The following is a 243,793-nucleotide window of genomic DNA, read 5'->3' on the forward strand; positions in this document are numbered from 1 at the left end:
TTGGAGGTGGGGTGCCCCCGGCCTCTCGGCCTAGGGCTCGGTCACTCAGGCGCAGCTGGGGGCCGGCGGAGCTCACGGGCGCGTCACTGCAACCCCCCCTGGCTTCTGCTCCGCGGCTGCTGAGTGAGCCCTCATCTGGGACTCTCCTCAGCTCTTACTGGAACAGTGGCGCGGCTGCCCCTCTGTTGGTCTTCCATGGTCTCTTGTGTTCTGGGGGCCTCTGGATGTCTGGAGTTTTGATCTCCTCCATACCCGCTTCACACCCTGGAGGATGGGGCTGTGGCCCCCCCACACTCCCTAGCAGATCATTACATGGAGAAACCTTTGGAATGCAAGCATGCTGATCCACACAGGTATGCACACATGGGTATTCACAGACGCGGACTAAAGCTTTCTTGGCTGCTGCCTCAAAGCACACTGTGCGCTGTCTATCTTGCGTGCTGCACAATATCGTTTATTACTTAGTAAATACTGATATCTATGACTAGCTAGTTTATTGTGATGGTGCTTTGTTTTCTCTATTATTATGTTGCTCTTTGTTGTTTGCTGTCTCCTCTGTTTGTTTGTTTGTTTGTTTGTTTGTTTTTTCTCCATACAGGTGACCCAGGAGTTTTTTTTTTTTTTGTCTCTCTTCCCCCCCCTTCTCACCGTCTCTTCTCCCCTTGGGTTTTCTTTCTTTCTCTCCCCCTCTCTCTCTCATTCATTCCCCCTGTCCTATTTATTAAAAAAAAAAAAAAAAAAAAAAAAAAAAAAAAAAAAAAAAATGACAAAGGATGAACTGAAGCTCTGCCATCACGTAATGTCGCATACTGCTGTTTCTGATGTCATTTAAAAAAAAAAAAAAAAAAAAAAAAAAAAAAAACAGTGTTTCTGTCACTGAGCTGTACTAGTGTTTTCCACAGTGACAGATGGTGCGGTCAGCTTGAAAACAATGGCGAAGGACACAAAGCCAGGATGTCACAGACTGTCCCCTCCTCCATCGATATTGACTTAGTGTGAGTGCAGGTGAGACAACCTCATATCGGATAATACACTACATTAACTTTGCACTGTGTATGTCTCTCTTCCCCAGATCAAACACTGAGCAGCACCCTCTCATTAAATCACTCAAATATCTGTGCAGTTCCCCTCCTGTCAGATTTACAACATATGAGTGGCCTTGAGGTACATTCTTAAATTTTCTCCTGGGTGGTGTAGCGCCATTATCCCCACTGGCCTTGAGGATGTTCTGTGCCTCACTTACTCAATTAAAGTCAGAAAAAATTACTATATGCTGTCCTCTGTTGATGTATAGTCCATCCCACAATAGTTATCTTTAACTTTGATCAGGCTAACATGCAATGTGGTATTTTAAAATTCACTTCCCTTTATTGTCAGTGCTCATGGTGTATTGATTTCATCTGACAAAAGAGTAAAAGGTTAAAGGTTCGAGGTGTTCTTTAACATCTACTGGGGTAAAATATGTTAGTCAAAAACAAGACATTCAGTCTAGTAAATCACACACAATGAAATATGATAGCATTAATTTAGCCATACTGAACAGCATCTGACCCCGCTCACTGCCTACACCCATCTGTCAGGGTTTTCCAAAACAGCACAGCAAATTCATGTCGCAGCTGACCACTATGGAACGCATCCACATGACAAAAACTGCTAAAGAATGGCCCGGGATATGACAATAGGACACACAGGCTGTCACTGACCTGACCCCCAAACTGCCTCCTCAAATTATACACCAACTGCATCGTTCCATTTTGACTGCCTTTTAAAGTGCAAATTTCCTGTTGCTTCTTCTGACATCTCAGTGCCACTGCTACTTCATATCTCTGCCTGCTGTTTCAACTTCTTTACCACCCAAGCAGATGCCAAACTTTAACCATGGTCTTCAGCTTTGAAACATTTCAAATGTATACGTTGACTGAAACAGGAGAATCAATTGACTTTTTCATATTATTATCAGAAATGTGTAATAAATAAATATATTAATAAATTCTTAATGTACGTATTGCATTTTTACTAGTCACAATAAAATTTGTATATTCCAAATTAGAGATGGCACGATACCACTTTTTTATGTCCAATACCGATACCGATATCATAAATTTGGATATCTGCCGATACCGATATGAATCCGATATAGTGTGTTTTTTAATCAACAAAACTGTTTTTTAAATATCTTGCTGCATTTTGTATAAGTTCATACTCAAGTTTAAAACAACAACTACACTAAAGCTATTCTGTTATACCTGTATGCAAAAAAAAATATTTCATAGTTCAGCAATACTGATCAATCTAATAAACTTAAACCTACACCATCCTCCCTATTCTGGTATTTTAAAGAGTACTTAGCATAAATATTAAGCAACCTAACTAATAGGGTTCCAACTCCCAGCAACAACAAAAATAAATAAATAAAAAATAGGGAACCACCCCTCACGCTCCACCTCATGATGCTTAATCGACGTAATCAACCTTAATTTGATGCAGTGTGGAAAAAAATGCACAGAAATCAATTATTTTTCAAGAAATATTAAATAGATTCAACATCTTTCTTCAACAAAATTGCAGACTGCACAGATGGTACCTTCCCAAAGGAAAAACTACTATAGCTTACTAGGGTATATATATTAGACTTAATAGTTACTATATACAGTAATTGACTTCTATTTATTTTGCATCAAATTAAAACTTTGGGTGTCAGATAATTATTTATTAAAAGCTAGACATTTTAAATGAGAATAAGAAAGAAAAGTATGTCTTTGTGCCCCCTTTTCCCTGTTAATGCCCTATCGGCCCCCCTGGCTAAACTTTGCTAGATCCGCCCCTGCACAGTTACCAGCGGTCAGCTACGTAGAAAAAGATCCTTGAGTAGAAAGTAAGATTAAATACATTCTAACAATAGCTGATCAAGCTTAAACGTGCTGCTGTTGTTCAGCCGCTGGTTTCCTCTTTCTGGTGCAAAGTGGGCCAAAAGCAAACTAGAGACACGGACTCGCGACAGAAAAGCCGATCAGCTGATCATTAAGCAGTTTCATGATTGAAGTAGCAGCAAGAGGAGGCAGTCGCTCCATATATCGCTTGTTAAGCTTAACGCAGGAATGCTTTACATTCAGAGATGGACTTACACACTTGCTTTACTTCTCTCGGGATAACTTTGTCGGAGATGAAATGCCGGGTTGCTAGCGAAGCTCCACATGCTATCCAGACCACCAACAGGTCCCGAGGTGAGTTACGGCGTGTTGCAAGTTTTGTGAGGTGCTTTCGTGATATTTAATGGATCGGATTACATTTTTTATTTTTCTCCGATATCCGATCCAGTAATTTAGGTCAGTATCGGACCGATACCGATACGTAATATCGGATCGGTCCATCTCTATTCCAAATTACATTAAGGCTGTCTCGCAATCTGAAATTGAAATTCTAACTATTCACTGTGGACTTTGGAGTTTCTGTGTACATCTATGTACATCTGTAATACATATGCAGTTTAGATGTAAAATGTCAAAGTGGCTTGACATAAAATCCATATGGCAATGGAATGGTCTGACATTTATAACCACTGTGCCACCATGCCGCGCACATTTAAGACCTATGCAATTGCCTGAGCTTTTCTCTCAGACTTAAGACATTGTTTTGCTTTGTTATTCAAATAGCTTATATCCTTTCTGATGAAACACCATTATTAAAATGATGGAATCATTTGTCTGTCACTGCTGACACACTTTTAATGCCCTTTCAATATTATAATTATATATTACTCTGTGAAAGTGAAACATCAGGATTTAAATTAAAATAACGACTCCATTGAGCATGGTTACAAATAATATGTATTATTTTAGGGGACTGTGGGATTTTCATGTTCTATGATACTGGTGAGTGCCGTCAGTATAAAAATACACAAAAGCAGCTAGATCTCTAAATTTGAAGATACCAATTATCCGTCCATCTATATATTTGTGCATATGACGGTTTGGGTTTTGGGGTTTTCTAAACAGAGATGTAAAAACCTTCCTCTCTATGGCCAGCTTCTAAAGTATTTCCAAGCCAGCAGAGTTATGTAATCTCCCCAGTGGGTCTTGGGTCTGCCCCCAGGCTTTCTCCCAGTTGAACATGCCTGAAACACTTCACCTAGGAGATGTCCAGGAAGCATCTTATTCAGATACCAGTAGTGCCTCAATGGGCTTCTTTTGGTGTTGAGGACTCATTGGTGTACTCTGAGGCCCTCCCAAATAACTAAGCTCCTCACCCAGTGCTCAGACACCATTCAGAAGAAGCTCACTTATGCGGCTTGAATTCAGTTTTTTCATTGTCTACTGACAACTGTTGTCCATAGGTACAGGTAGGAATGTATGTCAACTAGTAAATAGACCAGTTCACTTTAACATTCAGCTCTCACTTTGAGCTATATAATCAACTGTATATTCAACGTGTACAAAGAGAAGAGGTCTTCCACTTCCATATTTTGAATCACTTAAAAAAAAGCAAGTCTCTTGTTATGCATGTATTATAAAACTTTTCAAAAATTGAACTTTTTTTCTGGAGAATATGAATATTCCCTTGACATACTGCAGTGCTACTATAACCTTAAAGGTTGTCATAGGAGAAACTGACTGAAGACAATAGGAAAGATGTCAGGTATGCTGTACACGAACACGTGCAACTGCAGCAAAATTTCTGAAGAAACATGTGGAAAATGGCACCTCACTAGAAGTATCTGCAGCACCACACTTTCCACTTAAGTGCATCTTTCATTTCCTCAACACTTCATTAACTGAAGAGCATTGCAGCCTATCTACTTTAGCTACTATTTATATAATAGAGGAATAGAGAAGATCATTTGAAAATTCGTTTTTGAGTAAAGTCAGGAATAAGGTGCTGCTTTTTACACAAAAATAAGTTGGAAGTGGGAAAAAAACTGTATAGTCAAGTTTGTTCATGTAGAAATGTAAATCATGTTTACCCAGTTAGTCATAAGAGACGTTAAAGCACGCTCCCTTCTTTAAATTTATCTGACCTCCACTGTTATTTGTGTTATTCCAATTACCTGAAGAAATATCTTGCTCAAATAAATATGGCCAGGTCTACCAATGTGCACTTGCCTTGACCCCAGCCACTTTTAAAAACAGCAAATTCATTTTTTCCCTCATGTGTAATCTATTGATTTTAACTCCATAGCCACCCCCCTGAGCCCTGCACTTCTCTGAGAATCCCTGCATTGATAAAAGAGAAAGCCACAGCTGGTGAAAGGAGTGCAGATATTAGTCTTCATCATACCCATGAGACAAAGACACTTATGAAGACCTATGTCATTTAATATACATCACCAGCATAAAATGGGAGCAGAAAGCACAATGCCTCTGGCAGCTCAAGGCTGGGCTAACCAGAAGGCAAAAGAAGAAATCAACCTTGGCGTTCAATGCCACCCCTGAAACTGCTAGGTAAATGTTCTTTATTCTCCTTCAAAAAGCAGCAGTTTCTGAAAGAAACACATAGAGTGCTTCATGCTTTGATTTGAAAAAAAAAAAATGCTTTGAAAAAACTAATTTAAGCAGATGCCCCTTTTATCTTGCACTATCATATGTAAAGGTGACTGCTTGTTAGACTCACAGGTTTAACAGAAAATCTGAATTTATGAGTGACGCAGATCAGTGTGTGTGTGTTTTTTTTTTTTGTTATTTTTCCACAGCCCAATTACTGTAAATAATGTCTTCACTTTGTAATCAGTATAGAAAGAAATCATCTCTAAGGCCTCTCATTAATCAATTAAAGAGAGACAAGCAATTATTTCTCCTGGTTAAAGTGCATGCTATCAATCTGGACTGTCCAATTAGCCTATGCTCACTTTTTAAATTCACATTTGCTTGACCTCTCCTGAAAGACTGTTCTTATTTAAACTTTTCAACAAGAAACTTTAAATTTCAGCTAATAGAGCAGCCAGAGATTTCAGAGTTCACCTCATATATGTCATTAGAAAAAAGCCCTGCAAACTGTTTTGAAGTGGACTGAGAAGAGGATAGTACATCCCAATTTGGCAATTACTTTATCTCAGATGAGCAAATATCCTTCTAGCTTAGTGGCAAACTCTACTGATAGGTTGTGGTTTGCAGCTCCAGTATAGGTTTTGAGTTATAGCTGAGCATCTAATTTCACCCACTAATAAAAATAACAAATAATTCCATAAATGTATCATACATAATCAGATGGCATTGCAATTTATTCATTTATCCCTTAGTCACTGTGTCTAAAAATTTCAATACTTTTTGACATATGAATATGCAGAGAGAACTGGGTTGTATATTTGTGATGAGCAGACTTGTGGTAGAGATGACAGTGTTACATGAGGGAAAAATGACCGTATTTAACAAAACTAACAATAATAGAGACAATAAACTCTACCCACAGTAACAGTGACATTACAGAGCAGTCAAAATTAATGCTAATGGGCTTCACTCCCTATGGATTTGGATTTTTTTTTAAAAGTATATACCTTAAAGACTACCAGATGGGCTTGGCTGTGTGCGGCGAACAGAGCTGATGAAACTAGTTGCACAACCTTAGGCCTTGTTCACACCAGCATTAATATGTGTCCTGTGTGATCTGATCACAAGTGGACAGCTTTTAGAACAGGTGGAAATAAAAATAAGGACAAACTAACATCAAATCATTCAGATGACATTCTGAGATGGTTTGGGCTCCCCATTGCCAGAATCTATAGCATTGTGTATGTGACTATGTCCTGGCCCATATTAAATGGCCATGTACTACATACTGCCATAATAACTCAGCCATATGTACAGTAGCCAAGACCACCTCCAGAGTGGTCAAAACAATCAAGTCTCAATTGAGTGTGTAAAGTCAACTGTTTGCACTTATTTGTGTGCAATTTTCTTTTTCCAGAACATTTTCAAAATTCTTTACAGTTCCCTTAAACATCTTCAATGATTGGTTTTCCAGGAACATGCCAAACTATAGAACTAGTGTCTCTGTTTTGATTTTTCCCTCTTTGAATTTCCAGGAAAGCATCCACAAGAACTGCATTGCATCCTCTGAAAAGTTGGAAGCACATTTGGTCTTTAGACTTAAGGGAAATGATGGATATAGGTCTTTGTTTATAGAGCGTTGCTCCAAAAACAAATCCCAGGGTTTTTTTTTTTTTTTGAGAGACATATTAACTGGGATGCATTTTAATGCCAGGCGGCACAGAGCTGACATATAGTAATGTGGACAGGGCCACCACCACCACAGGAGCTGCTGTGCAGTGGGTTTCTCATGGCATCCCATCCCATGAAGACCCCAGCACACAGTTTTTGTGCTGATTTTAATACCAGAGGAGATGTGGATTTCTGCAGTTATTGAGTAAGCAAAATGTTGGACAGTTTTTATGGCCACTTAATGGCGCTGCTCTGTAACACTGCGTAGTTTGCACTTCATGGATGAGTTGTGTACTGTTGTGGTTTCTAATTCTAATTCTACATTCACTCTCCACATGTACACTGATGTTGCAGTGTGACATGACATGACATTTTTTGATGTAACATTGTAGTCACAGGTAGACTGCATTAAAAGTGCTTCTTTAAATTTGGATCGAGTATTATTTGTCCTTGGTCATTTAGTTGGCAAAATATAAGGAGATATTGCCTTCTCACTTGACTGTTGTAAAGAAGCTCTTTGGTGTATCACCTAATATTTCCTTGATAAATAGAAGCCAATAAATCCACATAAACCTGCTATACTACTTTGCGCAGAGTGCAAATAAGACATTTAATAGTCGACACATCTATTTGTAATGCTCCAGACTTGCCTTTCGATCTATTTCCTGTATTTGCTGCACCAGTCTCAAACACTTTAAACATAGTGCTGCAGAGGACACTAACCTCCAGTTTCTAAAATGCTCAGATCAGGAGTTTTTGAAAAATGTGATGAGCTTGAAGAAGGAGCTTCACCCCCTGTAGCAGAACTGTCCAGCCTCACAAGGTTTTTACACTTTAGTGGGCTTGACTGAAAATCCTGTTACTGCAGGACCTCCAGCTCCTTATCTGTCTTAATCACAGGCTGTGAAAAGATAGCAACAAGCAATGTGTAAGATCCACTTTCTCTGATCATTACATCAGCTACTTATCCCTGGTACCTGAATATTTATCACATCTCTGGTGTACTATATATGAATAAAGTCACGGCACTCTGCAGCTGAACTCTGAATTCCAGCTAAATGTTCAGTAAGTGGTGTTTAATTGCTCGGTTTGACAGTAGCCCATTATTCTACAACAAGAAAGAGACAGCAGAGATATTAATTTCTTGGATTATTAATAGATAACAGGAAATGTACATATATATATACCATATATATATATATATATATATATATATATATATATATATATATATATATACCATATATATGTTTTTGTAGTAAATGTATCTCTGTCTATAGTCAGTCCTACATTAAACAAATAGATAAAATGTTGAACTCGAAAACTTAGAAACTAATCCTAATACTGTTGTTACTTTTCTTCTTGGCTTCACTCTGCTAGATGTCTTTATGATATAAAACCACTGAACATTCTCCATCAATGTGATATGAGTCATTTTGCAAAGATATATATATACATATGTGGATATTTGTGTGTGTGTTACCATAGTATCAACTTCTCTGCATTGTGCTGCATTCTTTCTTTTCTTGCCAGGTGGCCTTTGATTCCTTCAAAATGTCAGGGAAATCAGTTGTTATCTTGTTAGTGAGATGTTCTATCTAACGATCTATCTTTAGTCACTCTCTTATGATTCCAGCTCGGTGATTCTTCAACAGTGACACCGCCTCTGATGACTCACTGAGCAACAGACACCAGAGATTATTAATGTTTTTACAAAAATAGATACACAGAAATAACAGCAGCGGCAGTAACCCATGGTAACAGAGATTACGTCACTTGGTGTCACTGATCTTTTTCTACACTTCGTTCCCAAGTTCTAATTAGATTGTAGCAACAACCCATTGTGTCAAGATGTATGCACTAAAATCATTTTCATTTATAACATAACTACAGAAAACTTTTAATTTGTTTCCAAACCTCGAATTATATGTCAGTATATATAAATGTGTATTCCAGCGGGAGATATGCCTGGCTGGTGTCCTGGCTTATTTGAGAAATGTTACATCATGATAGCGGCTCAGCCCTTGAACTCTCTGATATTCTTTAGTAATAAGTGAAGGGAGAAAGGAAATAGAAAGTTTGCAGAGGGGAGAAGCATGGTCATAATGAACCGGCTTCCTGCAGGGTAATAAAGGTCTACATCTAATGCCAAGGGCAGCCAGGCAAGCACGAAGACCATTACAGCAGAGTGTGCTGGTTTACAGATTTGTCTGTTTGGCCAACAAAAGCCCCCCCCCCAATACCCATTCTGACTGCACACGCAATTATCTTGCCGAGTTACAGTCAGTATTTCCTTATAGTGCCATAGGTGAAGGCATGTTAGAAATGTCTTCTTTAAATGCTTTTTTTCCCCTTCAAAAGAACAGACAGGATGTGGGTTCCCTAGAGCATCTCTTCAGGACAGAAGAGAGCCAGAGTAGGGCAGACAGGGTGCCAAAAGGCAGTGTACTTGTGCTAGAACCAGCAAATCTTGTACCTTCTTAGGTTAGTGTTTCCTTTGTTAAATAAAACCACTGAAAAATGCTACAATAGTTTCACATAAAAGAAAAAAAAATAATTACTACCTGGAGATTCCAGAGAGATTTTGCCCTCCCTGCTTACTAACAAATATTAAATGTGTTACATTATATAATTTAACGTCAACTGATACCATTTAGTCATTTAGGCACCAACGAATTACACAACATGAAAAGCACCCCAGCTTCTAATCACTGAAACTTATTTGTTTTAGCATTTCAAGGAAAAGGAAAAGAGATGCAGAAAAAAAAAGAAAAGAGATACTGAGATATTTCAGCACAGAGCAAAATAATTTGCTCAAAATGAGATGCAGGAAGTCATTTGAAATGGCAGTGAGGCTTGAAGATGAAAATTGCAAACTTTGATTTGTTAAGAAGTTCCATTAACTGCATTTAATTTGCTTGGACTGACAGCATGCATGTTTACTGTACTATATGTCATACTATTTGTAAGTGACTCAAAAGTGGTTGACTCACAAAAAAAATAATAGCATGAAAAAAAATCTAAAAACTCGTTACCCAACATCACAACCTGCTTCTATTTGGCTCAAGGTTATGCTCTCAAGTATATATTTCATAATGCTGAAAAATCCTTTATGTAAAGAAAGGTCACATAGATATGTGCTGATGGAAATTATACAATGTCTGACCTTTTTGTGTTCAAAACATTACATCAGCACTATTCTTCCCAAATCATTTATTAAATCTCTTTCTCTCTCTCAATCTCTCACTCTCTTACACACACTGAAAAAAAGGGATTGGCCAGCTCTTGGATTTACGTAAGCATCTTGCGTATATTTAACACAAGTGCCTCATGCTTTAAAGTTAAGTGTAACTATATAGTGTAGAAACTACATGTGAAACTACGAGTGAAGTAAGTCAATAACTTTCTGCGACACTGCACGGGATTAAAGTCTCACGTGCTTTGGATCGTGATTTCAGGAAGGCATCCATCTCAGTCAAATCGAGCAGCCGCCTCTACTTTTCTTGGTATACTGAAAAAAGTAAATTGGGTGGTTGTTACATTAAAAAAGTCTAACTTGTAATTTAAACACAATAATTTCATGTTTCTATGAACGTAATTAAATCATGAAGGATCTGTACGAAATTCAACAACTTAATTTGCTCTTGTTGAGATGACATGATACAATCTAGGAAGAGTGGTTAGTTGCTGAACTCATGAAATTCACAAGATCTCATGAGATGTTAAACTGCAGGAAAATCACTGGAGTTATAAGAGGCAGACAACTACACACACACACCACGTCTATGGTAATGCTATTTATTGTGATTTATCCTGTCAAGAACAAAAACGTACAAAAAAATTCTGTATCAAGCCTAGAAATCATAGCTTTTGATTAAGTCTGGATTGGTGGCATAGTGGTTAGTGCTGTTGCTTCACAGTAAGAAGATCCTGGGTTCAAATCCACAATCTGGCTAGTTTGCAGTGGGTTCTCTCTGGATATTGTGGTTTCTTCCCACAGTTAAAAGTCATGCAGTTGTTAGAGTTAGGTTAATTGGTGATTCTAAATTACCTGTCAATATAAGTGCAAATGGTTGTTTGTTTTTGTGATAGACTGGTGAGCTGTCCAGGGTGTACCCTGCCTTATAACCTATCACTTCAGGGTTATTTCCCAGCCCCCTGCAACCAGGATAAAGATAGAAGGATGGTAGTTGTTGTAGATCCATTGAATTTTTATGGTAACCAGACTCTAGACTTTGTAGAACATTGTGTAATATGAAGACTACATGTCGTATTTAAGTTGCCAAGTAGTATTGGGTAAAAGTTATTGAATAGTGTTGAAATAAAATGACAAAATTGTGAAGGATTAAAATATTCCAAGAGCTCAACTTACTTCATCTAAACATGTTTCAATTGCATTTTATGAACACAAAATGCACAGGCTTACTGAATATGAAAAAGTTGTGTTGATTGAACTCAATTGTTTAAGTTTCTGCCAAAGCAAAATATTTGTGTGCAACCAATGACCACTATTGAATCAAGTAAATCCAACATGGCCTTTTTTCAGTGCACACACACACACACACACACACACACACAGAGGGGTGGCCATCTACCCACGACAGGTTGAGGGTGAGGGGAAGAAGAAGAAGACCGAACAAAGACATACTGTGGTAGAGACCAGAGATTAATAATAACAAATAATCAAATGCAGAGTGGTGTATAAACACATAGTGAGTGAAAAAAAAACATTAAAAAAGGTGAGTGAAGAAGGAACACAGCAAGTTGCCAGCAGCCTAGACCTTTTGTAGTGTAACTAGGGGAGGATTCACGGTCACCTAATCCATTACTTTCTATCTGCTTTATCAAAAAAGTTTTAAACCTAATCTTAAAAATAGAGAGGATGTCTGTTTTTCGAATCCAAAATGGGAGCTGGCTCTATAAAAGAGGGCCCTGGAAGCTGAAGTGCTCTATTGAGGATTGCTCTATTGGTGATTCATTTTATTTTTTGATGTCTCTTTTTGTTAGACGAACAAATTTGGTATTAAACCGGTATTCATTTAACTTACATTGTTTTAAAAGATCACTTCAATTTTCTTTTACTTACTAAGGCTTGAAGTATTTGACCCATTATACAGTACACTGGACTACATGTGAAGTCACAATCTTAACAAAAAAAATCCAAAAGTATTTTTTCTTCATGTTAGTGGCATTCTCGCTGGGTGTGCTCTTTGTTTCTGTGTAACAGAATTAGTGGCTCGAGAATGTGAATTCTTTCCAGTGGAGTTCTGACATCAAAGCTGTCATAAAATTAGGCTTTCCTTCAAATATCATCTATTTATCTGTTGCTGTGCCAACACAATTAGCTGATGTGTCATGGTTTAGATTAATTTTTGGATTATAATGCAAAAAGATCTTAAGTGTTTGACAGACGGGGTTACAGTTAGTCATCGGTCAAAATAGGTGAGATACACAGAGGGTTAGATCGCTATTTGCAGAAAAAGGATGTCCATGAAATTAATACACAAACTTTGAATGCACATTTCTTTGTTAGATTCTACTATATTATTAATTCTAGCCCTTTAAAATATAAATATATACATGAATTAATCTTAAGTGCACAAGCCTTTCCAGGACATATCTTTTACTATATGGTCCAATAGACTGTTTTAGATTATGTAACACATGGGAAAGGGGAAAAGCAACTGATTAAAATAGGTCCCTTACTCTTTACTATTTTCAGTAAAATCAGTCTTTACATAGTTTCTATGGCAAACCACACTGAAAAATAGTCAGGTAATGGTTCTACATAGGGGTTTGAATGTAAGGCTGTCTTTATGAGAACAAGCCAGTGCAAGCTGTACTTTGGCATAGCTCTGCTTTGAGCCATGTGCCAAGGTTGACTTGATAATATGCTCACAATGACAAACATGCTACTGTTTAGATTAATGCTTACCATGCACAACATCTTGATTTAGCATAGTAACATGAAGATGAAACCCAAAATGCAGGTGAGGTCGCAGGTAAAAAACAAACAAACCTAAGTTCACTTGAATTCTATGCTAATAAGCTCCCTTCAGTGGGAGACTGCGGCACCCACGGTGTGGGACGGAGAGATTTCGCAGGTCTTTCCTCCCCACTGCTGTAAGACTCCATAATAAAGACTTTAACTGATCAAGCACACACATCCATACACATGCAATAATACTAAGTGCAATAATCCTTTCTGTCATCGTTGTATTTTTACTCAGTTGTATATAGTATTTGTATTTGTATTCTATTTTTATCTTATTGTATATTTATTTTATTTTATTCTACTGTATATAGTATTTTATTTTATTCTATTCTGTACAGTTGTGTACTGTATTTATTCTTATTGTATTCTAATTTTTGCCTCATAACTTTTGCACTGTCCACTTCCTGCTGTGACAAAACAAATTTCCCACGTGTGGGACTAATAAAGCTTATCTTATCTTATCTTATCTTATCTTCACCTATGATGAAAGTAAACACTTTGCTGTTATTCTAAAAAGGAGTACACTTAGCACGTATGGTTTGCCATATGTGTCATACAATATGAGCCCTTGGTTACTCGGTCAGATTCACCCCTTACTCGTCACATCTGGGTAGTACAGAGAGCCAGCACCACAAACCATCCTTTCCCAGTGAAACAATGGATGACTGTTTTCTTTGATAAACTGTTGTAAAAAACACAACAGATCTCTCTTTACAACTGTAGAGATTAACTGAAATTAACTGTGAAGTGATTTTAGAAATATATATGTTATACGGCAAATCATATAAAACTAAAGTTACTGAATATTCTTGCATTTTTTCCGACTTTATCTACAATCCTGGTGCACTTGTCTCACAACCAAATACAAATATAGTTTTAGTACAATATTATATTGGTCAGTGATTTTTTAGTACCTGCACTCTCTCTGTGTTGTCTTACACTCTGCATGGTTATGCAATTGATCTGTGACCAAATCTGCAGGAAATTATAGCAGTGATATTTCTATTAATACAATATCATTTTATCCTATTATCCTGTTATCTTCCTTCTCTGGCTAAACTTTGACATTTTCATGCAACAGACTTTAGCATTCAGACAAGATTTCCCCATGTTTCTCAAAATACACAGCCCGTGTTGAAATACACTGTGAGCAGGGCCACTTTAAGTTAGATGTCTCATTAATTACCCGCTTTATTCTCAGGTTACCCCCTCCCCCCCACACACACATAAAAAAAACAAACAAAAAAAACACCCAGCACGCCCCTGCGGGCGGTTTATCCTTCAAGCTCGGGTCCTCTACCAGAGGCCTGGGAGCTTGAGGGTCCTGCGCAGTATCTTAGCTGTTCCCAGGACTGTGCTCTTCTGGACAGAGATCTCCGATGTTATTCCCGGGATCTGCTGGAGCCACTCGCCTAGCTTGGGAGTCACTGCACCTAGTGCTCCGATTACCAGGGGGACCACCGTTACCTTCACCCTCCACATCCTCTCGAGCTCTTCTCTGAGCCCTTGGTATTTCTCCAGCTTCTCGTGTTCCTTCTTCCTGATATTGCTGTCATTCGGAACCGCTACATCGATCACTACAGCCGTCTTCTTCTGTTTGTCTACCACCACTATGTCCGGTTGGTTAGCCACCACCATTTTGTCCGTCTGTATCTGGAAGTCCCACAGGATCTTAGCTCGGTCATTCTCCACCACCCTTGGGGGCATCTCCCATTTTGACCTCGGGACTTCCAGGTTATACTCGGCACAGATGTTCCTGTACACTATGCCGGCCACTTGGTTATGGCGTTCCATGTATGCCTTGCCTGCTAGCATCTTGCACCCTGCTGTTATGTGCTGGATTGTCTCTGGGGCATCTTTACACAGCCTGCACCTGGGGTCTTGCCTGGTGTGATAGACCCCAGCCTCTATGGATCTTGTACTCAGAGCTTGTTCTTGTGCTGCCATGATTAGTGCCTCTGTGCTGTCTTTCAGTCCAGCTTTGTCCAGCCACTGGTAGGATTTCTGGATATCAGCCACCTCCTCTATCTGCCGGTGGTACATATATATATATATATATATATATATATATATATATACAGTGTTGGGGAGTAACGGAATACATGTACCGCCGTTACGTATTTAAAATACAAAATCCGAGTAACTGTATTCCGTTACAGTTACCGTTTAAAAAGGTGGTATTCAGAATACAGTTACTTTGTTGAAATAAATGGATTACACTGCGGTACTTTCCTGTTTCATCTTGTCGCGGGTCAGGACTGTTTGGGTTTTGTTTGACAGCTACGTTCTGTTGTTCCAGGCGGCAGCGTTATCGTTGCCATGGTTACAGGGCGACGCGCTCTCTCTCTCTGCGACTGTGTGTTTCCTGGGTGAGAGAGCGCCTTTTCGTTGTATTTGTGCTAAGCTAACAGGCAGAATGCTACAAGCATAGCTCTAAAGAATGTAGCATCATGGGCAGTGTAGTCCGTGTTGCAGGGAGAATGGACTGCCATACACGTTATGGGTCTGTGAGCGCGAGGAGGGAGAAAAAGGGGAGTGGAAAGGTACGAGTTGTCATCGAGGAAAAACGGGAGCTGGAAGCATGTAAATATAATAATAATCACTTCAGCCAAGAAGAGTGCCTGACGAGCCCAGTTGTAAGTACGCTATTAAGACTCGACTGTACACCGTGTTCGTGTTTTCCTCCGAAACAATAAGTTCCGTTGGAGCAGCCTTTCAACGCCTCTCTCTGGCTCTCGCAAGAAAAGTTGACCCACACAACAAAGTAAAGCTAGTTTTCGGCTACGAGCCGACAGGGACCCCGCCGTATTAGTCAGAGGTCCCTTTACTACAGTTCGGAGTCGCGGACTTTCAGTAATAGTAATAAATCACACAGCAATAGTACATTCACGTTGTTGTAAAAAGCATGATAATATATTAAGTAATCCAAAGTATTCAGAATACGTTACTGTCATTGAGTAACGTAACGGAATACGTTACAGAAAAAATTTTGGGGCATGTAATCTGTATTCTGTAATGGAATACATTTTAAAAGTAACCTTCCCAACACTGTATATATATATATATATATATATATATATATATATATATATATATATATATATCCATAGGTCCCTCATCCTATTCCCTGAGGCTGTACGCTAAGCGGAAGGAAGGGGGCCGGGGACTGGTGAGTGTCAGCACCACAGTCCAGGATGAGACAAGGAACATCCAAGAATACATTGGGAAGATGGCCCCAACTGACCGAGTGCTCAGTGAATACCTCAGGCAGCAGAAACCCAAGAAAGAGGAGGGAGACGAGGAACCATCATGGAAGGACAGGCCCCTGCACGGTATGTACCACCGGCAGATAGAGGAGGTGGCTGATATCCAGAAATCCTACCAGTGGCTGGACAAAGCTGGACTGAAAGACAGCACAGAGGCACTAATCATGGCAGCACAAGAACAAGCTCTGAGTACAAGATCCATAGAGGCTGGGGTCTATCACACCAGGCAAGACCCCAGGTGCAGGCTGTGTAAAGATGCCCCAGAGACTATCCAGCACATAACAGCAGGGTGCAAGATGCTAGCAGGCAAGGCATACATGGAACGCCATAACCAAGTGGCCGGCATAGTGTACAGGAACATCTGTGCCGAGTATAACCTAGAAGTCCCGAGGTCAAAATGGGAGATGCCCCCAAGGGTGGTGGAGAATGACCGAGCTAAGATCCTGTGGGACTTCCAGATACAGACGGACAAAATGGTGGTGGCTAACCAACCGGACATAGTGGTGGTAGACAAACAGAAGAAGACGGCCGTAGTGATCGATGTAGCGGTTCCGAATGACAGCAATATCAGGAAGAAGGAACACGAGAAGCTGGAGAAATACCAAGGGCTCAGAGAAGAGCTCGAGAGGATGTGGAGGGTGAAGGTAACGGTGGTCCCCGTGGTAATCGGAGCACTAGGTGCGGTGACTCCCAAGCTAGGCGAGTGGCTCCAGCAGATCCCGGGAAAAACATCGGAGATCTCTGTCCAGAAGAGCGCAGTCCTGGGAACAGCTAAGATACTGCGCAGGACCCTCAAGCTCCCAGGCCTCTGGTAGAGGACCCGAGCTTGAAGGATAAACTGCCCGCAGGGGCGTGCTGGGTGTTTTTTTTTTTTTTTTATATATATATATAGTAAATGCTGCACTCATGGCACCCCCGAGACATTTTGTTATAAAGCTAGCTCATCTATTAGCAAACAATTTTTTGAACAAACATTAGGTTTCTCAGAGTAGCTACTTTAATAATGTTGAACAACATTATTAAATGAGTGTTCTAATATTTGACTACAATAGTAATGCAAGCTCAAAGTATAAAGGCAGCAGTGCAACTTCAGCACCATGGACAGTGCCAAAATTGCACTGGTAATAATTGCTGTATGCAGCTCAAAGCAGAGGGACATCTGATACAATACATATGAATTATTTTTGATATATTTTCTATAAGTATTGACTGACAGCTCATAAGAAGACCTGCACCGTCCTGTGTAGATGTGTATTGTGAGTGCTTGACAGTTTATGTAGAGTTTTTATCATAGTTGGACTTCAGCTTTGTCAATTTTTTAACCCAGTACACCTGAACCCATAAACCATTCTGACCCACCCACAGGACCTGCAATTTATGGCATTACTAAAAAATATCTCCTCAAATTGAGTAGCTTGTTGTAAACCTTTCTGCTTTTAGAAATGTTGTTTGGACTTTCACTCATCACTAAGGATTCATTAATCTGTGGACACTGAATAATAGGTGCACTTTTGACACTTTTGACAATTGTGCACACTAACAAAAAAAACCCATAATAATTATATATTATGCTATCCTGTACCTACAAGAGGGCCCAAGAGGTCCTGACATTGTCATGTAACCTAAATCAAAATCTGTTAGTTATTGTTAAATTGCATATATTACATATACATATAGATATATGCAGCACTGAATTGAAAATCACTGGTTTTTCTGCTATGACAACTTTGTGTTTGTTATAAATTGACCTCCACAATTGCAGCTTTTTGTTTCAATCCCAAAATAAATGCTGCCTGCCATCATCAGCAACTGAGGTATGTTTCTGATCACCATTTCCATCAGTATTTTCAATAATAAATGCAATAATAGCCTAACTGTAATCTGATGTCAGTGTCACAAATTATGGGTTGCTTCTCTGATAACTGAGATGACATAGCTATTGGCTCAGACAATGCCATAGTAAATACAGTGGGGCAAAAAAGTATTTAGTCAGCCACCGATTGTGCAAGTTCCCCCACCTAAAATGATGACAGAGGTCAGTAATTTGCACCAGAGGTACACTTCAACTGTGAGAGACAGAATGTGAAAAATAAATCCATGAATCCACATGGTAGGATTTGTAAAGAATTTATTCGTAAATTAGGGTGGAAAATAAGTATTTGGTCAATAACAAAAATACAACTCAATACTTTGTAACATAACCTTTGTTGGCAATAACAGAGGTCAAACGTTTACTATAGGTCTTTACCACACTGTAAACCCGAACAAGTTGACTGAACTTAAAACTTTTGTGGAAACTGATTACCTCAAAAGATTTAAGTACAAAAACTCATATCTTCTAAGTATGGGGTACTCAAAATTTGTATTTATTGTTAACCTAAAAATTTTAAATTATATTTTATATTTTATTAATTGAGCTTTACTCAAAGACTGTATACTTTAATTTCAATATTTTTGTGTTTCTTGTAGTTTATTATTTTGATGCAACACAATGCAATTATATTACAACCTAAACTCAAATTATCTGATTATTAATTAAAAGATATTTATGTTGTGAGTGTAGACTACTAAAAAAAAAAAAAGTACGGAAATTCAGTTACTTTACATTTTGTTTATTTAACATTTTTTCATGAAAATTTAAAAACATCACAAATGTTTTTATAAAACAACTAACATGGACATCGGCACCATAAAGTGAGCATTATAAATTCTGTGTAGAACATTTATCTTTTTATAAACTCACAAAGGACGACATCAGTCCTAATTGCATCTTTCTCAAAATACACAAAAATGCAAAACAAAAAGTCAAATACTAATCACTTTTTTTTAAATAGAAATGAAAAACATTTTTTTAAAATGGGTACAAAGACGATCAGCTTCCAAATAACCAGATAAGGCAGTCAAGTATAGGAAAATTAGGTAAACTGATGGAGTTAAATCCACCCAAAGCCTGTAGTAAACTTAAAGTGCTTCAAACAAAGTGCTCAGTAACAGAGTGCGTGTCCTAACAAACATTGCCTTATATTCCTTAAGAGCATGTAGGCAGGGGTTTCAGGGGTTTGCCGTCATCAAGCCCCATGAAGATATTTTGGACTAAGGCAAATGTGTGAACCAGCTTCCTGGGGTAGTCTAAATGCAGAGCATAGATCAAGCCAAACAATAAAGCAAATGCATTTGCAAATCTGGGAATATCACGCATCACCTAGTCGCCTTTCACCAAAACAGCCATGCTTGAGGAAGTAAAATGGACTGGACTGGGAAGCGCCGTCGGTAACCACTGTGAGAAGGGCAACTGGAGTGTCAATGAGGGTCGACTCATCCAATGCGTCCGCCTGGAATAGACACAGTATCAATGGTAAATGGCCTGTATTTGTATAGCGCTTTACACATTCAGTCATCCAGACATTCACACCCATTCACACACTGGTGATGGCAGCTACATTGTAGCCACAGCCACCCTGGGGCGCACTGACCACCACCAGTAGGCAACGGGTGAAGTGTCTTGCCCAAGGACACAACGACCGAGACTGTCGGAGCCAGGGCTCGAACCGGCAACCTTCTGATTACAAGGCGAACTCCCAACTCTTGAGCCACGATCGCCCCAATTAAATAAGTAAGGTTGGTTTGAGAGAATGTGACAAGCATGACCTGTAATCTAGCAAAACATTCAGCAGTGTAGTGGGTTACTTTGTAACGAGTTAGGGTACTCTACTTTTTTTGAAAAATGTACATTAATGTGTTAGCTTCTTGCATTACATAATTTGTATTTTTATTATTTTTCCAAAAAAAAATGTAATTTTTTATTTCATGACTTTATCTCAAAAAGAAACTAAATCTTGACTTCAGCCTGGTTTTTGGGCCACCTGCAGCATAGCCATAGTGCTGTGATACGCCTGTGCCCTGCTCCTGACCTGTGTGTGTGTGGGTTTTCTACAGAGAGGGTATTTTGTTTGTACAATTTGGTAGCTGCTAGGGTATTAAATTGTATTTAAAAAAATCCATAGCATTTTATCTTACTGGCAGAATTTAAGTAATGCAAAAATACACTTACATTACATGTCTAAAAGAATTCTGGGTCCTCCTCCCGCAGGTATACAGGAAGGGCACGAAGTACTGCAGTGCGTTTCACGTTGATATCAGGCGCCTCCTAAAAAGGGAAAAGAAAAGTTCATTTAACGCAAAGTTTTCAGGTGTCATTCTTTGGGGAGAATACATGTTTATGAAACTGCATGACATCAGACTACTAAATTTTGGAGACTTTTCTTTTAAGATACAACCTTTCTGTCTCTTGTGACAGAGAGTATGTTTCTTAATCATTTGACAAAAACCGTACACAGTATTTTAAAATAGTGTTCTCCAGATCAGAGCTGTGATTTATATAGAACATGGGGTTCAAAGCAAGGAAAAATTGTGTGTTTATCAGTGAAACTTTTAATTTGTGTTAATTTTATCATTATCAATATATGAAATCTTCACCTTAAGGGACTTAATGAATGGTTTCTTCAATAGATCTTTCAACTCACCTGTGTTTACTGTCTCCACCTGAAATTAATTGCAGTCTGAATTTTTTCTTCTTCTGTCTTTTTGTCTTTGGCCTTCAGCCTTGGAAGAAAAAGTAAAAATATTGAAAACCTTATCAGCACACTAAATATACAACACCTTGCTATATTTCAATTGTTTTAGATAGAAGTTGCCACTGCTAGCTAAGTCACTTTTGAATGATGCTAATGAGAAGAAAAAAAAACAAAACCTGCCGAACAATGAGGCTGCTGTTGTAAAAACGCCAACTTTCTTGCGTTGGCAAGGGGTCGTTAAAATATCACTAAGACCCTTTCTTTATGTGTGATTCTTCGTAAAACTGTGTTTTAATCGGTTAAAACTGTAAAACTGACGACATAATCTATGTTTGAAAAAGAGCGCGAACAACCGCGAACAACTATTCACCACCTGGGTCTGTGCTTTTTAACACAACAGCGCATTCGAAAACAAGTTATTGGCTGCAACATATTAATATACTTGCTTTTTTACGGAAAAAATAAACATAACGAAGGTTCCGTTTTACTTACAAGTTTCTCCAAATGTGTTCTCCAGTCGCTCGAGAAGGGCAGCCATATTGAACAGAATTTTCTGTCAACGTCGTTCAGGTTAGAGAGAAGAGAGAAGACGTCATGACGTCATGACGTCCACATGCGGAGCTCGGAAAAAAACATTTACTCAAAAATCATAATTAAGAAAGCAGTATTTACTCTTAACTTCTAAGCCATGTACAATTATAACTGTTTGAATCGTTAACCGAACAGAAAAGTTTTAAGTTGTTTCAACTTTGTGAGGAATTTTAATTGTTATATCCACAAACTTTATAAGTCAGGTAGACTGTTGGGGTTTACAGTGCAGGTTTGCACACACAGTAGCTGGTATTTTGGCCCATTCCTCCATGCAGATCTTCTCGAGAGCAGTGATGTTTTGGGGCTGTTGCCGAGCAACACGGACTTTCAACTCCCGCCACAGATTTTCTATGGGGTTGAGGTCTGGAGACTGGCTAGGCCACTCCAGGACTTTCAAATGCTTCTTACGGAGCCACTCCTTTGTTGCCTGGGTGGTGTGTTTTGGATCATTGTCATGTTGGAAGACCCAGCCTCGTTTCATCTTCAAAGTTCTCACTGATGGAAGGAGGTTTTGGCTCAAAATCTCACGATACATGGCCCCATTCATTCTGTCCTTAACACGGATCAGTCGTCCTGTCCCCTTGGCAGAAAAACAGCCCCATAGCATGATGTTTCCACCCCCATGCTTCACAGTAGGTATGGTGTTCTTGGGATGCAACTCAGTATTCTTCTTCCTCCAAACACGACGAGTTGAGTTCATACCAAAAAGTTCTACTTTGGTTTCATCTGACCACATGGCATTCTCCCAATCCTCTGCTGTATCATCCATGTGCTCTCTGGCAAACTTCAGACGGGCCTGGACATGCACTGGCTTCAGCAGCGGAACACGTCTGGCACTGCGGGATTTGATTCCCTGCCGTTGTAGTGTGTTACTGATGGTGACCTTTGTTACTTTGGTCCCAGCTCTCTGCAGGTCATTCACCAGGTCCCCCCGTGTGGTTCTGGGATCTTTGCTCACCGTTCTCATGATCATTTTGACCCCACGGGATGAGATCTTGCGTGGAGCCCCAGATCGAGGGAGATTATCAGTGGTCTTGTATGTCTTCCATTTTCTGATGATTGCTCCCACAGTTGATTTTTTCACACCAAGCTGCTTGCCTATTGTAGATTCACTCTTCCCAGTCTGGTGCAGGTCTACAATACTTTTCCTGGTGTCCTTCGAAAGCTCTTTGGTCTTGGCCATGGCGGAGTTTGGAGTCTGACTGTTTGAGGCTGTGGACAGGTGTCTTTTATACAGATGATGAGTTCAAACAGGTGCCATTCATACAGGTAACGAGTGGGGGACAGAAAAGCTTCTTACAGAAGATGTTACAGGTCTGTGAGAGCCAGAGATTTTCCTTGTTTGAGGTGACCAAATACTTATTTTCCACCCTAATTTACGAATAAATTCTTTACAAATCCTACCATGTGGATTCATGGATTTTTTTTTCACATTCTGTCTCTCACAGTTGAAGTGTACCTCTGGTGCAAATTACTGACCTCTGTCATCATTTTAAGTGGGGGAACTTGTACAATCGGTGGCTGACTAAATACTTTTTTGCCCCACTGTACTTTGTGACATACTGATGAAGAAAGAGTACAGTACAGTACAATTAGTATGGTAAGTTTGATCTCTACAGTAGATTGTATCTGACCCTGGTTATGAGATCACACACATCTGGAATCCCTCCTGATTTTGTCTCTTTTCTTCTATTATATCTTCCCCCCCCCCCCCCCCCCCCCCCTTTATTTCGCCTTAGTTTACCATAAATTAGATTTATTTACTGTTATGTAAAAATGAAAACAAAAATACAAACAAAAAAGAAAAATGCAAGAAGATGAAGGGCACATTACAGTGGTATGTAATTCCATGAAATAAAAGGTCACCTCACCTCCCATTCATGTGAAAGCAGTGTCCTCCTGGTCACAAAAAAGAAAAAGAGGGAGAAAAACGGGATTAGATTAAAAAAAAAAAATTAAACGCAATCAGGTAACCTTGTATTGTTTCTTCTCAAAATTTGATAACAACAAATAAGATCAACTTTATTCTGTTGGCCTTCACAACCTATTTGGGCATCTTCTAGTTTCTAAGCACCTTGTTTACTCACAGGCTTGTTATGTGACTTTGTTCCTGACAAAAGGGAGTGTGAAGCATAACTTTTGATTAGGTTTGTTGCCAAATGCCATGGGCAACACTGGCATTGGTATCTGGCAACAAATGTGTCGTTCATGAAACTGTGTGTTTTATGAACTACACATTGGAAAAGACAATCACACTGTGATTAAAAATCCATTCATATACAGCTGCACAAAATTAACCTTATGCTGGGCAGACACTGTGCGATTTTTTCAGTCGCGCGATTCAGCTCCTGCTCAAACTGTACGATTGACTCGCAGGGGTTAGAATTTCATAGGTCACGATGCAGGGTCTCACACTATACGGCCCGATGCTCTGATTCGACCTGAGTGCTCACACTGTGCCTCCATAAAATGAAGGTTATAACAGAAATTCTGTCGCTCTCTCTCTCTGTCTTTCACTCACACAGACACACCACCACCATCAACTTTGCTAAATTGCTAATGAAAAACATTGATCAGGCAGCTGTGATTGAGCAGCAGTGTAGATCCAACTATTTTCATGGTTGTTGTGTCGTGATAATTTTGTGAGGCCACATCGAAAAGGCTCGGATGAGCTTTCCAAAGTTCTACAAGTTGTGCCTCCATCGCTTGTGTCCAGATCACACGCTGCACTGCCGTGCTGCGCCGTCTTTTTCGCTGACATTTGTGTTTGCGCGTGCGCAGTGTGACAAACTGCGGTGACACCCTCACAAATCCTCGCGACCAAGCAATTGATGATCGGGAGCTGGTCGTGAGGTGTTAATCGCGTCTCGTTACCCCACGTATACTACACGATGCACGACGCACGATGAAGGCCAAAATCGGGCCGATCGCCAAAACGGTCGCACGCCTCAAAAATCGGCTCAAAATGGGCCAAAAATCGCACAGTGTAAGCCCAGCATTACACTATCAAGCAACCTCAGTGAGAACCAGACCATAAAATATATTCCTGATAGGTGGACATGAATTTAAAACAAGGAAAATACTAAAAAAAATCTAAATTTTAGTTGTGTTAGAAAGACTTAACCTCGTGAAACTTCAACTCGTGTTTGGAATATAATTTTAAGTTCTTTTGTTATTTTTGAGTAGCTGGACATGTATAAGTACAAAAAGTTAAACATTATCTTTAAACAGAAAGTGTTTATTTTGTTTGCTTGTTTTTTTAATTCTAGTACACTAGAGTCGTGTAATTGTCATCCACATGAAAGTGACAGTAACAGAATTAGGATATGTGGGTCAAAAGTAGTGGTTTTATAAGTATTGCCAAAAGTATTCACTTGTCTGCCTTCAACTCTTCTGAGTGTGTTTATGGGAACTTTTGACCATTCTTCCAAAAGTGCATTAGTAAGGTCAGATACTGATGTTGACTGAGAAGGCTGGCTCACAGTCTTTGCTCTGGTGGGTTGAAGTCAGAACTCTGTGCAGTCGAGTCAAGTTCTACAAAAAACTGTTTCATCCATGTCTTTATTGACCTTGCTTTGTGGAGTGGTGCGAGTCATGATGAAATGATTAGAAACCCATACTTGTCCATCGCAATGCCACACGAACATGTGTGATTTGTCACTCCAGAGAACACGTCCCCACTGCTCTAGAGTCCAGTAGCGGGGTGCACACCAGTGCATCCGGTGCTTTGCATTGTGCTTGGTGATGCAGCCATGGAAGTGATTAAAATTCAATGATTTGGATGTGTTAGGGAATACTTTTTGGAAATATAGTGTAGGTGTATTGGCATCTGAGTATACTGGTGCTCTTGCTCTTTGCGGTGTGTTTTTGGGGTGACTGATATTATTTGCTTCTCTTAATGCTCGTATTCTTAATAGTCCAAAAAGAAGTAGGTGGTATTTGTCCTCTGAACGTTTTCTAGCATCTGTTTGCACAACTTTTTCTACTTAATGCTTTATTCACTTTTCTTCTGGAAACAGCTTTTAACCTATTTTCCATTTTACTGTGCAAATCCTTCTATCAATCTATCAGCCTTACTAACCTAACAAACCATTTATTCATCCATAGTGTATGCTCTAATACATTATATCTTACTTCTGGGAAAAAAACTAATCTGATGGAAAGACTAAGCTATGATTTCTGTGTCTCACATGAGCAGTGATGCGGTTTTATAGTTCCCCTGGCACTGAGCGGAACATTTAAAAGGCATGGCTCAAATGTGCTTAGCACACTTTATTACCCATCTGCAAACAGCTTAAGTGTGCTAAGCAGCACATCCTTGAGTTAGTAATGTTCACAGGCATACTGAAAGATGAGGGCAATTAGCCCTGAGGAGCATACATCGGTAGCACAGAAGCAAACAATGCAAAGCTTTTATTTAAACTAAGGGCTGGAACAAAACTTTGCAGTCCTACATTAAGAGCTGCACATAACACTGAGGCTTAATAGCGAGAGCACCTGAACTGTGATAATGGAGCTGTAATTATAACTGCACAGTGGATGGAATTTCTATACTAGTGCAAATGGTTTCTAATTACCTACTGCCACATGGTAATTGCAGCATGATTACTGGCCTAATATTTTATCCCCAATACATGTAATTAAAGTGTTATTTGATTATAATAGTTGTAATGAAAAATAACATGATTTTAATGTATATGGCTTTGCTGAAGCAAAAGGGGAATAATTCTAATGGTATATTTTACTATCACTGTATGACTTAGAGCCACAATGACTCACTGTCATAATCATTACAGCATGGCTATCACTTGGAAGAGAACTCTATCACTGCAAAATAAATTCTTGTCAGACTGTTCAGGTCAACATAGTGTAAGGTCAGTTCAAACGGATTTTGTTGAGGACAGGTAAGTGGTACAGATATGAAAGCAAGTTTGACGGATGCTGTGGGAAATAAACACAGACAGTTATGACAGGTTGGTTACAGTACATGTGCCATAGGTGTCCTGCTGTCAATCAGCCACTCCAGTGCTGTTGCTAAGTGATTAGGGGATGTACAACCTGCCTGCAGGCAATAAAAATACCAAAGCAGTTGCAGCTGTGGGAGTGTTTGTGCAGTTAGTTATTGTTTCTAACAAGCAGCAGATGTCTGTTTTTCCTTTGCTTAATCTGAGTTTTCAGTCCAGTTTTCTCAGAATAGCTACTTTAAAGTGTCCTCGTGCAGAAGATGAGTAATGCTTTACACAATCTGACTTCAGTTCAAAGTTTGAAGGTCATAAAAATGTTGTTGAGTTTCAAGTAATAATTTGCAGGATTTATGATGGTGAACTTTTAGGAAAGTTTTCCTGCATCCAAAAGGACAGTGCATCTCTCACTCCAAAGTTAAAGCAACCTGCTTTTAACATGAGTCTATCAGTATAATTTCATGTTCTCAGCACATACTTTGATGCAGTAATTTCAGTGTTTTTCAGCTGGTATTTTTAGACCTATAGTTAGATAAACTGTCTGAACTCACAAGGTTCAGTCCCAATGTCCTTCCTAATCCCCAACTACTGAACCCTCACACACTTTAATTAACATCACATGCTTGTTCAACAAAAGTACAGGGGGTGCAATGAGGGTGTGAGGGCTAGAAATGCTTTATAAGAATTGATACAATTCTTTGTAACATCACATTACCTGGGCAGAGGGGACTTTATGTGGAAAGTAAACATAAGCTTATATTTGCATCAATGTATTACATTCAGAAATATGGACAGCTTATATAGTTTGTGAGAAGGCCCTCAAGCTTTTACTGATTTCACAGTGAAACATACTACTTCAGACAGAAAGTGTATAAGTACCAAAGCATCTGGGCATCTGAGGTTCAACGTAATATTTTAGAATATATTTTATTATAAATGCGATAGATGTAGTATAATCTCAACCACTTTCTAAATCATTTCTTGACCAACTGTGTAATTTGTAGTCCATTTTTACGTAGAATATTAATTATATGACAAACTATGAACACTTAGGACATTGAGGTGGAACAATAGGCCACCAAGACCTTAATTTGTGTTGTAAATATTTTTTGGTTATCATTGTTACCACATTAGTTGGTCTATGGACTTTAATTAAGTATATCAGGAGGGTTTTTTTTTCCTTCCCGCTGTTTTATCATAGGAGGTCATCTGATTGTTGGGAATTTCTCTCTATTTGATGCTATAAATAACATTGAAGTCTATTGAATTCAACTGAATAGAACTAAATTGAACTGAATTGAATTGAATATTTCACATATTTATATAGTCAGCATGATTCACTTTTGCACAATCTCAGTCTTGCCGTTGATTGGAAGACAAAACTCAATAAACCTACTCACATGTTGCAAAACGTGCATCTCTACAACCTTTTTTCTTAAGTTTTCTTGTGCATTCATATAACACAATGATATTTTCTGTACATCCAAGGGCATATCATTGCAGGAAAATGCTGATAGCTAATTTGTCATGTTCTTAGTGATGAAAACACAAGTATAGGCTGCTTTACCTCAGGCTGAAAGCCACACCTAATTAACAGACTCCAGGGAAATGGGAAATATACCTTGATACATACATATTCCAGAGCTATCAAATACGTGACTGTAATGCGAGTGAAAACCACCCGTTTGAAAAAAAAGGACTTGCAATTACAATTCTTTAAAGAGAAATTTTAAAAAATAAACCCTTTTAAAGCTGTTTTGCAGCTTGATTTAAATTCTTAGGTGTCAAAACCACACCAACAAACCCCAAAATCTGTCTGTACTTTCTTTAGTTTGAGTTATCATGCAACAACAATAATGTAATTGTTTCATTTTATTTTAAGAAACAAACTAAAGGCAGTAGATTCAAAGAAAGTTGGAAAAAAAAACTAACAACACACACATTTAATAAACTAATGCATCAAATGATTTGTATTTCTTGTATGACAGCATGGAGTTTACCCTAATGTTGGAGGTATTGTACTAGACTCCACATTTATCAACATACTTAAAACGCACCAGGGGGCTAAGTGCATGAGAAAATCCCCACAATTAAGCTGATGTAGAAGGGCAGTGATGGTCATTTAATTCTGCTTAAATGACCCAGAGGAATCCAAGTGCAGGCCATCATCTTGTTATGACTGCTCTCATCCTCAGTCTAAACCTGTGCCACTATATGTGTGACTGACATCTCTCTTGTATTTGCCAGTTTACACAAGGGAATTTGTTTGCATGACAGATTTGTTTTGATTTAGTAAGCTGCATCATGTGGTTAAAACAGTTCATACCATTTTTATTTATTTCTACAACTTCAGACCCGGTGAATGCTTTTTAAACGCAACACTTCCTCATACTCTCTTTTATTTGCTACAAATACTGTATGAAAATCTGGTGAGACCTAAAATCTGCTGTTTTTAACGCATGAAAAATATCTGAAAAGCTGATTACCAGTTAAGTGGAAAATGATGATCATTACAAGCAATCAAGATGGGCTTGTTTGCAATTGCAGATAAGTTAAGAAGCTGTAATTACAGCACTGGGCACAGGGGCTTTTCTGAAGAGATTACATGCAATAGAAGAGGACGATTCAAATAAGGTTTAACGCTGGAACTGTCAAGAGCCAAGTTTTCTTTTTAATTTTCTCTTATGTAATACACAGAAATCTAAAAACACCAGTCCAGTTCATAATTTGAATGTCACTAAGGCAACACATTGCTGTTGCATTTCATATTGCATATGGGCTTAGTTAAAAGGACTCATACTGGCAAAATCATATGCTTTGAACAGACACCCCCCAACCTCAATACAGTATATGGGGGGGAGGGGGGGGGGGTGTCCAACTGACAGAGGTTTTGAAGGTTCTAAAACAATATATATGGCCGGTTGCTCAGGAAATAATCTTTTTTTTTTTTTGCGACAATCTAATCCTACAGGTCACAGGTCAATGTGCATGCTGCCTATTTTCAGCCTAGAATACATATCTATGTTTAATGTTTATTTTCATTATGACTTTCCTGCAAGTTAGGTTCACTCAGAGTATTTTTAAACAAATTTTGCAAGATATTCAATGCAAAGAATAAAATACTGTCTCCCTGCAGTGTGCAATATCCTTTCTACATTATCTAACGTTATTCCAACATTAACAGCTTTTCACCAAAGACACATACAACACTGGAGGAAGAAATGCTGTAAGGAGTGCAAACAAAACATTGCACTGGGACAAGATGTGGTCCTTATAGCAGACACATTCTGCAGTACATACTATACTCCATAAAATGCTATGCACAAAAAGCAGCTCTTATCCTAGCATAATTTGAATCATCTGGGGTTGTTATTAAACTAGAAATTCTTCAGATTCTGTTGTTGTTTAATAAACACCAGCACTGTTTTCATATTCACAGCAGGGCCCTTTCTCCTCCTATTTCACTGCTTACATAGCAGGATCAAAAGCTGTGGAGGGGAGATATCAAACCATGCCTGGATCTGTGTGGTGAGAGCAGTGTTCACCCTGGGGGCAGAGCAGACAACACCTTTACTTTCATCACCAGAACAGAGCTCCCTTGGAGCATAGAATGAACAATGCCTGTAAAAAAGCAAGTGGTCCTTCTTCGTAAGTGGTGCCACAAGAGTATTTGTGCCATGTTGCAACTGAATATTTTAATAGCTATGTTCTTTTCTTAACAAACGAAAAACAAACCAAAGTCCTTTACGAACATATAGCCCTGTAAGTTACAGCGGGCTGCTTTAAAGTGTTTCCAGTCCCCTCCTGGAGTGAGTCACAATACACTGTTGCACTCCTAGTGAATTATTGATGAGCCAATGCAGATTATTCAAACAGGATTTGGTGAAGTTGAAAGAAAAAGCTATATGACACATAATGTAAATTAATAGAAGTTTAAGATAAACTTTAGCTCGACTTTTGATGGGCCTGAATGACCCCACCAAAGAGTTCAGTCAAGCCTCATATATACATATATATATATATATATATATATATATATATATATATATATATATATATATATATATATATATATATATATATATATATGTGTGTGTGTGTGTGTGTATGTATGCATGTATGGGTGTATGTGTGTGTGTGTGTTTTCTGCTACATCCTGGACAGATTACAAGTCTATCACAGTGTTTATCCCTAGTGTAGTGATACGAGCATTGCTACATAAGGGTGTAAAATATCATAGTTAAAAGTATTTCTAGATTATAACAAAAAGTGAAATTGAAAAAATACTTTGTCAGATTAAATCAAACTGTTTCTATTTAACATTTAAGCCCTTGTGTGATTCTTTAATATGAAATGAACCCATTCCTGTAGACACTAACTTACTATTTACAATTCCACATGTGTGCCATCTGGAATTGTCACATATATACCCCCCTGGTGCAGAGATGCTTCATATTATATGCAAATGTTAAAAAAAGCTCTTGAGATAATGTAAACAATGTCAAGATGTCACACAAAAATAAATACACATGGACTTTGTTGCTAGGTGACAAGTTAGGCAAAGCAGCTGAACATCCAACAGTTTGGACAAAACAAAAAGCAGCAACATGTAGGGCATTTTTGACAAAGAAAATTCTAATAGCTCCACTTTTTTATTTGAAGTTCTACATGTTTGCCACATTTCTATTAAAAATGTATGGTGTAGTGGCTGACAATTTATTCATAGTTAAATTTCGGTTGGGAACTAGCGTGACAAATAATATGTTTTATTTAACTACTTTCATCTGAGTTCCGCAAATCGCCAACTATGGATCCAAGTCCTTAACGTTGTTTACCGAATCCACATTTATCCCATTTTGCTTTGTGTGGTGCATAAAATCATGTATCATATCCCTCTACTGCACACTCAACCAGACAGATGATCTAATTTCAAGTTAGCGGTCTTTAACTACCTAACTATTTGAAAGAACCCCAAGAGTAGCAGCAATCTGTACCTACATATTAAAGTTTTCAAAACAACAAAATAAAAGCTTGACATTTGAATATGGTAAAATGTTCAATTTGGCATCAAGGAAATCAAAATTAAATGATGTTGGAAAGAAAAAATAATAACTTAAATTGCTTTGATATCTCTGTCAGTCATTACTGTCATTTTTTTTCCAGTTCCTGTCATTTACAAATTTTCCACAAACAAGCAGGTGTTACATCTTTAGAGACACCAGATAACATTAACAAACGCATATTTAATCCTAACGTGCCATATGCTAGAAAAATGCAGCTAACTTCAAACCGCTTAACATGGAGGTCTGCAGGGATTCATGGATGCATCATCCTGACGGTGTTGTTCTCTCATAGTAAAAGTAGCATAAATAAATACATATACAACTAGTTGCTTGACATAATGTTATTAAAACATAATTAAACAAAGCATTTTTATAAAATCCAAGAATAATTGAGAATGTAGACACTTGTTTGTGTGCTAATAATTAGGTCAGGTTCTTTGATCAGTGCAGCACAGAAAACAAGACAATACTGTAGCTTTGACAACTCACAATCGAAAAATAAAAGCCCCCGCTCACTTGCAATACACCTGACGGTGTTTTTTCTTTGTTAAGTTATGCCGTACTCACATGCTGCAAAACCTGTCAACACGAGCAAGAACAATCTCTTCTAATGAGTAAGCCTTAGGGAAGCAGTGGTATAGGCTTCTTACAGACTGGATTAGTGAATGTGGTGGTAAGGCTGTCTCCCGAGGGTGCTTACATCTACACTATCAGAGTCACAGTGACTTCGTTGTCAAGGTCAAGCAAATGAGTCAGGTGGGATGGCTCACTGCAGGCAGAGGGAGCACAACTGTCCTCCATCCGTCACGGCATGATACAGCTTGACTGTGGTGACTTAATGCCACTGAGCCATTGTGGCTCAGCGGTTAGTGCTGCCATGTCACAACGAGAAGGGCACAGGTTTCATTTAGGTTCTTTGAGGAGTGTGTTTAATCTCACCATTCTGGCACTGGTTTCAGTCAGGTGCCTTAAATATTTTTTTTTCCTTTCTTAATGAACCGTAAACAGAAATGAAAATATCATATGAGGAAATTACTACAATCAAGCCATAGTTTCCATTTATCTTTGCGCCAGAATGTCACTGGGCAAGATGCCTTGCAAGCTGTTTGCAGGGAATTGTGAATATAACAGTTAATACTTTACTGTTGCTTCCATTACAGCTATATCAGCAGTGATATCTTGGGAAAATAAGATGCTTAGTGTGTGAGAAATAGTGTGTCCCAGTAGGCAAGCTTCCATAACCACCACAATAGTCAGAGGGATAAGCCAGCACAGCTCTAATTAGTTCAACAGAGGAACTTTTAAGGGCTGCATCAGAGCCAGGGGCTGAATAAATACATATAAATCTCCAACAGAAAAAAAATCAGAGTAATATTCCTTTCATTGCGATCAGCATTAACCTGAAGCACTCGTCTGCTTTGCTCTACAGTGTGTGAGAGCCTTTTTCTGATAAGCTAGATACACCTATTGAATTTGCTGATTAAAGTCATATCAGGCAGTGCTCCTGACAGCTGTGCAAAGATACAAGTCTGAAGTCTGTGGAATCATTTTCAGAACACCACAAGTTTCCCACACCAGAAAGGATGAATGCTACACAGCTGCATCAGAAAAATTATTTCATATCCATGCTAAAATGGTTTTCATTTAAAAATGAGGCTTCTTTCTGGTGAGATGAAGCTAAGGCCCCTTGAGTGATTTACTCACTTTCTCTGGAAGCTCTCAGGCTGCCTGGAGAACTAGAGGCTCCTCCATCACTGCCTCCTTCACTCTAAAAGCCCAGCAGAAGACCCTCATAAAAGCATGAGCCATCACTCGTACTCCTGTTTCACACTCTGCAGAGTAGATGTTTTTTCATCTTCGACCTTAACTGGTCATCTTACACTCTTAAAAATGCTGGGTTATTTTGACAATTCAACTGCTGGGTAAAAGCCGTAGGTTTGTAAGTTGGGTTATTGTGACCAAATATTGGTTCAAAAGTCATGACTCAGGAGTTGGGTTGGTAATGTGCCAGGTTCTTCAATTCACTCCACAGCTTGACTAATAGGTTGGGCAGCTTTGATAAAATATTGGGTCAAATTTTTACCCAATTGTTAGGGTTGAAGATAAGCCTGAGAAGAAGCCACATCACTCTTCACAAACTGCCTTTTTCAATTCTTCTCCACTACTATGAAATAAAACATGGTAAGTAAAAAGTGAATTCTAACAGTTTGAAAATCATAGGGTTGATAATACAATTTGTTGGTTTAATCTAGACCTTTACCTACTCGTTAAAGGTCTTTTAACAGATAACACCTGCCAGCTTGTGATGAAGAAAGCTATTTCTACTTAAAAATACTTGATATCATCGTTTAAATTTATTACTTGAAATTAGGCTAATGTTGCTCTGTTTGACAAACTATTTAGAGATCACTGTATGTAGAACAAAGAAAGTATGAGATTGGGTGTTGCATTTGTGTGAAAAAGGTAAAAAAAAAAAAAGAAAAAGGAACACAGTCTATCTAAACTATTTACCTCGGTAGCTTTAAGGTCCACCACTCCAAAATTTACGTGTAATCAAAGTAAAATAAAACAAAAAACAAAAACAAATTTACTGACTCCTAAATATCATTTGTATTAAGCCTTTTGGCTTAATTCAAAATCTTGGGCCCATTAAAAAAGAGGTCAAAGTAACAGAACTCTTCTCATAAGCTGGCAACAAACAATACTGCTAACTCAAGCAAACTAACCTAACTAAACGAGACAAAGGGGGAACTTAAACAGTGGCTGATCAGCCAACAAAAACACAGAAAGGTGTAGAACACACAAAACCCAATTAAAACTAACATAACAAATTTGATTTCCCCCCATGCTCCCGAGTAGTGGTATGACCCAATTTGCAGGTCTCCACATAAGCTTGCTCCGCCCCTTTTCTACCTTTCAGCTCATCAACCAAGGGACTGGGAGCAGCTGCCACTGAGGTAACTCAGAAAACAAAGAAAGATTAAATCAGACATACATAACAGTGAAAACTAAAATGTGTGCACTTATTTTAGAATACAGTATTATGTAATTGTATAAGTAAATTCATTCTAAACTAAAACCAATTCTTTATTAGCCTGTAAATTAAATCCTACATTTAAAGAAAGAAAAATATAAGTGTAGTGTTATGGTTAAGCTTCTGATGTTTGGTAGACATTAGCACTGTGTGGCTGAAACTGCAGCCATCACAAGTAGATTCAATTATTCTAAAATTACCTTAAAAGTGTTTTAACTTTAATTATTTAACATAGGAACATCCGTGAGGTACATGAGGGGGACATCTTTGGTTGCCAGTCTTGAGGAACACCATATCCATATATGAGGGATGGAGGGTCCAAATACTTATTTTACACTTAATAGAGCGCTATGGAGAAAAGTGAGTATTTCTTGTACATAAACTAAATAAGTTATAAGTTGTTTTTTTTTGTTTGTGTTGGTTTGTGTGGCATTTTCACTGTGGCTACATTTAGGCTTCTTGGTCAGAAGAAGGACACTCCTGGGACACTGCACTGTGCTGGCCCAAGTAAAATGACTCCAGTGGCAGCTCCTAAAGTGTGTGCGTGTTACACCCTGAAAAGGGGCTGAAAAGGGGATAAGTCAATGACGACGCTCAGACACGATGCTTCTCTTTCAGCAGCTTCATTGCGAATGATTCAGAAATATAAACATACATACAAAAGTATTAAACATCCTAACAACGATGTACAGTCTCTGTTAGTTGTAAGACAATATACCTCAAGACTGTTTTCTTTCCTTTTCTATAAGTTACAGATTAAATTGAATGTAAGAATTTACAAAAACAGGTTATGAATCAATAGACAAACTTAGATCATTAAATTGAAATGTACAGAAAATAAACAAAATATTCATATAAAAACACTAATAGGCATTTGTCTCTTCATACAAAATAAACATGTTCTTCGTCCAGATCAAATGCAAAATGCACACAATGTATGTTTCATACACAGTCTGGCACGATAATGCTTCATGCTAGCCACCAACAGAGCGCTTAGCTTAGCTTGCTGCTTATAGCTTATCCTAACATCACAGTTAACACAGGTCATCTAAGTATTCCTAGTAACCTCTTGGTACATTTGGAAACACGGTCAGTACAACTCAACATACATATTTGTAAAGTCCAACAGCAGAATTGCACAATTATTACCTGAAAAGGGGATAAGTCAAGACGACGCTCAGACACGATGCTTCTCTTTCAGCAGCTTCATTGCGAATGAGGCATCGTGGCCAGAGCTCCCCCTTCCGGCAACAGCAGGCATAACTAATCAATCATGATCACTAAATCACATGGATTATTTCCCAGGCTCGACAAGTAGATCACAGATTGAATGTTACACAGGTTGTAGTCACATTAAGGATTATTATCCGGTTGAACATAGTCATGAACTCTTTTAACTATTTTAGCCTGTGTTACATTACGTCTCTTAATGGGACTTCTTTTACCCTTGTTTATACATTTACATATTTGAAATAAATTGAATAATATATTGGGTAACTTTTAACCACAACTTTTTACTCCATTATGGACTTCAACAAATAATCAATCTATCACACACTCCCCCACAAAATTAGATGTCGTCCCGACATCACAACTCTTATGAACTAAAACTTAACAAAATGTCACAAAATCCAGTTGTTTTTAATCTTAGTTTCCTCTTTTGTACTGAGTCTTAAGTCTGTTCTTTGTTCAGTATCCGTGCATGAATAGTGGCTGACAAATTTGGAATGAATTAGGCCACATTGGTTGAATGTCTCTGTGTTGTATGGGTTGATACTGGTAGGGCATTTCGTTTGTACACACTGTACTGTAGCATGTTGGAGTACCCAGCTGATCATAGGTGAAAACCTTAGGGGCTCGTCTCTCCCTCCTTGGCAAACTATAGGTCCCTCCTCTGTTGCTTTCAGGCAAGCATGGGCGTGGAGATGCTAGAGTGTCATCCATTACCTCTCCACCTACTTGTCCATCTTCCTCTTGATGGTCTTCTTCCTGTGGCCTATTTCCGTCCTGTGTCGCAGGCTCCTCTGTGTACGACATGAGCCTTTCTTCACCCAGTGGTCCATTACCACCGGCCTCTGGTTTCTCCTGGTCATCACCATGCTCTGTGACCCTCTCTGTACTGGGCACTTGAGTCTGTGTTACGGGCCCATAATAATACCCCCATTCCTCCTCGTCATCTTCTACTTCCTGGTTCACCTGTTCTGCGTCTTTTTCCCTCACTCTTCTTTTCTTTTGTTTCGGTGATACTTCTGGTGGCCTTTCCAGGGGTAAGTAATCACATGGCAGCAGCAGGTTGCGGTGCATGATTCTTGACCTTCCCCTCCCTTGCTCTGGTTTCACCTCATACACGGGGAGGCCTTCAGCAACTTGACGGATGACAACATTGATGTCCTGTTCCCAGTGATTACGAAGCTTCCCCGTTCCTCCTCTAGGGGTCAGATTTCGGACAAGAACACGATCGCCAGGGTATAACACAGAGCTTCTCACTTTCCCATCATAATGTTTTTTACTCCTGTCTGCTGACTTCTTTGCATTCTCCCGTGCTATGTCATATGCCTCTTGCATTTCTCGTGTCCATTTCTCCATGTAGGTTCGGTGGTCTGTTTTCCCTGTCTCAGAGGTGAGACCAAATAGCAGATCAATAGGTAACCTTGGGGACCTTCCAAAGAGAAGGTAGAAAGGAGAAAACCCAGTTACCTCACTTCGTGTGCAGTTATAGGCGTAGATAAGCTTGTTCAAGGACTCTTTCCAACTTGTCTTCTGCCTATCAGTAAGTGTCCTCAACATTTGTAGTAACGTCCGGTTGAACCGTTCAACTTGTCCATTCCCTTGTGGGTGGTATGGTGTAGTTCGGGATCCCAATATGCCACAGTTCTTTTTCAGCTGGGCAAAGAGCTGGTTCTCAAATTCGCCACCTTGGTCATGGTGTATCCGTGCTGGCAGTCCAAACTTCAAGGCGTAGTCATTAAAGATGCGATCAGCAACCGTTTTGCCAGACTTGGAGGTGGTGGCATAAGCCTGTGCAAAACGAGTAAAGTGGTCAACAATCACCAAAATATACTCGTAACCACCCTTACACTTGTCCAAGTGGAGAAAATCTATTGACACCAGTTCAAACGGCTGTGTGGTAACAATACTGGTGAGCGGTGCCCTCGCTTCTTTACATGGTATCTTTTGTTTCAGGCAAGTGCAGGTCTTTGTCACATAATGTTCAATGTCTCGTTGCATGTAAGGCCAAAAGAATCTATCTCTGATCAATGATGTTGTTCGATCAGTGCCCTGATGACCCATCTCATCATGCAATTCTCTCAGTACAGTTTCTTTGTACTTTTCAGGCAACACAAGCTGTCTCTTGGTTGTGGTTTTTCTGCAAAGAATACCATCTTCATCAATATGGAGTCTTTCCCATTCACGCAGGAGACACTTGCTTTGGGCACTTAGTGTATTAAGTTCATGCCTTGTTGGCTTTTCATTCCTCATTTTGCACTGCATTATTGGGCCAATATTTCCATCATCTTGCTGTGCTTGTTTGACCTCTGTAACCGAAAATTGGTTGTGTGGTTCTTCACTCACTGATGTACACTGGAGACGGGTGAGTATGGGGCAGACCATTGGTGAGTTGAAATCTGGAGTCTCCACAACTTGGGTTATTGCTGCCACACAATCTGAACCCATTTCCTCTGTACACTGTTCCATCATTTCCTCTATCTCAAAAGGCATTCTTGAAAGACTGTCAGCATCCACATTCTCTCTACCTGGGCGATATCGGATGGTGAAATGGAAGTCTGCAAGCTCTGCCACCCATCTATATCCAGTTGCATTTAGCTTGGCACTTGAAAGGATGTAGGTGAGGGGGTTATTGTCAGTGAACACAGTGAAAGTAGGCGCATAATAAAGATAATCTCTGAATTTCTCTGTGACGGCCCACTTCAGTGCGAGAAACTCCAGTTTTCCTGAGTGAAGATGATAGTTTCGTTCAGCTGCAGTCAATGTCCGGGAGCCATAAGCGATCACACGGAGTTTATTATCTTGTTGTTGGTATAGGACTGCTCCGAGGCCTTGGGCTGAGGCATCGGTATGGAGGATGAATGGTTTAGAAAAATCTGGGAACCCGAGGACTGGTGGCTCAACTAGGCAGTCTATTAGTCGTTCCAATATGCGCTGATGTTCTTCAGTCCACACAATTGACTTGTGTGATGGAACCCCTTTACTCTTTCTTGTGACTTGTTTTGTGTTTGTCTGGTTTTGGGATACATTGTTATCTTCCGCTGTGCCCTTCAACAAGCTATACAGTGGACCTGCAATACGGGAGAAGTCCCGTATGTACTGCCTATAGTAACTTAACAAGCCCAAGACAGTTCGCAGCTCTCCCACATTGCTTGGTCTCCTGTCCTTCAAGGCAGTCACTGCATTGGTGTCAGCTGGATCAATTTTGCTACCTTCGGCTGAAACAATTCTCCCTAGATAGCGAACCTCGTGTTTGAATAATTCACATTTACTGGGTTTAAGCTTGATCCCATACTTCCTCAGTAGTTGAAGCACTTTTCTGACATGATTGACATGATCATCAAATGAATGACTGTACACTAGAGTGTCATCAAGGTAGGGTACACAGATGTTGTCTCGCACCTCTTCCAAACACTCTTCCATGCAGCGTTGGAAGGCTGCAGGTGCATTCATCAGCCCGAATGGAATCCTTATCCATTCGTACAGGCCCCATGGTGTCACAAAAGCAGTTAAAGGTCGGCTGCCTTCATCCATAAAGCCCTGATGGTAGGCCTTGCCTTGGTCTAACAATGAAAACCATGAGTTGCCGCCAAGACTGTCGAGAATGTCCTGCACTCGAGGGATTGGTTGTCTGTCTGGATGAGTCTTTTTGTTTAGTTCTCTGTAATCTATACAGAGACGTAAGCTGCCGTCCTTCTTTCTCACACAGACAACTGGTGAGGCATAAGATGAGTTGGATTTCGTGACCCATCCTTGTGCAATAAAGTTGTGCAGATACTCTTTCATCTCTTTGTATAGCGGCTTTGGTACCGACAGGTAAGTGCGTGCTACAGGATCCATATCCTTCAATGATATCTTCAGTTTCAACTTGTCGACACATCCAATATCATCATCTGATTTGGAAAAGGAAGAGCATTCCTCACGGAGCATCTTTTGCACCACCCCCCTTTCAGATTCACTCAGGTGCGTAAGGTCAATTGGTGGTTCCCATGAGGTGTCAGGAATTTGCTCGCTCTCTGCATTCACTTGATTCACCAATAATGGGGAGCACTGGTCAGATTTCTCTAAAACTGTCGCTGGGTACACAGCTTGAATTTGCTCTAAGGTGCCCACAACAGTTTTTCCTGACAGCTCAATGTCGTGATCAGTGGGATTTTGCACATCAAGAACAATATAGGGGGGGACCCCCCTTCTGAGTCCTACTAGTGTCTCACAAAACTCCAGACCTTCAGCCCACTGAGGGTTTATGTCAGGCTCAAAGAGAAGTGTAGTGTCTTTCTTCAGCGGGCGGGTCTGCACCTTACAGTCAATCTGAACAGAAGTGTGTTTGGGTACAATGACTTTCTCTTTTGTTGTTCTCACAACAAAATCATGTGATTGTTTAGCAGTCACTAAATCAATAAAGGTTGTGACATTTTCTCTTTTAAGGCAAGGGAAAGCCCCTCTTAATGCCTCGTGCAGCTGCTCAGTTCTTTCAGCATCCATTTGCTCTATAGTACTAGTTTTCAGTATTTGCTCAATGACATTAAAGCCTAGAATGGGCTGCGAAAGACTTCCGCCTTTCATCACTAACATGGGGACTACAAGTTCTTTAGGGTTTGCTCCCTCAGCAGCTAGACCAAAAGTGACTTCAATGAAACCCTTGTAAGGGATGTTTTGACCATTAGCAGCTGAGATTTTTAAATCGTCAGGTGCATCAAGTAACTCAGAAACATCTCTTAATTTCTCATGTGGTAAATACTTCTTTTTCCACTTTTCATCAACAATACACACTTGGGAGCCTGTATCCCATAAGGCTTGAGTTTGGTGGCCTTGTATATAACAGTCAACTATACACCGTTTCCCAACAAGAGCAACAAGATGGGACTGGCTGTCCAGCCTTCTGGGGTGAATAACACTTGCCTTTGGCTGCGTGTGCTGATTTACTTGAGGCTGAGAGTGTTTGTTGCATTGTTTTCTGTGTCTGGGCCAGTGCTCAGCTTGGCACATCTTAGAACAATAAGTGCTTTTTTTACAAGCTGCACACCTTCTGAGTCTTTTGAGTTTTCCCAGAACACCACAGTAATAGCAAAGCTGTTGGGACGTTACACTATTATTGGTTACTCCCTGTCCCGTGGGGGCAACCACTGTCCGTTTAAAGGTTGATCTTTGTCTGGTCTAGTTAGTTTCGCCCTGCAACCTGCGAGAAAGTGTTCACTGCTACCACATCGATAGCAATGGTTGCAGTACTCAGTCCCACTTTGCTGGCAGCCAAAGCATTTCCTTAGGCGTGCTCGGTTTACAGCAGGATACTGACGTTGTGGTGCAAACCTCTGTTGATACTGAGCTGTATCACCTCTCCGTCCAGGTCCCACAGGAGGCCAGTAGTTTTGTGGCAGATGCTCAAGATGAGAAAAGGGAACACATTCTGGTGCTGCAAGTGAGGCAGAATACTGTGTTTGTGCCGGACTAGGCTGTTGAATTATTTCTTTGATTTGTGCGACTTCAGCACCAAGATTTTTCAATAATGCCATGTCAGAACGGATTTCTTTAAGTTCATTTAGTAGGTCAGGCTGAGCTTTGCTGATGGATTCAGGTTTTAGGTTTTTCCCTTTTTTATCTGCAGGGGTGTCAGACTGAAGTGAATGCACAGTGGTTGGCCGCTGCTGAGAGAGTAACTTCTTTTTATTTTGTCTCTCTGCTTCATTTGCACAGGCAACATTGAGTTTCTCAAGGAGGAGCTCATCACTGGTTGTGGTTTCCTGTAGGTAGGGCTGGAGGTCACTCTTAATGTTATCATTTTGCAGGCCTGTCAGAACTGTATGAAGGAACATGCTCTGTACAAGCACAGGGTCATATCTTAAGCCAGATTCAGCTTCTTGCGATGCAAACAGAATTTTCTGTCTTAAGTCTAGGGCACGGATTAAGAAAGTTTGTGGGGTTTCTTTAATGCTTTGGACCTCTGACGTGAGTTGTTTGTAAAGTTCTGTTGCCCCTCGTTCTTGGTAGTGGGACCTTAGAATCCTCCTCAAGGTAGGCAACGTAAGGTTGGTTTTGCCCTCTAGGTAGCTACGCAATTGTAAGCCTGGTGCTATTGCCCTAATTACTGCATCAACTATTTCTATTTCAGGGACTCCTTTGCTGATGCCTTGTTCAATCTGATGAGCTAGGCTGGAAAAAGTTAGTTTATCCTTTTGGCCAGGCTCACCAATCTGACCTGCTATTTTGAATTCTCTGCCCCACGGTAGTGTCAGAAAAGGTGGAGGGGTTTGTTTAGCACTATTGTCCCCCACACTCATCGACAGTTTGGCTGTACTAGGTTGCTTCGCCTTGTTCTGTCGTGATAATGCAAGAGCCAACTGAAGCGCCTCTATTTCCTTTATCAGTTGTTCTTCTTCTGAGGCCTCACCAACCTGTTCCTGCACCTCATCTGTCTGGTTAGTATCTGAGGTTTTGTGTCCCGGTGTACCGTTCTGAGCAGCCTGTTGCAACTCCAAAATTTTGTCTTTCAAAATCAGTAGCTCAGACATTCCCTCATCTTCAAGCTCATCCAGCTCCTCTCTTTCTAAGTGCTGTATTATATAGGAAATGAGAGAGGAACGACTTTTACCCGATACCCTTTCAAGTTTTGAACCAGCAATATTTAGGAAATCACAAACTTCGATCAAAATGTCTCTTGTCACTGTATACAATGTACCAGCAACTTCTAACTTCAGGTCCTCTAGCCCTGAAGACTCCATTTCAGTCTGTGGCTTGTGGAAAAGATTAGTGTGATGTAAGACCTCTTTGCAGAAGAGTCAGTGCAGCTTCCCTGGCACCAGTAGTTAACCTCAGGTTGCATGCAGGTCCCTCTGCGTAACTGTCGAAACCAGCACACTGTATCTCCCACCGTGGTATTTGATGTGAGGGGTTGAATGATGACTGGGGCGTCTATCTGGGACAGCGGGCCCTCATCACATCCATCCCAGCGGTGCCTCCAAAATGTTACACCCTGAAAAGGGGCTGAAAAGGGGATAAGTCAATGACGACGCTCAGACACGATGCTTCTCTTTCAGCAGCTTCATTGCGAATGATTCAGAAATATAAACATACATACAAAAGTATTAAACATCCTAACAACGATGTACAGTCTCTGTTAGTTGTAAGACAATATACCTCAAGACTGTTTTCTTTCCTTTTCTATAAGTTACAGATTAAATTGAATGTAAGAATTTACAAAAACAGGTTATGAATCAATAGACAAACTTAGATCATTAAATTGAAATGTACAGAAAATAAACAAAATATTCATATAAAAACACTAATAGGCATTTGTCTCTTCATACAAAATAAACATGTTCTTCGTCCAGATCAAATGCAAAATGCACACAATGTATGTTTCATACACAGTCTGGCACGATAATGCTTCATGCTAGCCACCAACAGAGCGCTTAGCTTAGCTTGCTGCTTATAGCTTATCCTAACATCACAGTTAACACAGGTCATCTAAGTATTCCTAGTAACCTCTTGGTACATTTGGAAACACGGTCAGTACAACTCAACATACATATTTGTAAAGTCCAACAGCAGAATTGCACAATTATTACCTGAAAAGGGGATAAGTCAATGACGACGCTCAGACACGATGCTTCTCTTTCAGCAGCTTCATTGCGAATGAGGCATCGTGGCCAGAGCTCCCCCTTCCGGCAACAGCAGGCATAACTAATCAATCATGATCACTAAATCACATGGATTATTTCCCAGGCTCGACAAGTAGATCACAGATTGAATGTTACACAGGTTGTAGTCACATTAAGGATTATTATCCGGTTGAACATAGTCATGAACTCTTTTAACTATTTTAGCCTGTGTTACATTACGTCTCTTAATGGGACTTCTTTTACCCTTGTTTATACATTTACATATTTGAAATAAATTGAATAATATATTGGGTAACTTTTAACCACAACTTTTTACTCCATTATGGACTTCAACAAATAATCAATCTATCACATGCGCTGGGGTGATGAAAACAAAGAGGACCAGTCAAAAATGTTTGATTTCTTCTATTTTTCCAAAGCTTCTGCTCTTTGTACTCGTTTATTTTACAAGAAATCTACAGAAAAGTAAAGTTTTTGCTTATCCAATTTAATTACCTGCAACTGTTTTTGCTTTCAGCCTAACTTCAGGAATAAAGGCAATTTTAGCATCATGAATAGTAGATCAGTTTCCATGTTTAAAGGACTGCCATGGCACAGGACTTCAATGGATACACACAACAACAATTAAAAAACCTAAATATTGGGCAGTTTTTCAATCAGTATACTGAGTGTCATTGTGATTATAAAAATAAATATACAGTTTGTGTGTACTCAGTTTCCATATCTTTAAAAGATGCATGCACATTATATGTCACTCATTCAAGTGACATCTTCAGTCATATGCACATTATAGATGCATAAATAATAACATTTGTTTAAATCTATTGCGAAGTTGGCAAAAAGGTTTGTACAACCTTGTGACAGTGTAAAGTGTATGAAACATAATACTTGATCTTGGTTTAGTCCATCTCCTAACAATTAATTGCCAGCATTCACAACCACAGACTGGTCTACTTTGTTGTTGTTTTGTCCTCTCTGAGCAAATGTCAGGCATAGTGTTGGAGCTCACAGCTTCAGGATTACAGACAACTTAACATTAACCAAACAACTACGACTCAAATATGATCAAATGAATGAGGGCTCATTTAGCTATGGAAGCGTAAAATGTTGCTCATAAAGGTGCATGAAATGATCTGAGAGGGAGATTCCCTCTTGCCACTTTTCCAAAGTGTTGATGTATGTTAAATACTGAAAAAATCATCAATTCATTAGTTGTTTTTTTTTTAAAGTTAAGAGTTTTTACATGTAATTTGTTCTATAAACAGAGCTGGCTTTACATAGCATGTCTTTATGTGTATTAACATGTACATGTTATGTAACCAAAGACTAATTTGAAATAATTGATATAATATAATGAATTATATACTTTTTTTTTTACATGCATGTAACTTTAATTGATATATTTTTTATGAATTTGCTGTCCATGTTTTATGTATCATACGGCAATAAAAAGATTTTTTGAGAAAATCTGTTTTGAATCTAGTTTTCATTAGCTGAATTTTATAATAAGTAGAAATCTTAACCCAAATATTAATGGTAATATAACCCATGTGATGGGTTCTGACTTTCGACCCAATGTGTGGTAACCTCAACTTCAAACATTGGTCAATTTAACCCAATTTTTTGATAGATATCCTAACCCAGTGTGCTGGGTCAAACCAGTAACCTAACCCTGTTAAGTTGAAACAACCCAGCGTTGGCTCGATCCATATTTGACCCAGCATTAGGTTACTGATTGGGTCATTTTTACCCCAGCATTTTTAAGAGTGTACAACAACAGCAGCAACTATTGCATACACTTAACTACTAGGGGTGTGACGATACACAAAATTCACGGTTCGGTTCGGTTTGATACTTTGGTGTCACGGTTCGATATTTTTTCGATACAAAAAAATGTTCATGCCTTTTTAATTTGTCATTTATTCAAATTATAAATATATATTTTAACTCAAAAATACAGTTTTTAAATTTAATGTTGCTGTAACAGCAAAATAATAAAAAATAAATAGATCTATCTGATCGAGAAATCACTCATCTTTGGAAAAGAGAGTTTATTACAGAGAAAGGTCTCTTTCCAAAATAAAAGCTATACTATACGCTTCTTCTGGGCTACATTCTCAGCGGCATATTAAACATTTCAGGTCCCCATAAGGACTAAACGACTCAGGTAAAGTTTGTAGCATGCGTGCTTGTTGTTTTTGTCTGCTTCCACTTGTCTTTGCACTAGGATGATGTCGGCGTAAATGTGCAGTCATATTCGTTGTGTTCCCACTAGTGCTGTCAGTGTTAATCTCGTTAAAATGACGTTAATGCCATAACGCGGCAAATGTCCGTTAACAAGTTACCGCGGATCGCCCTGTGCGTGGGGCTGGACGGCGTCAATACTTTAACAAGCTAACTGCGCTAACGCACTAGTTCCCACCAATTGAGCATTGCGTGGCACATCCGACATACTGTTTTACTTTTGTCCATGACGCGCTTACCATCAGGGTCATGCTTCACATGAAAATCAAAATAGTTCAAAACGCCAGATCTGAATGAGGGTGGGGGAGGTTCAATTTGGGGTAGCGTTGATCCGATATTACGTATCGGTATCGGTCCGATACTGACCTAAATTACTGGATTGGATATTGGAGAGAAATAAAAAAATGTAATCCGATCCGAAGTATCACAAAATCACCTCACAAAACGCGCTACTTGGCGTAACCCAGCTCGGTGCATTGGAGCACTATGTGTCACGTGATAGAGCGGTTGTTGTCTGCGAGAGCTGTCGGCGGTCTGTTGGAGCATTTGGAGCCTCCCTCTCCTGTTATTACTTCAAACATGAAACTGATCAATGATCAGCTGATCGGCTTTTCTGCCGCAAGTCCCGTCTTTCTTGTTTGTTTATTGCCCACTTTGTGCCAGAAAGAGGAGACCAGCGGATAAACAACAGCAGCACGTTTAAGCGTGATAAGCTGTTGTTAGACTGTATTTAATATTCATTTCTAGTATCAGCTGATGTTTGCTGGAGCCACGGCTGTAAACCTGCTGGTCATGATATTGGTTTGGATATGTGGTGAGAGGGAAACATGAAGATGAAACCAGGAAATGTCCTTACTAAATCATCAGAGCTGAGCAGGTGATGGAGAAACAGGTTTACCTTTTAGGTGACATGAATGAGTTAAAGTTATGAACTGTTTCTGAGAGACAAATAACACCAGGATCCTTTTTCTATGTAGCTGACAGCTGGTCAGTGCAGGGGCGGATCTAGCAACGTTTTGTCGGGGCCAGGTTGGGCATTAACAGGGAAAAGGGGACACAAAGAAATATTTTTCTTTGTTATGTCATTTAAAAATTTTGAATAAAGAATTATCTGAATCTTACAACAAAAGTGGTCATCTGATTAAATGTATAGAAATCCATTATTGTATATAGTAACTAATAAGTCTAATATACACCCTAGTAAGCTATAGTACTTTTTCCTTTGGGAAGGTACCATCTGTGCAGTCTGCAATTCTGTTGAAGAAAGATGTTGAATCTATTTAAATATTGTAGAAAAATAATTGATTTCTGTGCATTTGTTTTATACGTGCATTAAATTAAAGTTGATTACATCGATTAAGGGCGGGGGGTGGTTCCCTAATATTTTTGCTGGGAGTTGGCAACCCTATTAGTTAGTTTGCCTAATATTTCCACTAAGTACTCTTTAAAATACCAGAATAGGGAGGATGGTGTAAGTTTAAATTTATTAGATTGATCAGTGTTGCTGAACTATAAAATGTTTTGGGTGCAGTGTACAGTATTTTTTGCATACAGGTATAACAGAATACCTTCAGTCTCTTGTTTTTTAAAACTTGAGTATGAACTTATACAAAATGCAGCAAGATGTTTATAAAAAACTGTTTTATTGATTACAAAATACGCTATATCGGATTCATATCGGTATTGGTCAGTGTTGGGTAAGTTACTTTAAATTAGTAACTTAGTTACATTACTAGTTACTTCTATCAAAAGTAACTCAGTTACTTCAAGTTACTCGTTACTTTCAGAGTAACTAGTTACTAGGGAAAGTAACTTTGGTTTTACTCAGAATTCTCTTGTTAATGTGTTGCTTCCGTAACTGGATACCCAGCAAGATTGCCAGTCTTCTAGCTTGCTTACTTGCCACAAGTGCACTGTGCCACCTACCAATAGAAAGGAAAAAATAATGTGCACATTTCCACGAGAGAAATCCCACGCCTGATTCTATCCTAGCTTGCTTTTTACATCCAACACAACAACTGCAGTCGTGGTGCTTTCGATTGTACTCAGAACTCGGAAATTCTGCCTTCTGAATAGAAAGATGTAGTTAACACCAGACTGAAGATGAACTGCATACAGGGCTGGATTGGGACAAAAAAATCGTCCCAGGCATTTTGACTAGAGACCGGCCCGCCATTATAGGAAAAATCATAAAGCCTTTGAATGAAAATAAACACTGTTGTGACAGTGATGTACACTGTTCTGATGGTATATATGTATCAATCTATCAATTGTTTGTTGTAAGACTTAGAAAAGGATCCCGGTGTTATTTGTCTCTCAGAAACAGTTCATAACTTCCCTTCAACTCATTCATGTTAACTAAAAGGTAAACCTGTTTCTCCATCACAGCTCTCATGATTCAGTAAGGACATCTCCTGGTTTCGTCTTCATGTTTCCCTCTCACCACATAACCAAACCGATATCATGACCAGCAGGTTTACAGCTGTGGCTCCAGCCAACATCAGCTGATAGTAGAAATTAATATTAAATAAATTCTAACAACAGCTGATCAAGCTTAAACGTGCTGCTGTTGTTTACCGCGACATCCGCTGGTTTCCTCTTTCTGGCGCAAAGTGGGCGATAAATAAACAAGAGAGAAAAGCCGATCAGCTGATCATTGATCAGTTTCATGATTAAAGTAGCAACAGGAGAGGGAGGGGGAGAGAATGAGAGAAGAAGAGGCAGCTGTGCAGCAAAGACACAGAATAACTCCAGCTTTGTGTCTTTTTCATTGTAGCTGAAGTCCGGGACAAACTGTGTTCCTTTTCACCTCAATACGAAACGCATGATATTTTCTCTGAATACGAGACGATTCCGTTTTTTACGGGACGGTTGGCAACTCTAATAATTAACCTTATGAACAAAATAAAGTTCAACATCAGTAACATAGCACCCACCCAGCTGTATAGAAACTCCGTCATGCTAGCTAGCACGCACTACAAAAAGTCAGCATATCGAAAATAAACTCCACCTAAACTTGGTTCATATCTGACCCAGATGGACTGCAGGTTATAACTTCTTACCTGAAGTTCAGTTCACCTGACACTCTCGGACCAGCGGCCGCTTCGGGTCTCTCCTCTTGCCTCCCTTTTCCTTCATCCACCTGCTAGCTTCCACCACTTGCTAATGTTATTGAATCTGTGGAAGCTCCGCGATAGCCACCACACGAAGTAACGAATAACGAGCCTATCTAAATCCCAGTAATGAGTAACGCGTTCCCGGTTTTGGCATAATAACTAGTTACCGCGCTCGTTACCACAATAATAACGTAGTTACTGTAACGCGTTATTTAATAACGCGTTAGTCCCAACACTGGTATCGGCAGATATCCAAATTTATGATATCGGAATCGGTATCGGACATTAAAAAGTGGTATCGTGCCATCTCTAATGCGTACCAAACCGAAAGCTCTGTATCGAACGGTTCAATATCGATACATGTATTGTTGCACCCCTATTAACTACTATAAAGACAATGAAGTGTTGTCTTGTTTCTTAATCTGGAACTCTGTTTAGATATTTGAAGATTTTTTTTTTCATGCATCTACTTCTTAAGAATAAATAAAACTTTTTATTTACTTTGATATCTCTGTGATAGATTTTTTTTTTTTGTGAGCCTCAGTATTATTTTCTTCATTGGAAGGTCATCTTTTTCTCGTCACACTGACAGATGGTTGAAATGACAGCTCTCAAATCTGAACAGTAAAATGTGAACCATCTGTTTGCACTTAAATAAATGAACACTGGAACAACACACAGCTGCCTAATAAACTAAGTGACTAATGGAAAGCTTCACAGTGTGTTTTAGAATGACTAGATTTTGCAAAACCTTCCTTCTATACTTAAGTGAAAAAAACATAATACTAAAAAAATGAAATAAATCAGAAACTGTCAAATGTTTTCAGGTTTGGTATCACCAGGTCCCACTTGTTGCAGAACACCAATGGAAATTTTTATGATCCTTTGTCTTTCAGATTGCCCTGTTTTCTTTCTGCCACTGCCACCATTTTCTGACAGTCTTACTCCTTTTCTATCTGATTTACGGTTGTTCCTTGCCTGTATTATCTAGTTCTGATAAATACAGCTTTCTAACAAAGTGAAATCACTTGCAGCAAAATCATGTTTTCAGGAAAGTTCCAGTGAGCTCGACCTTCCTTGAACTGTGTTTTTCTATTTTCTCAACTCTACATACCTGAGGGGGAGAGTGCAAAATCTGAATGACTCTTAGAAGCCACATTAATAGGAAAATATACTAAAGGTGTCCTTTGAAAGAGTGAAAGACAGAAAGTAAAGAGGAAGAAACCTGGAGACTGAGCACGAATATCTTATAATGCTTCCCAAAGTCTTGTGAGAAACTTTGGCAAAACAATGAATAGTATATTTCAGGGTAGGGATCATTTTAACTTTCCCTTGGCACACAAATTGCTGTAGCGCAGGGATATTAATTTTTTTTTCTGCAATTTAAGTCTGGAGGGAGAAAAGGAATAACCTTTCAGTGCAAAATACAGAAAAATCTGTAGAAGTAATATGTAAAAGTTTCAGAGTGTGCTTTTGAAAATCAAATTTTGCATTTTTCAGAGTGCTGTAATTTTCAGAGGAAAGCAGTTTCAGAGCTTTGAAGGATGACAGTGTTTGAATAAGTACTATTGTTGTGAAAACAGAATCAAACAATACAACATACTCTATGAAGTATTTCTTATGAGCTGAGCAAATGTTTTGTTCACAACACAATAAATCAAACGTCCACCAGGGATGCAAAAGCATCCCTTAGTTTAAATGTGAATGCAATCCTCATTACCAGATTGTTTTGTTGTAAACCTTTGGATCACTTCACTTAGACAGTAGCATCTTAGCTTGACACCTCCGCCCTTTTCTTGCCATTTAAAAGTGGCTAAATTCAAATCAGGTATAGTTTTAGATTTTTTATGACTGCTGTCACAACTTTATGATCACATCAGGTATAAGATAGGTGTTGATTTTCCTTCCTTTGAATACATTTATATTTAGAGGTTACTGTTACAGTATCTGACAACAGCTGCATTGCAGCTAATCAGAAAAACCTGTTGAAACTTGAAATGAAATAAAACCTGTGCACAGCTTTTTAAGAAGTATTGAAAGAAAAAACAGTAAAAAGTAACGTGCTAAAAGTTAAAGCAAGTGAGTTTTAATGGAACCTGTTGTTGGTAGTCTAAATTCATCACCAACTTCAACTCTGCCTCACTGCTTCTGGAGGCTGATAGATAGGATTGCTGCTCATTGCTCTTTTCCTGTGCCCACACCCAGAGGACACGGTGATGGATGATTGGCGGAGGACAGCTGGTGCTCTGCCTCTCAGGAGGGTAACTAATAGAATGGGGGCAAGTGGGCTGGTGCAGTGAGTACAGAACCAAACAGAATGCCCCAAGTACATTTTTTTTTATTTCTTATCAGCAGGCAAAAATAACCCTCAGACCTCAAAGTTTTTTTTCATGGCTTCATTTTTATCTGCTAATATTTCAGACAGATTAGGTCACGAAATAGATGATGATTATACCTTGGCGGACACGCTGCATAAAAATGAATGTTTTTGCTCTTCTCAGCAGGTCACACATGAACTGTATCTCACACTTTAATGAGCAGGATTCTAAAAGGACACTTGTTTCAGCCTCTTCCCATTAGTAGGCTTGTGATTTCCAAAACAATGGCAAAAGAATCCACATTTAATGAGCATCACCTGCTCTCAATTAAATATGCTGCAAAATATTCAAGTCTAGCGTGCTTTTCAGTCTTTGAAACTGGTGCTTAATGTCCAAGCAGTTTGAACAGGGAGCTGTCTAGCCACATTTCAGTTATGAAAGATGTTGCTTTCTACAGTAAGTGGAATGAATGCAATCCAAGTTTGGGTCTTTTTCTGTTAGACAGCAAGACAAAAAAGCCTCTAGAGCAGAGGTTTAAATCCCTCCATTCTAATAACTTGAAAACAGCTCAAGTCAAGACTACTACTTATAAGTAGCCCTTTCAAAAAAAGAGGCCATTAAAACAAGAGTAATAAACACACAAATTAAGAGAAATAGCCATGCACGTTTCAACAGATTGGTGCTAAGAAACCATATGTAATTTGAACTATTTTAGAGTATAGCGGTGCACATGAAGGCTCCACTTGAAACAAAGGCTATAGGTAATCAAGAAGGTAACTAAGGTGATAGGTGAGATTCAGGCTCCAAAGCAGAACTGAATGAATGCTGGGAGGCATCACATGAGGTTTGTCTGGTGCTTGTTCATGGTCTTGTGAGCACAAGACAGAAGACAACAGCAGTGGAAGAAATACTGCCAAATCAGTTCACAGTATATTTCAGGGCAGGGGTCACTGGACCTCGGTTCCTGTTCACTAATGCGTTTCCTATGGTGCTTTCTGATATTTTTTACCCTGTGAAATCTGAAGGCTCACATGAGGGTTTGAGAACCCTGCTATCTCAGACCTGGAAATTGCCCTTTCAGGGCATAGTACATGTATATCTTTCCATATGGGTCAATTTAAACATGGCTGAAGGCAGCTTTAACTGTAAACAAATTGGCCTCAACATTTGTTGAGTGCCCGAGATGCACTTCAGAGTGATTTAGTCCTGAGGTTTAATCTGTCTGCACAAAATAGCTATATTTTAAATGGCATCACACCTTGCTGGTTATACACAGTAAGGCAAGCCTTAAATGGTACTTGAAAGATTTTGTACATCAAAGTCTGTTTACGGGTTTTCAACAATTCTAGTTAATATGAGAAGAAAAAAAAGTTCTTCCCAAATATCTCATTGCCTCAAGTCTTGTCAGTTAAAGTAAAGTTGGTTGACTATGAAAACTCCAACTTGGAAAATATCTGCAGGTTGACTTAGAAGAAAGTATGTTTATCAGTGTGTGTAAAGATGAGTCCTTATTCCTGCTCAAGTGGAGCTCACATATATGACCCACTTGCTGAACATTCAGTTTGACTGTAAGCACCAATGTGGTGCATAAGCAGTGCAGTACATATCCACTTTAGATTAGACTATATTTATATAAAAAAGTGGGCATAGCATAACTGCGACAATATTTAGAAAGTTGCATCCAAAAATTGAATAGGGACAAGGCAGAGATATGCAGGACTTAGATCATTGTCCTGCTACAAAGCTCAAGTGCACTTGAGCTGATTGATGAAATTCTCCTTCAGAATTTCATCAATCATGGCAAGTCCTAAAGGTCATGAAGCAGCAAAGCAGCCCCGGACCATCCCAATGCCACCACCATGTTTGACTGTTCATATGATGTTCTTTTTATTAAATGCTCACCAGTTTTACATCACTTGTGATGGAATTCAAAATTTCAAGAGTACGTTCAGCTTTTGTCTTGTCACTCCATATAATATTTTCTCCAAAGTCTTGGGAGTTATCAAGATGGGTTTTTTTGTGCGACATATCTGAGACAAGCCTTTGTGTCCTTTTTAGTCAGCAATGGTTTTCACCTTGGAACTGTCCCATGGATGCCATTTTTGCCAGGTGTCTTTCTTATTGTTACAATTACTTTCTTGCTCACTTAAGTTTGGATAGTTTTTTTCTCTCAATAAATGAAATCATAATGGGGTTTTTTTCCCCAATACATTTTGTATTTACTCAGGTTATCTTAGTTTAATATTACCAATTGTTGATATGAAGAATGCAAGTGTCAAAAATATGAAAAAACTAGAATTAGAAAATGGAGCACGGAGTCTTTTAATGGGATGTCTCTTTCTGCTGGCTACATTTTTTTTTTAGAATGCTCCAAAAGGCACCAACTTGAATTAGCAGAAGTGAAGTCTGGGAGACATCAGCTAGAGCTGCCCACGTTGGCAAATCTTTCAATCAAAGCAGCTAAAACCCTAAATATAAACGTTAATAAATTGGAAAGAGTGGGTTTTTTTCAAGGGTCCAGAAGTGAAAAAATAGCTATAGCAAACAAAGCAATTATTAGTAGATTCAGCCGCAAGGTACCTCTGGAGTACTGCAGGTTATTTGCACTTCTTTCTTTTTTTTTTACTGCTTTGTAAGAACTAACAGCCAGCTTGGCATCCATGCATGCTTTCCTTTTTAAACAATAGAAGCATACAGTTCATATTTCAACTCTGTTTAGCTCGACACACTAGCTAAAGGCACTTCACACTTTCCACAGTGGGGTTGAATCACTCAAGTGCCTATCTACTTGTGCGACACATAATCATGTGCAACTGATCCATACTGAAAGGCTGTTTTGAACAGAGTTTTTTTCCACATAGTCCAGACGTGTTCCATTAATACATGCATTTTAATATATTATAGCAATAAAAAAAAAAACAGATAAGGACCAAATAAACAGAACACGTCAATGTGGGCTGAAAAGTTCAAGCCTCGCTAAGACAACTCTGTTATCTCAGATATGTTATGTGTGCTGGAAAAATACAAGGCATTACAAGGCATTCCACTATGACAGTGCCAAATGTAGCCAGTATACCCAGTATCCAAAACAAGAACAAAGTCCTGTTTAATGCACACGTAATAATACCATTGCTAAATGCACACTACTATGTGTCATCATACACTTAATTAACACTGAATACATTTGCTGCACAGGTGACAGTTACTTTGTAAATCTCATACATACTGCAGTGAGCACTTTGTTTAATCTACCATGCTCTCACACTCCCCTGAGGTTTCACAGTCGAGACTTTAACAGCAGGCACTTTACTGGGTGTGGTTGGCTACATAATGCACGCAATAAAAAGCAGCACTGCTCATACCCACATACGGTAGCCACCCCTTCACTAGAGAGAACAGTAGCAGTTGGCCATGTTTCTGCTGAAACTGCTTTGTCAGCTGTTTAACATTGTGTTACTGTAATTGACCATATGCAAGTAACAAAGAGACAAAACCAATATTGGACTAGAGAGCGTAAATACTTGCTCTTCCTGCAGTCTCCGTGATCTCAAAAGGCTTGGGAGGCTCACTCCATGACTTTCTAGGCAGGATATGTTGTTGTGGTTCCATAGGGAGCGCTGAAAGGATGGAATGGTTTCATCTGGGTCAGGTTGGCTGCAGAGTTTGAGTCCCAGAGTACATTAGAGAGAGCTGAAAAAATGCTCTTAGACAAGCCAAGGAGCTGATTCGAGTGCCATGGCTGCCCTGGAGTGCTTTTACCATGCCCTGTGGATCCTTTGGGTTCATTAAGCAGTTCGGAGTTTGAGTCAGAAGCCTCTCTACAACCTGCTGTGACACGAAGAAAACACCCTTGACTGAAAAAGAAAAAACAGTAAGTACTACAGGTAATGCCAGTAGGAAACCCTGAAGGGCACATTCTCTTTAATCCATTTAAAGAGTGAGAAGGTAGCTCCAAGGTAAACTTGGTGTTGAGGGGGAAGAGGGAAAGCAGAGTTCATAATACTTGATTTTTAGTAAAGAAATTTCACTTTCTTGCAACCATATTATAAACATGTTTTCTAAAACACAGAACAAAACTAAGGATATCAAAGCTATTAAATAAAACATACCTAAATATTTTAATGTAAGCACAACAGTGTAAATCCAGCAAAATTTTGTTAAATGTTAAACTCTTCTAAGAATTTAGATATTGTAACATAGCTGCACACTCATTGCACTGTCTTGATCAGCTTCATGCGGTTACCATCAGAAGTATTTCAAATAGTCTTGAAAAAGGTCCTACATATTCCGGCTGCTCAATCAGGCCCAAAGCATTTAAAAACCATCTCATTTGGACTTAGGCTTGCTGTGAAGGCCAGGCTATTTGATGCAGCACTTCACTCGCCATTTTTTTCAGAGCCTAGAAGTGTGTGTTGGGTCATTGTCCTCATGAAAAACAAATTGCAGTCTCACTATGGCCAAACCAGATGGGATGGCGTGTTTGAACAGGATGTAGAGGTATAGCTATGTTGGTTAAGTAAGAATAAATCTGAATCTGACCTTCAGGTATTAGAGTAATGATAGACTTGGATAAATTCTTGAATATTTTTTTTTCAAAGTGTCAAAGTTTACTGAAAACCATTCCAGGCTAGGACCACATAAAGATGGTCAACATACTGTAGTCAAAACAACAAAACAGCAGTGAAGATTTTAGGATGGAATTTTGATTTGTGTGATACTATTTTCCGGACTTGTTCCCGGTGGGTGATGGGCTCCGCCAGGGCTGCCCTTTGTCTCCGGTTCTGTTCATAATTTTTATGGACAGGATTTCTAGGCGTAGCCAAGTGGCGGAGGGCTTTCGCTTTGGTGGCCTCAGAATCTCATCTCTGATTTTTGCGGATGATGTGGTTCTGTTGGCTTCATCGGGTGAGGGCCTCCAGCTCGCACTGGAACGGTTCGCAGCCGAGTGTGAAGCAGCGGGAATGAGGATCAGCACCTCCAAATCTGAGGCCATGGTTCTCAGCCGGAAAAGGGTGGAGTGCCCACTCCGGGTCGGGGATGAGTTCCTGCCCCAAGTGGAGGAGTTCAAGTATATCGGGGTCTTGTTCGCGAGTGATGGGAGAAGGGAGCCGGAGATCGACAGACGGATTGGGGCTGCAGCTGCAGTAATGCGGACGCTGCACCGGTCCGTCGTGGTGAAGAGGGAGCTGAGTGTAAAAGCGAAGCTCTCAATTTACCGGTCGATCTACGTTCCTACCCTCACCTATGGCCACGAGCTGTGGGTAGTGACCGAAAGAACGAGATCGCGGATACAAGCGGCAGAAATGAGCTTCCTCCGAAGGGTGGCTGGCCTCTCCCTTAGAGATAGGGTGAGAAGTTCGGCCATCCGGGAGGGGCTCAGAGTAGAGCCGCTGCTGCTCCACATCGAAAGGAGCCAGCTGAGGTGGTTCGGGCATCTGACAAGGATGCCCCCTGGGCGCCTCCTGGGTGAGGTGTTCCAGGCATGTCCCACCGGGAGGAGGCCCCGGGGCAGACCCAGGACACGCTGGAGAGATTATATCTCTCGGCTGGCCTGGGAACGCCTTGGTGTTCCCCCGGATAAGCTGGAGGAGGTGGCTGGGGAGAGGGAGGTCTGGGCCTCTTTGCTTAGGCTGCTGCCCCCGCGACCTGGCCTCAGATAAAGCGGATGAAGATGGATGGATGGATGGATGGATGGATGGTGATACTATTTTGTAAGTTTTATGCAGACTGTACTGTAGTTGTATTATGTACAAAATATAAAAATAGAGATACCTGAATAAGTGTCCAGCTTTGACTGCTACATTTTGTCATTTTAAATCAGTTGCACAAAACTAAAACTTTTTTCTAAAAGAGAATATTTCTCTATTATGAAAGTTGTGTTTCGTTAAAAGCAGATATTCTACTTTGGAGGGAAACTTTTAAAAATCCCAGACTGTTGCTTTTTAAGTGTGCGTGCTTCACTGATCAGAGAGAATGTGTTTTTATGTAATGATATGCAGAGGTGCTATTCTCATCTGGCAGACGGCTGCTGCACTGCAGTATGAAAGTGTTCCTTTCGGCAGAGAGCACGTGTTGCTGCATGGGTTCTTCCAACTCGAATACACCAGAGATAGAGACTAGGTCCGCTGGCACAACTCTACTGCCTTAGAAATTCACACTCTGCTCAATATCCGGATGAACTCTGGCAAGATCTATTCATGAAGTTTTAAAAAAGACCAAAAGTGTAAAAGATTCACAAGTATATTTAAACCTTCCAGACTGTATTTGTGCTTCAGTGCTATAAAGTCTTCTTATTCTACAAATTCTTATTCTCTTATTCTCTTTCCAAAGAATTTGATTTATCAATGAAGAGATACAAAGCTGATCTCAATTTCCTATAGATTATCTCGTTCTTGATGTTTGGAAATAAGAGTTCAGTGTTTCCCGACTGAAAATATCTGATATCTTTTTGCAGTCATACTGGAGCTTTTTCAATAAGCAGAGTCGAAGATTGGTGTATTATGAGGCAAGACCACTTTTACACAGCAGTATTTGTCATTTATTTAATGATAATACCCCGGAAGGTTAGAACACAGTTTATACACAGTACACTACAAAGTGTTTGTTGTTCCTTGACGAGCGTTAGAGAGAGCGATATGATTCATATTCGGTAAATGTTTGCTTTTTGACAATTTAAACACTGGTGCATTAACAGATAATGAACTTTAGTGTGTAAAGATGAGAAAACACAGGACATATACACATATAAACACACTCCCACATTTTTTACAAGCCACTAAGGAAATTTTGCATCTGGAGCTACAATGTTAATCATTAATCATTACTGATAAAGGAGGTAGAAGCTACAAAACACACTATTCTTTAATTTCAAGGTATTGCCCGTTGCTCATCTTAATTCTTCTGCTGTTGAATTATGTAGATTACAAAGACTGAGCTTGTTTAACCGACTACTCAGTTTCCCAAAAAGCAGCAGAAAGAACAAGGGAGTCAAAATATTTCTTACTGCAATTCAAACGGTAGATTTAAATTTACTGCAGTTATTTTCAAAATAAGCATAGAGTTGCATGCTTTTACTCAATCTACACAAAAATGGGTAAGTCATTATATATTGCATTCTTTTAAAGTTGTAAGAACAGCAACAAAGAGCAAATTTAAAGCAGCAAGGATGTACCAGTCTGTGATACAACATGAAATCAACAGTTAATGTTCATTTTAAATCTTTTTCCACCTGAGGTATAGCAAATTGGTAGCCAGGTGCTATACAGAAGCTGGCAGATACTGCAGTCAAATACATGACTGCTAGATGAGAAAAGCTACAACTCATCACTTTAAGCTTCTCTCGAAGAGGCAGGTCATCCTGTGGTCTTGACACAAGCATGAATCCTCCCAACCCAAATAAAGCCATCCCAAAGCACATCACCTAGTCTGCAGGCAGGTGCACTGAAACAGATACCAAAGCTTAGAGCCACTGAGGCCATTTAGTCTCCTCCCTGACAAAAGAGGTCCCAGAAAAATATTTGAAGTTGAAAGGAAACAGTGCTGTGCAGCAACATAAAGCAAAAGATAAAACAGCATAAAAACATTGCACTTCAGAGGCAACAACGCAGTTTATTACCCATCGCAAAGTCAGAAGACTTTGCATTTATATAGTCTGAATATTTAAACATAACCCTAAGCTGTCTGTCTGAGTCCAGGCAGATAATTGGCATACAGAGAGTAAAATGCATAGCCTAGGGTTTACCCATCCTACACATCTCCATGGTTGGCCTAATGCTTTTTGTCCACACCCTGATACCGGAGTACTCAGTAGCCAGGGGATTGGCTGCCCATGCAGTGCATTGCCTGTCAATTGATCAGGGCCTGACTCCAGCTTAGTGCACCCTCACTGGGAACCTCAAATGAGGCACAACACCAGGGCATTCATCTTCATCAGAGGACCACAGGATAAAGTATCAGGGAATTTTTTCTTTCTCTAGCAGAGATGGGACAAATAAACCACTGAAAACAGATAATTTTTCCTTCTATTTGTAGTGCTTCAAGTGCTATCACTATCACATAATGCCTATGCTGTGTCCATGATGAAACTATATTGCAGACCCTCTCTGCTGACTCAATCTAATTACATGGTGCTTCTGTGCAGTGTTTAAGCCAAGCACATGCACATTTGCAGTATGATCATTTGCATCTTGGATATAACTGTGAAAACTTGATGCCCTCAATTTTTCAGCAAGCTAAATCTTCCATTTCTGCTGCTTCTCAATGATAAATCACCAGTTCACCGAAAACCCGAGTGAACAGGGAACTTGAGGGTTTGACCAATGTCAGAATTGGAGACATTGCTGTGCTACCAGTCAATACCAACAAATAAAACAGCCTGCTCAGATGGAGAATCGTGAATTTATTTTGCCTCATGTAATTCATTAAACTGTTGCTTATGCCCATTTATCATAATCAATCACAGGGCAGTGGAGCCAAAAGAGCAATTTAGAGTGCTACAGAGTTATGCCATTGCTGAGTCCATAATAAATTTGAGGAAGATTATATAAGGCAATATTGAACCTTGGGGTACATTCTCTGTCAGACTGTAATGAATCATTCATTGCTTAAGATCTATATTTTACAAATCAGTGACAGGTGAAAACAGATGAATGAATAAGGTGTGAATGCAAGTTTCAGAGGTTAAGCAAACCAGCTGTTGTGTGAGACACTGATTGTTAAGCACTCAAAATAATAACACTTTTTTTAAACCCACTGAACATTTCAGTTGAATGCATGTACCATAAATGATGAACTAAAACTCTGAGGTCAACTCAACAAACCAAAAACATACTTTTACCATGGTGTTGACAAATTTTGGTAGGTGCTATATAATAGGCAACTTCTTGCTCTGGGCAGACTTTGGATCCCAGCACTATTGATTGTGAGTAACACCAGATGTCAGAGTTGGATGAGAAATGAGGAGTCAGAGGATGGAACTGATGAGTGTGCCACGAGGAGGTTATTTGTCTTTTGGACAGGGAATTGTGTCAAGATTCACAACCCTCAAAATCCATCAGAATCTCACTGTCCAACAGACTATATGTTCATTAAAACAAATGGTGACATTTTCATTTCAAGATGCTGTTAAATGATCCTGTACACTTCAAGATTTTGTTTCTTGAGAAAAGTCTTTAAAACATGGCCATGAAATTTTATAGTCCAATCATTGATCTGGAGCACAAAATAATAACATTTCTATCCATTTTACAATGTGGGTGTAAAATAATGCTTTCCAGGGTAATCTGATCCCAGAATCTGTTCTATTTTTTGGCATAGATCTAATTAGTAAAGGATGTATTTCATAGCCATACAGAGATTTCCCACCCTTGCTGCTACAAAATAGGCAACACTGATCATTTTCAGCTTATTTTCTAGTCAGGCCTGCTGATACCCCACACAACAAATGGCCCACAGTCCCACCAGAGACAAGCTGCAGCTGCTGTGCTGGTGCGTCTTAGATCTTCAGCACTACGGCGATGTTTTGTCCCACATACATGCAGCAGCTTTGTAATTTAAAAAAGGCTTCACAATAAACCCTGCATGTGCTGCAGTGGTAGAAAAGCCTTCCTGTGGGTCTGAATTAGTGTTCTTGGACTTGTACCCAGAGTCCTTGCAGCCAAATCAAGTCAAGAGAAGAATTTTCTTTGCTGCCAAACACCAGCAGAGGGGGATGTGCTCAAGTCAGGAGGAGCAAGTTAATGTGTCAGCTGTGCCGGTTGAAGCCTCACAAGCTTCCTTGCAGCCACACCCTGATATAAGGCCACGTTCTCACAAAGCCACAGTGACGTGTGCAAGGATGTGTAATATTTATCTGAACAAGAGCATTGTTCACAGCCCACCGCACTTGAAATATTTCATATAAGCTACTTTACAACACAGTCAAAATACAGGATGTTTGTTGTCTCAAGATTAAATGCTCAACTTGTGTTTGTAAACATGACAGATGGAAATAGTGACAATTAAATATTGCTTTACATAAATTCCGTGATCATGTCAGATAATAACCGTGAGCATGTTTGGCACTTTGAGATTTAAATGACAGTGGTGTCATAGATTTTCAAAGGATTGTGAAATGAGGTTTTCACATGGCTGTCATTTAGGAAACAAAACTCGAAAACATTCTGCCTCAGTAGAGCTAAGTGAGCAGTGCTAATATTAGAAGGGTTTTTTCATAATAGTAAAAAAAAAACCAGGTTAAAAATCCCTTCTGCGGGGCTTTATGAAATAGTCTGAGATAAATTATGCACATCCACTGGCTTTTGATATCCATCCCACGGGGCTTTTTTTCTTTTCATTAAAGCTCTATTTTTTCCAACTATGAATCCTTTTTTTCTCAGAGAAAATGACTGGGCAAAATCTTTTAGTTCAAATCAGTGCAAGATTAAATAGCTTACCGTGTGTGCTTTTTTGAGGCTGATGAATGCGCACTGGCTGGGGGCTGTGATATTTTAAACTAGCTTAATTTAGTATGCCAACTTGTTGAAGTGGCACCTTGATCTTCTCACAATGAAAAGACTAACGGGACCTAAAATCAGTCAACTGTACACTGAGCAGGAAGACCACCAAAAGATATTTTAATGTCAGCCAACAACAGGATTATTTCTGGAAAAGGCTATATCAGTGACTTAATTAAGTGGCATAGACAACCATATACTTATAAAATAACTAATTCTCACAAAAAAACACAGTTTTTCTCTTGTTTTTATTGTTTGTATCTTTTTTTTGTTTTGGGTCATGTCAATAACTTTTCCCCAGCAGTGAAAACAGCAGTCATGTTAGGCCTATTTGTCTAGAAAACGCAGGATTTAGAAGGAAAAAATCCAGACTGTGTCCTCAGTTAAACGTTATCACTAATCCGTAATCTGAAAGTCAGAAAGTCATTCTCAGACACAAACAAACTCATACACAAATTGACAACGTGGCACTTTTACTGCATTATTGTTAATGATTTCTTAATAAAGAATGAGTATCAATAATCCTGGACTTCAATAAATTAATATAGCTCAGTCTCGTATCTCTGATAAAGGAGAATCAAACTCTATGCCGCCTCTACTGTAGCCGAGTCGCATTTACTATCGCAGCTCATATCGTACAGTTTACAGTTTCAGCGCCATGTTCCCATCCCTTGGTAAGAAAAGAAGGGTAATAATAACGATGAGACGCGTAGCTCATCCATATTAGAAGAGTCTTTAATGAACTCGGATCGTCAGAGACACTCCTCCTGCTCCCGGCTCCCTCCGCTCCGCTCCCGTTACCAGACGATGCGCGCGTGAAAATTTGCAGCCCCATCTTTATCAGTATCATCGCCGTGAAGACAAAGAGAAGACCGCAAATGAAGATGTGCTGCACTAGCAGGAGAAGCCCCTCTTAAAATCACCGTTACCGCAGCTGTGCCCGCCCAGAGGCAGACAGAGAACCGGTCCTTGGAGACTCTTTGGGGATGCGCAAAGATGTGAGAGTGAAGAATGAGATGCATTATGATTGGCCATACTCATCCTAAAAGCGTCAGGCAAGGAGAGTGATGTTTGCTCCAGCAAAAGAGTCGACGAGGTGGCATCAAACTTGAAGGAGACGTGTTCAGTGTGCACATTCAATGCTTTCACGGCATTAACCGTAAACTTGCATCATTTCCCCAAAGAGGCGGACGCGCTTTCCGTGGTGCTGAAACAGAGACTTGGCTGATCAACTAGTGAACAAGAGGAGGAACCTCTCACTTCGTCACCTGCTTCTGAGCTTCATTGTATTGAGGAGCCGTGGCAAGGTAAGTGCAGTGATGTACAGTGCCTTACAATGTAATGAAGATACGCTGTTTTCATTTATGTCTGTATCACGGCCACACATGAACCAGCGTCCGTTTTTTTAATCGCGTCTTTATCTGTTGCCCCGAGTTTCTGATGCGTACGTTTTATTTTAAAGTTTGGTCCGATTTTACCATAGCAACAAAGTTTCATAATCAATGCGTCTTTAGATTGTTTAGCTTACATTCTCCAGCTGTGGAAACGTATTGCAGTTTGTCTGTCCTTTATGCTTGTCAGTATTAGACACTTTCTAAATTTAATCTGATTTAAATTCTTTCCCCCTTATTGTTGTTTTAAAAGCTCGAGGGACTTCGTTTTCTATATTGCGTTAATTTACCCTTAGGTTAAAGTGCACTAGAGAGTTTACTTACTTCAGAAAGTGTTTAAAAATGATGAAAACATAGCTTTATAACTGCTTGTGCACTTAGTTTTCTGTGCTGTCAGACATTTTCACACATCACTCCTTCTTTGAAACATGTATTATTAGAGTGAGAAAACACAGCATATACTTTACCACTGCAGCATGGGAAACATTGTACTTAGTAATGGCGCTTTCTGTTGGAACAGCAGGAGTTTGTGCTGGTCTTTCATTTTGCTGCTGGTACCTGTACAGTAGTTGTAGTTGTTGTTTGTTTGTTTGTTTCATACCATGACTATGTGCCTCAAAACTCAATTCACATTCAGTGTTTGTAAGGGAAAACTTTAAAAGTTGTGTTGAGGTTTAGAAATTCATACCACTATTATGAGTAGATTACCTTTGTTATATCACGTTAAAATGTGGCTGGACTATAACCAGGAAATAGAAACAAGTGAAAAAAGATTGTGTGCTGTTGTTCAAGTGTCACATTAAGATTGGTGTGTTCACTAGACCATAAAAATAGCCGCTGCTCGCTAACTGGCTTCAGGGCTGTATTTTTGGGTTATGTCACTTTTATAGCACAAAAGAGATTGTTCTAACATAATCATCCCTAACATAACTTTAAGGTTTGTGGTGGCTTTCAAATGCTTGATGTTTCCAGTGCACTGTCCAAAGAAATCTGAATAAACAATATCATATCAGACCAATAAAATGTTGTAAACTGATTGTATAAGAGACTGCATGTTCAAACCATGTGGTCAGTTAAAAGTTTAACATCTGAAAGAGCTTGTAGAGAGTTATAATTGCAAGAGCTGTGACTTACTTGCTTTAATCAAGTACCTTGTTGGACTGAGAAGGAGCGTGGGTGTCATCAAAGCAGAACAAAGCCTCTTTGAGGTGGAAAAACCTAAGTTGTGATTAATTTCAAAAGGCACGCCTTAATTTCAAAGGCACGTTCTTGTATTTGAGACGCTAAGTCAATATCCTACAAAGTCAGAGGACTTTTTGCAGTGTTGAAGGAGACTACTCAGAACTTAAAGCTATGGCTGATAAGCTTTCAAAACTGGATGGCTAGCTAAAAATTTACACACACAGCTTTTTTGTGTTCTGTGGCTCTTTAATAGATAGTTTGTTATTATTTGTATATTTTTACTAGAAGAGCTGTTATCCTCTCTCCCTAACTCTAACATGTCTTTACAATCTGAGCAGAAGGCAGGTGTATTTGTACCTGCAAGGCTGAATGAAGTACTTGACCTCTGTGTCAGAATTTGTTATTCATTCTTCATGCAAAGATTCAGACCCTCCACAAGATAATAAACAGAGTTGTAATTGCCAGTAAGGTTGCTCAGCAGCTTTAATCAATTACTGTGCCGTCTTCCATCGAGAGAGATTGGGAGTGCAGGTGTCATCAAAGCAGAATGAGTCTCTTTTGAGGTGGGAAATGCAAGACTCAATGACTTCACTCAGCTGGGTCACTGGACACACAGCAGAGCTTTGACGCGTACAAATTGTGCTTGAAGGTGCTGCGTTCATCCTGGGAGGCTCAGTGGCTGGCAGAGGACCAGCAGAGCAGGGACATTGCACTCCAGATGGCCAAGAGAGGCCAGAGGAAGAGTGCTGTCCAAGCCCAGCTGGGTGTACGGGAAGCTGGACTGCCGGTGGTGTGTGTACGTGATTGTGGGAGGCAGACGGGATGAGAGAAACAGTAAACGATAGAAAGAAAGAGGGATATACAGTATGTGAGGGTGTGTGTGTATTGAAGGAGTGGTTTGGGAGAGAAAGGGTGAGTGAGAGAGAGCGAGAGAGAGAAACTGAGAGCAAATGGTACAGGCGCCTCTGTGTGTGCTCGCATGCATGGAAGTAGTGATAGGAAAAGTGTGGGTGGAAGAAGAAATGAAAGAGAAGATGAAGGAGCTTGCATGTCTGTGTGCTGGTGCTAGTGTATGTATGCAACTGTGTATTTCTCTAGCTGTGTGTGTGTGTCTGTGTGTGAGTGAGAGTGTTGAAGGGACAGAAGCAGAAAGGGTTGGAGACAGAAAATGAAAGAAAAAAGAAACAGGCACTTGTGTGTATGTGTCGGTGTGTGGGAGGGAGAGAAAATGAAACTGGAAGAAGCAGGCATGTGTGTATCTTTGTGCTTGTGTATGATTGCAGAGAAAGCATTACTCAGTAAAAAAAAGACAAAAACAAAATAAGAGGAAGAAAAAGGAACACGTGTGTCCCTTGGAAAATGAGAGTATGAAGGGTGAGAGAAACACTGGTTTGATTGGATGCTTGCTTTTGTATTTGCGAGGAGAGTGTTGTACATGGGTGGTCTTAACCCTCTCGAGGCAGGCATTGCCGATTTGCAACAGTTAAAAACTAACAACCTGATTACCCCACATACATATTTTATGATTTTTTTTTACTCAGAAGTACCACTGCAGGTCTTGGTTGTGAATTAGCAACAAAAAGTTTAATTTGAGCCTGAGAGGGTTAATACTGATGCTAGTATTCACTGATGATACTAAGAGGTGTATGAAGGCTGCGTGGAAAAACAAGTAAAATGGAATTTTACCTCAATTGGAAAAAAGTATCTCAGCATTTCATTCAGCCAGCTCTAACCTCTGACTCTGCGTTTTACCATTTTTCACACACTCGTTCAGCAGCAATGTGACTTTCAGTGTTCTCTGAGTATATGCTTTATGGCAAAAGGCTCCAGGCAGATGACCTCTTTCTCAAAGGTCATAATCTGATATTCACGCCCCACTATGATGGAGAAGATCTGTTGCATGTGTCAGGCTTTTTTTTTTAAATCCTTTTTTCAGCACATTTTACATCTTTGATGTAACACATTCTCCTTCTGAAGTAAAAGCCACCTGAGAATGCGCACAGAGCACATGACGACAAACACACAACGGCTTCACAGAGATAACTTTGCCTCACTGTTTCCATTTGGGAAGCCGCTAGAGAGCAGATGGAGAGAAAGCATGCTCTTTTTATTCTGCCACATCTGCTCCGTGATGGAATGGAGCATGATCTGCACTTTGATCACAATGAATTATTCCTATCCCTGGCTATAAATATGGTCTGTCTACAGCACCCAGTCTCTCTCTCACTTCTTAAACTAGGAATCTGTGCTCGCCTCTGAGTCGCTCTCTCCTTGAGTGTGTCACTGCGGCTCTACTGCAGCTCTGGTTTTCTTCTTTACACTGTGAAGGAACCGAAATCCGTTCCTTCAGCCCAGTTCAGTAAAAGAAGCATTGTGTGCAAAAAGTTCTATATAAGAAACAAATAAAGGGGCTTTGCTCAATCTTCTATTATTCTTCCTTTATTCCATATTTCTCACTTTTGCAAAAAAATAAAAAATAAAAACATGAAAATGTCAAAACCAATCATTTGTCTCCCCTCTCAATACCCAGGCACGCTGTGAGTCTGTATCACACCCTGAAGAAGGATTTAATCAATATGTTTGCACATTGTGTTCACTCACTGACATTATTGTTGAAGATGTATTGCCAAACATGAAAATAATACAAATATAGCATAACAGCCAGTTTCATAAGTCTGTCCCTTCCTTACCAGACGGAGGTGCCATCCAGTGCAGCAGTGTGGCTCATTAGTGTGCTCTAAATGCTTTCTTAAAAATAATGGATGGGATGTGTTAAATTCTCCCAATTATTTCATCTTTGGGCTGAAGGAAGGACAACACAGTGTATAAATGCTCAGTCAACAAGAAGAAAAAGATTTAGTGGCAGGCATTGGATAATATGGCTCAACTGATTACAGCCTGCATATCATATAGCTTTTATCCCTGTTCCATGATTGTGATACCAGCGTTGAAAAGATAAGTTTTAGTCCTGAGATGGACATTACTCTCTTACTTTTAAGACAATTTCAGATTTGAATTAAATATAGTTGGGAAAAATTGGATATACAAATTTACAAAACTGAAAATTATTAAATAGTTATTGAGGCCACAAACTCTTTATGAAAAAAATAGCTGTATGTATGATACACCTAATTTATTTTTCACTCTTTATTTGATCTAAGTGGGAAATTTTGTTCCTCTCCTCACTTATTCTGCTGTGTGTGTGTTTGTGTCACTGTGTGTGCCCCTCCTCACAGACACAGAGTGGAGCAGATGAGACTCAGATGGCAAATGGTTCATAGCGCTTTTCTACTCTATCTGAGCACTCAAAGCGCTTTACACAACTTGCCTCATTCACACAAGCACCTTTTTTTGTATGCTCTTTCTCTCTAACATTCGCACACATTCATACGGGCAACTTGGGGTTAGTATCTTGGCCAGAAATATTTGTCATTCGGAGTGGAGCACAGGGAGCTTGAACAACCAGCCCTTCAATTAGTAAGTGACCTGCTCTACCAGCTGAGCCACCCCATATATCTCATGCTCTTCCCAATAAAATTTATATCAAGTTGTCAAAACCTTTTTTTTTAATCAAAATAAATCCTGACACATGTTTAATCAAACAAAATAAAATATAAAAGCAAGATGAATGAGAATGTCACAAAAGTGACATTCTCATTCACTTTACCAACTCTTTGCATTAAATGACAATTCAGATGCTTCCAAAGAGTATTAGCCATGCTATGTTAGCTTTTCTTCAAGCATTCCACTTCAAACATTTTGACTCTACTTTATAGACTGGGTTGTGGTCAGGATTTATGATTCATGACCTCTTTGAGATACAAAATTGGGAAATAGACCATCAGTCACTGCAAGCAAGCCAAACTGGGATTGATTTTCTGTTAATGTGTAATTTCTGATTCGTAGAGCTGATTATAAGGTCTAGGATGGCATCATGAAAATTCTTTTGATATGTTAGGGACAAACTATGGCACAATTCTTATGAGAACATGAAAGCAATGGCAAAGACTGACTTCAGGCTATGCTTTATAGAAACAATCAGCAGAGATTGTATCTATGTCTTTGTACATCAGTGCATTCCACAGAGATGTGATGTGTCACTTTCTTAGCATCACTGCTTATGCTTATTGACTCATTTTCATACAAAGAATTCATAGTTCTTGCACACAGCACTTTCACATCATCTAACAGCCTTACCCGCAAAGTATGGTACTATCAACCTATCACCTCTAATGGGAACAAAAGGTCAGCCCTTAATTATTCATTCGGGATGTCAAACAATGCTTGCCGGCTGTTATTTAGGGTGAGGGAGACCCATATGAATAATTCAAGTGCAGGATTCGCTTTCCTTCGAAGAGTGGCACTGTGGTTCAGATGTTTGTGAGAGTCTTATCTCCGTGCAGGAGGCCTCTGTCATTCCTGAGCTGACCTTGGCTGTCACTGCAGCAGCAACATGGGTGGCACAGAAGGTGGCAGGGACGCTTGTTCTTCCCGTATCTGCAGGCCTCCTCCACACTGTGAGAGTGAGTAGGAAGGACTACAGGGAGCAGGCTGTCTAAGCTCCCTCAGTGTCTGTTTACAGTACACTATGTGCCACGCTGTGCGGAGCCAGTGCCAATGCATTTAAAAAAAGCAGATTACTCTTTAACAATGAGTTATTCTGCTTTTCACCCGAGGTACGTTTCTGTTTTGGTACACTAGCCATGTCAATTGCTCTTAAGCTGCTTTCTTAAGATGTAAGGGGTGTTTATTGCAGCTGAAGAGGCAAAAGCAGATATTAATGCTATTAAAGTGCATTAAACTGAAGAATGCTGTAATGTGAGTCACTTCCATGAAAGGATTAGGGGGAGGTGGCATGGAGAGGATTCTGAGTAAGGAGAGAAAGTGAAAATGTTCATCTTGTTATGTGAGATGCAGGAGGGAAAGTGAGGGACAGATGAAACAGAGAGTGAGAAAAGTGTGTGTGTGTGTGTGTGAGAGAGAACATTTATGCCAACTCGAATATCTCTGAACAATAACAGAAGCACGTACACAGATACAGAGCACGTCTATCAAGCAACGGATGGCAAGCAGCCCAGAGAAAATCAAATGAGAAACATGTTTGTCATTGTAAATCCAATCAGCAGAATGATCCTATCCTCCTATGGCCACTATCTCACTGCTGTTTGTACTGTAGCACTCAGTGTAAGCGGAGGGGATCATCAGGCCTGTGACTCCTCTGCAGTTATAGATAAAATACCTTAATCAATAGTTGTTGATGGGGACACTTAACAGTGCATCTGCAATCAGGGATTTTCCACTGAATCCAGTGCGATCTTTTTTTTACAAGTGTCATTAAATTTAAGGTATCATTTTGAAAAGGGTTAGGTCTATAAATGGTTTATCCTTGGGCAATGATTGAAACCACAATAAAAGCAGCAGAGATCTAATTACACCATGCAGTCCTGTGACTACTGGTAAATCACTGATTTCTTGTCTTTCTGGATGTCTTAAATACAATATAGTAATTGCTCAAGCATTTTAGTGAAGAACATGAAAAAAGGTTCTAAATCTTGATTAGGGAGTATCGGTGAAGGCCGTTATGTTCCACGTTATAAGTGCACAAATACCTGTCACCTGGAAATCAAATCCATAAAGAAGACAGGCTGATGAATTGAAAACAGAATATTATTTGGGGGCAGGGATGCTCAGGGGTTGGCTTATGATCTCAGTATTTCTCTGAGAGTCACTGCCCTTGTTGCTACCACACTATGTGCAGAGAAGTGACAGTGCTCGTTTATCTTGGAGCAGAAAAAAACAGTTGAGGAGAAGCAGTTTCATCTGGGGTTTTCTGTAAAAGTTTGGAGGACGTGGATTAACTCATAGAACCCCAGGGGTTAGAAGCAGCTTCTTGTCCTGGGCTGACAAGGTTACTGTTTCAGTGGCTGATATCGAGGCAGTTGCTCTTTGAGGTCAAAGACAGCATGGTGCCTGGAAGTCCATGGAAGGACATGGCCATACTTGCTGCCAGCACCTCACCACACCACAGGGCACCTAAGATGTTAACCCTTCTGGAACCAGGTTGCAGCTCAGGCCAGAGTTTTGCAGCTTGAGTTAATTCCACAAATCTTACTCTCCAAGAACTTCATTTAAGACTTGACAACGCATTCAAGCCTTCATTTGTTACGTAGTTCGATTAAAAAGAATTGAAATCAGTGATTAAAAGTTAAAGAACTTCTATATAATTTAGATTGTGAAAAGTTTTGGAATTGCTTATAAAAAGTATATAAAAATAAGCTGCAGGTCCATGCAAGGAAAGACTTTGTAAATTATCAATAGTGTGCTGATTAAATGCATTAAATCATTTCATCAGCCTCCCATAACATTCTTTCACTATTCACAATGTCTTAAATACAATTCAAATCCCTTTAATCAGCACCTACTTCACACAGCTCTTTTTGAAATATTGTATTCATAGGGCAACAATAGCAATCATTTCAATGTAACCAGACTTTGTTAAGTTGTCTGAAAGATATTCCTTTGAATTACGTAAAAATCCGGTGTAATTTTTAAATAATGTATACGGATTGATTGTTTGTGATCAGATGGCTTTTTATAAGGTACAGTATATAAGTGCAGTTCACTTTATATTTTCTATTTAGACCACATTTCTTAGTAGCTTAGTGATTAATTATGTACATTGTTCATCACACGATGATCCTACAATAGACCATATGGTGGCTGTGTTATGTGAGATTTAGTTTTGTTGAGATTTAGCAGAATATCAATCATCAAAAAGGAAAAGGAAAAAGTTCCCTACATCCTCTCAAGAATTATTACCAAATTAGTCAATACAGCATGGCAGTGTTATATTACTTTAATGAATGGACAAGGCCATCATTTTTAGGGTGCATTTGCTACAAATTCACTGTTGACACAATGCATTTTAATATTATTTGTTAGAGGTAAATCCTTCTATTGTCAGATATTATCTGGTGTTTTAGAGTTTCATTTACATTGAACTGTTTATTATTCAGTCCTTGAATTCCTGCTTTAATTGAGTCAATACAAACACATCTACCTTGATTGTTATTTAATGTTTATTGTTAAGTGATTAATTCCTGCACTGCCATAATTACATCCACCCTCATAAAAGAAAATGAATCCCATTTTTGTTATTTTTTCTCTCCATATGATTAAACAAGAACCACAGGCAAAGGGTCGCTCATTCAATTAGACTTTCATTTACCACATTTAATTACCCACACTCTCTGCCCTCTTTGACCCTGCAGGATGCCTCATATGACTAATGAATGCACTTACCTGATTTCCTTGCCAGTGAAATCACATCAGTGTCCATTTCCAATCATCTGCTCAGAGGAAGGCTGTAAAATTGGTGACTGAAGATTAAAGGATTTTTTGGGTTGGGGTGTGGTTGTGGCGTGGGATGAGTATATATTGACCAGGGCAGAGGTTTCAAGCAAGTACAGAAAGTCTCTGTGATGTTTCCAGCTGGCCACCTTACTCAAACCAGACACTTTGATCTTCCATAATCCCATGTAGCCACAAGTAGTCACAATTCTCAGTGTGTAGCAGCTGAATCAAAACTAGGCAGAAAAGTGTTCTAGCACTGAAATCAGCAGTATTCGCTGTGGATGGTACGTAAAACTGCTAAAGGGTAAAATTTAACATCCATTACCAGCTTCACTTACTGTTTATTCTAAAGCACAACAGCCTCAGTCCTGAAACTCTGTCCTGAAAAGTTCCATACAGTCAGAATCATCACTGTCGTCATCATATGGTTCAATGAGCAAGTCTCATACATGACTGACACTAACATTCAAGATAATTGAAAGAGATACTGGAGGCCAGACAATTTGCCACAAAGACTATCTGATATTGTTTTGTTGGTGATGTTACTTAATTATAATATAAATATTATCATATAATATTATACTGCCCCAACCATCATTGCAGCTAAACAATTTCAACATTGTGATGTCATATATTAGGAAAAGATATTTGCCTATATTAAAATTTCACAACATAAGTCGTGTGTTTTTTTTTTAAATTGTTTAAGGTTGTATTTTGACCAGAAAGCCTTTAGTGTCCTATTCTTGGAAGACTGTGTTCTCTAAAGGCAGATTTTTTAGGTACAAATGCATATGGGTATAAATGCTCATCTTTTATCTGGCTTTTTATTACGACAATTTCAAACAATGGTAAAATTTTAGCTAGGGCCAAATACTAAGCATCTTAAAATTTTTTTTAGATGAAACTGAAATTAAACTAGCTATTTTATTAGCTAGCTATTCATTCATTCTCTTCCACTTATCCCCATCAGGGTCAAGGGGGTGTTGGAGCCTATTCCAGCAACCATAGGTTGAGACAGCTAACTAGCATTATATAAAAAAATATCCACCCAGTTTGTGGACATGGTCTGGAATATTCCCCTAATATTATCTTAAATAGGGTTTAAAACAGACTGACTAGCTTTAGAAATGAGTCATTTTCTGGATCAGCTGATGATACCTTTTATTTAACCAGTATCATCTCTTACTTAGCTAGAAAATGTCAGTTATATAAAGTGCATTTTTTATGTGTGCAAAATATGCTCCCAACTGTATTAACTTGTTGCTTCTGCATAAAAATTCAAAAAGGAGGGCCTCTAGTAATAGCAACAGTATTATAAATGCAAAATAGAAAAATACCAGTGAAAACTGCTTGATAGTGGCCTGGAAGATTTTCTCGAAGACTATATTGGCACTTACCAATGCTAATATTATACACATCATTGATGTGCAGCATCAAATCACACTAGTTATTGCCACAGGGCTGCTGTGCTTTAAATCACAGCTTTTATTCAGCTGCATATGCTACATGCCTTCAAAGAAGCAGTGTATTTACTTTGAGCAAAATACACAAGACATTAAGAATTACGTCAGTCTTGAAAGGTTAAAAACTAAAAGAATTCACCTCCTTAATACCTGAAAAAGAGCTCCTTAGGAAAACTTTAATAAAAAGGAGAGACACAGAGTTCATTACACTGTAGCTGCACATGATTGTCTGTCAGCTCCCTCTTTGACTTAATGAAAAGTTATGGCAAGTGAGTGACTTTATGAAGTGGTTTAAAGGAGTTCTTTAGCTCAACAAAAACTGCATGTTTTGCTCTCTTGTATAATTGGCATGTAAATAATTATGACTTGGAGTCCTGACAAAGTAAAAGTACTTAAAAACTGGCCTTAGAATCTGAGGAAATATGCAATGCTAAATTCAAATAGCTTTTTGCCATACGACAAATGTAGGCAGAATCAACCAGCTGTAGGCAGGATTATTTGCAGGATTTGTGGCCACGTTGTTTTTATATGTGATTTCTTCCAACAATTTTAAAATGAAAAAGACTTTAAGCTCACGTTTTGTATGGGTGTACAGTTGGAGTGCTCTAATTCTGAAGTATTATGGCTAACAGATAAATTGGATTAAATTTGGGTATGAGTCATTAGCTTTCAGCCATGTTGTTTCTTAATGAACTTATTTAGTAAAATTAAACTGTTGTCTTTTTTTATATACACTTGCTGGGTAGCACATTAAGTAGTGGAGTATTATTGCCTCAACATAACTGCTTTGCATTAAATTTTAAAGAGGGGCTCCTATTAATATTTAAGATTAAGCATTCAAGCAATAGTGTCTGACTATAAGCTCAGTGTGGATGTCTTTTAAAAAACTAAAGTTAACCCTTGTCTTCGCTGTTTCATACAAATAAAGATTAATTTATGGGGTCATTAAAAATTTACATTCCCATTCTACTCCTATTAATCAGTTCCTAATCGGATCTGAGGTGACTGCACATAGGCTATTTAAGCCTGGAATTATAGCAGGTGCTACAAATGACACTCCAGGGAACAAGGTTGGCCAAGAAATCACATTCAAAGTCATTCTGTATTACCATTTAATATTTCCTGTAAAATAGTTAAACTCGAATCAGGCTGTATATATTTGTTATTGTTATTTGTTATATATTAAGTTTAAGTATACATTGTACTGCAGAGACACAGAGTTTTGACTTGTGTCTGAAGTCAGGTTTCTCAATAAACATACACAAGTCGTACACTTGGTGAAATGCTCATCAAGTAAACTCACTGTACCTTGTGATGGAAGGAAATCATGAGTTTCTTTCACTATGAATCCACCATTTTATTCAGTTACAGTGTGTCACCAAGAGGTGGTGCTTTCACTGCAAAAACGTTGATGTATAGTTTCAGATTGTTTTGATAGCTTGCAAAATAGATTGATCCAAATCTAGAGTGAATTTGAGCAGTTGATCTTTTCTTTTTCTTTTTTTTTTTTCAGATCGCTAAAACTATTTCAGCAAACATTCCTTTTTTCCTTCATTTTAATCTAATCCAATGAAGAAATCTTTTCAAACTACAGTATTGTGCAAGAATGCAGAACCATCTCTTATTTCTTTATATTTTGTTTTTTGTTCATAAGAAGCCAGTGGTCCTGGTAATTTTTAAAGTGGTCTTCAGCAATACTTTTCCAGGCTTTCTCTAGGTCTAGGTCAACATTAACTGTTTTTTCACTCATTTTCAGTCCTGTAATGGTTGGAACAAGGATTCATAGGTCACTTAACACTGACCTATCATCATTCACACATAACCACCCCGCCTCCATCTCAAGGAATGAACATTGTTCAGTTCTTAGCAAAGAACTCATTTTAAATTATCATCAAGTCATGCCCACTAATATATGGCAGCATGTTCATTAATGTGTGTTACTAACATTAGTTTACGCTGGGAAAAAATTGTTATCTTTACAGGGACTCATGATGACAGAATCTAATAAAAGGCAGTTTGACAGAAAGTCTCCAAACCAGTCTGACTAGTGTGCATGCTTTCATTTTGTCAAAACCATATATCACACCTACACAAGTGATACTGGTCCCTGTCATAACCTCCTTTACGGAGCAAAATTAACATCAGCATTTTTCTTTTTTCCCCTTTTTTATTGATCTCTTAATGTATTTTAAGTTGGTCATTTAAAAGTAGTAGGCCGTTTAATTTAAGGCCTTGTGAAAATAACTTTTCAAAAAATTATTTATTAATTTATTTTTCATTAAACAAGAAGGGAGAGTTTTTTTGCACTGGTATGTCAAGAAAACAACTGAAGTGGGGGTGTCATTACAAAATGAGACTTCACAGGAAACCAGAACTCTTTTTGAGAGACTGCTGTTATTAGTATATGACCGCACTGTTCCAGGGTATTGTGATTTCCCTTTTTGAATTAAATCATGCTTTTCGTGGAAGGCTTTAGTGTAAATATCCTCCTCTGACCATAAAGCAATCCTGTTCAAAGCTCTTTGGACTTAATATAGTCTTCTTCTTCTTCTTTCTGTTTTATCAGAATTCTGCTAAATCAATAAACGGCCAGTATACAGTATGCAGTAAGCATAAAGTATAACATAATATACTGAATGTGAATTTGACGGCCACAGATGTGCATCTACCAACATGTGGTAAGTTAAGACACATCACCAGGAAGGCAATACTAAGCCTGCAGCCTGTTTTCATTGGGTCAGAGGTTCAAACATGAGCAGTATCATAGAGAATATGAAACAAACAGGCAGGTAACAAAATCAAGTTTGTGATCAAGTAGGTGTGGGTTTGAGTTCTTGATGCAGTTGGAAAGGTTTGGTCACAGAAAGGGAATAAGTAATGCTTTCTGAACCTATGCCCACAATGGCAGAGGTGTAACAGCTCTCAGAGAGAACATCTGCAGCCTCGTATAGTTGACTGAGACAGGCTGTGCTTTAAGTAAGCATTCCTTCACCCAATAAAACTGGCAGATTTCACAAAGCAAATAAGCAAAAAAAAAAAGGCATTTTTAATCAATACAAAAAACAACACCCAAATAATGAACATATGTCTACTTTTTGTTCCCTGCCACATTATTTAGTTAACAAACACACACACACACACACACACACACACACACACACACACACACACACACACACACACTGAAAAGTGTGTGTGTGTTGCTGATAAACGTCTCCTTAGTTTCTATTCAAATACAGTGTGGAAAGTATTTCCTTCTGTTATACTACAGAGACATAACTGAGCTTGCTGCTTTTGACAAAAGTTCCAGAACATTCTAAATACATAACAGGTAGTTTATTTGCATAGGTCTAGTAGCTGACTTTTTTTTTAATCACTATTGTAAATAGTTAAGTTGAGAAAATGTAGATGTGCATTTTGCACATAAAGCTTCAACCCCAAGTATTTTGCATGTTTTTTTGTGTGTTAAATCTCTGCTGTTTTGTCATCCAAACATTTTAGCAGGGACATTTCTAATTAGCTGAACTTTATAGTAAAATACAGGAACTGTTCCTCAACAGCTTACTCCTACTTAATGAAAAAGTTAGAATACATTAGGAGATCAAAAAAAGAAATATGCTGATGTGGCTTTCCTAACATTAAAATAATATGTAGTCAGATATGTGCCAAAAGACATGTTAAAACAGTGGAGTGAGCTGGCAGCAATCGAGTTTGCTCTTGATATCTATCATTGTGACAGGTACAGTGGATTAATACAAGCACTGTCATGGTCAAAAACCCAAAATCCAGACTTTTGCATTTTTGGGGTATTATATTCTTATTTGTTATCAGATCTTCTGTTTGCTTCTTAGTATGTTTTTGCATCGCATCCTTGTCTTAGTTTTTTTTTCTGTTCCTGTTTATTCCCATTACTATTTTACTTAGGGTTTATTTTGTATAGACTTGTGTTATTTACCCTTGTGTTCTTCTGTGTCAAGTTAAGTGTGTTAGTGTCTTATCTCTGTTTGCTGTGTAGTGCATCCATTTCTGCTTTATCTTGTCTCCAGGGTCTGCTTTTGGGTCTTTTTTTTTCTTCTGTTGCTTATGACAGGGACTAACTGCAAACCCTACTTTGCAGTTCTACTTGTGTAGGTGTAAAAATGAAAACATGCACACTAGTCAGACTAGTTTGGAAACGTTTCCTGTCACACAGGTTTTTATCACATTCTGCTAACAATTGCATTTTTGTTCCCACCTAAACTGATTTTAGAAACACAAATTGATGAACACACTGCCATATATTAGTTGTATATTAGTGTGTGCCATACTTACTCCTTACTTCTGTCATAGTGTTACATATAACTGGCCTTGCTGCTTCTGACAAACTGTTCCCAAATATTCCAAACATGTAACAGGTAGTTTGTTTGCATGACACTAGCGGCTGATCATTACATGTAATTTGCATGAAAACCTGCAACACCAAGTATTACAACATGTATCTACTTTTTTTCTTTCTGTCTCTGTTTTACCCCAGTCTCCCAAACATTTTAGCAGGTAAGTAATTAGCTGAAATTTACAATGAAATGTAGGACCTATTCATAGGCACTCCTCCTCTTTTCACTGAGGATAATTTCAATTAGTTAAGGCAAGGCAAGGGAAGTTTATTTATATAGCACAATTCAACAGCAAGGTGATTCAAAGTGCTTTATAGAGACATTAAAAAACAAAAACAAATAAAAAGCATGATTTAAAATGGAAACTGACTTTGTTATTGTCCTAATGTGTTTTTCTAAGTTTAGGTCTACATCCATCACTACACCCAAATGTATAGATTGAAGTTCTCTGGTGACCTGTAATCATTTTTCTTTGGCTCCAAAGACTATTACTTCAGTTTTGTTTTTGTTTAGCTGGAGAAAATTGTGGCGCAACCAGTCATTAATTTCCTCAATGCCTGTAAAGGGCCTCGATCTCAGATGATTTGTGTGTCATCTGCATAGCTATGATAGTTTATTTTGTTGTTCTTTATAATCTGTGCCAGTGGGAGCATGTAAATGTTAAACAGAAGGGGTCCCAAGATGGAACCTTGTGGAACTCCACATGTGATACTTGTCTGCTCAGATGTGAAGTTGCCTATTGATTCAAAGTATTTCCTGTTTTCTAAGTATGTTTTGAACCAGTTTAGTACAGTTCCTGAAAGACCTGCTCAGTTCTCCAGTCGTTTGAGTAATATGTTGTGGTCAGCTGTATCGCATGCTGCACTGAGATCCAGTAAAACTAAGACTGACATTTTTCCACTGTCTGTATTCAGACATATGTCATTAAACACTTTGGTCAGAGCAGTTTCAGTGTTGTGGTTATGTCTAAAACCTGACTGGAAGGTATCATAGCAGTTATTCTGTGTTAAGAAGTAATTGAGCTGTAGAGAAACTGCTTTTTCAATTATCTTACTTAAAAATGGGATATTTGAGATCGGCCTGTAGTTGTTCATTTGTGTCTTGTCAAGATTGTACTTTTTCAGTATATGTTTGAATACAGCAGTTTTTAGTGCTTCTAGAAACACACCTGACATTAAAGAAAGGTTGATGATCTGTAACAGGTCTGACTCCAAGGTCTTTGAGACCTTTTTTGAAAAAACCTGTTGGCAGGACATCTAAACTGCAAGAGGAGGAGTTCAGTTGACCTAAGATGTCCTCCAGGTCTTTGCTGTTAATAGGGTAAAACTGTTTCATGGTGTTTAAACAGTTTTTCGGTGGACACAGTACATATCCTGAATCTGTTGTTGATGTACCAATTGCTTGTCTAATCTTTTGGATTTTGTCTGTGAAGAATTTGGCAAAGTCATTGCAGGCCATGGTCGAATGAAGTTCAGCTGCCACTGACACAGGAGGGTTTGTTAGCCTTTCAACTGTAGCAAATAAGACCCGAGCATTATGACTGTTTTTGGTGATGATGTGAGAGAAGTAGGACCTCCTTGCACTCCTCAGTTGTAAATTATAATTGTGAAGTTTTTCTTTATAGTAATAAAGTAATAAAGTGAACTAAAGTGAATCTCATTTGGCTCTCAGCGAAGGCGGTCGCACTTTTCTCCTCTCCTCTCCCTTATCTTCCCTGCTTAGCTTCTTATGTCCTTATCTTGTCTCGTGCTTTTTTCACTTCCCTGGAAAAATCTCTCACAGTCTGTTTCTAAAACCTAAACAGAATTATGGATTTGATCAACTGGTCTCTGAATGCTATTGACACCCTTTTCTCAACGAGAAGTCTGGGCTCGGGAGAGCCCGAGTGCCCTGGAGGGACTTTCCCTGCCGGATACACGATGGACAGGTGGCAGACATGGAGGATTGTGTGCCTGGCGGGATTGTCGATCGAGGACGCTGAAGATATCTACCTATTCGGAACCATGATAACAAGGTTCTTGCTGATCGGAGCTGGCTTGGCCCTGGCTTATTGGAGAATTAAGAAAGCGGAACCGGCTGTTCAAACCCCCCCAAGGCTGCCCGCTGGGATTGAAACGATGGGACGAGGTGCAGCTTCTCAGAAAGGGCTCACTGAATGCAGCATGGTTAAGAGCTTGGAGGCGCTAACGGCTGCAGTGAAGGCTCAGAATAACACCTCTGAGCGTATATTGGGTTACATCAGGGAAGAATCCACTCGGAACAACACCTCTGGGCGGAAGCTGGATTACATTGCGGATCAGTTGGCTGCGGTTGTGAGGTCTCAGAATCTGCTCTGTGAGCAAAAGACTGAAAAGACCACAGAATTGAAGGTAAATAACATCATGGAGAAACTCGCAGCTATCCAACCGGAGACTGAGAGACCAGTGTCGGTGTCGGAGTGTTAAAAACAGCTTGAAATTCTCATGGGTTGTTTGTAAAAGAAAAATCACCATTATGATGCGGCTACCCCTTCGGCGCCAGCTGTGGGCTCAAGGCTGGAGCCTAACAAAAACTCCCTGATAACGACTGTGTCGAGTCTGTTCCTTCCCATTCCATGCAAGGCCACCTGGGTTGGCTGGTAGACTGTTTACTTAGCCTGGCAGGGCGAAGGACACTGTCTGAGCTGAACTATGGACACGCACACACATGCACTTACACTGATAAGCACACACTCATCCCCCTCCCTTTCCAAATGCCTCCGATGCTTGTTTCCTGTGGGTGAACACGGCGGGTCTATGTGCACTGGAATGGTAGCGCTGTGCAGGGCGGCTGCTGTGTTCGCTTCGGATTACTCCTCACCCCCCACCCAATCCTGTGGCTTGTCATGTCTTTTACAATGTTGTGCTGTGGACATTTATGTGCTTTTTGTGCAGAGGAGTTTTTTTGTTTCCTGTTCTCATGCTGTGCTACCATGGAATCACAGCATGAGTAGAGGTCTCTTTTTTCCCTCTTGTACTTTCCCATTGTAGTGTACATTTCAGTGTTTTTCTGTAACGCTACCGATCTCCGACTTGTATCCCCATGTAATGTCTGTGTTGTGTGTGTAAGGTCGGGGGTTATTCACCACACTGCAGGGCAACCTGCATGTGGTGAATAAAGCTTTGATTGATTGATTGATTGATTGATTGATTGATTGATTGATTGATTGATTGATTGATTGATTGATTGATTGATTGATTGGCTTTGGATTCTTAATGGCAACTTGGTTCCTCTTTTATAACCAGCAGAGTAATTGGGGAAAAAGTAGTTATGCTTTTAAAAAGTACCTGTTGTTCCTCGGGTAGGAACGCTTTGAGAATTTTAATTTGGCAATTAGAACTAGAGGCAATGAAGGAATTTTAATTATCAAGGGAGTTAAAGTGAAACTTTACCAGCTAACACATCTTTCCCCTGCAAACAAACTAGCTAATGGCTAATGGGTTTTTCAGGTCTATTTTTGACCTGTACATCTGTTACTCTGTCTAATCCCAAACTAGTCAAACTGGTTGCCTTAATATCATATTTTGTGCAGACAACTGTGACTCCCTACAGAAGATTCCCCTTGACTTTGAGGATTACTTAAATTTTGCTCTAGCATTATCATGATGCTGGCATTTCTAATACAATGTATTTGATGGGTTGCCATAAAGAGATTTCTGTTGCCTCACATTCCCTGGATGGACGGATGGACGGATGGATTGATGGATGGATGGAGATTTGCTGTGTCCAGATGTTGCTTTAGTCCACTGCCACTTCAACTACTCTTATCAACAGCTCAGAATTCTAGGATTTCTCATGAAAGAGATTAAAATAAATTATAAAGACAACATTATTGTTTTGAATATGCACTCTCACACCCTAATATTTTGCTTCAAGCTTTTGTCATGTAATTGTAGCCTATGCACTTTGTTGATCAACTTGTGCTTGCTTACCAGTATTATGAAATTAAACGTCATTCACATTACCTATTACATCACCAATCTTCTAGTTTATTTTGACTTAATTATTAAATCTCTAGACTGGTTAAATGTTTTCCTATGAAGATGTGAAAGAAAGGAAAATCAATGTTTTGGTGTCAGTTCTGTGAGTGCATCTTTAAATTGCAATAGTTAATTGTTAGTGACAAGACAAACAGCAATCAGGCTACATGTCATCAAATATGACATGATATAGACAGGTAAAACTAACGAGCAGTGTTGCAGGCAGAGACATGGTGAATAGAATGCAAAATTCGACAGTGTAGTAGGAACAGATGTCCAAATTAGTTGTGTTGCTTGTGGAAAGTGAAATTCCTATGTGTGTGAATTGTTGTAGCCTTTCTGTTCAACAGATCACTTAAATTTGACTTTGAACCAAAACAAATGAAAGGCAGCTGGGAGTAGACACGGCAGAGTGTATCACTCCTGTCCAGTATGAAGTTTTGCATCCACTAACTGCAGCTCATAACCTTGCTGCGAAGTAATCCAGCTCCACTGGCATCAAAGCAACAACAACAGCAGCTGCTACCACTTTGAAGAGCTCAAGCCCACTTAATGAGTCTGGTCAGGTGAATTCAGTAATAGCAACATAATAGCTATTAGCTTGTTTTATGTCTTAAGTAGTGTCTGTCAGCATGAAAGAATAAAAAGGCAAGTCAGTGTAATAGAAATTTGATTGATTTTCCCTCAGTGGTTTATTCAGCAATCTTTTAACTCCCTCTAGCTACTACAGGTCAATAAAAAAGGCATTGTGTATATTTGACCATTTGAAATATTATAGATTCACATCAAATCCAATTGAGATGTTTTCATTTTTAATGTCATACTTTACTTGTTTTAGGAAATAACTGAAACTACACATGTACAGTAAACTTGCAATATGTTCTGGAACATTTGACTGTCCTGGCTTTTTTTTCTCCAAACAAGGCCACAAGGCCACAAAACAAAACTTTAAATTAAAAAAGGATTAAGCATAGACCCCCCCCCCCCCCCCCCCCCCCCCCCCCCGGCTTGCACAGACATCAGAATCTTTTCTGAAACTTCTCAAATGAACTACAGCAGGCATTCATGAACACCAGTGCAAGATGTACATAAAATCCAGCTGCCAAAAGGTTATGGGAAACAAAACGTGTGTGATTAGCTGAAATATTGACATGCTACTCCCTTACTGTACTTGAGTTAGAAGCTAAACTTGTCTCTCCTCAAAGCAAATATTTACTTAAGTATTTAAATGTGGAAATTGGCTAGTCATAGTTGCGAGTAGAAGCAGAAGTGAACCATACTTAATAACCTATCTAGTCCTATCTAAATGTGTTATGCAGACAAATTCATAACACAGTTCTTTTAGAGACAAATTAGGTTCTATCCAGTAAAATTAAACACTGGAAACAAACTCCCCTTCTTCAAAAATTTCCAGAGAAAGAATCTTAAAGTGATAGAAATGTGTTTCTGGCAAAACAACTTTGCCTGACAGTCAACAGATTCCTCTTCTTCTCCTTCTTCTTCTGAACCTATGGCTTCTGCTGTTAGTCTGAATTCAATTCTACTAATTGTGAAATCATCAAATCAAATTTTTCACCAGATCTTCTCTTGCTAGCAGTAATGACTATGATTATATGCAACAAAATGGGATCATTTTCAAATTGGTTCACGTTGTTTTATACTGTCTAGCAACCACACATATAGAGAATTCTATATTCATTCATTTACACAACTAAGAATTGTAACATTATGCATGCACATAATTCTTATTTTTCGGCAGATTTACATGCTATATCCAATTTCTGCAGTGAGGAACATTACTGTTTTAATCCAAAGCTTCAATAATTTGACATTCATTATTTTTGCTTTCTTAATTCCAGTCCATTTGCTATACTCCCTGCAATATTGTCACTTGAGCCCCCCGCATGACATGCCAATATAAACCAACTACCCTTAAGTACCAGTGCATTATTAAGCTCTCCAGCACTATGTTGTCCCAGCACAAGAAAAGTCATCACTTTGCGACGGCCCTGGTTCTGCATGTATCATCTGCAGGTCTTTTCATATGTCTAGCATAGAAAAAAAAACAGTTTAAAAAAGAGTCATTAAAAAAATGTAAACCCAGGCTACAAAACAGCTTAAAATAGCTGTGACACACACACATGCATTACCTGTTCCTAGGACTGTGATCTCCGATGTTGTTCCTGGGATCTGCTGGAGCCACTCGCATAGCTTGAGAGTCGCCACACCTAGTGCTCCGATTACCACCGGGGCCACTGTTACCTTCACCCTCCTCATCTTCTCAAGCTCTTCTCTTAGCCCTTGGCATTTTTCAAGCTTCTCGTGTTCCTCCTTCATGATATTGCTGCCATTTACCATTTACCATTCAGAACCACTACATCTATTTCTACGACCGCCTTCTTCTGTTTGTCTACCACTACTACTACTATGATTGGTTAGCCACCACCATTTTGTCCGGCTGTATCTGGAAGTCCCACAGGATCTTAGCTTGGTTATTCTCCAGTACCCTTGGGGGCATCTCCCATTTTGACCTAGGGACTTCCATGCCATATTCGGCACAGATGTTTCTGTACACTATGCCGGCCACTTGGTTATGGCGTTCCATGTATGCCCTGCCTGCAAGCATCTTGGACCCTGCTGTTATGTGCTGGATTGTCTCAGGGGCTTCTTTACACACCCTGCACCTGGGGTCTTGCCTGGTGTGATAGACCCCAGCCTCTAAGGATCCTGTGCTCAGAGCTTGTTCTTGTGCTGCCATGATTAGTGCCTCTGTGCTGTCTTTCAATCCAGCTTTGTTCAGCCACTGGTAGGATTTCTGGATGTCAGCAACCTCCTCTATCTGCTGGTGGTACATACCCTGCACGGGCCTGTCCTTCCATGATGGCTCCTCCTCTTCCCCCTCTTTCTTGGGTTTCTGCTGCCTGAGGAATTCACTGAGCACGCTAGTTGGGGCCATCTTCCTGATGTATTTGTGGATGTTTGTTGCCTCATCCTGGACCATGGTGTTGACACTCACTAGTCCCCAGCCTCCTTCCTTCTGCTTAGCATACAGCCTCAGGGTGTTGGACTCGGGGTGAAACCCTTCATGCATGGCCAGGAGCTTCCTTGTCTTGATGTCAGTGGCTTCTACCTCCTCCTTTGGCCAGCTTATTATTCCAGCAGGGTACCTGATCACGGGCAGGGCATAAGTGTTGATAGCTCGGATCTTGTTCTTACCGTTCAGCTGACTCCTCAGGACTTGCCTGACCCTCTGCAGGTACTTGGTGGTTGCAGCTTTTCTAGCAGTTCATGGTTCCCATTTGCCTGCGGGATCCCCAGGTACTTGTAACTGTCCTCTATGCCTGCAATGTTGCCTTCTTTTAGTTAGATCCCCTCAGTTCTGACTACCTTCCCTCCCTTTGTTTTCATCTGACTGGACTTATATTTTGGTTTGGTTTTATTTTATTATATATATATATATATAGCACTGGGAAATTTTTCTAAAGACATTTATTCTTTTTTTGTGACAATAATAGAACAGTGAAGAATGAAAGAATAAACACAAGTCAGGAAATGTTGTAAATGGCTGAATAAAACATGACCGATAGGGTATGTACCACACCAGCCAGGTGTCTAAGGTGTAGATTGCCAATTTTTAGGACTAAGGGACTATGGGGAAATTATACAATATCAAATGCAAATCAAAAGGAGAGAGTTTGCCAAATTTAACTGAGGTTTATTAAAGACTATTGTTCTTTCAGTCCATTAGCTACGACATGTATGGGGTAAATGTAGCATCTTGATTGTAAAATCAGCCTGGAACCTTTGTCGCAAGGATTTTTTTTTCTTTTGATCTCTATACTGATTACCATTGTGCAAAAAGTTCATAAAAATAGTCCTGGAAAATGCATTTCGCGTCAGATGCTCAGGTTAGTCACAATGCTTCTCAGTGTGAAGAATTTCTTCTTAAAAGTTTTGTTTTTTTGCCTTACATAACACACAGTCAATATACACTTACAATACAGATAAACAGGTTTATAAAATGCCAACACCAAAGATCATCATGTTTAGAAAAAGACATGTTGCTACCTCTCCCCCACCCCCAAATTAAGCAGCCACTATATTCGTGCTATCTAATAAACATTATTTCTAAAAAAAAAAAAAAAAAAAAAGAAAGTTTATACCAACACAAATGTCCACAAATGCTGTTTTTATTATTTAAATGGAATACAACAAAATAGCACTGCTTTCTGACAATAACAAAATAAGTAAAACAAACCAATAAAATTAAGATAAAATTAAAGGCCAGAAAAAAATAATAATGAAACAATAATAATCTAAAATAAAAGTAATAAAATGATAAACAGCTGATTAAAATTTAATAGAAATGTTTGCAAAATTAAAGGAAGTGCTGTCCAACAGTGTAACCACAAGTCACAACAAAATATGAAACAGCTTAGAAATCAATTTCAAGTTTGTCAGCCTGTTTAACAAAAAAAATCTAATGAATAAATAAATCAGTATCTGAGCAGAGCAGTTAGTTCAAAACTTTTGCATGTAAATTCAATTATTAATACAGTACCAGTTCCATGTACAATACAAGATTGCAGCCGCTGTTTTTGAGTTATTTATTTTCTGTCTCTATTTTCTTTCTCACATGTGTGATGCACATGAGGCATTGATGTGGACATGTATTAAGAGCAGTTCTAGTTCAGCTCTGAAATTAAGTGTCCAATGATATTTTTAGAGGATAAGTCTAAATAAGGGCACGTGCTGAATGATGAGCACTGCAATCCATGTAAGAGGAAGAAAGCCACCAGAGCTACGTGTGAGCAGAATATAAATACATAGTGGTAATGTTCTTTACACTTGTTGCATGTTTGTATTGTATCTCATCAAGTGATCAATGTCTGTGATGCTCTGTTTGAAAATGCTACCTTGGTATTTCAGTCTGAAAAGGGCATCTAGAACAAGAAGGGCACGGTGTCCTGGATCTAAATACCGTGTGTTTTTTATACCATAGTAACACTTGCTTAAGAGTTCTATCTTGTCTGGAGCCAGTGTTACAATTAAAGACTAACATTCATGTAAATGTTAACCAATTAATTCCAATGTTTTGAGTCTTATTTTTAGTTTACATATTTTTCACTAATTCACTAATTAAAATGTGTGACAAGTAGTACTGCACTAAAAAGTCCAGCACAACTGCACCTCCAATTATAAACTCAATAATAAACAAATATACATCAATAAAGAACACGCTGGAGTAACAGAATGATTTTTTAAAATGAATTACAATGCAATATATACCGATGTATACCCGCAGGTCTAATCCCTTCTCCACTACTTCCCTACTGATCTTAGAGCCACAGTTGCTACTCATTTACCATGTTTAGCCTTTAATTGGCACAAGTATGTCTACCTGGATAAAAAGCATCCACTTCAAAGTGTCTGCACAGAGTGAGCAGCTTTCAAAATGTAAAAGACACCATGGGTACCAAGAAAAAGCTCAACCACGTACATCCTGTAGATACAAATTTATCCTTCATGTAGTTTCTTTAGTGAACAATGTTTTCAGCTCTCAGTGAAATTATTCAATAATGCTATAATAACAGGACAATTCAAATGCATGTCCCTGTATTAATTGCTTTCATGTTTATCTGTTATTCTTTGCTGAGCAACAAAAGGGGCCTTGGAAGATGCACCGTTTTATGAAATACATGCAATTGGATTCCTTTATTACAAAATGTAAGAGGCAAAATCCACATCAACCTGGACCAGAACCACAGCTTTTGAACTAGATGGTTTATATCTGACATTTAAATAATTTTTTTCTTTTTAGTATTTGGATTCTTAGTAGTGATGGGAATTCCGGCTCTTTTTAGAGAACCGGCTCTTTCGGCTCCCAACCGGCTCTTCAGGTTGTTTTGTTGCTTTAATTAATTTATTATTAACAACAATATAAAATTATGCACAAAAGAAATTACTAATGTAAAACCATGGTTTTATTTATATATGTTTGTACGTGCTTCAGAGTTTGTACGTGTTTTGGCGTTTGTACGTGCTTTGTCTCTTGGGGCCACCGCAAATATACTTTTATTTATTCACTCCACATAAAATGTAACAAACAAAGTATAAAATACAAAAACCAACAATTTACATTTCAACTTTTAACTATTTAAATTTTCAGCTTTTTCCTTTGAAACAAATTTAAAGTGAAACTACACAAAACACTACAAACCACAACACAATGAAATATAAATTAAAATATGCAAAACAAAAAAGAAGATGCACATTCTCTGTCATATAGGCCTGGGATGATTTTTTTGGGAGAGTATTTTCCTGCTTGGAATTGCAATACATAGGATTCACTGCAAGAAGAAACGTTCTGAATCCTTAATCATCCGCAACTGAAAATAGTTGTGGATGATTACTATACCTTTCTAATGTGATGACGTTGTCTCTTGTTGTCCCTGGCTCTCTTTCTCTCTCTTTCCCTCCCACTCTGTTCCTGTGCCACTGCGAGTGTAACTACCGCCCCTTCCCCCCCCCCTGCTCAGCGCAAGCACAAGGCTCACTGCGGAGTGAAGCGGAAAGAAGTGCGAGAGAGAGGGTGAGAGAAAGAAGAAAAAAAAACACGGCTCCCAATAAGGAGCCAGCTCGCGTTGTTCACTTCAAAGAGTCGGCTCTAAGAGCCGTTTCGTTTGCGACTGACCCATCACTAATTCTTAGGGCATCATTTGGACATGTGCTGCAAAATTGCTTTATATCCAGACTTTACTAACTGTACTGCCACAATACCAAAAGTATAAAAGAAGAAATCTGCAGAGACAGATATTTGAAGGCTTCCTTTGCACAAACTGCACTCTCATAATATAATTTTTTAGAAAACCCTACCTGTCTGTTAAAGAAGAATCAGGATTTTTTTAAAACTTGCTACAATCTCAGTTAAAATCTGGCCTTTGATCACAACATTAACTAGTTGTGCATATGCACACATGCGGCCAGTGTTTTGTATTAAGGTTGTGCTTTGTTTTATGTTGTTTATTTTAGATACTTAGTTTTACAACATTACAATTAAAAATTGTTAAAAAAAACTATTATTATTTTTATGGTCATTTAAGGGAGTGGTGTTGGTAATTAGCTTTGGTTAGAACTTGGTTGATTTGGTACCTCTCCCTGTCATGGTCCTGGTTTGTTGTTTGTTTTGCTTTTTTTTTCTTTTGTTTGTTAGTGTTAACATTTTTCTCTTGTGTTTTCTTGTTTTTGCATCCCTATTTTAATTTTTACTTCGTGCTTAATTTAATTGCAGTGTCCTGCATTTCAATTCAGTCACTTAAATTGATTAAATATAATTCCAAACTTTGTTTAATAACCGTGTCCTAAAATTCTATAAAGCAGTCACTCCATATCTTTTATTGCAAGTGTATGAAAAAAGAAAAAAAAAATTTTCCAATCATAAAAAGAATGAAGACAAGAAGAAGAGAAAAATATACAAAAACAACATTAAGATGCCAATTAAAGATGTAGACATTTTTTTTTTTTTTTTTACCTGTTTGGTAATCATTTTACAGTTGTGTACAACTTCTCTCACCAACCAAGACAACAATTTAACACTCTGACGTAGCTAAAAACAACTTTCTCTAACACAGTAGTACAGTAGCATGTAATCTGCTTCACTGAGATAATGAAAGCAACTGAAAATAGCACATTTCTATCAAAACCCTTTGCAGTCAAAAGAGCGTGAACCATTAATGGCAGCAGATTATTAGAGCTGGAAAAAGGGCTCTTCTCTCAGAATGTTGAGAAAAGTAATTAAAGTAGAAGCAAGTTTTTCCGAGGAGGATTTGGAAGACTCCAAAGAAAAGACATATTTTCAATAATATCAAAACCATAATGGCTTACCTAAGCAGTATCCTGTCCTGTATATGGAAAGATTCTGGATTAGTTTCTCTTAGAATTTCCTGTTTCCAGATTCAATTTTATTTATGATCCTCAGTGTATTTCCAACTAAATGTATTGTAACATTCACAAGAACCAGACGGTTGGGTCTCAGTTTGTCCGTTTATTCGGCACATAAGCAAGCGGGTTGCTAACTCCGGGGAGAGCGCCCTCATACAACTCTTCTCTCCAGCCTGGCACACACACACCCAAAACAACCAGGTCCCCCCTCCCCTTCCTGTACCACAACCAAACATGAATCTTAAAGGAACAACAACAGTGTGCAGAGATCACCAACATGTCACTGTACAATAACACTTAACCATCGTTACAGTATATTTACATGCATCATATTTTATGCAGAGTAAAATATGGACTATTTAATTGTTTATAATCCAATCAGCTTTTAGAACAATATTATTAAGAGATCACACCACTGATTATTACTCATTTTATTTAACTTTTAAGACACTGAGAATCACTGCAAGATCTACACAGACAAGAAGAAATATTCTTATGCGATTACTTTAAATTTCCATGCACCTCTTTGTGAGCAGGTGTGTGTTCGTTGAAATTTGTGCATCTTTCCTCTGAAACAAGTGTAATGTGCCTTGCATTGGCTAAGCTCCTGTTTGCAGTTACCATTGCAGTGATTAAAGTTGACACCTCCAATAGATCACAATCAAATTGAACAGAGCAGCATATTTATTGCATGACTTGCAAATGGCCCTATGCAGGGCATGTGAAGCTTAGTTCAAGTCAATAAGCATCACTGAGACAGAGAAGAACTCTGAAGTCCTTGTGGGCTTGGTGGTTTAAAGATGCATTATGAGTGTTTTTGTCCTCCCACTAGCTATTCATGAGGTCAGTGACTGCTAGCATATTTTAATGTGATTAATGTGGGCTATTGTAACTAAAGCATACAGTATTCATTTTACATTATTTTCAGTATACCTGCCTCCACTAATCCATATGGTTCTATTATAGTTAGAAATGAGTCTCCTTGTATGTCTCCTATGTGGGACACATACAAGTATTTACACCAACATCAAATTCAGAATCACCAGTTAACATAGCATGCATGTCATTAAGAGGAAGCTACAATGGCACAGGGATACCATGCAAACTCCACATAGAAAGTTCCCAGGCCTCTGGCTGATTCAATTCCAGGATCTCCTTGCTGTGAGGCAACAGTGCTAACCACTAACCCACGTTGCTGCCTGGTGTCATCAATGATGAGCTAAAATTTTCCAAACACAAAGTAAAGTAATTTAAGCAAAATGGGAAAATGTCTTTTAACTGCTCATGTGCTGATTTGAAACTCTTGGACATCCCACACTGACAGAGTCAGCTGTCAAGAAACACTGAAATCCTATGCCATCCTGTCACAGAAATGGATACATATAAGTAAAAGCAGGCAATGTCAAAAAGATTATGTTACTTTGAAAGATACTTTAAAAAGAGCTGCTGTTCATCCACCTTCTGGCATAACTCAAGAGTCTAGATTCCAGCAGCGCATACGCACACAGCACATAGCAAAACAGGAATTTACAGGATAGTTCACAGCGTACTTTTCAGCCAAATAAAATGAAGCACATAAAAATACTAGCATGGAACTTAAAAGTTGTATGACTAAAGAAAGGGAGGTGACCTTCTACGAGGAACGAGACTAGTTATAAAAAAATGGAGCATGTATATATATTCATCTGTAAGATTAGTACAAGGCAATGCAAAAAAACTTCACATGACCGAAAAAAATAACTATCATTTCCATCACAGGGAACCACAATTGTTAGTTGCTATTTATGTTATCAGAAATAAAAGACATTGTCAAAAAGAACTATGAATAAACTTGTGAAACTTAATAAAATCTGATATAAACTCTATTTAAAGCATGTTTCAGCTCCTTGTTGTTACATTAATTTAGGAATAGATTGATAACTAGCTGGACTTTTCTGTAACAATTCTGATATGGAAACAGTAATCATTCTTTGTAAGATTTGTATTTTGTTGAAAGTTGTGTTAACATATCAGAAACTGAGTCTTAGGGTTACTAAGACTCAGTAGTAAAAACTGACAGTAGTAAACTGTAGACTTTAAATACTCCCCAGTGGCACAAATCATTGGCACTTTGAACTCCTGATTGTAGTTTTATGGCTTTAAAGATGAAAACAATTTAGAATGTCCCTATTTTTCTATATGACAAATATCCACCGCTTCTAATCAGTGAATTTGGGGTGCCTTGTCATTTGCTGTTGTTGGTAGAGGTTGCTCCACAGTGTTTATCAACTCTAAAGTCAATGCAGCTTTTAGAGAACTCCATGCTTCCATCTGCTGACAAGCTTTATGGAGTTACTGATTTCCTTTTCCAGCAACACTGCCCACAGTGCCAAAACTACTACCAAATGTTTTGCTGACCATGTTATTACTGTGTTTGATTTGCCAGCCAACTTGCCTGAAATGAACCACACAGAGACTCTATGATGTATTATCAACAACAGGTGAGAAACAATTGACCCGACAATGCAGATGAGCTGAGGACCACTATCAAAGCAATCTGTGCTCCAACAACACCTCAGCTGTGCAACAAGCAGATCATCTCCATGCCACACTGCACTGATGCAATAATTTGTAGTAAGGGATTGCCAACCAAGTACTGAGTGTATAAATAAACACAATTTTCAGATATTGGGATTTCTGTATTGTAATGAATTTGAAACAAATGAGTTTATCTATTTTAATTAAATTACAGCACAAATATTTAATATTTAAAAATATATTTTTTTTTATTTAATAAACTATGCTATTAATTGCAATATACTGAAATTGTGTGTCTACTTTTGCATTGGCTGGGGTACAGTATCAGATTCCATTTTTGGTTTAGTATCCAGCTGTAATCATTGGATCATCTGTTAAAACTATCCAGGAAGGGTCCATAGAAATTCAGGCCTTATCTTGCAGACTATAAATGAATATGAGGTCACGCACTGCTAGATAATTATAAGTTGTTATTAAACCATTAAGCAATGATAGCATGGGTGAAATTGCAGTCCTCTTTGTTTGTATATTTGTCTCCTTGTGTATACATGTCTTCATTGCAAAATATAATCCTGCAAACACAGACTGCTTTGGGAGCAAGTACAAAGGTGCTATTGAGTATCTTGGCATGTGTTTACGTTTGGCAGGTTTTCTCAAAGCAGTAACTGCACAACCATGCATGGTGCATTCATCAGAACTTTAGAGGTATTTAGTGAGAATCCAGCTGAAGGACAAATACAAAGCAGGGTGCAATCCAACCCATGAGTAAAGGAGAAAAGTAGTAAGAGGACCCAGAGGCCATATGTGCCTATTTCACACGGTCTGCATTTTTTATGTACCTGTAATTCCCCATATGAATTATCAGATTGTCAGGTCATGTGGACTGAAGGTTGTTGAGCGGACTCAAACTAAAAACAGAGAGGCAGATAAGGTTTGCTGGATGTGGCAAATAGTGGCGTATTTATTCAAAGCTTATGCATCAGATACTATTCAAAAATGGACTTTACAAATATACTTTTTTGAGATACTACACACAATAAAGTTAAAATAATAAATAACGGAAACACAACTTGTTTTTAGTGTATCATTGTTTGGGTATTTTTATATGCAGCTGGGATTTTTAGTTTGGCTCCAGCTGCATCACAAATGAGCCTTCACTGGCAAAAGGCAAAATATCACAAAAAACATAGTCCAAAGCATTAACGTAAACAGTGCACAAGGAAAGACAGAAAATAGCAATCTGGTAACCAGCATGAGAACCAAGAAACATAGAGACCATAAAAAGACATTTTGACAGACAAGGGAAAGATAAGACTAGGTCTTCATAGAGGACATGTGCAGGACACAAGTGGCAACAATTAACCGCATATGAAAACAATAAGTGTGGGAAAGACAATCACTCAGGAGGGAAAAAATAAAATAAGATCATTGAAAAAAATACAAAAGCAAAGAAATTATTAAAATAAAAAGGGGAGAAACACATACCTCTACACACAATGCACACAGAATACCAAAATAAAATACCAAGATGAAACAATCTAATTCTGTCAGCGCTTCACTTCATTCTGGGATTAACTCCATACGTCCATCATTGCCGCTGCAAATGATTATTGTAATGCTTGTTATTTCAGTGGTTACTCTCTAAACTTGCTTTCCCGTGTAACTTTTACCTTTTAGCAGCTAAGAAAATATAATATTATTTTCATCATTATCATATTATCTCATCATTATATTCTATGAAACAGACTGGTAAAACCAGAGAAAATGTGTGCGTCAGAAACCTCCCAAAGAGCTAACAAAGCAGATGTGTATCTAGCAGATCAGAATGATGTTATATGACCTTCCTCCTGGCAATATGCAAAACTACTTTGACAATTAAAAAAAAGGTGAGGGAGATTAATATATTCAGCACTATTGATTTACATGTGAAGCTAGGTGGGAACATGAAGAGCTAAAGGCAGTAAATCCAAGCAGGTCAAGGTTTAGTGGATGCTTGAAAAAAAAAAACAACAACTGAGGTTTAATGAATTCTTGATTGCATCCATTGGGGGGCTAAAGAATTTAAGCCAAGGTGACTATACAATAAAAGAGAATAAAATAAATGCAGAGGATTTCTGTGGTAACATTTTTTTTCTTCTTCAGGTTTTTCTTTTATGTTGATGATACAAACATGGACACATGTACACCTTTAAATGCAGATTGCAAAACTATTTCATTAGCGAAGCGAATGCATTCCTATTTACAATTAAGGAATTAAGCTGCTGAAATCTGCTGAAATTACTTAATCAATTTTTAAAAAAAAATGCTATATTTAATGCAACAGTCTTCATGACCTATGTATGATGGCCAGTAAAACTGGAAAATTGGACATTTTTAAAAAGTGTTTGAGCAACACAGAAATTTTTTTTAGAAGTATTTTTTCTACTCTCATCCTCAGTGTTTCCGACACAATTCAACATTCAAGTTTGTCACTGAGCTGCTTAGACCCCTACAACCTGGATGACTGATAACCTACATAGGAGTTCGGGAGTTTCTCCTTTAACCAGGTGGACCAGTTTTCAGTTGAGGGCATGGCAGGGATTGCAATCGCATGACAGGATATGGAGATTGCAGATTTTAGTAGAACCTGAAGTAACCTTGTTGACATTGATTATGCAGCAATTTGTTTTTGGGGAGTGTTTTATAGAGTAGCAAAAAAATAAAACAAAATTTTAAAAAGCAATAAAAAGAGGAAGAAAAGAAGGGAGCAGGGTTAGTATTCCACTAGGACTTATGTTGAAAATGTGTATTAACATATGGGATGTAAATTATTATGCAATGAGGAATTGTATAAATGAGCATGCTTATTGCTTCTTTGGTACAGTGACTTATCCTGTCTTTCTGGGAGGATGTGTGGTTAATGCGCTTCACCATTTTGCTCCATGCTCCATGTTTTGGTGTGAGTATATAGCATAAGCTTAGATAAATGTGTGCATTCACCCTGACTCCAGCCTTGACAATTACATTGTCACAAGTCAATCTGAAATGAAGGACAGCTCAATGTCATCCACATATATTTAAGTTTGTGTTTTGTAATGGGAAATTTATAATTAGAGCTATTTGTATTTATTAGAGCTTTTCTGTTACATTTTGTAACTTTTTAATATATTGTATTATTTACTTTAGTTACTGTTCTTACTCACTTGGAAAAACTGTGGCAATCAGCACCAGGTGAGGGAGGCTGTTGGCCCTGCCCATAGGCAGATACCAGGGATGCTCAGACATCCAGTGGAATTTTACAGCCACACACCTGGACTATGACACTTCAGACACATTCCACTTAGGCTTGTTTGTCCAAAGGACATTGTTCCATAAGTTTTGTGGATTTTTCACATGAAACTTTACAAAGCTACACAGTGTTATCATGTTCTTTTAGAGAAAATAGACTTTCTCTTGGCAATATTAACTGAGGCCTGTTGAATTTTAAATGCAGCTCTTGTTTGCAGTTTCTCTGAGCATTGGGGTGAGTTTGCTGGGATGTTCATTTTCTAAACACATCAGAATTCTTCAGACCAGCAAATTCACAGAACTTTCATAGAAGTGGTCAAACTTGCTGATCATCAACTAATGCTGCTACTTACTTTCTTGTTTCCAATGGAAGCAACACAGGCTGTTTTTAGTTTTTTTTTTTAGTTTGCTTGTTTTTTGTTTGTTTGTTTGTTTGTTTTTCACAGGACTTTACCAATAGGTGTCCTATGTAGTTGTGAATGCTTATAGTCATGGCCACATTTGTGATCCTTTTTTTTTTTTTTTTTTACATAGTTTACTGTAGTTTACAGAATAGATGAGTGTGTGTTGTCTTTTTTCCATATGGTTCAACTGGTTTTAGTCATGATGGCAAAAACTGTTTAGGATATTCTGGACCCGGATATTCAGTGACTAGCTAGTCTCCAATCTATGTGTGTATCTCAGTATCTTTTTAATGCAAATTACAGGTTAAGTTACTGCACTGTTCCATCCCATAAAGGATATACAGGATATGTCAATGTCTATGATATCTCTATGATGCACGTCACAAACTGAGACAAGCGTCTGACCTGTGAGAAATACTTGTATGTGTAGTTGTGCAGATGCGTATGTGTTTGCTTCACTGAATTTTACATTCCATTAAACTCGGACTTTGTCTGTAAAGTTGTTTTTACACAACCTTCTTCTTGATTAGTTGCTCCTCTTTGACAGGTCCAGAGGCTAAAAATATTAGGAATACCTTCTCAATACTGAGTTGCACCAGCATTGCACCATCTGTCTCTCAGTATGTCAAGGCATAAAAATTTGTATGCCTGTCTCCACCCTTGGATCTATAACCTGCTGACTGAAGTACATTTGGATAAAAATGGGCTATGGAAGTCAGCTGGTTTCACCTGGCCATTCTGTTCGGTACAACAGACCTTCTGCACATATCTTTTAATTAGCTGTGAATTGTTGGCAAGTTTCAGTGCATCTGTACTAAGAAAAGCCCATCAAGTGTAATTACATGAGTTTTAGATGGTAATGAAGGCATCAGATAATACAGCCTGTTTACCAAATTAGCCATTTGTCTGGTATATCAGGGTCAGGTGTGTTGCTGGTAGAGAAAATTGGCTGCAGCTTTGACCCCAAGCCCAATCAAACTAGAAAAATGTTTTTGTCTTTAATTACACTGAAAATTTCAAAATGGAAAAGAGCTGCCAGAAAGCTTTTGGAAAACAGAAACCACAAAAATGTCACACAGTCCAGAGAAATAGCAACACCTTAATTGGCAACTTTGCAAATAGAAGCGGAAAAGCACTTAATGATCACATTGTAAGCAATACAGTCAATTTAAAGAAATTGAAATTCTAAATGAAAACCAAAACATAATGTGTTTTTCCTTTGCCAATGTTTTACCTCTCCATCATGCTTCCTTAATTTGGCTTATATTTTTCAGTATCTTGGTGACAAAAATCCAAGACAAAATAAGACAGACACAGAGGAACAATAATATAATAAACAGTATCTCACTGGTTAAATAAAAATATTTTTTCTGAAAGAAAATAAATTGTTTTAAACGGCTAGTTTTCAATAGATATGTTTGCTTGTGATTTATCTGGTCAGTGAGCTGCTGTAGGACCCAACATATAAATAGTAACTAATCTGTAACCTTATCTGAGAGGTGGGTAGTAGAGTACTGTAGTGCCCCTTGGCAGTTATTGGGGTGACATGATATGACAAGGATGTGTTATGTTTGAGCATGTCTGATTGTGTTGGACCTGCCATCACCTGCTCTGCTCTGAGCTGGTATCTATCCTGAGGCCATCGTAGCAGGTCACCGTCACACAGCTTTCTCATTTGTAATTGAGTTAGAATGTGCTTTTGGTGTGGCAGTGCTTTGGTGGCCACTGTAGTAGGCATGGGTACATTATATACGTTCAAATTATTCATTTGACTTTATTTCGTTTTTGCAATGAAGTCATAGGAACATCTGTGGTGTTAGATTAATCTCCTAGTGAGATTAATCTCCTAGTGAGATTAATGTAACACGTTTTTGTTCGAAATTTTTCAGAACACCAGTTCCAAGTCTCAGATTTGTAGACAACCACTGACAGGGCTCATCTATAGCAGTGAAGTTGGCTTTACTATGTCAGTTTAATATGTACAAATGACAGGTTTTACTGCCATTTTCAGCAGCAGCTGATTATTCGCAGATGAACAGAAGTATAAATAACAAGCAATAATTATATAGATGAATTAACATGTAAATAAAAAGGACAATCACAACATGGACATTTTTCCCCTTGTGTAGTGATGGAAAAAATCCACAATTCTGCACTTTGCGTTCTAGCTTTAATCTATTCTGAAATTATTAATTCAGGGTTCTGGCACTATCATTTTAGGACAATGGCACCTCTGCATGTTGCTTTTATATGAATAAACAAATCAGTCAGGTCATTGTGTGGAAATACTTTGCCGTCTTGCTGCTGAATAGGGGAACCCTTCCTAACATGTCTATGGACCCTTTCTAATAGCAGACAGCTGTGAAAGATAGCTAGCAGGATTGATGGCTGATTGCAAAGGCTCATCACAACAGTGTAGCAAATGCATTAATTCATCCTAGAGATCACCGGCTGTCATAAATAAAGACAATTAGAAGCCCTTTGAACATGATCCTATACCCATTCTACGCTTGTCAAATTCCCTTGCAGATAATCATTAATTTATGAAGCATGCCTGGCAGCAGCTTCCCTTTTTTTTGTTTACTAGCCAACACTTTTCTGTCTCACTGTCACACTAGAGAGACTATACAAGAAAGATATAAGAAATAGCCTGGAACATTTTCTAGAACATTTAAAATGCGGTAAAGTGGGTAAAGTGGGAAGCAGTTTAAAGTATTTAGATAATAAAAATGGACGGCTTTCTTTGCCAGTGTGTGTTGTGAGGCTTTCAAATTCACATGCAGTGATTACTGCTCATTTATAGGCCAGTCTATATAAAATCCAGCAAATCTGAAGAGAAGTTCCCACCTGACCCTCTCGGGATCAGTTGGAAAGTATCCCAGCTTACATGGGGCGAGATGCAGAGTTGACTCCGGACAGGTTGTCAGTCTGTACAGAATCAGCTGATCAGAATTTAGCAGTGACTTAAGCAGTTTGAGTGCTCCGGGAGAGTAGAAAAGGACTACATAAGAATCAGTATCCATCCAATATTCCAATTTTTCTTCTGTTAAATAACTTCAAAATTACTCACGGCACCTTTAATGTTAGTGTCAGTTTCAAAAAATAATCAGTCTTTTTTTTATGACTGGAGTCAAACACTGAAAATCATCATCATCCCTGTTACACAATATACACATATATGTCAACCACATAGGTCACCAACTTTGCCCAGGAAAGAAACTGACTGTGTTAACACCCAGCTCTTGAACTGTTACTGACTCTAAGAGTGTGAGGCTTTTAAGTTTGATGGAGATGGAACACAGGAACAGTAGCTCACAGTCACCTTAAAACTCTGCATTGACTGAGGTAACGACAAACCAAGAGAAGATACAAGAATACTGCCATACAGTTTTTCCACAGTAACATCAGCAGAGAATGAATAATAGCTCCAAGCTGCCTTGTAACTGATGTTCTTACTTTAAACTGAAGCTTCAATCAGAACATGGCACTGCTGCATGACACTTCAAATCCTGTGGACCAAAAGAGCCCATTGGCCTGATTTTATATAGATTAAGGAAGTAATTAATCAATTAGGTAACTGTCTATAGAATATACATGCACCATTAAACTTTTAATGGATGTAATATTAAGGTAAAAACCTTACTAGTCTAATTAAATACTATATTCTGTAGCAGAACAAAACTCATTACGAGAAAGTGCTCACATTAGCAGATTGCAGTAATGGCTCAGTAGTGAAATACTTTATATGCATGTAAACCACATGTGTTTGACTGCCACAGTTTTGATTTTGAAACTAAAAAGCAAAAGTCTTTGATGTGTATTATACATGAACATCAAACACAGAATCATCTCCATTACCGGTCTGACACAGAATAAAATCTTTCCCTGCACAAAATGGGACACATTGTGTCATTTCTTGGCATATACATCTGTTTGGAAGCAGAGTATAAATGCAGTGCGTTACAGATGAAGTGTTGTTTGATCTTAATGAGATGTTTGTGTCAAGTTGTGACAGGTGTACTGATTTTATTTTCATCTTTTTTTCATTATTTCAGATTAAACTGGCTGAGAATGCATTGTCTTTTCCTAGTTCGTCTCTGCTTTATAGTTAAAGTGGAATTAGCATGTTAAAAGTTTGTTTTATTTTGTTTTATTTAGTTACATTTTTTTGGAATAGTTTCATCATCATGGTGATCACTCAGGATAATAGTTAAATCATACACAGTCACTGGATATGTTAGTAGCAGGGGAAAGTCATTGTATTACCAAACCACAGGATTAAAACACTACTTTTTACAGTATAAAAACACTCCTGCTTCTCTTTGAGGCTGTCGAAAGAAAAATAGACCATTGGTATAATATTACACTCTAATAATGCAAGTAAACAATCATTTCCTTCTAAAGAATTTCCTTTTAAAACACTTAATCATAGTGTAAAATAAACACACATCCTACAGTATTAATAATTATATAAAAGAGATTAGCCCTTTTTCTTTTTTCTTCATTTTCTTCAGAGCTGTGAACAAATGTTTAGGCACTGTGCCCAAGTTTTTCAATGGTGGTAAAAACCTGCTGTTTTTTCTGGCACCATTTTAGCTAAAATGTTGATAATGCTTCTGTGAAAACAAACATTGCTGTACAAAAAGGGTAATATCAATGTTAGGAAAAAAATAATTATTATAATAAGGAAAATTTGTCACGGGCCTCTAGAAGTTGATGCCAAAGGTGAATATAATTAGTATGTATAATTTTAAGGGACCAAATCAAGAGCTTCATTTGGTTTGATTTAAATAGAAAAATGTTTCAGGTATCACAGTGGTGAGTTAAGTTTTTTCTTGAATTATAATAGATAATAATTGATAATTAGTTTCTTTGTTTCTTCATTTTTTATTTTTATTGTAAATCAAGTTTGGGGATTAACTTAGAAATACACTTAACTTGCACAGTAAAACTGAAATGCACAAAACATTCTCACAACAGAGATTTATGTGACATTGTCTCAGTTTAACAATGTTAAAGTGGCCTCTGAGGTCAACCTCTTGCTTTAGGTAACACAAAAAATAAATAATTAAACCCAAGTTACTAAAATCAGCATTGACACATATGTAAGCTTTTTCACACTTTGCCAACTTTATGTACCATTTCCACTTTGTCGACTGGACTCTGGGATATAAAATCAAACTTCAGTTTATGTACTTATTAAATATTGAGGCAGAAATAACAGTGAGGTGTTTACCTGACCCCGATAGTTTGTACAAAGGTAAGCTGATGAAAATATGAGGTGAAACTTAAAAAAAAAAAAAAAAATGGAAATGGAATTGAAGACCTGGAATGACTTCCTGTGATAAGATTACATTCTGTGGTTTTACACTGGCAGTGTGAATGACACTGAGGTATAAAAGGTCAAACCCTCTTTAGAAAACTAGGTAAAAAGATAGCATCTGAAAAAACTCAGCTTTCCTATCTTCCAATAAAGTCTTCCACAACTCTGTAAGTAAAGGATGAAAATTGAGTCAGCTGGATGGTAACCATTTTAGTTTTTCCATGCAGTGGAAGATGGATTTAATTTAACAAAGTGTTGAATGATAAGCTTTAAAACCCACCTTACACTAAAAAGTGAAGGTTAACAGAATTCTGCAATGAGTCTAGTTTAACACCGGATTTATCACATATGGGGGCACTGTTGACACCTTGGCATCACATTTAGTCTTACTGGGTAGATTTATATTAGTGAGAAAGATAAGTTTTGGTAATTGATATATTTTAACCCCAACCATTATCATCTTCTTTACCTAATTAACTAGTGTTGGTGATTTAAAAAAGATATATTAAATTTAAAAAAAAAAGCAAAACCAAACAACTTTGCATCGTTTATAGCTTGTACAATAGATAGGCGTGTGTGTCCACATATACTAGTTTTCTTGTAATGTAAACACAATGCCACTGAAAAGTATTTGGCCCTTTCATGATTTTTTTGTATTTATTTTTGTTTTAGCTCCTTGCATATTTGTCACAATTACATGATTCAGATAATCTGATTTTTATATCAAACAAGATAACTTAAGTAAATACAAAGTGCAGCTTTGAAATTGTGATTTTATTCATCAAAGGGAAAAAGCTCTCCAAACCTAACAGGCTCTGTTAACTAATAACTTCATCCACCCTTGGCAGCAAGAACTGCAATCAAGCATTTGCAATAACTGACAATGAGTCTTTCCAGTGCTGTGGATGAAATTTGGCTTACTTTTCAAAATTGTTTTAAATTAGCCACATTGGAGGGTTTTGAGCATGAGCGGTCTAAGGTCAGGCCAAATTAGAATCAGAATCAGAAACTTTATTGTCATTGTCATGAGAACAACGAAATTAAGAATGGTCCCCGATCATTGCATCATCCCTAGCAATATCAAAAATAAATAAAACAATAAAATTCAATAAATAAAATAGATAGAATACTTAAAATACTAATAAGATATAACAGTAAAACATTCACATACATTCCCACACACATGCTTCAGACCGTGCATAGATTAACACAAGAGTGGCGTGATGGACATTTTTTTGTAGTATTCAGATGTGTTATTGCAGTTGGATAACAGCTGTGTTTGAGTCTATTAGTCCTTGCTCTGATTGCCCTGTACCGTCTGCCTGAGGGCAACAGTTCGAACAGGGAGTGGCCAGGATGTGAGGTGTCTTTTATGATGTTTTGGGCCTTTTTAAAACAGTGGGCGTTGTGTAGAACTTCCAGTGTGGGGAGAGGGCAGCCAGTGATCTTTTGGGCGGTGTTAATGATCCCTTGGAGTGCTTTCCTCTGAGCCCCTGTGCAGCTAGTGTTCCAGATGCATATTCAGTAAGTTAGAACACTCTCAATGGTGGCTCTGTAGAAGGACACCAGCAGTCTCTGTGTGATGTTATTCCTCCTGAGAATTCTCAGGAAGTACAGTCTCTGTTGGGCCTTTTTCAGCAGCTCGGAGGTGTTCACACTCCAGGAAAGGTTCTCCTCTATATTGACTCCCAGGAAGCGGAAGCTTGCCAACCTTTATACAAAGTCCCCATTTATGAATAGTGGTTGGATCTCTGCCTTTTTCCTTCTGAAGTCTATTATGAGTTCTTTGGTTTTTGAAGTGTTGAGGAGGAGGTTATTGGCCTTACACCATGACGTCAGCTGCTCCACCTCGTCTCTGTACGTAGACTCGTCTCCCTTGGAAATGAGCCCCACCACTGTGGTGTCATCTGCAAATTTCACAAAGATGTTGCTGTGGTGGCGAGGAGTGCAGTCGTGTGTGTAGAGAGAGTAGAGCAGTGGACTGAGCACACAGCCCTGGGGTGAGCCAGTGCTGAGACTCAGGGCTGAGGATGTGTGATGGCCAACTCTGACTCTCTGTCTACGGCCCGAGAGGAAGCTATTGATCCACATGCAGGTGCTGTATGGAAGCCCCAGGTCTTGTAGCTTGGCCACCAGTTTGTGTGGAAGGATGGTGTTAAAAGCTGAGCAGTAATCCACGAAGAGCATCCGCACATAGCTACCATGCTCTTCCAGGTGAGTTAATGCAGCATGGAGTGCTGTGGCTACAGCGTCTTCCGTGGATCGGTTTGCTCTGTAGGCAAACTGGTGTGGATCCAGGCTGCGGGGCAGGGCTGCTGTGACGTGTCTGCGGACCAGCTTCTCAAAGCATTTCATTACCACTGGGGTGAGTGCCACCGGTCTGTAGTCATTCAGGCCGGTGATGTGGGGCTTCTTAGGCAAGGGGACTATGGTGGAGGACTTCAGGCAGAGTGGGACAGTCGCCTGTGCGAGGGATTTGTTGAAAATCCTGGTGAAGATCCCAGCCAGCTGTCCTGCACAATCCCTCAATATTCGACCTGGCACACCATCAGGACCCGCCGCCTTCCTCGGGTTAACAGCCTGCAGCATGCGCCTCACCTCATGCTCTTCCAGGGTGAGGGTGGTGCTGCTATGGGTGGCGTGTTGCTGCTGTGGCTCCAATACCTCCGGTACCCTGGTCTCAAAGCGGGCAAAGAAGATATTCAGCTCCTCTGCCAGCTCCAGGTCACCGTCCGCAGCTCCGAGATTGATCTTATAGTTGGTTAGGTGCTGGATGCCTTGCCACACCTGCCGGCTGGTATTACTCTTCAAATGGTCCTCGATCCTCCTCCTATAGTCCCCCTTTGCCTCTCTGATGCAAAGATTTGACTTGTGATTTAACTAGGCTACTCCAGTCTTCTTTTGTCTTCTTTGCTTTTTTGTTTTTGCGTGGGGACATTCAGAGGTGCCACTGCTCATGTGTTTTGGATCATTGCCCAAGTGTTTTAACCTGCAGGGCAAGAACTGATGGCATGAACTGATGTCTTCAGGTTTTTGTGGTAGAGAGCATAATATAAAGTTCCATTAAGTAGAACAAGTCATTCAGGTTCTGAAGCAACAAAGCAGCCCCAGATCCCACTACCACCACGATGTTTGACTGTTAGTATGATCTCCTTTTTATGAAATGCTAGTTAGTTTTATACCAGATTTAACAGGACTCAAACGTTCCAAAAATGTTTACTTTTGTCTTGTCCACAGAATATTTTCTCATATGTCATTTTTCTTTTCTTTTTGGGGGGGTAAACGTAAGATGAGCCTTTTGTGTTTTTTCTGGTTATTAGTCATTGTAGATTTTTCCTTAATAAATTAAATAATACTTTTAAAAAAAATCTGAAACATTTAAGCATGACAAATATGCAAAAACTAAGAAATTTTGAAGAAGCAAATAACTTATACAGGTTATATACAGGTTTTCAGTAACCTGTATTTGCATGGTAACTGTATGGAGTTCACATTTGGCTCAATGTTCTAGCATATATTAATATGGCAGAAACGTCTGCTTGTACCCGCTTGTTGCCTCCACTGCTCCTGCTGTGAAGATGAAAGTGAAGAAAATGTTAAATAACACAACCGCTGAGCACAGAGTTTTACATCTTCATTACGACCATATACACAAAGATTTCTTCACCTTCACACAGAAAACTTTTAGAAACACCTTTCACAGTTTGTGCATGAGATGATACAAGCTTGATACAAGCTCCAAGTGTTGGAAGACTATTGTGTTGAACTGAAATGATGCACCCTTGAGTACATTCACCACATTGTAAGAAATAAAAAACAGAAAATGCATTTCTCTCCACACCTCTGTGTCAAATGTAAGCTTGCCTTTCCATAATAACAAATACTTATTCAAAGAAAAAACAATTCTCTCACCTTTTGATTGCACTTTTTGCAGTTTATCTTTGCTTGCATGGTTTCTCTATAGATTGGCATGAAAAAACATTCAGGCCAGTGTTGTCAATAAAAACCAAAACATGGATTGGCATCTAACTAATTTATCCCAGGCACATGCAAATGAAGTCATGTTGTTCATTTCGATATGGGTTCTACTGCTGTATCTGTTAGGTGACGGCTGTGTGCAGGCAGGAATAGGACCCAAGGTGCAGACTCCGGAGACAGACGTGAACTCAAAAAAGGCTTTAATTTAATACTCAAAATATAACAAAACTAAAAAAACTCAAAACAAACTTAAACTAGAGAAATGACAGAACACACAGCTAAGAAAACAGTAGATCACGACCCAGACACTAAGAAACACAGGGCTTAAATACACAGAGGGAGCAATCAGGAAATGAGTAACAGGAGGGAAACACAGCTGGGGCAAATCAGAACTGACGAGACCAAAGAAGCGTAAACTGAACACACTGAGAAAAGACGGAGACCTTCAAAGTAAAACAGGAAACATAACACAGACTGAACAAAGACACAGACTCACATGCAGGCACTACAAAGGGAACAGAGACGTGGGAACAGGGCAGACACAAACACTGACTGAACAAGGGGATATAGGAACTTAAGATACACATAGACGCGAACTAGACAAGGGGATGCAGGTGATAGGGGAGACTACGGTGGCTGGGAAGTGCAAAGCGCAACAAATTAAAAATCCGCAACAAATTTAAAAACCGCAACAAATTAAAAAAACGCAACAAATTAAAAATCTACAACAAATTAAAAAACCGCAACAAATTAAAAATCCACAACAAATTAAAAAACCGCAACAAATTAAAAAACCGCAACAAATTAAAAATCCACAACAAATTAAAAAAACGCAACAAATTAAAAATCCACAACAAATTAAAAAACCGCAACAAATTAAAAAACCGCAACAAATTAAAAATCCACAACAAATTAAAAATCCACAACAAATTAAAAAACCACAACAAATTAAAAATCCGCAACAAATTGAAAAACCACAACAAATTAAAAAACCGCAACAAATTAAAAAACCGCAACAAATTAAAAAACCGCAACAAATTAAAAATCCTCGACGGAAAGGGATTGTCTGAAATACCGGAAGTCGAGAGTGATGTCACGAGAGGGGGCGTGGCCAGGATTTTTGGTTGAGGCGCCATGTTTCTGGGCCGAACAAAGCGCTAGCGAAAGTACACGGATAACACCAGCTATGGTTCGTACTTGCTGTGCGGTCGGTTGTAAAGTTAGATCGCACGACCGGCAAGGGAATAAGGTTGAAAATGGTTTATCTTTTCATTCTTTCCCCACCTGGAAGCAACATGAGGCAGCTCATGTATCGGATGTTACCAAAAGAAGGCGTCTAGTCTGGATAGCAGCTGTGAGACCAGCTGATATCCAGTTCTCTTCCATCTCCAAATATCTGTTGGTGTGCTCCAGACATTTTCATTCCGGTAAGTTATAGATATGTTCATATCACTCTTTATCGGTCTTTTAAGTCTGACATCACTAGCCGTGTCTTGGCTCAAACTCCCAAGAGCACCTGCAGGTCCATAAATCACACGATCACTGTGGCATCACTGAGTGTTGAAAAACTATCTAAAGTCTTTCATCTGTAATAAAATGATCAGCGTTCTGCTCTACCATGTGTAACAATTGAGTTTATCATCCAGGCATCCATGAAAACGAAATTAGCAGGAAGTTAGCTCGCTAGATTCCATCTAAATACAATATAGCATGTCCTAACTGAGGGATTTTGGAAACAAAGTCAAACGTACAGCTCTGCTATCACTTCCAACATAAATGAAGACAGAAAACTAAACAGCAGTGACGTTTGTAGGGTACTGAAGTTTGGCTAGCTGGTGTAAAACGATGTGCTACGTGACCGTTAGCGACACAGCTATGTTAGCATAATATAAACACTAACTTTTTCCACTTGATAAAAGTTATCGTGAGGATTCTCGGTGGTCAGGAACAAATGTAATCGCATGGCAGGATGCTGTAAACGGACCAAACTTCAGCCAGGAGAACAACTGAGATAATCCATCCACAAGGATGAATAGGATTAGTCATTCATATACTGCTGCATGGGCTGGGCTGTAGCTACATCGTAAGGTTTTAAAAACTGAGCTTTCAAATGATTAGTGGTGATAGAAGCAGTGGGAGGCCAACAGTGGTCACTTACTGTTTTTAGGAGTTTTTTGAGATTAAATAGAAGACAATACAAAACATTAAACATGTTAACAACACAAAACCCATATTAAACGCAGACTACTTCAGGCCTGGAAGCAGGATTTGTCACGCCATCACTTAAAGACCAGATAGCCTATTAGTTTTCTTTTCAATGCACTCTGAGGTCATAGCAAATTAGAAAAAAAAAAAAACATCCTAATGAGTGATTTTGCAGAACTACGTGCTATTTATAGACTTGCTAATTATTTGGCATTATTGCAGCAGACCAGCCAATGAAATGGATGAAACATCGTGACTGGGTTCCAGCGCTACACAAGGGACCTGCTTCAAACATACCACCATGCCAATCAGATTACTTCTTCCATGTGAGGGTGAAGAGGTGACCCTTCTGGATAAGATGGTGAAGGTTTGCTGCCGTTTTGATGAACAGTGTGGTAGTAAAACCAGGGGAAAATGAAACTTGCTCCTGTTAAATATTCTTAAGTCTTGTGCTGTATAAATAGCGGTAATTTTTCAGAAGATAAATTGAAGTAATTGATAGTAAATTAAGTAGTGTTAGTAGTGGGTGATATCGTGTAAATGCTGTCATGATTTTGTGTAAACATTTTGTCTTTTATAAACTATAAATGACATGGATTCTACATTGTAACTGATGTGATGTTCTATAATAAAAAAGAGGCAAAAATTAGTTTGTTTCTTTATTGAACTTTTGAACAGTGGTACTCAGTCAGTACATATTCAGTAAATGCAAATTATTTACATGGCAGTGCACTTCAGGCATAAATCTAGACCCTTATATAAAACATTATGGGTCATTCCCACAACCCACAGCTTTACTGTGCTCCAGCAAAGTATCCAATAGCAGTGACAACTCCTCCACAGTAGCAGGTGGGATTTTTCTTTTTTGAGGACGACTCCTTTTACCTGTCAATACGGATGGTCTGTTTATGTTTTGATCCAGAGCCGTTTTTGGGCAGCTGAAGAGGAGAAGTCTATCTTATGGCCAACCTCTGGCTGTATCTTGGTCATATTACCCAGCAAAACCCAGTATGCAGGTTCATCTGTAACAGCCCTTGTGCCACAGATCCGCATTGTTGCTTCTACTTTAAAAAGAAGAACAGCGACATGGCTGCAGGTCTCCACGACTCCGGCCATACAGGTGCAGTGGGCGGCTTCAACCTTCCCTGTGATGCTCACAATGACCCATGGCTGCAATGCTGGTTCATTCAGTCTTTGAGAGTGCAGTACCTGAAACATACAAGTTACTAGTTAATTTAAAGACAAAGACTCTAATGAGCTAAGGCCAACATAAATGTGTTTTATCTACTTTCAAATCCATTTATCATAAATGTAACAAAGTGTTTAGAAAGTTAGCACATACATGTAATTTTCCATTTTTTTATGTATCCATCTATAGAACGCTGCATGTTATATTCCAAATCTGCCTGTTCTCTTTCAGAAACCTGACTTCAGAAAATGAAACTAAAGTATGTAATCACTTTATGGAGAAAGCATAAAGTTTGACTTTAGGTGACAATTATGGACACGTAATATGATAAGGAGATTCTGCAGGTCATTAATCAATGTATTATAGTAAAAAATGTATTTTTGTGACAAAGGACACAAACACGGAAGCAAGATATGTAATTAGGATTATTTCTAATAAATATGAATAAATAATTGCAATTTCTTTAACCACTGAGAATAACTAAATCCTTCAGGACAATGTCACATCAATGCACTGAACTCACTATGGCTACGTTCACACTGCAAATCTTAATGCTCAATTCCGATTTTTTTGTCTGCTTGTTCACACTACAAATAAAATGTGACAGCAAACGCGCTCCTTTGTGAACCCTCAAAGTGGCCCACATATGCAAAAGCAGATGTCACACACAACACGCTCTGTTTAGACCCAGACCAAACAGTATTGTTTGACTGATGGCCCTTAAATATAAAGACTTGTTTCAGACTTTGCTTTAAGTTATTTTGTTATTTACATATGGCCTAATAATTATCCTTATTGCCATTTTAGAGAGGAGCGGTGCTTCAAAGGATATGCAGATTTCTGTCAGAATCTGCAGATTATACAGTATAAATAAAATGTTCATGTTGTCTTCCCAACAGTTTCACTAACATCTACACGGGATGGACACGAAGCGCCGTTGTTCCTGACCACCGAGAATCCTCACGATAACTTTTATCAAGTGGAAAAAGTTAGTGTTTATATTATGCTAACATAGCTGTGTCGCTAACGGTCACGTAGCACATCGTTTTACACCAGCTAGCCAAACTTCAGTACCCTACAAACGTCACTGCTGTTTAGTTTTCTGTCTTCATTTATGTTGGAAGTGATAGCAGAGCTGTACGTTTGACTTTGTTTCCAAAATCCCTCAGTTAGGACATGCTATATTGTATTTAGATGGAATCTAGCGAGCTAACTTCCTGCTAATTTCGTTTTCATGGATGCCTGGATGATAAACTCAATTGTTACACATGGTAGAGCAGAACGCTGATCATTTTATTACAGATGAAAGACTTTAGATAGTTTTTCAACACTCAGTGATGCCACAGTGATCGTGTGATTTATGGACCTGCAGGTGCTCTTGGGAGTTTGAGCCAAGACACGGCTAGTGATGTCAGACTTAAAAGACCGATAAAGAGTGATATGAACATATCTATAACTTACCGGAATGAAAATGTCTGGAGCACACCAACAGATATTTGGAGATGGAAGAGAACTGGATATCAGCTGGTCTCACAGCTGCTATCCAGACTAGACGCCTTCTTTTGGTAACATCCGATACATGAGCTGCCTCATGTTGCTTCCAGGTGGGGAAAGAATGAAAAGATAAACCATTTTCAACCTTATTCCCTTGCCGGTCGTGCGATCTAACTTTACAACCGACCGCACAGCAAGTACGAACCATAGCTGGTGTTATCCGTGTACTTTCGCTAGCGCTTTGTTCGGCCCAGAAACATGGCGCCTCAACCAAAAATCCTGGCCACGCCCCCTCTCGTGACATCACTCTCGACTTCCGGTATTTCAGACAATCCCTTTCCGTCAAGGATTTTTAATTTGTTGCGGTTTTTTAATTTGTTGTGGATTTTTAATTTGTTGCGGTTTTTTAATTTGTTGTGGATTTTTAATTTGTTGTGGTTTTTTAATTTGTTGTGGATTTTTAATTTGTTGTAGATTTTTAATTTGTTGTGGATTTTTAATTTGTTGTGGTTTTTTAATTTGTTGTGGATTTTTAATTTGTTGCGTTTTTTAATTTGTTGTGGATTTTTAATTTGTTGTGGATTTTTAATTTGTTGTAGATTTTTAATTTGTTGCGTTTTTTTAATTTGTTGTGGATTTTTAATTTGTTGTGGATTTTTAATTTGTTGCGGTTTTTTAATTTGTTGTGGATTTTTAATTTGTTGTGGTTTTTTAATTTGTTGTGGATTTTTAATTTGTTGTAGATTTTTAATTTGTTGTGGATTTTTAATTTGTTGTGGTTTTTTAATTTGTTGTGGATTTTTAATTTGTTGCGTTTTTTAATTTGTTGTGGATTTTTAATTTGTTGTGGATTTTTAATTTGTTGCCGTTTTTTAATTTGTTGTGGATTTTTAATTTGTTGCCGTTTTTTAATTTGTTGCGGATTTTTAATTTGTTGCCGTTTTTTAATTTGTTGCGCTTTGCACTTCCCAGCCACCGTAGAAGACAGAGCAACTAAAGAAGACAGAGACATAAGCCATAAGACAGAACTCAAAGAAACCAAAAACTAGACAGTATAAATAATATCATAAACTCAAAAACCCTGGGTCGACGACCCAGGCATCCTAACAGTATCAGTTCAGCTGCTATCTGTCCAAGTAAAGTATCCCTATCATTTTTATCTTACTCTACAGTGGCAGTTGTTGACAGCATGTCAATAATTTTTATTTTTAATGTAGCTTAGAATTTTTCTGGTCATCTATAGTGACCTTTCTATAAGTTAAGGGCTTTGGAAGAATATTTGCTACTGGTCGTGTTACATGTTTGATACATACCATCCTTAGACTGGTATTGCCTCCTATGACATCTCTTTTAAAAGATAATTCTGTTTCCTTCTGTTCCCTAAATGGTAAAAATGACACTGCTGACCACAATACAAGTACAGGGTGGGCCATTTATATGAAACGAAGCACACCATTGTTTTTCTTGTGACATTACCAATAAGTTTGATGTGTCACATGGCCCTCTTCCTATTGAAAAAACAAAAGTTGTATCCAAGATGGCTGACTTCTAAATGGCCACTATGGTCACCACCGATCTTGAGGAGTTTGCCCCCTCACATATACTAATGTGCCACAAACAGGACTTTAATATCACCAACCATTCCCATTTTATTACAGTGTATCCATATAAATGGCCCACCCTGTACTCTGATTTGCAATAGTACTACAAATGAGATAAAGTTCTGATTGTTTAAAGCAGTACCTGTGGTGACTTACTGACTGATTGATTTATATGCTGTGTGCACTTCCTGATGGATACATTACCAGTCAAAAGTTTGGACACACCTTTTCATTTAATGGTGTTTCTTTATTTTTACTACTTTCCACATTGTAGATACATACTGAATGCATTAAATATATGAAGCAAGATATATGGAATTATGTGGCAAAGAAAAAAATGATAAATAACTCTAAATATGTTTCATATTTTGTCTCATTTGAGGACCGCCCCGAGAAAGGAAGAGCTAGGGTCACCAACCTCAGAAATTCCAAGTTAACAACACCTCAGATTAGAGCCCAGATAAATGCCACACAGACTTCCAGTAGCAGATACATCTCTACATCGACTGTTCAGAGGAGACTGTGTGAATCAGGCCTTTATGGTCAAATAGCTGCTAAGAAACCACTAAGGAAAAGGAACAAGCAGAAGAAATTTGTTTGGGCCAAGAAACACAATGAATGAAGTGCTGCACCAGATGGCCTGGCGTCCACAGTCACCTAACCTAAACCAAATTGAGATGGTTTGGGATGAGATGGACCGAAGAGTGAGGGCCAAAGGGGCCAACAAGTGCTCAGCATCTCTGGGAACTCCTTCAAAACTGTTGGAAAACCATTTCAGGCGACTACTCACTTGAAGCTCAATGAGAGAGAATGCCAAGAGTGTGCAAAGCAGTAATCAGGGTGACTATTCTAAAGAATCTAAAATATAAAACGTTATAAAAGTTATTTCACTCTTTTTTTATTTACTACATAATTCCCTATGTTTTCATTTGTAATTTTGATGCATTTAGTGAGAATCTACAATGTAAATAGTCATGAAAATAAAGAAAAAACAAACTTTTGACTGATAGTGTATACAATACAAAACAAACCCATATACTTCACGCTACAGATGTGTGTTTGCACGCAAACATGGTGACATCTTACTGGCTGTTGAATTACTGTAGCATTGACTCACATTTGATTATTTGCTTGCATATTATATTTGAATGTCTTGCTTACATGGCTCCTTGTTTCTATTATTCAGATCTCTTTCCTAAGTCATAGCTAAACCTAGCTGGAATCCATGAAACAGATGCAAAAAAAAGATATAAAACAATCATTTTTTTCTTTTGCCAACAGCTGACGAATCCTTTGAGAGTTTCAGTATCAGTGTTGAAGCACCAAAATCCGGTGTGTGAAAAACCTAATATCCCTTGTGGACACCATCTGAATTAGTTCAGTACTCCTACTCTAGGTGGAACACTGTTGTAACAGTAATGGATCACTGGCTGCATCTGCACTGATGATGAAATGCCAAGGCCCATTTCAGTAAAGGCTTACTTCACCTGACCAATTTTTTTTTTTTTAAAGATTTTTGTGACACAAAAAACATTTCCCATCCCTTGAAACACAAATGCATCTATCTACATTCTGTGTATTTTCTCTTATTTGCATATTTGATCATTTTTCATTCCAAGTTGATGTTTTGATGTCTTCTTTGTCACTGTTTGTTACCTTGATTATGTAGTGAGATATTGTTATAAGTCCCTCTGGATTTCTGTTTCTTTTGCGTGTTTGTGCTGCATTCTTTTATTTATGTGTTTTATCATCTGTATCAACAAAAGGTAAATCTTGACAGAAATCTTTGTATATTAAAGAATTGCAGCAAACACGTGTCACAACTGGTTTTTGACACTCATTTATGGTTTTCAGTTCTGGTATCAGCACATGGTGCAATGTGAAAGTCAAGTTTTTGACATCCCTCAAATAGAGCCAATTTTGTTCTCTGCAATGGCAACACATGCTCGAGTAGTACCACAGCTCATTTGCATATTAATTTGAAGACAGATGCTACGCGGTCTTTCTGCTGTGTGAACAGACCTTAGAACAGGTCTGCGCCCATGCCAGTCCAACTGGAATTGTGTTTACTTGACTCTATCCTTACAAACAAAACACCGATTTCTTTATTTGGAAGAATTAGGTGTTCTCCATGTTGAATTTCTAAACACCATTAATTTGTCTGACTCAATTAACTTTTTTTTTTTAACTTAAATACATGAATAGGCTGGGGTTTGGGGTGTGGATAAATACCCTGGCTTATTTTGCCTTTGTGAGTCTGTAATCTAGCGGAACTTCTTATGCTGTAGATGTGCACACAGACACCAAACAATTCTGATATAAGTGCTATAATCAGGTTTAAAATTATAGGACTCTATCTTGTGTTCATTTAAATGCAATATTAACCTTCATTTTCAGGCTGCATAGTGGAAAACATCACTCTGATTAGACACAAAAGTCTATGTGGACTGTTGCTGCATTCATTAAAAAAAGGTTCAAGGATATTTACCAATGGAGGAAGAAGTAGATAATTTACTTTAGTAAAAAGAAAAAGCTGTCAAATAGGCCAAATATGAATTACTGTGGAACTTGTCAGTTTTAGTTTTCAAGGTGTGCTCTTACACTAATTCCAAAATTCCTCTGGATATTTGGATATTTCTGAATAAACCTGTAACCAATTAGAGCAATGAAACGCGTAAAATAAGAATAAATAAATAAATAAAATGAAAATGTAAATGGACTATAGCATGCAGGGATGTAATTGTATCAAGCCCAACACACATTAGATAAATGGTTTTGATTGGCCCAGCATGGTGAAGGCCTAGTGCAAATCTGTGTGAACGGGAGGGGGCCAGATGTATTCTGCCAGAACAAATTAAACATGAGTGTTCAGATTTGTTTGGTTCCAGGCTAAAATGCACCATATAAAAGTACTCCAACACAAGGAAGCATCCTGCAAAATGCACTTGTGGGAAGCAAAAATGCAGAAAAAATGCAAACTTTAAAGAACCTGTATTATTGCTTTTTTTTGTTAATCCCTTCCTTTGGTGTATTTTCATGATTATTATTTCTTTATTGATGTACTTGAACAAGACCAGCATTGTGGGGGGGGGGGGGGGGGGGGGGGGGTGGAACTGGGAGTTTAAAGAGACAGAGGCTACTGTGGGTATAGTTGCACTGGAACATATATGATAAATATTTTGGTTTTTAAGGATTAAATGTTTCAGATTTTTTCGACTCTGACAATACATTATTAACCTGTACATTGCATAATATGGACACTATTAATTAGTTAACACTGATAAAACGAATAACTTGATTGCATTTTTTGGTTTAGTAAGGGATGAGCACATTTTAAATATACAGAAATATGGTAACTAAGAGAATATATGTTATTTTCCATCAGTGTTATTTACTGATTTAACTGCAATACTGATGCAAAGAAATGAAAATACTCACACTTTCTTTAATTTTCCTCAGAACTTATTACATTAGCATCTGACTGTGCTACATCATGCTGTGGATGAAGTGGAAGATGGTGGTGGACTCCCTGCGTGGACGGAGAAGGAGACTGCCCTGTTCCCTCTGGTTTGTCCTGCTGTTCGCTGCTGGAGGTCTGGTTCTCTTCATCCACCAGCAGGCTCTGTCAGAGATGGTCCAGCAACAAGGCCCAGGTTAGTCTGTAGTTTCCCTAAAACAGATTTAACCAGTATGGCTTTTACGTTTACTGATATTTTCCCATTTTTAGATATTCTGATTAGCTATTTTTTATATTAACCTTCTTTACTCTTAGGATTTGTGTGTGTGTGTGTGTGTGTGTGTGTGTGTGTGTGTGTGTGTGTGTGTGTGTGTGTGTGTGTGTGTGTGTTCCACTGTATTTTCTCAATAGGCTTGAAAAGCTCTCAGAAACCTTTTAGGTGTTTTTTTTTCACAGACAAAAACTGTTTAAAGTACAGAATAAAAGTAATGACAAATGCTCCAGTCACAAATCCACAGTCATGAATTTGATTATCACATCCAAAAATGGATAACCAGTAGGTGTGTAGTGTCAAAATCAAAGTTATTGATTTAATCAAATTAAAATACTTTAGGCAATAGGAATAAGCAATAAAAGCATAACATTTCATTTAAAATCTAAATAACTGAGGCCCTCACTTGACTTTAGTGAGTGTTTATGATTCATTGATAAGAAAGAGATAAGGGGGGAAATGGCATCCATGAGAAAGTTCCAAGGCAAATCCCACTGCGCTGCTAAAAGAAAACAAAGGCTCATCTCACATTTGCCAAAAAAACCCATCTTGATGATCCTCAAGACTTTAGGGAAATAGTCTATGGACTGTCAAGAAAAACACTTAATTTTTGGTTAGTTTGAATCCCCTTACATCGGGCATAAAAGTAACACAATATTTCATACAAAGAATATGATATCAACTCAAACATGGTTGTAGTAGTGTGATGATGTGAGGCTGCTTTTCAGCTTCAGAAACTGAAGCCAGCTTTAGGCAGTCCTTGCCAAAGTGACTGAAAATACTCCATCCAGATAAGCAGAATTGACTTCTGGATTAAGCTGGGAGAACTCACAATAATGCAGATATACACACCATGCAATCAAACTGGGAGACAGAGGCACATTCCAAATCAGAAAGTAGATTGCATGTATGAGCTGTTATATTATTTGCTTTGGTTTCACTAAGGAGCAGGAAAAAAAAGATGGAGAGAGAAGCAGAAAAAACATTTGTTCCCCAAATAATACCTTTTTCATTCCATCTCATAGAACAAATGGTCAGTTTTCAATCCTCCTCAAGAACAAGGCTCTATATTCAATTTCTAAATGAGTTAAACCTTTATCCTTGCAAAGTGACCCAGTGCCATTGTGCTTGGCACTCAGCGTTAAGAAGATTGGGGTATAAGCAGCCATGATGGAAGAGTGTCCTAATCGTGTACAACCAAGCTGCTTCATGTTTCAGAAACAAGAGATCAGCTGCATACATATGCACAGCTATGGCTTATGCTACAGTTTCAACCAAATGAGAGTGTCAGTCACATTTTTCTACTGCTGTTGGAAAAATCTATGAATTTCATTTTAACTTTGGTATTTTTATTCAGAGACTAAAGGGTGATGTTTCACCTTATTTTGATTTCACAAAATCACTACTTTAAGAACCATGTTCCAGTTGAAATCAAAAGACATCTTTTTTTTTTAATTACCAAAGTCATTTGTGACATGTTCACAGATTTTTGATCGAAGAAAATGATGAACCAGTCAAGGGAGCTTTTTGGAGATACAATCAACATCACCATCAGAGAGCGTCAGAGTCAGAGAAACTGTAATCCACTAAGTAGGCTATCTGCACTATCATGTGTCAACAGCACTGTGAATCATTATGAATATGAGTGGTGTCACACTCCACAGCAATAAGAGCCACTTAGCCAGAGTGGAATCTCTCCAACCCTCTAATATTCCCCTGATTGTCAGATGCTTTCAGGCACGGTGTCAGGTGGAAAAAACAGGCATTTGCAATGACAAGCAGGACACACACGGAAGCACACATGCAAGACAAACATTCACATTATGTAGAAACACAAAAACTATGACAGCCAGTATTCAACATTCATGAGAAATATCTAACCAAGACCCATAAGAGCTTGTAATGATTACAAGAACCAGATGCTTTGTGAAATCTGGTATGAAACTGTGTTGGAGGTGGACCATTACTTTAAAGGAACAATATTTTTCAACAAAAGCACAACACAGTTTGAGGAGGATTTTTTTTTCTAAACTAACAAAAAAACAAAAACGTCCATACTATGCAATGTATACTCTTTATATAAAACTATATATGAATTTTAGTAATATTATTATATTATATTATTATTTCTAATGTGTCATTTTATTTTAGCCATGTTGCCAATCTGAGACATGATTTCATTCTTTCCTTTAAATTAGTACCCTGGACAGGTTATCACTCTATTGCAGGGCTAACACAGGCAGACGGATCACCATTTAGACTCACGTTCACACCTATGGCCGATTTAGAATTGCCAGTTTACCTAACACTTGCATGTCTCTGGACTGTGGAAGAAAGTTAGAGTAATCAAAGTGATTCCACGTGGATACCATGAAACATGTAATTTGAAACCAGGACCTTTTGCTGTGAGACAAAGCTGCTAACTGCTTGTGAGGTAGCATAACATAAGCAGCATGGAAAGTGATAGGAAGACAGCATCTGCAGACTGTTCAGGTTTCTTTTAAGTGTTCTTTAGTTTCTGGCATGGCCTTTCAACAACTGTTTCATAAAACATAAGAACCTGGTAGTCAAAATCTCACCTGCTTTATATAGAATTCCACTCACACCTTGACCTCATTAACCTCTACCATTGGGAAAACAGGGTAGACTAAATAACACAGTCTAGACAAAGAAACCAGAATAAAATAATTTTGCCACTTAATAAAACTCATTCACCCAGCTAAACGGTTTGAAAAGTCAATCTCTTCACTTAATCTGACTCATGAGGTTATTTTAAATTAAATAAACAATTTTACACAAAAGAGACACCTTCATTTGGTTACACCCAATTGACATGATCAATGACATCATATCCAAAAAAACCAGGAAGTACTGGGGCGGCCCTTCCCATATACCTGTTTTACACATAGGACCTGCTCAAAGGAACACACATTGGTAAGTATAACCAAACTACATAAACAAATGAAAGATTCAAATCAATTAATGATGAAGTGACATTTAGCTTTAAGAACATTTGCACAGATGAAATGAATATACCCAATGCTACCACAAACAGACCCGGGATAGTGTGTAGCGCCAAGGTTACATATGCTGTGTTTACATTAAAGCATTGTGATAGACTATACGATAACAGAACACAAAATAACAATATATGCAAGTGACAAATGAATTCAGTCCTAGCCACTTTGTCACACTGCTCCAAAGTTTAAATGTTTTAAATTGTAGATATTTAGAGTTACTGTTAATTTTGATAAACTTGAGTAAAATAACTATTCATTTGAAATTTTAGAAGAATTTTGAAACTAATTATTCATAGATTTAGTATAACGACATAAAGAAATGGAATGACATGTAGAATACACCAAAACGGAAAAAGGCAATTCTAGATAGCTATACGGTAGAATAAAAAAATTATTCTTAAGAAATAGAACATCTAAGCAATACTAAGTACTGACTTTAGAAATTTAGATATGCAGCAATTTTGCCATTGCCTTATGAATTTGGAGGTCACACAGCAAAAACAATTTCCTCAGTCTGACGTAGTTGGGCAGCAACTAATTCAAACTAGGCTAAGGAAAAAGGTTGCAACTTCACAGTTACACCTATCAAATGTCAGTACATATGTTTTTAAACTGATGATTATGTACTGGAGAACAAAAGTGTCGTTTTGGGAGCTATGATTAAATAAAGAGGTGAAGTACTGGTGTGGTGCAGTACAGGTGGGTGGGGGTAACATATTAAAGCTAAGAAGTCACTAATAACCAAGGAAGGTATGAAGTATATTCCAGCGTCCTTCTATGCCAGAATGATTAAATACATAATGGCTAATATGTATGTACGTGTAAATGTGTTGTAATGTCTGTTTAAATGCTTTCCCGTGATTATTTTCATGTTGGCTTGAAATAAAATATCTCCCTCTGCTGGTACTGCAGCTTACTGCAACTTCTGCCTGCATAACCATTTCAAACTTCGGAGAGGCAAAGCTAGAAGTAGGCATGGTGGAGTGGCGTTTCTATTACATGCTCTGCCATGATACTGGGTTGCTCTATATGTAAAATGGAATATAGTAAAGATGAGGTACTCTAAAGTTAGAAGACACAAACAAGGCTGAGCTCCACATCCGCACACAGTACTATGACATTACTACAAATGAAGTAAAAGGCTCCCAACATGAACAATTAAAGAAGGTGGAGGCTACGAGCTTCCTCAAGTGAGTCAAAGCTAATAGGTGGCAGCAGCATGTCCTTAATGAGTTCTCTCTTTTGATTAGTAGCCATCTTTTCAAACCAGTAGTGTATGTCTTATGATTCGTTTTGCAGCCTAAGCACATCCTTTTATCTCTTCTACTGTATCACTACTTGGAATTGAAGTAAGAATTTCACTTTACTAAATCATGCATGAGAGACTGTGTGCTGTATACAGAACACAGTGGCTACACAGTGTTCCCAGCCCCCTCGCTAAAGCACAATAAGCAAGCAGTATCTTTGCCTTAAGCTATGGTGCTTCAACCGAGCAGAAGCTCATATCTAATAGAGCAGAGTTATAATACATTGGGTGTCAGCTTTTATCTGCCACCCCCTCCTTCTCCACCTCTTTATTTGGCTCACACTGTACTTAGGAGCTTTGTATCCCATGGTTTAGATGGCCTGCACAATGGTAGCTGAGAAAACTGCTCTTTAAATGGCCACAGTCATCTCCTGAACACTTTGAAGTAATTGTTTAAGGACAATTGGAGGAACAGCAGCCAGTTTTACAGGGAGAACAGACACCTGAAGAGGTTGCAGTTCAGATAAATTGTCTGCACAAAGTTACACCTCTAGGCATTTTTCCAATGAGTCTGACTCCAGCTGCTTCAGGGAGTGGAAGGTTGCCCTATGTTTCACCTCGAGAACCCCAACACAGAGCAATCCACAGATGGAGAAGTAGAGCATCAGCTGCTGCTTGGTTGCTTGTGTATTTATTGGTAAGCAAGTGGCTAAATCTCAGTTTAATTGATAGTAACATGCTATATGCTAATGTTTTGTTTGTTTTTTTATTTAAAAAAAACTTAAAACACTTAAAATCTGCAACTAAAAGATTGCTTTTATGACTCTTTTTCTGAGAGGAAAAATTGAAGATTTTAAGGGTCCATTTCTGAACTTAACTGAGTAATGACCATTTACTGGGTGGCTTGGATGGATGTTAAAAACATCTTTTAGTAGAGAAGATATCATCACTACCTTTGATCTTGTTTCATAGTGACTGGCTGATGTTTACTGTAACGGTGGAGTGGGGTGCTGGTAAAGGCCAAGGTCTGAAAATGTCAGTCTCTACCAACTGCCTTTCCATGAATGAAGTTAAAAAAAACACCTCTATATATATATATATATATATATATATATATATATATATATATATATATATATATATATATATAATGTCATACACTAGGGTTGTAGCAGTACAGGAAGCAGTGTTCATAAAACGGTGAGATAATGTTTCTTCTACAACATATAAATATTGTCATAAATATTAGGCAGCATGCACACAATACAAATGCATGCAGTTTGAAAAAAACAGAAAGGTAATACATAAAATGTGAGAACATCTTCAGATGGGAATAGTTTTTTATAATCATGTAAAGTGTATTTTGAAACACTACGACTTTCTACAGTAAATAAAAGCAAGGAAAAAATTAATTTGCCTTGGCCATCCCTCTATGTTTATCCACATGGACCTTGCCAGGAACTGGGCATATTGTTTCACGCTTCAAGGAAAAACTTGATCTCTCTGTCAGAGTCCCAGTAATCCCCTAAGCCTTTTCTGTTTGCATAGTCCAATTTAGCTGTCTCTTAATGTAATTAAATTGTGCTGATGACCCTAGGTGCAGAGGAACTGTACTGTGCTTGTAAGCAAATCCACCACAGGATGGAAAATCGCACTGTTATATTATTCCATTTTTCCATTATTTGATGCGTGTGTGCAAAGCTCCTTTAAATAAGTCTGTTTGTGTTGTGTTGGCACAATCCCCTCCATTCCTCCCAAAGCAGGAAGATTGAAAAGCATTGGAAAGCAATACTTGGCAAAGCCAACATCACAGTACTTCTGAACAACCTTAAGTATAAAATTTCCCATAAAACAGAGTGCATTCTGTCTCATGAGCAACTATGAAAACACACCTTAATTGAAATGATGTAGAAGTGCTAACCTGCTTAGTGCTAGGATCACATGACATCTGGCATTAGACATGTGTGGATATCCTGGAAACTATTTCAGCAACTGATTTCCTGCAATCAGTTCTTCCTTTTGCTGTCCACCTCAGGGAATGGAGGAAACCTTATTGGGGACCTTTGGGATGCCCTGAAAGGGAAAAAAGAGACTATTTTAAAGCATGGGTATCAGGTGCCTGAATCACCATTTCACTAGCGTCTTCCAGACCTAGGTCATGTCTATTGGATTTGAAATGGAGCTGCTCAGAGGCAACTGCAAGGTCATGTGGTTTTCCATTAACATTAATGCCCAGTGTTATGCCATGGGAGCCTTGCAGTATAATCTGTTTACCCTGCCATCTGATCCTGCTCACCAGTGGCTTCACTATTTCAGTCTGTACAAATAGATTTGATATTATTTTTTGCATTCCTGCTCTAACAGAGGTCAGTATAAAATAAATAACTAAATAAATAATCATATCTCACTTTAATGATTGTAGCGCATGTATGCATAAATGTTTTTATGTACCCTATCTCCTCTTTAATGAAGGCCTAGTCTCATCAAAACTGTGCACAAACATCAAGCATACAGCGATTGTTAAGATCTATGATTTTTTTTTTTTTAGATTTATTATAAATCCAAATTCTTTGTTGATATTTAAATGTGGTAGTACTATCACTGCGTTTTTGTTTTTTTTTAACATGTCACATTCAACATATGACGTCCATATATAAGTTAATGGTCAGCAAAATTTCTGTCCACAATGGAATTTAGTTTGAGTCACAACTAAATACAAAATGAAGATAGTGCTATCGGCCTGACAAAAACCTAGTAAATAGAGTTGTAAATATAAATTAAATAATAAATAAACATTACTGTAGAGTTCTCTGTTGAACTCTTCTTCACTCTTCAAAGTAAAAAAAAAACACAAAAACAAATTTAAAACAGCTGATGCTGTGCTATCCAGAAAAGCCATGAAAAATGAAACACAAACCCAAAGGAAATTGAGAGCGGAAACAAGCAAATAAGGGAGAGGATGTTGATTGAAATAAAAAAAAGAAGAAAAACATATGCTGTGATCTTTCTTTCAGCTCAGCGGAGTTGAGGATGCATCTTTTGAGCCACTGACAAGCAAACAGGGTTAGAGTCCCTGCTGAGCAGAAGAGCATGGCTTGGCCATCCTGCTGTTGGGGGTGGGGCTTTCAGGTTGCCCTTTTCCATAATACCACGCTGGGTAACATTATGAACTCCAAAGGAAATAAAACAGAATGACGCTGAGCGCCAGGTGGATCCAACAGAGAGGCTCATTTTTGAAAATTTCTTTGAAGACAGTAATCACAGATGTTCTCTCTTGATGCTGTCAGTCTTCCTCAAGCTATGTCACACCAAAAACCGAGGCTGTCTCTGTGACTGTGTTGTAAAATGTGGCATAATGGAATAATTGGGAGAATTTCCTACCAAACACTGGTTGGGATTATTGTTTTCTGTTCATTTTGGTTTTGTTTGTTTGTTTGTTTTTTAATGTGTGTGATGTAGGTCACACCTATGTGGATGTGATTTACTCTAATCCAGCTGCCAGCTATTTGGAGTTGAGTACTTGGAGGAGATGATTAGAGTGTTCGAAGCCCTTCTCTGTGTAGGAGAGAGAAAGTTGGAAACCTGTGTGTGGGGGGAGGATGCAAGTTGGCTGTGGAGCACAGGAGAAGCAGGGTGAAGGTGGTTTAAATAGGAGACCTCAGTTGTATTGAGAAAAGCACACCTTTGAAGAAAATAGTTTTTTACCTGGCTGGTTCTTTTTTGTTAATAATCTGTTTTATTGGAAGGATGATTCATTTTTAATTATCAAAAATTCACATATATATATGTGTGGATATGTTTTTAAAGGACTGGACTGGAAACTGCCTGTAGGAACCTCTGTGCTAGAGGTGTCTGAAGAGGGAAAGTCTACTGTGCAATTAGGGGGTGGCAATTGTAATGGTGGAAGCAGCTGGGAGTTGTAATAAAAGTGTTGCACTCCCAGACCAAAGCATGGAAACTCATGCAAGGTCCATTAAGTTGGATTCAAACTCTTTCTTAGAGTTTCCATCCAACTTCGAATCAATATGTTTATTGATTCAATTGACCCCTCCTTTTTTTTTTTGATAATAACCGGGCTGATAACGCTTTGTCTTTAACAATGGAGTTGCAAGCCAGAATTACACTCCAATCCCACTTGTTCACTTTGAGAAAAGAAAAAAAAAGTTGTTGCGTACCCTATTTTTACTGTGAGTGTGGTGATTTTCTCCTGGTCACTTACAAAACGTACTTTCTTCTTATCCCAAAGTAGTTTTTGCTCACTTTTTCACAACTCAACGCTAAAGGGTTGTTTTCAGTAAGGCAGTTGCATATTTCTGATGAATTCATTTCATCAGTAAGCATTGGTGTGATGCATAAGCTTCAGCTTGTCTTCACTGCTATAACATATTGTAAAAGCAGAAAACCATGTCTAAAGCTTTAAAATATGCTTTAAAATTTGAGCTTTATAGACATATTCCATAAGGAAGAGACATACAAAGATAAAGTGGGGGGAGACAGAGGTTATATAACTACTGCTCTCACCAAGGAGACATTTTGTTACATGAAAAGCAAAGCAGTAATAATAACTGCTCAAATGTTCAAAGTTGTTGAACTTATCATTTGCTTAGTAAGGGAAGATTATGAAAGATTAGATTATTGTTAGCCCAGCAAATATGCATATTTTATTATTCTGTTAAATAGGTCAATTGATAATATGTAAGTGTTATTGATTCTCTATTAAACATGACAACAGGACATCTAAAGATTAGATATGTTATTTAAAGTTATAATCTGTTTCTATGCAATGTCCAAAAAACAAAACATTTTTTCCATTTTCACAGATTAATTATTTTTGATGCAAAAATACTCCCAAACAGTCCCAAAAATAAGGTTTATCTAGAATTGAATGGGCTTCAATGGGAATACTTGTTGTGAAATACCAAATTAAGGTCAAAAGGTAAAGTAGAAAATGTAATGTTTGTTGGTTAAACATGATGTAGTAGTAGTAATAATGATAATAATAATAATGATAGTAATGATAATAAGTGCAAAATGTGACATTTTTGCCAAAAACAGAGATTAAAGAGAAGAAAAGCTTCCACTCAACACTTAGTATGTATGAGCTATATTATTGTACACGAAACATACCATTCTCCTCCCCCATTATAGTCATGGATATTATTCTGGGAGGGATTCCACATGATTGTTCCCAGAGGACAAGCCCTGTCTGAGGAGCACTGATCCATCCCTGCAGACTGAAGCCAGCGTACCCATTATCAAATCAGACTTGAACCTATCCCCTGTCAGCCAGGGAGACATGTTGAATGGATATCATTGTGCACTGCTGAGGCTTCCATCACTGTAATCCCTCTACAAAGTGCAGGCACTCTTAGAGAAAAATGAAAAGACTGGAGGAGAGAGTGGCCTATTCACCATGTGTGTCACTGCAGAGGGCACAAGGAGGGAAGTCAGTGGATTCAGTGGCCTGAGCTGGTGACTCCTCAGCCCTCCCCCAGCCAGAAAAGAACAAAAGATTAAGCCCTCCTGCTATCCAAAGTGATAACAAGCTGTCAACTTCTAAAATGTAATCTGCTGACTCCGGGAGGAAGTGGTGGTGTCAGTGGAGTGGGCTGCCAGCTGATGCTTATCTTCTGAATGGCATGCCATTGATGGAGAGAGCTGTGGCCTGGCTGGCAGACACATAAAAGCCACCTCTGTCTGCTTCCAAACAAAGAGGTCTGCACGAGCAAAGTAATCCATAGTGAGTCAATTTTCGACATATTTATATACATATATCCCCTCCAGACCTCCTCTTGATTTGTGATTTGGGGCACAAAGGAAAGGTGATGAGAAAGATAAATGACATGGATAGAGGCCAATAGACTGGGGATAATAAGGAATTGCCCCCGACAATGCTGACAAGTGATGGGAGGCTCCCCTCTGTTAACTTGTCTCTTGAGCTCTTCCACTCAGTCTGGGCACAGATTGTTAAATGTAAAAGCCATCTTGCTGCCAACGCCAAGTCCTAATGCATACTTCAGTGGGCAGTGAGGCTGCGATATGGGAGCTGTCACCAGACTGAAGCCACTGAATCAATCCAAACTGGGCATTGTCCAGACTTTTAACAAGGGGATTGCCATACAGCTAATTGCCTGCACCTAGTGTATCTTTCTGTCTCTTATCAACCTCATGCCCCTACACCCCCACTCTGTTTGTTTCTCCCAAATGCTACAACTCCAAAATTGCTTTTAAATTACCCAACTGAGCTGCCAGATGGCTAATAAAACATGCACAGCCATCTTTGATCATATTAGCTATTAATATTGACAAGCCAGATTTTTTTATGTCAGATTTGTGTAGGGGTTGTATCTCTAATAGGGTAAAGAATCTGATTTTCTGGTCCATACAAAAAGCCACTTGCAATCTCAGTAGATATGGCAGAGAGACGGAATTAGTCACAGAGGAGCTATTTCAGGCTGTTTACAATGTGATTTCAAACCAGTACTGGGTGGGGGGTCTCTTGTGGATTTGAGGCTATTGATCTCTGAGCACCAGTCATATGACAAGAAATAGATCCTCTTGGTTGTTTTCTGTACAGCTGAATGAGAATGAAATGACTTTGACCTGGTGCTATTTCAGATACATTGGAGTCACTCTGTATGTGTTGGTGTTGTTGCAGTGCTTGAGAATGAACCTGAAGATTTAGTTGATGGATCTAAATCCATCAACTAAATCTAAGTTGAGCATTCATATAGGAAACTATAAGTAACAGATGGGTTGTTTTTTTTTTCTTTTTTGTCCAATTTAGCAGATTACACTCTATTTAAACAAGGCTTTGCTCTAAGGCGCAGAGGTGTTTTCATTCATTCATTCATTCATTTAAATTGCCAGCCTTTGGAAACTTGTGCATGTAAAAACTCAAAAAGGTACTCAGACAGTAGAGTAGACTACATCGCATTGCCAGTGACACAATGCAGTAAGACCTTGTGTTTATTTCACATACTAACCACTTATAGTTTATTGAATTCAGTCCACTGATCGTCATGGCAAAAGAAGATTGGCAGTGTTGTCTCCAAAATAAATTATTCAGGAACAACTCTGCAATCAGGTAACATACAGCATGTTTTATCTGCGTTATTTCCCTCTGGATAGGCAACATACCCAGTGGGGCACTGTATTTCAAATACAGCTATTACATGGTGCTGTGCATCTTCCCACCTTATCTCAACTCCAAAGCTTTGTCCTTTTTAGCTAATGGCCTTCAGCAACTCAATGAGAGGCCATTAATGTCAATTCTGAGGATGCATCACAACAATCTAAACCTCATTTCTGACTCTATTACTGTCAGATGATGAACACATCTGTGATGAGGAGAGTTTTGTGAAATGAAAAATTAGTGCCCATCATGCCATTGACAGCCTTTATTCTAGAAGCTATTCAATGTTTTCATGCTTGACATATAAATAAACCCCCTAATTTTGTTTTCAAGTAAGGAAAAATGACCTGAAAATTGCACCTATCATAGTTTTCTTTCAGAGTATATGACAACCTTCTTAAGACTGCCATTATTTGAGAATATTATATTTTGACATTAAGGGGAATTAAGAACTTTTGTCCTTGGGTTTATTTATTTTTCTATTTTTTCTGTTGCCCCTTTTCTTTTATTTGTCTTATTCTGCCTTTTACACTAGGACCTTTTAGCGCAGACTTCACAGAAAATTGAAAGGCTTTCAGGCGACTGGCAGGCAGTTTGCAGCCTGTTTTCCTGAGTCAGAACCATTTTTGCTCATTGTGTTTTACTGCATTAGACTGAGCCCATAACAGGTGCAGGCCATTAAATTACATGAAGACAAATTGAGCTGTTCACTACCCATTTCCAATTTTCTCAGAGGTTGGCACAAAAGGGAATTAGACATAGATCCCCCTATATTTATTTCGTGATATCTCTGTGAGTCTTTGAGGTATTTTGTCTTCCTGCACCATAAAAACACAGCACTGCTTGTTTTATGAGAAGTGACTAAGGTTACACAGAGGCTAAGGGAGTTAACCTCCATATATACAGTAAGACTGCCTTTCATTTCCAATTGCTGCTCAATGATCATAGATGAGTTTGTCCACCTGCACTAGAAATGATACACTTACCCCCACTATACTGTACTGTATGCCTCACTGGTCCTTCGGCTTATTGGTGCAGAAAATAGGACCCCACCTTCCACACCCACTTCTATTGATTATGAATCAGACTGTATTTCATCACAGAATATTTCCTCATTTTTTTGCCAACTTCATTGTGGGTGTTTATGTGCAAAGAGGATTCCAGTGGTTCCATACAAAATTGCAATAGCACTGTTAAGAAATAAGCCCACTTCAATGGAAGGATTTGCAGAGCCCACTCAGAGGTAGGAGGGAGCCTTTCAAAGCCACCCTTTTTCTAAGGCTGTTTAGTGTACTCCACACTGAGACTGGCACTACTCAGCATGTTTCCTCTCAGCTTTCTGCCAGCAGAACCAATACCATATTTAAAAACTTAATGCTCCACCAAAGACCTGTCAAAGCCAGCTGTGTCTTTATATGTGTTGTTTATTGTTTATTATTTATTAAAATCTTGTTGAAGACATTCTTACCTTTTATTATAAGTTTTCGTTATTTACTGGCAATGTTTAAACGTCAAAATGACTGTTTTCTAGATTCAAAAGTCAAGAATTAAAATCTTGCTGAAGAAAGAGACAGCGACCTCTGAACTTGTGCCTGTAATCTGCTGGGGCCTCTCTTTTAGTTTCCGGGTTACAGCTTCTGATGCTCCTATTAACACTGGTACCACTTTGAACTTTTCTTTTCACATCTGCTCCAATTGTTCCTTAAGCCTCTGGCACTTCTGTTTTCTAATGCTCCTGATGTTGCAGTCTGCTGGGATTGTTTCATCTATCACATCTGGGGTTTTCTGCTTTTCTCACTCGCTCTCTCTCCCTCTCTCTTAATATATATATGTGTGTGTGTGTGTATATATATATATATATATATATATATATATATAAAAAACAATATATGCTTAAACCTCACAAAGACATTGCCGGCTCTGTTTCGCCAAAAATGGTATGACTGACCCTTAAATGGCAACTCTATCAACTCTGTGGCAATCCTCCTCCTAGCAGAGTCACAGAGGGAAGTGAGGCAGCATTAATTATGAGCCTCCAAGCTCGAGGGGACAGTTAATCTTTGTCATTTTGTTCCTGGAGACATTTGGTTCTGCCACCAAGATTGGCGCCAGGTCACAGCTCATGACCCTTAACTAAAAATAAGAATTCTACTCACGTTAATGGAAGAAACCTATTCTGTTTTTTTTTTCCAACACATCCCCTCATGGGTGTTTTAGTTCATGCAGTAAACTCTTCTCTGCCTGAAAAGTTTCCATGAACTGAAGAGAAAAGTTACAATTACCATGTCAAGAAAAGTTTGTATATTTTGCAACATGCTGTTAAATAAAATAAAAAAAAATAAAAAAAAACTATGAAATGTTAACTTATGGAAACCTTTATTTAAGTAACAGAAGTAAATGTTTTACTGACCAGCTTAAGTGTATACTGCTCAAAAAATACAAAATAACACAAGAATGTGTTTTAGTAGTAAGGATTATGCATCTTATGATGGAAATGAAAGATACATTCAAGGACACCCTAAAAGTCAATGTGAAAGAATTATTTGTCCATGTAGTCAATTTTACCAAAATTACATTGCAGTAACTCAAAATGGTAATCAGCAGTTTGTATGGCCCCCACATAATTGCATGTGTGACAATGTTGGGGCAACCTCCTAATCAGATAACAGATGGTCTTGTGAGGGATCTCTTCCCAGATCTGGACCAGGGCATTCATTCCGATATCTAATGGTAGTCAGGGTGCTGTTGCCTAGCCTGTTAGTTCTCGATGGATATGCGTCTCCAGAAAATCACTGGCCCACCACAAAATGGGCCATGCTGACTGATGATACAGGCAGAAAAATGTTCTCCACAACTTCTCTAGACCCCTTCACAAGTGTCACATGTGAATCTTCAAAAAATATAAATCATTAAAATTGCTCAAAATATCCAAATTTTCTGGAAAATGGTTTTATAGCAAAGAAATTTTTTCTTAAAGTTTAAACTCAACTAACAACTGAACTATGCTTTCAATAAATCTGGATAACAGGAATGACAGGATAACTGGATATCAGTTAGCTAGTTTAATGTATTTTATTTTATGTTGTTAAGCCACATATTGTTAAGCTGATTTACAATTATCCAGTTGCTATTTTATTTTTAAATTTTAGACAACATTATAAATATTTTCTTTTGTACATATAATTTGTGTATAAGCTGTTTCCTATCTAATTATAGTTTCCTTGCTGAAATTGTTCAGGCACTGCAATTAAATTGTCAGCTACTTGGAAAAAATAAGTCTTTCACTTATGGTGCCACAGTAACACATTGATGTTAGTGGGAACCATCATAACTCAGGTGTAAAGGGCTGATTGATTCTTGCAGGCAACAAAGCACTGCAGAAAAAAGCAGGGGAGGACTCAGTGAGGCAACAATTTGACAGAATTGGGGCATCGCCTCGATTATACCTTCTCAGTGCCCTTTTGTGTGTGTTTAATATCTTTGGAACAAGACAGCAATAAAAACGATCATGATAGTAAAAACAGCCTTTTTTTTAAGTTGCTCCTTCAAAGTCCATCTATTCACATGAGACAGACCCTCATGGGTGCATGCATACATTGTCCCTATACTGACAGCAGGCTGAGGACACAAATGCTTACTTTTAACAACCTAAGCGCCACTGCTGTCTCCAGGGTCATGGGCACAGGTGTAGGAAATATAAAGAGGAGATTTCAGAGCTGCTTAAGCTGTTAATTCTGTTAATGTCCTCACACAGGTTATATTAAAATGCACACCCTGTTTGCCTTTCATCTGCTTTTTACCACGTGCAGAATCTTTTGCCGTGACAACGTGCTGCACCTTCAAGATGTTGAATAGTGCTCTCAAGAGAATATGCCACATAGCAGACAGGCAACGAGAAGCAGGAAACTCTGACTTGAGCTCCTATAAAGATTAATGAGGCTCCGGTTGTCGATGTCATTTTTAGGCCATCTCTGCATGGAAACGAGCATGGGATGTTTGAGAAAAGAAACCTGCCGTGCAGCATCTCCTGGTTTGAGCTCTGTCCTTCTTATCTTGAAAAGACAAAGATGGGTTGGAAGAGATACAGATTCTGATGTTGGCAATCAGTGTGTCTATCTGAGGATGCATGTGGGGGGGTTGTAGGGAGGCAATGTGTGCTGTTGGGAAGGATCATCAGCTTCATTTATGTAATCAAATCTTACTCGACCCAGGAAAACCCCAACAGCTGCTCCATCTGGACTCCTCGCTTCTGCCACTAACATTTCCACAGTTACACCTGAGGTGGAGCATAGTGAGCTTTCTGTGACGCTGACAAGAACAGACAGCACATGAGGAATACAATAGTGGATGACCAACTATCTTTTCTGCTTCGGTCTCTTAAATGTATTTGTTGGTAGCCTAATGTGCTGTAAAATAGTGCCATTTTTCATAGATATTTATAGGCTACATCTTGACTGATTTTCCACCTGTAACTCTTCCCCCAAAAATAGTAAGTTTACTTATCTGCCACCTGTATTATTGAGATTTCCTGGCGATCATCTGTTCAGGACTCACTAAGACCAAGAAATAAAACATTAGTAACGTGAGATGATTAGTGATGAACAATGCCACAGGACATGTTTTTGATACACATAAATTTACACATCCATTTATCAATATCAGACAGTCTGCAACATTTGAGGCTCTGTAGATGTCACTAAGAGATACAGCTGTTTGTCACCGGCATAGCAGTGGAAAAAAATGTTATATTTCTCTATAATCTCCCAGTATAGACCCGTGAGGAACTCCTCAGAGTAAGGACAGCCATGGTCACTAATAGAAGTACAAATTTTCAGTTGTACTCAATAAGATATAATCCATTCCAAAGTCTTTCCAGATATACCAACCCAGTGCCGCAATTTCTAAATCAAATTTTTCTGCACTACTGTAATTCTTAAAATATAATTTGTTACCCGAATAAGCACAGACTCAACTGTGATGCTGCCTAAAACCTGACTTAAAATTTTAAAATATGTTGTGTTGACTTAATGCTTCTAGAAGCTGTATCTAGGCCGTCTTTCCAAAAGCTTTGCTATAAAATGTAACTTTGAAATTGGTTTTTACTTGTTGCAATGTTGATAGATCAACAACAGATAAGTGATTACACACAGATTGCCTTTAAATATACTGGAAGATAGCCAGAGGATAGTCAATTATTATCCTCATAATAATATAATTTCAGTTACTGAACACAACCAAGATCCAGGTTGCTTAACCTTTGCCTTTTGTTTATTTGTAATAAGTAGTTCCAGCTGGCTGTTGGTCATGTTGTCACAGCCTTATTTTTTTTTTTTTTAATTAACACAGTTTTGGTGTTCTGTTATCACTAAAGGTGTCCCATGTTTCCATGCATTGTCAACCCAGAGATGTTAATGTATTTTATTATTAGCATTAGTATTATTCATGGATTGTTTTTCTTTTTCTTTTAAGCTAAGGCTTAAATCACTCTTCCTGCTACACCGAGAATGAAATTTAATCATGCAAACATCTATACAAAAAATACACATTTCTGTGAATATCCTCATGGCTCACTGTATTCAAGAAGAATGATGCCGTGGATAATAAGTGATTATAAATTCCTTACTTTGTATTCTAAGGTTTGAAGAGGAAATGCAAAAAAAAAAAAAAAATAGGCACTTTTCTTGCACCTCAATAAATTGACACTATGTTGAAAGAAAGTATTTAAGTTAGTTCCGTCTTCAGTGCAGACTGGCCTTATTTGAAGTGACTCTGTGCCAATCACAGATCACAAAGATAATTACCATGGCTAAATATGAACAGCTGATTAGGTGGACTTTTTATGGTTTACACTACCTTTAATACATGGGTGGGAAAGGCTCAATTCTGTGTCCTGTACTTAGGGGGGGAAATGCCTGAAGAAACTGAGTAATTATTTGTCAGAGTTATTATCAGAGTAAATCAGCTGACACTTTTCCAGCTGCCAGAATAAATGGTATTGCAGAGATTTATTTTTGTTCCAAACTACACTGTTTATTTCATCAAAGCATGACAAAAGGTTCCATTAATTACAATAGAAACAAATTACAGTCTCTTTGTAATATACAGTAATTGCTTTTTCCAAAGTCTTTTAAATTTGTTGCTAACAACGTAGCTCAAAATTAATGAAGGCAAAACATGTGAAACATATTTCATCAACTCGCTGAGCTTTACCTCAATCTATTCATCATTGTCCACAGGGAGGCAAACTTGACTACAACAGAATAGATTTCGATATTCTGACTCCTCTGATTCAATGTAAAGCCAAAACATAATAACTGCGAGAAAAATCTTTTTTGGCCAAATTTTTTTTTTGGCCAAATTTGATACAGTTACTAAGACATGACATCTAGAACTGACAGTTAACATTATATACTAGTTAACTTTCAGTGATATGTAATAGTCATGTTGCAACTGTTATGGAAACTGTCTCTTCATTAATCCATCCATTTTCTTAATCACTTACCTAACTTATGGTCGTGGAGGGCCTAGAGCCTTTCCCAGCTATCAGACCCCAGTCCATCAAAAGCTTCCCACAATGAGATAAACCACACATGCCCACATATACCCTCATAGCCTTTCAAATCATTAATTAACCTAACAATCATGACTTTAGGAGAAAGAAGGCGTATCCAGAGGAAACCCACACAGCCATGGGCAGAATATTTTTAAATACAAGGGGTTGAGGTAACTAAATGGTTCAAATCTGGAACCTTATTGCTGTGAGGCAACAGCATAACAACTGCACCTGTGTGCTGCCTTAGGTTAACCCTAGGTTAAATACATAAAATAAATAAAGAAGTCCATATATATATAGCAAACTTGTTTAAAATGTTGCATGTTCATGATGTATAGGTTATTAAACTGTGATTTTAACTAGATTCTGTGGCCTACGAGGTTTTTGTAAATTACTGCTTATGAAACTTGTTTAATGGCCTAAAATGTCAAATCAGCTTTTCAAGAAACTTGTGTAACCTGAATGAGTGAGAAAAATAAAAACTGAAAACAATGCAAAAGAACTCCTGCGCATTGTGTTGCTACTTATTGCTGAAATTCAGCGTGGCAATATACTTAACCTGATAAAGACTGTACAGACCAAAATGTTTCCGTCAAAATAAATATTCCACCAGTACATGAGACAGTGTGCAGAGGTTTTTCATTGTTTTGAAATTAGAAAAAAGAATTGAAACAGTATCTTCATAATTAGTCAATTATTCCCTTACAGTGGCATGACTACACTAATGTAGGTTTCATCCCTGTGTCTTTGACTCAGTGTTTCCTCCTGGCAGAGTTTGTGGGTGTTTTTCTTGTTTCTGTAGATATATTTGCTGGCCAAAGCCCAATACCTCCCCCGCATCATGTCTCATTTGTCCTCCTATGGCATTGCTCTGTCTTGACACTTACTCCACACTTATCCATCCACATGAGGAATCCCTCAAGTTTAGTTTGCTGTGTAGTTAACTGTAATTAATGTTTTTTCTTGTTTTGGGGGTCACTCTTGCCAAAAAGAAACACAGAAGGTTTGATAGAACCAAGAAGCTCAGGTGGACATTGCAAAAACAGGGCAGGCAAGAGGTACTTTCTCAAAAATTATTAAGTTTTGATGCCAGCAGCAGCAGCTCACACAGAAACAGTCTTCATATCAGGTCTGGAATTGATGTTAAATGAATGGATGAGACCGTGGTGTGGCTTTAGATGACTATGTAAGGTGTCTGACTTTGTCGTGTGTTGATGCAGGTGTAAACTCAGGAAGTGAGAAAAAATTCACAGTGAAATAACAGGAGGAAAGGCAAGTCAAGGAATAGCAGGGATGGTGGCTGGAGTTCTGAGCACCTGGCTCTAAACAAAGCTAGAAAGCAATAAGCCAGTGGCACTATGTGGTGGTGAGTCAGTTATGTTGAAAGCCTCATTTTCTTATCAAAGTTATTAGAAATGTTAATTGGCATCTCAAAAAGCTGTTGAGATGCCAGTGATATTGCTGAAGTTTGGCAACTTAGGAACAGCACCTTGTACGGTTTAGATCCAGGTCATGCATGTCAAACCTGATGAACATTGACTCAGAAGTATTGCTTACAGATAGCAGAGCTGTAGATTGTTGACTTAGTACCTGGAATAGGAGGATGAGGAGGCTTCTAACTGCTGGGCTGGAGAATAACTGGTGTAATAGGGTGGTGTCTCAGAAACAAGCTGAAGGACAGTATGCAGAAAGGCAGGAATAGGTAGGAATGTACAAGGCCTGAGGTTAACTGACTCAGGAAATGGAGCTGGTTGGGTGCTAGTAGCTTATTAGCTTCTATTGAGATCTGAATTTCATTTGAATATTTAGCCATCCTAGAGCTAACCCAGCACTAGATGTAATGGTCTCCTCCATAAAGGCACGTGCTCTCAGCCTCCTCTCAATTTCTGAAGTGGTTTTACTTATTAGGCAAAAAGTCCAACAACTTATCACTCACAAAAAATGTCTTACCTTCCCAGGCTCATCTATAGAAAATATTTGCTCTGCTCATTCTTGATCAGTTATATGTAGAGTTAAAAAACAAAAAACAAAACCACAGACAAGAAGGTAAAGCGCACAAAAAACACATAGCTAACAGATGTCCAACAAGAAGGTAACGCAACAAAAATGAACAATATGAAAAGGGTAACCAGATTTTAGGAACAACATTGAAACACTGGGAGAGAAACTTGCAGGTCACAGACAAACTGAACGCTATAATAGGAGAAGGTTAAAACAGTGTCACATGGGCTGGTACAAAGACAGGAAATTAAATTAACCAAAGAAAAACATTGTATTCAGATTAAAACAGGAAACAGAGGAACAAAGACCATGACACATGTTTGACCATAAAATAACAACTATCTGACTATGTTCAGGTGAGTGGGAGATGTAGGACAAAGGAAGTGTGAAGAATGGGAGAGGCCTCCCTGCATAGCCAAGCTCATCTAATGAGTCGTCTTAGTGTAATTTGGCCTTGTGGTTTGTTTCTCTGTTCCCCTTGCTCATCAAGGCCGGAAGGGTCAGCAGGCTCAATATCATTTCCTTAATTACTCACCTCATTAACACATGGCTCCTCTCACTCTATTGCTGCTCAATTGATACTAACATCAACTGCAGTGGGCCTCTCATAACACAGCCTGATCGATTGGGCTCACTCTTGTTACAGCTGTTAACATTATTGGCAAAGTCAAAAAAGAGGTCTGGGATTGGAGCTCAGGGTGTGTCAAGAAAGGAACCACTTTCTGATTATACATAGGCAGTAATATATGATGTGAGGTGACACCTTTTTTTCTTATGTAAATTACATTTACTGACAAAGATCATTTGTGGCTTCAGTGACATCTGCACTTAGCTTCTCCTGATGATATGTATAAAATAATACGCTTAAACTAAGAGAAAAGTAGAAAGCACATTTCTACTAAGCCTTTGGAAAAAGAACAAAAGAATTTTCCCCTTGTAATTCTAAAGTTGCAGATTAAAAAAAGGTTTGAATAATGCATAAACACAAACCTCTTTCAGGGATCAGTAGCCTCTCTGCTGACCAGTGATAAATCACGTCTGCACTATCAGTCCTGCTAAAGTTAAGCGGACGATAAGTCAGGTGCTAGAGAGACAATGATAAATTCTTATCCTTTCCAGTGGAGATGGGGGAATTTTTGGATCCGCTTTGGTCTATCTTGACATTTGTATTATTGATTCTCTTTCTTTTGTGCTGCTTTGGCTTAGGTTTCTAATTGGATCCATTCTCTACCTGACTTGTACTTTATAGTCCATTCAAATTATACTTTTCCCCAGAGTGTCAACATAAGGTTAAATCCCTTTTTTTTTTTTTTTTTTGGAAGACTGCATGAAAAGGCATGCATTTTTATTTAGTATAATCCAAACAGAAAAAGGAAAATGAGATTGGATAAAATGCGTTGTATCAATGGTACATAAATACTAGCTGCTTAGTGGTTTCCCCCAGCAGAGGGAAATAAAAAGACTGCTTCTTTGTCCTTTATGCAAATCTTATTTTTTAGTTTTCCTTGAGTAAATCTTCCAGCAGTCTATTTAATTTTAAACAATTTTGCAATTATTGTACTGTAATTCTGATACATTTCACAAAGTGATAAAGTAAAGGCCTTTTGGTTATGTTTTTGGTTTAACTGAATATCCCAAATAGCATATTTTTAAGATACAGGTGCTACAGCTAAGCTGAACACTGTAAATCTAACCTAAAGGATACAGAGGGTAGCTTCTTATATTGGCACAGAGGTATCTAATACAGTGACATATCACTTCCACTCAGTTTGCTCCATTTATTTGATGCCTCTCTCTGAAAGGACGATATTGTGTTTGAGGCTGGAGTTATTGCAGCCATTTGTTTGCTGTAGAGTGGCTTTATCGAAGAGCAGATATAGGAAAGTATGTTTTCTGAATATAACAAGCTGCTTCAATCCTGTCCTCCACTTTGTCGGAGGTTTGATGTGATTAATACTGTCGTGGACAGGATTAATGAAAGTCTATTTTTAAAATACAAAGGCTTGCTTGTGCAAAAATACACTTAGAGCTACAGCTTTATGAGAACAAATAAGACATCAGGTCTTCCTCTGATTTTTTTTTTTTACTTTTTTATGTCTATTTTTAACCACTGTATATTCTGTCTATGCATCAGTGTATGTTTTGGTCTCTTTCTCAGTATCTTTTGCATATAAACATTTAATATTTAAGGGTGTAATTATTCTGATAAAACAGTCTTCCGTCCTAGTGCCATTTCTTTGCATCAAGACAACAGATATGCTGTTATAGAAATACACCTTTTGTATGTAAGCAAAGTTTTGTGTATAACTGTATATCTGTTTAATATAGTGAATATATCTCTCAAAGAAATCATGCTTTTGCACTGGTACAACACATTCAAACAGATAAATAAATGCTATTAGAAGTATATTGCCACTTAATAGTAAATATGTACAAAGAATTGAATCCTTACTTAGTACTTGAACATTTTGAAGATTTGCATGCTGTCATATTGTACACTTAATTATTTGCACAGTACACAGCTCTTCATAATTTTGTGGAGATACAATACAATACAATACAATACATGTACATTTAGGAACACATGTAAGATTTGGACGTGGAAAGTCAACACAAAAATCTCAACTTTAGAATCCATGATTTATTGAGTTCAAAATCTTGTGAAATAAATATCAAAATTAGAAGTCGGACAAATTTCAGCTTGACATGACATTAACAGGCCATTTATCAGTCCCTTTTAACTAATGTTGCCAGTGCTATTATCCATCAGCAAGATATCATTCAATCACATCATCATATTCATCACTGTCATCAGTAATTATCATACCCTTGGTATCCTTGTCAATCTGGTAGAAAACTAATTATTAAAGGCCTTTTGAAAATGTTTCGTTTTACAATATCCACAGAGGATGTTTTGTTAATGTTTTACAATTTCATAGTACCTTAATACATATGGCATACTAATTTTAAATATTTAAATTTTAAATAAAATGCATTAAGAATGACATATTCCATCAGGGGGAATATTCTTTCCTGACATTCTGCAATAGTAAAAAGTGCAAAAACACTTGAGCTACTTGAAAAGTAGAAAGTACATTTGTAAGTCAACAGTAACGATAGGATAATGATGATTATTGTAACTATTCATTTATGTTAAAAAGCCACAATTTTTTTTATGTATAATTTTTTTTATTTTAGCAAACAGCACATGGTGTTTTGGTCATGATATGCAGTGAGTTGTGTGTGTGAGTCCACATAGCCATGTCCTTACCAGTCAAGTGAAGCCGTTCTCTGGCTTGTGATGCCAGCATGCATGGTTTGCTGTGCAGCAGCCCGTTCATGTGTGTTCTTATATGCCCTGCTTAACAACAGTGCCTAGTCAAAATAATCAACCCGTTATCACATGTATCATTTGAGCGTGGTTAATTCTTCAGGTTATATGCATGTAATATATTATTACATTTACATAGAGAAGGAACAACAAAGGTAGTATGTAACACCTACACTAAAAGGCAAACTAATTAATTTGTCCAAAATCTCTTCAGAATAATTCCTGTATCTACACAATTTCGTACCACTTTATATAATAAATTTACCTACATGCCAATTTAAATGTTTTTTGTAGAGTTCTGTAGTGTTATTGGTTATTGCCTGGTACGGACAGCAGATGTCAGATAATTTAGCTCCCAAGATGCTTGTTTTCATTTTTAGTGGTCAAGGGGGTTTTATTTCCAGAATACATCTGTTGTATATCTTCACCTGTTTGCAGGTTAGCCCGACTCCTAACTCATTATGTGATGCTGAGGCAAAACCCCTCAGCATTACATTTTATTTCACAGGCTGAGTTTTCATTACTGTTTGTTGATGAGATGTTTCTCTCTTCCTTTCTTAAAGTGAAGTAAAGTGAATTGTCCCTAAACAGCTTCACTGTTACTAATTTGCTACATGTATGTGGTATGGCGGATGGGCATATTAGAGCACATCAGAGTCATCACTATGGCAATCAACAAATTCGAAGTGAAGGTTGCTGCAGATGGGTTAAATTTTAAAAATGTTGTATTTTAACTATAACCATGGTCCTTTCTTACACCAGTGGGCTTTAGGTCCTAAAATTAATCAAAGAGTGACTGAACACAAATAGTATGAAAGGAAAGTCTTAAAATAATAGTCCCACAAAAGACCGCATCCTCTTGGGTGAGCATCCAGCTAATAATTTATACCTCAAATCTGTCAACCTCTAATATGTTGACTCATGTAAACATAACGCATTACTGTCACATATCCAGTATATTTTAATATATAATATCCCCCCACTTGATGATTGCTCTTTCCTCATCAAACATCCCAGCGTGTCATTGTACTGACAGGCAGATCATTCTCCAGCAGTTCATAATCTCTCAGGTTACACCTTCTCAACCGATATCAGTCACTTATGGTATAAAGGATAAGCTGGGTGAGGCATGAGGAAATAGCTTTTTTAAAAATCACATCTGGGTAATGAGCCCTGCATTTCCATGGCAGCACCAGGGAACACGGTGGAATAAATGAATATCTACATCCTTGAGGTGTTTCTGTTTCGTGGGAAAGTTCCATGTTATTGGCCCATGGCACCTCCTGTTTTGGAGGTCTTAAGAGGGCAAGAAGAAGCATGAGGGAGAAAGTCATTATGAGCGGTCTTCCTCAGCACCAGCGTGGGTCAGCAGTGTAGATTAGCATTTTAATGAGAGGAGCACTTGGAAAGCACAGCAGGATGACCTATCAGGTGGCACTCAGTGTATGTAAATGATTAATTAGAGTCTCTAAAATTCATGGGGATCATTCCCTTGTTAAGCGAATGGGGAGCCAATCAGAGTGCAATTTCAGAATTAATACTGTCTTGCTGTATCACAGTCATCCACCAAATGGAATATGATGATAATTGAGTGTGGATTAATAAGATTTCTTTACAAATATTTAAGAACATTGTGACTGGAAGCTGCTATAAAAAAACATGCTGGAGAGCCATGAGCAGTTACTTGAAGCAACAACAAAGATTTTTATAGTTTTATTAGTTTAAAATTAAACCTGTGTTATATCTAAATTAGCAAAATCCTTTAAAAGGAGGTTTGTAGGTGAAAAACTGGCATGGTACCTGATTTCTTTTTTCCCCTAGGATTTGATTACCAGTTAAGTTGATTTTCTGTTGTGGAGTTGTTTTTAAATCCTTTTTGTTTTTTAATTCAGCTTAAGTTCATACTTCAGTTCCTGCTCCTCCCTCTGTCTTGTCTTTCTGTGCTCTCCCAGAGTTGGTTCTTTCGGATCAGTTTTGATTGGTGTTCATTTCCTGTTTTATTCTGATAGCTGGTTTCCAGTTGTTTATAGCTTTGGGGTTTTTTTTACTCCTGTCTGTTGTTTTGCATTTATTTGTGTCTTGTTCCCATTCTGCATGAGTCCTCTGTGTATAAACAGTTTTGTCTTTACGTCTTTCTGTCACGGTCTCGCTGGCAGACCGTGGGGATGTGGGGAAAGGAGGACCCAAAATGCAGGACTCTACAGTGCAACAGTGTTTATTTACAGTGGTGACAATCCGAACAACAATAAATCCCCCCGTGCGATCCCAACTCCCGTTCCGTGTCTTCTCCTTTATCCCGTGCTCCGTGCTCTGTCTCCGTTCCCTGTGTACTCTCCGTGTGCTGCCTCCTGGTCGCCACAATTCCTCCTGAGGAAATACGCATACCAAAGGCAGCCGTGAGTACAAAACCTAACAGTAGACTTGCACTAACCTTGCACAATACACTTAAGACTGACGGGAAGTCACTCAACGATCCAGCGTCGAGGAGCTCTCAGCCACACTGTTTTGAAGCTCCTCTGACGAGGCTTGATCGGCGCCAGGTGTGTGTGGATTCCTGGGTGGGACCGGTCAGCTGGCAGGGCCACACCCACCAGGCCTAAAAGTGCCTGCCACGACCGCACCCTCACATACACAAGCACACACCCCTAAACACCTGACAGTACACCAACACGGAAAAACAGGACAGCAGACACAACCATAATAACAACAACCACAATAATGATAATAATAATAATAATAATAATAATAATAATAATAATAATAATAATAATAATAATAATAACTACAATAGTAGTCCACACTGCTCACGGACCCCGAATCCCTGGAACTGGGTCCGTGACAGTTTCACTTAAAAGGATGACTGTTTTACCGCCTGTATCTCTCACATGGGTTTTCCATGTCCCCAGTTCAAGGTAAACCTTGTTTTCTTTTTCTTTTCTTTTTTTTTACTCCAAGTTCTGATCTGCATTTGGGTCCATTTTAGGAAATGAAACGTTATACCTACCAAATTTGGAAAGAATTTGTAGTTATGCATATCAAAAATGAAGCTAACTTTGACAAGAACAAGCTAAAACATGCTTGTATATTTCATGTTACCCAACTTCTTTCAAGACTAAATAAAACAGGACATCGCAGCATATTGTAATTTGTGGGTGATGAGTGTGATTACATAAATAATATAAATTTGAATACAATGTTAATTTCATGAATTTAAAATAAGTTAACCGTTTTTTGTGCAGATTTCTTTTATAAATGTCCATACACTTGATTATCATTTAAATCTACCCTGGTAAAACAAAACCAAGAACAACAACAAAAAAACGCTCCCTCAGCAAGTCAAAGAAAAGTAATTTGTGAGAAAGATTGGGCGTGCTTTATAAAACTGCCCAAGCAGAGCTTATACAGAACATTTACTCGTCCTTTTAGTCACTTCATTAATAAAATTCAGTAGGTATTCAGGGTGAGAAAAATATTAAAATAGAACTGACTTTTTAACCATTTCCCCTCAAAGACTATTAAAAAGTATCTCAGAAACAATTTGTTATATTTAATGTCTGCCACAACCGGCATTAACTTTGTGAAATTTGCACTTAAAATTTGAAACGTGTCATAGGTCTGACGTCCAAGGTAAGGCATCCTAACTGAAAAAGAGAGTGTGAATGGCTCCTTTTCTGATGTGAGCGGAGTTTCCTGATTGGAGATGATCTATCATCCGTGTGAGACTGTGCAAGTCAGTGTGTGTGTGTGTGTGTGTGTGTGTGTGTGTGTGTGTGTGTGTGTGTGTGTGTGTGTGATTAGTGGAAAATCCAATATCACATGAATATCATGAGCTATGCATCTCTTTTTAGTTATACAAAACTGCATCAGTGGTCCAGTAAAAATATATCAGTATCACAACAGTTTTGCCCAGGTGTATCCCAACACCGTCTGGGGAGAGATTCATAGTAAAGTTAGACATAGACAGTATTCTTCACCAAACTATAATTTTAGTAGGATCAGGAGGCGCAACACTGATGTAACCATGCAACAAGGTCATTTTAAGGAGATTCATTCCACGTAATGAACGTGAACCTTCAAAATGTCACAGAGTGTTGATTCAAGAATATCGTTGTTCACCTTTTATAGTTCAGCAAAGCAACTCATTCATACCTGAAACACATCTATTATCTATCCTTAATGTATATGTGATAAGAGCTTGTTTTTCCTGTACTGCTCAATGCTGGTTAACAACTGTTTTTGCAGGAGTGAGTTTTAAACAGAACTCCTTATACCTGCACATTTCCCAAGTTACTACATAAAAAATTCCTTAGTGGGAGATCAGGTTGGGGCTTTTTTGTTTGTTTGTTTTAGTTTTACTTTGTGAATGCAGGAGGAATAATTCAAACTACTTTCATGCAATTGAAGGCCAGTGCAGCAAAACCTTGAACAAAGCTCAGGCTGGTCGTGTATACATGTAATTACCACCCAGGGATTGTGCTTAGTGGTTCTTGGCATCCAAAACACTGCCTGCCCCATGCTTTCTTAATCACTCTAATTACACTGCTGATTCTTTTTGCTTTTGATTACTTCCTGAGAAAAAGCCAGTGGGGAGCACACTAATTCATGCACAAGATTTAGGTAAAGCTTTGAAAACACATCCTAAAAAACTCTAATTGGAACCTCGTGGCCACAGCAGATATGTGCCTGTTGATGTGACAGTTTGATCAGAAGTTAGTAGTGTGTAGGATTCTTTAATTTAAGAATTAAATCCATTGCTTTATCAACATTTTGTTGCAACAGAGATACGTTTTCTGAAAGGTGCTGGAAAGACAAACAGGTTTGTGTATTGCCCAAGGACACTAAAGCACATGGAGGGGCTAGATAATAAACCACTAGCCCTGGAAAACCCAGAATCACCTAAGCTATAGCCAACATATTCTCATATTCTCATAGTCTGATTTTCCTTAATCAAATAAAATGTGACCCTAAGTGGTCAAACTAAAGGAATGAATTAAAAGCCATTATCTCAGTTTCATTACACTTTTCTTCATTGCACTACTCTGGCAGTTGTATGGGTTTCAACACTGACATTCTCATTATTGTGTTAAACATGAATAATGTATGAGAACGTTAATATTCTAATTCACTGTGTGTTTAGTTTCTGTAACATCCTGCAGTGCAGCTTTCACTTATTGCGGCATCTTTTTCCTCACATTGTCTGAATTCATTTCCATTCTTCAATCTTCTGGAGGCCTATACATACATGTAATTCATGACAGTATTGACAACAATCTTGAATGCACTTCACCACCAAGAACTCCTTGTGTAAAACTTGGGTTTATTAAATGGATCATATAGCAGTGAGATATTCATACGGTGCTGTGCTGAATAAAATGGAGACAATTCCAATTCCAGTAGCCAGGTCCCACTCCCCAACAAAAACCACCATCATCACCACAACACTTTGGTTTGTCTGGCAATAGAGGCAATAAATAATATATTACAAGACATAATAATAAGTTAATCAGCGGGATAAAATATCCTCTTGCTTTCTTACAGGATAAAGAACTCATAGCAATAGATAACCGGACATCTGGCAAAGTGGAAAGCTATGTTGTCCATCGTTATAACAGGGGAGCACACTGCTCACTATGAGGCAATACTAGTGTGAGCCAAATCTTTTAATTAATTCTCAAATTTTCATCACACTGTGAAAGTGGTCTGTAGATTAGCAGACTGGATTATAAACAATGAAATTGTAATTTTTTTCAAATATACTGCACACCGTGGTCAAATTTCACTTTACGAGTGATGTTAACAGATGTTATGTTATGGGTTTGTGCTGGCTCTTTTTATTTCTTCTGGCTTTGTTGCACATTTAGCGATTGGAGTTACACAAATCCCCTGATAAGTAGCAATTGAGGCTGCTTTATTTCTCAGCAGAGATTTATTTACTAAGTCGTTTGGGAAATTAAGTAAAAAGGGGGAAATGCCTGTTTTTGTTTGGTATGAAACTGAAGACTTTCTATGGAGAGTGGATTTCTGCTCTGCTGATAATGGCTTCCTCCTTGGAGAAAACACACAGTGTTGTGCCAAACCCAGCTCGGTAAATTAAGGGTTTCATATAGTGAAGTGTTATCCCTCTGTAATAGGAACAGAACCACTCCACCAGTCAATAATGAATGAAACTAATAATAATGTAACTACCTACATTATTCAAATGATCCCTCAGCAGACAGAACTGTGTGTAATGACGCTTTCTGTTTGACTGTATGAAACTGCAGCCGTTCATTCAGAAGACACACAAAATCCAGAGGTACATGACATGATTATGCATGCTTGTCGTGTCATTGGAAAATGACAAGGCCATAGTGCCTGCATGGCTTACACTTTCTTTTTTTTCTTTGAAAAATCTCACTCAGAATTTGAATTACCTCATTCTCAATGCCAATATACATTCATTTCTTATTCTAACTATATTATAGAGAGTTTTGTGGTTATTTTACAAATAAAAGAAAATTGCACAATCTTTTGAGCTGTTCACTAAAAAAAGTTGTTCACAAGTGATTAACTAGATAAACCTGGACTCTGGGAGTACTGTATATCACATTTGTTGGGAATGGGTGTACACTCTATGAAAAACATTCGAGACTATCTGAGACCATACCACGGCCGTGATTAGATATATTACAGCTATAGACTTGATAATGTTAATGATTACCATGGTGATGCAAGAGATTACCCTGTAAGTAGGTGGTCAAAGAACAAAACAACAGACTAGTATTTACCAAGTACGAATGTATTTCCCTGGTGATACGTCTTTCCGATTCTGAGACCTTATCCTTCATTGAGGTAGTGTAATGATCTAGTACCTGCTCCATAACCTAGTTCTAATTGCCCCATTGGTGCAGTGTTTTATAATGGATGTCTCTTACAGGGAAATATTGGATAGTATGGCCTAATGACTCTGTGAACAATGTAGCAGTTAAAGTGCTCCAATTAGATATGGTCCCACCTGTGACTCTAAGGTCTCTGTGTTGCGGAGACCAAGACTTTGACACAGGTAAGTGGGCTGCTTAAGGAGAAGACAGATGACACAGCAGAAGCATCTCACAGGCTGACTGCATTATCCAGTTTACCCACCCACTCCCAACCAAGAGTAAGGCAACCAGCAGGGCAGATGGGACCAGAATTTGACTCATTTAAATAGGCCTTGGAGTTGCCAGTTGGCATTTAGCCTGTGAACTGAGGCAGAAAATAACACCGTGTAAATAATGAAATAAGTCTTCATTTAATGAAAGATTCAGGCTCCATGTCCTTTAACTAAATCTGGAGGCCTTGGATGAGGATTATGTTACTATGGCAAAAGTTTCCCACATGCCAGTGAGTGATGTGGTATACAATGAATATTACTCACTTGTCTCTCTTCTTTCTACCTGTCTTTCCTTTGGTTATATACTGTCTTACATCTCTCCAACACAACAGATTTGTTTCATAACATAGCAAGCTAATCAGTGCTGTTAACAAGACAGTTACACAATAACAGATGGGTAATTTACATGTAAGACACAATACAATGAGGCATCATGTATGAAACATATGGGGCATACCATCTAATAACAGAGCAAAGATAGTGGAAGCATGACAAGTATAGCTTCAAAGCCAACAATGTGTATGCATCAGGAGACGGCTGGTAAACAAGATTTATACTGTGAACACTGAGGGGGCTGAAAACCCATCAAACCATAACTTATCATGCTCTTCTAATTAGCCTTTTCTACTGTGCATTTCAGTGCCCTTACCAGCAGACAGGAATTATAGCTTATTAATATTCTGCTATTACTTGCAATTCTCGCATAATTTTTCATAAGCATAATATGACTTAACAACAAACGATGTCAAGTCACAGCAGCACCGCCAGCAAGATTCCTTGTTATACTTAATAAACAGTTGCCTAAATAATGTTCAAGAACATCAGAATCAGAATCAGAATCAGAATACTTTATTGATCCCTGGGGGAAATTATTTTTTGTTACAGTGCTCCATTTTAAACCAACATTAAGACAAGTCAGACAATACGCTAACTAAGAATAGTACAATATATACATATATATACATACATACATAAGTCACTTATAAATAAATATTTGGAAAAGAAACATGTGTAGTTGTAGCAGCAAACAGTGTGTTAAGTGGATGCATTGTACAGGGAGATGGCCACAGGCAGGAAAGATTTCCTGTGTCGTTCAGTGGTGCTTTTCGGTAATCTCAGTCTCTCACTGAACGAGCTCCTGTGACTGACCAACATGTCATGGAGTGGGTGGGAGGTGTTATCCAACATTGTCTTTATCTTGGACAGCATCCGCCTCTCCGACACCACCTTGAGGGAGTCCAGCTCCATCCCCACAACATTGCTGGCCTTACGGATCAGTTTATTAAGTCTGTTGGCATCTGCGACCCTCAGCCTGCTCCCCCAGCATGCAACAGCATAGAGGATCGCACTGGCCACCACAGACTCATAGAAAATCCTCAGCATTTTCTGGCAGATGTTGAAGGACCTCAGTCGCCTCAAAAAATAGAGACGACTCTGGCCCTTCCTGTAAAGTGCTGTGGTGTTTTTAGCCCAGTCCAGTTTATTGTCAATGTGTACTCCAAGGTATTTATAGTCCTCCACAATGTCAACACTGACCCCCTGGATTGAAACAGGGGTCAAGTGTTTCCTGGTCTTCCTGAAGTCCACGATCAGTTCCTTGGTCTTTGCCACGTTGAGCTGCAGATGATTCTGCTCACACCACGTGACAAAGGAGTCGACCACAGCCCGGTACTCTGTCTCATCATCCCTGCTGATGCATCCAACCACCGCAGAGTCATCAGAAAACTTCTGAAGATGGCAGGTCTCTGTGCAGTGGCTGAAGTCTGTGGTGTAGAGGGTGAAGAGGAAGGGGGAGAGGACAGTCCCCTGTGGTGCCCCTGTGTTGCTAATCACCTTGTCAGACACACACTGTGGGAGACGTACATATTGTGGTCTTCCTGTCAGGTAATCAACAATCCAGGACACCAGAGAAGCATCCACCTGCATCGCTGCTAACTTATCACCCAGGAGGGTCGGCCTGATGGTGTTGAAAGCACTGGAAAAGTCAAAAAACATGACCCTCACAGTGCTCGCCGGCTGGTCCAGATGGGTGTAGACACGATTGAGCAGGTAGATGATGGCGTCCTCTGTTCCGAGACGAGGCTGATAAGCGAACTGAAGGGGATCTAGATGTGGTCTTACTATGGGTCGCAGCTGGTCCAGGATGAGCCTTTCCAGGGTCTTCATGATGTGGGAGGTCAGTGCCACGGGCCTGTAATCCTGGGGGCCACTGGGACGAGGCGTCTTTGGTACAGGGACGAGGCATGATGTCTTCCACATCACCGGGACCCTCTGCAGACTCAGACTCAGCATAAACAGTTTATGAAAGACTCCACACAGCTGGGGGGCACAGGCCTTGATGACGAGGGGACTCACTCCGTCTGGTCCAGCAGACTTGCCTGAGTGAAGTCTCCTCATTTGCATCTCAACCTGGTATTGAGTGAAGGTGATGGGTGGGGGAGGGGTGTCAGGAATCTCACAGGAGGCAACATGTGAAGAGAGAGGCTGGCACAGTGGTGTGGCTCTGGATTCCAGGCTGACTGCAGGTGAGGTTGTGGGGGTAGGAGCAGACACTGTGGTGTCGAATCTATTGAAAAACAGATTCAACTCGTCGGCTCTATTCTCACCTCCCTCAGCTCCCCTGCTGTTGGTTGGCCTGAATCCAGTGATGGTCTTCATGCCCCTCCACACCTCTCTCATGCTGTTCTGCTGGAGTTTCCACTCCAGCTTCCTCCTGTAATTGTCCTTAGCCTCTCTGATCTTGTCCTTTAGTAACACCTGGACCTTCCTCACCTCCTCTTTGTTGCCCCCTCTGAAAGCCCTCTTCTTGTTGTTGAGGAGGGCTTTGATGTCCTTAGTCACCCACGGCTTGTTATTTGGGTAACAATGAACAGTCTGAGCTGGAACAATGGAGTCGGTGCAGAAAGTTATGTAGTCTGTGATACACTCAGTAAGCCCATTGATGTCCTCGGCGTGAGGCTCACAGAGTGTTTCCCAGTCGGTCACCTCGAAACAGCCCTGTAGTTCCGCTATTGCCTCCTCTGACCACCTCCTAACAGTCCTGGTGGTCACAGGTTCCCTCCTCACAATTGGCACATAGCGGGGGGTGAGGTGAATCAGGTTATGATCTGACCTACCAAGTGGGGGGAGGGAGGAGGAGCTGTATGCATCCTTGACGTTAGCATACAGTAAGTCTAAAGTTTTCTCTCCCCTGGTGGGACAGTCCACATATTGTTTGAATGTTGGTAGTGTATTGTCCAGTGATACATGGTTGAAGTCACCCGAGATCACAATAAAGGCACTCGGGTGCTGAGTCTGTAGCCGAGCTATGGCAGAGTGGATAGTGTCACATGCAGCTGTGGGGTTAGCAGAGGGGGGAACATAAACAGCCACCAAGATGACGTGAGAGAATTCCCTGGGTAAATAATACAGCCTGAGTCCAACAGCACACAGTTCAGTGTCCGGGCAACAAATCCTTTCTTTGATTGTTATGTTGGCAGGGTTACACCACCGGTTGTTAACTAAAACAGCAAGCCCCCCTCCTTTACGCTTACCGCTAGCGATGCTGTCCCTGTCCGCCCGAACATAATGTAACAATCAAAGTCACACAAATTTATGGCAGCAAAGGCTTTGTGTTTCCATGTTGGGAACATGCAAAGTCAATTTGTATTTTCAAGTCCACCCTCGGGCGCAAAATGCCAAACTTAGCAGCTTTTCAAACCTCAGGAAGTTGCCTGTCATTACCTGTTGGTATCTCTTTTACACACAAATGTATTTTAAAAATGATGTAATCTTGTCATTTGTTTGGCATTTAAACTGTAAAAGCATATTTTTTTCTGGGGTGACTTACCCTCTGGTATTTCACTGGTTTAAAACTATAGAATGACTAATCCTGCATTATGCACTGCCCCCAAAATCATGTTGACCATGTTAGCCTATAGTAGATAAAATGACACGTAAGTAGTAAATTTATAGAACTAATTTTATTGTAGGTCTTTGGCCTTTATTGGAAAAGGGGACTCACTGCCGTATAAGAGACAGCTCACTTTTAGCATAGTGTAGGGCGGTTTGCCCTTTTCTTTCTGTGTAGACAGGTTAGGCGACTGACTTCACAACAAAAAATATAGAATACAAGAGAGAGGCAAACAGTTTTAGACAAAGTATCAAGGGAACAAAATTAATTGGTCATATCTTTGAGCCCAAAGTCATCATAAGATGCAATACAGAAAGAGCTGTCTTCAAGAGTAGTATTACAATAAAGGACAGCAGTAACTGGTTAGTGAAGAAGTACAGTTGAGAGAAGTAGGCAGGTAGATGTGTAAATCATAATGTCTAGGATCACTTGTACTAAGCATAGCGCTAATTTTGAAACGTGCTCATGTTCTTGCTTGTTTATGATTAATGATTAATTAGACAAAATTAGATAATTAATTTCATGTTTCATGACTTGTGTTTTGAGTTTTCTAGGTCTCCATTGCAGAGTTTGCTTTTTACTACAATGTAAAACAACAGACGCTCACTTTTTCTGCCATTCTGTCAATAACAAATAAATGTGCATATTTTTTATTCTATTTAAAGCCACATTAACAAACAATTCAACTCTATACATCTAAAAAAACCCACTTTTTTAGTGTATTTAAAAATACTGTAAATTCTAGTAAACACTTTAATTTTCTCCTGTCTCAATTATTGTAACTCATTTTTCACATGCATTTTTCAGTTCTCCTTAGTCCCTCTTTAAATGTTCCAGAATTCAGCAGCTAGGCTGTTAATAAAAACTAGCTGGCACTGACACATCACCCTTATTCTTGTTTCCATTCACTGGTTTCCAGTGAAATTCAGAATTTTGTTTGAAATGTTACTAATAACATACAAAACCCTACATGCCCAGGCCTATATAGCAGATCTGTTGAGTCTTTCCAAATTCTGAGCGGGGTGCTTTAACTGTTCCATGCTCATATCGAATTTGTTTGGCTCTTGGCATATCTAATGCGCTTCTGGAAGAGTGCATGTAGGAATGAATGTACGACTGTACATTTGACTGTGGGTTTGGATAAAACCATACATTAAAGATAAGAATGCATGTCCGAACAAACTCGGAAGCACTTTGCAACTCTGTGTTTTCAAGTGCTATACAAATAAAGTTATTATTATTATTAAATCAATATAGATGCATTATAATAAAGGGATCTATTTTTTTTTCTCTTTTTGTATATTGATTAAATCAAGTCAGAATAAAAAAAATAGCTTGAAGTGGCATCCACATGCAGACTGAAACTCACAATGTAAGTTTCTCCTCCTCTAGTGTTTATTCAGTCTTATCAAAGATTCCTATTACAGTGAATATTCCATGAAATTTCCCCAGTGCCTTACACAATACTGAAAAAACAAATGAGTTTGTATCACACAGCAGAAATGAGGATCTATAAACAAAGCAGAGAATTGTTATCTGAAATAAGACACTTTTTGACAAGATCACATCCTCAGTAGAGGTCAGATGTCTTGGGTCTGATGCGCTCCTCGGTGATTGGATTATTCTGCTATTCAAGCAGAAACGCTGCTTGACACACAAATGTAAAGTGAGAAAATCCAATGTGTAAGGCCAAATGAGATGCTAATAGAAAAGAAGAATTGCCAGAAGAAATTCAAAGGAGAGGCAACGCATATGATATTTTGAGACTGAGGGCAAGACTGATGTCTAATGCCATCTCAGCTTTACTGCTATAAGAGGAGGATGAGACTCAGAGAGAGAGATAATCACAGAGCGTGATCAGCTTTTATGTAGGCAATCATATCAACACTAATCCCTTCCTTGCCAAACAATTTCAGTGTTGGCATGCTTGTAGCTAGGCACCCAGCTGGCAGCAGCATTCACTGACCAGTGCAGTGTTATTTGATTGTCTTGCACAGTCTTTCCTTTTTGATAAAGCACACAGTTAGGGCTGGATCAGTTGGCCCTGAATCCTCCCTTAGTAACAATGCAATAGGTCTAGGCTACCGAGGGCTTCCCATGATGCACTGTGTTTCTTCTTCACTCATCTTTTTCACTCACTGTGTGTTTATACACCACTCTGCATTTAATCATTAATTATTGTTAACCTCTGGCTCTCTTCTACAGCATGTCGTTGCCCTGTCTCCCTCCCCTCACCCAGAACCGGGCACGGCAGATGGCCGCCCCTGTCTGTCTGAGGCGTTCTTCCTGTTAAAAGGGAATTTTTCCTTCCTTCTATTGCCAAAGTGCATGTTCACAGAGGGTCCTCTGATTTTTGGTTTCTCTTCTGTTTTCTCTGTATTATTTTGGTTCTTTACCTTACAATATAACACTCCTTGAGGCAATGGTTGTTGTGATTTGGCACTATATGAATTCAATTTAATTGAACTGAGTTTAACATTCTGCCACACAAACCTTATTAGACCAGGAAAAGGCAGCCCAACCAAAACTAGTGTAATCGTACCAGCAGATCAGCACTGAAGTCTACACCACGCAGTAGCCACCTTTAATTAGCCCATGTAAGCCGACCCATATTCGTTGCACGAAAAGCTGTTCCTCTCACTAAATTAGCCTGTCAGTCAAAGTACATTCCCAAGACTCTCCCATTTCCCTCTGCTGCTGATTAATGGCATAAAGTGAGTTTATCAATGTGCCATATGCGGAACACAATTCATTACCCTCATCTCCAGGATTCAGCAAAAAGCATGTCCTGCTTCACTAGGTGTGATCGTCCACAAGCACACACACAGTAATAGTGCTTGTTAGTATGCTAATGCAAATATCAGTTTAACACACACCTACAATTTTCCAAGGAGCATGTCATGAGACAAGCAAGTATCCCCTCCAGGATGACATGCATCATGGGAGAGGGAGACCAGGAAGGCTAGCTATTAATCAAATCATCCACAGCTAACAAGCCAAGCTTATTTTTCTTGCTGCACCGGCAAATATGAGCCCGGGGATTCACAGCTGGTACATATGCAATAACCCCAGGGTGACTTCACACAAAATGGAGGCTATACTTGTTCACCAATCTGATTATTTTACTGGCTTCAAGATACTTTATCAGTGATGATTCATACAAAGCTTACATAATGATTGCTCTTTTGATCATTGCAGTAAATGAGATTCTTTGGTGGTAACTAATGTCCAAGATTTTCTTTTTTAAATACATATTTTATGAAAAAATAAACATTCAGGAAAACAAGTATTCTTAAATTCTCAGTCAAATGTCAGCTCTAATTACACAACATGTTCCAATATTTTAGCAAATAAATGTTTTAAACATTTAATTTAGAATTGCGCAGTCTATCTGAAACTCTGACCTTTGTAAACAATGTAAAATTTCATGTAAACTCTACAGACAATTTCCATTTGTTTAATTCACATGAATTTATTACACTTAAATTAACTTGGGCAGCTGTGTGCGCTCTATACATAACCACAAAGGATAGAGACCCTTGCCCCTTGCACTGTAAAATCTAGTGTTGCTATAAGTAACATCACTTTATCTGGTAAACCAAGGCTTCGGTGACTCCTAAGTAGCTGGTGCTGCCTTTTATCCTTGTGTCTCTAACTTTATCTTGGCAGATGTATGATGTCGTCTGAAGCCAGAGCTCCCAGTGAGACCTTAGAGACAGCATGAACAGAGAGTTGCTCCATAGTAAAGAGATGCAACAAGTTCAAAGGAGAAGCCTGTAGTTCAGAGAGTATGTGTGAAGTAGTTACCTTAAGGTGCTGGAAAAGCCTAGACTTTGCTTTATTTGTGGCATATATATTCTCACTATAAGCTAATTTGGCTCTATGATGGAACATATTACACTGCCTTAGCAATTCCTTAAATCCCAGCGCAAACTGAGAACATTTTCTTCATGAAGGGTATATGTAAGCTATTTAGCAACCACCATGGACAGGTATCAGGACCATTGCTGATGTACCTTTTGCTTCTAGTAATGTTGCTCTTAAATCATGGCTTTTATCTTATTAAACACTATCTAGTAGTTTTCTAAAAAGTAGATCACATTAGAGAATAGGTGTGCAATAATCATATTAAGGCAGGTAGTTAAAATTACTTTAAGATGACATTAACTTTTAAAGACATTTGTAATGTCTTGTTGAGCTAGTCTTATGAGCAACCCTGCTAACAATAACAAGCTTACAGTGTAACCAAACATGACCATTTGTTTAAAATAGTTAGTGTAATAGTGTATGAGACCAGTGTCCTGAATTGTAATAAACAAATTTCCTATAAATATTGCACGCTATAATGTATGCTTTATTTGCCCATGAATCATTAAACCTTAATATTGCTGTGATAACATCAGCCTGTTACCCCCTCTACTCTAAATGTCCCCTCTGCTAACCTATCAGCACCGAGAGAGTTTCTATGGTTACAACGACTGTCTATGTCCACATGTGCACCTGCATCTCTGCAGCATCTCCTCAAACTGCAAAACTGAGGTGTGAGCACAAAATGCTTTTTGTAAAATGTGAGTAATAGGCTCAGGAGGGACAATTTTGGCTCTATAAAGGTTATTGTATGATTTGTAAACGAGAGTGAGTGACTTCAGAGAACAGATACACCTTCATCTTGAACTAGCTGTAACAATGATGCTAACCTTACAAATCTGTTCCAGTTCCTGACTAGATTAACTTTATTTAGGCTGCTTTGCTTTTAAATAAATTCTGAAAATGTTTGACATTAATGACCCTCTGTGCTTTTTGCATGATGCAAGCATTGAATAACTTCAGAAGACCGTGCAGTGTAGATGGGTTTTTACATTTGCACACAGGAAAAAAAGTACAATGCAATTTAAGCTTTGTTGGAGTTGCTTTGCTCAGCTTCTGACCACAGTTGAAAAATTCTTCCTTATTTAAGGAAATGCTTGAATGTAAAATGGCAATTTGCTAGAGTCACGTGAATTGTACAAGTAAGAGACATAATATCTGATATTTATTAGAATTTGCTTTCAAATAACAGAATCAAACTGAAGATAAACACACAATGTGCAAACAGAATTCTTGTTGTTTTCAATAGTACAGTTGTTATAGAAAGAATTTAACCACATGGATTTACATAAATGTACTTTTGATAAGCATTGGCCTTGAAAATATACAGAGTAGCCAATGCAGCCCAATTAAACACCATCAAGGAGGCATGTTTTACAATACATGACCCTTATTAGTAAAACCAATTCATTTACTTTAGTGAGAAACACAAATTGGAAAACCACATGGGAAATCATATCAAATCACAGTTTTGTCTATAGACTAATAGAAGTGTATGTTGGAATATTGGTTCGATTACATCATGGAATTACAGATTGTGATTGCTTGTGAATAAAGAGTCGACAGCAATTGCTTCTTATTTAATTTGCATGTCAAATGACTCAGGAGTGAACCCCCCACACCACCCCTGCCTTCTCATTTACTAGTCTATTACTGTAACCGCTATTGAGTAGATTGACACACATCTACGCTCACCATGTCTGTGTGTATTGTTACTATAATGCAGCAATGAAAGCTTCTCAGTATAACATAATTACTTACAAAGCCTTTCACTATTGTGGGAAAGTAGTTTCTATTCAATCACAGTGATGAAATAAAGCGCTGATTTAATGAGTTATAAGATGAATATTAGAAGGGTTAAAGATATCTCAGTGGTTACAAAGTTTTTGCGTTTGTGTTGTTTTTAAATGCAGCTTATTCTTTAGCTGTTCTGTTATTGTGTATGTGCCTATATTTGAGTTTTGAGTTCAAGAGGATGGCTTTTTAAATGTTTTTGATGTGTTTTTTGGACATAAAAGTATGTATGGCTGTGCAGTACTGTATGTGTAGTTACTTGCTGTCTGTGTTTTCTGTTAACTTGCAAATCAATTTACTGCTGCTTTTATAGTGATGAAATGCGAAGCCTGAAAGAGGCAGTGAGAGAACATGATGGTGATGAATTTAATATCAGAGTTTAGCGCCGGGCGGAATAAACATGAAGCACATTATCTCATGATGAAGATGTTAGCAGGACTGACCGTGAATACTGAAAGCTTTTTTAAGTAGAGGTTTTGAGAACTGCCTGGTGATTGTGTTGCAAATCGAGAGGAGGCAGCAGGGGTGCAAACCGCTGGGAGGATAATAGACTGTTGTTTAAAGGGTCAGAGAAAACTAACTATACAAACACAGCTTCTATATTACCACTTACTCTTTTTCAATTCGACTCAAGAGGTAAAAAAAAAAAACGTTTCCTATTTTAATTTTTATTTTATTTGTTAGCTTTGTAAATGCTGGGCAGCATTCCATCTGGAAAGTAATTATGCAGGGATGAGTGTCAAGTATAACTCGTATGATGTTGGTGTGAGAGGAGCACTGGGAAAGGTCGCTGATTTATCAAACTCTAAGTGATGTGCTTAGAATGTGTCCATGTCTCCATGTTAAAACTATGTCCCTGCTACCCTTGGTACCTGGTTCATATTTAAAGATCCAGCATTGATTTCAACTATAATCTATTCTACTCACCACTATTTTAATCCTGCAACAGAAAAAGATCTGTCAGTCCGTTTGTCTCAGTGACACGTGTAGCAGACCTTGAAGTCATTATCCAGTTTCGGTATTAAAAAGTCCCCTGAGTTGGGACACTGTGTTACAGAGATCGCACCTCAGCGCTTATAAGGTTTGTATCAACCACAAATACACATGAATGGTGCCTGCAGAGCCAACAAGCTGCAAAAGGTTTTATAGCTACTACTGGCAGCCCCATTAAAATAACACTCTGAACTTGGCTATAACTCACACTCCTGCACATCTCTACATTGACCCATTGCTGCATAGATTGGACGTTTCTGTCAAAAGGTCTGCTGTCACTATAGGGGAGGTTTATGAGGCATAGCCAGAAGCCACATTTATTTTATGACAAGCTTTTCAACTGGAAAAAAGAAGAAGCAGCAATATCATCAATTCCACCACATAGCCATGAAATATTCCTTTGTATGTTTGTTGCCATAATTTTTTGTGCGCGTGTGTGTTATTAAAGTTCTCGTTTATAGTTCAGCGTTGTTTGTTCAATGCAGCTCATTTAATTCAGGCAAACCGTCTTATGGTCTGCTGGACCTTAATGCACCTCTAGCCTCCTACACTTTCACTGAAGCTCTGTATCATGCTGCTGTACTTGTGTGCCGTTCTTTATATTTATTTATTTTCCCACACTGCTTCTTATGTTGTGCAGCCTGCCGGTCTACTGAAAACACTTTTTTAGACAGAATATATGACTACTACTTGAAAGAGTGACAATTTATCCTTGTACCTTCTTATTTTGCCTGGTGTGAAAGGTGTCAGAATTCTCAGATGGTGATTTATTAAGTACAAAATTCAAGCGATCTCTCCTGAGAGATAGCAGCATACAGTAATAGTTTCAATAAGACCAATATGCCAGGGCACTGCTGCACATAAGGTACCCTTAATTAAATCACTACTTAACACTATTGAGATTTGTTGTCTTGACACAGTTACTCAGATTACTATTTTTTGCAAGCCCAATACATGCACAAAACAATTGATGTGGAGTTATACAGATTTGCTTCAAGATTTAATCTTCGGGATTTCGATCTGTTCAACAGCAAGGAGGTAGCATCTTAGTAACCCCAAAATGTTGATTTGGTGTCTAAGTACACGGCAGCTCAAGGTTTCTCTCAGCGTTATGTCTGCTCTATAAACAAGTAGACTTTCTATTAAACTGAGTATCAACCTTGAATGTGTGCAGAGGCCATCTTGTCATCAGTGAAAGAATTCAGACCATGCTCACTTAGATTTTTATTTATCAGTAAAGCCTGTCTTATATATGGAGAGAACACAGACAAGACATGCATACTCTTTCGTTAAAAAAAAAAAGGGTCCTTTTCAGAGACAATCTTCCGCTACCTATAATGGCAGCTAGCCAGCAACATGACATATGACTTGTTGTTAAAGAAAAACATGTAATAGTTCAAAGGTTGCTTTTATTTTGAGTCTCATTTTCAACAGCCACATTAATATTTGAATGAATTTACTTTTTAATTTACTTTATCTTTAACTCACATTACTCAAAGCATATTAGAGGTGTCTCCAATCACCATTATTAATCATAATCATAAATAGACACCCAGTTCTGTTGGATTGGGCATCTTTTAATGTCTGTTTATAAGAGGGGACACCTGCAGTCAGCTGAGACTGAAGAAGTCACTTGGATGAGTGACGAAACGTTTCCAGATGTCCAGATGAACAGAATCAACTTTTGGAGATTTAATGTTGTTTCCCATTTATACCTGCTATTTACATGTGATTTATGTCTGTGTATGGTGCATGGATGATGACATCCAATCTGCAGGATTTAGCAAGATTCTATTCATCTTATCATATTGTGACCTTTAGACTCTTTGGGTGGGCTTTCTTTCTTGAAAATGTGGCCATAGAGTAAAGAAATTTATGTGGGCTTATATGGTCCATTTCTCTTAAGGTTATGTTGTGTTTTGTCCCATTCGTGTTATTTTTTTCTTTTCCTTATCTGACAAAATCTCCAGATCCAAGTTGCCTCTTAATGCCAACTGCAAATAGATGCTTTTAACTAAACAAGTCAATTCAGTTAATATCCACTGAATGTGTTTTTACTCTGATTACTTTACTGTTTCTCCTAGTAATTGCAAAGGATTGTAGATACCAAGATTCGTAGCTTTGTTGTCATTGATCTACAATCACAGCAGTTTCTTGCATAGCGTGGAGGCTAAAATAAGACATTAGAAGCCTGGCAGGTGTATTAAAGTCCATTAGGCAGATTTATTGTTCTTTCTAAGAATGCTTATTTGAACCAAACATCCATTTCACATTTCCAATGAGTCATGCTCGATTAAATTCAATGTGACCGAGGAGGGTGTTATTAAGCTGAGCGGGTATGTGAATTAATTAAAGTCCTACTTTTTAATTCAATATAAATGTCAAGCTCTTTGTGTGGCAGGATATTGAAATCAATCAAGCTTTAATATAACGAGATTCTCTCCCTGTGACAGGGATCCACACGTCTATGTCACATGTTGGCGGCTCATGTATCGTTGTGGGAGGAGGTCTGAAGACTCAGACTGTCTGTCCTCTGATCTAGAACTGTGTTTCCATGTTTTTGACACCAGAGCAGAAGCGTGGCATTGGAAAATAGCTCCTTCTTAAGAACAGTGAATCACAGCTGGAAAAGCAGATTTGTTGTGGCTACTTAACACTATGTTGTCATTGTTGCTAGGAATATATTGCCTTTAGCATTTTGTCACAACCAACAGAAATTCTGAAAGTGACAGCTAATCCTCAGTTTTATATGTCCCTTTGTGGCAACTTTATAGGGTCTATAGCAAAGAAAGGGATTCACTAAGGAAAACAAACTCCCATGTACCAAACATCCAGTTTCTTGTTTTCCGTGAACCCAACTATAAAATATAATCTCCTTATACTACCACTCACCACGTAGCAGTAATTTCATGTGCATGCAGATGAGGTTTGAAATTGAGTGCATAAAATTGCTTCCATATGCATGACACTGACATCCAACACTGTGTCTGTCATGTTAGTAGGGTCATTATTTATATATGCAGCTGCCTGCAATAATGCACAAAAAGAGAAATTAGGGGGAAAAAAGGTTAAAAAGGTTAAAAATTGCATTTGATTTCTCCCTGTAAATAAACACAGGACTACCACCAGGATATCTAACCTGAAAATCTGTATTGCCCTGGTGTTTTTACAGGTATTTAACTTCGTTCAGGAGTAAGGAGGAAGTAGCAGGAATAAAATGTGATTTTATCAGTTTTCTTTAGTGCATAGGGAACGTAACAAAATTAATCTATGAAAAACATTTCAAGCTGTATCAGCGGTAATTCAATTCAATTCAATTCAATTTTATTTATATAGCGGCAAATCACAACAAAAGTCGCCTCAAGGCGCTTCATAGATACAGAGAAAAACCCAACAATCATATGACCCCCTATGAGCAAGCACTTTGGCGACAGTAGGAAGGAAAAACTCCCTTTTAACAGGAAGAAACCTCCAGCAGAACCAGGCTCAGGGAGGGGTGGCCATCTGCTGCAACCGGTTGGGGTGAGAGAAGGAAGACAGGATAAAAGACATGCTGTGGAAGAGAGACAGAGGTTAATAACAGATATGATTCAATGCAGAGAGGTCTATTAATACATGGTGTCACTATGACAAAATCTTGGAACTGATTTGTACCTAATGGCAATTAAAATGTACACAGGCCAACCACCAAGTCACAATATCCAAGCTGCCTATCTGCATGGCCCTGGTGTTTCTTTGGGTATTTAACAGCTTCATTCAACAGTAACGACCCAACAAATCCCAGTTGTGATTTTATCAATTTTCATTAGTGCACACGGAATGTACTCAGATGAAAAACCAGAGGTGATATCATGCTGTATCAGCGGTAATAATGTCAGTAAAAGTGAAATGTATACATAATAATGACTGTCTTTTAATCATCTCTACCTCTAGCCAAATCATTATCACTTGGTCCAGTTGAAAAGTTGCAGGTAGTAATCATAAACCAATTTATATTCTAATGAGCATGACATTAGATGGAAGTGTTGAAAGGACTGTACTCAACGATGCTAAGCAAAAGAAAGTTCTGAGCCCCATTAAAGGAAGTAGAAAACCAGCTGACTATGATTTGTGGTAATTGGCAAGGCGTTTTGCTTGAGTGCACATACACAGCACATTCAGTCACACTGTGTGGCTTCAATTCAAAAAGCAGCAAAAAGCATAATTATGTTTATTACTTTTCCCCACACAAAGTGAGTGCAATCGATCCCTACTGGATGGTTTCAGTCTCTCACAAGATATGACACTGGGTAATATAACACCTAATTATTTTTGCTGACTGATCTGGAGCATGGCAACATTCACGTAATGAGCTGCACTTCTGCCCTTCCCAGCTGATTTGTTCCCCACAAGTTACAGCGGATTGGTTAAAATAGGGGCTTATGTGAATTTAAATCCCCTGGCAAAAAATAAATAAAGTGCAGCACTCAAGGCAATAAGAGTCATCTGTGAACCAATTTTTTAAAGTGGATATTCCAAAAAGATGTTTTGATATAAAAGGTTAATATTCTAAGTTGTGATCATATAAAATAATAGATTTCCCTAAAATTAGATTAGTTTCAAAGGTTGAATAAATATGAACCATAACTGTCAATAAATTCCCCAACACAACAGAATTTGTATAATGTCAATGATTTGCCCAAAAAAAAATACTACCAAAGGGAATATGGTTGAAACACTATATAAATACCAAGCCATAACTGGTTGTAGTAATAAATACAAATTCAGCACTGTAGATGGACAGATGTTGACTTGACATGCCCAAGTCCAAAGAGTTAAACAAAGAGTAATACACAAGCACTAGGAAACCACAAAGGGGCACATAAGGAAACAAGACAGCAAAATAACATGGCAGAGAGAAAGCTGATAAACAATCTGAGGAAGGGCAGATGTAGAACAAGACACAGGTGAGCATAATCACACAGGTGAAGATAATAACTTACAAAAAAGGAAGTAATAAAAGAAAAGACAAAGTAAAACTGAAAATAATCCATTCATCCACCCACCCATCTATTCATTCATCCATCGATGTTTATTTTAATTCTTTTTTTCCACACTTTGTGTAATACTTCAGTTTGTGGTGCTTGCACAGTCAAGTCACAGTGGCAACACTTTACACCAACTACACGTTCAAATTCCTCCTAGGGGATCGCCCCACCCAAAAAACTCACCTTAAGTTCCACTCCTCAGTCTGGCTCCACGAGAGGGCCCCAGTTTCCCACTTCTGAACTAGGTTACGGCGTTCTGAAATTTCTGCTCCATTGGGATTTTTCCAAATCACTCATTGTACCTTCCATCCACTGGGACCAGTTTGCCATGGGAGACCCTACCAGAGGCTATTTCCCAGGACAACAGAGATCACAGGAACAAACCATGTGCGCGTGTCTGTCCGTCTGTCTGTTGGGGCCAAAGGTTTACCACTTCTTAAACTTCATTACAAGAATCCACTTCCTCCAACAACCAATTTTCTTTTTTTGCACACTAAACTGAAAGTGCCAGACTAATTGTGCTGAGCATAGACTGCAAATATATCGGCTCTAATTAATTAACAGTATGCTGCCTTCAGTGCCTGTGAGAAATATCAGAATTAGCTGAAATTTGTTAGTGGGGATCGTGAGAACTACAATGTGTCAACAATATAAATAACACAGAATGGGAATGGTCACATTTTATGTAATTCTCAGCCTGTTGAGATATTCATAGGCAGAAAATGTGCAAACTTTGAACTGAAGATGAAAATGTGATGTTTGTAATATATCAAATTAACGATATTAGAAATTAAGTGATTGCCACAAAACATTTTATTAACATAAAAAATCACTTAAAATGTATTTTTTGAGGCTATGAAACCTATTTGTTCCAGGTGGATTCTCTTTTTTCCTCCTTTCACATTTACTGCTACACCTTTGAACAGAAGAGTTAGTGCTACATAAAGGCACTAGCTGTACTTCAAACGAGTCATGTGTCAGAGAGCTGGAGGATCAATGAACCTAAGCCTTAATCCATTTTCTTTGTTAAACATGAACATTACCGTGCTAGTCTGCTTTTTGAGGTCAAAATTAGCTATACAAAAGAATCTATAACCATGTAGAATTTTAGCATTTTAATAATTATAGCGCATCATCCTCCCATTAAACCGGAGTACACCACTATAGGCTATTATGCAAATTTTCACTGCAGTGTACAGGTGGGAATTTGCACTGCTGCATAACATTTATTATATGATGGACACCTTTATTCCAAATGCCTCAGAGTAATATTACTGCAAACCATTCAGCTATACAGGTTTTGCATTTCAATTTAGCGTACTGTTCTGTGATTGACAGCTTATCTGAACAGATCTGAATTGTCAGTCCCACCTGCACTATTCCCAATAGTTCAAGGCAAACATTAATAGGTATTTGCAAATGGTTTTTGAGCTAGCTCTGATCTGTTTATTCAAGTCTAGAAATCCATTGCTAATATCTGTGTAATTAAATATTTAAGACAAACTCCCATTAACTGAGGTAATTACTGAAGATAGATGGTTGGCTCTGTTTCATTACTGGTTCAGAAGATAATTATATTTGCTATCAAAAGCAGCTATATGTAATTCTCAGTGTAAAGGCCTGGTCAGTCAAAATCAGATGTTTTTCTCTGGCATCACGACATATTTAAAATGCAGACTGCTCCTATTCATTACATTTAAAAAATCATTTTGTCAAAGCGTGCAATGTTTTTAACCTTACATGCTAAAATCAAAGGGCAAGCTGTGACCAGGCAAATTTGAATGCATTATGCACTCGTGTGACCGTGATAGTTATAAACATCAGCTTTTGAAAAAGCAACAGTAATGCGCAGAAAAGAACCCAAGGTATTTTCCATCAGTTTTAATTAAAACCATAAGACAATGTGGTTCCCATAAAACACACGTTTTTGTCTTTGAGCGTGGTTTTTTGTTTCTGGAAATCATCGCTGCATAATCACAACAAAAAGCGTAATAGTTTTGTTTAACAGATGCTAATAGATTAAATTAATTATAGGAACATTCACTACCATTTGCACAATGTTTTAGGGAAGAATATGTATGATATGCGGGTTTATAGTGCAGCCACCAGTGATTTTCTTAATTTCAACAAACCAGACCATGTTAAATGTAGATTAATTGGAATTAAGGTGAACACTTAATTCATTATAATATAATTTTCCTAATGTTTTATTTAAGGGCCCTGTATAATTTATTAGATCCCCCACAATTTATTATGAAACAGGAATGCAGGGCATGAAACCTAAAAAGGAGACAGGTATGAAACGTGTTCAAAACCAATGGCTTGGATTCAGTTCTTACATTTTGAACTCAAAATTTCATTCTTTATTCCATCCTTTTTGCATAATTAAAATGAGCAATTCAACAAATGTAAGTGTACCTTATTTCACCTCATCTGATGATACAAACCACCCCACACTGTTCCACACATTGATTTTGGTCGATTTTGCCTTGGGCAAGGCCTCAAAGCCAAGCTGTATTTGCTGGCAGAGGCTAGAGTCCAAGGGCAGTCCTCACTGAGGCCCCAGGGATGATGGCTAGGGGCAGGAGCAGGAAGACACAGGCTGATAAAAGACCGCAGGGTATGGGTCTTGCATTAATTAGAAAGTAGGGGGTTGAGAAATAGCTATTAGGAAGGAAAACGAGTCTGCAGGGATTGTCTTGAGATTCTCTTGAATCGACCCTGGAGATTTCTCTGTTTCATGGTGAGTGAGGTTAAGTTGCTCTTTGCCTTTTGCTGTGTCCGGCTTCTTGACACAGAGTAATGTGCATAATGTGATGTAAAAGCAGAAGAATGTGGTAATGCATATAATGAAGCAGAACAGCAACACGGCAGCACTTCACACTGTATTATATATAACAATGACTTGGAAAATTATCGTCATTTTTAAATTTGGGGGGAAATTTGCAATAATGACTTCGTAAAGAAATAAATCCTCAAGTACTTGTTCTGTATGTTTCTTTTTTCCTTCATCTGTTTGGCAGATATTTAAAATATAACATGAACATTCTTATATCTGTTCATGCTGTAGTAACAGCAGAGGGACAAAGTTGATGAGCCATACCATGAAGTTGGGAAAGTGTTGTTGAAGCTGGGTTAAGACAAAAGGTGACAGTAAGTGAGCAGCAGTATGGCTTCATGACAAAAGAGCACTACAGATGTGGTGATTGCTTTGAGTTTTGATGGAGACGTAGAGAGAACGTCAGAAGGAGCTTCACTGTGTTTTTGTGGATCTAGGGAAATGATATGATGTAGTGCCATGAGAGGAACTGTGGTACTGCACAGGAGTCAGGAGTGGCAGAGAAGTCTCCATGGATTATAATGTTTGCGGACAACAATGTGATCTGCAGAATGAGTAGGGAGCAGGTGGAAGAGAGCCTGGAGAGGCATGTTCTGGAGAGAAGAGGAATGAAAGTCAGTGGAAGCAAGAAAGAATGTATGTGTCTGGATGAGAGCGAGACAGGTCTAACAGTGAAGCTGCAAAGAGCAGGGGTAGTGAAGGTAGCTGAGTTTAAATACCTGGGGTTAACCATTCAAAGCAACAGTACACAGGAGAGGTGAAGAATGCATGAACGTTAGAGTGGATGGAGATGAGTGTCAGGGGTGATTAGCAGGATAGCGGCTAGAGTGAAAGGGAGTGTTTATAAGACAGTAGTGAGACCTGTTATGATATTGATGATGACAGAGCTGGGAGTGGCAGTGCTGATGCTAAGATTTTCATTGGGAGAGAGAAGGAGGGACATGACTAGAAATGAGGATAGTGAGGGAGTGGCTCGGGTTGAGCGGTTTTAAGTAGAGATGGCACGATACCGCTTTTTTATGTCCGATACCGATATCATAAATTTGGATATCTGCCGATACCGATATAAATCTGATATAGTGTGTTTTTTAATCAATAAAACTGCTTTTTTAATATCTTGCTGCTTTTTGTATAAGTTCATACTCAAGTTAAAAAACAAACAAACACTAAAGCTATTCTGTTATACCTGTATGCAAAAATTCACTGCACCCAAAATATTTCATAGTTCAGCAATGCTGATCAATCTAACAAACTTAAACCTTCTCCATCCTCCCTATTCTGGTATTTTAAAGAGTAAGCAACCTAACTAATAGGGTTGCAAACTCCCAGCAAAAAAAAAAAGAAAAAAAGAAAAAAAGGGAACCACCCTCCACCTCATGATGCTTAATTGACGTAATCAACTTTAATTTGATGCAGTGTGAAAAAAAATTAAATCGATTATTTTTCAAGAATAATTAAATAGATTCAACATCTTTCTTCAACAGAATTGCAGACTGCACAGATGGTACCTTCCCAAAGGAAAAAGTACTATAGCTTACTAGGGTATATTAGACTTAACAGTTACTATATACAGTAATGGACTTCTATACATTTTACATCAGATTAAAACTTTGGGTGTAAGATTCAGATAATTATTTATTAAAAGCTAGACATTTTAAATGAGAATAAGAAAGAAAAGTATGTCTTTGTGCTCCCTTTTTCCTATCGGCCCCCCTGGCCAAACTTTGCTAGATCCGCCCCTGCACAGTTACCAGCTGTCAGCTATGTAGAAAGGGATCCTGGTCTTGAAAGTAATATTAAATAAATTCTAACAATACATCATCAAGCTTAAACTTGCTGCTGTTGTTCAGCCGCTGGTTTCCTCTTTCTGGCGCGAAGTGGGCAATAAAAAAAGAAGAGAGACGACTCCCAACAGAAAAGCCGATCAGCTGATTATTGATCAGAAAAGAGGCAGTCGCGCCATATATCGGTTGTTAAGCTTAACGAGGGAATGTTTTACAAACATTCAGAGATGAACTTACACACTTGCTTTACTTCTCTCTGGGATAACTTCCTCGGAGATAAAATGCTGGTTTGGTAGCGAGGCTACAAATACACACAGCTGCTCTATCACCTGATGCATACTGCTCCAACATGCTAAGGTTATAAGCAGAGTTACGCCATGTCGCAAGTTTTGTGAGGTGCTTTTTTGATATTTAATGGATCGGATTACATTTTTTTTAATTCTCTCCCACATCCAATCCAGGAATTTACGTCAGTATCGGACCGATACTGATACAGTCTCGGTCGTTGTGTCACTTCACCCGTTGCCTACTGGTGGTGGTCAGAGGGCCCGGTGGCGCCAGTGTCCGGCAGCCTCGCGTCTGTCAGTGTGCCCCAGGGTGGCTGTGGTTACAATGTAGCTTGCCATCACCAGTGTGTGAATGGGTGGATGACTGGATATTTAAAGCGCTTTGGGGTCCTTGGGGACTAGTAAAGCGCTATATAAATACAGGCCATTTACCATTTACATAAAATCCATCTCTAGTTTTAAGACAAAGTTAGAGATGCAGGGTTGAGATGGGCTGGACATTTACAGAGGTGGGATTGTCAGAGATCGCAAAGGTTTAAACATTCTATACTTATACAGATACTGGTGTTGAAACATATTCAAGTAAAAGCTGAAACACTGATTCAACTTCTTTACTCAAGTTAAAGTGAAAAAATATAGGCTGTAAAATGTACTCAAAGTAAGAAAGTAAAAAAGTAGCACTTTGTTGGACATTTCTACCAGCTATTTTTGTGCAAAGCTAACAGAAGCTTATGCTATATTAATAAAATAATAAAATAAAATAATATTAATAAATGAGAATAAAAACTTTACTTCAGTTTAAATTGTAATTCTACATCTCTTCTCCCCTCTATTTTTCTTTCTCTCCCTCTCTTTCTTTCATTCTTTCTCCCTGTCCTATCCCCCAGTCATGTCTATCCCGTCTTTAAAAAACGAAAATAAAATAAATACATAATTATAATAAAGGTCAATCAAATGGACCAATATGGCAAGGCCATGATGATCCACTTGGTAAAGTAAATCCACTTGGCATCTTTCTTGGCCTTCAGACAACAATTCTGATGGCTAAAGATCCAAATGGGACAGGCAAAAGAAAAAATAAATAAAGAAATAAAGAAATAGTAATTCTACTAAATGTACTTAGCTTAAATCACTCAAGTGAAAAATGAGCAGTAGAAAAACTATTCTCTGTTGCCTACAGGAAGTAGGTGCAGTCAGGGGCTAAAGTGGGATTCAGCAACCCTAAAATCAGTTGTAGTGGCTCAGCGTGGGGAAGAGAATCACAATTTCTATTTGCTCCAGTGGATTTTCTTTATGTACAGGTTGTGATCAGCTGAATTCAACAAGATGGAAGCAGATGTCTTATGAGTTGTGTTGTTCCATCCTCTACACTCATAGTACACTGTTTTTGCTGCCTTTATACTAAAAAAGTTATGAGGAATGCAGTGAATGAGTCTAAACATCAACAGCTTAACTTGAAATCAATCTCTGTTACACTTAAAGTAACCAAACTCTGACCATGAACGCCACAGCCACTGTGCACTAGTCCAGCACAGTGTTTTATTTTAAATCCATCACACTAAAATATAATGTCACAAGTACAGACCAAATATCTCATTTGAAAATGTGAGAACTTACATATCAGTATTAAATTTCCAGTTTATCAAATAACACTGAGCAGTCCTTACCTTTAAATCTAACCCGTTTTCTTCCTCAGCTGTCCTGTATTTCGTATCTTTCTCTATCTATGAGTGAAGTTAGCTCTTTTTCTTTTTTCTCCCTGTAAAAAACAGCAGCTGTACCTTTAGCTAGCGGCACACTTCCTGCCAAACTGCACACAAACAGTTTGTTTGCTGATGTTTGTTGAGCTGATAGAAAGGCTGCATTTTATATTACCTTATATTACCTGCTACTTAGAAAACATAATTCCTTTTATGCTCCTGTTGCTCCACGCTCCTCTTTAGTTGCACTAGCTACATGCTAAAGCACAGCAACCCCATCTACATCTGCACTCTTTCCGGTGTTGTGCCTAAAAAGCAAACAAACAAACAAAACTACCAACCCAATTTAACCTCTGACTATGGCACATGGTTCTGCCTCTTTTATCTCTTTTTATGTGTTATACCCTGGTGATTAACACATGAATAGCATTGCCTTTCATGTGTTTAGGCTGTTAGGCTCAAATGGGTTTGATGATTGAAGGCCTGTAGCGATGTGAAAAATAACTCGCCTCAAGTGCATTTAACCAAAAATAAGAAGCTTGTTTTTAAAATGTAAAGAGTAGAAAGTACAGATATTTGTTTAAAAATGTAGGGAAGTAAAACGTAGTAAAAAGGCAGGAAGAAACTAGGAAGACCACAGAAACGACTCATGGATATAAGTGAGGAAGGATTATCCAAAGTATTGATGTGACAGAGGCAGATGATCTAAAAGGATCAAGTAGCATTATTTAACTCACAAGACAATTTGGTTCTGACATAGCCAAGTTCCCTTTGGCTAAATATTTACCATTCAGGCATACGGCAATACTTTTTTTGTTGTTGTTTGTTTATTTATTAAACAATGCTAAAGACCAATCATTTTGCATATCCTTCTTCTACTATCCATCATGAATTCCTTCGTTGTGAAAGTAAATGGCTTGTAAGACACTGTCACCAAGTTGTTCCTCAAGGGGCATTGTTCCCTGAGATGACTATTGTTGTGATGTGACACTATATAAAATAATGAATAATGAATTGATCTGATTTTAAAATTGTGGCTAACTTTGTGTCCTTCTTTTCTCATCTCTCTTCCCATGCTGCCATTCAATTGTCTGTTTATGCTGATAACCTGACAGGTAAGAATTTTTTTTTCATCCAATCCAACTGCTTTCAGCTTAACTTATTGATGGTAAAACCAATACTTAAGCTTCACTAGCTTTCAAAGGCTCATGTTAGGTCAATGTAGCACTTCATTAAACCATTAGCTGAACACTGGTTTTGAAAAGATTCCACACAGCCATTACTTAAAAGCAGCGCAATACTAAACATGCCAAACGAGCATGGAGTAGTCCCTTATTGTTTTTTACTAAGAGTTAAGTAATGCAAGTATTAGCGAGCTCTTCCTCACACAAGAGCCCTATGATTTGGCTGCCTGGGGGCAGTTGTCGTTGGCAGACTTGAAAACAGCAACAAGCTGAATATTGATTTCAAAAGAAATATAAAGCAGATTTCGGATGAGTTCCACAAGGTTGCTTGTTCACAGAGAAAGCGCATAATAGATATGCAAAGTACATCCCTATGCACAGTGCAGCACAGCAGAAAACATTTCAGCAGAGCTTGCATACTTGCATTTGTTTGAAGATATGAAGGCTATTGTTTTTCCCCTAGAGGAATTTGGCTTGCTGAAGGAGGACATTTTTGTGAATTGTTTTCTATTTTGAGGTGCTTGCACAAGACATGTAATGAATCTGTTTATGAACAGCTACATAAAAGTAACCTTAGAAATTGAATATTGTTCATGGATTTAAAGACTGCTTAGAAACTGCCGGTCGAGGGAAGTAGTCATTCATGTTCGTAGTCTCAAAACATAGCAGCTTGTGACAAACTGATTTGTAGTTTAATCTCTGAGAATGAGGATGGCGACGAAGCTGCTCCTTGAATCTGACCGGTTTTTTTTTTTTCTATTGACTGCATTGATTTTGCTTTGCTGGGTATGATGTAATCAACTTGGCGTACCAACTATTCTAAAGCACTCACTACCATGATTCATTTATCAGAGCTCGAATTCAAGTTAAGCATAACTGACAGAAATCTTTGTGAGGCTTGAGATGAGGAGGCCAAATATTGACTCTCTTAACCACACCCTCAGAGGGCAGTTTGAAGTAAAACCTGTGACCGCTGCTTCAAGGTCCCTGAACTCAGCTGCTTGCTTTGTATTGACTTTCTGATCACCTCCAGTATATAACAGCCTCGTTCTTTTCATACTACAGTGAGTGGAATATGTTTGGAGATGATTATTTTACCAGCAAACAGCTTTGTTATACCAGTCCTTTTGAAACTATTAAAGAAAGGGGCATTTTGATGTCAGTGTGCTCCTCCAATAACATATTATATTCAATTATTATGGACATTTGACACCTCCAGAAGGCTCAAGCTTAATTCTGTAATCCCATCAGCAGCTTACTCAACACAGCCACATTCAACTATTCATAAAGTTTATACTTTTTGTCTTCAGCAGCAAATTTGCCACCCGACACAAGATCCAGCCGATTCTTTCAGACACAAATGATTCACACACTGTGTCAGAAAAATATTGACATTTACATACTAGGAAGATAGCAAACAGAATAGCAAGACCTTGATTTGTATAGAGATAATTTATGTAGATATGCCACATCCAAGACATGTCCCAGACTGAAATAATAAATTTTTCAGCAACAACCAAACTATTATGTACAACAAAAACTATATTTAAAAAACAGGCTCCCTTATACACATCATACCTACTGTACGAGAGGAGCTCAGTGCATGGCAGTCCACATTCTACATGATGCTGTGAAGAATGAAAGTAACACTCCCGCAGAAAATCGAAGGCACAGCAGGAGCAGGCACTGTTCTCATCTCTGTCCAGTTACAGTGGTACTCTTTTGAATTCCCCTTTAACGCATTTCTTTACCCCCACCCCCCAACACCAAGCACCCACCCACCCACAGCTTGTTTATTGCATTCATAACACCGTTTTTGATTTTTCCAGGGCAGCAACACGACACATCAACTGCCAGTGTATTGTCGAGATCATTCTGTCACATGAGAAGCGCCTGCCTTGTTTGTTACCACTACTCTCCCACTTAGAGTCATGCAGAAAGAGCTAAGTCTAATGCCACTCTTAGCCAGCCCATCACATTGATGAACCAGCCTTGTGTGTGTGTGTGTGTGTGTGTGTGTGTGTGTGTGTGTGTGTGTGTGTGTGTGTGTGTGTGTGTGTGTGTGTGTGTGTGTGTGTGTGTGTGTGTGTGCATTTAAGCATAGAGAGGTTTAAGCATCCATTTGTGGGCATGTGTGGCGCAAAGTACAGACCGCTGATAAAGTACAATGGCTATTTGTGTTGTGTTGAAGGATCGATGTCTAGTGTTTTCATAGGGTTTTTAATGAAAGCCAATCTTTTATTAAATTGATTTCTATGCAGTTAGCAGGAGTCCTCATGGAAGGATTTGATCAGGATAGACAATAAGACATAGCATAAAACAGCATTTCCACAGGAGCTCTTTTTTCCTTTTTCTGTTTTCCCCTTTTTTTTCTTAAGAAGCTTGACATTTTTTGAGGAGGAGGATGAGTTTGCTAGTTGAAGCAGAGCTTGAATGGGACACATGAGAACAAGGTTATGAGGACCCTCAGACAGAAGGGCTTGAACACATAGAGGGCTTTCAATTTGTGAACACGCCGCAGTACTTGACACGAGTGAATATTTGCAGAGCCAAAATGTATAAAGATGAGATACATATATAGTTAGCCATGAATTTTTATGCCATTTTAAAAAGGCAATATGTATTGTATTTATTTTTTTTTTTGGATAATCAAACAAAGTGGTAAAACCTAATTGAGGAACAAAACGGCAAGAAAAAAATGAGTGTTTAAAAAAATGAGATCATTTATCTTCTCTTTGCTTAAACAGGTCTTAGAAACAGTTTGTGTCTAAGACCCCTTTTTGTAGTGTGAATTAATTACTAATTTTGTTTTTATTTATAAAGCTGTCTGTTAGCTGCTTCAATGCCTCAGTGACTCAATCAGCATTAAGCTAAATTGCAAGCCTCACTGTGACCTCATAAAACAAGTCTGGGATACATTTTTTTTTCAAGACTTTTCAAACTGTACTTGCATTTTCAGAGTCTCCAGCCTCCAGACATTCTTCAAGAAGGCGTAACATTGCTGGCTGAGTCCAGCCATGTTAGAATCTCGTTATGTGAAACTTCTCATTAATGGCACCACAGCCGCTAGTTTCATCACGATCAGAAAGAACACTCTTTTTCTTGACTCTTTTTCTCTCAAAATAAGTTTCACTTGCACACAAGCTACTATGCCAGGCACTCCCCTGCTATTGTGAACAACTTTATTTTCAGTGTGTTGCTTAAGGATGTGGATGGGACAGGGATTACCCCGTAATTAGCAGGAAGCTCACTCTAGCATCTGAGCTGAAGTCGCTATGTATCAGCCACTGCAGATATGAAAAACATAATGTCACTGACCGAGTGACTGGTGTTGGTGATAAGTTGTGATACCAACAGCTAGAATGGCACTGATTTATTTTCCATTATTTATCTGGGCCTTTGGCAGACACTTCCTCGAATATAAGAAATTCAGACATTTCTCCAACACAATAATTATTTGTTTATAGCCTTCTGGCATTGATTATTTCCCTGCACAGCGCTGTCCTCCTACAGTGATCAAATAGCTAAAGGATAGAAAACCACACAGGCCTCACTCACCAGCCCACTGGCCCATCATGATTATCCGCAAACACGGGTAGATGCAGCACAAAGCAGCCTGATTATCACCTGACCGTGGGCTGCTTCTTCACAATATGGATGGCTCTGATGGAACTGCAGGCTTTGAAGTCACTGAAAATCCTACGCTCTGTCAGCTCCCCCAATGCTTATTTTCTTTGGGGGGGGGGGTTTTAACATTCTCCTTCCATCAAATATTTGTGTTCTTAGTTATTTTTTGTTAAATGAGGCTTTGAGACCTTAAGTCTGATTAAAAAGGAAAGTAAAGCCCTTTTCTCTAACAGAATGTTATCTTGTTTCAGGCAGATGCTTAAAAGTGACTTAACACTTGAGCTCATTAAAATGAAAAAAAAAAAAATGTAATTAATTAAATTTTCTGTCAGCTTCAGTTACACTGATAATAGTATTAGTTTTCTGGAATGAGCATTGCACACTTTGATTTATGCCTTGAGCATGAGCTGCAACGTTAGAATTTCAGAAAGGCATTGAGAAACAGCTAAGATCGGCAACATCTGAGGTTTTCTGTTCATTGTTAAACCTTATGACTGACTCTTACAGTCACTGTGTCACATCAAAAGCTGATAGCTCTAAGGAAAGAAATCCAATTCTTCAGGACTATTGTTCGATAAGTGAAGGAGAAAGAAAGCTGCAATTCTGATTTGAAAAAAAAAACAGACTCAGGTCTATGTCTGATATTTGCAACATGAGAAAAAAAAACACTTAATTTGTGGTGCTGTTAACATGTGTCCCTACATCCGTTGCTTTTTGTAAAAAAAAGAAAAACCCTCTTAGGGTTTTATGTTCACTCATATTGTGCATTATGTGCATAAATCCTAGACAGCAGCTTGTCTTCAATGCATGACTTGTGCAAGCAAGGACTTTGAATGGCATCTGGATCTTCTGAAATTCAGCACAAAGCATTTGCTGTATTACATTATCAGACTCTATTGTCAGTAAGTAATGGAGTGGGTCCCTGAAATGGCAGCTGTTTTGATGTTGAACAAGATCCAAATAGGATTCAGAACATGCTGTCCTTATTTTCATCCATTTAAATGGTCATTGCCTTATTCATGGCTACATGTGGTGTCGAGTTATCAAGACTTTATTAATAACAAACAGTCCAAAAGAAAACACAAGCTGTGGAAGCAGGTTTCTCTGTCTTTGTCAGTAACTTCATTACATCTCAGAAGCCGAAATGTTTTTTTTTGAATTTTTTTTATTCCAAAAAAACACCACAGAACCCTTTTGGAAACCACCTGAAGAGTTTCACTCAATATTTCATCACCACAGATATTTACCAACAATCATCAGTGTTTTTGTATTTACAAGTGGCACTTAATGTCCTTCAGGTACATACCGACATTAGTCTGTTTAAATAGTCAATATTTTAAAACCATAGACATTCTCCCTAGGGTTAAACTATTAGACTTAGACCATGATGAAAAGGATGTTAAATGTTTAAAAGAATTTATTTTAACAGGTTCCAAATGCAGAACTGTTTTTCGACTGTTTTTGACCTTAATTACACAATATGATGTGTGAGGAAAAAAGCTAATTTTCTGTGGAAGCTAATGGAAAAGGTTCGTGCATTAGATTCATTTTTAAAACCACAAACACATTTTCTTTCCAACAAATTGCAATTTATATTGCTTAAAAACACACACGGCTCCTCAAAATAAACTGACTTTGGATTATAAAATCACAAAAACAATAAGACAAAGTGATGTTGGTACAGCAGATTCCTGCTTTTTGTTGTTCTATTAACCCAACAATAAGAAAAAAACTTACCCAAAGTGTTCTGCAAGTTTCACAATGCAGTAAAAATAAGCAAACCCTTTTAAACCACAGCTGTAGCTAACATCATTTCACAAAGCTTGTCTAAAGCTATAGGAGACAGTGGGGAGTAGTTTGAAAGCTGGAGTCAGCCCTTCACAGCAGCAGGGCAAGGTCACCTCCTTTCTGCCCTGTATCAAATGCCAGTTGACAAGAGAAAAACATGCCTTCACTTCTCAGACACTTAAAAGAGGTACCATTCAAGGATTTAGTGGGGCTACTGCTCCTTTTTGATGACGCAACGCAGAGTAAATACTTTTGCTAGAAAACTTTTGACTTCTATTGGAATATTTCTTCAACATACACGTGTAAACCTGGGAACATATTTTTATGCATGTTCATTGCTCTGAGAGTATTCATTCATCCATTAAATAATACTAGTAAATAATAAGAATGATTTAGGAGCCAGCTACCATCCAAGCCAGCCTTCAGAAGAGCAAAAGGAAACGGGTGAATGGCTTTAAGAACAATCAAGCTTAACAATATAAATAAAGCATTAAAAATCTGATAGTCTTTCTGTTTGGGGTGGCTGTAGCTCAGGAAGTAGAGGAGATCATCTACTAATTGGATGGCCGGTGTTTCAATACCTGGCTGCTTCAGTCTGTTGCCAAATATCTTTGGGCAAGACACTAATCCCAGGCTGATTTCCGATGCATCCATCGGTGCATGAATGTGTGTGTGAACGTTGGATAGAAAGCATTTACTGAGAAAACGCATAGAAAAAAGTGCTTCAGTGAATAAAGAAAGGTGTATAAAGTGTTTTGAGTGCTCAGGTAGAGTAGAAAAGCAGTCCACTTGCCATTACAATCTCACTTTTTCTGTTGACCAATAACAAGCAAATTTCACTGTTTTCTTAAAGCACTCACATTTAATTAGTTTTGATGCATGTGACACACATGCATCAAAACTAATTAAATGTGAGTGCTTTAAGATCCCTTTATTGAAACATGACAATTAAATATGAGCTGCTGCTGCCTTATCCTCATATGCTCTATGAAGAAGGGATTGTATTTGTATGGGAGACAGCAGCAATGACATTTCCAGGTGGCTTTACTGATGGAGGAAAGACAGCGAAGCAAAAGGATTTAAAATCTTATTTGAATCACTTCTATTTATATGCAAAAAAAAGAAGAAGCTTTAAATGGCCTAAAAAGGGTGCATATTTTGCCAGTAAATTCTTCAGGTTGTTTCCAACAATAGTGACTTTCTATCTGCTATTTCCAAATAACCAAAGTGTCAGAGAGTTGTAATGGGTGACTTTTTGCAACATTAACTATTTATTGGAATTCTGAGCTGCACCTTAAAAGTCCCACCCATGCCATCCATTATCCTCGAGGAAGAACAATGCATGGATCTGAACACAAATTCCAGGAGAGAATGAATTTGAGTCCATTTTTCTCACCTGGCAATTCATTTGTCATCCTCACAGCCTGAGGAGCGACTGCTACCTCCCAGGTCTCTGATTAAACAAGAGAGAATTAATAACAGGTGTCTGAGGAAGGGGAGGCTCTGCCTATTGAAAAAAGGTTCCTTTCGAAAAAAGGGCTAAGCAATAAGCTACAATCTGCAATTAAAGTAAAAGAACATGGCACCTTGAGCCACAGTATATTTGCTGTCACAACAGCTTTTCCCAATAGCTGTCGTGTTGTTCTAAAGAAACCTAGTAAAGCTAGACTGAACCAGACGGAATTGATTTAAACTGAATTGGAAGAAACCGATTAAGGAAAATCTTTTATTCTATTAATTAATTTGATCCTTAATGCAGTCACATATTCACACATACCCTTACTTTGAACTGCCACAAAGAAAAGATGCAGTCATATTCTTTAAAGCTAAATCCACAGTATAATAAGTCTAGAATTTATACCTATACATAACTTCCCCTTTAAATGCATCAGAGATGGAAGAAAATAGAACATTCGAGTTGCATGCTGGAAGCCAAGGTAACGAATTCAAGAGAATCTTTGATTACCTCTAATGTGGTTATAGGTAATGGTGACCTGTCTCTAAGGAGCCAAGCCAGAGCTAAATTATATTTCAAATCCATTAAACCTTACCTCAGATCCATGATTTGCTTCCAGCAAGCAGCTACCCAGGGCAGCAGGTAATTGAATTTCAAACCTGACACCAGGAAGCAGATAGGCCCCTGAGCTAAGTCCTCTGCATGAGGTGGAATACTGTTATGCATAAAGTCTTGATTTATTTGGGCCTATCAGATCTTGTAATGGGCTGGTTTCTGCCATAGAGAGGAATAACCCCATTTGTTGAAACAACACTTATGTGGAAAAATTTGATTGCCATGACCAACAGACATAATGGTTATTAAATTTAGGGATTTAAGCAGACTCCAGCTGCACATGAGACTTTAAACAGATGGGGGACATGCTTAATTTAAAACTGAAGACCATGTTATGCCATGCTTCCACAGATCTGATTCATTTACACCTTTCTGCTAAACTAGATTAGAATCATCAAACCCTGAGGATATTCACTATTTATATTTTTGGATGTGGGCTAAATTTACCAAATTCCATCATTAAACATCACATTTCAAGTGACCCCAGATCGCTTATTAGAATAGCTAACGGATCAAAAGCAGAGTTGATAAAAACATCAAATAAAAAATTGAGATCCTGTTGAGCAGGATTTTAAATAGAAAACCACCTTCATAAGGCTTTAATTCAGTCTGGTGGCAGCCAGACTGAGCCACAACCTTGATGTGCTTAATTGCTTACAGTGGGCTGAACTCCGGGGGAAACTGGACAGTTAATCGGAGGAGCATGTACTCGGGGAGAAGTATTGGCTCTTCTTTCTCCTTGCTGTCATTCCTGCTATTTCCAGACATCCCTCACTGTGGAGTCAAGCTAGACGACACCAAACTCAATAGTGAATCAATCATTAGACCAATTTACCAATTAGACTCATTGTACTCTATAAATAAACACATCACAAGTCTCCCTTTCGCAGTCCCTAGAGATCCTGTCTCAACATCCAGTTCAACAATCAGGGTGCAGAGAAACACGTCACATTGATCACAGACCTCTGTTATACTTTCTTTGGCAGGAAAATCATCTCCTCTTAATGAGTTGCCATAATGCAAACAGAGTAATTATACCTCTGCATCACCTCTGCTTCCACCCTATCTCATTCCCGTAGTGTCAAATACTGTCTTGTCAAAACTGCTGGTGACTCCCACATCTGCACAAGGTATCGCTTTGCGTTAGTGCTGTGAGGTGCCAGGTTATGTCAATAGTGAGATGGCTCTGTAAAATCAAAATCGTAACATAGGAACACTTGACCCCTTGTCATCACATTTAAACATAAAACTCAATTTTTTAGGCATCAGGTGAAAATAAAATTAACAAAGACTTTATTACTCATTAATGGTGCACCATTATCCTTCGGCATATAATATTGTTGTACTGCCAAACAACATCCTGTGCATGTATCTTTGACACCATCAATTAGTACTGCAATGAAAATGAAAAGCTTCATAAACTTTGGTTGTTGCGTTTCACATCGTGATTTAAAAGGAGCTATTCATGTCATGTATACAGCATAATTTACTATAACTCATGGACTTAGTTTTTAGAGCGCGTAATCCATGGTTAACATCCACCTATGAAAAGAACTATCCAAGCATATGTCACCATTAAAAATGTAGGTGTCCTAAGCGTCAGACTGTGCATTAAAATGAGAATGGCAAGGCACGTAGGTATCATCTAAAATGTCTGGAAACACCTGAGTGAAGATTTTAAGACTTAGTTTATAATTTATAATGAAAAGAGAACCTTTGCAATGATACAGCAGTTCCTGGCATCATCACCTCTCCTGGCAAGCCCTCTCCTGCTCTCAGCCTCAATGCTGTAGCTGCCACTGCGGCTGCTGCTGGAGTACAGCCTGCCAGGGCTTCAGCATGCTATACCCACCTGTCACGTTGCAGAAAAAAACATTTCATTCACGTTGAAGATATATGTCACTAGCTCTTACAGAGAACCACAAGCACTTAGAATAACTGTCAAATCACCAAGTTTTGAGGGAAAATATCTACTCAAGGCAGAGTATACACAGACAGGAGATGTCAGAGGCAGAATCACTTAATTTGGCAAAAATTTACAGAAACATTTACAGGAACTGGTCTGGTAGTAGAGAGGTGCAGACATATATCAGAAACCAGGGGTGAATCCCAGTGCATACTGATGTACATTGTAGGGGAATGAGATCAGCAGTAGTATACGAAACTGAGCACTAAGATATTGTGCTCTGAATGGACAGATTATGAGTTACCTTTTCTATAAAACAAACTCTTTTAAACGTTTTTGTTGTGTTAAGTAAGACTATTAAGAAACGCATGTAAAGCGTGGCACATAGCTAAGATAAGTAAGTCTTTCAGCACCAGTGTTGCTTCAATGGACGACCTCCCAGAAGCTGAGAGCACTCCCAGAATAGAAAAAGAACTGGTTATTGACTCTGCAGTACGCCCAAGCGGGCTTTATGATTTAGTGCAGTGAGCCGTCAACTCTCTGAGCAATGTGCAGCAAACAAAAAACATTTTATCAATATTCCATCAGGCAAGAGCCCTCTCCCTGTTAATATAGTGCCCAGACACATCTTAGCACCCAAGAAGATGGTGCATTCATGTAGCAGCTGCCTTGCAGCCCTTGGGACAGTTTGCCTGGGACGCCATTAGCCATCTGATGATTTATTTATTTTTTAAAAATTACATCTCAGAATATTTTATCATTTTCAGTTGGTTGTCTGACATTGAACACCATGAAAAAGTATACAACTAAAAAACTAAGACTAAACAAAGGTTATGGTAAATTTTCTATCCAGCAAAGGAGATCAGCATGTGTGGGGGGAAAAACTTAGTGGCCCCTTCATGTAGCAGCTGCCTTGCAGCCCTTGGGACAGTGATAGGATTAGAATTTTGACTTTTGACTTTCCTTTGTTTTCTTATAGGTTTTGACACTGATTTGTTGAGATTAACAAAGTATCATATATTGTTTTTTATTAAAATAGACCCTCAGAAAAAAAAGATTATCTCAGTGAAATGCTAAGCAGTTGTTGTTTTACCACCTTGTAAGGCTCCATTTAGTTTTATAAATCCCTTCTGAGGACAGTACTAAAAAAAATATTGGTTGCTGTTATGAAATTTACTTCCAGTTGAAATATACTTCAAAGTTGTGCTGACTTCACAGAGAAAAGACAGTTTGTCCCCTTGTATACAAACAAATATATCACACTATTTCACAATTTCAAGAACTGCCAAGAGACTGGCTGATTTTTCAACATAAGTTCCAATGCTACACCAAACAGAACTGCCAGAGCAAGTGAGTACTTTATGTATCTATTATATAACTGTATATCTGAAAAGTCTTCTTTAATTTTTTAATGCTTGTTGAAGTCTATGTTGAGTTTTTCCAACTTTTTGAACTCCATTCAAAAGGCCTTTGTTAGAGTTATTTTACAGTATCATGGATCGATGCAAGAAATCCACTGTGATACACTGTGATGTCAAATCTAATATACTGTTTGTTTGGGTTTTTTTTTTATTAATTCGATACCTTATATACAAGTTATGGACCCATGCCTCTGTCACTGCCTATGAGTCATACCTCTATTTCATTCATCAAGTGTGAGATAAAAGTCATGCACTAAATAGGTGAGTTTTCCAGACTACCAGGTTGGTAGTTGTCGGGACTCGGTTAGGTATTTACGGGGAGGAGCGTTTGTTTACAATTTTTATTGGACTTATTATATATATTATATTACATTTTATTACAGTAAAAGTCTAATTTTGTGGCAAGAGGTCCAGTACGATGGAGGGGACAATAAATTTGACAAGGCACAAAAGACTCTTGTGTCTTTATTTCAGGCAGAGCACTGTTGGTTTAATACTAAAATCGTAGTTGGATGGCAGTAAATCAGAGTTCAGAGGTGCACGGTCACAACGGTTCATTTAAGAAGGCATACATGGCTTTTCTAGCACTGCTTCTGCTCTGGTGAGCTACAGAGGTGTCAGCACAAGGTTTAAGTCCATTGCTGGAAAAAACATCAAGTAAATGCAAGCAATCTTTTGTAAGCCATATAAAATGGAAGCAAACACAAACTTTCTATGCAGTGTGACACTACTTAGAAAAACAAATCTGTGTTTCCTGAATCAACAGCTCTCCATGAGCTCGCTCAGTAAATCTATACGCTTGACAAAGGTAAAATTTATGGCAGTGTTTTTGAATTATATTGATTTATTAACACAGTTGCTCTGATTGTGTTCACCCTCTAAACGGCCTAAAAGTCTCTTTCACTAAGCCAGGACTTTGGCATCTTGAATGAAGCCGCAGACTGAAGTGAGAAAATGTGCCACACCTTCCTGTTGCTCCAACCAGTTCAAAGCTTCCACCAAATGACTTGCCTGGCCTGTCACAGCTTGATGATTCTATTTATTTCACAGAAACTCCAAAATAAAATCCCCATTGAATTGTATTGGTTATTAATGATACTGTATCTCACCAGAAAATAGCGCACATCTGTGATGCTTTTTACTCTGTTACTGTGCTGTATAGAGGAAGAGCGTCAGTAATAAAGCTATATTTGCATCTGGGTTATTTGGCTTTTATGCTTTTGTTTTTCACTTTTCCCACATTTTCCCAGTGCAATTTTTACTGTATACTGAGTCTGAGAATAAGGGGGTGGGGGGGACTTGGTGTGGTGAAATAAGCAAGACGGTACTCTGTGGAGGGACACAGAATATGTATTGCTCCTTGTGCTGATGATACTCATCATATGGCAGCTTGCCATTAAACATGGTGTGGTAATCCAAACAGCCCTCTGTGATAAGTAGATGCTGCCGTAGATGATTGCAGCCCTGAGGAGAGTTGAGTTGAGCTGCTGAACCGAAGCCCAGTCCAGCCGCTTCTACCAGCAGCACAGAGGCTGCAGTGAGATGAGCACTCGTCACAGCCATCAGAGAAATAGATGACACTTTATTTTGAGTGGAAATCAGTGAATCCAGGGCTTATGATCACCACAAACAGTCTGACAGAATTTTCATTTAGTGAAACAAAAGAAAATCAGTTCAATCAAATTTGGCAGTTGTTTATGTTGGTAAAGCATTTCAATAACATATTATGTTGAGACACTTTTTATAGTGTCACTGTGGAAGTGCACAGGGAAATTTTTATTTTCAATGACAGGTAAAAAGCTACATCCCCCTAGTCAGAATGCTTTACTTAAGAGCCAACTGAGAGCCGGAGTTGAATGTGAACATTTGGACAGCAATAACGTCATAATTCTCTCCTGGCAAAATGACCCCAAATGTGAATAGGTGACCCCGGCAGAATTCAGTGAAGTGAGGGATGTGCAAAACTTGCCGACACAACATATTATATAGTCCTTCAGCTTTGGCACAGAGGCAAATGAGGGATTTGATGGGGAGCACTAGAGCAGTGGCTTGAGTGGCAGAATGCTCCTAAAGCCCCAGCTAGTTCTAATGAGGCAGCTTGATGTAGCAACCAGGTCCACTGGGCACAGGAAGGACCAGCTGTCGCTCGTACACTCGCTCAATCCTTCCAGCAAAGTTGCATTCACCGTTCAGCCCATCTGCTGCTACCAAGCACAGTCAATATTTAGCCACTGGGAAAAGGACAGATACGGTTTGCACCTGGATCATTATAGTGCCTCTGGAAAATTGGAGGTTTTTTTCTCTAAGCCTTACTATAAAAAAGTAAACAACTTGTTTCCAGCCCACACTCTGCAACCTCTTGGACTTCACCTCCTGATGTTTCAGATATTCCTTTCCAGCACCCCAAACAGTGTTTACTAATGAGGAGAAAATATAACACATCTCATTGCTAGATCGCATCCAGAGACAGTTGAATAAGCTCATGTTGCATGACTCAGCAGTGAATCATGGGTCGCCGAGACACCACTGAGCAAAACTGACATGCAATATGCCAATCCTCGCCTCGAGATGAGGCATTAAAAAATTACTGAAGAGGAGGAAAACAACAATCCATTTCCTTCACAGAAAATTGTTATGCATCTTTCTCAGTTTTTCTATTGCACACTCTGTGTGACAAGTGTGCTCAAGGCATTATGATCTGCAGCTGTTACGAAGGCTGAGGCAAGAAAAACTGGTAAGTTTCTGAAGTTTGATTAGAGCTTCAAACTTTATACCAATAAGAGGTATTAGTATAAAATCTGACGTGAGGTTATAACAAAGGCCGACCCTCAAAAAACTAAGTACCCAAAATTCTAAATGTTTTAGTGTTTGGGTAACTTTTCATTAATTTTAATTGTAGTGTGTACCATATGATAATTAAGTTTACAAATCACCACAAATGAATCTGCATATTGTGTTCAAAATGTGTCGTTATGTGAGGGCTTTCAGTTTAGCTGCTGAGTGGCAGCTAAACTGGAAAACACAACAGACAATCATACGGATACACTGATGCTTGCAGAGCAGAGGTTGACAACTGACTCCTTATCACTGTAAAGATAAGTCTTCTAGTGCTTGTCATTGGCTCACTGTATCCATCTGTTGAAGTGCTCTGGTAGGATAAAGCTGTAATGTCACATAACTTTACGCATGCATAATAGAATTTATTTTTTCAAAAGTTTAAAGCCTACTCTGAGGGAAAAGTCACTAATCCTTTTGAGTGTTTTTTTTTTTTATCAGTTTTGACTTGTTTTTACACACATGCAATTTTTATGACCTTTGCAATTAAAGTTAAGACTTTCTCCCGTTAGATAGTGGCTTCAGTATAACTGCCTGGAAGCATTACTAAGGCTGCAGCTGAGTTGCAAGGCATGCTTCTGGAAAGGCTTTAACTTTATATCAGAATGTATGATGGAGAATTTCCCAGCATGTACTGGTGGCCACTGAGGATTCGCTTACTTAGCTGCTAACACTAAAAGCAACAGCAGGATCCTAACCTTAGATGTAACATCTGTCAAAATTCATCCCAGATCCCTGCTAAATGAAACAAATGCATTGCGTGTACTGTGCACTAGACATCACATGGGCAATCCAAGGAAAGTATGTGTTCATGATGAAATAACAGTAAAACTGTTCTACTCCATTACCCTACTTCCAGAAGTGAAAGAGTAAAGCAATAAAGACTACATATGTGTCTGAATATGAAATCTGTGTTGGCTAAATAATTACAGTACTACCTTTATGTGTGGGAGTCTTGTGCATCATGATGTAGGAGTACTATGCGTTTCTGCTTGTGTTAGCTTTTAAATGTCTTGAAGGGGAGACAGTGTTTAAGAACCTTGCAAAATATATCTTATATTAGTTCTTTTCCCAGCTTGACTTGTTCTGCATCTAATGTCTCCTGTGGCATGAATTTTTATGCAGATTCATAGAACAGCATGCTTTGTTGCAGCAGCCCCTGTCTGCTTACATGAAGAACTTGAAAGGACACATTTATGTCAGCTTTCTACCTCAGCTTTCAGGCAAAAAGAGGGTGGTGCTGCTTTACCACTAATTTCCAAGTTATGAGCTGGATCTTGGTATTATCCTATGCGGCTCAGATGAAATGAAAAACTCCTACTGGAGCTAATTTGCATTGGATGAAGCTCTTACTATTCAGTATGTGCTTGGCCTGAGCCTATTATGGAAATGAAGGTTAATTAGCAGTCTACATTTTTTATCTAACAGATATATGCTAAATATTTAATATCCCTGTGTGGTTTTTTAAGTCAGTTAAAAGTGACTCAACAAAACCTGAAAAACCTTGTAGATTTCTTTGTAGAATGAACCTGCTGCACCAGCTCACTATATTCCATTGATCCATTCTTTTCCAGTTATCCTTCGCAGGGGGGGTTGGAGCCTATCCCAGCTATCATAGGGTGAGAGGCAGGGTATACCCCGGACAGGTCATCAGACTATCACAGGGCTAACACAGGGAGACAGACAACCATTCACACTCACATTCACACCTATGTGCCATTTAGATTCTCCAGTTAACTAACCCCACTAACTGCATGTCTTTGGACTGTGGGAGGAAGCCAGAAAACCTGGAGAGAACCCATGCAGACAGGGACAGAACATGCAAGCCCTGGTGGTGGGGTCAAACTCAGTACTTTATTGTTTTGAGTCAAGACTGCTAATCATGCTGCACCATGTTGTTCTGCTCAAATATATTACCAAAAGTGTTTGCTTGTCTACCTTCACACACATATGAATTCAACTGGCATCCCATTCTTAATCCATATGGTTTAATATGATGATGGCACACCTATTGAAGCTATAACAGTTTCAGCTCATCTGGGCTTTCCACAAAGTTTAGAAGTGTGTTTTGGGGAATTTTTTAACCATTCTTTCAGAACCGCATTTGTGAGGTCAGATACTGATGCTTGACAAGACGGTCTGGCTCACAATCTCCACTCTGATTCATCCCAAAGGTGCTCTATCGGGTTGAGGTCAAGACTCTCCACACCAAACTGACTGATCCATGTCCATGTTGACCTTGCTTTCTGCATTGTTGCACATGTTGTAACACAAAGTTGCCATCTCCAATCTTTTCCCACAAAGTTGGAAATATGAAATTGTCCAAAATGTCTGTGTATGCTGAAGCATTAACGTCCCAAAAAGATGATTCTGTTCATCTAGACATAGTGTTTTCAGTGATAAACAGATGAAAAGTCAGATGAACAGATTCAACTTTTGGGGATTTTCTTACCTGGATTATTGATCTATAACCAGTATTGGTTAGAATTATGAATCTTTTAAACAGCCGTACCAATGCCTAACATGATTTAATGGAATAAAACTAATAGAGTAATCTGTGATGTAAAAGATGTAGAACTGCAAGTTGCCTTTTAGGCTGTAAAAAAAATCCATTCATCCATGTACTATCCAGAGTCAAGTTGAGGTGGCAGCAGGCATGGTACATTAGTCATGACTTCCCTGTCTTCAGCTCATTCTGAGAGATCCCAACAAAATAATTTAAATTCTATTTCATATACCCTTTCATAAGAGTTTACTTTTGAAAAGCTATCAGCACCACCAACAAAACTTTTTAAATTGGTAACCTTTTTCTAAAATCACAAGTGCATAAAACATAAATATTGATGGATTTTATGAATTTGAATCTGAAATCTCCATTTCCATTTTTTTTTATGGGGAACCGTTACCTGTGTGTGCTTATGACTTGAAGCAGAAAACCCCAAAGGAATGCATGTTCTTCTTTATTGTCACATCAGGGCATGTTATCCATGACCTCACTGCCACATTTTCATGTCATTAGATACACATGTAGTGAGGCTGTTATGAGGCCAACGTGCCTTCAGGGACAAGCTGCCCTTTTCCATTTACGCGTCTATAATTGCATTAACATCAGAAAAAGCAGACCTAATACACTGGGGTAGCCCACTGAAACTATGAGCACTGAAGAACCATGGCACTGCTTCTGTAGATTTTCTGCTCTGTCAGAAATGCATACAAGATTTTAAAAAATCACAAGGCATTTTTGGTTTACATAATAGTAGTTTTGTTTTATTTTTTTTCCAGTGATATATATTATATTGTTCCCATTTTATTCCCAGAGATAAACAGTAAAGGACACAAACTTTAGAATTTATTCCAAGGTCAATAAGAGCTCAATTAAACAGTTTAGTTGAGGGGAAAATGCCTCTTTTTATAAATAAACACAGAAGAGTATCAGTATGTCTAAATCTATTATTATTCTTTAGTGCCTCCTTGTCAGATTTTTCAGGGTAAATTGATGCCCATGAGTGGAGTGCTGAGTTGTCAGTCTGTTCTGTCAGTTTTCATGCCCTTCAATCGACAGCATACAAAATGAGTGCCTCTCTCCGTGTAAACACAGGATGATAAGGCAAGCAACCCTCATAATCTCCTCTGATTCCCATGCTCCACTGCTGTGCACATCATACACATCTTGAAGGGCTCATTTCCATTTGGATTGGAGGCCCAGTTCAGGGATTTCTTTTGTCGTTTCAGCCAAATGCCTTCAGCGGAGGCAGGTGCATCGCCTGTTTTCATCTGAATAAACACCTTCTGCGCAGTGCACTGTGTTTACTGTCAGAAACATTTTAGTGTAATTGGTCCAATACAATGTTTATAACACTGCATTAAATGAAATTGAGATAGTATGTAAACTGACAGCTTCATTATTTTTCAGCAGTTCCCAAGTGTATGCGTGGGAACAAAGAATATTGTGAGTGAAAGAATAAACTAGAAACTGCTTTGAAAAGTCAACCATCTCATACTTGTTGTTGCAGCACCAGGTTTAGTTTGCAAATAAAATAATAGTCTTACACTTTCTCTCTTTGACTCCCACAGGTTTCAGAGTTTGTAGACAGCAAGAAAAAAACATTACTGTAGTTTAATGAGAAAAAGTTTTCACATGGTTGATATTTTCTGAAAAATGTTAATGCACTTTGCTCATACAACATATGCAGACACCCTGTGGTGTTATTAACAAGCAATGCAAAATGCAGCTCATTAAGTCCTGATGTGTTTTCTCATACAAGGTGAAGCATCAAGCATCATTCCTCTTCCCCATCCTTTCATCAGCAGCCACTCTGTCTTCCATCTTCATCTTAATTCTGTCTTGTTAATCTTAACAGCTTTTAAGCAATCCTTCCTTTAAACGACTGTGACCTCTGGGTGATGCTGATGCTGAGCTGCCATGTGAGCTAATAATATTTCATTAGAATACAATAGCCAGAGTAAAACCCAGCTTCTAAAGCTGTGCCAGGAGGATATACCCAATACCAAAAGAACCCTTTCAAATGCAGAAAAAGGAGAGTTCTCTTATCATCATTCCAAAAAAGTCCACTCAGTATATATAACATAGCAGCTTGCACTTAATTGTGCCATCAATACCCTGTTTTTTGGATGACAAGCTGTTTTTCCTTATAAAAAAATAGAAATAAATCTGACTTTTTCATCTGTGCATAGAAGAAAAAGAAAGCTTCATCAGCACCATCAGCATATGGCACTTAGTGGAACTTGCAGGTATATAAGGATATATCCTCACTATACCAGATCAAAGTTTGTCCAGTTTTGGCTTCTATCTGTTGGCACACCTGCATGCACTCATTCTTATATCTATTGCCCAAGCATACTTTCAACACACGACATGTGAGTTGGGAATTGCATCAGTGTAGCACAAGTGAAAAAATGCAGATCAAGCAGGAAAAAAGACAAAAGGTGGTTTTAAAACAGATGGTGCCTTACAGTGCACATACATCTACAGCTCATGAAGAGTTGAAACATAAAGTAGAAACAACAGGGAAAAAAGAAGCACTTAAAACTAATGTAGCAGATGCACAGTTGTCACAGGTTCTCAGTGGGTTTTCAGTTCACATGCTGATTATTTCATAGAAACCTTCAAACCGTTTTCTCTTTAGATATAAAAACACTAGTACAGATTAAAGTGGAAAGGCTTTATCAATCTTGCACTATTTAAGCTCCATAAAGCCTGTAGAAACATTAAAGTACATCTATTATATGTATGCATATACATATATTTATAATTTTGAAAACTTGCAACCTTTTTGAGTAAAATAGCAGCAAGAGTCCAGCAGCTGTAGTCATAGCAATAAAAAGGGACGAAAGGTTTCTGTGTTACCAGAGTGCTGAAAAGAAGCATCTTCTATGGGACAAAGAACATTTGTCAAACATTACATATAACAAATAGAAATAAATAAAAGAAACAAAAAGGGAATCTCAGTATTTGATAGCAAAAAGAGCTTTTCTCTCAGCCCGAAGCGTTACCCTGTTGGTGACTGCATCAATCATATTTTTTTTCTGTCCTCAGATTACTTTGATGTATGCAGTGCATCCAGCCCTATTACTCCCAGGTACAAAGGACCCCTGAGTCCTGTGTTTTTCACCAGCTCAGCACTTTACACCTATGTGGAGAATTATGATTCTGTGATACTGTGAAGGTCAGGTTGTTCATACCTTACCCCTTGCCCTTTGATTGGATGATTTAAATTTTGTCACGCCTGGCCTTCAGCCCACTATCAACTCACCCTTGGGTGTGCCACTCTAGAAGTGGTCCCCCCATGCAGTCAGAGGCAAGTGCTAGTCTGGGGAGAATAAGCCTTTAGCACAGAATAAATCAATTTAAAACAGAGGCTTTCAATCGGGGAAGATGACGCTGTTGTCCTCTTTTGCCTGGTTGTGTACATGTGGCACTAGACAACTCTACCCTGAGCACAGAAACTTGACTTGTCTGGCAAAAGTGCTTTTATGCCTCGTAATTCCTAAAGATCGATAGAAGCAATCAGTGACCCACAAAGCTCCAAGGTTGACTAGGGGTCTATTTATAGCGGCCTGCATGTTTGCTCTGTAGTGACATGCGGTGCCAGTGAGCCTTCAGTTGAACATTGAGTTCTGGCTTGTTAGAAAAATAGGTGCCAGAGTTAGCAACTCACTGATGAAATGGTGGTGTTGGACTTGGTGTTAGTAGTGTTGATGGTGTAGGCAGAAGTGTAATACTTGACTACTGAAGTGAGAAAATGAGGTCAGAGGTACTTCCGCCATGTACGCTTCCAAGAGTTTGAATCACAGCTGTGAGTTAATGCATAGTGAATAGGGGTTTCATGGCGTGCATTGCAAAATCCCAAGCTGTAATATTAAACTCACATGGTGCAGAAGAGCAAGTAATCAATTACAAGCAAAATAAATTGGATGGCAGGGAAGGAAAGGATGGACAGCTGATGACATATTTATCAAGGCACAATCACCACCAAGGAATTTTCCAGCTCTGCTCACGCTGAGTGACAGATGGAGAGTGCTGCCTCTTTAACAGCTTCCCTGGGAGACAGGTTTTAAGGAAATGGGACCATGCAATAAATTTCAGCTATTTTGGGAGGAGACTTGTGTTTCAAAGCTGCAGGGCTTGTAATAAAGAATTCATCTTTTACCTGCAATAATAAAACAAAGGAGGTTGAATTATGCGTCTAATCCCATTGCATGCATTTCTAACTAAGTTAGAACTTGCTATAAAAAGCTGATGAATCCCAAACAATGAGCTCCTTCTCTGTGAGTGTGTACCTTATGCCATATTAATTAGCACAGAAACCACACAGAGAAACAACTATAGATGATAAAATGGAAGTCATATTTTTTTAGCTTGCAGCTTGATCCACTGCATTACACTGGGTTTTTAGCTGCCTCACTGACTAAACAAAAGCCCCTCCTAGCCATGTAGAGGACAGCTACAGTGAGACATGTGTGTTTGTTTTTTAGGGGTTTTTGTATAGTTTTTTGGCCCATGATGCATGCTCCAAATGAATCACACAAATGTTTATTTAAAGAGATTAATTCCTCTTAGAGTGTATTATTCATCAGGTTTCTGAGGGCATCCTTGCTTATAATATAGCTTGTCATTTTCTCCAACCGACTGAAGCAAGGCTAATAATTCAGGGGGATGGTAAATAAAACACAAGATGAGGCTGGCGTTTGCCTGGATGGAACAAACTGAAAGGACTCTTCAGTCTCCAGGTGAGGAGTGCGCTCCTCTTTCAGAAGCAGGGATGCAAGAGTGAAATGCACATTATTTAAGCTTGGAAACACTGGGCCTTGATCCAACACAGGAAGCTACTGTAGGAGACAGAGGAGGGAGGGAGGAGCAGTTGGCAGCTCGTAGTTGAGCCTGGAGTTGGAAACAAGCAGTTCCAGTGAACAGAAGGCAGGACTTGAGAAGCAAAAAAGGCTTGAAGGGCTGGACACAGCATTAGATCAAAACCTGTATTGTTTTGCAGACCGGGGGCACAGCCTAGAAAATTGTCCTTAGGCGTAATCTTAAGTTTATTCTTACGCATCTGTATGCAAATGTTGGGGCAGTTCTCATCAGATTGTAACTGTCTCTATTCATACATTAATGCAGTCTTATTTTTATTTCACAGACTTTAAAAATAAACACCAATTACAACATGTATAAACATTTTGGAACCCATCCACTTGTAATGTCTCAGAATATCATTAGCTAATCAAGTCTTAATTAACTTGTTAGAACTACTCTGAACTGTTCAAACTGCCACCAGGAGTCATATGCTAATGACAGTTCCAGACACTATAAATTCTCTTGCTCTTCATACCATAACATGCAACAATGACAGATTCCTTTAAGCAAAACCGCTAGAGATCAGAAAATTAAGCTAACTGATGGCTACAAAAGCTAATTAAAGATATAAAAGTCTTCCAGCTTTCAGTTTCCACTGTTCAAAATACCATTAAGAAATCCTTGTTAAGTGGAAGTCAATACACAATCTAGAAGGTCAAGAAAACTTTTAGATGAGATAGCACAAAACTGTAGAAAGGTTTAGCTGACACAGGGGTGGTGGGTCACCGCTTCTGTGCAGTCTTGGTTGGACAAACAGTTCAGAATCATGAGAAAGAAACCTTACCTGCAAACTCATCATAACAGTACCTGTCTGAAGTCTGCAAAAAACATCTGTGGAAGCCAGACTCAGTCTGGGAATTTCTACTCCAGAGAGATGAAGCTAAATTTGAGCTGTCTGTCAGCAATTACCAATGATGCAGAAAAAGGAGCAGCATGTAACAAAAAGAATCGGAAAAGAATTGATGCAGCGTGGCTGTGATGCAGAAAAATATTACAGAAGATTGGATACCAGTAAATATCATCAAAGACACCACTTTGGGCTATTTAAATGCACAAATACACACACAAACACAGAGATACATGCACACACATATTGAACTTTTTTGGGTTGCGTCACAGTCTCGTAACATAAAAATTGCTGAAAATAGCTACAAAAAGAATTTGCCAGCTTTGCTGTCATGTGTGGTTAACAGGGGACTTAATTAACAGGATTCTCTATTTTTAAGTATGCCATATAAAAAGTAACCATGTATGAATGTATGAAGTATACTGTAAAAAATGCCCATCCATTAATTTTTCATGTGTTTCATTCAACAGTGTATTTGATTTCCTTAATTCTTAATATTGCCATAAATGTATGGTACTGTTAAGAATTTCCCTTTCACCCTGTGGTAGCTGGGACAGGCCTCCAGCCCCCCACCCTGATAAGAATAAACAGAAGAGGATAGATGGATCCATCCATCAGTTATTTCACATCACAGACATGTTTGTACTTGTACAAAAAAAGTTTCAGATGGTGGTACTTTCTCAGTATTAAAACAAGTTGTATGAGACACTCAAATGGAGCACACATGCAGAAAAAACATTCAGAACGCCGTCAGGGACACTCAGTGAAGTGTCTGGTGTGTTTACGCTACTTTCTGTGTTGGCTCTAAATAAATTTTTTATCAACATGAAAATTTATGTCCTTGTGTATATTTTATATATTAATAAGGTATTAATAAATAATTTAAAATAATTAGGTTGACATGATCACATTTTGGATGAATTTTCAGATATGTATATTTTAATTTCCCATTAAAAAAGCCTCTAATGTTTATTTTGGGGCAAAAACTAGATATGGAAAAACTCTTCAGTTTGTACAAATGTGTGCACTAAATGAATATGTTACAGATTTGTAACATCTAAATCATACATTGCAAAATTGGAATCAATATAGATATACTATACTGTAGCTTTAGATAAGTGGGCATAGACAGTAACAGAGATAGGAGGTAATCAAAATTAGAGATGGACCGATCTGATATTATGTATCGGTATCGGTCCGATACTGATGTAGATTCCTGGATCGGATATCGGAGAGAAATAAAAAATGTAATTGATCCATTAAATATCAAAAAAGCACCTCACGAAACTTGAGATATGGCGTAACTCGGCTCATAACCTTAGCACCTTGGAGCAGTGTGCTCACGTGATAGAGCAGCTGTGTGTATTTGTAGCCTCCTACCAAACCAGCATTTTATCTCCGAGGAAGTTATCCCAGAGAGAAGTAAAGCAAGTGTGTAAGTTCATCTCTGAATGTTTGTAAAGCATTCCCACGTTAAGCTTAACAACCGATATATGGAGCAACTGCCTCTTCTCTCTCCCTCCCTCTCCTGTTGCTACTTCAATCGTGAACTGATCAATGATCAGCTGATCGGCTTTTCTGTCGGGAGTCCGTCTCTCTTCTTTGTTTATGCCCACTTCGCGCCAGAAAGAGGAAACCAGCGGCTGAACAACAGCAGCAAGTTTAAGCTTGATGATGTATTGTTAGAATTTATTTAATATTACTTTCAAGACCAGGATCCTTTTCTACAACTGTGCAGGGGCGGATCTAGCAAAGTTTAGCCAGGGGGGGCAATAGGGCATGAACAGGGAAAAGGGTGCACAAAGACATACTTTTCTTTCTTATTCTCATTTAAAATGTCTAGCTTTTAATAAATAATTATCTGAATCTTACACCCAAAGTTTTAATCTGATGTAAAATGTATAGAAGTCCATTACTGTATATATTAACTATTAAGTCTAATATACCCTAGTAAGCTATAGTACTTTTTCCTTTGGGAAGGTACAATCTGTGCAGTCCGCAATTCTGTTGAAGAAAAATGTTTAATCTATTTAATTATTCTTGAAAAATAATCGATTTCCGTGCATTTTTTTCACACTGCATCAAATTAAAGTTGATTACGTCAATTAAGCATCATGAGGTGGAGGGTGGTTCCCTTTTTTTTTTTTTTTTTTTTTTTTTTTTGCTGAGAGTTTGCAACCCTATTAGTTAGGTTGCTTACTCTTTAAAATACCAGAATAGGGAGGATGGAGAAGGTTTAAGTTTGTTAGATTGATCAGCATTGCTGAACTATGAAATATTTTGGGTGCAGTATATTTTTTGCATACAGGTATAACAGAATAGCTTTAGTGTTTGCTTGTTTTTTAACTTGAGTATGAACTTATACAAAAAGCAGCAAGATATTAAAAAAGACGTTTTAATGATTAAAAAACACACTATATCGGATTCATATCGGTATCGGCAGATATCCAAATTAATGATATCGGTATCTGTATCGGACATAAAAAAGTGGTATCGTGCCATCTCTAATCAAAACTAATGGAAGCTCACTAAGCCATTAGAATAAATTTTCCACTGCACAGCATGATGAAATATGCTAGCACATAGTGTGCCACGTCATGATGGGTCTCTTCTTAGGAAGTCACTGAGAGAAAGTTATTGGGCATGACTGTTTCCTACTGTAGATAATTGCCAGTCTACAAGTTTGCCATTTCAGTGCTTTGCCAAATGCTGATTGTCTCAAAACTACCTGCCTATTAGCTGTATACTGTACAGCAGTACTTGTCTCTATCTGTTTCATATTCTGATTGGCATAAGGTAATCTTACCATATCAGATTAGAATGAATAAATAAAATGACTTCCATTAACTAACTTCATAATATTAAAGAAAAAGGAAGATACTGGTTGATTTTTTGAGTGCATACTGATGTACTGACACATTAATTATCCATCCATTTTCTTAACCACAGATGTAATCCATATCTCAGTGGGAGTGTGGACTATAAAAGCTGACATTAGGAAAAAAGCAGGTAAACTCTGTGCATGTAACCAGTGAGCTGTGTAAATTCACCATTAATATCACCTTTTTTAGTTATTCACAACATATCTCACACTGCCACCTACATGTATCACTTTCTCAGATACTCTACTCAGGGAGTTGTTTTTATCTATTTAACTGTTTGGATAGAAAGTGTATCTGAATTTCTTTCAAAGAACAAACTGAAACCTGTAGACCAAGGCTGTGCGAGTTAGAGTTACCCTAGTTCTTATTTCTGCCTGCAAACACCCTCTACTGAAATCTGGAGTGAACATACACTCAGAGGAGCTCTTATTTCATTAACAGCTCGGTTCTCTGAGCATCTCTAGCATAATACAGGCTTTGCAGTCCCCCAGGAGACTCCAGAAAGCCTGTGCCCAAAGTCAGGGAATGATTCACAGTCTTTCATTCATTCTAATTCCCACCACCACCTTCACATGAGAGTAGGGAGAGAGTTTACAGCTCTTGTCTTCATGTGGGGAAGTGCATGTATACCATTTCCTGTATAATTCCTCATTGTGATTGTGCATAAAATATTGGATTACGGTTTGTCAGCACCGTCCATAGACGCCACCCCAACATACTATCCAGATCCTCTAGAGGTAGTCACTCCCCATTACCCATCCTAATCACTGAGCATGCTGCTGTCTCCTATTAATGGACTGACAGTGTTGGGCAGCATCTGGGATGTGAGATGCGTGGCACACGGCCTGCTTGAATGAGCACCTTATTGGCCCATCAGTGCAGAGCGTTGCTTAGTGTTCTGTTGTCTGATCTAATGAGATATCCTGCCTGGTAGTCACCATGTGAGGATAAGGGGCTGCTTCAATGCAGGATGAGAACCACTGGGAGGAGAAAAGACACCAGCCACCTCTGGTTTCCAAGTAGCAGATGATTATATCACACTTTATATCTGCAGGGTTATTATTATGGATTAAATTATAGATTAAACATAGCACTTTGATAGGTATAATGTGCAAACATCCATTACTAAAAGTAACAATGAAGGTTAATTTAAGTGACCTTTATTGATTTGGTACAAACATCTCCAGTTAATTTGATTTCCTTCAAGCTGAAGTCAGTTTCAGTTAAATTCAGTTTGAATTTACTTCAATAGCCTCAATAGTTGTCTCAAGGGGCCTAAATGTATTCTGAGTGCTCTCTGGGTATAAAGTTTTCCAAAGGTACACTCAGGAGCTTTTCATTTCTGCAACTTCATCATTGCACATGAACGCATTTAACTTAACTGTGGATGTCAAAGTAAAAGTCTGTCTACTGGATTTGACCACAGATAGGATCGAAGACCAAGGCTGGGAAATAATAAAGCTCATAATATAGTTGATAAATATTTGATGCGGTACCCCTGTGTCTTAATTTAGTGCAGCATTTTTAAAAGGGTTTACAGCAGCACTATACTTTAAGATCAGAAATTTAGAAAATGCTTGCAAGACATATATATCTCAGTTTGTATATATAATATGTTCTGCTACATCAATACTTCTGCTTTAATGATACATGACACCAGTAAAGTCAGCCAGACAGTCGATACGCTTCACAACGAATGAGTGTTAAAATTGCGCATGTATTGAACTTAGGATCTGCACTCATCCCTATTTTTATTCCTGGCATTGATACGTTTTAGCTGGTCCCTGCATGTCAATAATTAAAACACACTCTCCAAAACATCTTTACCAAACATCTCTTAATAAGGTACCCTGCGGCAACTGTATCTGAGGAAAAGGAGACATGCCAATGTGTGTCTCCTACTATACCCAACCATACATAGCAAAAGGAAAGATTTAGTTCTAGTAACATTTTGTTAGTGAATTAGAAGCTTATGGTCTAATTCGAACCATCCAAAGAAAAACCTTTTCCTCGAAGAGTTTCTTTCACAGCAGTTTTCTTCAAATACTTTCTTCAAGTACTGAAGTTTACATGTAGAAACTTGGGGTGGTAGTCTTGGACTGTAGACTGTAGATACTGCTCAGTGTAATACATACTCATCCTATGGTAAATGGACTGTATTTGTATAGAGCTTTATTAGTCCCTAAGGACCCCAAAGCGCTTTACACATCCAGTCATCCACCCATTCACACACTGGTGATGGCAAACTATATTGTAGCCACAACCACCCTGGGGCGCACTGACAGAGGCGAGACTGCTGAACACTGGCGCCACCGGGCCCTCTGACCACCACCAACGGGTGAAGTGTTTTGCCCAAGGACACAAAGACCAAGCCGGGGCTCGAGCCGGCAACCTTCCGATTACAAGGCGAACTCCCAACTCTTGAGCCACGATCGCCCCATGGTATTATGGTGCAATATAAACTAGATAGCTTTTTTTCAGTACTGTGGTTTTCTTAGTATTTATTTCAAAGCAGCTCAATTCCACAGCCCTGACCATCAAAGCAATCTACCTTAAAAGAAAAGAGCGTATGAATAAGAAACACAAATAATGAAAAAGAGGGGGGGAAATGCTGTAGTGGTGGAGGGTACACTTATGTTTTCATTGTTGTACCAACCTTGCATAACGACTTGGCTCAGGTTTTGGTAAGAGGTCATTAACTAAGTCTCCAGGAAACTAATAAAAACCAGTGTCCTCTGAAATGATAAAAGCATGTCTGTGTATTCATCTATGTGTGTGCTTGAAAATGAATATCACCATACCCACACTTCAGCTTGAATCATTTCACAATGATGAAGATGAGTTTAGTGAGGTAAATGGAGGAAACTAAGACAACACAACTCTCTTCAACTCTTCATTTAGAGATACTGTTTCGGTTTCCTTAACATTTTAATCCATATACTAAGCATATCTATTCAAGCCCCAGGCTCAGCTTTCAAACAATCTCACTTAGACTATCTCATCACAAGCTAGTATTACGCAAATACACATCATGTAAATAGTTTTAAGTAAAAATTAAAATCCCATTAAGTCAAATGAGTTGTTGACCTTCCCACTGTTACAGAAAATTCTGCATACATTGAATTTTTCAAAACTATTATGCAAAAATCATCTCCTCCATGTCATTTTCAGCGTACATTTAGCTGCAAATATGAATTATTGCCACTCTTTATGGATTAAGAGAGAGAGCGAGACAGAGAGATGTCCTCATATCATTGCCATAAAATTATTATTCAGGAGTGTCACTTAATGCACTACATCTACATTTGCTGTCACTGAATCTAAGTTGCAGGGAGCAGTTTCAGACACTGAGATAAAAATGAATCCTGCTGTGGTTATTAAATTATAAGGATATTAAAACAGCTCTTCAGAGAGATATGAAGTACTGTCTATAGACCAGAGGATTTTAATAACAATAAAATATTGCTTTGGATATTCATAATAAAAATGGCATGATCTTTTCAGGCTGCTTTCTTTCATTTTGAGAATTATTTATTGGTTTCTGGTGCGCTGGAGCTCGATGAAGTGGCATTTTGGAACCAAGCTGTCTTCTATATCCAATTTAGAAAGAATAGCTGCCTTTTCAAAATGAGAAAGCCTGCTGATATAAATCCCTGTGTACAATATGTTTCCTTCCACTTAGTGTATTTGGTACGACCGTCCAAATATTATCAGTGTAGCAATAGGTAAGAATGAACAACCTTTTATGTCAAATTGATCACCATAATCCAGCTTTTACCTCATTCATTGTGTGCAGAATTTCCAATAAAATGGTGTTTACCCTAATGTCTGCACAATTTTAACAAAACGACAACATTTTATGTTTCCTAATAGGCTTATTTTCATCAAGACATTATCAGTAGTTATAGTTCACCTATAAGTAGTGATGCTTCACCTAAGGATATTGGAATTGTAGTTCTTTCACTCATTCTAATATTTATTTATGTTATTTCTCTCACCCCAAGAGGTCACGGCAGAGGTCCGCCCCTCCGAGCCTGGTTCTAGCACAGGTGTCTTCCTGTTAAACGGGAGTTTTTCCTTCCTACTGTCGCCAAAGCGCTTGACCATAGGGGGTCATATGATTGTTGGGTTTTTCTCTGTATGTATTATTGTAGAGTCTACCTTATAATAAAAAGTGTCTTGAGGTGACTGCTGTTGTGATTTGGCACTACGTGAATATAATTCAATTGAATTTAATTATTATTTCAGAAAGCTGTAAACAGCTTTGTTTACTTTAATAATGATTCATGTTTTTTTCAACAATCACAGCCAGAGCAAAATTATATTTGTGACTCATATATATGTTGCTGCTCAAGAACAAAAAGAAATGGTATATTTTATTCCTCTGAAGATATAAATTTAAAAGATTTCCAAAACCTAGTTTTTACATTTTAATACATTATCTTGCATGCTGGGATCTTTAATACAGTTGTCTATGATAAACTACTATCGTATAGAATGGAAGTTTGAGATGCAATAAAGACTCATTTTTTACAGTTCCAGTCAACATTAGTATCTAATGATCATTATCACAATAATAATAACAATGTATATTTCTGTTTCATTCAAAATCAGGAAAACATATGGTCCTGTTTGTAGCTGGAGGTCTTATGTCAGGGTTTCTTGTCTTCTCTAAAGTCAAGGCTAAAGACTCCTGAGCGTCTTATGCCAAGGCCTTGGGACTATGAGACCACCTGTCAGAGAGAACAGCTCACTTAATTAGCAGTTTTCTTTGCATGAATGGCAGAGCTCTGATAGCTACCCAATCAAGACTGTTTTTAAAATATGCAAACATATGTCACGTTTGTTAAACTTTGGCCCCTAAATGATTAGTTATTGTACATATTATTCAACTAAGCCCATAATTAAAATATTGGGTTAAATTTTTCTGATGTTACTTTTTTAGTCTTGCTTTTGTTTTGGTTATATTCACTGTTTTCATTGTTTTGGTTTCCCCAACCTTGTAAAAAGTTTATTTTAAAAATAACTGACACTAGCACCACTGACTAACAAATGGCCATGAGGTCATATTCAGCGATGCTAGTGTCAGTCATTATGCAAATATACTGTTTATAAGGTTGAGGTATCCTGCAGTAAGCTGAGACTGAAGAAGTCACTTGGATGAGTGACAAAACATTACTGCCACTGAAAATGCTACATCCAAATAAACAGAATCAACTTTTTGGGATATCCTTACCCAGATGACTGAGCATGCATGCATCAAGATACCACCAAGATACCCCCAAGTTACCTTGATATGTCATTAGCATGTGTCTGATGGAAACATATGCCACATATATGGAATAAGCATTGTGTAAAACGTATAAGTAGATGAAAGTGTGCTGTAGTGGCAAGCGCTTTGAGAGAGTGGTTGAAAAGACCCGAAAAATGCTATATAAATTGTCCCTTTACCATTTCTGCTGTTCTTTCTGCCCCCCTCTTGCTAGTATTGCATGTTCTGTTTTTTTCAGACATCAAAATAAGTTTTTACATTCTATACAAAGTAAATATTCAACAGAAATTAACTGAAGTTCACTGATGACGTGTGTATTTTTCTTATGGTTTATTTACCCTTTTCAAATACAATACACTGAAGACATAACTCATTCAGCTCTTGCTCTGGTAGAAAAAAACAAAGTGCCTCAGGTGCTTGTCCTAAAAAATAGCTAGAATAAAATCACTGAAATCATGAATAACTCCTTTAAAACCTTAATGTTCTGGACTTTGTACGTTTTTAGAATCCATAGGACTTAAGTTATTTAACTTCTTACAAAATGTTTTATACTTTGTTTATATGAGCCTGTGTAAATGTATCTACTGTATGTGATACATTTATCTCTGTGCTAAATTTATGTTTACAAATAATAACAACTATATATTACAATTTTATCAGATTTCTCTGCCAAAAGTGTTGTTCTGCTGTCCGTAAAATCCTGTGGATGTCCCAATAAATAGCAGTTGTACAGCTCTGGGAAATCACACACAAACAGAATCAATTTTTCCTCTATGACTAAGAATCAGCAGACTCTCATTCCATTTGTCAAGCAGGATAGCATCCATCGATTGGTAAGTCGTGTGCAGCCACACCATGACAGGTTTTCAAAGAATGAGTCAGATCCAACTTTGCCTGGGCATGTCTGCATGCAAGCCTGCGCCTGAGACAAATACCACCACAGCAGTTTCAATTCAAAACAGCCCACTTGCTGCTCTTCTTTCTACATTCGTTCGTCTGTAATTTATTTCATCTGAAATTCTATGTCGTATTAACACCCTTCTCTCTATGAAGATTAGAATTGTGATGGATTTGGTTTGCATTTTAGTTTATCATTCCATATGGTCACAGAAAAGTACTGCTTGCACATCAAATCAAAATCAGACTTTTCTTTTCTTTTTTGCAATTTTGAGTTTTTTGTATTTTACTGCTAAAGTGTGTGTATGCTTGTGTGTACATATGCATGTACCTGGTATGGTGAAGGTGTACACTGGCCTTTGTCTGATGGATTGTTTCCTCCCAAATGAAGACATAAGGGAAGCGGAGTGGGCAATGGGGTTGGCCTTTGTGTGTATGTGTATGTGTGTGTGTGTGCTCTGAAGAAAAGAGGAAGGGGATTCTTGGAGTGTGTAGAGATGAGCTTTGCTCTGCCATCTAATTATGTCCTCCTCTTTCACCTCCCTCTACTCAGCTCTTCTCCAATACCACATCCCTTCTCTTCTTTTTTTCTCTCTTTCTGCTGCAGCTCCCAGCTGAGCCACAGGTGGTAGTAATCTCTGTCTGTCCTGCTGCTCTGACTGTATACACACAGAAGTGAGAGCTGGAGGGCTTCTGCCCAATAACACAGGCTTGCCCCTCAGACAGCACAGCCACACTTACATGCACATGCCTGCAGGGACAGCACAAACACAAAGACCTGTGTGCTTGTTCTTTTGAAAACAGTGTTCTGGAACATACTGTTTAAAGGTCCAGTAGGTATGATAAAAGAGAATTTATTGGCAGAGATGAAATATACTGTAGTACTCATTATGGGATGTTCATTAGCATAACATTGCATTTTTCTTTAGCTCAGAATGAAGCTGCTTATATCTGTGGAGTGTGTCCTTCTGAGCCATGCTTCTACTGTATCCTTGAATGGACAAACCTTTATAAAATACTGGCCCTGTGTGATGGTCATTGTTCACCACAATTTTCAAGACCTCATCAGACAAGATTTTGTTGTACAGATTCAGCTTTGGTCTGCAAAAAGAGAAGGGTTTCTACCTACCACATCTTTTAAACAGACCACAAATTTACTGAAATAAAATCCTTCTGAGAATAAGTGGCAACAAAATCTGCAAGAAAAAATGTGTTTTCAGATAGAAATGTAACCAGATTAAACAACAATCAGTAATACATTTGAATTAAAGCATTGGCAGAGATTATGTAAGCGATTATGAAAAAGATAACGTTATCAGTTTAATTAATAAGTCTTCTGTAATTTGCGTATGGTTTTAATCAGTGTTCTAAATCTATAGATTTTTACACACATGCCTTTCCTGTGCTTTTCCCCGACAACGTATGTTTTATATGATAAACAGATACAAAGTGGATCTGTTATCATTAAAATATATTTAATTTATTATAATAACTACTGGATTTATTAAATCATAAATCTAATCATGACACAGCATCTTATTTAAATATATTTTATTTAAATATATTTTTTATTTTAACTAAAATGCATGTTTTTTTATCCAGCGTATTTCTACTCTGAGGTGATATTTTGCTGCTTCAAATCCTACATAATGCCAGCTCTCAGTATTAATCATATGCAATTTAGATTTCTGTGGCCATACAGTTCCATTCTGATGTCTACCCTGAAGTTGAAAGGAACTATTTTGTTATGAGGATTAATTTTCGGTTCTCATGGGAACTTACTTTTTCTTTCTTCTTTTGTTCTTTCCTATTTCCTCTCTATAACACACACAATTCCCTCTGGAATTAGCTCCCTTTTTATGTGGGCCTGGGTTCATTGTATATGACGGTGGCCTTTCGTTTTGCTAATGTAGGTGATTTTCTTCCCATGAAAGCGCTATAATCCATCTCCTGCTCGCAGGAGGTGGCGATTTATCGTGCGCACAGGGCGTTAACACGCCACAGCTAAGAACAGATGCAGTGCTTTAACAGATAACCGTCTGGAATAAGATGGAAAATTCAGATTAGCTTTGGTGTCAAATAAATTGCATGCTATTCAAGTACATCCAGAGTTCTAAAACACTATTCTCTGTATCAGATCTGCCGTAGGTTTTGGCATGACAGAGAGTAAATGAAGTGTAGCTTCGCATGGGTTGCTTTCAGACGGGACCCTCAGCATCCCTATTTGACAGTAGAGTGTTCACATTCAAGCACATAGCAAACACATTAAACACACAGAGACACATCTGAACCTGTGTTTTTTCTCCGAATCTGATCTTTGAATGCTTTCCTTGTCATGGTCCGTGGCTGCAGGCTATAGGAGTTGGTGGTGTGGAGTCAAATGCAGATAAATATAGGTGGGAAAACTAAATCTTAACAAGAAGTGAGTTGGTTTATTGTGGCTTAAGAGTAGGTGCAAAACAAAGGCAAAGGGTGACCATAAGAGCTAACTAAACTGGAAATAAACACTAAGAACATTATACTTAACATTTAACATATAACATTTAAACAAGAGCCGTGGGAATCCTGATACCTGAGATATGGAAGGATTAACAGACGATATGACCAAGAACAAAGGGAAAATCCCACATGCACACACAGCAAATACAGGGTGAGGGTGATGAGGGAAGTGGACAAATAGACATAATGATACATGGGAAGCAAAATTAGACACACTGAACACAGGACGAGAGACTGTCAAAATAAAACAGGAAACACACTTGACACAGGGGCCGGGAGGAAGGGAACACACATAGGAGCAAGACGGACTGGGGAGACAAAGGGAGGAGACACAAAGAGGGAAACATGGAAATAGTTAAGGGAGACGAGACACGGAGGGCAAGGGAGCGAGAGCGATGTAACACAACGAGAGGAACATAGGGACAGTAAAAGGGAGATGAAACACGGAGGGAGGGAGAGGAAGCGAGAGAGGAAGCGAGAAACAAAGACATGACTGAGGAAACAGACACAGAGGACAAGACAGACTCCCACAGAAGACACAGGGATGAGACAGCAACAACAAAACATGAAATACAAATAACCTCAGAAACATAAAACTAAACTCAAGACTAAACTGTATAAATGTATTAAACCTCTTTATAATACAAAGAAAGATCCAAATACAGAATAAACTCAAAATGTTGGGTCGATGACCCAGCCCACTGACCCTCTGTGAGCCTAGTCCTAACTCTTGGTTTTAACAGTTTCACTGAAAACCTACATGTGCACAGAAAATCATCAGAGTTTATCTTCAAAAAAATATTCTCTTTGGTGAAACCTTTAACTTTTCAGCCTTTCATTAAAGTTTGACAGGCATAACCCAGAGAGTGAAAGCATATAACATTATGCATTTTTCTGTGAAATTCAATTCCACTCTAATATCCTGGTATTAATGTCTAATTTTCTGCACCATGACCATGTTCACTAGAAAATTCCATTTTTGCCTCGAAATGAAAACATTTAAGACTTCAATTATCTAAAGGGTAATTACAAATGCATGCCTGTAGCTGCATTAATGTTGTAATAAAATGCTTAATGTGGGAAAATGTGGTTTGATACACTGTATCACCAACAGTGTTGCAGTTCCACATTGTTTCTTTTGCAGAAAGTTTTGGGAGAGGGGTGAAAAATGTATCGTTGCATCCTCGCATCTACTGCTACATTCTTTCTCACAATGAGTGAGGTAAGCACCTTAAAGGAATGAACTTAAGAAAAGAACACTGGTTAAGTGGAGCTGGTTCAAGACCTGACTCTTATCTTCGTAATCACTTAATCACATTTCCTCATTGACGTTTACAGAGATCACGCTGATAGATTCAGAATTCACCGAAGCATGAGAATGCATTTGAAGGTGCTATTATACAAATGCAGGATGTCTAAGAAGAAACCTGGACACTGACAATCAATGACCATGTAACTCAAGTGTTTGCTTGCTCTAGAATGCTGTGGAAAAAGTTGCATTATCCTGAATAAACATCCTCCAGCCTCGCCAAACTGCCAACAATTCTGCATTTCAACCTCACAGCAATTATAGCCCACCGTGTGAGGGTGAGGAGATGACTTCAGCTTTTCTTTTTTGAAGGCAATGTTTATGAATATTTGAAGGACCTTTCAATTTGGTATAAAAGAAAATAGGGAAACAGCAGCCTTTGTGGGTGGCATTTATCCTGCTACACCACAATACGCTCCTCTTCCTAAAAGCCCTTTACAACAGAAATGTTAGAGACCTGCTATATGAATTCTCTCTCTGTGGCAAAATGTCAGTATCACCCAAAGGCCCTTTAGCCACACCCACTGGAGTGATGCATTTCCCTTCTTTCTTTCATTGTATCTATTCTATCTCTTTATATATTTAATATGAATGATTTTTCCAAGATACTCAAAAACAGTTGGAGGAGGTGACTCCAGAATTATTACTCCAATGAGTCATCTCACAACAGATGGCTTTCTTTGTGCATGTGTGCACGTGCATTTGTTTGCATATTAAACAGCTTCCCAGTGAGAGCTGTGAAAAGAAGCAAACACAGAAATGGAAGAAAAGATTACCAAAGACTGTGAGTGGCGCCCACATAGTGGGGGTTGCTGGCAGGTCAGGATGATTTGCCCTTCCATGGGCTCTCTTCACACCAGTTGCATTGGACTCAATCCAGTTCCAGCCGCCTCCGGTGAAAGCAGAGCTGACCTTTTACAGCACTCTGAGCTGTAGGATATAGACTCAAAAAGGGTTGTGATCCCTGTCTTGGCATCACTCATACTGACTTTTATTGCTTTCTCTTGTTTTGGTGCAATTCCATCACTGGAGTACACACAGTGTTGTATGGAATTTGTGGCTATACTTTTTTCCTAATCCAGACATGTATGTTAAGAGGTTGCATAAGGGGTCACAATGAGGGGGAGTCCTCTTCTATCCTTTATTGTACAGTAATAGTTTTAGATTTTCTCTCATCGTCACTTAAACAGAAGTGAAAAAATTCTAAAAGCTGCAGCGTCCTGTCATCACCCTGCACAAACTCATCCATGTCACTCCTCCCACACGGCTCCTTCTGGCTCCTGCTATCAAACTCAGAACGCTGGTGTTGGCACACACGGCTGAGATTCAAGTGATGTAGAAATTAAAGCTTATTTCATTGCTGCAGTCACGATGAGTTGCTCCAAACTAGCACATCAACTAAATTACTGTAATGAAAATGTAACACTGGAGACATCAGGATTGTTTCTACAGCCCACATTGCTGTCTCCTAAAGAGATAAAGTGATTCATTTTGTTCAAAACCACCAATATCAAAAGCTGCCCATCAACTTGGAGACAGCTTGCCAATAGTAATACTATCCCCTTATCTGTCTTACATTTCATCAGACAAAGCAAAGAGAAAAGAAAAAGAAGCTGATAATGTGTTCAGTGTCTTTTGATCTTGACACAGTCTGTCCTACAGCGCTTCTCTAGGGATTCAACTATTTTTTTCTACTTGATATGAGGCCAAAAGTTAGATGGATATCAACTTTTTCTTTATGGTTTCAGAGAAATTTGAAGACACCAAATGAAAAAGTATAATGTGCATGAAAAGGAAAACAGGAGTAGATACTGGTATGAAACAAATCATTAGGCCTGAGATGAAGAGAAGAAAAGAAGTAAGCTATTTGCTATTATGAAGATAATATTTCTCCCCTGCTCATCTTAACTTTCAAATGTCTCACTTCAGTATCATATCAAGTTCTAGCCCCTTTATTTATTTATTTTTTTGTTAATACCGTATCACTGTGAAAACATTATCCCTTCTGCTGCTTAACTTGAGGAACAAAGACAATTGGAACCTAAATATGAAGGGCTGATGAATAAGAAAAGAGCCTCCCCTATATGTGTTGTTTGTCACAGGCTGAAACATCTGAATTGAGCTCCTGTGTATATCCTGCTGTAATGAATGATACCGCCCAGGTTTCATTTGCAATCAAGGTTAATTAGCAGATGTACAGTTGCCTGTAATCTTTGGGGGTTATGGATTATAGGCCTCTGTATGATGGATGGAAACCCTATGGACTAGCAGTGAACACTCAATAAATAAGAGCTAATTCGAAGCGTTGGTACTAGCAGAGGTGTGGACTCGAGTCACATGACTTGGACTCGAGTCAGACTCGAGTCATTAATTTTATGACTTTAGACTTGACTTGAAAAAATGTTCTAAGACTTGTGACTTGACTTGGACTTTTACACCAATGACTTGGGACTTGAATTGGACTTGAACCGGTTTACTTGAAAAGACTTGATATTTTACCCCAAATATAAAATTTAACATGCATATTATATAGAGATTGAAAATGTGACGTCATTCACGGGTAGAACCGCAAAGGATTCTGGGAACTCGTGGCAAGCGGTACTAGCGCACGCAGGCTTTCAATTAAAATCAGTTATACAGCGATAAAAAGAAACACAAAAATGTCAAGAAGCCGTTGTATTATTAACTGCAATAGCCGGTCGCATGACAGCCACGGGAAGCCGACGGGTAAAGAGATCGGTTGTTATCGGATTATGTCGTTGAAGAGAAATTGTTCAAGCCATGTTTCCGAAGTAACAAAGACGCGACGGATGGCCTGGATCGCAGCCATTCAAAGATCAAATATAACGTCCCAGAACACTCCAGCTCACAGGTTAGTCTGCTCCAAGCATTTACACGAAGGTCAGTGTTTTTTAGTAGTTAATACGTCATTTTCATAACATAATTAGTGATATAGGTTACAAGCAAGTCTGGCGCTGAACAGAAATTGTCGCGCTATGCTCCTTTATTTATTGTGCATAAATAGTGAATTGTCCTGACACAATATTGTGTTTCGCTTCTGTTATTATGGTACATTGACAAAAACATATACTTTTATTCACAGGATAAAACAGTTGTTTTGTATCACTAATTGCCCAGTACGATTACAGCATACAATATTATTGTCACTGCTACATTTCTGTGATGCTACCAGAAATTATTTCCACTACTAATTAATTACCGTTGAGCTCAAAGGTCCTATTAATAAACGGTTAAGGAATGTGTATTTATGACGACAATTTGTGAGACTGGTAAACTTATGATACATACGATGGTCTTTACTTTCTACACGGTGCATTTCAAGGTCCTGTATCCATCCGGCGGTAAACTGTACCTGGGCTTGTTGCAGTGACCTGAAGTTACTAAACTTCATGAGTGTGTGCACTCACTCCAAGAACCGTATGATTATAAATATGCATATAAATATGCTACAATGAGATAGCTGACTTCATCTAACTAGCAAATGTTGTCCAGGCTACGTTGGTGATGCAGTTTTTTTAATGTGTATGATATTTTTGTCATGCGATTTTAAAGCTGGTCCTACAACCGCATCCAAGAATAACATGCAGCTTATCTCAGAACTGTCGGTGAAAATTATTCTTGGAGCTAAGTTTAATTGAGCTGCATTTTAAAGAGGTGCAATTTCACAATTTGTGTATATTTTCTAAGTTCACTATTTTGTCATGTGTTGAGAAAAACACAGATTTTAAAATTACATGGTCTAATATTTACATTTAGCATATAACTGCAACATTATTTTTTCATTATTTTTTTTTAAAGACTCGAAAGGACTTGAAATTCAAAGTTTCAGACTTGTGACTTGACTCGGACTTTTACACCAGTGACTTGAGACTCGACTCTGACTTGCCTGACATTACTTGAGACTTGACTTGAGACTTGAGGATAAAGACTTGAGACTTACTTGAGACTTGCAAAACAATGACTTGGTCCCACCTCTGGGTACTAGTATGTTCTCCAGATTGTTTAGTTAGGTCAAATCGTTTATTCGTTTAACACTGCCAGGTCACATTTATACTAATGTGGCAGCTGAACTTCATTCGACCATGGCCTGCAATGACTTTGCCAAATTCTTCACTGAAAAAATCCAAAAAATTAGACAAGCAATTGGTACATCAACAGCAGATCCAGGATATGTACTGTGTCCACCAAAAAACTGTTTAAACACCATGAAACAGTTTCAACCTATTAACAGCAAAGACCTGGAGGACATCTTAGGTAAACTGAACTCCTCCTCCTGCTGTTTAGATGTCCTGCCAACAAGTTTTTTCAAAAAGGTCTCAAAGACTTTAGAGTCAGACCTGTTACAGATCGTCAACTTTTCTTTATTATCAGGTGTGTTTCCAGAATCACTAAAAACTGCTGTAATCAAACCTATACTGAAAAAGGACAATCTTGACAAGACACAAATGAACAACTACAGGCCGATCTCAAATCTCCCGTTTTTAAGTAAGATCATTGAAAAAGCAGTTTCTCAACAGCTCAGTTACTTCTTAAAACAGAATAATTGCTACGATGCCTTCCAGTCAGGTTTTAGACAGAACCACAGCACTGAAACTGCTCTGACCAAAGTGTTTAATGACATATGTCTGAATACAGACAGTGGAAAAATGTCAGTCCTAGTTTTACTGGATCTCAGTGCAGCATTTGATACAGTTGACCACAACATATTACTCAAACGACTGGAGAACTGGACAGGTCTTTCAGGAACTGTACTAAACTGGTTCAAAACATACGTAGAAAACAGGAAATACTTTGTATCAATAGGTAACTTCACATCTGAGCAGACAAGTATCACATGTGGAGTTCCCCAAGGTTCCATCTTGGGACCCCTTCTGTTTAACATCTACATGCTCCCACTGGCACAGATTATAAACAACAACAAAATAAACTATCACAGCTATGCAGATGACACACAAATATATATCACAATGTCACCAGGAGACCGAGGCCCTGTACAGGCTCTTGGTAAATGCATTGAGGAAATCAATGACTGGTTGTGCCACAATTTTCTCCAGCTAAACAAAAACAAAACTGAGGTAATAGTCTTTGGCGCCAAAGAAAAACGATTACAGGTCACCAGAGAACTTCAATCTATACATCTAAAAACCACAAACCAGGCGAGAAATTTGGGTGTAGTGATGGATGCAGACCTAAACTTAGAAAAACACATTAAGACAATAACAAAGTCAGCTTACTATCACCTCAAGAATATATCAAGGATAAAAGATCTGATGTCTCAACAGGACCTGGAAAAACTAGTCCATGCATTCATCTTTAGTAGGCTTGATTACTGTAACAGCATCTTTACAGGTCTACCTAAAAAATCAGTCAGACAACTACAGCTCATTCAGAACTCTGCTGCTCGAGTCCTCACTAAGACCAAAAAAGTGGACCACATCAGTCCAGCTCTGAGGTCCTTACACTGGCTACCTGTCCGTCAGAGGATAGACTTTAAAGTTCTGATGCTGGCCTATAAAGCTCTGAATGGTTTAGGACCAAAATACATCAATGACCTCCTGACCCAGTATGAACCATCCAGATCCCTCAGGTCATCTGGATCCGGTCTTTTATCAGTTCCCAGAGTCAGAACCAGACACGGAGAAGCTGCATTCAGCTTTTATGCTCCTTATATCTGGAACAAACTCCCAGAAAGCCTCAGATCAGCTGAAACACTCAGTTTATTTAAATCCAGGTTGAAGACTCACCTGTTCTCAGCTGCATTTGAATAAAGCACCAAATCCACACTTTAAGCTTAAATTTCAAAACTTACATTTAACTACTGATTTTATCTACTGTTCTGATTTTATCTGTTTTGATTTTATATACTGTTTTGTTTGTTTGTTTGTTTGTTTGTTTGTTTGTTTGTTTGTTTGTTTGTTTGTTTGTTAATTAGTTAGTTAGTTTATTTGCTTGTTTTAATCAATTTTAAATCATGCTTTTTATTTGTTCTTGTTTCTAATGTCTCTGTAAAGCACTTTGAATCACCTTGTTGTTGAATTGTGCTATACAAATAAACTTGCCTTGCCTTGCCTTGCCTTGCCTTGCCTAATGTGGCTTGTGATTGTTAAAGAGGTCTTATGCTACTCATTTACAGGTTCACGTTAAAGCACATAAACCAATAGGTTTATATGCTTTAATGCTAAAAATATATATATATTTTTCTCTCACTACGCACCACTGAAGCAGCACTTTTCACCCAATGCCTGAAACTCTCCTCTTTAGCTTCTGTCTCTTTGGACATTCATTGTTTGAACATGTGCCAGTCTACCTGCTAGGCTGGTATTGTAAGAATTTGTTACATTGTGATATAGATATGTAGTGGGAAAAAACTTGGACTAGCAACAATGTATCTTCTCCCTTTGTGGTCGTTTTGTAACTTTGTGAAATTTTTACATGAACTTAAAAAAACAGCGCATAACACAGAAAGGAACATGGAAATCCCCAAGAAGGTCAACAATTGCCTTTCTGAGTTGACATTGTGTCACAGGACTAGGTCTGGTGACCCAGTGGTTGTGTGAGTTTTTTGACATAAGTTATACTTTTCAGATTATGGTTTTCTGTTTGTAATGAAATGATAGTTCTGGTTTCTAGGGTTTTTTGTTTTGTTTCTGTTTCTTCACTGTGTTCCACGTCTATTCACTTTTGTCTCTGTGCTTCATGTTTCCTCTGTTCCCAGGTCTGTCATGGTTCCACGGCTCAGTGTCTAGTCTGCATTTTTGTGAATTGTCTTGTACTTCCTGTTTTACTTTGGTAGTCCATGTCCTGCTTTGCTTCCTGTGTCTCCTTATGTCAGAGTAATCCCAGCTGTGCTTTCCTCCTGTTTTCCATTTCCCCCGTTACTTGCTGGTGTATTTAACCCCTTTGTTTTTCTTTGTTAGTTGTCACGTCATACTCTTTCCATGTTGTGAGTTGACTCTGTGCTCCCTGTTTCCTAGTGGTATCAGTTCCTGTTTTTGTTTGTTTTTCACAAGTTTATTTTTTCCAGCAATAAAGCTGCCGTTTTAAGTTACGTTTCTCTGTTCGAGTCCTGCATTTAGGTCCTTCGTCCTACCTGCTACACAGCACATTGTGCCATTTTATTCTGTGGCATCATTTACAATGGTCTATGAAGAGCAGCATTTTAAGACCATGTTTTTCAAGCACACATTGCTACTAGCTTCTAAAAAAATGTTATCACTTTTTGAATTTTTTTTTTTTTTTTTACATCGTGGCTCTACAAGGTACTGCAAATGGGCTGAAGCAAGTTATTTATAAAAGGTTAAGAAAAATATTTTCATTTTCAAGTTTGGTCAGTTAAAAAATGAACAAGTGGAGCTGTCTGCGTTCAGCCCTAGCAAAACATTTTTTAACGATGTTGTTCGTTTCATATACTTTTTAATCTAGCATATAGTATATACATGTTGTAACTGACTCAAAAAAACATCTGGAAAAGCATTTAATGAAATAAAAGATACCTCAGTCTGGAAACCATAGCAAAGTACTGTTCATGTTTTCTACACTGAACATGCCCCTGATAACAGAGAATCAGCATCACCAAGCAAGTGATTTTTACGAAATAAAATTTTATGTGTCACAATCAAAAAAGACATATAAGAAAGCAATGGGCATAAAAGGACATCACATCTTTGTCTTCTGTGTTAACCAAAGTTGCAATTAAAGGTGTGGCCTGGATGCCTGGATCTTAAGAACATTCTTATCACTGTTCACAGTGATATTGGAGTTCGTAGAAAATGTATACCATTTAGTAATTGATCAGTATAGACAGCTTGTGCTGCAGTGACTAGTATCTGGCTCTTACAGTGTAAATATAAGCAGAGTGAGAATAAGTGTCTGGTACACATATCCTGCATTTAATTTAATAATACAGTTTTTAAAAAAGCTCACATGTTAATGCAACACAGGCTCTACTTCTTTATTTCATTCGTTCCATTCATTTGACACATTTAAGGTTTATTAAAACCATTTTGGTTGTTATATTAATGCATTTATACTGTTTATTAGCAAACACTTTCTCTGTGGCATTATACTTGAACTGCAGGACAGTTATAATTCAGCTATATCCCTGTGACCAAAAACTTCCTATTTTTTGGTCACTTTTTAACACATTACTAAGGAATCACTAGGTTTTTATCTTTTATACAGTATTCCGTAGTTCTTTTTTTATTATTCAGTTGTACACCAGAGAACCACCTGAAATGCAGGATGTGGCATTAGATATTCAAATGACGCAGCTCATGTTACATCAAAGTGCCATAACCTTCAAAATGATGGAAACACTCAACAGGAGGCACTTGTTCCATGCTGGCAAACAGCGCAATTACTACAGAGCACTGTGGGAGATGAAGGGTGCAACCCAACCCAAATAACACTTAAAACTTCCTGTATCCTCTCTGACTACTGGTGCAGAGTTTTATTGCAGCTCTACGATGCCCTCCATGTTAACTGAGTTAGAGAGGGAAAAATTGCAAAGGGTTCACAGGCACAAAAACAAATACAGCAAGTGTGAATTTGATGTTTACCAAGTGGAAAAGCAAGATAAGTTTATTCTGCAATTTTGCTGCATGAAAGAAAAGCAATTAAGATGATATAGAAACGAAGAAAGAATGCTGTTGCTAAGATGTTCCTTGATTACAAATATATATAAGCCCACATTCTTCGCGTACAGCAGAATTGGTCGACATGAAGGGGGAGCACAATTCTTTTAAAACACTCATTCAGTTCTGAGTGTTCTTAGCTTCTGACTAGTGTTACACTTAAATAAGAGTAGTAGGAAACATTTTTATTTATGACAAGTAATGTAACATTGTAATTTTGCAATTCAAGTAATCAGTTAACCACTATTACAGTCAGCTGTTTAATGGGTTTCAACATGTCTCTGTTCCTTTTCTTATGACAGAATAAAACTTGACTCATTGACAGAGCTGCGTGCTACTGGAGTCCTGTGTCAGGTGTTGTCAGTCATTTTTACTAGCAAGATGGCAAAGGACTGCCCTTACATTGTTTAAGTATTCATATTGTTTTGTGCCAGGGTAATAGTGGGTGGCTGTCAGCTACTGAGGAGCTCCTTTTCACAATTTTGAAGAAACACCTGCAAGCTCAGTACACCCCCACAAACAAGTGACAGGGTCCATTCAAGAGGAGAATGATGCAGTTGCTAAAGCTTTGAATATGCAATGTATCAGTTAAAGCTGTCACTCAAATTAACAAGCTTACTGCATGCTATATGGGCCTCCTCCCAGCTGGTATGGAACACCTCAGTGCACTTCTTTGCTTAGGCTGTTGCCTCATGACCAAGCACTCGATAAGCAGCAGAAGGGATGGATGGATGGATGTTATGTGGTGGAGGAAACAGTGCCAACATCATCTCTCCATGGAAAAAGTTAAAGTCAGTCCCCTCACAAGTACATGTAGACCAGAGTACTGTACAATATGTGTATGTGAAACACTCTGAAAATGCGAAATGCAAAAAGTTAATCATTTTTTGTTAATGTGAAAGTCCTATAATGAGTTACTTTTGTCATTGGGTAAAGCTGTAAGAAGTTACCTTCAAAACTAATGTTACAAAAGACCTGTTCTGACTCTGGAAAAATAAAATATAAACCAAAACCAAAACCAATAGCTAAGAGATGTTCTCTAAAGCTTCAGGGAACTGCAAAGTTCAGTAATAACCCCCTGTCAATTTGTCATTTCCAATGACACTTTCATACACAGTAATTCAACCCATTGTTAATTTAAATATATTAGTGCAGCTTATCAAAACATATGACATGAAAGGGGCTAATATTGATGACAGCTGAATAGCTCCCTGCCTTTGGTTGACCATCTCTTTAGGCACCTACAATGAAAAGCCGACTGAATTTCTCGTCCATTTTCTGTGGAAGCATTGTGAAGATTAATGACAGGTATTAAGTCTATAGCCATGTCATACTTCAGCTATTTAAGTTTCTTTGAATATAAAAATTGGCCATGGGGAATAATATTATCACATCAGCCCATAATCTCACCTGTTCATTACCGCCATCTGACAGTGATTATTGTAACACGGCTGCAATTGTTCTTCATATGGAAAGGCGTATTCCACTTTTATAAACTCTCCTTTTCTTTCTTTCTTTTATTAATGTGGCAAAATATTATTTTTGTGGATTGGTTAAGCGTGTCATTTATTCATTACCTGGCAAATCTCTGCCTGGCTGAACCTCTGGGCCATCAGGCGTGCCCAAGAGCTGGGCCTGTAATAAGGTTTTAAGTGCGTGTCATTAATAATGCTGCCCTGACGTGACACAAGGCTGATCTATCCTGGTATGTGGGTTTGTGGGCCGCAATCATTAGGCAGGATAGCTGGCAAGGTAGTTCGCTGCTTCCACTCTCTCTCTCTCTCTCTTCAGTGAGCAATCGGCTGTATCCTTTTAACTTTCAGCTGCTGTTGCCTACAAGTCTGTCTATCACCTCCCTGACAGCTCATCATCCTGATGTCATCTGCATTGTGTTGTTCACGTACACTTGCTACGGATGGTTCTCTATTAGACTGATGCACAGGACAGATTAATGGATTAAGCAGCGTGACAAGATGTTTCCTGATGCATAGGCATGAAGCTCAATCTGATGTTCAAACCCTGCTGGGACACAACGCAGCACAGTCAATTTTGCCTCACAAATAGTGATATGCATTTTTTTTTAAAAGCCCAGCTATCTAAAACTTCTATTCAATTTTAATAATTTTACTCATGAAGTAATTGTATTGCTTGTGGTCTTTGAAGTCTGGAATATGCCCAGTTGTTCCCTGCTACCCTGCTTCCGGGTCCAAACTACTCTGCGTTTATTAAGGCTGTTGTGTTTTTAACATGTTTCAATGTTATGTATCTTGTTCTATTTAATCTGAACAAGCCCCTTGGGAAAAAGTCAGCCATCGCTGTCGGCAACTCTCGGTTTTTACTAGCACGATTCATAGGCAGCACTTCTTTTTTTATAACTTTTTTTTTTGAAAAAGGTTAGGGTTCATCTTCCAGCTTTACTGTGCTAATGTGTTTATATTATGCTAACCATAGCTGTGTAGCTAGCCACCATATAGCACATCATTGTATTCCAGCAAGCCCAACTTCAGTAACCCTACAAACATCACTACTGTTTAGTTTTCTGTCTTCATTTATGTCAGAAGTGATAGCAGAGCTGTACGTTTTAATTTTTCAGAAATCCCCCAGTCAGAACATGGTATGTCATCTGATGTCATGGGTGTTAAACTTAATTGTTACACCTGGTAGAGCAACCACACTGATCATTTTATTAAAGATGAAAGAATTTAGACAGTTTTTAACTCTCATTGGTGTCGCAGCGTTGGTTTGATTTGGGACCTGAATCAGAGTTTGGACCCGGCGATGGCTAATGACATCAGACTTAAAGACCGGATATCTCTTGAATGCAATCATTTGTATTACAATCCAATTTATTTTTTAATTAAACATGCTATGTTTGTCTTTGCTGTAATTTGATGTACAATACCAAATATGTAAAAGGTTTAGTTTATTATTAGATTTAAAGGCATAGACAGCTTCACACCTTTATTAATTTTAAGTAAATACAGGCTACTTTTAGCTATAAACTTTCACACCATCAGAATTTCTGGAGTTTGAAATATAATTCTGATAGGTTTATAGGATTGGTTAAATACGACTACAAGTTACAACCTAAAAATACGTGATGGACATCTCTAAAGGTCTCTCTAAGTAAACCTTAAATATGCTCTAGTCCAGTTCTGAGTCCAGCTCTGAGTACAAGATAATACTACATAAAAGTCAAAGTACTGTCTGCATAAAATACAGACAGGACTTTGAAAATGCAGGCAAATGTTTGCTTTGTGTGTGTGGTTAATTACTGGCTGACTCTAATTAGTGGAAATATATATGTGATGCTGAAACATTATTGTGAAAACTGTGTTTAAAAATAATAAGTGTTTTTCATAAGCATTCAAATAAATAGTAGTAAAATAAGTGTAACTGATGACAGATCAGCATGTGGTTAACAGGTACTCCATATGAATGACTGACCATAGTTCATGAATAATTACAGTGTGAGAGGCCCATGAGAGCGTCTCATCTCTACCCACTTCTCTTTGTAGTTAATTTCATTGTCATATTTGGGTCACATATTGTATTGCTGTACTCTGCTGGTATTCTGTTTCTGTGCCTTGTGCTTCTTTCTCTTTTGTTTCTCCATTTCTCTCATTTCTTTTTATCTCTGTTTCTGTCAGACTGCCCCTTGGTGTGATATTTTTCACTACCACACTCACGCGCCTCTCTACATCTTTCTGTCTCCCAAACTCTTGATTTTCTTCCTTTTTTTGTTTACACCCCACATCCCCTGTACAGCCCACCAGGGCTTCTGTCCTGGCTGTTGACATTGCATAAACTGAAGAACTGGTACATATGTTATAAGTCCATTGTCAGCTACTGAGCAAGTGCCGAGTTCAAAGTGAGCCCCATTCAATAACACAGATCTCCCATAGAGCCAACGTTCTTGCAACGCACCGCCGGCCAAACTCCCGCTCGGCCGGAGCCCTCATCAGTCGAACCTGTTTTTCATGCAACATCAGAGCTGTCAGTCGATCTGCCTACTGAGAGTATAGAAACCAGTCAAGTTCTGCAGCACAGTCTCACAGCGCAGTACACTACAAAACAAGACAAAAAGATTCTGCCATAAAAGCAGGAAGCCGCAGTAGGGGAAGGCATATCTACTTTCACTTTTTCATTGTACACATTCCACAGAAGCTGTGAGTGCAATGATAAAATAAGCTTAAAGTTTTAGGTCAGAAGCCTCAAACAGCGAGTACCACGATAACATGTTGAGGAAGCTACATAGTTTTAACCTAACAAGACTGGGTGTGGAGTTAAAGTATTAAAGTGTCCATTTTCTGCAACACACAGCAACACAAAGTGAAGCTTATCTGTCTATTAGACCTATCTTTCTCTGCTTTTCTAAAAATGAAATAAAGGCAAACTTAATTCTCAAAACATTTCCACCATTATATGTGATCCAGTCTCTAAAGTTATGATGCGTTGTGAAACTTGTTTGGTGTTGTCTCACATTTCTCTGCTTTCTTTATTAACTCCATCTAACCTTTGCATGCCTGAATTTTATTACTAATCCTTTAAAATATTTCTCTGACTTTCAGGCAGTTTCTCTCGATTTGCACTGTTGCTTTAAATGTACAGATGGACAAGTGATTGCAATTGCAGAAAAGTGAGTTTTGTCCTTGCGTGATTAAATTGTAAAACAGAAGCTCTTATTTTTCTCTCTTTCATTTCAAAGGACAATCTGTGACAAATGACATGGCAAAGCTGCACTGAATCATTTTATGGGACAAAGAGTACCACATTTTATAATAGCATGCACCGCTTTCAATAAATCAGCCTCCCACTCAGACACCAGAATTTTTGGATGGTTGCCTTCATTCCTCAGAGCTCTGTACATTAAGAAACTAAGGATACATTGTTGACTATTGGAGAGAAAGCACTTTGTTTGGTTTTCATTCTACACAATTACAATGTAGCAGTGGCACTGAATGCTGGCTGTCTGCAGTTGCTCTGAAATTTCTTTAGGAACTAGAACATTACTTGCCTTGCATCTTAAAGTAAATATTTAAATCAGTTTTCATTCCTGTGGGTGCTCATAACACACAAGTGTGGGTGTTTGTTTTTTACTGAGAATATACTGAATGTTACAACCTTTTCTTAATAGGTACCAAGGGAAATAACAATGGAACAGCAAAACCCTTTCCCAAAATCCCTATTTGCATTTTTTTTTCAGTGTAGCAATAAAATACCGTTCATTTACAGTCCAGTAATTATCAGTAAACATAAGCTAAATAATGTCAAAGGCAATAGTGGGTCTCCAAGGCCAAATGTAGCTAATACAAAAAATAAAGGTTTAACTAAACAAGCAGGTTATCAGCAAAAACACAATTCTACCCGATGCCAAAGAAAACGCAGCAGCAGCACCCACTCAGCATGCAGTTCAGTGGCCAAATGGCAGGGACTCTCAAGCTGGATGTGTGCTCCACTGACAACCAGATGGTGTTCAGGTGTAGGTGATGAGGCATCTGGAGGTGTTACAGAATAAACCTGAAACACATTGGAGACAGACAGCTCTGTTTCAAAAAAGACAGAAGTCAGTGGACATAACAGAAACAAAACAAAACAAGAGAAACAGTGTATTTAAAAAATCTGAATTATGGGAAATGCACATCTGTGAGTGTCATTTTCAGGAAAAATAGAAAATAAATAAACAATTCCTTCATTTATAATCTCTCAGCAAGTAGTTTAATAGGTTGATGATTTATCCTTTGAAGATACATTATGTAGGAAAATAAAATTTGAAGAAACTTTTGGAAGTTAGAGTGAGATTTGTGAATAACACAATTTTCTTAATTTTCCTAGTTTATAAAGACTAAATGAATATATGGAGCTCATTTTTTGTCACTCTTAATATGGTTGGAAGCACATATGCACTAGAGATTTGGAAAAACATGACACACATGATGTGAGGTGCTGATTAATAATAAAACGTAAGACAACTGGCAAGAGTTTTAAGTGCATGTCTATGTATCCATGTGTGTGTGTGTGTGTGTGTGTGTGTGTGTGTGTGTGTGTGTGTGTGTGTGTGTGTGTGTGTGTGTGTGTGTGTACAAAGCATTTCACCACTTCAGTAACTGTACTTAATGTAAAGTAATTAGCGGCATTATTTGTTGGATTGAGTTTCCTTCTTTTATTCAGCCCAGTTTGAAATATGCCAAAACTGTTGGTTCAGTGTATAGGTATCATAGTTTCCAATGATGGTGTGTAATTGTTCACTCCTCACAGTCAGGGTGCAGGAATTTAATATACCCTCCACTTTATTTCTGACTGTAATCAGCCAGTAGCTATTAGATGAGAGATTTGGAGTTATCAAAATAAATGTACTTACTCATATAGCTCTACTTTTCATCACACCATCACTGGTGTTGCGTTGAGGTTGTGTGTTACAGATGGCAAAAGCTGACTTTCCGCTTAGCTGGATACAGAAGGCCTGAAAGAATTCACTACTGACATGAAACTCCCTCACTCCATTTCAGTTATGCTCTCTTTCTCTGCTAGTTTCTTTCTTCACTTTCTTTCCCTTTTGTCTCTCACCCTTTGACTCCATCACTCTGTCTCTGTCCCTTTCTCTATTACATCTCAGCCTCACTCCATCGCTCTCTTTTCCTTGATCCTCTGTTACCTGTCAAGACTTTTTTTTTTTTGCTTTTTTCTATCATATCTGTCTCAGTTCTCTATGTGTGTGCCTTCATGTATGTGTGTGTTTGCGTGTGTCGGTTTTTGTCCTCCATTACTTTTCTTTCTTCCTGACTTTCTCTCATCAGATTTTACTCTTTTTTTTCTCTCTCTGACAAGATATAGGTTTGCCCTCCCACCTTGACTTACACGTGCACACACACGCACTGATGCACACATCCCCTTCTCTCTTTCTGTCCGTCTTATCTGGATCTCTACCTGCCTGCCAGCTCTGGCCCGTTGCCTGCCCTCCTTAGGGAACACAGCAGAGAGGAGAGGAGGAACGCCTAAGGCCCAGCCTCCTTAGCCTTTTTATCTCTCTCACACACACACACAAACACAAATGAACACACACACCCTTACATCACATAGTCACAACACAAACTGAAGTTTCACATGAGTACATGAAATTGCAACTTGACAGAATTGCAATTCTCATGAGTGCATTTCTCGATGAATCAGTTTTTTTCCTGTACAGCAAGATGAAACGAAATTGCTTTTTTTTTTTCTGCTACTGAACTTTTTGATTGTACAGCACCTGAACAATTTAAGCAATCTGGCCTTGCAGAAATTTGCCTCCGTGTATATTACATACAATGATACAGCATGCCTCAGCACTCCCAGCAATAGTGGCACTGGACATTTAAATAACTTGCAAACATGTTTTAAAAAGTGGCTTACAGAGGGTCGCAAACAGGGCAACATAAAAGTTGGATATACTCTACCTACATGTTATGAAATTTAAGAACCATCTGCAATTTAATAAAGGTTGTTGTGATAGAGCTTGCACAGATTTCCACCTTGCCAATTAGGGTAGATTATACATACACTTAGTTATATAGAAATGGATGCAGGAACTGTACCAAACTTCCTAAGGTAGACAGGTGACACGATGTCCATCATACAGATAGAAAAACGTTGATTGCTAAGGACAAATTCTATGGGACCTAGAAATTATCTTCCATTCTAAGAACATAACTTAAAATGGACAAAAAATTTATTAAGTTATAACAACACAAAATCTTGTTTTGTGTTGTAATAACTTAATAGTTGTTTTGTTATATTTGTTTTCAATTTTTTGCTTTGTTTTCTTTAGTTTTTAATTTGGTTGATTGTTTTTTTTTCTCTGACTCCTACCCATCCAATTTAGACAAAGCTAAGGTGGGATAGCTGCACCTCTTGTCAGAGCACTTAGTCAGGATCTACTTAACAACACTTTCCTTCATGTAAAGGCAGAAATGCTAAATATAGAAGTTATGCATGGCATTGTAAAAAACAAATAAACACACACACATGCAGGGTATCTATCTTTTCCATCTCACTGAATAGCCTTAATGAAGGCTTTGATACCGCTTATCAAAGTCTCGGTGTTACAACAATCGTAGCAGAAAACCTGCCCACTACCAGCAGTCTCGAGGGCAAACTCTAACCTCAGGTGTGTACACAGAGTGAACAAGCACAAACGACTACACACCATACTCTATATGTGCACCTGATCATAACGTATACACACGCACACACAAACATTAATTCACCTTCTTGTGCATGCCAGCGGTAGCAGTGGGCGGTCCCTGGCGAGACAGAAACACACTAATGGATAATGACAGGGTTTGACAGCAGGAGAGTGAGCTGAGTCATTCTGGGCACACAGGCAATGAATAAAAGAATGGGACTGCTGTCTGAATATCCCTCACTGACTGGATTTCCTTTGATACCGTACTATTCCTGCCAGTCTCCCTTGGTAATCCTGCTCATTACACTGCTGTCCCACAGTTCCAAGACTGGCAGCAGCGGCCAGTATGACAAGAGGGACAAAAAGTTGTCTTCACTGGAAAGCCAGCACCATCCTATAGGCTGTAACCTGTAGTCGTAAAGTTTTGTCTTCCTCTTGATGATAAGTTACGGAATGAGCTTTTAATGTAGACTTTTCTTACAGGAAGTGGAACACAAAGTAGGCTCAGAAAAATTAATATGTCTCTTCAACTTGCCAGCCTCTATTGTCTAAATTGTACGAAAGCACCATTGTTGCTGAAATTTATGTGACACATCACTCGGAAAAATATCACTCCATGAAAGCTGCCAGTCATATCATCCAACCGTCTCTCAATGCATCTGTCCCACTGAGTTGAGTCCAATTAAAACCATCACCAATTCCCAACTCTGGCCAGAATTGGCTTGTTGTTCACAAGACCCACTGTTTGGCCAGAATCATCATTTGCTGTTGCTCCAGTCTGTTCTCTCAGAGCATCAGACACAAACAGCTCTGACAAAAGGCCAGTTGTCTAGTTTGTCTGATTAACCCACTACTTCTAGACAACTTGTGAAATCTATTCCAGAAATCTCTGACTTTCCGTTTTTCCTCTGACGTTAAATGTTGAGCTCTTTTCGTCAGTGTCACATTGACACGCAAATGCTATTCCAATTATTCTGCACCCTCTCTGCTCGCTGTCAAATTACCAGCACTGGGAGCGGAGCACGGCTCTCACTGCACCTCTCTGGCATTTTCCCTGACAGGGAGAAGAAAGGAGTCTGAGATAGCAGAACGAGGGAGGGCTTGGGGCTCAATGAGTATTTTAAATGCTGAAACCAGGTAATCAGGCAGACTCAGTCTGAGACCAGGAGTGTACTGTTGGATCGAAGATGTTTTGCTATGGTTTTCAGCAGATTGTCAGAGCAACACTGTATATTTGAATACCTGGCCTGGTGCTTTGCATGGAAAGCAAAAGAAAGAAATAAAATATAAAATGCTTGCAAACTGAATTCATACTCCATAGTGGTTTACTCGGCAATGTTTTACAGTCAGCTGCTAGGTGTCAGATTCATGACAGGAAGATTTTTTGTATTGCTTCTGCTTATTGGTGCAGTAGGCAGTACAGAGCAAAGAGCAGAGGCTTAGACAGATGATGTGAACATAATGCTAGTTTGGATCCCTGCACTGGAGAACACAAACCTAAGTGTGGCATGCAAAACATCCTGAAGCAGTGTATCAGTCATTTCAGTGTTTTGGTGTTAAAAAACAAAAAAAGAAAAAGAAATTGCATAAGCAATGACAGATTAGCTCCACATTTTCAGCAATTTTTGGTCTTATCTAGTCTTAGCAGTGGGTTGGTAGTCGGCAGTATGTAGGCTGCGTTTCTTAAATGACATCTCAGCTCCGGGGACCTTGGGGCAACATCCACCTGACGTGTGTAAGAGTTATTTCAGGCATAAAGGAGTGTCAGTCAGTCAATGTGACAGCCCTTTGCAGCATTCACATACACACATATACACCTCTCATTAGCACAGAGCTGTGAGGGGCTGAGTAAGTGCTGCTCTGCTCAGATGTTCACACACACCTCACTGCCTGTCAGAGCCCAACCACACACAGCACTGTGAGACTACAGGTCTCTGTGGAATAAATGCATTTACGAAGGGAACTTTTATTTTCATTATCTGTGCAGGACTGAACAAAGTGAGAAATCTGCTGCTGTAACAGTTGTAGCTCTAGCTATACAAAAGTTGTAGGTCTGTAGTTCTGTTTATTGTTTGGTGCTATTTTCCTTTTTTACCGGTTATCACGAATGTAGCTGGAGTGCAGCACAAATGGCATAGAGAGGCGAAAGAGGAAATTATAGGTTGGAGTCTGGAAGCTAGAGGTGATGCACTAAAGAGGAAGGGAGGGGAGTCAATGGACGATAGGAGATAAAACACTTAGGGGAGGGCAGAATAAAGGATCAGCATCTGCAGGGGAAAGAATACTAATGGAAGGGATGCAGTGGAAAACTGAAGCCAATAACAGGAAAACAAGAAAGCGCTTGAAGCTAATCAGGAGATCCTGTGAAGGCCTGGAATGTTCTTATTTGTGGAGTGACTGAAGCCCAAAGGTGAGCTGGTAGACTCACCTTTAAGAATGGATGGCTTAAGAATGACTGATGGAGAAATAAGGTTTCCTGGAGGCATAAACCCAGGTGACGCTCCTGCTATTCCCACCTCATAATGCATGTTTTTTTATGACAGCTAATCAATCTGAGCTGTTTACACTTTAGTGTCCAGACTCTTAAGCTGCCTTCCCAACTCCAATTACATGTTTCTCTGAAGTAGTGGGGAGAGATAAAGGTCATTGTTAGCAGCACGATATGTAATTCAAAAGAAATGGTCTTACAACTCTGTGATTTCATTTAAATTACTGCATGCTGACCAGCCTTACAAGGTTGTGATGTAATCTTTAGCCCGTGGGTTGTCTTGGACAAAACAATCGCAACTACAAGATCACTAAAAAGTGAAGTCCCAACAGTTCACTGCTGAACTATGCTAAAAATGTTAGCAGCTAAAATTTGCCCCTGATCATAATTTTCTGAGATTGTAACTATTTCCAAATAGTTACAATTATGTGTCATAGTGAAACTAATCTAGTTCAATAGAGCTAAAGTTATTTTAGAAAAGAAATAATATTGGCCAGAGTGGCTGTGTAATTTTTTAAATCTGTGGATTTTCTCTGCATGAATCCTTTGTCTGACTACAGCATACAAATCAAACACTGCATTACAATATTATCCTCTAATTTTTAGTTTTAGTTGCATTTAATGCATTTGTTGTTATTACAATTTTTTTTGAAGTTTTAATGTATTTTAGTGTAATAAGGCATAAATTATCAGGGCAAGATCTTAGTGGGATTATAATGATTGCACTTGGTTCAGGATTTATTGTTTTATCCTTTTTCATGATGGTATGATGTATGGACATAAACTGTAGGCGCAGGGCAAATACCAAAGTTGCTGATCTACCAATATGTTGAGGCAGCCTCCAAAATATTCACTTAGTATTCAGCCAAGGTCCCTGTGCTTTACTCACATGTCTGGACTCATCAGTCCCAGCTGTAATCAGTAGTGCTCTGACAGCAAAACAAGGGGTGTGTAAGAGAACGTGAAGCTAACTCAAATGAGAGGCCAGCGTAAACAGTGACAGGGCCAATTCCAGTTCCCAATCTCACTGCAAATAGAGGTGAACAGGGGAGCACAGAGACTTAACGAAGACATAGCAGCATCTGATCACAGCACCTCAGCATGCCACTAGTGTACCAACAGGTCGTGATAAAAGGATTACGCTTTGACTTTAATCTAGAAGAAATGAAAAATATGGGTGGAAAAACTTAAAAGGGGTCATCAAGCGTGTGATCTAATCCCTCTAAGAGCTAGTGCACAAAGCTGTAAATGAGTTTGTAAAAATAAAAAAATATGCCACTAAGGGTACGCAATTATGGTCTGAATACTTTGTATTTGTTTGAAGCAAGCAGTCGAAGCCATCATCTCTTTTTTATTAAGAGCCATCAGGAAGGAAAAAAATATGGTGGATCATGAAAACTGAGGGCAACACAGTTTGTCTGTCTGTATATCCAGTTCCAATTTTAGCTAATAGTTTCCTATTCAGGTAAAGTTTCCTCTCAGGGAAAGCAAGCCTCTGTTTCAGCACCAGGAGCTGTCCATGGTCCAACAGTGTACGGAAACAATATCTTCTCCCATGTTTAAGTGATGTGCCCAAACTAGCTGAATATGCAAGTTCTAAAATGTTTTGGAGATCTTGTTTGCTGTGTATTTATTTATTTGAATGTAACGTGAAGTGGGGATAAGGGAAATAAAGCTTTTGCTGATGCAGGTCCTTCTGTACGTGATTGTCCTTTATAAGCAGGAGGCAGAGTAGAAGAGTGAAGTGAAAATTGTGCATGCTTTCCACAAAGGGCAGAAGATGTTATATCCCAACAAATATGAGTGGGAAGAGCAAGTCTTGGTCAATTGTGTGTCAAATTTTAGGAATTTGTTTCTGCTTGTGATTCTAACCTCAGCAAATAAGCAAATACATTTACTTTACACAATGTCTGACTTTATGCTATACAGGATTTAGGGCTGTACTTTGTTTACAGATGATTTAATCCCAATATTGGCAGGGTTTGTTGATGTTAATGAGGTTATTTCAGATTGCTGTAAATGAGGTCATTTTTTAAGGTGAATTTGTGATGTGAATGATAGAACACGAGTTTGTAGAAGAGGAGCTGATCAGCATTTCCTTTGTTTCCATGACTATGAGGTACAGGAAGGAAAGAAAACCCATAATTGATTTCCTGATAGGCCACAACAGAGTTAATGAGGACTCCCTGTGTCATCTGCATATTCTAAATATTTGTAACAGAAGGTGCGCCGTTGGAGTCATCTCCACACATGGTAGAATTTTAGTTTAGAATTTGGCTTTTACAGTTGACTTAAATTTGCAAGAAGAACTTCATGCTGTATTAAATAAGTTGTGGGGGAAAAATAATGAAGCCTTAAAATCATTTTAAGGTTCTAATGAATGTAAAACTAAGTAACTCATATGAGGTCTCATATGGGAAAGAGGGTATTTTCTTCTAAAAAAAAAAAAAAAAGTTTTACATTGCCGTGGACTGAGAGGGTGCCAACCAAGAAAAACAAACCCTGCTCCAAAGTCGAGACCCTCAAGCTTAGCTGGAATTTGCAGCTGTCCACATGGACAAGCCAAATGCCTTCTGGAGGAAAATCTTATGGTCAGACTCAACAGCTAGCTGACACATTACAATGACTCAAACACATCAAAGCTGGTTTTGGAGTTCTGGAATGGCCTTTCCAAGCGCCAAACCTTAACACTATTGAAAATTGTGGGCTATGCTTAAAAGTCAGGTCAGTGCCCGTAAACCATTTAATTTAAATGACCTCTACAGGGAAAGATAATGACCCAAAGCAAACAGCAAAAGCAACCCAAGAGTTTTTCAACACAGCAAAATAGAATATTCTTCAATGGCCAGTTATTGAAGACAAAACTTGTGTTTTGGCAGAGAACAAGCAGCAACTGAAGGTCACAGCTCTAAAGACCCGGCAGAGCATCCCAGGTGAGAAAATTCAGCATTTGGACATGTACTTTGGTTCTAGACTTTAAGCAGTCATTGACTGCAAATGATTTTCTACCAAGTATAGTAAAGAATCCTTACATTTATAAATACTTCTGAGCCTCTGAAATTGAGGAATTATGTATTGCAATGTCTGTAATTTCCAAACAGTTAATGCAATTTTTTTAACTAATTGAATGAAAGCTAAAAGTCTACACTTCAATCATATTCTTCCTTTTTTAGTTAAAATCTACTCTGGTCGTTTGCAGAGGAAAAACTGCACATTTTCTCATTGTCCAAATATCTTATATAGAGGATATGGTGAAGTCCTGTATTAAGGTTGTCTTGTAACAATCATCACAGGAATCCTTTTTTTTATCTAACCATTCCTGTTTACTTTCAGTACGGCACAAAGAAGGACTTCATGGAAATTTTAGAGAAATTTCAGAATTCTAAAAAAAAGCTTGACAACATTTCTCCTTACTATGTTTGTATCCCATAGGCATCCTATTGCCATTGGCAAGGGAGTTCATAAAGAGAGTACTGCAGTGTGTGCACTGTGCCTATAGTTCAAGAGCTCTGCAGCATCTAAATAAGATATGTGCCAATTAAAGCCGCTTTGCAGCTTGTCTCGGCCCAGATAATTCACTTAACCCTGAGCGTGCAGCTGACAGGTAGCATTTGTTTACACATCCCTCCTCATGCAAGCTGCCAGGCCCTTTTCTCTACACGGTATTAAAACAAGCCACCTCCCACCACACCCCCACACACAGCTCACTGGCTCTCTGTTTCCATGGAAATCTGCCCTAGGAAGCTTTTGTATCTTCTAACCTTGAAAGCACCCTAAGTACGATCGACTCTCAGAATATAATGTTGTCAAAAAGAATTGTCATGACGGTAATCAGTGCTATATTTGATATCCCCGTTCAGCAGCTTCCCATCTTCCTAGTTCATTATTTCCCCTCCTGCTGTGTTCTGTGCCTGAGTTAACAGCATGAGAAAAGAATCTGAAGATTGTACAGAAAAAGAAGCTGGAGACTGAAGCATATCATATTTATATATATTACCACTGCCCCACAGAGACAGCTTCTCTTTATCATTAAATTCAGTATGATATTATTTGGGATCTGTATGAGCAGATTTACTCCTAAAGTGCTAAACAGTGTATCAGTTTAGAGTAAAAAGGCTCCTCCGTTGACACCTCAAAATAATTTTAATAGCATAAAGTAAATTACAGCCTTTAGTTCCAGCTTTCAAATAATCAATAAAAATCGAACTGGAATTTAGAATCAAAAAATATACTCTTAATACAACTTGCTACTTCCCAGAGTGGCATTTTTAACCCAGTCATAAACTCATGCTGGGGCAATATGATCAATGCAAAAGTACACAAGCTGTGCAGGCGCACTGTCTCAGAGCAGAAAGTGCCATTAAAATAGCACAAAGATGTCAGCGTAGCACCGCAACCTCACATCATAGTGGAGCTTGGGTTTCATCTCATTGAATGTGGATTGAGACTTTGTATGCTGAGTCTGTATTCTGCCACTGACAGTTAAGAGCTAAACCATGTGTTATTTATGGTACATGAATGGCACAATGATTTAACATGACTTGGAGGGAGTGCCATCATTTTCATTCGAATTTCAGTTGAGAGAGCACATTCCTGATGATATAAAAGGCCTCACAGAAGCTGACCTTGATTTTGGTCAGTTGTGGAAGGGAAGCCTTCATGTGGCATGTTAAACAACATGTAATTGATGAATGCCACTAACTCTGTAAACCCTTGTATGAGCCCTTTGAAGAGCAGTTAAAATGGCCAAGGAAGTCAGAAGATCATGGCATTATTATCAGCATCACGGTAATATCAACAAGTGTCAATCAAGCAACTTTAACAAATCACAGCTTTCGATAACCTTTTGAAGAGAAGGACTTCCAGCAAAGTTGAGAAAAGTCAAAGCAAAAATTACAGACCCTGAATCTTGTAATTATCCTACACTGGAAACAAAGTACAAACAATAAAGGCTAAAATAGGACAATTAGGACACAAAGAAAATAAGTGAAGTGCCAAATAATGTAATACAAAAGAAGATACGACCCTGCAAAACTGCAGCAAAAAAAACAAACAATAGGAAGCAACTTGACAGATATTTTCATCCAAAAGAATGGCATCTTCTGTTTTTATCTGTTGAGACATTCTTTTAGACCACTACACATATATTATGTGCCATTATTGGTGGACCAGTAGAACAGTGGCACTGTCTCCAATAAATCTGTTTCACAAAGGCTTTCCTTATTATGTTAAACACGATTGTGTTGTGTTCATGATTGTGTTGTTTTTCGGGGGTCCTTGGGGGAGGTAAAGTCTATGTATACCCTCCTGTGGGCCCACCACCCAAAGGAGGAGCTTTGTCGATCATTCAGCAGTTGAAGGCGGGTCCCCTCACTATTTGACCTTCAGCTGCCTATAGTGGCTTCAGGGACACGGCGCGTCATCTCTGTTGGCTTGTATAAGATTTAGAGCTGTTAGCTGAGGAGAGAAAGGTCTGTGTGTTTCTGCTTAGACAGCTGCCTCTGTGACCTGGACCCAGAAACTTCAAACACATATAAAGAAAAAATAAAAACTGCTACAATAAAAGCCTAGGAGACTGGCTATCAATTGTTGAGTCCAACAGAAGAAGATGCTCTGGCACTTCCTTTGTTTTATTTGTTTTATGAGGTGAAATGACATGTTTTTTGTTGGTTTTATTTGTATTTATTTATGTATTTTTATTTATTTTTAAGTCAAACATGTCAAAGCTTCAGACCAGTTGTCAACATTAGTAGTGTGCTTCCCACACACACATACCCTTTGCTTCTTGTTTATTTTTCTGGGATCTTTATATCACTGGTGTGTCATTGTCCACCACATTTCCTTGATTTCTATATAAAGGCATGATAATATAGTTTCAAATCAGTTTTTCAGATAGGCTGTGTAATCATGTCCTCCTGTAGGACTCATACTGAAGAGTTTTTAGATGTTGTCATTAAAAGAGAATGTGGTTTGTATCACTAAACTAGAGGAAATCATTTGTCTAGTGTGTGTGTGTGTGTGTGTGTGTGTGTGTGTGTGTGTGTGTGTGTGTGTGTGTGTGTGTGTGTGTGTGTGTGTGTGTGTGTGTGTGTGTGTGTGTTTTCTTCATTTACAGTATGTTGTCAATGGTTGGATTAGAAATCTGTTACTGATTCATTTTTCGCCAAACCTGTGCTTTGTGTGGCTTCCTCTCACAAGCTAATCTTCAGAAGACAAGGCACACAAATTCTAGATGGTCTGTGTTTGGTCTTTAGAGAGTCTCTGCAAGCACATCTTTAATCTCGCTTCACTGATTGCTCACCCATCACCTCCTCCTCCCCCCAAGCAGCTGCTCTCTCTGGCCCAGTCCTGGAGGATTTTAAAACATCGTTTTATCTCTTACCACAACAAGTTAAAACATCAATGGACCAGAGCTCAAAGCCTAATACCACCATTCTCAAGCGTCTTTCCAGCATACCAGAGCCTTGTATTCCCACACAGAGTTAAGTGGAGGAGGAGCGTGTGTGCAGAGTGCAGGTGTGGGTGGTTTGTTGGGAGAGAGAGAGGAGTGCAGCTGGTTGGGGTCACAGTGCCTTAGTGTGCTGAATGACTAATGAAAGGTTTATAGTGGCGCAGCATCACTAGTCTGAATTGTAGGCTGGAGAAGGACACGCCTTGTCTGGCTTTTAGAACCCTCCTGGCCCTTCACTAGTTAAAAACAGGCATTTAACAAGTTCTTCCAGAACATAGGGCCACAGCCCTTCACTTAACAAGCTCATTATTTCGCATTGTTTTTGTCCTTTGCTCCTCCTCGGTGGCAGGGACAGGGAAAAAGATAATCTTTGATGTATGTCTCTGTTAGAGAGTTGCGTAAGGATATGTGAGAGGGAAGGATGATAATGGATCTGCTAATGATGTGGCCTTTGCTTATGCAGTAATGCTGGGTTGTCTGCATGAATATTCATGGCTATGTCTGTGAAAAAGTGGTGGCAGCTCAAGGTTATTTTAGAGGGCAACAGAGGACAAGACTCAAAAGGAGATTGTGCTATTTAATAGTTCTCTATCATCAAAAAAATTTGATCTCTGCTATAAATGCCATATCTTGCATGTAGACTTGCTTACTGGAAACCTTTAGAGCTTCAAAAGGAGAACTACCAGAAAGTGACATTTAATATCTAGGTGTAAAAACAACCTTAACTTTATTGGTTGACTAGGGAGGCGGCATGTGGTACCTACATGTGGTACTGCTGTAGCAAGTCCCTTTTGTGAATGACGCAGTGTACATTAACAAATCTGGATACAGTTTTGACCTCTGGCTTCATCAGATTATTAATATAACTTCTGGGAGATAAAAAAGGATAGACATTAACTGTAGCTTTTATATCTATATGTGAATCTGAAAGGGTAAATGTATCACAATTATCAATCATTACTGTTTCACTGCACAGGAGTTGAAATCAATAGCTTAGTTATACTGAGTAGAATTTACTGAGTGTGAAATTACAATCAAACAGCACAACCAAATACATACTACAAAGATAAATGATGTTTACAAAGCCTCCTGAAATCCTGTTTACAATGTCATATTATTTGTTTCTGTTATACGCTGTCATGGAAAAATGTTTTTCCTCTTGAAATGTAATTTTGACTCCCAACTTGAGAGAATTGCATTTTCAGCACTGAAATTCAAACCCTCTTTGCAACAGCATTTTAATCAAATCAAGCCATGTCAGAGTCATTTTCAAATCAATTTTAACAACTCACAAGTGCTGAACATGACAACAAATTATCCTTCATGCTCATTTCAAGGCATTAGGCTTAAATGCCTTGTTTCACTTCTTTTTTCCTGTTTCTCCAGCCTTTGCATTTGCATAACAAATTATATAAATAAAGGAGCAATATTAAAAATGTTATTAGTGTCACAATTATGTATCATAAGGATTTCCCATATCTTATCTTATCGCCTCACAGTTCTGTTAATGATTCACTAAAATGTTTAACATTTTCTCTCAGACTGAGTGTGCAGGACGAAGCAGGAAGGTGATATAGTCATCGTATCACAAGCTTGGACAAATATGTATCAACAGCCAGACAAAACACCTCCTAGAAGAAACCAATTAAACCTTTGGAGATTTCAATTACTCCCTTGATGGGGTTTTCAAGATCGATAACCACGCATGTGTCTTGACAAGATGCTTGGTGCTACCAGGGGCTCACTTTAGAACAACAGACTCTCACAGACCGTTACTATTTTTGTGCTAGGATGTGTCTGCCTGACAATAATATTTGCGTGTGTTATGATAAATATTTATATGTTCGCGTTTCAATATAAAGTGAAATTCAAGATGCCCATCCTGCTCTTTTTAGTGTTAAGCGATCAAATCTTTTGGCAGCACCCAAACACGATCAGGAAATGTCACATGCCGCTTCCCTAGTCTGCCGCTCTTCTTTTTCCTCCTTAGCCTTTTCCTCCAGTGTCTCATTCAGAAGAATGAAGACAAAGATTCAACACACAGAGCCAGACAGCAACAGAGAGCTCTCTAGCGCATACTAATCTAAAACAACACTGCATCTAGGCAACATGTTTTATTCTATCCCCACTGAGGCGTGTTTAAGTGTGAGATGTGTGAGATAGGGCTCTGCACATCTCATCACTTAGGAAAGGTTGTGGCCTGCATCTTCAGCCCCCCCCCCCCCCCACCCAATGCAGGTTCCTATCACTTCCATCCTCATATTGGAAGTGACAAGCCACTCAGGCAGAGGTGTCTTCGCTCACCCCATCAGCAGCCATGCAGCCCCATTCAGAGCTGTCAGCCTGATTACATATCAGATGGGAGGGGTGGGAAAGGGAGTGAGGTGAGGGGTGGGGTACCTAAGGAAAAAGAGATGTCCAGCCGGAGACAGACCACTAAGCACATCGTCTGTCCTGCTGCTGCACATCTGCCAATACACATCCACCTGTCACCAAGGCTGCCACATAACCAGTCTATATGTCTCCATCACTCTCCTGTTGATTTCTAAAATTTCAACAACATGTATCTTTCAGTTTGTGTGTCATTCTCTCTTTTGGTTTGTAATTGGCCTCTTTGTAAAAAAAAACTTTTTGTTACTTCGCTTTGTTGTTTTTTTGGATCTCTCATTTTTAGTTAAAGTTCAGTTTTATTTGTTTAGGGTTTTTTTCCCCACATTTCACTGAAAAGGGCTTATCACAGGGAGCACAGCTCATTTACCAGCTATTCATGCTTGGTGGCAACTCATTACTCAGATAATATTACCTATCCTACCTCTTTGCACCAGAAAAGCAGTGTTAGTTTGCTCGGGATGAAAGAAGATGTGCTAACTGAACAGAAGCACTAAATTATTGGAGGTTGTCTGAGGTGTATTTGAGGTTCCCAGCTTCTTCTATGAGGACAAAAATACATGTTGTTTGCCTAAGCACTGATTTTCTTGTCTTTTTTCTCTTCTCTCTCCAGGCGTGAAGCTTGGAAGTACTCCACGGCAATCCAGAGAGGTATGTGTTTACTCCATTTCTCCCAAAACACATACACACAGGTTGCTCCCACCTGTTATCTATTGCAAAAAAAAAAGTGATTGTCAGCCTTGTACCTCTCAGCGTGTCTGATAGCATCTGTGTAGAAAGGCTGACCTCACACTGTGCATTCAGCCAGTCAGACTGAAGCTGAGTTTAGTGAGTAAACGATCCCAGTTGCACCAGGCCAGTTTCCTCGGGGTATTATCACACCTGGAGTTTTTTTCCTCTGTTCTCCGTCAGCAAAATTTTTTTTTTGCATTTATTCTTTTTGTTTTACTATTTTCAGTGTTTTTCAGGTGTAAAAAGTATACATTGTGTTCTTTATCCAAGTCACAAATACATCCACATGGGCTTAAGCTTATATAGTAACATACAAATATGATTTCCTTTATTTAACATTAAATATTCACAATATTTAAAAATAACAATAACAACAATAATTGAACCCTTTGATTTAATACCTGGAGAAATCTTGTTTTGAGTCATCAAACAGGAGGTCCGTTCTATAACTGCAAGATCAGACCTGCATATTGTTCAGAAGCCATTTTGGACCAATCTTCCTTAAATAACTGCTTCTATTCAGCCATATTTTTTTGGCATGAACTGTTTTCTTTTGATTCCACAGCTTCTCAGTTGGATTAAGGTCCCTGATGGGGCCACTCCAAAAGGTGGATTTTCTTTCTGTTGGTTGCTCTGTTTGAAGTTATTCGGTAGATTTACTTTAATGTTTGGGGTCATTTTACGCTTACGCTTGCATCGCCTGGCATCATGACAGTATCCTTTAATATATTGTTTTAAATGTGGGAGTTCATTTTCGCTGTGACGATGCCAAAATTCCCAGGCCCAGAGGCAGAAAAGCATAATGTAATGCTCTCTTAACTGTGCATCACCTTTGGAATGATGCTTCCAAAGGTTCAGACACAGTGCTGCCTAGCATTCCCAAATAATTCAGCTGTTTCATAAGTCCTCAAAACATTTTCCCAGCAGAGGCGTCAAGGGCAAAGGTTCTTCTTTTCAATCTTTAGATGAGAGGAGATGGTTACTGTTGGAGCTCAGCAGCTTCCTCTATGCTATCCTACTATCAACTCTGTCTGTTCAATGATATATGTATTTTAGAGACATGAACACAGATGTTAATTGGTACACCTTTGGCCTTCAGAACTCCCCTAATTCTTCAACACAGTGTTGGAAACATTCCCCAGAGATTTTAGTCCATACTGGCATGACATCACACAGTAGCTGCAGATTTCTTGGCTTCACCTCCCGTTCCACCATATCCCAGGGGTTAAGATCTGGTGACTGTGGAGGCCATTTGAGTACAGTAAGCTCACTGTCATGGTCAAAAAACCATTTTGAGATTATTTGAGCTTTGTATCATGATGGGTTATCCTGCCCGGAAGCAGCCATCAGAAGATGGGTACACTGTGGTCATAAAGGGACAGATATGGTTAGAGACAACATTCAGGCTGCGGCATTTAAGCGATGTTCAGTTGGTACTAATAGGGCCAAAACATAATACCCCCCACACCATTATACCACCAACTCTAGCCTGAACCATTATTAAGAGGCAGGCTGGATCCATGCTTTTATGTTATTTATGCCAAATTCCTATCCTGCCATCTGAATGTCACAGTAGAAACCGAGACTCATTAAAGCAGGCAATGTTTTTCCAATCTTCTATTGTCAAATTTTGGTGAGACCAGTGTAGTCTTCTGCTGCTGTTGTAGCACATTTAATTCAAGGATAAATGTGTGTTCAGATACACTCCTCTGAATACATTGGATGTAATAGGTAGTTATTTGAATTAATACTGCCTTCCTATCAGCTTGAAGCAGTCTCGTCTTTCTCCTTTGACCTGTGACTTCAACAAGGCATTTTCTCTCAGAGCACTGCTGCTCACTGGAGATTTTCTCTTTTTCAGATCATTCTCTCTAAACCCTAGAGATGGTTATGTGGGAAAATCCCAGCAGATCAGTTGTTTCTAAAATACTCCAACCAGTCTGACTGGGTCCAACAATCATTCCATGTTCAAAGTCTCCTAAATCTTCTTCCCAATTCTGTTGCTAGATTTAAACTTCAGCACTTTGTCTTAGTCGTGCCAACATGCAAGGAGTTGTTTCCAAGTGTTTGTCTGCTTAGGTATTTGCATTAACAAGCAGTTAAAACAAATACATAATGGTTTTCCTGACTCTGCCTAAAAACTGCAGATGCATCTTGCAAACTCATAAGAAGATCATTGCCATTTTGTGTTCACACAACAAAATTTTGTTTGGTAGCTCTGGGCACAGAGGAGAAGGGGCAGTTAGCACACTCTTTTACATACATACCTTTTATAAGCTTAAGGTTTCTGTAACCTACACCTCCACATTTGTTCACATGCATTTTCCCCATCTATGTTGTGAATTTTTAATTGATGCAATCAATATGGGCAGGAACAATACAATTATTTGTATATTATTAGTCATAATGTAGATTATGTAGATGTAGTGTAATATATAAATAAATATGTGGCTGTGTTTTAGGTCATTAACAAGGAAAAACAGTCATATTCATTCATTTCTTTTAATTATTAGGGGTTTTGAATTTTATTAACTACAGAAATTATTACTTATGATTATCCCTCCCTGTGATTCCACATCACTTCATATTTTGACTTCAACTCGTTTTTATTAGCCAGTAACTTGCACAAAAACAAGTTAGAATTAAAGTAAATGGAATTTTTCTCATCTGAACATATAAAGCAAAATTAAAACCTTTGAAAAGTTTGAGTAAACAACAAAATGTGTTCTAAATGTTTTAAACATCATTATAAAAGGCAATGAGGATTTGAGTTGAGGCTTTAATGTGCTATATTTTTCATCATTAGCACAAATAATATCAGGAATAAACATACATAACAAAAAGAATAGAGTTCACTTAAAATTAGCAAAAGAGATGGTGAAGTGCTAAAAAAAAAAGAAGAATATATCACTTAAAAGCCAGTTTTAATCAAGTAATGAGAAAGTTTTTAAAAAGAAAAAAGACATTAACAACCAATTAAATTGCTAAAACAAAATACACAAAAGGGAAAGTTAAGATAAAAGAGCAAGACTGATCATCAAGATTTAACGTTTTTCCATAAATTTCAGCAACATGAGATGGCTGGGAATGAAAAAGGAAGTGCAAACACTTAGATAATTAGCCAGAATAATCACTTTTTTCCGTTTGGATCATAGATAAAATAAATTATATCATAAATAAAGATACATCATCTATTTTTAATGACAACCTGCTATGAATATTACATTGTATGCATATGGACATTCAAAACAATACGTGGTCTAGGGCTTCACTCTTTGATGAACAAAACATGTAAGGATCCACTTTAAATATAGATCTGTAGCTTAGAAAATGTACAAAACTGTTTTCATACTATGAACTACAATGGTCAGGTAGTTCCTACTATGTTCTTTCAGCTGACCCCTGTTTGCTCTCTCTGTCTCTCTGCTGTGATCATCAGCACCAGAGAGAGACTCACACCGGTGTAAACCCTGAAGAATGTGTACCAATATCTGCCTTGCACTCACCTTAAACACACAAGGACCTTCCCCCCCATCCTTTCCTCCCTCCAGATGAACGAACATGACCATTTACGTCTGGAGAGGGATGAACCAAGATTCATGGTGGTCTCATCACCTTGTCTGTTGTAAAATTAAAATTATACATCCAGTCCATTGGCTTTATGATGCCATTACAGCATTTAATTGAAATAAAATGTCAGAATGCGTGATGGCCTTGGGCATCATCTGATAGTAATCAGGCAGTAGATGATTCTAATTTGGATTCCTCATTAAGTGTTTATAAGACATTTATATGGCATTACAGCTCAGTTTATTGATAGGTCATAGATGGCATTGGGCAGTGTGTGACATTTGTGTGTACCAAAGTTAGACCTTTAAGCTGTAGTGAAACAGCACCATCAAGTGGCTAGTTGAAGAATAAAAAATCTGGGGTACATTTCTGACACTGAAGTTATAATATATACCATATTAATAAAAAAAATATTTATATTAATGGTTCTTCTTTGCATAGCCACCTGAAACTGTCCTTGTTTGTTTAGTCTAAAGAGGTCTGCAGCTATCAACTCTAACCTGTTTTGTCATTGTTTTACAGACACTTTCCACTCGGGACCGCGAGAGAGGCAAATCTGATAGTTTCCAGGACCTCCAAGTTACAGAAAACATCCTGTCCAGCGCGATCCCTCCAATGCAGTTCCCACATTTTGAGAAGAGCAGAAAAACAGCCTCCCCTGGGTCTCAGGAGCAGGACATAGGTTCCCTTCATGTCACGAAAAGACAACGCAAACTGCTAAAAACAAGTCCTCCAATTCGACACACCAAAAATACCATTTCCTCATCTTCCTCATCCTCAGTCTCATCCTCATCTTCAATTTCCTCTTCATCCCCAATGTCCTCCTCCATTACATCGGGCTTTTTTTCTCCAGAGAGCTGGCAAAAGCTCTCCGGTATCCTGGAAGCACGCCAGCAACTGATGAAGGAAATCTGTGCTAAGTACAAAAGCAGCATTTCAAAGACCATCACACGTCATCATGTGAAAAGCATCTTTGTGGAGGACAAGTACAAGTTGCTATACTGCCAGGTCCCCAAGGCAGGATGCTCCAACTGGAAGAGAACCCTGATGGTGCTGGCGGGTAAGGCCTCCAACACTCAGAGTATTAAGCATGACACAGTCCACTACGGGCAGCATCTCAAGAAGCTTGATAGCTTTGACCAACAGGGAATCATGCACCGTCTGCAAACCTACACCAAAGTCATATTTGTCCGTGAGCCCTTGGAGAGAATGGTGTCAGCTTACCGGGACAAGTTTGAAAATCCCAACAACTACTACCACTCCCTGTTTGGGAAACCCATCATTTCCAAATACAGGGTGAACCCATCAAAAGCAGCCCTGAAGACAGGAAATGGGGTCACATTTAAAGAATTTGTCCAATACCTGCTGGATGTCCACCGGCCCGTAGGAATGGACATCCACTGGGAGCAGGCAAATCAGCTGTGCAACCCTTGCCTCATAGATTACGACTTTATCGGCAAGTTTGAGAACATGGAAGAAGAGTCTAACTTTCTCTTGCGATTGGCAGGGGCACCACCTAACCTCACATTGCCCAGTTTTAAAGACAGGAACCCAAGTGACAAGCGGACCTCTATGCAGATCACGGAAAATTACTTTTCACAGGTCAGCGCTTTGGAGAGACAGCGAGTATATGACTTCTACTACATGGACTATCTGATGTTTAACTATTCTAAGCCTTTTAAAGATTTATACTGACTTAAGAATTACGTGACTGCTTCACGTCACATTTTCACAGTCACATTCCACTACATTTTTACCATAACTGTAATTTTACCATACCAGTCTTTACTCACATGCTCAAATAGGTCTTTGCGTCTTAGCAGAGAGATCAGAGAGACCAAATTTCACTCAAAAACACTTTAATTACATTTTTTTAGCAGATTATATTGATTTGTAGACAGTTTGTGTGCTGTTGTATTAAATACTCTAAATTGTCCTAAAATGCGAAGCGTTTATTCACTACTAGCAGATGGTGAGGTAGAAATTTAAAACTGTAAACATTAAGCTTCTAAAAAGATTTATTATTGTTGAACAGGCTTTAAAAAATATGCCTTACTCTAGGTCAAATAGCATTTGTAAATGTGTGTTTATGGTTTAAGCACCAAGTTTACCATAGATTTCAAGCACATACCTTATCTTACTTACAACAATATTCATAAATGTAGTAGCTTGAGTCCTTGGTATTCTTAAATTGTTCACAGTCAAACCCTTTCATGATTTAAAATGTTTGCATTTACTGTTTGACCTAGGGCAAGTTAGGCATCAATATACCTCTATGTATCAGTGCATACTAATACAGATATTTGATGTGAATGGCTTTACTAAATATAACTAAATGAAACACTACAAATACTATAAATCTTTAAATGTGTCAAGTGCTGCCCACTTGGAAGCTGTGTGCGCCTATTGTAGCATTTTATACTTCTAACTTTGTCATTTTGTGCTTTTCCTTAACACATACATGTGCTGTAGGTCCTCCATCAATAGGGTGTCTAAAAGCAGGGTATAAAGTGTTGCTATGAATATCTCTCAATATCTATTAGTGTTGCTGATTTACCAGTCGATGGTATTGGAAATTTAAAAAAAAAAAAAATACAGGCTAAAAACAAAAACAGATAAACACTTTTTTCATATTACATATGACATTTTTCAGTAATGTACAATTTGGACTTTCCAGCAAGAAACAGATAACAAGTTTGCACAAACTTCTTTATCTGCCACTTTAACCACCTCATAATATTATAAAGCAACCCATCCCCTCTGTATATATCATAGCTATTCAATACCAACATATAGGCTTTTTTCTGACTCTACTGTGTAAAATTGTATAATGGGCATTCAGATGAATATATATTTTTCTATGTATTTCTAAAATATAAATATATATATATATATATATATATTCAGTTCTTCTTGGTGATGGTTACTTCCTTTTTGATGTCATTTGTTGTTCTTTCAGTAATATCAGTGTAGAGTGTTGTGTAACTGAAGAGTTTCTTTCCAAAACAAAATATCCACCAGCTGAAAACCAACACGTCTCAAAAAAATTTGAAATGACTGCAAACTATTGATGCAGCATTTAAAAAGTGCAAATAGCTATGTTTGAGTGATGAATTGATCTTCTTTGGTGCTTTGGAGTTAGGGTAAGATTTTGTTTAATATAAATGGATATGTACAATTTTGGAAATTAGCTCTTTGATTATTTATCCCAGATTCATTTTGATGCTCAATGGGATAATAGACCCTGTACAAATGAGCTGCATTCCACCTAGTTAGCCATCCAAGCTGAGGACATTTTTACCCATAGCATACCCGTGCTGTGTGTTTATATGTGTAGTACTGAACTACCTGTTTAGATGTTTTTAACCCCACTGCACATCTTTTCATAAAAATATATACACAAGAAGGCTGCAGCTATCGTATCCTTTGTGCAACATGGCTAAACTACTATTCCCAACACAAAACCCAACTGGCAAGTCATGTTGTTCTTTTCTTTCTTTCTTTTTAATATGCAACATGATGCAGGTCAGACTACATATATTATGTGCACTAGTTAAAACTGCAAAAGAAAAACCCCAAAAACAGCAGTTTTTAGGTCCTAAGCAATCAGATATTTAAAAATGTTTTAGACATTCAGACATTTTAAATACAAGACCAGTGGAACAAAAAGTTGTGAGGTTAAATACTCTAGGTTTTCATCTGAGTTAAAAAAGAAAAACAAGGAAAGATTAAATATAATAAATGTTGAGTTTAACGTAACGTAAAACCCAGACAAGTATTCAAAAAATTTACATTTAGTTAAAATCAACTTGGTTTACTGTTTCATCTTTAAGCTGTGAAATGGTAAACATGCCACAATCAGAAGTGATTACAAATGGTGTATAACACACCAAAAGCCCACAACCCACACACACTAAACACCTTGATTAAAGAAAAAGTCATTTTAATGGCGGCAAAGATGGATTTGATTTATTCGATTCTCTGAACAACCTATGGGTGATCTCCAATAAAATAGTAGTCACTATTTAGCTCTGTTATGTCCTTTGCAGCTCACTGGAAATTTATTTTATGGTAACAAAAGTTGTATTTGCCTAGAGAAAAGAGGGAAATCATATTATTCAAATCTATACACTATAATACTTTTTTAAGACCTTTAATAATTTTGGTGATGGTAACTGTATGAACTTTTGTCAGTGTAGTGTTGGCTTTTGCAATGCCAAAATCTAACCTTTGTTTAGGTTCTGGTCAAAATCTATGTAGGTGTAGCCAATCTTTGGCCAAAACAGCTAATGCATTATGATGAGTATTACTTTTGTAAATACTCTGTCAGTCCCTGCCCCCCTTCTAAAGAAGATTTCTTGGTTTTGTGGGTATACGGACAGATCAAAAGCATAACTACAGTAACAAGTGAATGTATAACAGTTTATTGTTGGTGCAAATCTGTAAAAGAAAAAAAAAAGATTATCTTAAGCCCTTTGCCTTATTTTACACTGCCAATCAAATGGTGTATTTCAGGAAGATATTTTTCAGGAGGTTATTTCTGGCTGATGAGTGTCTGCTAATAAACTGTCTTTTAGCATTTTCATGTGTTATTTCTTTTTTTCATTGAAAAAAAATGTTGTTTGTCAATCTCGAGTTAAGTGATTTGTGAGCTTTGTTGAGCTAAAGGGCTCCAGAATGTAAACCAGCAGCATTAGAGCCAGAGCCATGTGTGACTCCAAATAAAATTTCTACCATGTATTAGTTTAGTTCTACAAATACTCTGTAATTAGCACTAAAAATAATGTGCAGATAATGCTGCTGGATATGTCATTACCTTTTAAATTTTCACCAAATATCACCAAAAGTTACAACAAATGATTCTGACATTAATGTCTGTTGCCCTGTAGTTACAAATCCCAAGTCCATATTGTGTGGGTTACAGGAGTTAAGGAAATTACCAAAATAGTCAAAGTTGGTTTTTACACATGAAGCTGTTCCAGGTTGAAATTGACCAGTTGCTTATTCAACTAAGATTGCCATAAAAGGTTTCCCCTCTCACAATGTAGTGCTTGAGGTCCGGCCTGCAGAAATCAACAAATAATTTACAAGTGCCTTTAATTAATTTGATCGACACTATTGTTGTTTTTTAGGCCATTTTTGTATATTTCAGAATATAAGCGCATGGCTTCCAAAAATGTGTTATTAGAGCAATACTGTACAGTGATAGATGAAAACAGGTATGATTCACAGAAGGGTTCATAAGGTTGCCATTTTTGTCTTTCTGAAACAAAGCAGTGTGTGACTAATATGAGAGGTATTCAAGAATGCGAGGCAGTTAGAGAGATGAGTGAATATTTTAGTTTGTAGTGGGTGATGTTAACGTTGTTGGATGCAACTGAGGATGAAATTTGTTTGATTAAGTGTACAAGTAGAAAGATACTCTGTGAAAGCTGGCAGCCATGGTAATACTGGTATGAGAACAAAATATAAATTCTGTTTTAAACAACAAAGGCCCGATATTGATGCTCTTTTAATTAGAAGACGGTATTAAGAAAAAACGAACATGTAAGCTGCTCGGTTAAAAATTGAACTCATGTAGCCACGATTGTTATGGCACATCTGACAATGCTGGAATGTGATACAACAAGGAGAACTGACTTCTTGGGATCATGCCCCTCTCTGCCAAATGGCAATCAATCTAGAATAGATATAACCGCCAAACTGTCAAGGTGAGTGAAGTAATCAACACATGAACAGGAGGAGGGTTATTACTGATCAATCAATACACTTAATCATCTTTTTTTCTTAACTGCTTATCCAATTCAGGGTAACAGAGGGATTGGAGCCTATCCTAGCTGTCAGGGGGTGAGAGGTGGGCTACACCCAGACAAGTTGCAATGAAGTGGTTTGTCAGCAGCGATATGTCACCAGTCAAGGCTACGGGGGAGACAGACAAGCATGAACATGCAAAGTCCACAGAGAAAGGCTCCTGTGAGCTGGCAGATTCAAACCCAGGACCCTCCTGCCTCACCACTATGCCATCCCAAGCACACAATGTCACTGTACCAATCAAGATCCTGTAATGGAAATTATTTTGATGCACAGAGCAGGTCCCCCCCTTTATGAGAGACCCAACTAACAGCAAGTGTTAACTTTGTGAAAAAAAGAAAGAACATAATTTAAAAACAATTTCTTCAAACTGCTGGATTTATAAGCGAGTAAAACAAAAAGTACAATAGTACAATTGTATCCACTTGCTCAGTTTTGCATATAGCAATATACTATAGAGTCAGAATAATAATGTTAAATAAATCTACCAGTAGTTATTCCCTATTTTACAAAGGGTTATGCTTTTTTGGTTAGGTAGTACTTTTCTAAATGTCACTTAAATGTAACAAAACTGAAAACGTTACTCTATAAATGTACATCATAAATGTGCTTATATGTGTTATATCCCAGCATATACGGGTAAGTCCTTCTAGAAAAAGAGTATCCCTTTTAAAAGCAAAATGAATAAACGTGTTAGGACAATCCTCAAAAGATCAAAGGGACAAACACAGATTATGTTTCCTGTCTCTAGTGTCCATAAAATTTAATGTACCAACACTCTGAGTTATTGTGTCTGTGACCTGAGTTCCAAACGTTGTTTTACATAACAGTGGTCTCAGTAGGATATTTCTATTGCTGCACTGATTAATATTTAAGTTAACAGTGTTGAGAATTAACTCTTTCAACAGTAAGTCATGTCTATCCATTATGTGCCTCAAAGGGATAGGACTCATATTAGAATCTCTGAAGGTTAAGTCACATCAGCTCACAAAACTAAATGCTGGCAAATAACTGTCAATGCATGTTTTATGTCTGCGAGTACAACTTTTCATTTTGAGATCTAAGTGCCTTCAAATTGGTGCTTTTATTCTTCCATCACACAGCCATAAAGTGTCGGTTCTGAGGGAAAGGACTCGTTTCATTTCCATTTTGTTAATAGACTAAAGTAGGTACCTTATGTTGCCTAAATTTACAGTCATTTGTATGATTCTCACACACTCAAAGGAAGTAAAATCTGTCACAGCAGCATTTTTTTTTCAAGCATTTCATTTTTTTTCAATTTACCTAACAAAAATGACATTACTTTAACATAAACAAATAGCAGTCTTACGATGCTCTTGTATCTGTGTGTGTATGTAAGTGCATGCTTGTGTATGTATGTGCGTGCCTGCATGCGTGCGTGCGTGTCTGTGTAAATGTGCGGTTATGTTTATGCTTGAGTGGAAGATGAATATTGCAGCACAAATTGATCACTCTGTAGAGTTAGAAATTTGATTAAATGCTCAAGGCTGATTTCCGCAACAGCTCGTGTATAAGTCATGAGAGCACTTTGGGGGAAGTTAAAACTGTGGAGAAAACAAAAGCCATCCATTTACCTCATTAGTGTGCGTGGAAAATCTTGACATGCTTTGAAGAGAACGTGCTTGTGTAGCAAAATCAGCTTAAGGGCCCAAAGCAGACATACAAGGGAGGCAACCAAACATCTTCCCAAAGTGATAAACAACCTCGCCTTGCTTGGGAGGACTGTAAAAAGAGACTTTGCTCCATTTTTCAAGTATTATTATTATAAGTTCCTCAGCTAATCTTCCTCTTTGCCTTCAAGCCAGCATTAACATGGCTGATGACAGGTTTCGGCTGATTCGCTGACGACAGTTCTATCACACAGACATTAGCAGGCACACGCACGCACACATGTATAGGACAAAGACTGACACAAAGCGGTTTGCAAGGGCTGTCTACAAAGGCAAT

The 243,793-nt window shown here is 38.5% G+C and overlaps 2 protein-coding genes, 1 long non-coding RNA gene and 1 pseudogene across 4 annotated transcripts; 2 read left to right on the forward strand and 2 right to left on the reverse strand.

Moving 5' to 3' along the window:
- Nucleotides 1-19,008: 19,008 nt before the first annotated feature.
- LOC147338648 (uncharacterized) lies at nucleotides 19,009-21,539 on the reverse strand. The gene is made up of 4 exons (XR_015130191.1): nucleotides 21,479-21,539; nucleotides 20,936-21,014; nucleotides 20,464-20,559; nucleotides 19,009-19,744 (listed from the first exon to the last, which is right to left on the reverse strand). It is a non-coding gene; the product is annotated as an uncharacterized LOC147338648 (long non-coding RNA).
- A 40,732-nt stretch (nucleotides 21,540-62,271) lies between these two features.
- Nucleotides 62,272-240,593, forward strand: chst8 (carbohydrate (N-acetylgalactosamine 4-0) sulfotransferase 8). Of its 2 annotated transcripts, none has more exons than XM_086258575.1 (4): nucleotides 62,272-62,959; nucleotides 114,791-114,984; nucleotides 232,326-232,363; nucleotides 236,537-240,593. In XM_086258575.1, exons 2-4 carry the CDS (start codon nucleotides 114,825-114,827, stop codon nucleotides 237,707-237,709), a joined length of 1,371 nt encoding a protein of 456 aa, XP_086114701.1. In that variant the 5' UTR covers nucleotides 62,272-62,959; nucleotides 114,791-114,824; the 3' UTR covers nucleotides 237,710-240,593. The 2 variants fall into 2 exon arrangements, with proteins under 2 accessions (XP_086114701.1, XP_086114782.1); XM_086258656.1 differs by lacking the exon at nucleotides 62,272-62,959 and adding an exon at nucleotides 82,472-88,004.
- Nucleotides 78,793-80,325, forward strand: LOC147338650 (uncharacterized). Its single transcript, XM_086298421.1, has one exon. It carries the CDS (start codon nucleotides 79,223-79,225, stop codon nucleotides 79,856-79,858), a length of 636 nt encoding a protein of 211 aa, XP_086154547.1. The 5' UTR covers nucleotides 78,793-79,222; the 3' UTR covers nucleotides 79,859-80,325.
- Nucleotides 83,764-84,711, reverse strand: LOC147338651 (uncharacterized; annotated as a pseudogene).
- Nucleotides 240,594-243,793: the final 3,200 nt, after the last annotated feature.

The sequence above is a fragment of the Aulonocara sp. 'chitande type north' Nkhata Bay genome, linkage group LG1 (genome assembly GCF_057382095.1).
Source record: "Aulonocara sp. 'chitande type north' Nkhata Bay isolate Kocher_YH1m ecotype deep benthic linkage group LG1, A_spYH_male_GT1.1, whole genome shotgun sequence".
NCBI classification, from domain to species: Eukaryota; Metazoa; Chordata; class Actinopteri; order Cichliformes; family Cichlidae; genus Aulonocara; species Aulonocara sp. 'chitande type north' Nkhata Bay.

Excerpts from the sequence above, each read along its gene's own strand:
- LOC147338650 (XM_086298421.1), top strand. The coding sequence starts at position 79,223 with ATGGATTTGATCAACTGGTCTCTGAATGCTATTGACACCCTTTTCTCA.
- chst8 (XM_086258575.1), top strand. The coding sequence starts at position 114,825 with ATGCTGTGGATGAAGTGGAAGATGGTGGTGGACTCCCTGCGTGGACGG. Across the intron at positions 114,985-232,325 it reads GGTCCAGCAACAAGGCCCAG|GCGTGAAGCTTGGAAGTACT; the intron begins GTTAGTCTGTAG and ends TTCTCTCTCCAG. Across the intron at positions 232,364-236,536 it reads CTCCACGGCAATCCAGAGAG|ACACTTTCCACTCGGGACCG; the intron begins GTATGTGTTTAC and ends ATTGTTTTACAG.